This window comes from Pseudoliparis swirei, chromosome 20 (genome assembly GCF_029220125.1).
Source record: "Pseudoliparis swirei isolate HS2019 ecotype Mariana Trench chromosome 20, NWPU_hadal_v1, whole genome shotgun sequence".
Taxonomy (NCBI): Eukaryota; Metazoa; Chordata; class Actinopteri; order Perciformes; family Liparidae; genus Pseudoliparis; species Pseudoliparis swirei.
In genome coordinates, this window is record NC_079407.1 from 17252351 (window position 1) to 17540051 (window position 287701).

Here is a 287701-nt window from a genome sequence, read left to right on the forward strand (position 1 = left end):
TACATGTGTATATATTAGAGATCCTATCTTTCTACATACAGTATATATATATATATATATATATGTGTGTGTGTGTGTGTGTGTGTGTGTTGTATGTGTACAGATTGTAAAGCCCTCTGAGGCACATTTGTAATTTGAAAATAAACTGAATTGAATTGAATAAAAACTTAGTTATCAAAGAAATGTAGTAGTTTCAAGTCCCACAATATTTGCATCTGAATTGCAAAGGAGTATTAAGTATAAGAGCATTGAAATAATCAAGTAAAGTACAGTAACAGAACAGTAATTAAGTGAATTTACTTAGTTACTTTCCACCACTGGTAGTTGTGGTGTTCAAACCAATCTAAGACAAATTAAACAAAATAAAATGAAACCAAACTAAAGAGAAATGACGGTTGATTTCAAGAATAATATGAGGGGAAAACTTCACTTGCAGTTGCTTGGTGTATCTAGTCAGCAGAAATTCCTCACAGCATTTTGTATCACAGGCTTGTCATTTGTAATGATGAAACAGCCCTGTGCTGTGAGTGTACAGGCCTTTAGATGGCATAACCAGCCTCCATTTGACCAGAGAGTGGAGCGCCAGGATTGTGTGTATAGACAATTAGGTAAATAATTAAAAGAGAAGAGCAAATTGCCGAGAAAAAAGCTGATTGAAAGGAGACACACAAATAATGATCGAGGATTCACAGTAACTGCTGATGTGATCGATTTAAGAAGGAATGCTCTCTGTTCAACCTGATTTATTTTTTCAAATATGGAAGTGGGCTAAATCACGAGTCAAGAAGAATTCCCCCTCATTTGTTTTTGGTGATACTTAATATTATTCTGTGTTGTCTGTCATACCTAATGCATCTATGCATTACTATACAACACTTCATTTAAAATAGCTGGTTGCACTTGATGATAAACAGCTAAGGAGCATCATAATCTCGCCATTAATTATTAGTACTTCTCGACAGCAACAACAGCTTAATGGTTGTACTCATATAAACAATATGTTGGGTTTCGATATATTTTCTGTCAAGTCAGTAGGGTCAAGAGTTCATCCATGTATTTCACTAAATCAGAAAGTCACAGGTCAAATAAAGATATGAATTAAATTAAAGATTATAACAAATGGGGTGCAGTTGTAAATGTATCTGTAAACTTACTGAACACCACTATATGTTTTATAATACCTGTGGTTGCCATATTAAAAGAAAATTAAGATAAAAGCAACATATTTTATTGCTCAGACAACATTTAATTCAAACATGTAGTCCCAAGAAATTGCAGGTGTATTCATTTGAACAGCCAACATCAACAAAGCAGTCTTTGAATAATTAATGATGCCATTAGTCATCACTTTTAATATGCTTCACGGGAGTTACACTGGAGTGTATTGTTACACATGGGAATACAGATAGCTGGCTAATTATCATCATCATTACGATGAAAACAAGTGAGGACTAGTGTATTCCCTCGCTACGTCTCAAGGTTAAACATCAGAAGTTGTTGAACTGAACACACAGTGGCAGTAGGCCTACTGTTGTTCAGCAAAGTCAAAGACAAAAAACATAATTTACATTATAATTATCTATTATTTTTTTCTACTGTAGGCCTATGTGACTGAGTCATGTAATTAAACAGATCAATATGCAATATGTCACAGAGAATGTGACTAAGTCAGCCTACATTTACTATACTTTAAGGTGCTATTGGTATTGGGCTTGGCTGTCAACGGCTCTCAACATGACAACGGCTGAGCAGGTGGCTAGCGCTAGCACGCTACATCTCTAGCACGCTACATCTCTAGCACTGCTACATCTTGAGCAGTGCTTCAGTATTAGTAGTGCTACAGCGCCAGCAGTCCTACAGCGCTAACAGTGCTACAGTAGGCTACTAAAGTAGGCCAGCAGTGCTAGCAGTCATACAGCTCTAGAAGTGCTACAGCGCTAGCAGTGCTAGAGCCCTAGCAGTGCGAGAGCATTAGCAGTGTTACAGTGCTAGCAGTGCTACAATCCTCGCGGTCTTACAGAATTAGTAGTGTTACGGCATTAGCAGTGCTACAGCATTAGCAATGCAACAGCTCTAGCAGCAGTAGTGTTAGCAGCGTTAAAGAGCTAGCAGTCCTACAGCACTAGAAGTTCTACAGGGACTTATTCTCAGTGTAAATGCAAGTGCGTTTTCAATCTATAGCCTACAGGCCGACAGCAACCACGTGGGTAATACTAGTGATGGGCAGATAGGCACACAACATTAGGGTAAGTTTACTAAACATATCACAGATTCAGACAGGTGGTTAAAAAAGTGACAAAGCAATGTTTTGAGTTAGTTAATAATTACTTACAGAAATATTGCGTGCAATTGTCTACTTTCCCTCTGACAGTCGGACCTGCGAGACACAGAAACAGGCTAAATAATCGTTTCCTCTACCCCTTTCTGTTGTTTACAAATCAATAGTTTTCCAACTATTTCAAAACTTTCTCCACCTGTTGTTTCCTCCATTTTCACTGAGAGCCAACAGAGAATAGATTGAATAATTGATGAACCAATTGACCGTCACCTTCAATAAGTTCCAAAGGGCTGTATTTGCCATATGAGAATAGCAATGAAGGGCTCATTAGCATCACTGCTCTGTTTGGAGTCAAAATCCCGATGTAGAAAAACAAACCCTGTCTGCTGGGAAAACTGTGTTAGTTTTCACAGACATGATAACAATCCCAGACAAGTATTGCAAAAGTTATATCAAACCAGCACTTCAGGCGCACAAACTTTTCTTTCATGTTTAGATGTACGTTTTAGATCATACGGCCAAAGTAGGAGGTTTATATACAACTGCTTGGGTTTATTGTCCCGTTTATTGAAATAAATGTGTTTCCTCGACTCAATGATTTGTGAGCATAAATTTAGGACCATCAATTACACTACACAACATATATTAAAGGATGTCTAAGATAATATATTTAGTTTAACAGCCAACACCCAAAGAACACACATGTATCCAAAGATCAAAATCAATATTAATCCCAAGTGGCTCATTTACATTGTGCACCTTTTATTTGCATTACACTACATTAATAACAGATAATGAAATTGTCCAATGCATAATCAAAACTATAACTTTGACTATTTGTCTGAGACACTAGATGCATGAGGATGTAGCTCCCATCCAATCATGTGACCTGAGAGTGAGGGTAGGCTGGAATATCAATAAGATTCTCTCTGTACCTCTGAACTTTAATCCAGATTAGTCAAATAATATCTGGATACACAACATAATTTAGTGCAAAGTGTAAATTGGGTATTAGTCTTGTTAATTTATATTAATTTACAAATCAATAATTATGCAACTATTTCAAAACTTTTTCTACCAGTTTCATCAATTTTCACTGAGAGCCAACAGAGAAACGATTGAATAATTGATGAACCAATTAACCGTCACCTTCAATGAGTTTTAAAGGGCTATATTTGTCATATGAGTATAGTAATAAAGGGCTCATTAGCATCACTGTTCTGTTGTCAAAATCTCCACGTAGAAGTATTGCAAAACAAAGTTGTTATCAAACCAGCACTTCAGGTGCACAAACTTTTACTTTGTTAGTGTGTGGTGTTGAGGACCCAAACGCACGCTGACGCAGCAGTTTTGAAAACAAAGTAAGGACTTTATGTTCCTATCTTAGCAAGGGAAAAAACAACAGAGAGTAAAACAAGTTCTGGCAGAGGATTTAGGGGTCTGGACACAACGGGTTTTAGGAAGGAGACATGAAATACAGGGTGAATCTTCATGGAACGAGGCAACTGTAGCTTGACCAAGACAGGGTTGATGTGATGGAGATGATGGGGAAAGGAACGATATATCTGGGGGGAGAGCTTCTTACACTTCTTGTGCGGAGAGAGATGTCTCTGGCCGAAAGCCAAACAGATTGTCCAACACGGTAGGCTGACGCTGGAACACAACGTTGATTCTGCCAATCTGGTTCTGCTGTGCGAAGCAGAGCGACCCGAGTCTCTCGCCACACGTGCCTACAACGACAAGCATTGCTCTGGACTGAAGGGACAGCAACCTCGACCAGCTGGCAAGGAAACCAGGGAGGCCGATAGCCCAAGGAGGCCTTAAATGGGGATAACCCGGTGGTAGTAGATGTGTGGGAATTGTGGGCATACTCTACCTACGGGAGGCGACGGCATGAGGAGGGATTGGTGGCGGTTACACACCTGAGAATGGTCTCAAGCTTCTGGTTCATCCTCTTCGTCTGCCCATTAGTTTTTGGGTGAAATCCTGAGGAGAGGCTGCCCGTGGCACCGAGGGTGTGACAGAATGCCGTACACAACTCCTATACTATATCCGCAGGGATGCCGTGAAGCCTAATTCCATGTTGAGTAAGCAAATCGCCGGTTTCACAGGCTGGCCAGGGGAATGACATGAGCGGCCTTCGAAAACGGGTCCACCACCAGTATATACAAAATCCACTGCGAGATGGGACCATTGGCGATGTGGCACAGGGAGTGGTCGTCGCGAAGCCTTGTTGCGGGCGCAAGTAGTGCAGGCCAGCACATACGCACGGGTGTCCTCGTGAGACGACCACCAAAAGGTGTGGCGGAGCCGGCTTAGAGTCCAGCGAATGCTGGGGTGGCCAGAGAGACGGGAGTCGTTAGCCCACCGCAGGACTCGGATACGGACAGCCAGAGGAACAAAAAGGCGATTCGGGCGACCCCATTTGGGTTCAGGTTGGATCTGCTGGGCCTCCCGTACCACCCTCTCAATCTCCCAAGTAACAGCACCAAGAATGCAGGGGGCGGGTAGGATGGTGTCGGGGGTAGAGTCTCCCTTCTCCGGGGCAAAGTGATGGGAGAGTGCCTCTGGCTTAGTGGTCCTGTTTCCTGGCCGAAAGGTGATGCTAAAATTGAAGCGGGAGTTTAGGCATCTAGCCGTATGGATATACTCGAGATTCCGGTGGTCGGTCCAGATGACAAAGGGGGGCACCGATCCCTCCAGCCAGTGCCTCCACTCCTCCATGGTTAACTTGACGGCCAACAGTTTGCGGTTGCCGACGTCATAGTTCTTCTCCGCTGGGGAAAGTCTGCGAGATAAGAAAGCACAAGGATGAATTTGGACTTGGAGGCTGACCGCTGGGAAAGTATGGCGTTGACTCCGATGTCTGAGGCGATGCCGGATGAGTCCTGCGGAACCGGCTCTGGAGAGGTAGAACAGCGCAGCATGAGGTCCTGTAGCAAGCCTCCTATCTCCGTCACCTGGGACCCGATGGAAATTTGGGAGTCTAGTAGGTCCTGCAGCACTTGATGGCGTTGGCCGAGAAGAGCGCCTTGAGAGAAATCACCCTCTGTAGAATTTACGCAGGAAGCAATTCTGATGCGGCGGCTGGGTGACCAGGCTGTTGTTTTAAATGTTAAGTGTAAAATATTGAATGGAATAAGAATGACAAAAAGCAAATACGATGCTGCAAACTGCAAAATGTATGGATTATTTCTGAATCATAGTAACTAAAATGGCAAATGGTCATCATCATATTTTTAGAACATTTGCATGTTACAGTTTATATTTTATACACATTTTTACATGAACACAGCACAACTTAAAATGTTGCCTTAAAACTAATCAAACCATTATAGATAAAAAAGTAGTAGGTAGAACTATAGTTCAAAACTCATCAAGAGAAGCCCACTGGCTGAGGTATCTTGATACACTCTACAGCAGGGGTCGGGAACCTTTTTGACAGGAGAGCCATAAAAGCCAAATATTTCTAAATATATTTCATTGAGAGCCATATAGTATTTTTAACGTATAATAAATTAAATATGTCTTGCTTTTCTGTAGAGACAATCAATAACAGACGTTTAGTTTAATAAAAGAACAAAGATGTCTTTAAGAAAGGGACCTTAAATTACTTCTGCTGTGATCTGGCGCGATAGAGAAAATTACAGAGTGGCGGGCGGAGATTTTTTAAAAAAAACTCAAACTCAAAAGAGCCATATGCCGTCACCGGAAGAGCCATATATGGCTCGCGAGCCATAGGTTCCCGACCCCTGCTCTACAGTAAGCCAATGAGGGGAACAAGCAACAAATGACGATGATGTAATCGTGATAACAAAGGTCAATGAGGTGTTATTCTTGCATATTTTAGTCTTTAAAGTCATCATGCACAGCCTTCTCTCAGAAGACTGTAGTGAGCTCAGCAGAAGACATTTGTCTTTCAAACAGTGTTGAGTTTGGTAAACTGTTGTATTTAAACCAGCATATTGGCACTTTAGAGGAGCTTCAAATTTAACTTTTTATTAGTTAAACTCACATTTTCTGTTGACAGATGAATTGCAGTTTTCACTTGATTTGACTTTTGTCTGTACATCAAAGACGTATATTAATGGAAGATAACAGCTCACTGGTTGGTGTTGAGTCTCTAAGGTGGCACAAGCTCCTCATTGTGCAGATCCTGGTGAACCTTTTTCTTTGCATCAACTCTTTTCTCATTGTGACCTTTTTTTTAAATGAATGCTTCTATACAACTACACGCTATGTCTTATTTGCTGTTACACTGTTTTCCGATAGCTTCCTATTGTTAATTTCTAATATAATGCTCATCTTGAGCTATTTCCAGTTTCCCATCCCAGTTTGGTTATGCATCATCATGTCTGTTGGAGCACGTATGTATATTACAGTCACACCAGTTACTTTGACAGTGATGACCCTGGAGCGCTACGTGGCCATTTGCATGCCCCTGCGCCACGGAGAGCTGTGCTCCCGAAGCACCACTGTGAACTGTGTACTCATTATTCACGGTCTCAGCTCCGTACCTTGGATGGTTTTTTTCTCCATCTTCTTTGCCACAGCCTCACGTAGTTTTTACACACATGACAGAGTGTGCTCTGTTGCGATATTCATTTTGTTCAGATGGCAAGCTGATATTAGGGCAAGTATTAGTCAGTTTTACTTTGTGCTCATGGTCATTACTATTATATTCTGCTATGTTGAAATAATGAAAGTAGCCAAAGCTGTATCAGGAGAGAAAAAAAAGTCAACAGGGAAAGGGCTCAGAACGGTCATTCTTCATGCTTTCCAGCTGCTGCTCTGTCTCATCCAGCTGTGGTGTCCGTTCATAGAAACTGCTGTCCTTCAGATTAGTTTAAAATTATTTCTTAATGTCAGGTACATTAACTACTTAACTTTTAGTCTTGCTCCAAGATGCCTGAGTCCTCTCATTTATGGCCTCAGGGATGAAAAATTTCTTCATGCACTGAAAAGGAATATTTTCTTTGGCTTGTGTAAAATAAATATTAGAGAAATGTAGATTCAGAAGAAATGCACAATGCATCAATTAATATTTTATATTATATTTTATTTGTAGTTTGTTGTTATAAGCATAACCGGGATTACTGTATGACGGTGCTTATTTTTGAAGTAGTTATGACACTAATAGTAGTTAGTAGTACTTGTTCTGCCCCTGCCTGCTGTCCGTTGGCATCATGGTAACATGGATTACAGGCCAGCCAGTCAGCTCCTTTCCATCTCCAAACTTTATTTCATAGTCTTTTGTCATCTATTATTATTACTAATTATTATTGCTGCATTGTTGTTAACTTATATTGAATCGATTCATGTAGGCTACACAGAGACACTGCACACGTGAAAATCAAAATCAAGTTCTCCAATAACGTTTTGAGTCTTACCACTTTGACAAACATAAAGTAAACTGTTCTGTCTCCCTTCCTCTTCACCCTGTACACCAGTGACTTCCAGTACAACACGGAGTCATGCCATCTGCAGAAGTACTCTGATGATTCTGCAGTGGTCGGGTGTATTAGGGATGGACGGGAGGAGGAGTACAGGGCAGTGGTGAGTGACTTTGTAAAGTGGGAACCACCTGCGGCTGAACGTGGCCAAGACCAGAGAGATGGTGGTGGACTTCAGGAGGAAGGCGACAGCTCCTACACCTCTGAGTGTCCTGGGAGTGGACGTGGACATGGTGGAGGAATACAAGTACCTGGGCGTCTCCATCGACAGCCGACTGAACTGGAAGGCCAACATCAACGCTGTGTACAAGAAGGGGATGAGTCGACTCTTTTTCCTGAGAAAGCTTCGATCCTTCAACGTGTGCAGCAAGATGCTGGAGTTATTCTACCAGTCGGTTGTCGCCAGTGTACTGCACTTTGCCATTGTCTGCTCGGGGAGCAGCATCGGAGCCGGTGACACCAGCCGTCTTAACAAACTGGTTAGGAAGGCTGGCTCCATCATCGGCTGCCAGCTGGAGCACCTGGAACAGGTGGTGGAGAGGAGGACGTTGAAGAAACTTGTGTCCATATTGGACAACCCGGACCACCTCTCCACCACCTCCTACAGGGACAGAGGAGTACTTTCTCCAGACGTCTCCTCACGCTCCGCTGCCACAAGGAGAGATACAGGAGAACATTCCTGCCGACGGCTATGAGGCTCTACAACAGTTCACCTCTTGCCAGATCACCCTAACCCTTCTTATATTTTGTGTTTTTTATTTTATTTTTATTTTTATTTTTTATTCTTGTGTTGCTGCTACTGGCTCGACAAATTTCCCCTTGGGGATTAATAAAGTATATTTCTATTCTATTCTATTCTAAATGTCCATTTATTCATTATTTATTTATTGTTGGTAGTTGTAACTTGTTCATCATGCTACTCATTGTGTGAATCATTTCTGTCATATGGATTGAATGTGTTGTTCATTCTGTACACATGACATCTATTGCTTCCGACATCTATTGCTTCCTGATAGAGGAATCCTCCTCTGTTGCTCTCCCGATGGTTTCTTCGGGGTGTCGCTAGGCCCATTTGAGGGGCCCTTCAGTTTTTGTGGAGTGTGGTGGCTGGCTGTGGTTACACTCATCTGTGGAGCAGGGATGGATTAACCAACGGGCCTACCGGGCCCAGGCCTAGGGGCCCATGAGCTCAGGGGGCCCCTGGGCCTGAGCCTCCGCGCGTGATGTCGCTGTTATTAACATTGTATTGATATGAATATGATGATATGACACGATGCGCCGTAGCCGGTATATGCCAGGCTTAAGTCATTCATGTCAGTAACAGGGCCCCAATAGTCCTACTCAGGGATGGATTACCGAACGAGCCTACCGGCACCAGGGGCCCATGAGCTCAGGGGGCCCCTAAGCCAGAGCCTCTGCGTGAAGTCGCTTTTATTAACTTTGTATTGATATGATGATATGACACGATGCGCCAAAGCCCTATATTTGCTAGGCTTAAGTCATTCATGTCATGGTCATATAATTCGCGTTATGTTGTCTGCTCAGCTCCGGTATCGTTGTTCCGTACGGACTGTTAATTTATATTTTTTATTTTTAACATTTTTTTGTCAATTTTTTATTTTTATTTTGCGGGGGGGGGGGGCCTTGACACGTCCAGGCCCAGGGGCCCGTGGTTTCTTAATCCGTCCATGCTGTGGAGGTGTGTGGAGAAGTGGCTCAGGGAACAGGTGCCTATTTGGCCTCAGCTGCAGGGATCAGCTGATTAGTGTCTGTACCCTATATTTGGTGGCAAAGGGATGGAGCAGTGGTGGGCCGTCAGGGCCAGCAAGGCCTTCTCTGCTGGCCTAAACATCATCAGAATATATATTTTTTAAATAAATGTTCCCACAAATATGTATTCAATTATTTCCCAGAATAAGAGTTATACTCTTCATTTCATAGGTTTCCTCTTGGTTGCACTGCTTCCAGCCACAGGTTGAGATTTGGAGGGCTGGTCTTTATGTTAGATCTTTTATCCAATCATATTCAGCCATCGTGTGTTGCCAGGGGGCTAAAATCTGCCCTTAGGCCTTCAGAATCAACATTGCGGGCGCTGGTAGCTTAAAGTGAATGGAAATGAAAATGTTGTGTCAACCAATCAGCTTTAGAGTTGGCTCCTGAAGGCCTGCTAGCTGGCCCCGGAACTAGCACAGGAGCCAGCTAGCAGGCGTAGTGCGTGCACGTCTTTTGATTGGATTACCAATATTGAGAGGCGGGGCCTATGGGCAGGTATATACAGAACCTCAGAACTAGGAAACTGAATTTGATAAACGAATTAATTCGCGTACTAGGCTACTAAGCTATTTTTTCAACCCACATCGATTTGGTCGAGGATATAATTATAACGCCATTCTCAAGACGAACTTTAAGACCGACGCCGACGCTACAAAGCCCGTCACAGGCGGGGAAGGGGTTTGTTCGCCACTTTCAAAGTTCCAACTACCGCTACCAATGGCTCACAGGCTCCGAGAAGCTCTGCACAGTGTGTGGGCGAGTGAACAGCGGAATATTCTACATGTTTCAGACGTTGACCGGGTGGAAGAGGCTTTTAAAAGAGTTTGAGCGGTACTCCAACCACAAAAGACCCGACTGCAAAAGAATAGACCTGCAACCCATTTGTAAACAAACCCACCCGGTGAATCGAGCCCGTCCGAGCTAGAAGAAAATGTGTTCGAGATGCAAATGACGGTGGCCTTAAGGGACATTTCACACAACAACTCTGCCGGTGTTGTAATGACAGCGACCAGAACTCTGTGAGGAGCAGCGGACCAACCACACGTCTGTGTCGCCGTCTCCATTAGCGGCTCGTTGCAGGTCAACAAGCGCACGGCTCTCACTAATTCGGCGTAATGATGAGTTGTAGTTTTGGCACTTTATGCCCTTCGTATAATTGTATGACGTCATATTTATTACGTCATTTATATTGCCGGTCCGTGAAAATAATTTCTGACACGGAACAAGTCCGTGGCTCAAAAAAGGTTGGGGACCGCTGGTTTATGGTATCAGGCACGTGCACAGATAGAGCCCTAGTGGTGCTCAAGCACCAGCCCCTTTGCCCTGGATGAGAAAAGTGCCCTTTTTGCTGGAGCCCACTTTTTTCATTCAGTATTTAAGAATAAAAGTTACTCTCTGTCATAAACTCCCCCCAAATGTGTTGTACTGTCCGACGGGGCATTTATTTGAGTTCTTGTGAGAATTTCGCCCCGACATGGTCCGCGACGCTCACGAGCCCCCCCCCCCCCGCCGCGCCCCTCCCTCCTTCTCCTCCACTTCCTCCTCCGCGCGCAGTGCTCCTCGCGCCACCAAACGGGTGCACCTCCTTCTCCTCTGACCCGCAGCATCAGACACACAGGTCCTGACGGTGTTTGTCCCCTAACGTTGTTTTATGAAAAAACAACCACAACATTAGCGCTGCTGAAAACATGACGTCACAACTGGTCCGACGTTTCCTAAAAAAAATAAACAAACAAAAACTCACGAAATCCGTGATTTCAAAGCCTCATCCAGCTGTTTACTGACGTTAGTTATGTTTAGAGAATAGAGAGAGGGAGAGAGAGAGAGAGAGAGAGAGAGAGAGAGAGAGGAGAGAGAGAGAGAGAGAGAGAGAGTTCTTATTCCGTTCTATTTAACAGGGGCTAGTCTAGGATTTGCGTGGCCAGACTGAAAAAAATCATAAGGCCTCTCTTGTTCAGAGGGCCGGGCCAAATGTGGAGGCGGGCCGTATCCGGCCCGCGGGCCTTAGTTTGAGGACCACTGCTCTTGGCTGTTGATGTCTATCAATATCGCTCATTTTGAAAATGACGTAAGAGGGCAATACGGATGTGTCTCAGACCAGCGAGGAGGGCAATATGTGGCTGGCATGACGACCCATTAGCCAATCAGAACACTTGTACTATTGTTGCTATATAATAATTCATCTTTATTCATAAAGAAAATGTAAGCTAGCGGTCTGATGCTGCCCAGAGGAAATGCAGGTCGAGGACAGCATCATCAGTGTATTGCTGCTTATGCTTCAACTCTGTCAGAATTTTTTTTTTTGGCATTGGGTGCCCTTTTTTGGGGTTTGAGCACCTGCCCCCCAAAATGTCTGTGCACGTGCCTGTATGGTATACTTTATGCTTTGGAATTAGCATTGTGTTTAAATACTAAATGTTCTCACTTTTTCATGTATATGTAACCCCTGTGAGATGTCTCCTGTTCAATGACTATGTTACATATACACTGAGATTTCACATTGTTTGATCATGAAAACTTGGTTTAAAGTCATGGAAAAGTCATAGAAATCCATTAGTCGTATGACAAAATGATTTGACTTTTTTTTTTTTATGTGTTAATTTGCAAAACATTATGTGCAATTCATGGCACAATTCCAACTGAATCAGTTAATTGTCTCTCACCATTGATCATTTTTTTAATAGTGGTCCAACAGAATGGGAGTGTCTATTTGAACAGTGATGCAACACTTAGCTTGAGCAAAAAGTTTATTAACAACAAAGTCAGTTACTACAAATCTGAACTGAAAACAGTGATTCGAAGCAGGAAAGTGATTTTCACCAAAGTTGATTTTTGTAAAAAATGTTGGCCTGATTGTAGAGTGAGATGGCAGCTGGGAGGAAGGAGCTCCTGGAGAGGATCTGGATCCGTCTCTAACTGAAAGTGCTCGACCGGGAGGACCCTGTTCTCCACCACCATGCACCTAATGGTTCCCAGTTATGAGGTGCCCTTGTCATTTCAGAATTTCCTTTTTGATATGTGATATCTCGAATGTTTCATTGATCTCTTCAGGCCAACAGTAATGTTTCATTGATCTCTTCAGGCCAACAGTATGTACCTGACAATACTCTGAGCCGGACCTGTTTGTTGCAAAGTAAAAACACAAATGTACCTTTGTAGTTATTTTCAATAGGGTTCTTTATTTTGTTATCGTCGGTGCCTCTTCAGTGTTGGTAAGTTCTCTGATCATTTTGAAATAAGCACCCGCAGTGTTATACAAATGATAATGATATTAATTAAATTCCCTGTTTCCCCCCTTATATTACAGGCATGTTTTGTTCCCTTGCACCTACATGTCTATAATGATGCATACATTACTTTATGTTCTGGTACGCGATCAGTAAAGATAACAATTGTTTATGAGTATATTTGAATAAAATTGGGAACAATCATCCTGCACGTTGCTGGCCGTTTCTCCATTTCATTTATATCAACAGTATATAATAATGAACAGTAATAACAATAAGGCCTTTGTCAAAAGGAAATCAAAAAGGGAGAATATTTATATATAAAGTGTTATACATTGTCAGATCTCAACGATCAGAAAAATGATACAATATAAAGAAAGACATAAAAAAGGTTTGTTGAACATGTATATAATTGTGCTACTCGGTAAATAAACAGAAACAATACTGTACATACATGAACATGAACATACAGGATTTTATGCGACAAATGACATTTGAAAGCTTTTAGATGATTATTTCTCGTTCAGCCTGAAGCGTCAGTCTCCTCCTTGATTTCTTGTCAGCAGATGATGCAAACAGCGGATGACAACTTCCTGTCTGGATGACAGCTTCCTGTGTGTGAGAGGAACTTCCAGATGGAAACAAACTACGTCCTCGGTGCTGGTGGGGACGGGACCCTCCTCGTCCTCCTGGCTGGCGGGTGGTGTTGGGGTGGGGGGGCAGCTAGGACCTTATTCACTGAGTCTTGGACTCTCTGGGGTGCTGAGAGGGGTTCAGAGGTCTGCTGGGGGTCTGGGCATCGGGATGGTTGACGCCCACCCTCAGCTTCCCCAAGAGTGAGACAAAAGCCCAGTGGAGTCCTGCCTGTGAGACACAAACACAAGAGATGAATACTTTTGTTCTCAACGACACATTGTTGTGTTGAATCTGGCCTCCATTGATGGAATCACACTACTTCTGTAGTCTTGGAGAGGGATTACTTACTCAGCCACTGAAAGAAAGACCACCGCTGCTGTCCATCTGGTGCTGTGGTCCTCCATCCTCCTCATCTGGTCATCTGGTCCTCATCTGGTCCTCCATCCTCCTCATCTGGTCCTCTGGTCCTTAACCTGGGTAAAAGAGACTTGGAGACTTTTCATCACACATCTGTCTGGTTCAGCCACCTTCACCTAACTCTAAAAATAACCAGAGAGAGTCAAATGAACGCCGGGAACATATCTGATTTATTGCAGAGAATACAAACACAGCTCATACTGCAGTCGCACAGAGACCCGACAGCCCGGCACCCCAAACTCTCGCAACACCCCCCACAAAAGCCCCAGAGGAACCCAGGAGAAAGCCTTGTCCAAGTCCACAAAACACATGTAGACTGGTTGGGCAAACTCCCAGGACCCCTCCAGCAGTCTTGCGAGGGTAAAGAGCTGGTCCACTGTTTCACAACCGGGACGGAATCCGCACTGCTCCTCTTGAACCACGAGGACCGCAACCCACAAGGAGACGACGGTCCGTGTACGTAATGTTAGTTTGTTTTTTCGTTTCATTCCAAATACGGAATACGGAAATCACGTGGTTTTTTCGTTTTCCGTTTGAAACCAAAAACGGAATACCACCTCCGTATTTCGTTTCTGCCGTCTGAAACCAAAAACGACAGAACGGAAGTGCTTAAAATGAAAGTCAAAATAAAAGCCAGTGATACATATTCGTATTAACCTTAGAAGAATATTAATTAATCAATATAAAGAATAAATAATTAAATCTGGATATGTTGGCGACAGTGGTGACGACGGGAAGTTTAATATTCATGTACACAGCAATAATCACCTTCTCACTTGTTGCATTGTTTGATGCAACACAGTTCCTAATATAGATTAATCAAAGTAATGTTTCTGTGCAGTTGTTGCTGTTATATTTATATTTCCACCGCAGAGTAAACGGTTCACCTTTATACCGCTAGATGGCAGTATACCTGTTCTTGATACATATGTATTTAATGCCGTTTATTTCCTCTGATATTTAATGTTCATGGTTAATTTCCGGCATAGTTGTATACATCATGTATTTACTTGTTTTATTTGGGACATTTTGGAACTAAACATTCCTACATGGAAGAGTGAGGATATGATGACCACGAGGCAATACATATTGACAATTGAAAAATAAAGAGACAGTTGTTGATTTTATCTTATTAAGCAGCCTTCAGTTAGCACCCAGTCACAGCACCACCTGTGCTTCACCTGTAACCTTCATTACTACATCATCATTACATCAACGGTTAATGGGGACACATTTTTTGTAGGGCTGTGAAACAAGAAAAAATTTTAATCAGGTTAATCACAGGTTTCTGTGGATTAATCATGATTAATCACATATTACCGATATTCTCGGTATATTTTGTGAGAACATAGAGATTTATGACAAAAGACGGATATATACATTTATACATTCTTCTATACAATGGTGCTGCAACTCAGCAGTTATTTAGCAGTTTTCTTCCATATGGAACATTAATACATCTTCATCCTAAACAGAATGTTTCACCCTCCTGTTACCTTTCGGGTCAATTTGACCCCATTCAATGTTTAATGTCGGTGTTCTTTGGGGTCAATTTGACCCCAGGCTGTTTTTCCACTGTCAAACATATAAGAAATATCAACTTTTTTATATATTTAATGTGCTATTTCGGTAGTCAACAAACAAACATAAAGTACCTCACACTTAAACTTGGGAAGCAATATTCATTCTAATAATTTTCTGGAGGTTTTAATTGCTGGGGTCAAATTGACCCCGAGGGTAAAATATGTTAGTAAATGTAAAGGTAACAGGAGGGTTAAACAGAACATGTTTCTCTTGTTTGTCAACCATGAACTCCACCATGATACAATCTAAAGGCCTCTAGTCTTCCTCTAGCAGCTGCTGAGGCAAACTGACTGTGTGGGTTTTCTTCATGAACTGGGCCGTGATGAAAGGGACGGCGGGGACACCGCTGCAAAGCTGAAACCTCACCGGCCCGCCGGACACGGACAGGTGGACAGATTGACAAGTGACTTTTATTTTGCTCGAGGTCCTTGCACGGAGCTCTGTGGCGCGAGACGGAGATCGATAAGTGTTAACGCAACGCGAAGAGACAGAAATGACATGCTGCAGAGGAGATACGATCAACAACACGTTTAGTTTAATAAAAGAACAAAGACGTGCTATAGAGAACATGTCAGGGGCGGGCCAATCTTTTTAATGTCATGCGATCTACCAACACTACGCCGCGATCGACTGGCAGGTCGCGATCGACGTGTTGAGACCCTGATCTACAGGAAGTAAAAGTAACAAAGGTTTCCGTAGGTGAACCTGCGGAAGGATCATTACCGATGAACAGACCGTCTGCATGAGAGCGGACAGAGTTCAGATTGAAGTGGTGTATTGGAAGCTCATTTTGCAAGTGACTTTTTTTTCGTCCCGATGTGCACACGCCGGCATCAGAGCTCTGCGGCGCGCGAGACGGAGATCAGAGTCGTGTTAACGCGACACTAGAGACAGAATGACATGCTGCTGGTTAGAGACGACCAACAACAGACTGATTGGGAGCTCATTCTGCGCATGCGTTAAATGTGTTAAAAAAAAAAAACTAGTTAAACCTGTAATTTAATTAACTGAGTTATTTTTCACAGCACTAGTTTTTTGTTTTATGTTTATATGTATGATTGTTAGGCGTTGTCTGTGTTTAGCTGTATGGCTATATCTCTGCATGTACATTTAGATCAGCCATATTCAGCTCAGAGCCTTCTTTAGCTCAGAGCAGCAGCTCACATGTACTTATATCTGATCCAATGACATCTGCACACTTCTAGATTCGTAAAGAAAGACAATCTTTGGTATTTTCTAAAGAATTAGAAAAAATTCTCGACGCGTCTGACGCAGCAGTCTCGACGCGTCGAAAAAAGTGTGTTCAGAGACGCGTCGCGACCGCAGAGTACTTCCACTTTTAGTGGACTGAGCTGCACTCACTGCGCTTCTCGCTGCTCTCTTCTCTCTTTGATACGTGTCTCTGAGACTTTTCCACCTACGGCGGCAGATCTCCTCTGCCATGAAACACATATGCCGCGGTTGGTTCATAGTAAAGTACAACAAATAGCTTCTCCGACCTTTTCCACGCTTCATCTTTATAGCGACGGTTTCGAAGTAAAAGAGTCGTGTCATAAAGTTCGGGGTGCCCACAAACGGCAGCAACAATATTTTCCTCCATTTTTTAAACCGGCAGGACGATGACGAGCGGAGCTGCTCAGCGCTGATTGGCTGACGCAACTATGACTCACGCTTTTGCTGCCGGAGTTGGGAAATTTCAACTCGCGCGTCGACGAGCTGCGTCTGTTCGCTCTGTTCGTGCTGCTTCAAACGCGTCTGACGCGCTGCTCGCTGGAAAATACGCAGCTTCGACGCAGCTGTGCATTGACTTTGCATGTAATCTCGACGCGCGTCGAAATGTCGACGCGTCCGGTGTGAACACACCACCTGCAGAGTCACAACAGAACAGGTTACATGTTGATGAATTTAGTTTATTTCGATCAGCAAAATATACAACAATCATAATTCAACAAAAGAAGAAAGTGGCTGACCGAAAGGGCCGAGGTTGAAGCCAACGAGCTTATAAGTGCCCTAACCTATGATTTCTCGAAAAAACGTATTTCAAAGAATCATATATATATTAGTGCTGTGAAAAATAATGCGTTAACTCAGTTAATTAAATTACAGGTTTAACTAGTTATTTATTTTTTAACGCATGCGCAGAATGAGCTTCCAATCAGTCTGTTGTTGGTCGTCTCTCCAGCAGCATGTCATTCTGTCTCTAGTGTCACGTTAACACGACTCCGATCTCCGTCTCGCGCACCGCATTGCTCGGATGCCGGCGTGTGAGCACATCGGGACGAAAAAAAGTCACTTGCACCAATGTTTTAATGCAGGGGTGCTCAATATGTCGATCGCGGTCGCCGCAGAGTTCAGATGCCGGTCTGCGCGCATGAAAAGTCACTAGCACCACCCCCTCTGAACTCTGTCCGCTCTCATGCAGACGGTCTGTTCATCGGTAATGATCCTTCCGCAGGTTCACCTACGGAAACCTTGTTACGACTTTTACTTCCTGTAGATCAGGGTCTCAACACGTCGATCGCGACCTGCCAGTCGATCGCGGCGTAGTGTCGGTAGATCGCATGACATTAAAAAGATTGGCCCGCCCCTGACATGTTCTCTAGAGCACGTCTTTGTTCTTTTATTAAACTAAACGTCTGTTGTTGATCGATCTCCACAGCAGCATGTCATTTCTGTCTCTTCGCGTTAACACTTATCGATCTCCGTCTCGCGCGCCACAGAGCTCCGCGCATCGACCGAGCAAAAAAAGTCACTTGTCAATCTGTCCACCTGTCCGGGCGGTGAGGTTTCAGCTTTGCAGCGGTGTCCCGCCGTCCCTTTCATCACGGCCCAGTTCATGAAGAAAACCCACACAGTCAGTTTGCCTCAGCAGCTGCTAGAGGAAGACTAGAGGCCTTTAGATTGTATCATGGTGGAGTTAATGGTTGACAAACAAGAGAAAAATGTTCTGTTTAACCTCCTGTTACCTTTACATTTACTAACATATTTTACCCTCGGGGTCAATTTGACCCCAGCAATTAAAACCTCCAGAAAATTATTAGAATTAATATTGTTTCCCAAGTTTAAGTGTGAGGTACTTTATGTTTGTTTGTTGACTACCTAAATAGCCCATTAAATATATAAAAAAGTTGATATTTCTTATATGTTTGACAGTGAAAAACAGCCTGGGGTCAAATTGACCCCAAAGAACACCGACATTAAACGGGGTCAAATTGACCCCAAAGGTAACAGGAGGGTTAAACATTCTGTTTAGGATGAAGATGTATTAATGTTCCATATGGAAGAAAACTGCTAAATAACTGCTGAGTTGCAGCACCATTGTATAGAAGAATGTATAAATGTATATATCCGTCTTTTGTCATAAATCTCTATGTTCTCACAAAATATACCGAGAATATCGGTAATATGTGATTAATCATGATTAATCCACAGAAACCTGTGATTAACCTGATTAAAAATGTTAATCGTTTCACAGCCCTAATATATATATACATATATACACACATACATACGTATACCATATATACATATACACACACACACATATAAACATTAAACAAAAAACGTGTCCCCATTAACCGTTGATGTAATGATGATGTAGAAATGAAGGATACAGGTGAAGCACAGGTGGTGCTGTGACTGGGTGCTAACTGAAGGCTGCTTAATAAGATAAAATCAACTACTGTCTCTTTATTTTTCAATTGTCAATATGTATTGCCTCGTGGTCATCATATCCTCACTCTTCCATGTAGGAATGTTTAGTTCCAAAATGACCCAAATAAAACAAGTAAATACATGATGTATACAACTATGCCGGAAATTAACCATGAACATTAAATATCAGAGGAAATAAACGGCATTAAATACATATGTATCAATAACAGGTATACTGCCATCTAGCGGTATAAAGGTGAACCGTTTACTCTGCGGTGGAAATATAAATATAATAACAGCAACAACTCTGCACAGAATCATTACTTTGATTAATCTATATTAGGAAATGTGTTGCATTAAACAATGCAACAAGTGAGAAGGTGATTCTTGCTGTGTACATGAATATTAAACTTCCCGTCGTCACCACTGTCGCCAACATATCCAGGTTTAATTATTTATTCTTTATATTGACTAATTAATATTCTTCTAACGTTACCCTGCTATGTGTTTGCATCGTTAAAATATCCCCGTTTAATTCTTTATTCTTTATATTGATTAATTAATATTCTTCTCAGGTTAATACGAATATGTATCACTGGCTTTTATTTTGACTTTCATTTTAAGCACTTCCGTTCTGTCGTTTTTGGTTTCAGACGGCAGAAACGAAATACGGAGGTGGTATTCCGTTTTTGGTTTCAAACGGAAAACGAAAAAACCACGTGATTTCCGTATTCCGTATTTGGAATGAAACGAAAAAACAAACTAACATTACGTACACGGACCGACGACCCCCTCCTTCTCCGGGGAAAACTCCCAACATGGCGGCGCTCAGACGAGGGCTTGTAAGTGTTTCTCTGGTCCAGGCGACGTAGCTAAAGTCTGGAAGATGAAAATGTCTAAATAATACTAACCGAATTTTTTAGGCATCAAATCTGTGGTTGGTTTGTCAAGATCAAGCCTCCTGAAAATAGTGCTCCGACGATTTGATGGTATAAATATTTCACTGTGAAGAACCGGAGTAAACTCATTCGCAAGAAACATCATAGGTCTGTCAAGTTGTTCCAATTCTAAAGTCCCCATCGAGCCAACCACGGTCCAGATGCCCGGATGGGACTTGCTCCACTTTACCGAATGCAGAATGCATTTCCCACCAGCATCAGGGAACAATGGCGGAGGAGACAATACACAACTGGAAGGTGAAACTTTTAAATGGTATTTTCTTGAGGTGAGATGTGAGTTGTTTAGGCATCACATCTGGTCGGGTTGTCAAGATTAAGCCTCCATAAAAATGGATCTGAGGTGATGATGTCGTCAGGTGAGCTGCTGTTCTAATTGCAGGAGGACCGTACTGCATCCTCCCGTGCCTGGGACTCCAAAGTGCACATCTGGGGACGGCGCTTCTTCAGGATGATCCGCACCAAAACCTCTCCTACAGGAAGAAACCTATTGCCAACCCCGGCACACGCGAGGGAAGGCTGTCTGGTGCTTTGTCAGTCCTGCCAGACCAACCCTGTATCACAAAAATTACGCTCCCCCAGACCTAAAATGCAATTTGCAGTTATGTTTGACTGAAACGTATTTCTCTCCAGATTACGTTTGTATTTGACGTATTATAATTACAAATTCGTCTCTGATCAACGTATCTTTGCCGTTTGTTAGGCCTATCTCTCTTTTCTACAATGCTGTTATGAATTGTAAAAAGCGTCCTCTAGTCTTATTTATTTTTATGTTATATGTTGTTTCGCCTGCGTATTCTGACAGCAATAAGCGTTGTAACGGATCATATGAATTGGCGTGAAGATTTACTGCTGGTGACGCTCCTTTATTTTCTTTCTTTAGGTGACAATACATTAATTAAAACTCGTAAACTATCACCACCTCATCACCACCTTAACAGAGTTAGTCCCATACGGGTCAAATCAACTATTACACTAGTTATAAAATGTGCATCTGTCCGTAATCTAGACCATAAAGTTCGCATTTTAACCTAAAAAAAAGTGCGCTTCCTTTTAACCTTTCAAAATAAAAGTCAGATTTGTCTGTTAAGCGGAAGTAGTATAAAACGTCTATATTTATTCAAACTATACAATATAAAAGGCATACATCAAAATCATTAAGGAAAATGCTAAACAGTCAAACTCGAAACAATAAACCCTTCATGACGTTATTTACAGGTGTGTTTACTTCTCATCAAACAAAAAGAGCAGGTACCCGGAAAAATCTGGGAAATAATTTGGGAATTGTTAATAAAACATGATTTACCCTTCAACTTCCACTGATATGCATGCAAACTAATACATCGTTTCACACACACACACTGACAGAAACACATAGACACTCACATACGTACACACACACACAGGCAGAGACACACACATACTCACACACAGAATGACAGACACACACACTCAGACACACACATAGAGACACTCACATACATACAAACACAGGCAGAATCACACACGCACACACACACACAAAAATACACATACACACATACTCTGCAGACTGACCCTTGACCTCCCAATTGTCTCTCAGATATAACCCTACTGCTTTATATTAAATATATTATATCTACCTAAATATAAGACTTTGAGGTCGTGGGGGGAATCCCCTCCAAAACATTCACAAGAGAAAATTGTCACCGTGCCAATAACCCTTATATGATCCTTAAAACCAGTCTTTTAGTTAATTTTTCATGCTTTCAATCAACTTAAAGATCTGGATTCTTTTCAGATTCAAAGAGGGGCATCTGAATATGAATACCCTAGAGTTTTGGACCCATAGCTCTGAGTTAAGGGCCCCAAAACAGGTCCAAAGGGTCAAATTGGGCCTTATTCTCTTAAATTTACATATTTTTTGACAAGTGCAAAAATGGCCATAATCTCCTAAATATTAGTCCTGGAAATCCCAAATTGAACACAGACACGCAGGACAGGGCCTACAATGAGGTGATGGCGTGAAATTTCCTCCGAAACACCCACAAGAGTTAATTGTCTGTCTGAAATCCAGGACTTGAAGAGGGTGTGTGGTTTAACAAATCTGAGACCCTGTTGTGAGCTTGGGCTGATTTTAGCTTTTTTCTTCTTCTAAACATGTCAGAGCTTAGCTTTCTTTTGCAGGTTGTAGCCCCTCCCAAATGGGGCCCAACCATGTAGGCTGGCCACATATAGCACTTAGCTTCCCTGCTTGGGAAGGTTTAAAAACCCGGAAAAAACAAAATTCCTTCCTTCAAAGGTTAACAACTCCTTAAATGTTTGTACTATATGAACAATTTCAATTGTATTCTACCCCATTTGGGAGTGGCTACAACCTGGAAAAGAAAGCTAAGCTCTGACATGTTTACCCAATTTGACCTTTTGGACCTGTTTTTGGGGCCCTTAACTCAGAGCTATCGGTCCAAAACTGTTGGGTATTCATATTCAGATGCCCCTCTTTTAATCTGAAAAGAATCCAGATCTTTAAGTTGATTGAAAGTATGAAAAATTAACTAAAAGACTGGTTTTAAGGATCGTATAAGGGTTATTGGCACGGTGACAATTTTCTCTTGTGAATGTTTTGGAGGGGATTCCCCCCACGACCTCAAAGTCTTATATTTAGGTAGATATAATATATTTAATATAAAGCAGTAGGGTTATATCTGAGAGACAATTGGGAGGTTAAGGGTCAGTCTGCAGAGTATGTGTGTGTGTGCATGTATATGTGTGTGTGTGTGTGTGTGTGTGAGTGTCTCTGTGTGTATGTATGTGAGTGTCTGTATGTGTGTCTGAGTGTGTGTGTGTGTCTGTGTGTGTGTGTGTGTCTGTCTGTGTGCATATGAGAGTGTGTGTCTGTGTGTGAGTATGTATGTGTCTCTGCCTGTGTGTGTGTGTGTGTGTGTGTGAAAGAGTGTGTGTGTGCGTGTGTAAGAGTGTGTGCGTATGAGAGAGTGTCTGTGAGTATGTGTCTGTCTCTGTGTGTGTGTACGTAGGTGAGTGTCTATGTGTTTCTGTCAGTGTGTGTGTGTGTGTGTGTGTGAAACGATGTATTAGTTTGCATGCATATCAGTGGAAGTTGAAGGGTAAATCATGTTAAATTAACAATTCCCAAATTATTTCCCAGATTTTTCCAGGTACCTGCTCTTTTTGTTTGTTGAGAAGTAAACATGCCTGTAAATAACGTCATGAAGGGTTTATTGTTTTGAGTTGTTTGACTGTTTAGCATTTTCCTTATTGATTTTGATGTATGCCTTTTATATTGTATTGTTTGAATAAATATATACGTTTTATACTACTTCCGCTTAACAGATAAATCGGACGTTTATTTTGAAAGGTTAAAAGGAAGCACACTTTTTTTTAGGTTAAAATGCGAACTTTATGGTATAGATTACGGACAGATGCGCATTTTATAACAAGTTTAATAGTTGATTTGACCCGTATGGGGCTAACTCTGTTAAGGTGGTGATAGTTAACGAGTTTTAATTAATGTATTGTCACATAAAAAAAGAAAATAAAGGAGAGTCACCAGCAGTAAGTCTTCACGCCAATTCATATGATCCGTTACAACGCTTATTGCTGTCAGAATACGCAGGCGAAACAACATATAACATAAAAAATAAATAAGACTAGAGGACACTTTTTACAATTCATAACAGCATTGTAGAAAAGAGAGACAACAAACGGCAAAGATACGTTGATCAGAGACGTATTTGTAATTATAATACGTCAAATACAAACGTAATTTGGAGAGAAATACAATTCAGTCAAACGTAACTGCAAATTGCATTTTATGTCTGGGGGAACCTGGGGACGCCACCCCAACCACCCTCAGGCATGGCCTGACCCACAAATGCAATAACAGCCTCACCTCGATTACCTTGGTCGTCTGAGGCGATCCGGATGACGTCCAGCGCAGGCAGCGGCATGATGTCGTTCAGAGCAGCTAAGAGGGAAAGGTTCAAACCGTCAGGATTTCTCGTAACAGGAAATAAATATTTCTGTATTACATTTAGCAATAATATATTATTATTAGAAATAATAGAAAAGAAAAAAAACACAACGTATCCTAACAACGACAGACCACATGCTTACGAGTGCATAAGAGCCTTTTATACATTTAGCAGTTGCATCCAACATAGTGCAGCTCTGTTTAAACAGATGAGGGAATCAGAATTAAGTAATGCTGCTTCCATGTGACACTTCATGTTAAACTTTAATACATTTTGTAAATATTAAAAACATATGTTTCTCAAAGATGGACATGTTGACTATATAATCAAGATTTATTCTAATGGAAATCATAATAATAATTATTATCGTTATTGATAATGTCAGCAGCATTTACATATGCCCCAAACAACAAAGTGGGCTTCATAATGAATTAGTTAATTTAATAATTATTAAGTCATAAAGTTTGGGGGCCTTTCACAGCTTTTGGTGGTCAATTAAGCGACAGTTGAGCTCTCGGCAAAGACATTTATTCAGGACATCAGTGTTTGTGAATAAAAAGATGAATAAGACAATCTCCGGTTGTCTTAACTGTAACTGTTTTAATGTGTTGTACGGCAACCTCGAGTGCCTTGAAAGGCGCCTAATAAATACAATGTGTATTATTAATTATTATAATAAATGGTTCGCGATAAACGGCGTGAACGTATTTAATATACATTAAACCACTCGCGTCATGACGCAGAGTGAGACATGGCGACACAGGAACCTCTTTGGTTTATAACTCATTATTCTCCCGTTCACGAGGTGCTGGAGGCAGCGCGCGCTCTGCGCTCCCATCAGTTAACGCTACTGAACAGATCGCTCTCTTGTCCCCCGAAAGCAAAGCACCGCAACAACGAGCACAGTGCATTTCAATGTTAAATGTCAAATAAATCACTTTAATCTGCTAAAGTAAAGGAGCAGATGTGTGTACAGTAAGTCCCGTTTCAACGGGAACAACAGAGCAACTCAGGGTCACGTGCATGCAGGTCACGTGACCGCGGAGGCCCCAGCGCTTCACATCGAACAAAATAAATGCACTTTGCAAATTTTACTTGAAAATTCTCTAAACACGTTCGAGGCGCCATCTTTTTTCTGTAATTTCCAAGTTAAACTTCGACGTTTTGATGCCTTAAATCCACAATCATAGGGGTTTCGATGCCCTACACTAATTGTCAACACACTTCGCACATCTTCAGCAATTTTCAAGACAGTCTGCAGCTCAAATATTTTTTTACACGACGAATCATCGACTGAGGCTCACTTTCCACAAAACATCGTTTTCCCCTCATTGCCAGACAACATTTTAAACCTTAAAACTCAAACAGTTTCACTGATTTCTAAACTAAAAACACTTCCGGATTTAAGGGGATACATTAACAATATAAATGCTAAATTAAATGTAAAATGGGTCTTACCGTCACAGTTATAGTCCAAATCAAAGCCCAGTCCGTCGGTCGTCGGAGGGCCTCTTTCAGGGTCTCAGGGTCTCTCGTAGTCCGGATCTGGTGTCGTTCGGTTCGCCAACAAGTTTTGTATCCAGCAAAAAGTCTCAAGAAGTGCAAAAGCCTCAGAGTATCCTTCACAGGTTTGGGTTCACAGGAGAGTCCACGGGGGGTTCAGCTCATGTCAAAGTCCAAAGTGCAAAGGGAAAAATCAGAACGTCCACGGCCTTTTTATAGCCTCGGTCCGGTTTCCATGGCATTGACGTTAGTGCACGTGCGTGCGTGCGTGCGATTGAGCAATACAGAGAGAGATATTAATTATTTCCCCCATATTTTTCATATATTATATATTTGATTCAAACGAGAAATATTATTATTATATTATTATTATTATTATTATTATTATTATTTCTCAGTGATCTATTGCTGTTCAGTATACAGCTGTATGCGCTGTAAAGCCAAACTGGATGCTAATTATATTTTATCATATATTATTATCTCAGTATTTTTTTAAAGGGACCATGAGTTAATATATAATTTAATTTGTTGCACATACTTCTTCTTGATGATTGGCAGATGTATGATAAATACAAGTGTATTGTCTTCCGACTAAACTACTTAATTTATTTGACAGATACACTTTTACCCTCTCAACTTCTTGAAACTTTTAGAGAGGTAAAATGATTAATGTCCTTTAAAAAAAAAGGTCTGAAGTCCAATATTGTTCTTCTTCTTTAAAAAATAATAATAATGTGTATCTGCCTTTTACAATAGCTGCACGGGATCGTGGGGGATCCCCAAAGCGACTCGGGATTCCTCAATAGGTAACGTCTCTATGAACGGGACTGTGGGCAATATCGTGTTAACTCATTCAGAAAGTAAATACAAGTTGAGCTGGCTTTATTTGTTTGCATAGTAATTGTCTTAGATTGTATTCGTCATGTTTTCATTAAGTTACGTATTCGTGTTATTTGTGTTTCTTAGCCAGTAATGAATGTGTTCAGTACAGCTAACCTAGCTAACACGAACGTGACTCCTTCTAGAACCGAGCATGCGCAGTTGCCCACAGGAGATGACGAACTATTCTGTGTCCCTTGTGTTTGAATACAGAATAAACTGACGTTACTACAAGCCTGCCCAGCTCCATGAGATGCATTGACCAGGAGACATATCACAGGGGTTACACTTTGACACACTCAAAACAAAGTACCTTTTTTAATGTAGGGCTGTAATGCAGCCACCGTTACTGACTGTACCACTTTGCCTGAAACCGTAACTTATTGTGCTGAAGTTGCTGTAGTCGGATGAATTTTGGATCAGGCTGGTACGGTTCACCCCTCATGTCCAGGACACTGCTTCACTCACGTCATGACGTCACTGTCACTCAAACTGACTGTTCCCGAAAAAGAAAAGAAAACGTAGCCTTATCTGCACATAAATGTTTTAACGTACCGGTAATAATAATTCACTTGAAACAGGTAGACAATGTCTCCACTGTCAGCCATGGTAATCCACCTCAACACAGACCTCACCTGAAGCCCTGATGGTCCAGCTGCTGCTACTCAACCTGCACTACATCTGCACTGTTTTCTGAATGCATTTCAAAATAATGCCTTAATGAATACATGTAGACCGTATATGAGTAGTATATGTATTTATTTTGAAAGCAATTTAGAATACTTGCATAATAGGTTGTAAGATCCGGTAGATACACCTCCTGCTGCCGGGCTTATCTATTTTTATCAGCTCTCCTTCAAAGGGTAAGGACCCCCGTTTACATTGACACCTCTGAACACAACTATTACCTGATAACCAGTGCAGTGTTGCCTAATTTTTGGGGTCACTGAGTAGCAGTGTTTGAAACCCTTTACAAAACATGAGGAGGGCAGAGGCCTCTGCTCTGTTGCTAAGAGCCAATATTGAGTCTCTCCCTCTGGAGAGCAATAGGTGAGCTTACTGGCTCTGGGCAACACGGCAGTCTTTTATATGACAAGCAAGGACAGGCTTTATTTAGACAGGCTTGAGTCCTCGAGTGCAGAATGGATTCAATCTGTTCTGTATTTGAATCCTTAATTAACTGGGATGTCAAAAGTCTGCTGTTCTTCACTGTAGTTTTCATCCTCACTGCAGATTATATCAAGAACCGTCGGCCGGGAAGCTTCCCCCCGGGGCCCCGGGCCTTTCCTATCGTGGGCAATTTATTCACTCTGGATTACACCAGGACCCATGAGAGTACGACACAGGTAAGAGATGTAAAGAAAATATAAAAGATCGAACGGGGACTGTTTGTGTTATCTGTCAAGTTAAGCATCATGCTCTCCCTCCTCTCACAATTCCACTCACAGTTAGCAGAGAGATCCGGAGATGTGTAGAGCCTTCGAATGGGCCAGCTGTGGTTCGTGGTGTTGAACCGGTTTGAGGTTCTGAGGGAAGCTCTGGTGGATCAGGGAGACAGCCTGGCAGACCGACCAGACCTCCCACTGCTGCAGGAGATATCCCAGGGACTGGGTGAGCAGACCTCACACACACATGACAGTAATACACAAATAGAGGTTTATTGTTCCTGCTAAGAATTTAAACGTTGTCAAATCTTCATGATATTTGGGATCAACATCTCCACCAATGTGATTGTTGTAGAATCGATTAGAACATTTCTCTTTAACATAAAAGTTCACACTTTTTTGTTTTTGCAATCACAAATAAAAAGACCAACACTTAATGTGTAAAAAAATAACATTCATTCATTTTCCAGATTACTATATAGTATCCTTTTTCCACTATCAGGTGGACAAAAGGTAACATGTTTAAGGTATGAGATATATGCACGATAAAAACAAGAAGGCTAAATTCATCTAATACAAATGTAGCTTAGTTGGGCTTCGGAACCAGAGATGAGCCGGTTCAAGTCCTGAGTACGAGTTGCTCGAGCTGTGAAAAAATACATTTACCAGAGGGGACAAATAATTCACTTTTTATTATTGTTACTATTATTATGACTATTTAATATTTCTGGAAAAGAATATCCCTTATATATTTCCTCAATTTTAAATAACATTTTGTCCACGATCAGGTGTACTTTTCAGTAATGGAAATCTATGGAAGCAGAAGAGGCGTTTTGCAATTTCAACCCTCAAACATTTTGGGTTTGGCAAGAAGTCACTTGAACCCAACATCTTGGAGGAATTTTCATATTGTGCAAAAGAGTTCAAGAGCCATAAAGGTAAGAAGTACATTCACAACTACACATACACAATGATACACAATGACAGATACACACATTACTGACATCTTTTGTTTAATTGTGGAGGTAAGGCCTTCGATTCACACCTCATCCTCAACAATGCGATCTCCAACATCATCTGCTCCGTGGTTTTTGGGCATCGCTTTGAATACGGTGATGAGAAGTTCAGGGAACTGATCTCGTGGTTTCGGAAAATTAATTGAACTCGAAGCCTCCATCTGGGCACAGGTACGGCCATTTAAATCTTAACGCTGATTGATTGTAACATCGAATATTTCTCCGAAATACGGTTTCAATCTCTATTGTTCCGATCTGCTCTACTCTGCAGCTTTACGACGCCTTCCCTCTGCTGATGAGATGCTTGCCAGGGCCTCATCAGACAATCCATCACATCTGGGACAGTGTGAAGGACTTCGTAAGAGTAGAGGTCAAGAAGCACAAACAGAACTGGGATCCCTCCGACAATAGAGACGATATGGACTGCTACCTGAGTGAGATGGTAATCAGCACAAGAGGCCATATCTGTTTGTTTTGTATCTACATCACAACGATCAGCTGTTAAAGAAAAGCCAAGGCCACTCCAACAACATAAACTCCTTTGAATCTAATAAAGCAATATTTTCAAAGGACAAGTTCCAGCATAGATTCAAATATATTTTTTAAATTAATAGGTCCACATTGTTTTGGGGGGGGGAATTCCAGCACAGTATACCTAGTCATCGGTGATTATAACCCCGACTGCGTTAGCTGTGACATGCAGTACATTATTATTATTTTTTAATACATTTCAATACATGTGTTTGTATTTATTCTCAGAGTAAGGGGCAGGCTGACGAATCCTTTGATGAGGAAAACCTGGTTGTGTGTGTCTTGGATCTGTTCTTCGCTGGATCTGAGACCATATCCACCACCCTGCGCTGGGCCTTCCTCTACATGGTAAAGCACCCCGAGATCCAGGGTAAGAGCCCCGACCGGATCCGTGAATCCCTTCGTTATCATTCAATAATGTGCGAATGTGCGATATTTAAACACACTTGGCATCAGTGACAATTAGGTGCACAATGTGACTGCTCTGATTCCCAAGGTTACAATTAGTGCGCAACAATTTGAGAACTTCTCATTTATGACTAATTCTGTGCAACAAACCTCCTGTAAAACAAACCATTCTGTTCATTAATGTGGAAGTTCTGCGTCTGTCACCCCCGTTTCGCAGCAAAGGTCCAGGCGGAGATAGACGAAGTGATTGGAACGTCCAGACAGCCGTCCATGGAAGATCGCGCCGACCTGCCCGACACGGAGGCAGTCATACACGAGATCCAGAGGATGGCCAACATCGGTCCTCTCAGCCTGCCTCATGCCACCACCCGGGAAATCCATCTGGGAGGCTCCACGATCCCTAAGGTCAGTTGTCATCATGCAATGTATATTCAATTCAATTCAATTCAGTTTATTTGTATAGCCCAATTTCACAAATTACAAATTTGTCTCGGAGTGCTTTACAATCTGTACACATAGACATCCCTGCCCCAAAACCTCACATCGGACCAGGAAAAACTCCCAAATAACCCTTCAGGGGGAAAAAAAGGGAAGAAACCTGGAGGAGAGCAACAGAGGAGGATCCCTCTCCAGGATGGACAGATGCAATAGATACCATGTGTACAGAAGGACAGATTTAGAGTTAAAATACATTCAATGAATATGACAGAGTGTATGAATAGTTCATAGTAGGCATATTCCACGATGGAGAGACCTCCACGATCCATCAGGCAGATGGCGGTGGGAGGGAGGCGGAGTCTCAACAGTGGGCGGAGTCTCAACAGGACAGTGGCGCAGTCATGAGCAGGAATTCCACGACCCAGACGATCCATCAGGCAGATAGGATCTATGCCGTCTCATAGGGTCCGATGACCCCATGAGACGTGAAGTCAAGGACTCCGGGGAGAAAGCAGAGTTAGTAACATGTGATTGAGAGATGAACATTCATCCTTAAGGAGAGAAAAAAGAGGAGATAGGTACTCAGTGCATCCTATGTATTCGACACAACCGTGTTGCATCTTTCTGAGTTGTCTTTACAACTCCCATCGCCAGGGAGTGACAGTAATCCCCAATCTGAACTCGGTACTGTTCAACAAGAATGAGTATTAACCTGTAAAAATGGGTTAATACTATAATAACTATAATGTGTATGAGATATAATTATTTCTTGGAAAAAAACACACTAATATTTACCCTGATACTCGCTTAGTAGCGTTTTTCACAATAAACGAGTTTTCTCTAAAACTAAAACTAGAAATTAAGCAACAGATGTGTTTTATTTAGTGCTGTGAAAAATAACGAGTTAACTCAGTGAATTAAATTACAGGATTAATTAGTTTTTGTTTTTTTACGCATTTAACGCATGCGCAGAATGAGCTTCCAATCCGTCTGTTGTTGGTCGTCTCGAACCAGCAGCATGTCATTCTGTCTCTACGTGTCGCGTTAACACGACTCGATCTCCGTCTCGCGCCGCAGAGCCGATGCTGGCGCCGCACTGGTGAGCAAGTTATGTGCCCCCTGTGTATAAATGCAGGGGCTCAAGTGTCACGCATTGAGCGTGAGACTCACGCATTTCGGTCTTAACTCACGCACTCCCGCCACACATCGTATTTCTCGCGCTGAAAAAAACTCTCGGCTCTTTAATGTTTTAATGCAGGGGTGTTTAATATGTCGATCGCGGTCGCCGCAGAGTTCCGATGCCTGTCTTGAGAGCCCTGTAAATGTATATATGTGATTAATCATGGTTAATCCACAGAAACCTGTGATTAACCTGATTAAAAATTTTTATCGTTTCACAGCCCTAGTTATATTATGAAATTGTTTGTGTCATTTCCCGCAGCCACATTTATAAAGCTTTATACCACCATCATCTGTTGAGAAGTAGTACTACACCATCACAATTAATTAACAAACCCCACTGTACTTTAATGGTTTATGGCAGGGGTCCCCAACCCCCGGGCCGCGGCCCGGTACCGGTCCACGGCTTGGTTGGAACCGGGCCGCGGAAAAAAAGTGAATAAAAAAAGTTGTATTTTTTTTTAAAATCAGTCGGAAAAATATATTATTTTGAAAAAGGACCGGATACACCCGTGTGTTTTTTTATAATGGTTTATTTAATAAGGGACAGTGCACATTGATAAAAACTTTGCAGTAAATGTGCCAGAGTTAGCCAAGAGGCTATTTTTCATCTGTAGTCCCAATGTTGCTGATGTTAAGAACAAACCTAAAAACATAAGATTACAAATACAATCTACAGATAAAGCAAATAAAATAAGGGAGAACAATGTTAAAATGGACAGAATAAAAACATAATGTCAGAGATACAACGTAAAAGCTTACAGACTAAATGTGACATATAACTGCAAACAGGTGAACGACAAGAGAAGACACGCAGGTGGAGCAAACGGCCGACCAGCAAGTCAAGACATACAGAGACCGGACAACAGACAGACAACAACTGACAGACAGAAAAAATGAAAGTCCAACCTGGGCAGATGGAGGAGGTAGGAGCCGTTACAGTCTAGTGCTGACAGAGCTGGGTAGTAATGTACCATTTCTTTGTTTCTGCTTTAAAAGAGTTGAATGATTGTAGCTCTCTGATAGATCCTGGAATGTAGTTCCAGTCAACTGCTGCTTGTACTGAGAAAGCAGCATGACTGAAAGCACTTTTCCTGAGAGGGACGATACAATCCCCTCTCGCTGCTCCTCTTGTGAGCCGATATCCAGTTCGTGTGGTGACAAATTGTTTGAGAGGAGGAGAGGTCAATCCATGTATGATTTTGTACATCAGACAGACGTGCACATATTTAATCAAGTTATCCCAACTAAGCAAGTTGTATTTTTTTTGTATAGGACAATGATGTGACAGAACTTTTTTTTTATCAAGAGTTTTGAGCGTCCGCTTGTATAATGACTGTAATGGTTTGAGCGTAGTGGCACTAGCATGTGACCAGGTTGTTAAACAGTAGGTCATGTGGGAAATAACCATTGAATGCATGAATGTTTTAGCTGCCTCTGTTGACATGTAGTTGCGCGAGAATCGGAAATTGGATAGATTGTATTTTACCCGATTACAAACTTTTTTCACCTGTGATTTGAAAGACAGATTTGAATCAAAAAGTACTCCCAGGTACTTGTATTCAGATACAACCTTTAGCCTCTCCCCAGATACAAAAACATCCGGTTCTACACTATCAGAGTTTCTTTTGGTAAAAAACATACACACAGTTTTGGATATATTGAGTTGTAAACAACATTGCGTTAACCAAGTAGTCACATTAGCCATGGATGTAGTGAGTTCTTTTGCTACATCTCCCAAATTGCTGCCATGCAAATAGATGACAGTGTCATCAGCATACATTTGAATATTGGAATGAGGACAAACTGATGGCAGATCATTAATATATAAGGAAAATAATAATGGGCCCAGGACAGATCCTTGTGGGACACCTGTGGACAAGCGGAGGGCAGCGGATTTATGTTTTTGAATTTGGACAGACTGTGACCTATTTAGCAAATATGATTCCATCCATTTAAGTGTACCTGAGGAGAAGTTGTAACTGTGCAATTTAGACAAAAGAATACTATGATTTACAGTGTCAAATGCCTTCTTGAGATCAAGATACACAACTCCAACAACACCCCCTTTGTCCAGTAGAATTTTGATTTTTTTCAGTGAAGAAACAGGTGGCCGTCTCAGTGGAATAATTGGCTCTAAAGCCGAATTGCATTGGATGAAGGGCAAAGGGACTGTTTTCAAATGGCAGATCATTTGCTCAGCTACCAACTTTTCTGCAACCTTTGATATTGTAGGCAGGATACTGATTGGTCTGTAATTAGAGGTAGAAAGGCGATCTCCTTCTTTGAATACTGGAATAACAGCCGACTTCCAAACACTGGGAAACATGTTTTGAGAGATTGAGAGGTTGATGATATTGCTGATGGGATTTATTAGCGTTTTGGTAAGAGTTTTGAGCATAACGCATCCATACCAAATGTATCTTTAGTTTTGGATGGTTTAAGAGAACTGATTATTCTTGTGACGTCTGAATGAGTGACATTTCTTATGATGAAAGTTGGCTCCAATGTATTTACTGTACAGACAGGTCTAATCTCAGGGAGAAACATTTAGCAATGGTAGCAACAGAATCAATGAAATAGTGATTGAAAGCTTTTGCTATTTCAACTGGATTATTTGACAGTTTACCATTAATGTTAAGTTCTTGCAGCTTCCTTACTTTGTTGGGATGTCCCATTAGCTTGTGTAACTGATCCCAGACCATTTTAGTTTTACCTCTCGCTTTTTCTATTACAGTCAGGAAGAAATCTGCCTTAGCCTTTCTTAATTTCATTACCACTCTGTTCCTTAGCATAGCAAAATGTTGTCTGTCATGGCTCGATTTATTTTTAATTGCAGTTTTTAAGGCAGAATCCCGTTCTTTCATTATTTTTAAGATATCATCATTCATCCAAGGAACAGAGTGTTTGATATGTTTGTGCCTAAATTTGCAACTGAAATCCTTCATAGTGTTCTCTAATTTATCTGAGAATGTTTTACTGTCTTCCTCGATGTCTATTCCCAACAGTAGATCATCCCAATCAATAAGTTGAAGAGTATGATGAAAGATATCTAGATTTCTTTTGGGGATTCTAAAGCATTCATCCTCCCTGACCAAAGGCCTAAACCGCTTGCTGGTTAGTTTCCTGACTACCAGAGTTAGATTGTGGTCAGAAAGTCCAGTTACCATGTTGAGAGTTTTTAGAACTCTATCAGGCCTATTACTAAATATTAAATCAATTTGGGTCCTGGAAGAATTGGTTAGTCTTGTGGGCCCACTGACCATCTGAACAAGGTCAAAGTCATCAGTTATCCTTTTAAGATTCTTTCTAGATGATTTTTCCTCCCAGTTTATGTTAAAATCACCCATAATAATGACCTCTTTACTAAAATTACATTCTTTTAAAAGTTTCTCAAATTCCTCATAGAAACTGTTTTTGTGTACGTCTGAGCCGCGTTCAGGAGTCTTCAAGTTCGGGTTTATCGCTGCAGGCGATTCTCACGCGCCGAACCCTCTGCTGGCGGCACATTTCAGTGACAAAGAATCTTAAAACATATTCAACCTGCTCAATGAATTCTGTCACTTCAGGGAAATGACAACTGTTTTTAAGTTGGCCAATAAAGTCGCTGCTGTTGGACTGCTGGGAATGCCTATTATTTGCAAGTGATCGATTTGGTGTTTGGAGCCACACTGGCTTTGCAAACTTGAGTTGTCTAACCGAGGCAGCAACGAGACACCAAAGTACGGCTCGGCACTTACAAGCATCGGTGCTTTTGAAAACTTTTGTGGACACCCGAGCGGATCTACAGATCAACGAACAAGCGCGCAGGGCAGCGGAGCTGCACAATGAAAAGGTGAAGAAAAATAGGGAAATATTGAAAAGACTCATTAATTGTGTCATGTGTTTGGGTAAACAGGAACTTTCATCTTCATCATCACGGTGAAACTGCTCTGGGTGACAATGCGCTGTTTAGTGAACACACTGTAAAAAAAAGTCTGACTTAAAGCTCAAAGTTTGTGGACCAGAAATGGATAGAAGAAGAATATTAATATAACTCTGTTGCACTCGAGTATGTTCTTGCCTATTAGTTGAACTGGACTGTATTGTACTCTAACCCCTGCAATTCTCTGAATAAAAATGTCAATTTCAAGGTGACGTAACGCCTGGTTATACTGCGTTTCTGTCTAACTGTATAGTGTCTAGACTCTAGAGCCATGGCATGATAATGATAGTAATAAGAGGTGGATTTAATTCTGATGGGACTGTGTTGGACCTCACTGAAGGCCTAGGCCCCAGGCCCACGGCACGCCACTGGGATGGAGGCACAAGACGGGGGGGAGCAGGGGCACAGTCTGCAGTACAAATAAAGTATATTACTGAATACCACACACTGTGCTCATGCTTGGGTGCTTGGACTGCGGTCATGTGGGCCGGCTACCGCGGATACGAGACACCGCTTGAAATGTAATGCACCTCTATTCATGGTGTTACGGTACGAGGGCTTGTACGGCCCAAAAGTACATAATGTCCAATCATTTCCACTTTTATATAAAAAGTGAAAAAAACATTATTTTGGACGTTACATGAAATAATATTATAGTTAAAATTAAAGTCACCTTAAAATAAATAATGATATTAAAAATTGTCCAATACTTGAACTTTTTTTAAAGCAGATTATTAAAAGTGTATATAAAAATGCTATCTTGTTATTGACGACCTTGCTATGCCCATGAATATTTTTTATAAGATATTACTGTATAGATCTTGAGAAAATCAAAGTTAAAATCAGCTAAAAATAAAATGATATTCATCATTTTCCAAAAAAAATAAAAAAAAAGCAGATGATTAAAAGTGTACATGAAAATGACCCTGCGTCCTTGTTATTTATGACCTGCTTTGCCCATGATTATTATCGCCATAATTTACTATGCAGATATTGGGATAATCAAGGATAAATTCAGCTAAAAAGAAAATTATATTCATAATTTCCTAATATTTGACCTTTTGTTAAAGCATATCATTAAAAGCGTATATGAAAATTATACTGCTTTCTTTTTTGTGATGACCTCTGCTATGTCCATGATTATTCTCATGGGATATTACAGTGCAAGATATGAGATAATTAAGGACTCACGGGACAACTCTTTCCAACACAACTCAATATTGATGTTTTCCTTATGTGTTAGTTGTTGACTGGTTTGGTTCATCAGGTTTAAAACCTTCATAACACAAAATGCAAAAGTTATAAAAAAATGTAAATAAACTTTAAACAATTTCCATCCAACAAATGAATGCAAGCAGTATGCAGCACTGGCATTTGAAGAAAGCACATCACAACATCAACACCAACGTTATTTGGGAGTTTTTCCTGATCCGATGTGAGGTTTTGGGACAGGGATGTCTATGTGTACAGATTGTAAAGCCCTCTGAGACAAATTTGTAATTTGTGAAAATGGGCTATACAAATAAACTGAATTGAATAATCACAAAAAGTATTGTTAAGCCGCGTTCACGCTTTACTCGCGTGAATTTACTTGCTTGACCTTGACGGGGCTTTACTCCGTGGAAACCGGTATAATTTCCACCATCCACTATGGAAGAACTAACCACTAGTTATGCTTTATACTTGTTGAGGACATCCCTCAAACGTCAATACATCTAACGCCCTCGTGTTTGGGTTCATAACATCAGCCGTAGGCTCACACAGCTCCGTGAATTTCACCGTCTACGTCTGAATGGCTGCCGCTTCCAGCGCGACTAGAGCAGCAGCAGCCAGTTAGATTCACCAACGGCGGGGCGTCTCAACGCTGATTGGCTTTCGCAACTCGTCGGGCGAATTTAACTTGCGGCGAAGATTCGCAATGCGCAATTCACGTTAAACGCGCCGCCTGGCGAAAATTCTGAACTGTCCATGCTTGATCTGTCCCAGTTGATTTTACCAGGTTGGGTTTTCTTGGAAGAGAAGTGCTCGCACTCGCGTTGGCCATCATGACGTTAAAAAAAGAAGCTGAACCTATTTTAGGGAGCGAATAGGCTATATTGTATATCACTTATTCAAATCTTTAATCAGCAATAGGCTAACCTGCTTCTTATACCCGTCTCTTTTGGGCCAGAACTAGTCGGCCCCAGCGCAGCTGAGACAGGCGAAGGGGACGTGCAGCAAGTGCAGGAAAAGCATATATTTTGCATAGACTACTGGGTATATTCCATATCTCCAAAACACAAATATCAACAATTTGTATAATTTATAAAAAATATTAATATCATTATAATTGTTGTAATTACAATTTGTTTTGTGGTTCAAGGTGGGTGTGGCCAGGCCCCGTGGCCCTCTATTGGCCACTGATAAAAGCCCTGTGGGGGTGTAGTGCTTAATTCTGTCCTCGGCCGCTCGGCTAGGCGCGGGAGAAGATCCTGTTCTTTATGCACTTTTAAGAAGAGATTCCGGGCCGTTTGTGTCTTTGGGTGAGGTTCCCGTTTCATTAGATTTCACAACTGACAATACAACTGTGTCGGTGTTGCTTGCGGTAAAAAACGTGCGATCTCCCTGTCACCATGCATCATTACCCCTGTCAGTTGCACCTGTGCCCCATATATAAACTATCTGCCACACTGCTCCACAACCTGAGATATGCTCCACACTCAAACAGATACCACACAGACATAAGTAATGGCTCCTCCAGGGGGGTTACGGATAGAAAGGTCTCATCTGAAACTGAATAGTGCTTTTTTCTTGAATTCTCTGCAACTAATGGATTGTTCATAATGATCAGGCTCTGCTTTGTGCATAATTTTTCCATAGCTGCATCATGCTGTATGTACAATATTAATTCGCTGCCGATAATGTTACCATCACACATGTTATTCATCTTTAGGAAACCTCTTTAAAGGCAAAGGCGATATTGCTTGAAACCCTTTCTCATTGTGAATTGACAGTGGCCCATAACCACACAGCCATAACATATTCATTTAGGATCCCGGGATATGGCAAAAAACAAGGACTCATCACGCATATGTTGAATCAAATCAAAAATAATTTAATTTTTTTGCAAATTGGTGATCAGTGAAAAAACAATGATGCAAACAATAGCATTATAAAAAATGACTGTTACAACAAAACAAACAATAAACAACATTGTGATCTGATGATGGGAAATCCCCACTGCCATACAATATATACTGAAGATTCGATGATCATTACTCCATCATTGCTTAAAAAGCATCTGGCATACACAAATCGAATAAATAGTCTTAAATAAGGTTTAATGCAACATTCATGAATGTAATTAATGCAGAAAGAAGAGAGATATAACAGGGAAAACAAACAAGCACTTATTTCTTTGCTAATCATAACATTTTATCTTTTTCCCTGTCGTCTATTTGTCTTAGTCCTCTCGTAGATACGCCTCCTGCACCTCATGCTCCTCGCTATCTCCTAGAAAGGCGGTATATTCTGCCATCCTTTGGATCTCTTCCACTTTAGTCTCGGCCAACTTTTTATCTGCATCCGCTGACAATTTCCGAGCTTCCTCCACCTGTGACTGGGCCACCTGAATGTTTTTCCTCACTGTGATGGACGCCTGCTCGGCTCCTGGAAACACAAAAAAGATGCAAACATGCAATTTGTTACATTTCTGAGAAGGTTTCAGGGTCGAGGTAAAACCGACCTAAGAGATACTGCTGTGAAAGTTTCACTGACCTGAGGTTTGTGCTGCCTCGGCTGCTATTTTACACAAGTTGACAGCAATGATCCAGGTTGACTCGACACATTTGCATTCATGTCGTCTGTCACTAGCCTGTGAGGACGAAAAGATGAGACAAATGCAATATGATTAAAGTGTCTTTTAAAAATGGTTTCTGCAAAGTGTAAAAGCTGATTTAAAATGTTCCAATTTTAACTGAAAATAAAAATAAAAAGCTGGAGTACATTTAGATGTGTTTTCATTCAAACTTACCTCTGCACGCTGGCAATTGATCACCTCCAGGAAGGAATCCTTCTCTGCTTGTGTCAGTTTTCCCAGTGAGACTAAATACCGTCTTTGGACAACAATGCGTGTATGCACAGTCTGTTGGCAAACAGAGGAAGACAGACAGTCAGCGATAGTACCTGGGCATTTTCAAAATAAAAGTATTTGTACATTTTTACATTTAAACCAAAAAAAACACTGTCTGAATTTAATGCTATTTTACTTTGGTTTATTTTGAAATGATCTAATCGGCTATTTTTCAAGTACAGAGGTATTTCTTTTACACATAATTGCGTCTGATTAATGTAGCATGAAAAAGAATATTCTAGGTTGTAAAAAGGTTACACATTAGATAAAAATCTACCTTTGAGTAGTTTGTCAGGGCATGTATTAGAGCCAAGGAGGTCTGGGAGAGGAAGGTACTGGAACTGTCTGTCACCACTGAGGCAGCTCTTCTGATCAGGGAGTCGTGAGAGAGGTTTTCCATTTGCTACAAATGTGGGAACATTCAGGCCATTAACATGGAGCACAAGAACAAACTCTGTCTGAAAGAACACACGATGTGTGCAGCTCGAGGACATTGGTGAGTAACCCACCTGTGTAAAAGGGATAGCACAAAGCCCACGGCCGACACTTAAAGGTGTTATGCCGACGTGCTCAATATCTCTTCGTTCCACCAACTTCTGAACTGCAGGCTTCCTGCTGCTGAGAAATGGGACAGAAGGTTATTAGTCTTGATCAATGGTATTTCAGTGAGTTGTAATCAACAGGCACGGTCTGAGTCAAGGCAATGGCATGATTCATAATTGCTTATGATTCATAACCTACCCGAAACGGATACTGGCTGCTCCTCGACTGAGCACATTGTTGGTCAGCAGCAGTGATAGATCGGTCTGGTTTCGCAGTAGTCCTCCGGCAGCACGGCTTGCACACACTGAACACTGAACAACAGCTTGCATTGTGAAGATTAACTCGGTCTACTGCACTTGAAGGAATTATTTTGATCTAAATTAGTTGCAAACTGTAGATTTACTATTTTCCGCAATTCCAACTAATCTTGCACACTCGCTTGTCTTTGTAAAATCAGAGAAACACTCTTGTTTGATGCTCGCAGTCTTTCAGTCTGCTTGACGATGACCAAGTGGGATGTCCTGCCGGTATTTGTAAGGCCAGAGCACCATGTCGTTGCGTAAAAGGCATTGATCTGTTGACTCTGCCTGCAAATGTACGTGCTTGGCTTTATCTGAAAAAACAACACAGTGACGTTAAATACGTGCAGGTCACTCTCTCTCTCTCTCTCTCTCTTTCTGTCTCACTCTCTCTCTCTCTCTCTCTTGCTTTTTATGTCAGTGTTCGTGAGTTTAGGACGAAATAAACATGTTTGAGTAATTTAGACAACTTTTCATCTGACCATAATCTGAAAATGTACATTTTTTTAAAGGTTTGGGTTAGAATTTCGATCATTCGTGAAATTAAAGATGGCTCTGGTATAGTATACCAGCCACATAGAATATATGCACGGTGTTAAAAAAACAAAAAAAACATAGGAATCCTTCAGACTATTTTCATGTTGTAAGTGATGTACAAAGGGCATATACTAGTTATATTTGTATTTATTGTCTGTATAGATCATATCCATTCAGTTATTGTAGACTCTGCACTGTTTTTTATTATTTTATTATTGTTTATATCACTTGTTTTTGATTTTACTTTATCTCTTGTGAGCAAGAAAGAACCTTCATCCCAAATGTAGCGCAAACTTTGAACAAGTTTCAAGGAAATCTCAGGATGGGTAAGTGGCTGATAAACCAGCCCTGCATGTCTTTGAACAATGACAAGTCAGTGGAAACTTATAGACATGTGGACAACATGCAAACTCCTTTCTATTAAAGTTAGGTAACTTCTTGCGATGCAGCCTTTTTATTGTTTTATCTTATAACTTCAGTCTATTCTCACATTATATGAAAGATGACATACATGTTATCCTCACACAGCATATTAAGAGCCTGATAACTTTAATTCAGTCATTGAATGTTTTCCTAAAACGCTTGCTGCCAAATGTTTGGCAACAACATTCATTCTGTCATTCTGTCTGCACATATTTTATCTGCCTGGGTTCAGAGGAACAAAGTTGTTTTTGGCCCTGATTAGTGATGCGGAACGTGCGTAAAGAGCTGACGAGACCCAGTGAGCTGCCAAACAAATAAAAAAGCGTCTGTTTGCACAATTGTACGTAAGAGCTTTATGTTAATAATCAACCACTCTATTTACTGCCCAGCAGGGGAGGTACAAGATGTGCACTCTGGAGATGTTGCACAGTATCTCACCGATAGTGTTGCTCGTTGTATGTCATTTACACGACAGAAACATCTCTTTATGGGTTTGTATATGTATTTATTTATGTATTTAAACCTTTATTTAACCAGGTGGATCCCATTGAGATTTAAAAAATATCTTTTTCGAGGGCGAGCCGGCCAAGACAGGCAACCACATAAGAAACACATAGTTACAAACAAAAAAACACAGAACAAGACAATCCAGAAGTATCTTCTTCAAAACAATGCTGGTGTTGTGCCTGCAGCTTAGCCAACTTCCCTTCTGTGAATACTGACGTCTGTATGGTTTACCTGTGTGACACTGGAACACTGTCAACAAATATAATGATTTGTGACATCAGCATTTTTCAAGGTGTTTGTGATCTTTTCTGCACTTCCCACATTTTTGAGCTGCTCACACATTCGGTACAAACAGACCTGGAACCTTGATTGTAAAATCCTACAAAAATGTAGCATGTATCATACATTATATGAAATTGGATTCAGGTTAGATCCGGTAAAGTTTTGAAATACAAAGCCACCATAGCAAAAGTGTTATCAGTCCTGATCTTTGTGTAGACTGTCAACAATTTATAATCTCTCTCTCTCTCTCTCTCTCTCTCTCTCTCTCTCTCTCTCTCTCTCTCTCTGTGTTAACATCTGTTCAGCCAAATGAAATTGAACAGCCAAGTGCAACGTCCATGACCCTGACTTAAACCATGAACCTGTCATGCGTCTGATAACAACATACGTTGACAATATGAATAGTCTATGTATAATTATTTGTGCAGGTGTACCTTACAGCCTTTACACATATTAGATGCTGACAGCTAAGTCGTTGTCTCCCAAGACCATTTCCACAAAGATACACTCTCACTGTGGGTCTGACATGACTTGAAGATGAGGTTCATTTAAATTGTACAGCACAGGGCCAGTTTACAGCTAAATCTGTAGTTTAAATGATATATTGTTGTTGTTTTGTTAAAATAACTTGTTGATAGGTTGAATAAAATGCAATGGTGTATACATTACAATATTTTTTCAGCTCAAAAGTAGTGGAGTCAAAGTATAAAGTACAAGTACCTCAAAATTGTACTTAAGTAGATGTCCTTAGTTACTTTTTACCACTGGAACTGTCTATGGTTTGAGGGAAGGTAAGGATGTTTATTTTCACACATACAACGAAATTAAGTTGGCGCCTCATCAGTCAGTACAGCAGCAACAGGTAAAAACATGTATTACAAATGAAGACAAGACATTCTAATTTAAAACAAGACATTTAAAAATAAATAAAACATAAAACACAGGCATCGATGGCTTAAAAGTGAAACATTTTTGTGTTATTGTCTATTTTTGTCCTGCTCTCTGCTGTGCAGCTGGAGTATCACACAGTGAAGCCCTGGCAGAGGATGCTTTCTATCATCCTTCTGCAGAAGGATTTGTCCAGCTTGCTTTAGCTTCTTTGGGAAAAAGAGCCTCTGCTGGGCTTTCTTCACCAGGTGTGACGTGTTTGGGGACCAAGTGAGGTCTTTAGTTATGTGGAGCCCCAGGAATGTGATACTGCCACCTTCTCCACCTCCTCCCCACTTATGACTACCACTACAAACCAGTCTCAAATATATTTGTTGGTCCTTTCTCAAAAGTCAACAGTGAGCGTTAAGTACGGCACTCATTACCAACGTAAACGAGGCATCTCAACACCACTCACAGTTCTTGACTCAGGCCAAGGACTGTCTTGTGTTTGTTCTGCAGTGATTGACTTCCCTTCACTGGCTCAAAGTCACACAGTCCACCGTCACAGTAAATGTGCGGGACGCTGGCCAAACACTTTGCTTCAATAGCTCACAAGCTGCTTTAGACAAGACACAGATGGAACAACTGACCCTGCTCACTTGAAAGTGCCCAGTGAGCAGAATCACCACAGTGCCAACAATCAATATGAGAGCTCCCTCCTCCAGCTGGAAAAGGCTCAGTTCAGTGAAACTGCTCTGTATCAGCACAAAATGTGTATACTTAAAAGGACATTTTGCAGCTACCAGTGTGTTTTAGTTTGTCCAGCAATTTTGTCATTTAAAAAAAAAGGTTTCACACGATTTCACCAGCTCAGAGTCTTCTGCACAGTGTCCACACGTTAAGGCGCGATAGGTGGCGAGTGTTTGCACGACTAAAGTGACATCACATTACTTTCTCGAATGTAACGTAAAAGCACAGCTGTACGATACAATAAACAATGGCGGAATTGCATTTCGCTGCTTTGAATTCAGGTTCCAGGTATTGTGTGTGTGCTGATATAGAGCCGATCTCACTGGGACATTTGAACACAGCAGAGCCATCGTGGATGCACATTTGTCACTTCGAAGCCCTTGTTCCAAGTGCAAACTGCGATTTTAAAACGGTACACATGATTATTAGATGTCAGCTGAAAAATAAGAATTAAAAAAGGGCTTTGCTTTTGCAGTAGCCACGTAAATTGGCTCCCATCTCCCCACTGAAATATTAATGAATGAAAAACATCATGCAATATGACGATAGAATGTAAATAATGTGTCTCTGGAGGATTTGGGTTGGACTCAAACAGATCTGAAGAGGGACAAACACTTGAGATAAGAGCATCCCAAAAGATGTTGTATGTTGAAGCTGTATAAGAAAAACAGCAATCTACAGCTTCTCTCCTGACTAATGAAGACACTCATAGGTGAGTGTAAGGCTCTTTAACTCTGAAGGTTGAATATGTACTCAGTGCAAATACGAGAAAAAGATAAAATAGTATGTTTTCTTTTTTCTAAAGTGAAGTGTGTCTCTGAATATAGCAAGCGCTTGTGTTATGCCGTTCTTTTATTTTATCAGCTCAATTCTATTCTTATTCTTATTAAATTCTCAAAGAAATGCCCTGTATTTTTGAAGATGTATTTTAGAGGGTGTCTTGACGTTAAACTTTTTTCTCTTCAACAGGTTTGCTCTAGTGCTCAGTGAGAAAATGTATAATCTGACAGAATTTCCAGAGAATGCAACTACCAACAAAAGTCAGCCTGTGATAATTAAGGTGTGTGTGGTTATCCCCCTCTTCTGCCTCTTCCTCTACTGCATTGCTGTCATGCTGCACATATTTGCATCTAACAGACAGTACATGGAATCCGCACGTTACATCCTGTTTGCCTTCATGTTGATCAATGACACTTTACTGCTCTTGTCCTCTGTGCTGCTTTTCCTTTTTGTCATGGGCAAGGTGAAACTGTCTGTGATCTACTGTTTTCCGCTGATTTTCATTTCCAATGTCACTTTCCAGTGCACACCTTTAATCCTGGCAACCATGTCTCTTGAGCGCTATGTTACCATCTTCTATCCGCTGCAGCGCCCGGCCGCCTGGCGCTCAGACCGTATTTGGATTATTATTCTGTACCTGTTGCTCACCAGCACTATCTCCACTATTGTTAACTTTTCCATCGGTGGGAGGGGTCCTGCTGCAGATATCCTCTCTACCCCTGTGCTTTGCAAAATTAACGTTATTAACACAACTCAAATCCAGATTTTTTTCCAAATTGGTGTATATTTTTTCTTTTTTGCAGTTGTGGCTGTTGTCATCCTCTTTACATACTTGAGAATTCTGCTTGAAACAAAGAAAATGAGACAAAGCAAAGTGTCTATGAGCAAAGCCATGCACACCGTGCTGCTACACGGCTTCCAGCTGCTGCTCTGTAATTTGGCCTTCATTAGCCCAATCACTGAAAGTCTCATAGTGCTGCATTCCAACTGGATACCATCAGACATTGCCTTTTTTAATTTTTTCTGTTTCATCCTTACTCCACGCTTTCTCAGCCCGCTCATCTACGGCTTTAGAGATCAGAATCTCAGGGGCAGAATCGTGAAGAAAATTATCTGCTGCACAGACATACCCGGCAAGAGAGGCTTGCCGGCTTCGTGAATTGGCTGAGTTTTGACAAAGCTCTCCAACTTGATGTACAAATGTAAACAAATGTATTTTTGATGTTTAAAAAAGGTTTCTGCATGTCTTGTAACGTTTTTAAAAGCACTCAGTACAGTTTCCTCAAAGAAGGCCTCAGACGGTATTGAAGTAGCAATTAACAATATTTTGTATTGGCTCGGGCATTCAGCAATATTAGTTATGTATACAGGACTGTCTCAGAAAATTAGAATATTGTGATAAAGTTCTTTATTTTCTGTAATGCAATAAAAAAATTATTAAATATTAAAAGAATAAAAGGCTTGCAATATTTCAGTTGATTTGTAATGAATCCAGAATGCATGACATTTTTGTTTTTTTAATTGCATTACAGAAAATAAAGAACTTTATCACAATATTCTAATTTTCTGAGACAGTCCTGTAGATGTTGAACGAAGGGGGAAACGTGGGATTCATTTGACAATGTATCATCAGACCTGCAGCAAATGTTGTCAAACATGCTGTTAAACCAACAGCGTTTGTATTTCTGTGCCAGCAGCATCAATAAAAAATTCTCAATTCAGGGAGGGAATTAAAGTTACCTTCCATAATGTCAAAAAACCGAGGCTCAATCTCTCATTCTCCCAGTAAAAATGCTCATGCAAGACTGTGACTGAGTTGAAGGCAAGCATATGCTCTCGGCTTTCTGTAATCCATTTTGATTAGACTTTATTACACATATTCATAAGAATCACAAAAGGCTTGCGGTTAGTACAATGTTATTTTTATGGACAAATCAGTGCAATTTCTCCTGATATAAAAAAAAATTCTGTTTGAATGCATAAACACAATTTTTGATGCTGGTCAAATTTGTTTAAATGGGGTTACAGGTCTTATGTTTTCTCTCAGTATATATATATATTGAGAAACATTGAACTATTTTCCCTTTTGGAGAGAAGTAATAAAGAGTTCTATGAGAAAGAAAGTCAACAAGTGATGGTGACGAGCAGGAAGATGACACTTTAAGACAGACTGATATAAATATATATATATGGTGCAGGCCTCACACCAAGTCAAATATGAAATGATATAAGAAAATGATGAGTGTTTGTGGTTATTTTCATTTGGATTATTTGCATGGAACAAAGCACAAACTGAATGTAAAGCGTGAATAACCTTTAAATCCCTTATAGTTGATTATTGTATTACTTTTCAGCACATCAAGTTATATATACATTTGTGTAATTTGTATAAATACTGTACATCAATCATTTACAGTGTGCTGTTGTTTTTATTATTCCCCTTAACAATGAAGTCACTCAAAAGGTCTTTAATGTGGAGCTCTGAGACATCAGCTCGGTTGTTGTACAAAGCATTCACCTGCAGGTGGCGCACTGACTCCAAACTCAATACCGAATGCATAGAACCTTTTTTCTTTCTTTCTTGCAAATGACTTACCCCGGTTACTTACTTTTAACAAATACTATTAAGTTGAATGAGATTGGTGCATACGCGTAACCCTGGTTCAATCCATTTTCATTTGGAGTATTTGCACGCAAACGGGATGCCGATCAATCAGAAACCGCCTCCCAAATTAAGCCATAACTACAGGAAGTTTGATGTATTTCTGTTATCAATTGTGCCAATAAACCTGTCGGGTGCTTGCTGTAATGAGAAACGCATTGCCCCGACTGAGTTCAGCCCGCAGGCCAGTCCCATCAACAGAAGGAGAAAGCTGATCTCAGAGCAGATGCATGGGGAGATCGCCTGACTTGAGAGGCATGATCGTAAATCCTGGAGCTCCTCAGTGAGAGAAAAGCATGAGAGTAGAGAGGGAATGCGTGTGTATGATCTGCGCCGGAGATGATGATGTATCCCACGTGCGTTTACCTCAGTTGGAGTCTCCTGGCTGTCGCTGTGGTGCCAGGGTCTGTCGGTGAAATGTACACGTCGCTGCTGAACGTGAAGCAGGCGATCAGTGTTGAACAGAAGCTAATCGATTATTTGAGAACTTACATCGACCACGAGTTCGAGCGACTGCAGGACATCAAGCGGTGAGTTATCGTGGGAATGTGTGGAGAGTTGTCGTCACATTGTTAGACCCACAGCGGGGAATCCTTCATTTGGATGAAATTATCCAAAAATGACGCGAGTCCAACCAAAACAAGTCACCTACTGACATTATCGGAGAAGAAGGTTTTTTTCAGCTGCGGTTTCTTCCTTCATTATAAAAGACTTATTACCTACATGAGCTTTATTCGTTTGTTTTAAAACGCGTGAAGATCTTTCCCTCTGGAAAGTCTAAGAAAGTTATATTGCACGAAGTTTTAGAAAACACGTTATAAACAACTTTCTCAATTGTGCCAAATGATAGCTCCTCATGATGATTTATATTTTTGTGTTATTTAAAATATAAATATTTTTTATAATGTCAACTTTTTGGTATTATTATTAATTAATCTTTATTTCAAGTGTGTTGTATATATGAAAAGTACCACTTTTAATAATCAATCTCTTGTTACTATTTCTGCGCTTACATAAGGCGGTCAGTTTTTTCCACCATTACACTCAATTAAAGAAAGCCTTGCACTAGCAAAGAGAAGGTTGACTTTTATATCTCCATTATCTTATTTCTTGACTCTTTTGCTGCATGTGAAACGGTCTGAGCACGTGGTCTCCTCTTTCTTGTTGTAACTGCAGTCTACAATCTTTCCCACAGCTTTTATGCCAAAGTGTCCGACCTGCACACTGAACTTTACAAAGGCCCGGCAGCCACGATGGCGAACCCGCTGGTGGCATTCACCATGATCAAGAGGCTGCATTCAGAGTGGCCGAATGTAGTCAACAGCAACGAAGCCCTGGAGAACTCACAAGGTCGGCTCACCGCCTTCTGTACAGACACATCTGGTGGTGATAACTTACGCCCCCCCTCTCCCTCCTCTTCTCTCTACTGTCACCACCCCAGCCCCCGAGTTCACCTTTTGGCACTCTGCTGTCCAGCCCTCAGGTCGAGTTACAAGGCGGAAGAGGGGGATCTGCCCACACTGGAAGACCTCCAGGGAGCCGCCAAGGGGCTGATGAGGCTGCAGGATGTGTATGCTCTCCAGGTTGCGAGCCTCGTCAGGGGTCGTTTCCAGAGAGTCACTGATGGCAGGCCGACTGATGTCTACCTGCCCGCAGTGTCTGTCCCGCTGTCTGGTGACGACTGCTTTCTGGTTGGAAAGGTAGACGATCCATTCTTTTTTTTCTCCTATTGTTTTACTTTTCATAACTTAAGAAGAAAAAAAAAGTACTAATGCCACAATCTAGAAAAATATACCAATTCAGTTTTCAATTCAGTTCATTTGTATAGCCCAATTTCACAAATTACAAATTTGTCTCGGAGTGCTTTACAATCTGTACACATAGACATCCCTGCCCCAAAACCTCACATCGGATCAGGAAAAACTCCCAAATAACCCTTCAGGGGGGAAAAAGGGAAGAAACCTTCAGGAGAGCAACAGAGGAGGATCCCTCTCCAGGATGGACTGGTGTAATAGATGTAATGTGTACAGAAGGACAGATTAGAGTTAAAATACATTCAATGAATATGACAGAGTGTATGAATAGTTCATAGGAGGCATATTCCACCATTACATTTAAAAGTCTTCAAAAGCCCAAGCAAAACACAATTCACATTTAAGTATTGCAAATTAAAAGTACCCATTCTGACAAAACAAGATGCATCAATGTGTAAGCAGCATTTTACCATTGTTGTTTTTTGAGGTGGATCTGGTTTTAAATATTGTATATATATGTGGTTAATTCCATAGGTTACTGTGTTACTTTCCACCAACTGTTGAAAGGGAGATATATTTGAAAGATGTTGCTTTCAAAAGGTCCCCTCTTGATTCACATGCCTTTCCAAAGGTCTGCAAAATACTTTTTTTCCGAAGCAGTCAGTCACGGTGTGGTGGGAATCCAGTCAGTTCTTCCCATTACGTGTCTGGGAATCCATTTCCTGTGAAGATAAATATAAAATTATTTTAGTAAGAAAGGGAAAAAAGTTTCCCTGCTAGGAATTCCACTGTCTGTGTACAGTGGTGATGTGTCAGGGAAGGGCACTGTGTGGGAGAGAAATCCTGTTGTATGGAAAAAACATTATCTCATGTCGTGTTTGGAGCAAAGCGCATGAGCTTGCACTTGTACCGAGGCAGAGATTATCTGACAGACTGACGCCACCTGTATCCAGAGATGCTTAGTTTTAGGCTGCTGTCAGTAAAAAAGCTGCCTGCACATGCTTTTATATGGCTGTTAAACTGTTCCTCAACACTGGCAGGGTTTGTCAACAGATGTTTATTGCCTGTCAGTTTCATTTGGAGGCATTTAAAAACAGATGCTTCCCTCAGGTTCTGCTGATATATCCAAAATATAAGAATTCTTTGGTTCTTTAAAGACTAACTGTTCCCAAATTATTGGGTGCAATGTTGTGAACTGAGTGTGTGCTACCGGAGATAAGTCGCTGTGTGTGATTAGTTGATTGTGTTGAGGGTTAAATGGAACACCGGAGTTATTGTTTGTGTGCCGTCGATGTGGATACAAACTTGTTGTTTTTGGGTGCTCTCCGGCCGGTAGTCAGCACCTGCTTAATCAAGTTAAATCAGCTACAAAAGCAAAAAGAGCTCAGGTAAAGAGATATACTGCGGCCAGTGTTCGTGCATTTCTTACTCTAAAAATAATCCCGAAGGTGTTGTTTGATCGACAGACACGTCGCTCTATCCACAATGCACTTGGTTGAGAGGTCAGTCACATGTGATCTCTTAGATTGACATGCTGTCAAGGGACCACGTTGAGAAACTACAATATATTGTTATAATGTCCAACGAGACTAACACTGCAATAATTAGTCGGCTAATAGACTAGTCAATCAAAAGAAAATTAATATCTATCTATTTTGATGATCAATTTATAATTTCAGGATTTCTTTTAAGCAAACACAACAAGATATTTGGTGATTCCAACTTCTCAAATTTTAGGATTTGCTGTTTTTTTTTGCTTTGGCTTTGAACCATTGGACAAAAAAAATGAAATATAAAGATAATATAATTAGCATTTTTTACTTTTTATAGACTATCAAATAACATAGAAAATGAAACATTAAATAAGGAAAATAATACAGCAGAAAATACTTAACGATTGCAGTGGTTGTTACACCACATCCTGTATTCAAGAAGTTAACTAACATTGCTCTAAGTATAAAAGTAATTTAATCAGGAAATTAAGATGAAGATCTCTGTTGCAAGAGAGATCTTGGTACATGGAAATAAAACACACAACAACAAAAAACACAGTCGGACAAACTCAAGCACAATCTCTAAAAAAGGTCCAAAATAGAAAGGTTGATATCATCCAATAAGATAGTTTTAAGTGTTATAGTCTCATAAAGTCTGTCGTGATTACCTCCTGTATTTCATGACACATTTCCTCATTCTTCTAACCTACCATCAGTGGAAAATGCAATATTTGTAAAAGAGGAAGTGTAGCCAAATGATTTGACCCACGGTCAGCCTAAATCCAGCATGCCAGGGTTCCAGCATTACACCAGCTAAATGACGAGATCAAAATAACCTGGTTGTGATTTCACGCAGGTGGCCTACGAGCAGGAAGACTACTACCACTCAGTGCAGTGGTTGGAGGAGTCGGTGCGTCTCTTCAGGGGAACAGGAGGCGAGTGGAGCCCTGAGAATGAAGGAACTTTAGAGGACGCTCTGGATCACCTGGCCTTCTCTCATTTTAAAGTAGGTGGAAGGACACTTGGGAGATGCCCATTTGTCAGAGGATTGATGGATAGCACTGACCTAAATTCCTGTCATTGTTTCAGACAGGAAACGTCTCCTACGCTCTCAGTTTATCTCAGGAGTTACTGCATCGTGGTAATTATTTTTCCCTTTCCTTGAATCATGTCTGTACCACATACATCTCCTCTTTATATATGTGAACGTGCCTGAACAGACTGACTGAAGCCTGTACAGGAAGCAACATGCCTGATAATGTCTTGCATTTACACGTTTCTTCTCAGATCCAATGAATGGAAGGGTTTTGCAGAATATTGATAAATACGAAAAGCTGCTGGTTTCAAGTCCGCCGATATCATTGATTGTGGATGGGCTGAAGAGACCCACCTCCAATCATTTAAGGACCAGGGACACTTACGAGAGGCTCTGCCAGACACAAGGCTCTCAGGTAATCAACCAAATGTGCAATTCAATTCTGCTTTCTCAGTTGCACATCTGTTCCTTCGGAGACATACCATTAAATTACATTTTTCATCTGCATTTACATTTTCTACATTTGGGTCTATGTCTTAGAAAATGTTGAATATAGCCTGCTGTGTGCTGCTGAATGTGTATTTTTTTTTTTTTTATATGTCATTCATAAATAATATGTACTGCTCAAACAGGCTTCCGAGACACCATTATAAGAAACAAAATACTTTTGGATGAAAACTATAGCTGGTGGCTTCGAGGCTCAGTGTTGCTTTGAGCGAAATGCTAAAATCCCCTTGCTCCCAATGACAATGCTAACAGGCTGATCTTTAGCAGGTATAATGTTTATTATGTTGGTGACAATCTTAGTTGAGTGTGTTATTCGTCTAATATTTGCTTATTGTCACCAAAGTATAGCTGAGGCTGATTGGAATATCACTAGTTTTAAAGGTTTGAATGGGTTAATGATGCCATGTAGTGTTAAAGCGCTTTGAGTGGTTGGAAGGCTAGAAAAGCGCTGTACAAGTACAGGTCCATTTACCATATTTCACACAACAATAAAAAAGTATACTTCATTGTGGCACAAGAGGATAAATATCATAAATCATCAAAATCAGGAGGCTTCATCTTCTGGGGACCATGAATGAAAGAAATCCATTCAATAGTTTTTGAGATGTTTCAATCAAAGACTGACACTGCCATCCTCAGAGCCAAACTGCTGGCATAGCTAAAGGAAAAACAGAAGATATATCTCTTTTTCGTTGGCATTTTCCAACAGCTCAAAGTAGTTTGTCAAGTATTTGCCAACATTTTTTCAACCAATTCAGGAGTTTATTTAGATGCAAGTTTGTAAGAGGGGTGTCCTTTATTTTTGCTGTTAAGCTTGTGTGGAATGAGAACAATGTTAAGTTTTATCTTGTTTTTCTTTAGCAGCCAATGCAGTTTGAAAACCCCAAACTGTTCTGCGACTACTTCACCAACGGGAATCCTCAACTGCTACTTCTGCCGGTAAGACGTGAAGTGCTGAGCCTACAGCCCTATGTAGTCCTGTACCACAACTTCATCACGGACACGGAGGCTGAGGACATCAAGAGGACCTCCCATCCAGGAGTGAGTGCATTTTCCTCATCAACAAACCCCCCAATATGTTAACGAAAGTGAAGCTACAAAATACTTTTTCTTGACAACAGCAAAAGTTCAAGACAGTGTGTTGAAGACTGTTGAATTAAACAAATAGATGAATAAACTGAACATTTTGCTTTTGCAATTTGAACACCTTGTACCTTCATCTCACATTCAAGAATCTGTTTAAAAACAAAATTACCAACAACGACTTATGAACTTGTTTATAATTTTTCGTTGTTCATATGTTTGTTTAAGATATATTCTACCATCGTGGCTTTCAAGATGTTTTCCAACACATGGATATCTGGATAGCTTTCCATTACTCTGAAATGTGCAGTCTTTGAGCAAGACTATACATGTGTCAAAGCACCAGAAGAGCAATGTCACAAAGGAGATTTTTACTACGGCCTCAGTGTTAAAGTGGACCTCCTCTTTTAAATTAATCTTGTATAGACTGCCTTCAAAATGGCACACAGTACACTATTTACTGTTCAAGTTGAACCACTGGTAGCCCATGGCATGATACTGGTCATCCACCACATCGTCATCACTGTCATTATGTTGAATGTTGTTTCTCCTTCTGCCTCGAAGCATCCAATAACACAGCTCTGTATTCACCTGTGTTGGTCTGTTGTCAGTGGTGGACAGTTACTCAAGTTATGTAATGAAGTACATGTTAAAGTATTTGTACTACATGGATATGTATGTTGCTGCTTACAAAGCAATGCATCTCAAATCCTAATCTTCTGATATATTATATACATAATAGTATCGTGCTCTGAAAGAGTATTTTTTCTTCTGATCATACTTTGGTGGCTGCATTGAAAAAGAGAAATAAGAAATAATGTGGCAACATTGTGAAATTATTTCTAATTAGATTAATAGTAAGGATATCTATAAAAAATAGATATTTTGTAAAGATGCATATATTACTTGATAATCTGCTCTGCTGTGGGTCTTGTTCGTGCTGTGGTCTAAGCCAACCTTTTCCAATGGAGGAAGCGTTGGTCTGCTTCCAAACCTTTTAGCAAGGCCGAAAGGAATAAGGGATACATTACTGTAAAAACTTGGCTGGGCCCCTCAAACTGTCCAAACAACCCTGCTGGGCTCTGCTGGTAATTATTCAGTCCACTAACATGGAGCCTCAGTATCTGGATGAAAGCAACTATCACGTTTCTGCTCATATATGGAAAGCTTTGGAATGATCCACAGAGCGGACTCAGTTGGGAATATTTGGTCGGCTAACTCAATTGGTGCCTTATAGTTTCTTTGAGGTTTTGGCATTGTTCAATGAGTTTTCCAGGCTTTGCTCAGATGAAAATCCCCATATTTATTTCATCATTATGTCAGTGTGGGTTTATTGAGAACAGGCCCAGTATTAGTTTGAAGCAATGAACAACCTTTCTTAACCATGAGCGTGGTTGACACGTTGCTCATGGTGGGACCGGGAGCCCATACCACAGGTCTGTTCTTTGGAGTTAAGAATTCTTCATGATTAATTGATATACAAAATAATATTTTTTTGTTAGTATTCTTTCCGGACAATTTTCCCTCTTTCGTGTAAGCGCTCTGAAGCTGAATGCTGAAATGTCTCTCGTGGCAATGAGTCGCCTGGAAGTCATCAGGAGTTTGATTTGCAAGGGTAATCAAGAATGTTCTGTGTCTTGCATTGCACCAGCGTATGTACCCCATTGCAAATTGAAAAAACATGTATGAAACAAGCAGAATGCAGGGGGACGATTCGGCGGTCCACATAAATCCCATAGGCTCTATTTTAAGAAGGGCAGACTTCCCAACACCCTTACAGACAGAGACGAAGTGGTGCACTTTGACATGGTGAAGATACGATGAAACTGATACCTGCGGGGGACACAATAACCCCACCCACTATGATTGGGCATAGAAGAATAATGGAAGTCTATCATTGCAGCTTTTTGGATCCGCATTCTTGATGTTCTCGAATCTTTTTTGTATTTTGGACACGTCATTGAAACATGTTTTTTATTCTCTTACTCACATTTTGTCATGGTCTTCAGCCAGAAAACAAATTATTGATGCTGTAACAATAACACACTTATAACATGGTTTTGTTTCTGTCTTTGATGACAAGTTGAAACGATCGGTGGTCGCAGCCGGAGAGAAACAGGCAACAGCAGATTATCGCATCAGCAAGAGGTACAAAAGAAGTAGTTCCTTGGTAGATATATATATATATATATATACACTACCGTTCAAAAGTTTGGGGTCACTTAGAAATGTCTTTATTTTTCAGAGAAAAGCACTGTTTTTTCAATAAAGATAACATTAATCAAAAATACACACTATACATTGTTAATGTGGTGAATGACCATAGGTGTATAGAGACCCATTTCCATCAACTATCACTCCAGTGTTCTAATGGTAGATTGTGTTTGCTAATCGCCTTAGAAGACTAATATCTGATTAGAAAACCCTTGTGCAATTATGCTAGCACAGCTGAAAACAGTTATGCTGGTGATATAAGCTATACAACTGGCCTTCCTTTGAGCTTGAAGTTTGAAGAACAAAATTAATACTTCAAATATTAATCATTATTTCTAACCTTGTCAATGTCTTGACTATATTTTCTATTCAATTTTCAATTCATTTGATAAATAAAAGTGAGTTTTCATGGAAGACACGAAATTGTCTGGATGATCCCAAACTTTTGAACGGTAGTGTACATGTGTGTTCATGCTTGATTGTTATTCATAAATATATTTGTTCTAGTGCATGGCTGAAGGGCTCAGCACACTCCACTGTTGGGAAGCTGGACCACAAGATCTCCATGCTCACAGGTTTGAATGTGAAGCATCCATATGGCGAGTACCTCCAAGTCGTTAACTATGGGATTGGCGGCCATTACGAACCTCACTTTGACCATGCTACAGTAAGTTGATTGATAGACTTGGTTGACAAGTTCTGACACTTTATTATATTTCTATAGCTTTTGCATGTTGTCTGTGCTTGCATTAATCATGATGGATCAATTGATGACTTTTTTTTCCAGTCGCCTTCGAGTCCCGTGTTCAAGCTGAAAACTGGGAATCGAGTGGCAACCTTTATGATATATGTGAGTCGAGTCTTACTCTAACCATCTGATGACCCAGATAGCAGCCAGAGACTCTTGTGCAGGTTCCTGTTTCCACTGCTCCAACGTATACAAACACAGGTGTCTGCCATGAATGCTGCAAGGCTTTGGAGCAAACAGCCTCAGCCTAGATGTGACCTCAGAACACACTATAAAAGTATAATTTAAGCACTGTCATGCAAAAAACAAACTCCAATGTTTGTCTCTGACCTACTTCTATATTTTTAACTAATCTGCATTCAAATGTTATTGGTCTTGTTTTTGTCATGAAGAATCACATGTGAACATTAGAGCAAAATTGGATACTGATTAATTTTTTCCGCAAGGCTTTAAAATCAGAGCGACAGACAGAGTGGCTTTTCATAAAAGGAGCACATAAACACAAGACACAACTCTGAAGGAATGTCTCTTTCCACAGCTCAGCTCTGTCGAGGCAGGTGGGTCCACAGCCTTCATCCACGCCAACTTCAGCGTTCCTGTCATGGAGGTAAACATTCTGCGAATGGCTAGATGAGCTAAACCCAGCCTCTTTTGTCTTCGTGTCATTTTTCTTCTTTTGCCTTGAGCTAGAGTTTTTTCACCTCACTCCGTGCCTCACTCACATTCTCTGGTGCAGCTGTCGAAATGCCAACAGGTCCGATCTTGGCAACAGCAGCCACGAGATTCTCTTCAACGCAATACTGCTAATGAAAAGTTGAGCCTCAGTGGAGGTTGAAGCTGTTGATAAATGAGAAGTGTAAGGTTTACCAGGCCACTCCCGGGGTTTAAAAATTGTGTAAGAACCCATGCTCTACCTGAGATATTTAGATTAAATCTGAATGAGTCAATCAATAGAAAATAATATACTCTGATAATCGAGATAGTTTTGCGGAATTTTCAAGCAAAGATGCAAACATACCCTAGTTTTAGCCTCTCAGTGGTGAAAATGTTTTACATTTTTGTTTCATATATTAGATTAAATTGAATATATTTATATCAAATCAATTGTGAAATTGTGAAACAGGCATTTTCCACCACTCTTTTACATTGTAGCTAACAAAAGATTAATCAATTAACAAGGTAATTGATCGTAAGATTAATTGATAATGAAAATAATTGGTAGTTGCAACTTTTTTAACTTATTGAATGTGATTTATATTGTTTTTGATTTCACAGAAAGCTGCCATTTTCTGGTGGAATCTCCGTAGAAACGGTCAAGGAGACGCAGACACGCTGCATGCTGGCTGCCCCGTGCTCATTGGGGACAAATGGGGTAAGAGTCAGTCGATACAGCATGATCTGAAAATTAATGGAAAAAGGAGCAAAAAAAGTTGGGTCAATCTGGAAAATAGCAAAGCAATGCAATTTATCAGAATCCTTTTCAACAGATTATTCTCTTACATCCTTTTCATGGTTTGTTTCTAGCGTTCATCTTTCTTGTCATACAGGAGCTAATGTGCAACAGCCAGGCTACATCTGGCTGTTGCAGGCAGACATTTAGAGATGTTACAAAGCGCAGTTCAGTCACTGAGCTGAACATCTGCTTCTGGTTCGCCCAGATCATGAACTCCTGAAATGTCTTTTAGGCACCTAGTTAAACTGACAGAAGAATATCAATCAGCACAAAGCAGAAGAATAATTTGGTGGTTGTGTTGTTTGTAAGCAACCATACGCATTATCAGAAATTAATGCTCATGTTCAAACTAAAACTTTCACAAATTAAAATATATTTCACATCTTTCCGTCTGTTCCAGTGGCAAACAAATGGATCCATGAGCAATGGCCAAGAGTTCCAACATCGCTACAGCCTGAACCCTGAAGAGTGAGCGCGGTAGAGCGATAGCTGGTCCCCTTGGAGTACAAGAGCCAGCCTCTACAATTGAGAGGCACACTTGCAGGCGGAGGGAAGGAGGGAGCCGGAGAATGAGCGCACAGGCAAGGGAGATGAAAGCAGTCGTGGGACAGCCTGCTTCTGTTCTTGGAGCCCCAGGCCCCAGGGACCCCGGAGCTCACGGTGCTGCGGTGGACGTGGATAGCACAAGACTGAGAGGCGGGGAAGAAGAGGGCCGGGGCTGTTGGCAATCAGCCCCCAGAGGCCAAACGCTCTCTCTTGCTCTTACTGGCCAGTTCTTGCAGATGGAGGGAGCTTTTCCACACACTGTGCTGGTTTCAGTTAACTGTGTTTGCAAGGCTGTTTGCCTCTCATGCGGGCTTAAAAACCGACATATGCAGTCCTTTTCCTACATCCCAGGGTCATTACTGTCATTACAAATCAACACAGCTGTACTTTGTTTGTGCAGACGGTCAGAACTTTATTTCGAATGTGTATTAGTTTACAGAGAGAGCACACATGCCTGAATCATCGTGAAATGTGTATAGGATGAGGCACAAGGCATCTTTAATCTTCTCGTTGATGTCATGAGATTCTGCCAAAAAATAAAGTGGTGTTTTGGGATATTAATATTCAAGTCCATTTAAATGTGATAATGCTTCCATTAAGTGCTGGACTAGGCAGATACAGACATTGAATGACAGGTGTGACATTGTTGTACAGAGTGGCAAACCATTTTATGAGTTTGATGATCATTTCTGTGTTTAATACTGCAGATTAGCAACAGAGAGTCCGGTTGAAGTTCTTCCGTAATGGGTCATGTCAGACCTCATGACTGCAGCCCAGACTGGTGCTATGAGTCAAAAGAACCAGTCATTGTGAGTCTGCCAGTTAATTTCCAGCTGACGATGTGATCATTGCTGCCTGTGGGAGACTCTTTCACTAACCGTCTGTCTAATGGAACAGATTCGAGCTATTTGCATGCCATTCCGTTATCTCAAATACCTGTGCTTAAGTATGTAATAACCCATCCTAAACAGAGTGAAGTTGACCATACACTTTTAAAATGCACTGTATGAGCTTGGGCACCATGAGGCCTTTATATGTGACCTCTAACAATGAAATGATGGGACATGTGAGAGTGACGGGGTGACAGGGGAACAATTCCTTGGCCTGCTCACAGTGACACAGTAACTTTTTCTTCCAGTTCCCCACAATGTATACAAACAGACACACTTCCCAACTACACACTGACACACAGGAAATATAAGAACACTGGATGCATAGTGCTCATTCCTGTGTTCACACTAAACAGCATGACTTGAGTATTTCCCCTTGGAGTTGATGGATAGAAAGAAGCTTGAGTATGTTTCATTGCAAGTATTAAAGCAATTAAAACACAATCATAACTACATTTAGCCTCAAAACACAAGTATGTGAGACCACAACTCTATTTCAATTTAAAAACTCACATTATTGTCAACAAGTGGTTAACAACTACTCCAGCTATATTTAGAGAAACACATTGTGAAAAGAAAAAAATATTAAATTAATGCGCAAAGGATAGATTGTTTAACAGTCATTTAGAAAGATAACCAGTAAATATATAAGCGGAAATGTTTGAAGTAATGTTTCACAAATCCAACCCACAACCTGAAGCCAGACTTTTTCCAGAATTCAAACAATTCTATTTGGCTCTCATCCCAAACACCTTCAGGGACCCTTACTGTTACCATGCTCACCGCAACAAACATGGCTGCAGAGAGACTTGTTGCTATGCAAGAGCAGAGTCCAATCTACCTAAAGCATTGCTAAGCCATATGCCATCATCGACACATTGACAAGTAATTCTGCAAATTAAAAAGACTATATAACATGCAGAAAACCATCCTATCATGAAACAATTTGAGAAGTAATTGATAACATGTTAAAGTTATTTTGCACAACTGACTGAAACATAGACTTGAACATAACGCTAACTGGCAGAGAAGCTGCCCAGCAACACCTAAATAAAGGGACGCAGAAGTAATGAAAGTAATGAAAGAATAAGGTCAGAAAATCAACTTAGTGATGGAAACATCAGTGCTGCTCCCCTCTGCTGGTAATGTAAAAGGCTGCATGGTGAAATATGTTTCACTGAATTCAAATTGTGTTCAAATTGTGTTCTCAATAATTTATTATGAATGTCTTTGTTCCCACATTCTAAAAACCTGCAGTTAAGTTAATTGGCAATTGTTTTCTTAATGTGGGTCACAATGTGTGAAACCATAATATTGACATTGTGTGATACATTTTGGATACATGTTTAATTACTTTTGTTGTATTGTTTTATTTGATTAACTCTGTATTCCCATTGCCAGCAAATGTGCCAAGTAAATCAATTGAATAAAAGAAGAATAGTCTAACTTGTGTCAAATGCAATCTTGGGATAAACCAATGAGAGTAATACAACAAGAGCAAGTTTAACATATCATAATTTAGTTATACTAAAAAAATCGAATATATCTTATAATATCGAACAATATATTATGAAAAAAAAGATTATTTCCACAATATCTGTTTCTAGAAATTTTATCAATTAGAACTGAGCTAAACATGCCTGAATACAAGACTATTATCGTCACGAAAATGTGTAGAAACTAGTCGAATTTCTACAGAAACGTTACTTTTTGGCCAACGCAACATAATAAACCACATATCCCAGAATGCAACGGTGAAATGAAGCGGCAGCGGAGGCGGCACGTTCGGACTTTGTTGCTCCGAAACCGTTTTGCGCGCTGCCAACTGTATGCGTGTTGGTGTGCGCGTGTGATGTGTGCAGTTCAAACGAGCAGCTCTGTTAAACGGATTATTTGCTTGTAACCTTGAGGGTGATACAAAACAAATCATGTCGGCTAACAGTTTACCAACCGCTATGACCAGGCTGTCATTCTCAATCTGTATTTACTGAGCTGCGGGATGAAGAGCAGGAAACCGAGGTCCGTCAAAGCTGGATGCAGCAGGAAGAAAGGTAACTAAACTGTAGTTAATTAGCGGAGCTAGTTCCCTTCTAGTTTAACTAGGTTAGCTAAAATGCTTGCCAGTTTAACAAGCTATCTTAACTAACTACCTGCTATTTAGCTACTGACGCTAGTTAGCTGTTCGCGTCAGCTGTCAGTCTCATGTACTCAGATGGTAGCATACCAGCTAACGTAAGAGCGAAGTGTAACACAAGGCTGTTATCAAAGTATTCAATACTTAGCCTGTTCAGACCTTGACTATGAGCTTTACTGTTTCTGATGCATTTCCAGCCCTGAGGTAAAATTATGTGGAAAAGTGTCAGTATTTTTTGTAAGCAGTGTCTGCACGTTTGCGAAAGTTGAATTTCATGCCATTCAACTGGGGTTTCTCTCACAAAACAAACACTCTGCAGCAAATGCCGCTCTTACCAGTCATTTGTTATGGTTCTCTCTTATGTTAGTATTTTCAGTGTTTACAATGTTTGTATCTTGATCTTGCTGTTGTACAAAACACCCCTTTGCAGTACCCAGCGATGTGTCCCCCGCCACCAGCCTCCCTCCTCTTGTCGAGGGCCAGCTAAGATGCTTCCTGCGAGTAACGATAAGTCGAGTATTATGGACAGTTCACAAGCCTCCACCTGCAACATTCATCAGGCTGCGGTGGTGGGGAGAGTCTTCCAATGGGACACACTTCTTTCCGAGAGATGGATCCCATCTGTCTCAGAAGACCATAAAGACCACATCCCGCTTCCCCATCCGCTGTGGGCCAAAGCAGTTCACCTCATATCTGACCGGTAACTAAGAAAGCTTTGATATGTTTTCAATTCAAATGTTGATTAAAATCAGCCACTAACCTGTCTTTGATAAGCAGATATGAGCTCGCTGGTGCTGGAAGTTCTGACAAAACCTGATCATTTGCCGATCTCGCGGGCTGAGGTTGCAGGGATCTCTCGTCTCTCTCTGTCACACCCCATCAGTGGATTTTACACCCTTGTATCTCCGACCTCTGAGAAGCTGGGAGAGTTACAGGTGAGTGGTAACCTGAATTCACATTGAGCTGCCAACCGCATTCGTGCATGTTTTGATATACTGCAGTGTAGTGGTGCAACGGATAATAAAACTCACGCTTTGGATCATATCCCAGATCGGAGGCACAGATACGACCAGCTCAAAAAACAAATGCAGCAAATCTAACTTAGCAGCAAATGATAGCAGCTCCAAGACCAGACAATTTTTTTTCTCACAGTCCCAAAAATAATCACACTATCAAACCACTCTGAAGTCCGATCTTAAATACATTGTATATATATTGGACTAAATATATATTATATGCTGTTTAGAGCTAGTGTTAACAGGTCATAATTCCCTCTCTAATATCTATTTTATATTGCTGTGAAAATATCTCCTTCATATAATGGGATTTATTTACATTTAGATGACATGTGAACACATCATGACAACTTACCTTCGCCCCATAACTAGTTTTCATTGAACAGAGGCTGAACTCATCATAATGTAACCTTCGTTCTCCTCGTGTCAATTTAAACATGTTTAGTTTTTTATACAACATAAAATTATCAGAGATCGGTGACGAGAAAAGCATAAATGCAGATGCCCTGATCACACATCTTAGTAGACATTGGCGGATAATGATTGTCAGTAAAACTTTATTTCACACTGTGGTGGTTAACGTTTACTGTGTAATTAATCTGCGGTTCCCATGCATTGAATACATGCACCGATTACGTATCAACCGTAGTCCCTTACACCGCTGTGGAAGTATAGTGAGTAGGGAGATGTGCATTAAAGTCAAAGTCAAAGTCAGTCAAAGTCAGTTTTATTTGTCAATTTTCCATATGTGCAAACATACAGAAGATCGAAATTGCGTTTCTCTTCTGTCCAACATAAAGTGAATTGTGCAACATATAGACAACATAGAGTGCAAAAATAGTAAAAAACTTGTGAACATATAGACAACATAAAGTGCATAGACAACATAAAGTGCAAAAATAGTAAGAAACATGTAAACATATAGACAACATAAATTGTGCTAGCAGCATTCAGACATGTGAGTCTGAAAGAGGACGGAGTGGGAGGATGGGGAGAGAGTTCAGCTTCCTGACAGCCTGGTGGATGAAGCTGTTGGACAGCCTGGCGGTGTGAGCCCGGAGGCTCCGGTACCTCCTCCCAGAGGGCAGGAGGCTGAAGAGACCGTGTGAGGGGTGGCAGGGGTCACTCACAATCGCAAGACAATTCATCTTTACCAACAGCAGTGTTACTGTTTTGTAGAAGTGACATTTTTTGTGACTGACCTTAAACTGTTTATGGACAAAAGAACATCACAAATACCTTTTGAAAGGCACGAGAACCTAATTCTGAGATTGACACAAGAACAATTGATTTTATTGATTTTCATTGCAACGTTCAAGGTTTTATAATTGTGAGAAGTAAACCACGTCTTGTTTTTTTTCTCAGGTTTCCCTCAATTTGGAGCCTCTTACAGAAGCCTATGACAGCAGCAGCTCAGGTCCCATCGCAGATATCAGCATTGAAAGACCGCAAATCCCCACACTGACTGTGCCCTCACAGCCCAGTGGGAAAGAATCAGCTGGGAGCAGCGGTGGAAACACTCCAAGGTGCAAAGTTGTTGCTGTTGTGATGTTGCCATTCATAATTAAATGCCTGTGTGTTGTGATAAGAGCCTACTGGTAGTCCGTTTAAATCTGAGCATAACAACTTTTATGTATATCTTGTTATAATATTTTTCAGAGGGAAAGACCACTTATATTTCCAAGATGCCCAGAAAGACAAAGAAGAGTCCCTGGAGAATCAGATGCCGACAACAAACAGATCTCAGAACCGTCAAACTGCTGTGAATCCTTCAAATCAGGAGCCGTGTGGCCAAACAACCACTGATATCCTGTCAGGTTGGTTGCAGTCTTACTAAACATCAGGCGTAAATACAGTAACAATAATAATAAACACAAAATTGCCCGTTTCCTTTACAAATACCCACTGTTTTCTCTCGTCTCAGTTATTCTAGAGCGCGGGAACAAGCTCAGAAATGCTATGGTGGTATCGGCTTTGAATTGTGACATGGATTCTGCCCCGGCTCTGAAGGACACCCCACTACCTCTCCCAAAGGATAACATCCTGCCACCTTCCAACTTTCAGTTTCAAAAGTTTGTAAAAGAAACAACAACAACAACAACCTTTTCTATCTTCTTAATAATGCACATTCTATAATACTTAATTCCTTTGTCTGCAGGCCCTTCCTGTCTCCCTCTGGGGGGTTTCTTCAAAATATTCTTCATGCTGATTCAACTCTCAAGCACTCTGGTGATGTTGCTGTAATCTCGGACCACAGTCTAGAGTGTCCTGACATGGACAACAGAGCTGTGGAGCTGCTCCTCGGCAGGTACTGAAGTGCACATCTATTTCCAGAGATGACAGAAAATGTAAGCTATTTTTTTCCTTTTCTCCAAGAGCTGTACTTTTTCTTTCTTTCTTTTTTGTTTAGCTTCGACACATCTCCTTTGCATCTCTGGGATGGAGATGGCTCCTTCCCTGAATCTCTGTCTGGCCGTAGCAGTGTGTGTGGGGACAGTGAGCTCAGTGATCCACAATATGATCAGAGCTTACTGGAAAATGTGTTCTACAAAACTCCTGTAAGTGGACTATTTTCTGATTATTGTCAGGGAAAAAGCATGTCAGAATTCATTTTTCCCTTTTTTGTCTTTTAGATGTTAGATATCAGACCAAATGACACTGAGGCAGAGGGCCAAGGAACAGTGTCCTCAAGTAAAAAACAGCTGACGCAGTCTGCACTCAGGATTACTGGCGGGTAAGGGCCTTTACATGCTCTTGAAAGGGCAGCATTGGTATGTTCAACCGTTACTCTAGTTTCCTTTTGTTTTTTTTGTCTAAAAAAATGGACTAATGGGGACAACATCTTTTGAAATTGCTCTAGTATTGAGCGAGATAAACTAGTTGAAACATAATCATGTCCTCATTATCAATTTAAGTTGAGGTGTGAGGTGGATTGGCGTGTGTCGTCCAATTTTTTTCATCCCTCCAACTTCAAAAGTAGCCACTCTTAAGGGGCACATCTTCTCTATGAGGTAATAAGTGATTGACATATATAAATAAACCAGGAAAGAATTTCCTTCTGCAAAGAATACTGAAAGAAATTGACCAGTTTAATAAACCATTTACATGGTATACATGAGATGCATACATGGTAGCAGGATATAGACATATAGCACAAACAAAACACAGTATGAGAATAGACTATATGTAAACATACCACCTTTTGTACATTTAAGACACTGATTCATCGTATCTTGTCTGTTTCCAGTTCAAACTCGGAGCCTCAGCGCTCTGCGAATGCTGCTGGTATTCCTCCTGGCGTTAGTGCAGAGCAGTTGACTCTGCTGAGTTTGATCCGACTGACGAGAGTGACCATCGACTCCCTGACCGTACCTACAACCACCACACCTAGAAAGACCTCAAGCAAAGGGAAACCTCCTCGACTGTTACCCAGCAAGAAGTGGTGGGTGAAACATTTAACATGATTTTTATCAAATTGTAACATCACATTGCTGTTATTAGTCATAACAGCCTGTGTTATCTCCTTTCTTTTTCTTTAGCACATATTTTATTGAGTACGTGTTCCCAACGGCCTCCACTTCCAGTCGACATGATCGTAGTAAGAGTGGAGATGGAGAGGTGACCAGAGCTGCTGCCAGTAAAGTCACCGGAGGAAGTATGACCTTAGTATCTGCCTAATTGAAACCTAACTGAGTGAAAAACACTGGTACGGGTTTGTGACTGAACCTCACACTCTTCTGTGTGTTTTTAGGGGTGAAGTTCCATCAGCACTCTGTGTTTCCTGTCCACTTCAGTACAGCAACAGTGAAAAAATGGTGGGAAACTGATCTGATTTTCAAGGTTTACTGCCGAAAGAGCGACCAAAAGAAAGTAAGTACCTCCGTTTTGTTGTACTTGTGAGTTATGAACTATAGCTTCCATGTAAAAGAAATGAAACAGACTTCCTGTTTTTAATAAATGTGAACAAACACAGGTAAACATTAACTCAAAAAAATACCTTGAAGAATGAAGTGCTGTTGATGACCTTGGCTTCTCTTGCTTTCAGCCGGTAGCCGTCGGCAAGGCAGTCCACCCGCTGCGCGGTCTGCTGCAGAGCAAGCAGCTGAGTCAGTCGGTCGTCTTAGCTGTGCAGAGTGAGGAAGGACACAGAGAAACACAGGAGATTGGACCTCTCAAGGTATTACACTTTTCTTTTTTTAACCCAAGATTTTATGTTTACAAGCCTGATGGTTGTTATCCAAATGTCAGAAAAATTATATTATTATTTTTTCAGGTGTTACTAGAACTTATTCGAGACAACAAAGATTTCCCTTCTGAAAAAAGTAGAAGGAAGGTGGCTCAGAGAGACACATCGCCTTCACAAACTGCACCCAGTCCCCCGAGAGAGACCATCTCCAGGTCTCAGCACGTTGACATTGACAGGGAGGAGTTCCCAGCTCACTCCTTTGAAGAGCCCAGGCTGAATGTTTGGACCCTTCAGAAACCCTCAGAAGAAGCCTCTCCCCACCCCGGCCTCCACACATCTCCTGGTATCTCACGGCAGCAGGTGGAGGAGGACTCTGAGGTCCTGTTGCATACGTTACTCATGGTGCCAGATGGAAAGAACTTCAACTGTGGCCCCACGCAGGCTCCAAACGTGTACTTGAATTGTAAACTCTGGTGCGATGATACGGCGAGATCTGTCATCAGCTGGGGTCAGGCGAATCCCTGTTTCAACTTTGTTCAGGTTAGCCCGGGAGATCAAATCCTTGAACCAATCTTTTGATTTGTTATTAGGCTACAAAAGAAATAACATTCTCCCACTTTCTTCTCCATCCCTTGTTTCAGGTGACGCCTGCGGCCTTAACAACTAAGCTGCTGGAGCGGATGAAGAATAATGTGATGGTCATTGAGGCGTGGCAGAAGACGGGAAGTTCAGGGCAGGATCGACTTCTCGGCATCGTTAAACTCCCTCTCCACCAGTTCTACATGTCATTTAGGCAAGTTGTAGAGAGACAGCCTGTTTTCTTAGGATCTTTAAAATGTCAAATGAATTGGTGCAAAAAGGTCACCAGATATTTCCAGTGTTACTGGCAACCTTTATAGGGAAATTAGAGTAAACAAGTAGTAATCAGTAATTGTTTCAACAGAAAATGTATTTTAAACCTTTTGATCTTTCACACTGGCTCTCATGCAACCAGAAGGTGCCATGGTACCCCTCTTCCATATAGCCTATATTGTCTTTTATCCTCCAGGCATTCACTTTTTTTAATTCTCAGAATGAAATTCCAGGAATGTTCCACCACAAATTACACTCCACACACATTTATATGTGAACTCAAACATACCTGTACAGTGAGAGACTAGTAACACTCCTCTCTGTTCTTCTTCCCTCCAGGGATCCAAAGATCACCCATCTTCTTCTCCAGGCCCAGTACCCTGTTTTAGGGGTAGACTGCTACATGCCCGTCATTGATGTGTTCTCAGGTAGTTGTAGAGGACACCTCCGGGTTGTTCTGGCGATGGGCCGATCAGAGCAAATAGTTGCCCTCCAGCGCACAAGGGATGAAGACTATGACTGTTTGTCTCATCTCCTGAGACCAGTTCATCTGCTTGATCACCAGCCTCATTCACAAACAAAGGTCTGGGTTCATTTCATGCTCAAATTATTTTTTGCGTTCTTGTCAAACACACGTGCACGTAAGCAGCACCTTCCAAGGTTGTTCATAGAAAAGTTTAGGATTCAAATTTCATTTTCAATTTTTTTAAACTTGATTTCCTGAAAACAAACTACCATTCTATCATCACAGCTCCCCAGAATGGAAAGCATTGCCATGTGAAAGGGCAAAATGATGCACAGGATCATTTTAACATTCAAATGCTAGTCAATGGATGAGAGATCGCTAGACTGCTCTCAGTTACGTTCAGAAACACTGAACCCCCCCCAAGTCACGTCACATGATCGCAAATGCAATTTACTGTGATATTATTACTATTCCGAATTTCTAAGCACGTAACAGATGATTTCATAGATAAGTTACAGCCATAGACTGCACGTCTGTTTAATCAGACGTCCACAAAGAGGAAAAGTCAGTGGAAAGTGCTTTTCATCACTTTTCATCACATTCAGTAGAAACCCTTAAGTTCTTTGGGAATTTCTTTGCTGATGCACAATAAAGTACTCGATCTATTTAAAAGAAACCTGCTGTAGTATAAATATTACAAACAAGTTAGTCAGTGAAATAGGTGTAACACTGCTTATATTTGAAAAGGACTTAAGTATCTGAGAAGCATGTTAGCCTGTTTTTTGTTTGATTCGTGTGGATTATTTGAGATCATACTGAAGTTATGAAAATGTTAACCACTAAAATCTCATACTAATATCACCTGAAAAGGCTCAGACTCATTTCATGTGTACATTACGGTTCTGTAAACTATATCTGTTGGTGTATAGCTTAGTCAGCCAATAAATGTCACATCTGTCAACTAAGTGCATGTCGTTTCTGTTTCTACTGTGTTGCCCCCTCAGGTGAACGCAGGACAGGTGGAAACTATGAGAGAGCATCTGTTTGTGATAAAAGTGGAGAGAATCAATGGGCTGACACTCCTGCAGTCCACAGTATGGGGTGAGGCTGACTGCTACATCCAGTACAGTTTCCCCTGTCAGGAGGGGGACCCTGCTGCAGAATTGGACCAAAGCCTCATAGAGAGTAGTACGGCCTTTTTATTGTATACAACTGTCACCATAAAGCATTTCCCAAGATGTTTTCCCTCCCTCTGACCTGTATCTCCCGTATCTAGGCGTGAACCTGAAGCCGTTTCGAACCACCACCACTCTCTGTGTCCCTGACCCGATGTTTGGACACACTGAGACTCATGTGCTTCTGGCTCCTGAAGGAGTTCCCGTTCAGAGGCTGCTGCTCAGCTCTCTTTCGAGTCAAGGCCTTAGCAGTGGAGGGGGTGTCCAGTTTGAAGTCTGGTGCAGGTTTGTGGTTGTTATTGTATATTGCATATCTAATATGGCTTAATATTGACTGGTTTCATATATAGGATTGTGTGTCTGTAGATATTATTACCCAAACGTTCGAGACCAGCTTGTGGCCAAAGGAATGCTTCCATTGTCCAAACTGTGTGCAATGGTCACCATGCAGAGACGGCATCCTCAAGAGGCTCAGCTGTTCTCCCTGCCCCTGACTCCCAGGGCAGACGGTCCCACAATGCATCAGCCTCAGCCCTCAGGTACACAGACACTCAGAGTAATGACAATAATATCTTATAAGTTGTGGCTAATCGGTTTTGTTTCTCAGGCTTTCTAGATGTGTGCATTCGGTACAAGAACCGACCAGTGAGACCCGGCGGTCAGACCGGAAGAGGAGCTGCCTCTCGTGTTGTGACGCTCGTGGTTCAGGTGCACAGAGCATCGGGTCTGCAGGCCGCTGCAAGGTACATCTCTACCGCTGCCCTAAAGGGAGCTTTATTTCATTTTATGGAATGGAAATTTCCGTTGGCAATGTTTTCAAACATGAATCTTTGTCTGGAGAGCTTTTGCTTGAGTAAATATGTGTGAAACTGTTCCTTATTGTGTGATGACAAGTGAGCAGTTTCTGGGTTTGAATGAATACAAATAAAATTAGATAGGGAAGTTGTTAAGAGTTAATTAACTCATTCAAGACAAACTCTTTTATGTGACTTGTGTTTTATTTACCGAGTTAGTGCTCTAACTGCTGCCACTTCTGCCACCAGCCTCGTTACATTGAACGAGAAATCGCTTTTGAGTTTTTCGACGGCAGGTTTGGAGAACAACAAATGAAGTGACGTTCAGCTCCAGTAGTTGCTCTGAGAGCAAGTGTTTCAGCAGCAGAGATCTCAAAACCTCACGGCGTCACACAAAACGTGTTTGCATATGTCTTATACTGCCAGCACGAGCCTTCAGTCTGCTATTGTGCTTCTGCCTTTCTGTTGAAGGGTTTTATCAGACCATGACGACAGATTCAGCTACTTTGCCGGTGTGGGGGTGAACTCGTACATCACAGTCGAGCTGCCCTTCCTGCCTGAGCGTGAAAGGAGGTGCACCCGCATAGCCGCCAGGAGCTTCTGCCCGGAGTTCGACCACCACATGGAGGTGTCCTGTGATCTGCTGTTTCTGAGGAGCAGTGGAGAAACCTGCAGCTTGGCTGAGCAGCTGGAGGAAGCCTCTGCTGTCTTCACGGTCTGGAACCGAGACAGTCGCAAAGGTTTATACTGCTTTTTTTATTCATCACAATTACTTATCGATATAAACGTCAATATAATGAATAATTTACTGTGTCACTGTGTGCTATTTGTTTCAGCAGTGCACACTTATAACCCTAAGGATGTGGTGTTGGGCACAGTGAAAATACCTCTTGCTGCTCTCCTGCATAAAAGAACAGGTACGCTGCTCCTTCGGTGAATGCTGGGGCCAATAGTTTAACAAAAACAGTCATTTTTGTTTCTTTTTTCCAAATATCAAGGTATTTCTGGCTGGTTTGGAGTGTATTTAGCTCAGGAAACAAGTTCTCAGCACCAGCAGATCTTGGTCGGGGGCCTCGAGATCTCCGTCAACTTCGCCCACCAATCAGACAGGGAACGAGTCGTTAAAGCTGCTCAGGGTTTGAGCTGGGAAATAGCCCAGAATGAAATGGAGCTTGATGAAGAAGCTTGGGGAGGCGACATTAGAACGTTGTCTTTGACTTTCTCGATGCCCAGAGCATGGATACCTGTTCACTGCTTGCTTCTGCCCGGCCTCAGTGAGCTGGAGCGCTCCACCTACTGCTACTTCAGGTACAAGTTCTATGAACAGGATGCCTTCTGCTCCCAGATGAAACACCCCTCTGTTGAGGAGGGAGGCCAGGCCACTGTGCCTTTCCAGGAAAGTAGAACCGTGGAACTGCAGAGCACTCAGCCCTTGATGTGGTATCTTCGAGAGGAAAAGCTGGAGGTTCAGGTGTGGGTCGCCTTCACAAAAGACAAAACCCAAAGGCCCCGAGACACAGACCGACTGGTGGGTTCGGCGTTTGTCGACCTGGCCTCTCTTGCAAAGACACCCACGAGGAAGCTAACTCTCAGTGGTAAGAAAGTACGACTTGTGTTATAAATGAACTGTTTATTATAATTGCTCTCGTAACATTATGGCTGTATTTCTTTCAGGAGTGTATCCACTGTTCAGACGCTCAGCAGCAGATCTACAAGGGGCTGCTCTCAGGGTGCACATCACCCTGACGGCAAGTTCTGTCCCTGTGGAAGTGGCGGCAGTCCCTGCTGGAGTTGACCCCCAAATGGACTCGGACAGCCAGGAGGAGATCTTATCAGAAAAGATTGAGGCAGCCGATGGAGCCTCCTCGATCGCTGCACCCAATACATCACAAAGCAGACCCAAGAATACATCTTCCAGAACACCTCCAGACATCACATCGGTGCAACACACAGGAACGAGCATGGACGAATCTTTCCCTGTGACCATTGAAGTGGACCGGGCCATGCACCTGAATCTGAAGGGTGGGCAACCAGAATTTGTTTCCATTTTTTATTGTTATTTGGCATACTTTGTCATTGATAATAATGATGTGTGTGATGTTTCTCTTGCAGGCTGTCCCATAGCAGAGCGCAGTGAAGGGTCCCCATGCTGCTGTGTCTCGTTCGTCACTGCAGACTCTGCTGAACCAGTGTCCACAGCTGTCATAGCCAACACTGACTGTCCTGTGTGGGACCATCAACATGAGTGCAGGTCAAGTTATACGACAGACATTACCTAAAATCATTGAGGAGATCTATGAACAATCGCATATCAGGCTGATGATTTATTTGTATTACATTTACAGGCTTTCAAAGCAGCTACTTGTCGATGCACAACAGTCTCTCGTGTTCAAAGTCTGGCACAAAGGAGGTACAGGAAGTTGTTTTAATTTTTAATGTATATTCCGTTGATCTACTTGATATATTAATTCACTCTTGGGTTGTTTTTCTTCCATAGAAACAGAGAGGGTTGTTGGATTCGCCTCTGTCGACCTGTCACCCTTAGTCTGTGGGTTCCAGTCACTGTGTGGTTGGTACAACATCACAGACTTCAGTGGTCAGTGTCACGGCCAGCTTAAAGTGGCCATCACTCCGCAGAAGGGGCTCCAAGATCTCAGGGAACAGAGAAAAACTGTGAATGAAGAAGCCTCCAAAAAATCCCCGGTGAGAGAGAGAAAGTATTTAAACATACAGTAAAACAAAACTTGTTTACGTCTAATTGTAATGATGGATGTTTTTTATTAGCAACCTTTATTCCAGGCACTCCCTCTCTGCTACCATACCACAGCCACATACAGCAGCTTTCCTTCTCACATCAGCCGATACCCAGAGCAGAACATCTCCTCACCTGACCACACGGACATGCTGTTCTCTGAAAGGTTTGTAGAACAATTACCATAGACTGTATCCAATATGGGCGTGGTCTCTATGACGTCAACCAAAGTTTCCTGAAGAGCCTCTAGCCGTTTATCAATTCCAAGTATAATATATATATAATATATCTTTGTGTATATATATTAAGACACCGCTATAGTTCAACAGTAAAGTTTAATTGAAATATTAAGTATTTTAACTCGGTCAAACTGATTTAACGTTACCTGTGAATAAATAATAAACTTTGTGCTCTTTAGATCCTCCAAAGCCCAATTATTATATCTCATGTTTAATCGCTACGGAGACATCAGAGCCAGCGGAGCATTTAAAAAAAAGTCCTTCCGAGATTAGGCTGCTCTCAGCGGCCACACAGCACGCTGACCGTCCGGCGCTGAGCAAGCAGAACCTCAAATCTACGGCGCAGATCTTAATTAGGCTGAATCAAAACAAACTGACCACAGATTTGATTTTTAAACCACTAACTTCTCGCCTAAAAACATCCTAAAATTACATTCCGTGACTCAACAACAGTAGTATTTAGAAAAAGTCAACTGTCAGTTGTTTATTTTCTCCTCCGCTGTTGTTGCTGGTGTGAAATGCATTCTGGGATATCGGCTGGCCAGAGTACGCACAAGTCTCCTCTGACGCATCTTCCGGAAAGTGGGAGGATCAAGTCACATCCGGGCATTTCGACCGTGCTTTGCGAGAAGCGAACTTTGAATTGGAACATGTACTCGGGCTGCGACTGATGACGTTTCACGAGAACACAAGTCCAGACAATAACTTATATTGACAAACGTCGTCCGTGAAACTCAAAGTTGGTGGATCCAGCCGACATCATCTTGGGAGTGACAACAGCCTAAATCCCGGCTCATCCAAAAATAGGGCAATCTTAGATGACGCAACAGAGGAGAAACTGTTAGCGACCTGAGACAGGACCCACCGGTCTCTTAAAGAGCCCCTCCCCTAACTAAACCTGATTTTAAGCCTTAGTACATTTTTCTACTAAGGCCACAAGTACAAAAGTGAGTTGGATACAAAAATAACCCCCTAAACAGGTAGCATGAACCGTAGAGTTAGCTATAGACGCCAAAATAAATGTTTGTACCAGGCCGTAAACCTGTTTATTACCTTCGCATTGAAAATGCCGGAAGGTTATGTTTTGATCGCCATTTATTTATTTATTTGTATGCGTGTTATTCGCAAAACTCAAAAAGTATTGAACCGAATCGCATGAAATTTGGTGGGATGATTGTTTATTATCCGGGGACCAGTTGATGAGATTTTGGGATCGATCGGGTCAAAGGTCAAAGGTCATGAACAGGTCAAAATCTTTCGCAGAACTCAAAGAGTATTGAACCGAATCGCATGAAATTTGGTGGGATGATTGTTTATTATCCGGGGACCAGTTGACTAGATTTTGGGATCGATCGGGTCAAAGGTCAAGGTCAAATGTCATGAACAGGTCAAAATGTTCTTGAATCGCATGAAATTTGGTGGGATGATTGGTTATTATCCGGGGACCATTTGATTAGATTTTGGGATCAATCGGTCAAAGGTCAAGGTCAAGGTCATGGAAAGGTCAAACTCTTTTTTTACCATAGCACGATAAATTTTTGTCCAATTGGCATGCAACTAATGCCAAAATGTTCATAATTCAATGCCCAATCTTGTGATATGCGAAGGTATGCGCTCTACCGAGTGCCCATTCTAGTTTATGCTGTAAAGTTGTCTTTTTAACATGGGGGTCTATGGGGTCTATATTAACTCACTTTTTCATTCAGTCAAAGCGCCCACATTGTATTTATTTATCGCCTGCACTTCTGTTTAGGTCAAGTGAGAATGAACGCCACTTTGAGCACATGGACAAAGTCCGTCATTTCCATCAGAGTCTGCAGGAGCAGGCGGCAGCTCCATCCGTCTGCGGCAGCAGCGCTGACCTCAATCCCTCCAGCTCACTTCTGTTTTCAACACTCAGGTATCGTTCCTCAGATGAACAGGCCATTCAAATGCAAGGGATTGTTTGCTTCTTCTTTTTTAAAACACCTCATTGTTTTTACAGGAAAAAACTTAGTGAGCTGGACAACATCCAGAGATATTTCAGCCATAAGATTTCAACAGCCACATTCCCGTCCATGAGCGAGCAAGACGGTCACGGCAAGCTTGAGGAACAGAGGGAGACGGACACGTGCCGGCTTCTTCTCAAGTCCAACCACTTAGTTGGACAAGTCAACAATATCATTAGTGGTGAGCTCTTTTACATGCTTAAGGGGGTCCACTTAATGATTCTGAGATGACCAGCAATGTTTCCCCAAGTGAGATCATTTGAGCATTTAAAACTGTTATAAATGATGGTACCTTTTTTCTTAAAAGTCCAATAAAGTAATTTAACCATTTTAGGATCATACTTGGCACTTTAACTTCATTCTCGTTTACCCAACCGTGGTAGTTAACCCAGAGTTCATTGTGCACGCAGTCTACTGTTTAGCTTACACGGGTTTTAACCATAAATGGAGGCGTCTGTACCGTCTGACTTTTTCAGTCCAAATAAGAACCAGTGCTGAGAACACTGCATTTCTGCCTTTCTAAAAGTACCCATGCCATTATGGCAGTAACAAATGAATATTTGCATAATTAATCTGCACATTATTTTCTCGATTAATCAATTTAAATATGCAAAATAAATATTACTGATTATTTCAAGGTGTGGCGGCCATATATATATATATGTATACACATCTATTATATTCTTATTAGAAGGGTTTGTGGGCACTGACTTAGTCAGAGCAGAGGACCCCCAGCCCGTTGTCACCTTTTTCACCTCTCATGAGTTTGCAGGTATGTATATACTTTCCAAGGTGATGAATTAAAATTGAAATAAAATAAAAAAAGTTTCATTTTTGGTTTGAAAAATGACGAAACAATTAAATGAGTAAGAAAATAACTGCTTCTATATCTGATATTTATTACATATATGTGCATCAAAATGCAGTCGTAGCCATTTTGTAAGACAAGAAATACACAAACTAAAAAAATAAAACAGTAATGCGTTCCTGTTGTGCACATAATATGACCGACATCTTGACATAAAGAATTCAACATCAGGATAACGTCCATCAACTTGTTTGACACCAAGTATCGTGATGTAAACACAGAGTTCGCCCTTGTCACGTTCCACCGTAGTCCTGCGCTCTGTCCTCTGGTCAGCCTGTCAATTGCAGCTTAATCTGGGATGTAAGGAAGGAGCCAGGTCTCAGGCATCAGACATCCAGGAGGAGAGCAGTAGTGGAGTTTCTTCCGTTTTTTTATCCGGGTTAGCTTAGCTTCCATCTCGGCTCTTCTCCCTCTCCTCCCTGGGGCAGTTTGGTGGCGTTTGGTCTGGCTGGGATCGTCTCAAAGTCCGCGGCACTTAATCCCCATTCCTCCTTTTCCGATGATGATGAATTTATTCCGTCATATGCCATTAGTGCTCCAGTAATAAACATGAGAAAACAACAAATTATGAAAGTTTACTGACGGAACAGGAAAAAGTCTTTCCTTAAAAGTATGACCTTGAATGCACTTAATGAGACAATATTGCTAAAATCTTCACTGTCCTCTTCATACAGGTCTCGAGGAAACCCCTGAAGCGATTCCCTCAGAGCCCCAAGCAGCTCAACAACTTCCCCCGCTGGAGACGACAACCCACAGATTCTCCTGAGAGTGTCTCCAGTCCACACAGAGCTTCAGATTCTTTCCAAGAAGATGTGTCTCCTCTGCACTGCCAAAGATGTCTGAAGACCAGCCAGCCTCTGAGCCCGAGGAAGAGAAGGACGGTCGAAACTACAAAGTCACCGTGTCCGAGGAAGAAAACGAAGAAGGATCAGACAAAGATGAAGACGGGACGGGTAGCACACAGGATGAGGAAGCTGCTGATGATGATGATGATGATTACGAGGAGTTTGTGGTGAAGCCGAGGCCTCTCAATGAGGTGACCTCTCTAACTGACAGAACCAGTCCGTGGACCAGCATCCTGTCAGACCCCGACCTGACTTCTCTGAAGAGCCCTGAGGCGCCAGAGGAGCCATTTCTGGCGACGACGAGGGCGAGAAGAGGCCGATCACGCAAAGCTTGAGGAACAGAGGGAGACGGACACGTGCCAGCTTCTTCTCAAGTCCAACCACTTAGTTGGACAAGTCAACAATATCATTTGTGGTGAGCTCTTTTACATGCTTAAGGGGGTCCACTTAATGGTTCTGAGATGACCAGCAATGTTTTCCGTCAGCAGATATCAAGTGAGATAATTTGAGCATTTAAAACTGTTTTAAATGATACCTTTTTTCTTAAAAGTCCAATAAAGTAATTTAACCATTTTAGGATCATACTTGGCACTTTAACTTCATTCTCGTTTACCCAACCGTGGTAGTTAACCCAGAGTTCAGCCAGCACGCAGTCTACTGTTTAGCTATACACGGGTTTTCACCAGCAAATGGAGTATGCGTCTGGTACCGTCTGACTTTTTCAGTCCAAATAAGAACCAGTGCTGAGAACACTGCATTTCTGCCTTTCTAAAAGTACCCATGCCATTATGGCAGTAACAAATGAATATTTGCATAATTAATCTGCACATTATTTTCTCGATGAATTAATTTTATCTATATACATACCTGCAAACTTGTCACCTTTCGGTGAAATTCACCGTTTTGAAATCAAAATAGGTCATCCAAGTGAATCGAGTAGATCCGAAGAGTTTTTGTTTGGGGTCAACTGGCCAATACGGCGTTTGCAGAGATTGAAGTGAGACCTGGGACGGAGAAAATGTGAAGTGGTGCTCTTCGCAATAAAACTTCTTTGATGGGACGCGTGTCGCGTCTCGGCCAATCAGCCTGAATTCAGATGTCCATAGCGTTTTAGGGGTTTAGTTGTTTGAATGTCAGCCCGCTACATCTACTGCTGTCACGCTGCCGTGTGTAGCCACATGCTGACAAAGTACCCAGACGCTGAACACGATGTGATTTAGCATATTTTTGTCCCAATACTTCACGGTAAAAGAGCGATCAGAGCGCGACGCTACCGTCTGCTCCGTCAAGCTGTCTGCACGCACGATAGCCATGCCATAGCGCTCACAGCGAGTGACGTCAAGTGGCGGAGCTTTTGAGACTTAAAGTCTTCAGCTTTAAAAAAAAAGAAGAAAAAGATGATTCCAGAAGTGAAATGTTTCAGTTCTTTGTCTCCAAGGCAGACAGTCTGTAAAGTGATGTAACTCTACAGCTGCTCATCCTGATGAACTCTGTATCATCTGGTCAGATACAGACTAAAGGCCTCACAGTGTATAATCAATGCTATGATGGAACCATGTAGTTTCATTAATATCTGGCTGTATTAATACTAATAATACTGCCATTTGTTAAGTGTTGAAAAAGTTGGTAAAAAGTGAACCATACAGATGTTTTATTACCTTCGCATTGAAAATGCCGGAAGGTTATGTTTTGATCGCCATTTATTTATTTATTTATGCGGTTAATCTCAAAAGTATTGAACCAATCGCATGAAATTTGGTGGATGATTTGTTTATTATCCGGGACCAGTTGATTAGATTTTGGGATCGATCGGTCAAAGGTCAAAGGTCATGAACAGGTCAAAATCTTTCGCAGAACTCAAAAAGTATTGAACCGAATCGCATGAAATTTGGTGGGATGATTGGTTATTATCCGGGGACCATTTGATTAGATTTTGGGATCAATCCGGTCAAAGGTCAAGGTCATGGAAAGGTCAAACTCTTTTTTTACCATAGCGCGGTCAATTTTTATCCAATTGGCATGCAACTAATGCCAACATGTTCATACTTCAATGCCCAATCTTGTGATATGCGAAGGTATGCGCTCTACCGAGTGCCCATTCTAGTTTATTACTATTATAGATATATACCAGTGTCGTATTTATGGTATCATCTTGTTTTTATGGTATTGTATCGAATTCTGGTATCATGATATTTATGGCAGGTATCGTATAGAAGTTATAATGTTAGTGACAGCCAGGTAGAGGCAGAACAGACTCAAGGAACAGAGTCATGGCTCAGCAGAGCTCACGAGTCCTTGTTGTTCAGGCCAAAGAAAGGGAAGTTGGTTTATGAATGACTTTAACCATGTGATATATAATGACAACGCATATTTTTTATTACTATCATTATATCATTAATAATATTTCTACTTTATACATTTTGTTGTAAAACTACCAAAGTTCAGCTAAAAATATTATTAGATTAATCAATGAGTTGCTTAACCCTTGTGTTGCCTTAGGGTCATTTTGACCCGATTCAATGTTTCACCCTCCTGTTACCTTTATATTTACTAACATATTTTACCCTTTGGGTTCAATTTGACGCCAGCAATTAAAACCTCCAGAAAATTATTAGAATTAATATTGTTTTCCTAGTTTAAGTGTGAGGCACTTTATGTTTGTTTGTTGACTACCGAAAGAACACCGACATTAAACATTGAATGGGGTCAAATTAATCCTAAGGCGGGGGGAGGGTGTAATATTGATTCGGGTCAAAATGACCCTAAGGCAACACAAGGGTTAAGAGAAGAGAAAAAAATTGTTGATAATAATTTCACTTTAAATAATAATAAAAAACATTTTATGGTTCCAGCTTCTTAAATTTGAAGATGTGCTACTTTTCCATTTTTCCTAATTTGAATGATTTTTAAATATTGTTATACTTGTGTTCGCCAGTAGGGGGCAGTAGCGGGTTTTGCCATGACTGGTGCTGTAATTATTGTCTTAAACAAACAAGTCAGACCAGCGTAACACAGGTGTTTACAGGTGAGAAACGTACATAAACACCATATATATATTAATGTTATGTTCGCGCGCTTTTATATTTTGACAGTTATTAACTGTAGAAGTTAAAGTGAAGACAGTTAATTAAGGATAGCGCCGTTTAGCTAGCGGATGTTAATCGCGCGCTAGCGTTTTAGCACCATTGTACAATGTTCTGCTGGCCTGAGAATTACATTGTTCCATGAAAGATTAGATAGTTACACATTGTGTCCCGTGACAGATATAAACAGTAGTATGCACACACATAAGTACTTATATACATACACAACATGGACATGCATATAAAGTTTAAACAGGTTTCCTGGTGGAAGTCACTTCTTGTCAGTGCCTTCGATCTCCGTGACCTTGTCCGTCACCATGGAAACGTTGTCACATGACACTCACTCTGGTTCTGTGCTGTGACGTCGCTAGTGACGTCACGGAGCACCGAACCAGAGTCTATATATAGTGATTTCCAGGAATTCAGTGTGTGAATCTCACAGAAACCCCCCCACCCTTCTCCATTCAGCCACTTCCCGGGGTGGGGGCCTCTGATGAGATATCACAGACAGGGTGGGTGGGAAGGTTTATTATATATTATATATTATTGCTTATTGGAATAAAAGGAACAAAAGGAATTCATTTCTAAAATAATTTAGAAATTAAAGAAATTAAAAAAGTGTTCAAGTGTACACAATTCAGGAAGTTACTTGATTTGTAAAATAGTGTAACGTGGGACTTGTTAACCTGTGTGATTGTCGCTCAAGTGGGCCGTAGAGATTTCTCTGAATGGGCTTCGCTCCTATTCACACCTGGGCCCATGCAAAATAAATATTACTGATTATTTCAAGGTGTGGCGGCCATATATATATACAGGACTGTCTCAGAAAATTATAATATTGTGATGAAGTTCTTTATTTTCTGTAATGCAATTAAAAAAACAAAAATGTCATGCATTCTGGATTAATTACAAATCAACTGAAATATTGTGCCTTTATTCTGATTTATTGCTGATTATGGTTTACAGCTTAAGAAAACTCAAATATCCTATCTCTAAATATTAGAATATCATGAAAAAGTATACTAGTAGGGTATTAAACAAATCACTTGAATTGTCTAATTAACTCAAACACCTGCAAGGGTTTCCTGAGCCTTGACAAACACTCAGCTGTTATAAATCTTTTTTTACTTGGTCTGAGGAAATATTACAATTTTATGAGATAGGATTTTAGAGTTTTCTAAGCTGTGTCATAATCAGCAATATTAAAAGAATAAAAGGCTTGCAATATTTCAGTTGATTTGTAATGAATCCAGAATGCATGACATTTTTGTTTTTTTAATTGCATTACAGAAAATAAAGAACTTTATCACAATATTCTAATTTTCTGAGACAGTCCTGTATATATATATATAATATACATCTATTATATTCTTATTAGAAGGGTTTGTGGGCACTGACTTAGTCAGAGCAGAGGACCCCCAGCCCGTTGTCACCTTTTTCACCTCTCATGAGTTTGCAGGTATGTATATACTTTCCAAGGTGATGAATTAAAATTGAAATAAAATAAAAAAAGTTTCATTTTTGGTTTGAAAAATTACGAAACAATTAAATGAGTAAGAAAATAACTGCTTCTATATCTGATATGTCTTACATATATGTGCATCAAAATGCAGTCGTAGCCATTTTCTAAGACAAGAAAAACACAAACAAAAAAAATACAACTAATTCGTTCCTGTTGTGCACATAATATGGCTAAAGAATTCAACATCAGGATAACATTGTTCATCAACTTGTTTGACACCAAGTATCGTGATGTAAACACAGAGTTCGCCCTTCTCACGTTCCACCGTAGTCCTGCGCTCTGTCCTCCGGTCAGCCTGTCAATTGCAGCTTAATCTGGGATGTAAGGAAGGAGCCAGGTCTCAGGCATCAGACATCCAGGAGGAGAGCAGTAGTGGAGTTTCTTCCGTTTTTGTATCCGGGTTAGCTTAGCTTCCATCTCGGCTCTTCTCCCTCTCCTCCCTGGCGCAGTTTGGTGGCGTTTGGTCTGGCTGGGATCGTCTCAAAGTCCACGGCACTTAATCCCCATTCCTCCTTTTCCGATGATGATGAATTTATTCCGTCATATGCCATTAGTGCTCCAGAAATAAACATGAGAAAACAACAAATTATTAAAGTTTACTGACGGAACAGGAAAAAGTCTTTCCTTAAAAGTATGACCTTGAATGCACTTAATGAGACAATATTGCTAAAATCTTCACTGTCCTCTTCATACAGGTCTACGAGGAAACCCCCTGGAAACGATTCCCTCAGAGCCCCGAAGCAGCTCAACAACTTCCCCCGTTGGAGACGACAACCCACAGATTCTCCCTGAGAGTGTCTCCAGTCCACACAGAGCTTCAGATTCTTTCCAAGAAGATGTGTCTCCTCTGCACTCGCCAAAGATGTCCGAAGACCAGCCAGCCTCTGAGCCCGAGGAAGAGGAGGACGGTCGAAACTACAAAGTCACCGTGTCCGAGGAAGAAAACGAAGAAGGATCAGACAAAGATGAAGACGGGACGGGTAGCACACAGGATGAGGAAGCTGCTGATGACGATGATGATGATGATGATTACGAGGAGTTTGTGGTGAAGCCGAGGCCTCTCAATGAGGTGACCTCTCTAACTGACAGAACCAGTCCGTGGACCAGCATCCTGTCAGACCCCGACCTGACTTCTCTGAAGAGCCCTGAGGCGCCAGAGGAGCCATTTCTGAGCGACGACGAGGACGAGAAGAGGCCGATGGTAACTCATGGCTGTTGTGGACCAGAAGAAAGTGAACAAAGTGACAGTTTTGATGACTCGGCAGGAGACGTTTCAGACCCAGAGAGAGACGCTGAAAGGACACTAGAAGAGGAAAGACGAGCAAAAGAACCCGACAGCTCCACCGAGGAGTCAGGTGACGGAGCTTCATCACCCACCATACTAAACGTCACAGATACCCATGATGCTTCATGCTCCGTGGACATCCCACTCCAACCGTATCCTTGATCCATATTTGTTGATTTCTGTCTGGCTATCAGATTATTTGTTGCTCTTTTTTGGTTTTAGAGGATCGATCATTTTAGATCAGATTCATGGCAAAACTATTTCAGAGAGCCGGTTGAACCACTCGTAGTCCGTCTTCGACCTGCAGCTGTAACGTCATGAAGCCAGCTGCTGCCAGTGGTTCTTAGTGTGGTTTAGTTGGTCACGGTTTAGTGTAACTATATTTAATGTGAAGATGTCAATTAAGACTACGCCTCCCCACAAGATAAACGTGTTTCAACAATGCGTTTCCTTTTTGGCCTTTACCAGCTTCAGCTTCACGAATCTTGAACTGCCATCATACATATTCAATTGTTTTTTTAACTTTCACAATCCAGCTTGGTCCCTAATTTCTTCCTCCCCTCTCACCAACTCGAGGCCTCTATGAGAGTCATACGTTTAGCTCCTTCTTTCTTCCAGACGGCCAGTGACCCGGTGAGTATTTCTCACAAACTCTACTTCTTTCTCACTCCCTCTCCCCCTTTACTGTTCACCCTCTCACTGAGTACCTATATCTCTCCGTTTCAGTTCTAACGTCTGAGTATTTAGGAATGTTATTACATGTTGTACAGTCCTATGGGAAATATGTATGACTTGATTTTTGGACAAATAAGACGTATTAACAAATTAAACAAAGTATAAGACGTAGTCAGTTGACATCAGCATGAGTTATGACGATCACTTCACACATGACGCATACGGACCAGAGACCTGTCGAGAATAATGACCCTGGACCAACTGAAGTCCGGTGCTTGCGGCCCACCCACTATATGACTTGTTCAAATATTGTAATAATTTGCTGTACATACTGCTGTAAGATCATGAGTACATCTGGCTTTCATTGTTCTGTCCGTTGTTTACACTGCAAAGAAAAGTGTGTCATCTATGTGCTCTCATTTAGTATGTTTTTCTTGGTCACGTTTTCTTTCGACACGTTGTATCCGCAGCCCTGAGCTTTGAAAAATAAGTTGACAAAGTAGTTACAATTATCTCAAGATCAACAGATTAATTTGTGTTTGTATCCCGTCTGTCACTAAAAGTAAGAACACACCTATAGTGTAACGAGAGGTATTTATTACAAGAATAAAACACTCCCTTCTGCCATGACTAATAATCCTTTCGTAACAGTTTGGCATCAGGCGCGTACCTCACCATGGAGACGGCCGAGCCGCTGGCTAGAAGCAGTTTCAATTGACTCCATACTCATTAAAAACAGCCTATTCGTGTCTTTATAAAGAAAAGTATGCATTGTTGATATTCTGTACAGCTGAGGAGGCGCAGTACTTCCTTGTGTCAAAAAGGTCTGCTGGGTTACTCCCACTCAGCTGTAGAGATGGAAATGTACTTCTACGTCACCAATGTTCATGCATCCATCTTGAAGGAGAGTGGGTAGATGGAAGTGTGCCCTTCTTTGCAGGAAGGACCTTTTATTTATTTATATATAATTTTAATTTTTTTCATGAATCAGATTACAATTGTAAAGAAGAAAACAGGAAAAATAAATGAATAATAAAAATAACAAAGGCAAAACAAAATAAGAAATTATAATAATAATGAATATTGAAACACCCACCCACAGATCCACGAAGGACCTTTTTAAAGAGCCCGATCAAACTAGTCACTTCACTCCAGATTGTACTCCCAGTCCTCCAGAGAGACATGTGACAAGCCTGCTAAGCTAAAGAAAGGCTTGCCCTGTTTGAGCAGTCACTCATATGTTACCACACACCACACTATACTTTATCCTTTGACTAATCAGGATGCTCGTTTGTTTTTCAATACACTAGAAAATCCTATTCTTCGACTAAGTATTTTCTGCAGCACTCACACTGCAGGTATGTTTCTGTTTTGAATATTTCCAGGGGCCGAGCTCTCAACTTCCCAGCATTCCACATCACAGGGGTCCTCGACAGCGTCCTGACCTGTCGCCATCATCCATGAAGAAGGAGACTGAAAGAATAGCACAAATATTTGCGGCTCACTTTGATGACGATCACTAATACGTGGTGGTTTTTTTAAAGTGTTGTATAGCTCAGTGGTTTGAGATAATGTAAATTAAATGTAACATTTTGTATTTTTATAAATAAATATAACTGTTTACTGTTTTCAAAAATGCTTTTGTATTTTTACATTGTATAAAATTAAAAAAAAGATTCACGCCATATCCTTCTTCTTGGAACAGGCCTCAGGTGACATTACGATTCATGACATGACTGTTTGAACCTGTGCTTCGTTTCTGTTCAGTTAAAGGTGACATAACTCAAGAATGCATGGAACATTCACACATGACTTCTCTACTGTACATGTGCAAACACATCACGGCTTGTCTCTGTGCACCAGCTTGGTTGTGTAACTGGATATATTGGTAGTTTTAAAATGCTGTTTTCAGCTAAATAAGTTGAATGTACGTTTGGTTTTTCAGGTGCATTTTAGAATAATACCACAAAAGGTCATTCAAATGAGTCCAGCGTAGTAGAGTATAACTGGATTTGAAAGAGGAGGCAAACAAGCTGTGCATACTCACACAGACCACTGTTTGGAGTGACTGATGTCTGGCATGGAACAGGTTTAAAAGCAGCAAAAGCAAACCTTCACCAAGTGGGCGTGTTTCTTGTTGCGGTGCAGGAAGGGGCGGGACCTCAGGTCTGCTCATCGAGCGGTGAGGTGTGCGGAAGCTGGTAGGGGTGTTTAAAAGTGGCAGAAATGTGGAGTTTTTTAATTTATTTTTTAATGACTTGTATTTTTAAGACCTGAAGCTTTACGTCGGCTGCTTGTAACGTCAGCGACACGCCCATCTGGATCTGACATGGAGGACAGATGATTCACCTTCACCTATTTCCATTGTGCTTTATTCTGTTCAGTCCTCTGTCCTCTGAGCTCATGAATCATGGTTGGTGGTGGAGGAGCTGCTGATCTGTCCCCGACGGTCGCTGTCAAGATCTTTTCAGCCGGAACAGCTGGCTGTGTGGCCGAACTGGCCACTTACCCCCTGGACACAGCCAAAGTGAGACTGCAGGTGAGGACTGTCACCTGTCGCCTGCGCTGATGTTTCACAGATTGGAATAGGCCTACGGAGGTCAAACACCAACCAATCCCCGCCGATATTTGTATCCTCCTTAAATATCTGTATATTTTTTTCTGCACATTTTATAGATTAATTATACTGTTATGATTCTATTTTCTGCAAATGTCATGTCTGGGTTTTTGTTATATGTCTGATCATTAATTAAAACATGTCAACCCATTGAAGTAACACACCAATTTGAAACAAAACTAATAATAGATAATGCATGTGTCATTATTGCAACCCTAGCCACTTTCTACAAATATCATCACTGACCTGTGAGGGAATGCTTTGAACATTTTGTTGTGCATTTGTGTGACTTTAGATTCAAGGTGAATCCAAGCACTCACTGGAAGGCTCAAGGATACAATACAGAGGTGTGTTCGGTACCATCCTCACCATTGTGAAGACCGAGGGCCCCCGGAGTCTTTACAATGGACTGGTGGCGGGGCTGCATCGACAGGCGTGCTTCGCCTCAGTCCGCATCGGCCTGTATGACACCATGAAGCAATTCTACACCAACGGGTCGGAGAGTAGGTGTCCAAATGTTTCAGACATTCGAGCAATGAAGCATCGGAATTTGTCAATTCCCATTAAAGCACAAGCGTAAATATGGGATGTTGTACAAGTCAGTGAACCGGTTCACTCGGATCATGAAGCTGACATTTTGACTTAATCTTTTAAATCTGACCTTTATTTTCTCAATAATTGGTCTATAAAGCATCTTTATGTTAAATCCCAAATATATCAAATTCACTACATTTCAGTCACTTTTCACAAGTTGGAACTATCAAATATTTGACATGTTTGCTTGAAAGAAAATAAATTATCCAAGCTTCAGATTAATTTTCAGTTGATTGACTAATCAAATAATCTATTCATAGCTGCAGCTATAATCATGGCTTTTTCTGATCTGCAAAAAAGAACACAATGATAGCTGCATGGGATTTTTAGATTTTTTGACATTTCCACTGAGTCAAATTATACGGAGTGAAGTGAAGGAGAGCTGAGCTACTGTTCATATCTCCTCTGCACTGCCCCCAAATGTCAGGAAATACGACCTACACTGTAGGAGGAAAAAAGAATCCTCATAATATAACTGCAAAACAGACAATTGCAATGAATAGAAAGCTAAATAAAATACAGTTTTTCATAGAAAAGCAGCTCCAGGATGTAGTGGAAAGGACACATTTTTCTTTCAGAGAATATGTATGCTGATGCCAAAGGCCTTATCTTTCTATATCTTTTTTTTGACTGGATCGACATCTGCAGACCAGGTGCCATCCTCAACTCAGAACCAGCTCAACCAGTTTGAAAGTTAATAACATAGTAGTCGCTGTATAATGTGCTCCTCTCCTGCAGCAGTCTTACATCACTGACACCCCATGGGTGATCCATAATGCAAACGCTTATAATGAAGCTTCATAGATGAGGGAAATCTGTGGCTTGTTGTTATTTTGTATTGATTGTTTGCAGGTAAAATGTTAATATTCAAACAGATGTTTTGAAAGGCCAAGTCCACCGCTACATTTCTACTTTTGCGTCTAACCTAATCGCTGTCGTTATGAAAACATCCCCCTCGTCCGGTCTCTGCTGTGTATGCCAATGTGTAAACTTGCTTGTGGCATCAGAGGAACCCAAGAGTCTTTGCTCCTATCACAGATGCAGGCATCGGGGCTCGGCTGCTGGCAGGCTGCTCCACGGGGGCCATGGCGGTGGCCTTTGCGCAGCCCACTGATGTGGTGAAAATCCGGTTCCAGGCTCAGGTCCGCTTGCCTACGAGCGGCACTGTGAAGAGATACAACAGCGCGTTTGACGCCTACAAGACCATCGCCAGGGATGAGGGCGTCAGAGGGCTCTGGAAAGGTACGCTGGAAGGGAGACAGGAGAACGCAGCTTTCTCTGCCAATGAAGGGCGTCACCTCACTCCGTTCTCCATCAACAATGGTTGACATCCACAAACTGTAAAAGGTGGAACATGTTTACATTTTACGGTCCTGCAGGTGGAATTTGTTATCATGTCGTCTTTTTTTAATCATTTGTTCATTCTTTTTTTTACCTTTTTTTTTTTACCATTAGTTATTTCTTTAACCTTTTTTTCTTTCTTTAATTTATTTTTCATTTGTTCTTTTATTATCATTTGTTCTTTTTTAAATCTTTTTTGTAATTATTATTATTATTATTATCATAAACAAAAGTATTTCATTGCAAATCCAAGAAAGCGAGCTGGTAAAAAAAATAAAAACTTGGTAAAAACAACAACAACAAAAACATAATAGATGAACTGAATTATACATCTGAGACATGATATTCAATGCCCAGGTTGTCTGACAAACATAACTCGCAATGCCATCGTGAACTGCTCTGAGCTGGTGACGTACGACATCATTAAGGACTACATCCTGAAGTACAACGTGATGACAGGTAAGCGCAAACTCGTCAAATCGAGTCCTCAGCATCTTTTCAGGCTCTCCTTTGTAACTAAACGTTTTGTTTCCGACAGACAACATGCCGTGTCACTTCACAGCGGGCTTTGCAGCGGGTTTCTGCACCACCGTCGTGGTGTCTCCGGTGGATGTGGTGAAAACACGCATCATGAATTCAATGCCTGGGAAGTACAGCGGCGCTATTAACTGTGCAGTAATCATGCTGATGAAAGAGGGACCCACAGCTTTCTATAAGGGGTATGTAGTGTGTTTACTCGTGTTGGTGACATTACTGTTGGATAATGCTTATTGAGATGGAATTGCTTCGATCTCACCTGCACAACTCGCTTCTTTTCTTTTGTTGTGGTCTTTCTGCTGTTTTAGTTATATTTTGCATTTACATTAAATAAAAAAACTCCACATTTGTGATGTTATCAAAAGCGAGCATGTCACAATCACAAATCCAAAAGAGTTTGGAAAAGCATAAAAGTGAATAACATTTTTTTCCTCCTGATTCATCCCATTGTTTTTATAGATTTATTCCCGCGTTTCTCCGTCTGGGTTCCTGGAACATTGTGATGTTTATGAGCTACGAGCAGATTAAGAGAGCTTTCATAAGATTCCAACAGTCCCGAGATGCTGCAGTCTGACAGCCGGTGTGTTGTTACTGATGTGCTATCACCACAACTGTCTGTATCGAGCAGCACGTGCTGAGACAATGTGCTCTCTCTCTCAAGGAATAAACAACACTTTTTGAGGAAACTACCCTCGAACGAAAAACTCTCAGGATGATAGACGTTGAATTGTTACTCACAATTCACACATCATTAGAATAGCTCAGGCAATGTTTCTGACAATGTTTTGAATTTCCCTTTTTCCATTGAGGACGTGTTTGCATGTCACAGTAGGAAAAGCACAGGTGTAAATGCTGAAATGCTGATGGCTCAATTCCATTTAGCTGCTTCAGTTGCAGGGTCTTTGTATTGTGTCGTGGTTTACTGAGACACCTTTATTGAACAGGGTCATTACTAGTGTTAAAAATATATAAACTGAGAACATTAATTATTTACTGGGTGAAGTCTGGTGTGAATGGGGATGCAGGGCTAACCCACTGTTAAAAAAAGCACAGTAACTTATTATTTTTTGCATTTGTATTGTATTTCATATCTAGTGCCATGTGAAATGTTTGTATGCAGTCTTTTATATAAATGTTTAGGAATTAGGGTTGCAATTAACTGTAAACATTTTTTTTCAATGAATCACTTAATTTGTTGGTCTTTAAATGGGAATTTGTCTCTTCTTTTGTCTGACTAACAGTCCAAACCTCAATGGTATTCAGATTTGCTGTCACATAAGAGCAACAAATCCTCACAGTTGAGAAGCTGGAACCAGGGAATTTCTGGGAAGAGTTGATTTTCTGTTAATCTACGAGTGGATTCAATCATTTTAGGAATGGGGAACAGTTCTTTAGGCTTTACTGCCAAATTAAACATTAAGTTTGGGATGGAATTGACCTCTAAATCACAAAACGGGAATTTTCAAACTGACATTGACCAACATTTCATACACGACAAACCCCACCTAGTGTCACTCTATTCCTGCACTATCTCCAGGCCGCTGTCATAGATACTCTACTGTATAATCCACTTTAAATGTGAAGATACCCCCCCACACACACACACACACAACTGTGTGATACGTGTAAATACAGCCAGCCAGTGAAACGCTTTTCAGAAAAGAATACAAAAATGTATGGCAGCTGTGTTTCCATTTATGCTTGTTTATGTGTGTGGCCCATTGCTGCTTGTTGTGTACAGAAATGCTATATGGGATATAATACAACTGTATGCTTTTCAGCGAAGGGTGTCTTAATAATTGTCATAATTTGATTCGACATTCACTCATTCCTGTGCAGAAATAACTGGTTATTCCATCGAACAATGCAGAGACACGGAGGTGAAAGAGGCGAGAAGCACAACAAAGGCAGCTGACGGACAAGAAGATTGGCCAATTTGAATCTTGTGGGACAAAAGAAGCCGCTGACAAAGGTGTAACTGAAGTCTGTGGTGCAACAAAAGCCTCTGAACACGCTCCACCTTGCTGATCAGCTCCTGTAGTGCCAGTGAGGCTTCTCCATGGCGGAGGTAGTATGGCGAGCTGCGAGCGTTTAAGACCAGTTGATTGCTCCTCTGCTGACCTTGGCAGGAGTCTCTGCACACAGACGATCAGAGATATCGAGTGTCTGCGAGCAGTTCAACTTCGCTGAGCCAACAGTGACCAACTTTTTTCTGATCGAGGAAACACTCATTTTTTCTTACCAGATATGATGCTGCACATTTGCTTTCAGTCTGTCTGTCAATAATCTATCATAAAGATGAGTGACCACATGTTTATTGATATGTTGGGTGCCACAGTGTTACAGTCAATGACGTATTCATAATCTTTCTCCGTGGGGTGAAGACTTTGGTAAGAAATCCTTCACGGAAAGTGGACATTTTAAAGTATTTGATCACGGAATTAGTCCTAAAGTGGTTTGAGCTTCAGATTATTAATAATATGCAGTCACTGAGTGAACTTGGAACTGCCCACCAGGATTTATATTGTCGTGGATCATTTTAGAGGGAACATTCGGAAGGATTAATAATCTAAACTTTAGTATTTTAATAAAGTATCTGAAAATGGACAATTGGATAAAAGATACCACAGTGACTGAGATTGGGATAGTCAAAAGTATGAGACTATATTGTATACTTGCCAAACAATTCTAAAAAGGCTGACTTGTTTATTTAAATCTTATAGATACTCACGTAAACATCTAAAGCTCTGTGTGCTTTCTCATAACTCACTCTGCTCCAAGAACAGGAGCTAATGACATGCAACTACTAAACATTTGGTCTCAACGTATTGTTATGACAAATATAACTTTTAAAGTATAACTTCCTCTATATGTATTAAATCCATCCATTGTCCATACCCAACGCTTTTTGGATACACTTTCCATTACATTACCTGAGTTTGAGAGTTTGATATAACAATAATTTTCTATATGCCAAACTTCTCATCACTTCTTATCAATGTTTGTCTTACCACAAACAAGCGTTAATAAAATAGTAAAGTTATGACTTATGACATAAGAAATGTCAAATGGTTAATTAGAATAAAGCCCAAATCTGATTCTTGGTGCGACGGAACCTCGTCCCTGTAACTTTTCTCCCTCTGCCAACGTTAAGGAAACACAAACTGGATTTTGAGACTGGATTCCACTTCACGGCGGTGCTTGTCGATGCCTCCTCTGCTGCACCTCCAGAGGCTGAAGACGGACAGGTTTCACCGGCCATTTGGGGCCCCGTCCGAGCGCTCCTGGTCGTAGGGACTCGAGACAAAATGGTAAATACTGTAGACGGTGAAGCGTGTTTGCGTGGGCGCCACAGGGCAGCAGGACTGGAGGGTGGCAGCAGGCCGGTACGACCACAGCTGTGTTCAGGCCGCAGAGCGGGAGGCAGGCGGTGCCTATCTCCTCTGCAGAGAAAGGCTCAGGCTCACCGAGCCTTTGTGTTGCTCTCAGTTCAACAACTTCGTGGAGTTTCTTCACCAGGGCCATCCTGATGTGTTGGAGTTTCAGCGAGCTGAGAAAAGAATCCAGGAACTCTGCCAACGGCGTCTTCCCCTCTGCAAACCTCTGAAACAGCATCTGTTGGGGGAAGCATCTCATTATTGACACACACGCACACAGTGGGTATTATGTTGCACAAGATTACACCTCTCCTTTGCTTCTGAACAAGCCTGAAATATTGTGTTTCTAACCAACAGGTGTTATTTGTCTGCTTATGTTTCCTGTCACCAGCTGTTTCTCCAACAGCTCTGACATTTCTGTTGTCTTCAACGCTGCCTTGTTCCCCAGGCCTTTTCAATAAGAGGTGGTGCTGTGTTACAGCCTTAGTGGGTGTAAGACTACAGGCCTATATATGTACACTGTATATCATATACCACACAAATGTAGCCAGATTACTTGCATTTTATATATTATAATATTTGACCTCTCATGTCATTGTACATAGAGTCGCGCACCCTGGTCTCATATATTGGACACAGTTCATATCATTATGTAACGTGTGTTAGAAGAGAGTAAGCCTACCTGTAATAATTTGCTGCAGAACTTAGCGATTTACAATAAAAAGGTATTTAAAATAATGTTCTAAGCACCATCTCATTATCTGCTGTGTGTTGAAACTATGTGAAACATGTTCATTGGATATTAACTTTATTTTACACTTGTATGACAGCAAATACAGCCAGATGGATGGACATGCGCAAATCAAACTGAACACACTTACCTCACACTCCTGCTCTGCATGATTTATCTTTTGCAGGAGACTCCACCGAGCATCATGAACACTATATCTTTCTGCTGCAAAAACTAAATAAGCAAACAGCATTTGACATTCAGCCAGATTAAAACATTAAATATGAGAAAAAGAAACGCAAACTCACTGAGTTGTTCTTGTTTGGCCTGGATGATGCTTCTGAGGTTTTCCAGCTGCTTGAACTTCATTGCAAGTAATAATTTAGTGTCTCTAAATTTAGGTTTTCGAGATAGACAGATTTTGGCAATTTCTTTATTAGAAACGTGCATCTCCTCTGCAGCCCTCTGCAGCCCCTGAAACTATGACAACCAATAGTTAACACACAATATTGAAGGGTTAATTGTATCTCCTACCTAGTGGAGTAATGTACTCTCCATAATGTATCAAGAAACAATCTGCAATCCAAATGTTTTGTGCGGGCGTAAGACATTTCGTTTGGTGAACAGTTACTCACCTTCTCACTGCACCGGATGGTGTGATTTATTTTCTCGTCATCTTCCAGCATCTCCCGCAGCTCTCTGGTCCTCAGAGGGGCGAACTGCGCCGGCAGAGACATGACGACTCCTCCACGCTGGATGCCCTTCTCTTCACCAATAGTTTGGCACCTGTTAGTTCCCTGTGCTTCCTGCGGGGGCGCTGTGTGAGCAGGTGATGATGCGTTCAAGGGCGACGGACTGTCGGAAAGCTCCACGCCCAGAACCCGCACTGATGCAAAATACGAATGGCGCTAAACGGGACTTTATGAGAAAGTGACGATGACAATAGTCGTGTTGATATTTCAAGTCACCTTAAATTTCTGTTTATTTTGCTTAATTAACATGATCAATTAATATATTGAAATAATCAATGACATTGCCGCAGTGTCATTTCCTGGACTTGTAAGCTGTCACTAATCATTTAAAACACAGTTTTGCCGCATGCATTGTGCAGGGCTCTCAAGTTTTGAAGACAGGCAAGAGTGACATTTCCATCAGCACCCCCCCCCCCCCCCCCCCCCCCATTGGTTGCTGGACTAAATCTTACCAGGGGAGCGCTTGATTCCTCTATGGTGAGGGCAGCGCGGCCAGCTCATGTTTGCGCGCTGCGGCACATTAAAACATGAAATAGCCGAGAGTTTTTTTCAGCGTGAGAAATACGATGTGTGGCGGGAGTGCGTCACTTAAGACCGAAATGCGTGAGTCTCACGCTCAATGCGTGACACTTGAGAGCCCTGCATTGTGTCTGTTAGGATGTGGACATGTGTGTGTCACGTTGGGACAACGTGCACGTGCACGCCTCAGAATCACGTTGCCTCAGCTTAATGTCGCCTCGGTTAATCCTTTTAAAGACGAGCATTGCTTCTTGTCAGGGAAAGTCCTGCGCTGTGACACTCAGGACACCTCCACCGTGTGAGTACATCAAATAAGTCACCTCATATTTGATCTAGCACCAGGCACGTGCACAGATAGAGCCCTAGTGGTGCTCAAGCACCAGCCCCTTTGCCCTGGATGAGTAAAGTGCCCTTTTTGCTGGAGACACATTTTTTTTATTCATCCGTATTTAAGAATAAACGTTACTCTCTCTGTTATCAAGTCCCCCCAAATGTGTTTTAATATCCGACGGGGCATTTATTTGAGTTCTTGTGAGAATTTCGCCTAGACCCGCTCCGCGGCGCTCACGAGCCCCCCCCCCTCCTCCTCCTCCTCCTCCACTTCCTCCTCCGCGCAGTGCTCCTCGCGCCACCGAAGGGCTGCACCTCCTTCTCCTCTGACCCGCAGCACCAGACACACAGGTCATGACGGTGTTTGTCCCCTGACGTTGTTTTGTGATAAATCAACCACAACATTAGCGCTGCTGAAAACATGACGTCACAACTGGTCCGACGGTTCCTAAAAACACAAACAAACAAAAACTCCGTGATTTCATAGCCTCGTCCAGCTGTTTACTGACGTTAGTTATGTTTAGAGAATAGAGAGAGGGAGAAGAGAAGAGAGAGAAGGGAGAGAGAGAAGAGAGAGAAAAGAGAGAGAGAGAGAATTCTTATTCCGTTCTATTCAACAGGGGCTTGTCTAGGATTTGCGTGGCCAGACTGAAAAAAAATCATAAGGCCTCTCTTGTTCAGAGGGCCGGGCCAAATGTGGAGGCGGGACGTATCCGGCCCGCGGGCCTTAGTTTGAGGACCACTGCTCTTGGCTGTTGATGTCTATCAATATCGCTCATTTTGAAAATGACGTCAGAGGGCAGTACGGATCCGTATCAGACCAGCGAGGAGGGCAATACGTGGCTGGCATGACGACCCATTAGCCAATCAGAATGCTTGTACTGTTGTTGCTATATAATAATTCATCTTTATTCATAAAGAAAATGTAAGCTAGCGGTCTGATGCTGCCCAGAGGAAACGCAGGTTGAGGACAGCATCATCAGTGTATTGCTGCTTATGCTTCAACTCTGTCAGAATTTTTTTTGGCATTGGGTGCCCTTTTTTTTGGTTTGAGCACCTGCCCCCCAAAATGTCTGTGCACGTGCCTGTCTAGCACAATATTATATTATTGTCTTTATTGGTGTTGGAGGGGATTCGGGTGAGTTTCAGGCTTTCGTTGCATGCAATTACTTCTTGTTCATCATTTCTATTTAAATGTGTTATAGTTGTACATGTTGTAAACACATGTTTTCTTCAAAAACATGTGTTTACGTACTATAACAGTTACTGGTATAAGGGTTGTGTAAGTAACATGCATGTTCCTGTTAAAGCTGTTTACATAAGAAGCTTTTCAGTTCTCTGAACTGTATTTCAGTGACAGGAAATCGCTCTCTTAAGAAGTTGCTGCTAGACTGTTGTCAGAGGTAGAGATTTATATTTCTTTAATTCTTATCTTAGGCTTGAGTCAAACACAAGGAGTGTGTGTGTGTGTGTGTGTGTGTGTGTGTGTGCTTTCAGAGAAGCTTTTAGTTCTCATGAAATGTTAAAATACAAAAAAAAGAATAAACTACTAAGTGAACTTTTCACATTTTCCAACCACTTTCTTAAAGGAGTATTCCACCCGTTTAGCGTTGCACTCCTTTAGCATTTTTCAGACTTTAAAAGGTGAATGAAATCAATGTTGCCAAATCAGAAATGTTGTCTTATTGGAGCCTTAATTCGCTCGCCTCAAGCAGAGATGAGGAGCAGTTGGAGGTCTGCTAAGCTCACTTCTCTCTGACTTGACAGCCTCAGATTTATTTCATTTCCAAACTATAGTCTTCTAGCCCAAATGATGCTGACTAAAGTGTCATCACTTGAGTACCTAAAGCCTGCAGACTTTATACTTGTCTGCGAGCGATAGATATCAGTCTGCTGTTGAACATCACTGTTCTGTCAGAAAGTCTCTCCCAGACCACAAACAAGGAGCAAATTACAATTTGGTTTCTTGAATAAAAAAGGTTGCTGTTCGGTGACTCTCAGGCTTGAGATTGTGGAGTTCCTACATAACAAAAATTAACAAAAGGCAAGTCAGCTTGGTCAACCAAGTTTAAAACCTCAGCAAACGCCCCTGTATGATACAGCCGTGTTTATCTGCCCCCACAGCTCACAGCGCAGCAATGCCTCCTCTGGTGGTTTTCACTCTGGCACGTTCAGCTGTGAGCGAACGAGGACTGACCGCCATGAGCGCCGACACAGTCTGCAAGACAGAGCAGGACTCGGAGCACCACGGCGAGCTGGCCGACTTGGTGGCGGCCATGCACGTGGCTGCCAACCGCACAACCCCACCGAATGGCGACAAGTCCGGTGGTCCGAGGGCCACCAGGGTCTCGGACAGGAAGATGTCCCTGCAAGAGAGAGGGAGCCGCATGCCCCGACATGCCACCATCGAGACCAAACGCGTGTCCATCACAGATGCTGATGTTAGGATGCTTGAACTACAGAAATACATGTTTCACTTTATTTAGCATTTTAATTTTATGATATATTTTACAGTTTGAATTCTATTTAATTTTTTTCTTCTGCAGGATTATGTTCAGCTCAACCAGTATACGTTGAAGAACGAGATTGGAAAGGTGATTAAAAAGTGTTGCACATCGTCACCCAATGAGCAGGGTGAAACAGAAGTGATGACACATGACGTAAACAGCTGTTTACCTTTCTTATTCAACTCTAGGGTTCATATGGAGTGGTCAAATTAGCGTATAATGAAGATTCTGAGCAGTACTACGTGAGTTGAAGCTTACGCATTGTGCTTTTGCGGTATAGTAAGTGTTTACTTGCCAGTTGTTCAACATATTTAGATGTTAACTCATTTCTTTAAGGCGATGAAAGTGGTTTCAAAGAAGAGGCTGATGAAGCAGTGTGGATTTCTGCGTGAGTGAAAACCTCCATCTCTAACAACAGTCTCATGAGTTTTCACCATTCCTTCATGTTGCTGGTGAGATGTTTTGATATGTCATTTCAGGCCGCCATCCTCCTCAAGGATCAAGCGCTGCGTTTCCTCTGGAGAAGATATACAAAGAGATCGCCATCCTCAAGAAACTGGACCATCATAATGTTGTTAAACTGGTGGAGGTCAGTCAGAAGACTCACATGATGCACATATCCTGCATTCACGTTACAGCATGTTTCACCTGATGTCTGGAAGAAAACTGATTATAGTTTAAGGGTCCAATGAAAGAACTTTGGGATTGAAGTCTTCTACAGTTCCACCTAAAGCACCCCCCCACCGGTGTTCATAAATACTGCCGATAACTAGGTCTCTGCTCGGGTTGATGGTGGTGTGAGAACGGCTCTAATCACAACATACCGTGTGTGTGTGTGTGTGTCACTGGTGATGTAGGACATTTGAAACCTACACAGTATTACATTATTTACGAGACATAGATTTGAATAAAACGGTTCACAATATACCGTTTCACATGTGTTGCAGGTGCTTGATGACATTGATGAAGATGGACTTCATATGGGTACGGACTAATTTATGTGTTCTACAGTTATTTAATGTAACTACTTGTATGTTTATATAAAATTAGGGAATCATTCAATTCTGATTATTTGTCCTCAAGCCTTCGATTTGATGACAAAGGGGTATGTTTTGTGCATTTACGTTTGGGCTTTTAAATTGTCCCATAAGATATAATATATGTATTTACTCTGTCCGTCTTCTCTCCACCTCTTGTGTTGGTCAGCCCGGTGATGGAGGTGCCGACAGACGACCCGTTCACAGAGGAGCAGGCTCGCTTTTACTTCAGAGACGTCGTCCTGGGAATAGAATACTGTAAATTCACAGATTGATGAATCGCAGTCAAAACATGTTGAAAACTTTGCTTTTTAATAGCTAATTTTACACACTCAGCCTTTCTAGGTTAAGGTCCTCTGAAAATGTCCCACAAGCTGAAGGTACTGTTTCCTCTCCACTTAAAAAGCTGTGCTCCAATAAATTTATAAAACAATTGTAATAACAGATGACGTTTTCCCTGCTTTATGTAGCTGATATTCAGGACACCTTGCACACAGTTAGCCTACTGTTCAAGAAAAGGTATTCAATTTACACTACCGTTCAAAAGTTTGGGGTCATCCAGACAATTTTGTGTCTTCCATGAAAACTCACTTTTATTTATCAAATGAATTGAAAATTGAATAGAAAATATAGTCAAGACATTGACAAGGTTAGAAATAATGATTAATATTTGAAGTATTCATTTTGTTCTTCAAACTTCAAGCTCAAAGGAAGGCCAGTTGTATAGCTTATATCACCAGCATAACTGTTTTCAGCTGTGCTAACATAATTGCACAAGGGTTTTTAATCAGATATTAGTCTTCTAAGGCGATTAGCAAACACAATGTACCATTAGAACACTGGAGTGATAGTTGATGGAAATGGGCCTCTATACACCTATGGAGATATTTCATTAGAAACCAGACGTTTCCACCTAGAATAGTCATTTACCACATTAACAATGTATAGTGTGTATTTTTGATTAATGTTATCTTTATTGAAAAAACAGTGCTTTTCTTTGAAAAATAAAGACATTTCTAAGTGACCCCAACATTTTGAACGGTAGTGTATTTCACTGGTATTTTGTATTCAATTTAGAAGACAACCGCTTGTCATTGACATTGTAATGATATCAGGAGACATCTCCACCCACAATGCACCACAGTTTCTTGTAGCTGTTCTAAAATGACCATCGAGCTGTTTATCTGACAATCAACATGCTCTCCTCTTTATTGTCCAGTGCACTTCCACAAGATCATCCACAGGGACATCAAGCCCTCCAACCTGCTGCTGGGGGACGATGGCCACGTCGAGATCGCAGACTATGGTGTGAGCAACGAGTTTGAGGGGACGGACGCCCTCCTGTCGAGCACGGAGGGGACGCCGGCCTTCATGGCCCCCGAGATGATGACCGAACACGAGCATAGCTTCAGCGGGAAGGTGAGAAAGAAACTTCTCCTGTTGGCCTCCTGGAAAACAGACAATGGAAGCCACTGGATCACATTTTGTTTTAGATGTGTCACACTGTGTTTAATTTGGTGAGCAATGATGTTTGAAAAAGGTCCAATGGCCTCCTGAAAGCTTTTCAGTTCTGACATAATTACTGTTTGTTGACCAGGCATTAGACATATGGGCGATGGGAGTCACACTCTCCTGTTTTGTCTTTGGGAAGGTAAGAAAGCTCACAGCATATCGAACAAAAAGCCAGTCTGACATTTGGTTTGAAATGTTTAATCATTGCACTTTGTTTTGCCTGTTCCAGTGCCCTTTTTATGACAAAAACATCATCTCTCTGCACACCAAGATCAAGAACAAACCTGTCGAGTTTCCAGAGACGTAAGCCCACATTCAAAGCATTTCAATAGCAGATGGGCTAACTGGCATGTAGCTACAATATAACATCAGTATGGGTTCAAGACTACTGTAAAACAACTACAACAACAACAACAACAACTGCAATCAAAACTCTGTCAAGGTGTTTAAGTAGATGGGAATATTCAACTTTATGAACTAGCTGTTTTTTCTCAGAATCAGAATCAGAAACAGTTTTATTGAATGAAATGTTAAACGAACGAGGAATTTTTTTTTTGGTGCAACATTTGACATGACAAACAAACAACAATCAACAACACAGAACAGAAAGACAACAAGTGATGTGTTTGGTGGTGTGAGAAAAATTGGAGAGAAAAGGGGAGCGGATCATGTGTTCTAGGAAGAGAGATATTGGTAATTGTGATAAAAGCAACAAACACACCGGCAGTTTTTATCCTCTAATCACTGATTTTGTCTTATGATGAAAAAAGCCACTGTAACATATACTTGTTGTCCTCAGAAAGAATTGTCAAGCCTGTGGATGCAATAGTTTCTCTATCCTTCCCAATTTAATCCGACACACATATGATCTTCACTGCTGACATTTTGACTTTCCATAGCACAGGTGGACCTAAAAGCTGGTTCCATTCCCGACATGATTGCTATGCAATGTTGCAAATAATAGCAATAGATCCACCAGTGTTTGACAATAAAAGTCTTGTTTAAAAAAGATCTGTTCAACTCTTCATTCAACTTTGTTCCTTTTAGTCACGTTCCAGGAGGAAAAAGTGATGTTATGATGTGTGTCGTGTCCGTGTACCTGGCTCCTCTCGCTGGAAGCTCACAATCAGCGAACTCTTCCAATCCAATCAGTGGCATCCAATCCTCATCAGAAGGCCCTCCCTCTTCCTGTCTCACCGAGCAGGAAGAGCAGTCTCTCCTCCCCCTCTTTGTTTACGTGTTGCTTTTGAAAAATGTTGTACTTCATTGACAAAAAATTGGTTTATCCAACTTTTTCTGTCCCTTCATGTTGCGTAACCCCTGAGCTGGTGTTGTATCTGCATCCATTGTCAAAAACATATTTATCTGTAAAATAATGTACTTTTTTTCACAGACCATTAATAAGTAACGGATTGAAGGAGCTCATTGAGAGGATGCTGGATAAAAAAATCTAAAACAAGAATCACCATTCCTGAGATTAAGGTGATCGTTAAAGAAAAATGACCACATCTGTCTCATATTGCACAAGGGACAATATGTGTTCACGATCAATTTGTGTAGCTTTTTCATAATGCTGTTGTGTTGTTACAGCTCCATGTGTGGGTGACGGAGAACGGCTCCGACCCGCTTCCTCTTGAGGAGGAGCACTGCACAGCGGTGGAGATCACTGAGGAGGACGTGCAGAACAGCGTCACACTCATCCCGAGTCTTTCCACTGTGGTGAGTTGCACCTCGCTCCTCCTCTGGACACTATTTAACACTTTAATGACCAACGTTGGCTGCTGGTTTGAATATTTCCGTTGAAATATATACACTACCGTTCAAAAGTTTGGGATCACTTAGAAATGACTTTATTTTTCAAAGAAAAGCACAGTTTTTTCAATAAAGATAACATTAAATTAATCAGAAATACATTCTCTACATTGTTAATGTGGTAAATGACTATTCTAGGTGGAAGTGTCTGGTTTCTAATGAAATATCTCCATAGGTGTATAGAGGCCCTTTTACAGCAACGATCACTCCAGTGTTCTAATGGTACATTGTGTTTGCTAATCGCCTTAGAAGACTAATGTCTGATTAGAAAACCCGTGCAATTATGTTAGCACAGCTGAAAACAGTTATGCTGGTGATATAAGCGATACAACTGGCCTTCCTTTGAGCTTGAAGTTTGTAGAACAAAATTAATACTTCAAATATTAATCATTATTTCTAACCTTGTCAATGTCTTGACTATATTTTATATTCATTTGAGAAATAGAAGTGTGATTTTTCATGGAAGACACGAAATTGTCTGGGTGATCCCAAACTTTTGAACGGTAGTGTATATGCGTGTGTGTCGTTTCCTCTTTAGTCAAAGACTTATATACATAATTCACTTATATGAAACCCATGTACATCTACAGAACTCTTGCACTCATATCTCAAGATGTTGACATAACAGACAATGGGAGGAAACTAAAAGCCATTTAGTTGATCATGTTGCCTTTTTAACAGTGTGAAATTGCAATATGGCAGTTTAGGAGGAAGGTTGATGGTATTATAGTATTACAACTGAAGCATAATTCCCCCCAGACACATTTACAAATGTTGTTTTAACTTAACTATGAAAATATTTTGTGTTTTAAACTTTTTACTGCTACTCTCTCTCTCTCTGGTGTCCGCTGCAGATTCTGGTGAAGTCCATGCTGAGGAAGCGGTCTTTCAGTAATCCCTTTGAGTGTCTGAGCAGACGTCCGGAGAGGTCCATGTCTGCCCCTGGAGGTCTTCTTACGTAAGTGGCCTACTCTGCAAATCCTGCCCGCTCTGCTCTGCCAGACGCGCAGCTCTGCGGTTGCTGGGATTAGACTTCTGACGAAACAAAGCAGCGAGCAGATGCTTGGATCAGTTACATGCAAAGTGTGTCTCTAACATGTAGAAACAAACATATTAGATCAACTGGGATATCTACAATGTTTTTTCTGTGAACGCTGACTAGCTCTTGCACTGTATTTGTTTTGCTTCGCTCCTGAAATTAGCAGCACACTGAGGCAGATAAAATCATTAGTCCTTTCCTGATGAGCTCAATGGAAGCCCACGCGGCAGCAGTAATGGCTGCGATGCTTGTTTCCCACCAACAAGCCTGTCTGTGGGGGGCCGCTGTCACAGCTAATTACACCTCCATCCAAAGAGATGTGGAGCTGCAACTGCATCCTCCTTCACGCTTACTCAGGCACCACCACCACCGATGCTCCAGCACTGCAGTGTCCCACCCATGTGACATATGTGGAGATCATGTGAGATGTAAATGTTGACATCTCAGACAACAGCTTTTTGTTGATGGACAACACTTGAAACTGTATTTGAGGACCTGAATACTATAACAGATGCTATAATCAATTATCAATATTTGAACCGTGCAGTCTAGCGCTACAGTTGGCTTGAAGAAGTGTTTTAGTTTGATTAGAGAGGCAAGCAGGCAGGCTTGAAGTGAAGCGAGCTATTTCCCCCAGTTTACAGTATTTATGCTAAGCTAAGCTACACAGCTTCCCGTGTGCTCTTCAGACATGAGTGGAATCAATCTTCTCATCTGACTCTTGGCCAAAAAGAGAATATGTTTAAAACGTTCACAGTCCTGCTACAATACAACCTGTGTTCACCAATAACTGATTTGCAAACGAACAGTCTACATTCTGGCCTCTTACGTTACATCTACTTCTTGCAGTGACTCTTGGGACTTATTGGGGGCTTCGCCTCAGCTTCATCCTTCCTTGAGGTAAATGTTATGAAAGGTTGAGCTTGAATGCCTCATGCCTGACACATGAGTTGTTTGTTCAACTTTGTTCAGAGAGAGACACGCTCAACCCCCACCCCACACCCCCTAACCCTGACTTCTCCACGTCGTCATCATCCTCGTCATCATCCTCCTCCTCCTCCTCATCATCATCATCATCAACAACAACAACTGCAATCTCATTTAGCCCCTTCAACAACATGATTGAGCATTTGTCGCCCCACAGGAAAATCAGCAAAGAGGGGAGCAGAGAGGAGTTGGAGGACTTGTATGAAGATGAAGCGTTGCCAGAGTTACCAGATTAAAGGGGAAGAGTTCAGAAAATTATTTGTTTTGTAACTATTTGTCCTGATCGCACCTCATTTTCTGCTTTTGCTGTTGCTTCATACTTGTTGTGCTTAAATTAGTCTTGTACTTTACTGCATAAAGCTTATAATTGTGGGACGTATTACATATTATAAATATGTGTGTATCAATGCATTAAAGCTAGGGATGGTAAAGAGTGGCTTTGGTGGCAGGCCGACATGGGAGCGGCTGTCAGTGTTGCCGACTTGCCTACTTTCTCACGAGATCTTGTTATTTTGGAGTTTGTGCTCCTCGCTACTTTGAGTGTAAAATACTTGGTAACAGTGTTGGGTAATTTAAAATTCATTTTCTTGCTAGTTTCTCAACATAACCAACACTTTATAGGTGTTGAATAGGAGATTTAGAGCATTTCTATTCCCTCCTCACGGCCCTCAACATGGCGATGGATGAGCTGGCGGCTCACAGCTAATAGCACTACTAATGCAAACTACAGTGTTGACAGCGCTGATGGGGTTCAGCTGAGGTGGAACTGGAGGCCGAGCACTACGCTGGTGCAATGACGCCATCAGCTAAAACCGCTCTAAGAGCGCAGTGAATTGTATCCGGCATGAAATCGTTGATTGCTGCTGAGTAATCCTCAAATCTGACCCGAGTCAAATTCAATTTTATTGTTTATTTATTCTGTTTATTTACTGATGGCATGGTTGATGTTGTTCATGAATGTGATACGATGCATTTGCTTTGGGCTGTTGTTAATATTTTGAATATGCTCCACAATGAAGATATTTTTTACATGTTCCTACAGTTAATTGTATTGTTGAAAATAATAAAAGATATTATTTTAAACAATGACTTTGAATGATTACAGTAAAAGCCATCTTTGTGCTTGTGTCTATAAGTGCACCTTCGTTTTGCATTTTATGTATTTATATTAATGTATAAATAAATCTCTAAATCTCTAAAGCACGTCGTCATGCCAGCCAACTGGAACCTGGTTTTATTTTGAAGGCCCTTTTTAAAAATCATGCTTCAGTATTAAATGCATGTCATTCTTAGGACCAGTAGAGGGCAGCATTGTGTAACAAGTAAACAGACCTACAACAAACCAGGATGCCTGAGTTTGAGCCCCTGTTACAGTTTTTCTCCATTGCTTTGGCTCAATTCTTGAAACAGAAATTACATTCTTAAAGCTCTTAGTGCATTTGGTAAAATAGCCTATATAGTTCAGCACAACTACATAGATCACCTTCAAAAGATCATATCTCACCCAAAACAGTTAACTCAAGCTTCAAACCCAAATCATTTTCTCATAAAAATAGTCAGTGCCCCCAAAATGAAAACTTCCTTCTCGATTGCTGTGGCTCATCTCTCGAGAAAAAAAAAGGACATTCTCAAAGCTTTAAATACATTTGCCAAAATAACCTAGATGGTTTCGCAAAACACTATGGCACACCTGCAAAAGGTCATATCTCTCCCAAAACAGACAACTCATCAGTCAAAACGAATTCCTTTTCTCATACAAATAGTCAGTGCCCCCAAAATGAAAAGTCCCTTCGTCATTGTTTAAACACTTCAGGTCAAAATGTTTAGATGTTTTGTCAGTATGGCAGTGGACCATATAAATATCCCTCATGTGCACATTTCAATCTTGGCTTAGTCCTTTGACACTGAATGGTAACTGTAGTCGATGTTTTCTTTCCAGAATACTATGTGTATCAAACAGAAAAAAAGATTAATTCAAGAGGAGCCAACAAGGTTTCACATCACATACTGTATTGCACTTATACTGCCATGGAAATTATTACAGTAATTGCAAAACAGAAACAGAAAATGTGTACAGCAAAAAATAGTGTCAAACATAAAGCACATAAAAAATAAAATTAAGTATAGCCTACACTACTGTAACAAAACATACAGTAGGAAAGTAAAGCAAAGCTGGAGTTCAAAGCTGGAGTTCATCCTCACTCTCCTGCTCATCCTCGCGCTCACGTCTGTCTGGACACAGATTTACGTCAACATCGCATCTAATGTTCTCCCTTGCTTGGGGGAAGAATCGCCGTGCATGCCGCAACCATCCCCTGCACTGATCTGCTGTGACATCGGCACAAGCAGCATCCATTGCCTGGAGAAGGGACCTCTGGTTTAGAGCCCGATGCTCATACACCCTCAACCACCACGCACCCTTGCTCCTCTTCCTCTTCTTCTTCCTCGAGCAGGCAGTTGCCCTTGTTCGTTTACCTGGCCAGGTGCTTCCATGTTCATACTGTAAACTGTACTGAACTTTGTCACGCCCTAGATATTTGATGGAAGCATTTATACTCCTGGATAGCACCTGTCAGCTAACTAAAATTACTGTGTGATTGGTGATCGGATGTGATAAAATCCCCCTTGATTAGTAAAGTTCTAGTTGAACCTGAAAATGAAGCCGATGATCCAAGAGATCCATATTACAGTATAGACCATGATGTTTTTCATGGTATTATGTGCCTGAACGATTTTGACAGTGGAGTAAACTATTGTGCAGGTGATGATGTACACAAGGAAAGTATGCCAAGATGTTTTGCAGAGAACAACCACTTGACTGAGAAGCAACAGTCAGTTTAGACCAGCAAGATGTATTCAATTGGTAATTGGGCTAACTGAAGGCAATTGTATCTAACCGTTTGCACAGATGTGCTAAATCATTTGAAATGTGTGCAAGCTGGAGGCAACTGTACTTGTCATTTGCAAGGAGTTTCTAAAACAATTGCAATTTGATTAAAGGAATGAGAAATTCAAATCTGTTGTGAACAAGTGCCCAGTGGTTTGGAGGTTTGCACGAGTTGTTTTGAGAATGTCATTTCTGTTTCAAGAATTGAGCCAAAGCAATGGAGAAAAACTGTAATAGAGAATCACTGAAGTGCCCTTGAGCAAGACACTCAGCCACATCCAGCTCCAAGAACACTAATGAGGAACAACTATGGGCCTGAAGGTGTGGGAAGTAGGAGGAACACATATATCTGTGATGGTCTGAGACAGAACATTGTGGAACAATGGCCACAAGCACTGAGCAGAGAGGGTACGTTTTATCAAAACAGCAGAATGAAACTGCGTGACTGCAGTCAAAATAATAATGTAAATGTCATTTTGGCGAACACAAAACGGGTTAAACTCTAGAGGTCAATTATTTCAACGGAACAGAATTCCCCCCAAAAAGAATCAAACAACATAGTTTAATGTACTTAATTACAATCTAAGTACAGCAGACCTGATTCAATTATAGGGGACATGATATGCTCATTTTCAGGTTTATACTTTGGGTTTATACTATATGTTTAAATACTTTAATGTGAAGAAAACTTGTTATTTTTCTCAAACTTTCTGCCTGAATATACTGTACTTTTTTTCAAGAATAATATCAGAGCATTATAGAGAGGAAAGCTTGGTATTTGCTACTTCGACAATAGATGCATCACTCTGCTATTATCTGATCAGTTGAAGTCATGTGGTATGGAAGCTGTAGTAGCCTCACATATTCCGATTAACGTCTCACATCCTGAAGTGACCTGTAGTTTATAATACAGTTTACAATATGAAATTGAATAAACTAAATAAACTTAAATTTTCTGTGTCGTTTTCTCTGAACATATATTAAAACAATTAAAACCTTTAGCCTCTGCAAACTGAAATGGTTCAGGCGACCATTTTTATTCCTGCATTCAGCCCATTTTTCCTGCTGCTGCCGTTATATGAAGACCAAAGAGGAGTGTTTCTGAGCAAATATTTCTGTGGAAGCTGTTGCCATGCAACAGCACACGACCGCGTTAACACAGATAGTAACTCCACTGTTTGCCTGCTCTTTTCCCCAAGCTCACTGCCTGAGTAGTAAAGCAACATTATATTCCCTTCTGCGATATTTTCAAACACATTACAATCTGTATAATTTGGTCCGTTTCGTGGTTTAGTGATGGTCAGCGGAATGAATCCTCTCTTCAGCGTCTGGTTCCAGTCTCAGACTCCCTTCCGTTTCCACATCCAGAGCCAGCTGCAGTTCAGCCTCAGAGATTTAGCTAAACACTAACCCTGGGCTCTCACTGTTAACTCTGCATTGCTGTCGCCTCACCACGACTACATCACCGCCCACCCTCCTCCTCTCTCTCTCTCTCTCTCTCGCTCACTGCCTGCCACTCACCACAGCCGACCCCACTGGCCCCTGTCAACTGAGCTACACATGCTGTGGAGTGGAGGAAGTTTTTTTTCTTCTTCTTTTTTCTTCTTGCCTGCACTGTTGGGAATCCCCTGTGCTCACATCCCTAATGAGTCACCAGCTCAGACACCATGCAGACCCACACACACTGAAAGGTATAATTTGTTAACCAGTTGGCACCTCAGGAGCTGATTGTAAAACAAAGCATGACGGCGAGACCGTAGTATGGTAAAGGAATAGACAGGAAGGCAAGACATACTAAAAATATGATGATGAAATGCAAAATACAAAAGCAATCCGACTGCATGTTTGTATCAAACCCAGCATTAACCAGATGAATCCACAACCTATATTTGAGGTATTAACAGTTAATTATAACATTGTGAGGCATTTTCTTCGCCTCGGAAGTTAAGACTTACAAAATAGACGTCACGTTACATACGATGCTCAGATTTGAACAACAGACTGCCAGACAAGTGAAAACATTTCATTCTCACTTTCATGACAACGAGCAAAAACCTGAGAACAACTAGACTGTGGAAAAGAAGAGAAAACTCACTTTCTTAAACCGATGCAGCTAAATTTAGCACAACGTTAGGCGTGTGTGTGAAGACGCTTCCCCTGGCCAGCAATCTGGAGGAGGTCACACAGAAAGGTCACCTCTGATGGTGAGCTGATTCTAGAGGATACATGTCACAGTATCCTGCTTTCTATCAGAGTACTCCAGCAGGTACAACCGGGACAAGGACGTATACAGCATGAGCTGTTTACATGCACAAAACATAAAAACACAAACAATGTGACGTACACTTTAATATACGATATACACATTATTTTTCACAGTGAAAATAAAGTGCGTATACTTCTACGTTAGCAGGTGGTCATTTTGCAGATGATGTATGTTGTAAAGAAGTATTGTGGGAGAAAAAGAATCCTCTGAAAGATTAATTTAATGTTTTAAGCATTAGGTTTATATGTAGGGTTTATAAATTATAATAGACTATTTTCTACAATAAAGGACAGCATCTTTATAAATTCTAAGTTGTGTACATCAAATAATAATAATATTTAAACTCATTATTTTAGAGCATGCCTGTGTTGTTTTGCTCCAGGAAAGGTGGTGTGACTGTGATCATTTTGCAAAGTGAGGCCTTGAAAGAGCAGGATGACATAACTGTCGGGGGGGGGGGGGGGGGGACTTAATATTTGACTCACCTTTTACAAACTTCTGTTCATCACTCAAGCATCTGTAGTTATGAATAATCGGCACTGCTATTATGAGCTGATTTTATCATCTAAAATGACAGCAGTGTTATATGCTGCAGCCAGATGGTGTACGGGGGAGGGGGAGGGGGGGGGGTTGAATCTATCCCAACAATCCTGTGATGACACTCTTCCACCGACTAATATATCCTGCAATGTTTTGGGACAAGAGCTAAAACTTAAAATAGTCTCTTAAAACCTTCAGCTGGTCATTGTGACACTTTTTGATCAATAATCCAAAGTCTAAATGTGACCTTGAATAATTCATTTTGCAGCACTCATGCATACCGGCCATCTTTGAGCCTGGAAGAGTCAGCAGCGCTCGTTGTCCTATCATTACTTACAACCTAAATAGGACTAATAACAGTCATGAACTTGAAGAAAAGAGAAGCTGTTTATTTGTGTGATCTGTGTGATGCTGTGTGTTTGCTCAGCTGGAAGTAAATGTGATGAATCAGACTCTCTAAACCGAAGATATGAACTCTCACCAACCATACAGAGGCAGATAGTCTCTCGAGTGGAGTGGCTGTCACATTGATGTCTTTAGTCTACTCACAGGCTGCAGCGAGGCCTATTTATAGATCCGTCTCTGTTCTCTGCTTCTACCTCAGCCCCTCCCCTCGTCCTCCATCCCTGTGATGGGTAGATTCTTTGGAGCTGGACAGATATTATCTTCTTCGCATCTTGGAGGTATCGATCACATTTAGTCAAATAACGTGTCAGTGTCTGGTACTCAGAAATATAGTCTTGTGTTTGGTATCAGGGCTGAGAAATAGTGGCTGAAATAATTGTCAATCCGAGGCATTATTTCTAATCACTTGATTGATCACAAGCTTCGATGTTTCACCTCCAGCGCTTTGCGTTTTAACTCTGTTGTGTGTGTCCAGTCCACAGAGCGGACACTGTGGGCCCAGAGCCACAACACTAGCCATGACAGCCATGTGGTTTGGTTGATGGTGAATGGCTCAACAACGGCTGTGAGGACCCCGAACCACAGGAGGTCAAACGCCTTTCAGGCCAGGGATTTGTCAACAGCAAGAAAAGCTGCATTCAACGCGAAGTTAACAAAGGAAATCTATAGACTGCAACAATAAAGACCTTGTGATGACCTTTTTGTAAAAGAATCACTGACCTCATGTCTTTTGAATAAACAACAGCAAACACGGATTGGGAAAACAGGTAATCTAATGTCAAGCAGGGTGGGGGTGTAAAGGCCATTAGTTGACTGAAACTAAGAATAGGGCTACGATTCTACATCCATGCTCACAGCTCTGTGAGGCTGTAGATGGCACGGTGGTGCATTGAGCTAAATGCTGACGTTGCATGGTGCATGCTCGCTGTGAGCCAAGCAAACTTCAATGTTGGAAAAAGATCTGCACTGGATTTACGGACTGAAAGCTTTGACTCCTCATCAGGTCAGATCATTGCCATTTATTCAGTCTAATAAAAATGTAAGAGCCTAAAAGGAAGAGTTTGACATTTTAGGAAATACTTATTTTTGCTCTTGCCGATTGAGACGAGAGGATTGCTATCAATAGTGTTTGTGTATGAAGTTACGGTCAGCAGGCATTTAGCTTAGTTTGGATTAATGATTTGAAAAGGGAAAACTGCTAGACGGGCTCTGCAAAGGAAACAAAACAGGTCTCTGCGCAGCTGTAACATGCTATATCTTGATTGTTTTTCAGTGAGGACACAAATAACCTCCCTGTTTCATCTTAAAATACACCTGGCTTCCTGTTTATTTTTAGGCATTAAAGATACGGATTATTTTACATCATCTGGATCTTATTGTCCACCGATGCTAACAGAAATGTGATTTAGAAGACAATTGCCTTTCCCGGACATAACTAACACTCAATGATCTCTTGTTGTTGTTTCTGTGTGATAAAGTGATCAGACAGAGACATTATTGTGGAAGTGGAAGTGAAGCATGCCTGAAACATTTTCTATTGTGTATGAATCCTGTATGTCACTTGTAAAGCATGATTTTCTCCAGGGATTAAAAAAATCCATCAACAAAATAAACTGCATTGTATATATATGTTTCATATATAATGTTTAATTTAAACAGCATTCATTGCACATTATTTTATGAGGGTGTGTTTAGTTTTACTTTAATTGGTCAAGATGTTTTAAACGTAAAAGTATGTCCTAGGGCAGGGGTTCCGAAACTTTTTAGGCCACGCACCCCCTTCTACATCCCGACCGGGTTCACGCACCCCCAATCCCCCACACCTTGCGAGTTGGGGGGGGGGGGGGGAGTGACTTTTTCTTTGCTCCGTCCTGATGCGCGCAGACCGGCGTCGGAGCTCTGCGGACGTATTGAGCACCCCTGCATTCAAACATTGAATGGCCGAGAGTTTTTTTCAGCGTGAGAAATACGATGTGTGGCGGGAGTTAAGACCGAAATGCGTGAGTCTCACGCTCAATGCGTGACACTTGAGAGCCCTGAGAATGTTTAATATTAATTATTACACCATTAGACCACCATTACATTTTTCCTCTCGCGCACCCCCTAGAGACAGCTCGCGCACCCCCAGGGGTGCGCGCACCACACTTTGGGAATCCCTGTCCTAGGGTATGCAAGTATGTGCATATATATGTCAATATGTATGCAGGTTTTTGCATGTATACTCGTGTTTATATATATTTTCATTTGTATTTATTTATTTGTTCTATTTTTTTTTACTTGTTATTTTTATGTTTTTGTCAGAGTACCATTATGTACGTACAATGTGTACGTATTTTCCTTTGCGTGTGCATATCTCGAAAACTAATAAAAGATTTGATCACAAAAAGATTTGTTTTAAACATCCTAAATTGAATCTGTAGCTGCAGGAGATTCAATCACACGTCCATCCGTAGGCCCCCGTGTGTTTTGGGATGTATAATGTGACCAACATTTACCAATAAGGAGGACACCAATGTCCCTGAAAGTGTAGCTGTGCATTAAGACACGCTGGTTGGTGCTGAATCCTAATGCCTCCTGTCCTGTGTGCTTTGAGCTTTTTCTCTTTTTTACAGGATGCAATAGGTGTCTGTGCAGTGCAGCAAGGAGCCCGGCTAAGAGTGGGATACTTATTTTAGCCCTAGCAACAGGAAGCGGATTGGTGGCTGCAGAGAGTGAGCCTGTCAGCGATTGGCTGGCGAGGAGGACCTTTCAAAGCTGAGAATTTCATCTCGTGAAAGGTTCAGTGCAGCAAGCTGCAGCAAGGGGCTGCAGTCTGGAGGTGGGTGTTCCAGCAGCTCCACACTGTAGCGGATCAATCAGTGTGACTTTCAAGTGTACTGCGATAGACTCGACATGTAGGTGCAAAAATACGACTTGCTTGTAAATCTAAAAGCAAAAAGAAGCAGATCCTCCTGGCATTGTTCGTCATGATGAGATGCAGGATTTTATTTTATTGCAGCGCTCATCTGCTGCGTTCATTACACCTGCTTCTTTTTCGTTATTTGATCTATTCCCCAATCTAGTTAATGATTAGCAAGGTGGTCTTAAAAGAACCGTGATTAAGAAATACTGTCGTAGTTAAGTGAGCTGCAGTGTCTCTGCACTGCAGCTAATATAGAGTCCATCTATTACACTCACCCACAGACACTCAACACATGGAACGGTACAGGCATATACACTGTATACACATACCCATCCAGATATGGACACACACACACACACACACACACACACACACACACACACACACACACACACACACACACACACACACACACACCTGTGGTGTGAGGTACAAGGGCTTACATGAAGTCCTATTGACTTCCTGTATCATTGATTAGGCTGTAAAAACTCCACAGAAATGTAGGAAATCTTGGAAATAAAGAATGAAAATATGTGATCTGTGGTGTCGGTGTTGTGACTGTAAATGGCGACATTACAGAGAGAATTGAAAATATAGAATAGGACCGATAAACAAATAGCTTTAATGGGCAACCAAAGATTTCTCAGTGCATACAGTTGGTATCCCTGTCCCCCCCCCCCCCCCCCCACACACACATTGCTATTATGCAGCAGCTCTGCTCTTCTTCGATCTAAATCATGATCTTCTACTTTTCACCTCACTTCTTGAATTTTGGATTTTTTTTTCACGTCACAGCAGAAACAAGTGTCAGCAGCCAACATAATGAAAAGTACAAAATAAAAACACAAATTATGGGGAGAAAGAGTAGCTCATTGTTTAAAAAGCCACACAATGCATGTATTTTTGGCAATGAGTAACATTTTCCTGACATGTTTTTTTTCCAAAATATGAAATTAAAAATAGCGAAAGAGAAAAAAAACACAAAACATACAACTTTATATAACGGATTCCACATTCTTATACGTATATGCTGTGTGAGCAGTTGGGCATATTGGCATCAGGATTTCATGCTATTTGTCTGGCGAGCCTTCAAGATATTAAAAATAAATCAAAGCAGCTGTGACATACAGTGTGAGCTCATGGAGGCTGACTCGTGAGGTTGACATAATTGGCATACGTGAACGAGGTTGTGTGACTGACCTTAAGGCTTTTGGTTTCTCTCTTAAGCCATCACATCTGTGATAAGTCCCAAAAAACTGCCATCTATTAGGAAAAATACGGACCGGAAAACTGCCATCTGTATGAATATAATGTAATAATCTATAGTAGTAGCAGCATAATAAAGATAAATCCATTCAGCAGCTTTATGTGCTCTTGAGCAGCACCCATCATCTAAAGTTTGTTCTGAAGATGTTAACAATCATTTGATAATCTATAAAAACAATTCTACTGAATTGCTTATGCTTTCCCTGTGACTCTATTTGTGCATTGGTGTTGAATATTCATATATATGTGCTGTACAAAGAGCAGTACCATCCAACAGATGTCAAAGTGAGCAACATATTACATCTCGCACACATGCATGCAGGAACTTAAAATATTCATTTTTCGTAAAGGTTAACTTGCAAAGGAAGCATATTAAATAATGATACAGGCACAAAAAGAAAGTCCACATGTACTCAGGGCACAAAACATGTTTTTCCCTTTGAAAACAACATTTTCTTATAAGTGACGATACAACAATACACTAGACGACCACGGAAATGGTGCATGTATAATTTAGTCATATTCTTTTTTTATTATTATAGCTATTATTTCGGTTATTGTGCAACTGCTACATAATGACTCACATTCAAGATATTTTGTCTGTCAGAAACAGCTAAAAAGTATAAAAACAAACGTAAAAATGTATACTGTCAGAAACAAAATATGGTCCATGTTTGTGAATTCATAACAGAAACATTGAGCCTGGAAACGTCATCATTATTCAAACTGGGTAGCATGAAAGAAACAAAGTATTTAAATATTGTTCAAGGAAACAAAATATACTGTAATCATACTTCAATGTGACAAACCCAGCTGCTAAGATTAAGTGATCACTGGTGAGATTTTATGTACCTTTTTTTTCTTTCAGCAACAAATTAGATACACACATTGCATGTCACTATAGCAACAGCCATTACAGGTACATTTTTACGATCACCATTTTGGTATAGCAAATCAAAAAACCATAACAAAACAAAATAAATTAGAGATCAACATCAGACAACTTGTTCTCAATCATATGAATACTTAACACCCACAGTATAAGTTAATAAAGTCAAGCTACTGTATATAAATACATCACCAGCATGCACAATATTTAACAATCGATATTATTGTTGTCATCATCTTACACTGAAAAAACAGTATAGTAGGCAAGTGCTTTTAATAAAACAAACACAGAAGTAAACCACAAACTCTGAAGCTGCTTTTTATTTTTTTGCCTTTCGTTATCTTCATCGCCAAAAGACTCAATTGTTCAAGTGACACAACAGACCAATCTGACCATTAAGGAGGGGAATAAATGTTGACTATCAAGTTCTCAATGTCACTCCTGTCTAATTTATCCTTTCAAATATTTGGGGAATTAATCCGATTAAAACTCTTTTCTCGTTGTTTGTGTGAGTTTAACGTCAGGCGAAGGCTTTCAGGGCCCTTTCTCATCTATGGTCTTACCACTGGAACCAATGCAAACTAGTTTTCTGAGGCATTCCCATTCAAGCACATTCTCTATCAAGTGACTGAAATGCTTCTCTATCACGCAAAAACCTATGTAAGCAGCTTATCTTGACAGAACAAGACCCGTTCCTATGCCAGTGTGAGGCTGCCATTTCAACCCAACAACAACCACTGCAGGCTGATTGACTGACATATTAGTGGTTTTGGCAAATGTCAAAGAGAAAATCAAGAAGACGGAGGCTCCTTTCTGGATATATATTTCTATATATATTTAAACTAAGATTAAACCTCCCCTCTCACCTCTCTTTTGATTCTTTTCTTTTAACACATGGAAAAATAAAGAACTGCTGCTGCGATGGTATCATCGACAAAAGTGGCTGCCAAAGTCCACCCGCCCTTCATATATATTTTGTTAGAAGTGTAGTTTCTCTTTAATTGTTGCCCTCCCCTCCCTCGTCATCCTGCTGGTCACTTGTCCACAGTGTCAAGTTGTCTCGGAGCAGCTGCATGATGAGAGTGGAGTCTTTGTAGGAGTCCTCGTTGAGGGTGTCGAGCTCGGCGATGGCGTCATCGAAGGCGGTCTTGGCCAGATGACAGGCCTGCTCCGGGGCGTTCTGGATCTCGTAGTGAAACACAGAGTAGTTGAGAGCTAAGCCCAGGCGGATGGGGTGGGTGGGCTGCATGTGCTCCTTGCTGATGTCGTGGGCCTCGTTGTAGGACTTCTCCGAGGACTCCACCACGGTGGCCCTCTTCTCGCCCGTGGCCACCTCGGCCAGGTACCGGTAGTAGTCGCCCTTCATCTTCAGGTAGAACACTTTGCTCTCGTGCTGCGTCTCGTTGCAGTTCTTGATCAGGAAGTTGTCCAGAAGGTTGAGCACATCCTGGCACACGGCCTCCAGCTCCTTCTCAATCTTCTCCCTGTAGGCCCTCACCATCTCGATCTTCTTCTCATTGCCATCGGCCGAGGTCTTCTGCTCAATGCTGGAGATCACCCTCCAGGAGGAGCGGCGGGCCCCGACCACGTTCTTGTAGGCCACAGACAAGAGGTTCCTTTCCTCGTTGGACAGGGCCACGTTCAGCTCTGTTACCTGAAGGACGGAGACAATGGAGCATTTAATCGCCGGAGCAGAAGTCTTGATTCACAGCATCAGGCTGCATACACTAAAAAAGAGAATCAACCATTTTTCCTCGGGCCGGAAATAATTTGATGGTTTAAACTTCACAAAAGTGAAGATTATCTGCTTTTCTTCTTTTCATATAATTGTTAATCAACTTCTAGACTTCAAGAACCTGGGACCTTCGTTGCATAAGTTAAAAATAATTACAATATGTTTTAGTAAACTAATCGATATATCAAGTAATCAAGAAAATGATTGACATATTGTTAGTTGCAGTCCAAATCATTAAAAGCTGAACAGCTATGCTAGGTAACAATATTCAAGATGGTCGATGGCAGACAGGGGGGGGGGGGGGGGGCTGGAGTCGGGAAAATGTTCTCACGAGCACTCGTGGGGCAGCTGCACTGTAACTGATAACCACCACTGAGCAGGCAGTTCACACGTCCCAGTGACCTTCTCTCAGGCTAAACTGACCTTTTTACCACACTGTGACATCACCAAGAGATCAACTGCTCATTTACATTTTGACGGATTAGTTTTGGGTTGTTGTCAAAGGAGAATATGTTGCGATAAAAAGGCCACCTTAGTCAGGGTTATTTGATAGAAAAAGCAACCTTGCATTGACTTCTCTCCGATCAATGATTTCACAGGGACTGAAATTAAAATAACTGTTTAGCTTAGGCTTCTAAAAGCTGCTCCTTGGTTTGCAAAAATGGCAAATTTTTTTGTTTTTGCAATGTTCTGCTCAGGCAGAGGAGTGCAAAGACAGCGCAGGATCACAGACGTCACACACTCTGAGCCATAGAGACGGAGAGGCTACTGTAAAGCTGCTGCATGCAAACGACAAACAAGCCAAATGTACTGTCAATTGATTTATATAAATCAATTGATTCAATAGTTGTTGTTTTTTTACGAAAAATAAATATGACTTCACTCTTATTACAATACCCTGGTTGGGAAGCTGACTGGAGGGTCATTTGGATTACATTTGTATAATTATATATTAAAAATAAATTCTGAGAATGCATCAGACTGATACAAACGTCATATATATCATTTCAAGGGCTCTATAATCCATGACAAATACCAAGATCCTCATGTAGAGCTAAACGAAATAAATTGTTAACTGCATCCTTAGAATATCAAATGATGTCTAAAAAGCTGCACAAAAGGCTGTTGGGATGAGAATAACCCGTATATATATGTTCTATGTTGTCTTGTCATTTCAGACTGTAAAGGCAAGGGATTAACTTTGATTAGAGTGAGATACACACCCCTGCAAAAAGGTCCAGTTTAGACCGCACTGACATGGCAGATTGTTTAAAGGGAAAGGAATCTCTCCCTACACAAACACTTCATCACACCTCCTGAAGCCCCAGATGAGATCAAATCCACAGGGGCTCACTCCGTCCCTCCATGAGGAACGTCAGATGAAATGTTCCTTCTTTAAAGCATCTATGACAATTTGAATCTGTAAGTGAGCTCATGCAGGCTGCCGGCTAAGACTCCCAGAATGCTATTGGTTCCAGTACAAGCTGGTGTGATACAGCATTTATTTATTTTTAACCCTTGGGGATTTCAGTTTCCATAATTCATTTAAGGGGGAAGAGTCTTGAAAAGCAGACAAATGGCTGTATCCTCCACATCGGCAATTAAGAGCTGAGACGCATTCTGTGAGGCACCAAATATACTTCTTTAGCGTCGTTGACCCAAAATAACTTCAAAGTGTTGGTTTCAAGAGGAATCTGACACAGAATAAGTACATGCACATGTATGAGGAATAAAGTGAGGAAAAGACAAAGCCCCCAATCCTAATCATATTGACTCACTGCAATATGACAAGGAATATTCTAGAGAGATTCGGCTGCCTCCCACTTTAGCTGAGAGGAAGGAGCAGTTCAAGGACTCTTTTTGGAGCATTTTTATAATGAAATCATGCTCAAACAAATCTCTCTATTGGAAAATGGCATGAACATTTAGCAGATTCTGATCATGCATATCATTTTGATTAATGTGATAAAGAGAGGAGGAAGAAGAGGAGGATAAAGACAGGGGGGGGGGGGGGAGGCACCAGCAGTTGATTGGCTTTTTTCCGAGCAACCTCATATGGCTCCCATGCAGCAGAAGCTTTTATAAATTAGGCATTATAGAGGGAAGGGGGGGGGGGGGAGTACAAGGGGGGAAAGGCAGCGAATGCAAAAAAGCAGAGCCATTATATGCCTCTTATTAACCGAGCGATCAAACTCATGCAGGCATGTGTGCATTTCATTGTAATATTCCTCCAGTGAACGGCACGGACAGCAGAAAGGCACCGCCCAACGAGCAGATATATGATTTGGGGGGAAAAAGCGCTGAACTGTCGATGAATTGACGACAAGGCAATACAGATATTAAATATAACTGTTGTCTGAATTGTAGCACAGAAATATAAAGCCATCAGTGCAACCCCCAGATTGACAGCCAACACAGTCAAGATTGCGCGACGCGCCTTTACGCAAAGAGAGCAGAACATTTTTCAAGTCATAATTATTATCTTTTTCTTTTTTTAACTTACCGATTTCATAGCAGCTGCCATATCATCATATCTCTCAGCCTGTTCAGCCAGCCTGGCTTTCTGCACCAGCTGCTCGCGATCAACCATTTTTCAAATGATATTTAGTTGCTTAGTCGAGCTGCTCTACTTGAGTTTTTGGGGATGAAATGATTGATATTTCAAATCGCAATGCAGTGAAATCCTACGCGAACCTAATGCTGCAGCTGTTCCCTGCTGTCTGTCTGTGCTCGGTGCAGACGGGACACCCTCTCCTCTCTCCCTCCCTCACCCCTCCTCACTCGCTCTCCCCATGGCTGCGTCATCACTCAGAAAGGTGGGTGTCTGTGCCAATGATGTAACACTCCATACCAGAGGCGTATAGGGATGGATGGGTGGGAGCAGCTGGGCCTAAGGCCTTGTGGGAAATGAAGTCTTCTGTGGCTGCATGCTGGAGCTAAAGGCCTGTAGGAAGGGCCTGAATATGGTGGGGTGAGGGTGTGACTCAGCATCTCACTGTGGAGGCTTCAGGGCAAAAAACATTTGTGTTAGACGCTGGGCTCGTGTCGAGGAAATGAGAAAGTCCTATAGAGGTGGCTCACACTGTGTTACAATCTGAAGCCACATATTCAAAGTGCTTTGAATCCGGACCGAATAAACAACTCAATCTGGACAAGAAGAACAATAAAACCAAACCAGCATCATATCAAGCTTACTAAATCATTATTGTAAAATTGGCATTTTAAACTTTGAAAAGCCTAGAAAACTAAGCAAAAAAGTAAATAATGCACGTTAATCCAGCACGTTTTGTGCACACGTTTAAGGACTTGGTTCACAATGGCAGCTCCAATTCATTTAGCTACGCGTTCTTTATTACTGGAGTTCGTACAGAACAGGTTACACTCATCAACATAAGAAAAGGAAGGATTTGAATGTTACCAAGTGAGTCATGTTACCTGCAGAGAATTGTTTTGTTGCTGCTCTTCACATTCCGCACTGTCATGTTTTTCTTGTCTTGTGTTGCAGAATGATAATAAATGATTCTTGAACCTTTAATCCACATCAACCTGAAACAGTAAAAGTGATGTCCTTCCCCATCACTTGTGGAATTTACTGTACACCCTTGGCACAACACTGGGAGTTACCCACTACGTTTATTACTGCGGGTGCTTGTAACACGATCGCAGGCATGCACAGACGGCTGAGTTCCTCTCACTCCAGAAGAGTGATACTCTGTCACCCTCAGACCAGCGAGGTCAGACACCTTGTGGTCCTGGACTGGTCTTTAAAAGATAATTGATCTCAAGCAAACGGGCAGACAAATATAGTTTTATTCTGAGACCTGCTGCCCCATGGGCCCATCACCGTAGTGATGGGGGAGAGGTTCTACTGGTGAGTTTAGGATACATTTTGTAAGTAGTAAGTAAGGTGTATTTATATTATCACAAAGTGTCACAAAGTGCAGTACATCAGTCAATTAAAACACATTGGCAATAACAGGGGCCAACACATTTCAACAGTTAAAAAAGCTAAGTACAATACACAATCAAACAAATATGAAAAATAACTAAACATTGTTTTGTTTTGTGTTTTTTACTTTTATTTTACTTTGTATACTTCTATATCTTTCATCCCTGTTTCTTATATTTTGTGTTTTGTTTTTTTATTCTTGTGTGTTTGGTTTATTGGTGCTGCTACTGTCACGACAAATTTCCCCTTGGGGATTAATAAAGTATATATCTATCTATCTATCTAAATAAACCAAAAAGTTAAAAAGCATGCCATAGATTTATATGGAATTCAACCAAATGCCAGTGTAAACAGGTATTTTTTGAGATGGAGTTTAAATGATGCTGTGCAATCTGAAAACCTTCGGGGTGCAGGAGAGCATCCCACAGCTTTGGCGCTACTGCCTCTAAAGCTCGGTCCCCACGAGTTTCAAGGCGAGTGTGAGGGACTGACACAAGGTCCTGGAGGTTGGATCTGGAATGGCGGGCTGTTGAATATTGGCGAAGTACTTCAGCCACGTATGAAGGAGTCTGCCCATGGAGAGTTCTGTATGTTAGAGTGAGGATTTTAAAATGCATCCGATGCTCTACAGGAGCCAGTGAAGGGACTTGAGTATCGGGGTGATGTGAGACTGTCTCTTTGTCCTTGTCGGTATTCTGGCAGCAGCATTCTGGATGACCTGCAACCGGTTTATTGCAGATTTACTGAGAGAGGAGAAAAGTACATGACAGTAATCAATATGAGAAGAGATAAAAGCTGCAGATAAAACATCTCAATTGGCTGATGTTTCTTAAGTGGAAGAAGCATGATCTAGAGAGCTGCTCGACATGGTGGTTAAACGACAAGGATTCATCAAAAATTACCCCGAAATCACAAAGTTTTAGGTGGAGAGCAGAGGACAGTGGACCAATGCTCTGCTTTATCATAGGGACAGCATCAGGTGCAATACATATAACCCCCATTTTACTCTTAGGATGTTAGGAAGACATAGAAAGGATTGGATGGTTATTTGTGAATTCCCTTGGATGGTCTTAATTTCTTAAGATGTCTTGCAATATATGAGATTGGGAGTCTTTCTATTGCCTCTCAACCTGTGTTGATATTACTCCACTATATTTTATATAAATAATTGGTTGCCTATCTCTCTCTCTCCCTCTCTCATTGTTTGCAGTTTGTCTCTCTGCTGTCATCTGTTTAATAATGGTAAAAAATGCCCAAAGAAGATCTTTTATTTTTAAAAGTCTCTTCATGGTTTGACTGTAGATCTGAACATTATTGTATTTTTGAAAGTTGGTAATGTTTTTATTAAGCAAGAGAGTCATTTATCTCGGATTTCATGTCTAAAGCTGTTATTTTAGTGTTCAGCACAGTTTCAATTCAATTCAATTCAGTTTATTTGTATAGCCCAATTTCACAAATTACAAATTTGTCTCGGAGTGCTTTACAATCTGTTTGTGTTCTGATTAATGAATATTAATCAGAATTTGATTCAAACATAAAAACAAATAAACAAAGATCAACAAATTCAGTGACCATTATTCTTTGTTTGGATTTTTGTTTAAATCTAATTTATAAGGTAAGAAAGGTATTTCCCAGTTTAAGACAGAAGTATATGATTTGGATTACCTTCCTTTCCCCTATTCTTTTATGGTAGAGCATGGTGTTGGTGTGGATTTAAGGGCTCTATATATTAAGTATAATAAAACAGAATGCCACACATCTTCTGACATGCTAAATGTCGCCTCCTGGATAGACTGGGTTAAATTTTCTCAGACTTTAAATTTGAATGTATTTTTTTTTACCAAGACCTCATGGCTCACAGGGCGTCTGTGAACTGTAATCTGAGATCACAGCACTTCCTGTCCTCATTCACAAACACTAGGGAGTGATGCAAAGAGCAAACTGCCAGTGAGGTTGAATTTGTGCGGCTCTTTTAAAATAATAACTATTCTGAGAACAGACTGTGCGAATAGGAGGCAGCTGTTTCATATCTCAGCAACAATTTCACTCACTCTGATGTGGCTCATTACATAATCTATTTATTTCACACTGGTTTATGTGTGCAAACTAGCAATACCAGCTACTTAAAGAGGATGGAGAAATATTTGTTCACAGCTCTCTCTTCTGGCCAAACATGGAAATGAAAGTATCTAAGGCTGAGACATCATCTTCTGCACTCAGAGGCAATTGAAAGTCAGTTTGTTGTTCTTTTGTTCAAAGTTTATGAAACCTGGAAGAACAAAACTGTTCCCAGGAAGTTCATATACACATATTGACTAAGTACACCCATGCAGTTAATGGCACGGGACAAATCAAAACAATTAAATTCAATTGTATTTGAGGAGATGAGGGAAGAAGAACTAAGAACAATTAATGCAGAATTAGCCTTAAATACATTCATCAATTCTCATATATTTTCAACAGTACACAAAGCAAACAAAACATTAAATCATTGAGAAAATTAAGCAGAAGACGACTTCTTTTAATAAAAACTGAACCAAGACAATCTAATTAACATCTAAACTAAACATGCAAGTAAAAAAAAAGTTTATCCCACATTAAAAACAATGATTTTTAAAACATGAGCTCATTAGTGCTTGTTCTGGGAGACCAGAAATGAATTTGACAATGAATAAAAGGCATAAATACAAATACTGTTTATAGTTAACGATTACTTTTCAGCATGGGTATAATTAGTTTCTAATGAATGAATGAAACCATCTCCTCGATTGTTTTTTGGGGGGGTCACAATAAACCTCCAGCCTTCACTGCACTCAGACGTGTCCACAACCCACTTCCTGAACCTTCCGTTTCTCTGCAGGAAGAGATTATCACCTGCTGACCTGACCAAGAGAGGAAGCGTTGCCTTTCAGTGAAGTGTGAACTGGGTCACGCTGTATGAGGAGGAAGATACTGCCTCTTCACATCTAACCATGGCTTGATGTTTCAATTATTATCATATAATATCTTAGACATCAACTACAGAAGGATTCAGTATTTTTTATTGTAATGTGTGATTTCAAACTTAAAGCTTTTTTATTATAATAATAATAATTTTCACCACCAGAATCTATGCAAAAAGTGTCATTTTAATATATCCTCATGCTTCAACTTTATTGTTTCTAAGAGGATCAATGTATTTACAAGCCTTTTTGAGAACATGTATCTTCTAATTCTTGGAATGAACTCGATTATATTGTAATGCTTCTTTGGAAAACCTCTATTTCCATCACATTTTCTTCTTAGGAATATATTTATTGTCCGCCTTTTAGTAATATTTGACAGACACAAGAATATCTCCAAACTTCCACATGTATGTTTGAAGCAGCCTAAAAGAACTACATACTCTTATCTCACCCAGCATAATTCAGAAGATTAGAGGTTTCTTTTGCAAACCATTACTCCCATTACGGTGCACTGGGCAGTCTTACAGTGCAACAAGCATGGCTGAACTAATGGATTCAAAGAGGATTACTATAAGTCGTGGTCTGCTGTGTACAGCCATCATCTGTCTGCAAAGTGCACAGTCGAGTGCTCACGCTGCTGCAAATGGACACAAGGCTGGAGTTGGATGTTTTGATATTCCCAGACAAAGTGAAGATTGCTACTCCAGAGGAGCTCTCAGAATGGGATCTTGAGTCTGCGAGTCAGTTGTCCATACCCACTGTCCGACTCTTTGTGGCACTTTACCCATACAACCCTGCTGCAATGTCCCCCAACTATGAGAGGGCTGGAGAAGAGCTGCCTTTTGTACCAGGCCAGATCATCAAGGTAGGAAACCAAAAAACATGTGACGTCTTTTTACCTTTTGCAACTTACTGTCAAAGTGGAGCAGGTGAGATGGTGTGCACATATGTTACGGTGCTCTTCATGTGTGCTGCCATGTGTCACTTATATGTTTGAGTTGTGAGTATTTCCTCACTTCTTCAGTTGAAACGCGTCATTGAAAGAACGCACCGGTGTTTCCTGTTTGGGCTGGTTTGACGCCAGCCGAGTGTGCGGAAACATATCAGCTTTGTTCTTTATTTCCTGTCATTGAGTGATGTGACTTTCACTGAATATGCAGCTGCAACGTGCACGCATCATTTATATTTTCTTCCAAAAGCCCAAATAAAGTTATAAAACTCTATTTTCAGGTGTTTGGAGACACAGACTCTGACGGTTTCTATCACGGTGAGTCTGGAGGTCTCTCCGGTTATGTGCCAAGTAACATGGTGGATGAAATCCTAGTGGATGATAAGTACCTGAAGCATCTACTCATGCAGCAGGGCTTCCTCCCTGTGGACCATACAGGTATTTATGCAGGACACTGCGCTGTAACACACTGCCAGAGCACTAAAATAGGTAGAATACAATATGGGATGGGAAGCTGTTTTTACTGATCTGTGAATGTTAACAACTAAACAAATAAGAATAAATAAAAGTATTACAAAATCGTACACTACCGTTCAAAAGTTTGGGGTCACTTAGAAATGTCTTTATTTTTCAAAGAAAAGCACTGTTTTTTCAATAAAGATAACATTAAATTAATCAAAAATACACTCTATACATTGTTAATGTGGTAAATTAATATTCAAGGTGGAAACGTCTGGTTTCTAATGAAATATCTCCATAGGTGTATAGAGGCCCATTTACAGCAACGATCACTCCAGTGTTCTAATGATACATTGTGTTTGCTAATCGCCTTAGAAGACTAATGTCTGATTAGAAAACCCGTGCAATTATGTTAGCACAGCTGAAAACAGTTATGCTGGTGATATAAGCTATACAACTGGCCTTCCTTTGAGCTTGAAGTTTGAAGAACAAAATTAATACTTCAAATATTAATCATTATTTCTAACCTCGTCAATGTCTTGACTACATTTTATATTCATTTGATAAATAAAAGTGTGATTTTTCATGGAAGACACGAAATTGTCTGGGTGACCCCAAGCTTTTGAACGGTAGTGTATATTTTATTGTTTACTCTTTCTCAGCTTTTTTATTATATACTTCAGCATTGATGCACTGATTAAGACAAGTATTCAAGTTGTGATTTCAAAGAAGTGTTGCTATATTTGGGCCCCCAGATATGTCTTTTACGCCGGATCTCAGTGAAGTAGCCAGTAACCCTGATGATGTGGTGGTTCATCGAATGATGGCCTTATTCAACTACGATCCATGGGAAAGTTCCCCCAACATGGACAGTGAAGTACGCACTATCATGATACATGAACCACATTGTGCTTTTTACCACGTTGTACTATTCCAGTCGTGTGTTTTATTTAAATCAAAGAAATATGGGGTTTGATGTCGTTTAAAACTAATTTTGTCTCTCAAAGGTTGAACTTGGCTTTCGCTCAGGAGACATTATTTACGCGTTAGGTGACATGGATCAGGATGGATTTTACTATGTGAGTTTCAAATCTACAATTACAATACAATTATTGGTTTGTTTGTTTGATTAGTTCTTGCACTGATGTTTGCACACAAATATAACTTTCATCCCCCCAATTTTAGGGCGATCTGCATGGACGAAGAGGTTTGGTTCCATCAAACTACCTACAGCCGCTACCTTGGAATTAGAAGAAAAGGGTAGCAGGTTCGCTACAAATGCCAAGTGTCAGATCTTTATTTATTTTTTAAGATTAAGAAAAAAATATAAAATACAATAATAAAACAATAATAAAAGAAATATTTCATGAAAAGAGTACAGAAAAATACAACTCAAATATATTTTAACAATCCCAAAACAATATGCAAATGTAACCAGATAAGCTTTGGAGAGAGTATGTATATAGTATATTCATATTTGCCTTAAACCCTATATTTTCTATAATTAGATCATAGTTTTTACATGTGTAAAATCTAGGAGAACATTATTTTGAGCTTTGCAGCAATTTTATTTATCAACAGAAACTTTACACAAAGGTAACATAATGCATTCATGTCACAGTGTAAGGACTGTAAAGCAGAAACTGATAATAAACTATCTGGAATTTATACAATGCTCACCTGCTTTATTTTAACTAGAAATATCAGCTACTGCACTGGTATATGATTTGACTTTGTTCATTTCAATATATTTTCTGACATATTCACATTCACCATTATTATATAAATGTGGAATAAATGAGCATAATACAAAATATAATGCAAAAAAAGAATTCTGCAGGTTTTCAGGAGAGGGCCGATTATGATCTTTAACACAGACTCCGTTGGTTTCTTCTTGTACATTTATCTGCAGCCAACAGTATACTCATCCATAAAGTAGGAAACACTACACTGTGTATTGTAGCTTAGTAGTGCTTTCTACTTTATGGGTGACAACACTGTACATCTGTAGCTTCTGGTCGCTCCACGGCACTGAACACGGAGCACGGAACACACAACACGGAACATTGAAAACTATAAACTGAACACAGAACATGGAACACTGAAAACTGAAAACTGACAGGTTGAATAAAGGCACATTTTCACACATGAAATTAAACACAAGCATATATTCTAACATCAACTTATATCTGAGAAACATGAAAACAGTTTGGACACACAGCATTTGACAGTAGCGATGCTCAAACTGATGCTGATGTAGTTCAATAATATGACATAAAGCAGTTATTCCTGTGTATTTCAGTACATTTGAGTTCGATAGATACAACAAATAAATGCAGCAATCATTAGATTTTTTAATAAAATCACATGTTGTCAAGGTCTTACCAGCTTTCGGAGTCCCCAGAAGAAAGAAAACCCAGAAGTGAACAGGGTCTTTTTATTAACCCCGTCTGAGCCACGTGGTTAAGACAGGAAAAGCCCAACACACACACCAACACACACACACACACACACACACACACACACACACACACACACAAACACACACACACACACACCAACACACACACACACACACACACACAAACACACACACACACCAACACACACACACACACACACACCAACTCACACACACACACACACATACACACACGTTGACGCAAGCACACACACGTACATTCACACAAAGTACATGCAGAGAAGTGTAGGCAGACACACACTCACACACACACCCACAACCACACACACACAAACACAGTGGCGGGAATAGTATCTGAAAAATGTACTTAAGTATAATGAACATGTCACTTTAGTTGAAGTAAATAATTCTTTGTTGTGAACTTTATTTTTATTTTTATGTCTTTAAGGCATCATGAACCTGTAGCTGCTCTGGGTGGATGTTGATCCGTGTACTTTTGTTGAGTGATTCTAATACAGTTTTTTTAGATTGCTAAACGACAGTGGGCACAACTGGAGTCACATGTGCAAAACCCTAACTACAGTCTGCACTACCAATAGTCACCTGAGCTAAACAGTTCACATCACCTGCAAAACTCATTCCAAGCAACACAACTCTTAACACATGGCTCAAAACACGCTCAGTGCAGCCAAACAACATGCACAGCCCTCACTGAGGTAACACACACTGAGGTAACACACACTGTCACTCAGAACACACTGAGAGTAGAAACACTCGCATCAAACACCAATACAGAAAATACTAACTTTTCATCTTTACAGTTTGAACAATTTCAGTGACTTCAAACAAAGTAATATTTTCTTCAAAGAAAAGAGTGACATTCTTTCACATGATTTATTACATTTTTTAGAACATAACAATTCTTTAAGGTAAATGAAAATTAGCAGTTTGCTTCAATAGTCTGCAGTAATTTACGGAATTACAGAAATGAGAAAAAAAGGGTAGAAACTAAAAGTACATAATTCAAACAAATAATTGAGGGGCTAATCCTGCCTCTCTCTAGCATCAGGCCACATGTTGTCATCAACATCACATCTAATGTTCTCTCTTGCCATGCACCTGGGGAAGAACCTTCTGGAGGGCCTTATCCTTTCTGAGCTCTACCTATATATACTGTAATATATATATATATATATATATATATATGTGTGTGTGTTCACTAACAAGTCTAAAAGAAGACACCTGCTTAGCCTTTCAGCTGAAATTGCAATCAGCAGTGTTTGAAAGGCACAAGGTTGAAATGTATTCCGTTTTGAATGTGTGGTTCACAGTTTTGACAGCAGTGTGTTAGCATTTGAACAAAGTGCTGTAGATCCACAGTGTTGTGCAGGTTGTGGTTAAAGTCATGGGATAAGTGTTAGAGTTTTGAAAACTGTGTTCAAGCAATGAAAAACAAACTAGAGTTTGGTCCACATGAACTGCTGCTGTGCAGACTGTAGTTAGAGTTTTGCACATGTGACTCCAGTTGTGCCCGCTGTCGCTTAGCAAACGAAAAAAACAGTAATACAGCTTATTTCAGAGTATTTTTTATCGACAATATAACTCCCTAAATGTATTACGCTGTAAGAAAGATTCACGATGTACGACCATTTTAGTAAATGTACACAGTTACTTTCCACATCTGCACACAGACAAACACACACATGCCAATTCAAAGCCTACGCCCATGAAGCTCGGTCAGACTGCACCACCGCTGCAGAATGTTTGCTGATCCTTTTAAGGACATGCCGTTATGCAGTTACACCTGCCTTTAAAGAAGCCATTCACTAAAGTACACCGACATGTATCCCAGTAATAATGAATGTGGATGTGTTTCATTGATCTCAGGACAATAGTTCTCTATATTAATGCAGCATTGAGGCATGCTCTTGGACTAAAATAACAACATAATGATAAAAGATTAAAGTAAATCAAAGATTATTTGAAGACTAATTGATTAAGTGAGCTTATTTTATGTTATATATTTGCAAAGGGAGTATGGTGCACCTCAGCGCTGTCCTCAAATAATAGTCCAAAATCATCTGTAGCTATCGATGATACAGGAAGAGATTAATGTTGTTTCTATATTTCTGAGAACTCATTCACGCCTTGCATGTTTCTGACACGGTGTGGGTGGGGTGGTGGTGGTGGTGGTGGTGGTGGTGCAAGGCTCTGCACTATCCCAGCAGCAAATGTGCAATATGTCTGCAACAACAGAAACTTTGCAAATAGAATAGACAAGGGCCTGAGTCCTCCGTTGTCACGACAACCGAAACCTCAGAGTCACACCAAGTGAAATAAGAGGAAGTGGGGGAAGAGTGTCACACAGAAACCGAGAAAAGATGTACGTGTTCGAAAAGAAAAAGAATAAAAAGACAAGGAGACAGTTGTGTAGCAAATGAACAAATAACTGGTTGGACTCACCAACAAGTTGAATTTGCTTCAAGGAATCAAATACTAAAGGCATTCGCCCCGTCATATACCCCATGCGCACACACGTAAAGGTTGTATTTTTTTATTTCATAATGAGTTCATATCCGTGTTCTCCAAGAAAACTACACAAAACTTAGCAGAATGTATCCCGCAGCGCTGTTGTTCCAGAGGCTGTGATTCCATTAGACATCTATTCCTGTGCAACACGGGATTACATCCAAAGTGATCTCCTCAAGTACGCTGGGTGCTAGACTGTAGTTAGTCAGCGAGCCAAAAACAAGCGCATCATCCAATGACTTCACTGGCTATTATCCTTCCAGGTCACTGATGAGGCCTGATTGAAATATGTTTTACCTTTGCTGACTGGTCGCAGAGACAGACTCAATCCTGTACAAATGGCCTTCCTCTAAAAGGTTTGATGCAGTTTAAGTTAATTTCTAAATATTTCTTTTAATTTCAAAACATATATCATTTAGAACATTAATATGTTTGAAGAGTTAGAATGAATCTATCAGATGTATGTGCCTACACACACCACAAAGAAGGCCACCATTTCTGTTTCTGTCCAGCCAAACATCTCCCTGTCTGATGACATCATTGCCGTGGGTTATCAAGTCACACCATGAGAGATGAAACTTCCCCAGAACTGCTAAACATATATAACATATATTAATGCTCTGTGTTAAATACGGTTTGTAGCACGCTACTGCTACCCAGATGCATGCGCATGCATTCACATTCAGACTTGTTTGGTGCTGCCACCTAGTGGAGGTTAGGGAAGGTGACGCTCTGATTGATAACAGCGTAAAGTGCATTTTAATAGTCCTCAACGTCACAACATCTTTGTAATCAAGATACCAACATGCCCCTAAACATCTCATGAAAGGTTTTCTACAAAGCAGTCGTGGAACTAATACTTTATTTATGTATTGATTCATTGCATATGGCTTTACATAACAACAGTGTGTACCAAAGTCTGAGCCTTTTTAACACAAACAACATCATTTTGACGATTAACTGGTGAGAATAAACTGCAAAAAAGGAACAGTCCAGAGTTCAGATGTCTGCAGGACAGGAAGTCCCACAAATGCATGAATTGTGATAACATATCACAAGAGACAGTATCGCAACATCTACTATAATTGTTCTGTACACGGTAACTGTGCAATCAAAAATGTAAAATCAAATAAAACAATTGTTTGATCAGGAACTTCAGAACAGTTTGTTGTAGATTTTTTTTAAATGCATCAATAATGCTAAATCTACAAACTAAAAATGCAATTCGTACATGAAAATGCTGATGACACATGCTTTGACATTTGAGGTTGTGTTTGGACAAAATTACACAATTGTTTTTTGTTTTAATATACACTACATTATATGTAATGTATTTGACAATCATCAGCGCGTAGTCAGCAAGTATGTATTTATAAAAGCGTCGTAAATGAGGTAGACAGGGAGAGTGCAGTGCACACCAGCACAGACGTGAGGAGTAACACTTTGTTGAGCTGAGCAAGATGGCCTCTGGAGTAAGACACCTGCCGCTCACTCAAGGGCTGCACGGGTCTGTAGGTTTGGACCATCGGCTTTCCACTAGAAAACTGAAGCTGGGCGAATGCAGCGAGCTGTAATACACACCACACCAAGGCAAGGCAAGGCAAGGCAAGGCAAGGCAAGGCAAGGCAAGGCAAGGCAAGGCAAGTTTATTTATATAGCACATTTCATACATGAATGCAATTCAAAGTGCTTTACAAAAAATAGATCAAGAATAAGAAATAAAATTAAAAAAAAGAATACAAAGTGCATCAAAGTAACAATTTAAAAAGGCATAAAAGCATAAAAGAAGATTAATAAAAGAAAAAATAAAGATAAAAATCTAAGTGCAAAGAATCATTCCTTCTGTCGTTGTCTTATTATTTCAGGATTAATACAAGATTCAATTTAAGGCAATGGAGAACATAAACGTTTTTAGCCTGTTTTTGAAAGTAGTAAGAGTTGGTGCAGATCTAAGCTCTTCCGGAAGTTTGTTCCAACTGTGTGTGGCATAATAACTGAATGCTGCTTCACCATGTTTTGTTTTAACCCTGGGAACAGTTAGCAGACCGGCCCCAGATGACCTAAGAGGCCTAGAGGGTTCATAAGGTGGAAGCAAGTCAGAGATATATTTTGGACCTACACCATTTAGAGATTTATAAACGAGCAGCAGTATTTTGAAGTCGATTCTCTGATGTACTGGTAGCCAATGCAGAGACCTGAGAATGGGTGTAATGTGTTCAACTTTCTTAGTCTTTGTTAGGACTCTGGCAGCGCATTCTGAATAAGTTGTAGCTGTCAAGTGCTTTTTGGGAGACCTGAAAAGGCTATTACAATAGTCTAACCTACTGGAGATGAAGGCGTGAATTAGTTTTTCTAAATCTTGTTTGGACATAAATCCTCTAATTCTTGCTATATTTTTAAGATGGTAATAGGCTGATTTTGTTATTGATTTGATGTGGGTATTAAAATTCAGATCCGAATCAATTATAACACCTAAATTTTAACTTGATTTTTCGACTTTAAAGAAAGGGAGTCCAGATGAGCACAAACTTTCAGCCTTTCTTCTTTAGCACCAAACACAATTATCTCGGTTTTATTTTCATTTAGTTGGAGGAAATTTTGGCACATCCAATCATTGATTTGGTCTGTGCACTGACGCAGTAAGTCTATGGAAGCATAGTCACTTGGTGAGAGAGCTATGTATAGTTGAGTGTCGTCCGCATAATTATGGTAAGCGATTTTGTTATTTTGCATAATTCTGCCTAAGGGGAGCATGTAGAGGTTGAATAGAAGAGGCCCAAGGATTGAACCTTGTGGAACTCCACACGTCATGTTAGTCCGCTCAGATACATAGTTGCCAATGGAGACAAAATAGTCCCTGTCTTGTAGGTAGGACTTGAACCAGTCTAGGACCGTACCAGAGAGTCCAACCCAGTTTTTTAGTCTGTCTAGAAGTATTGAATGGTCGACAGTATCAAATGCAGCGCTAAGATCCAATAACACTAGGATAGAAATTTTGCCAGAATCAGTGTTTATGCGAATATCATTTAGAACCTTAGTGAGAGCAGTTTCAGTGCTGTGATGGGGTCGAAATCCGGATTGGTATTTGTCTAAGATACCATTTGAGGTTATAAAGTTGCTAAGTTGCTGATAGACGACCTTTTCTATTATTTTACTTATAAAGGGTAGATTTGATATAGGTCTGTAATTGCTAAGTACAGTAGCGTCTAGGTTACATTTCTTTAGTAGAGGCTTAATAACTGCTGTTTTCAAAGCCTTTGGAAAAATGCCAGATTGGAGAGAGCTGTTAACTATTTGCAGTAAGTCTGTTGCTAAGCAGGTAAAACCTTTTAAAAAGCTTGTGGGCAAAGGATCAAGACAACAGGTAGATAGCTTAAGAAGTTGCACAGTTTCCTCCAGAGTTTTGTAGTCAATTGCGTTAAACTGTGTCATGTTTATTAAACTACTTTTGTGTGACTGTGGTGGTGATATCATTTTTTTGTTTAACATAGAAATATTTATGGCTTGTCTGATGTTTAGAATTTTATCCCTAAAAAAGAAAGCGAACTCATTGCATTTATCAGTGGATAGGAGTTCAGGGCTATTGGTGCCGGGGGTTTAGTCAGCCTATCAACAGTGGCAAATAAAGTGCGTGCATTATTAGTGTTTTTGTTAATGATGTCAGAGAAAAAGGATTGTCTAGCACTTCTCAGTTCTAGATTGTAAAGATTAAGTCTCTCTTTTAAGATGTCATGGTGAATCTGGAGTTTAGTTTTTCGCCATTTTCGCTCAGCTTTCCGGCACTCTTTTTTCTGTATTTTTACAGATGCAGCATTTCTCCACGGTGCTTCTTGCTTACCAGAAATTAATTTAACCTTAGCAGGTGCAATGGTATCTATAACATTCACAATCTTAGCATTGAAATTATCTAGAAAACCATTAACAGAGGTTGAGGTGAAAGCTGGTGACAGAGAGATAGTTTCCATGAACAGTGCGCAAGTATTCTCATTGATATATCGTTTTTTAACAATTTCCGATCTACTATGAATGTCAGGAATAATGGACATTTCAAAGAAGATACAAAGATGATCGGACAAAGCAACATCAATAGCAGTAAGAAATGATGACTTACAACCCTTTGTGATAAATAAATCTAAAGTGTGCCCCCGATTGTGGGTGGGCCCGGAGACATGTTGATACAGTCCAAAGGTGTCAAGTAAGTTATTAAGTTCTTTGGTATTGTTGTCATTGGGGTTATCCATATGAATGTTAAAATCTCCTGATATAGACAGACAGTCATATTCCATGGATACTATGGACAGCAGTTCAGCAAATTCATCAAAGAAACTTCCAGAATGTTTTGGGGGTCTGTAAATAATCAGTAGTAAAACACGAGGGGAACATTTCAGAACAGCAGCAAGATACTCAAATGAAAAAAAGTCCCCAAATGATATCTGCCTACATTGAAACACATCTGAAAATATAACAGCAACTCCTCCCCCCTTCTTTTCTACTCGGGGGGCATCAATGAAGTAAAAATTTGGGGGGGTTGATTCAGTAAGAACAGCCGCTCTGTTATTCATATCAAGCCAGGTCTCAGTAAGGAACATGAAATCTAATTCATAACGAGTAATCAGGTCATTGATTAGAAAAGACTTATTCGATAACGATCTTACATTAAGTAATGCAGCTTTTATGGTTTTAGTGACAGGCAGTAGAGAAATAATAGACTGTTGGGGAACAGCTATTAGGTTTGCTGTAGTTTCAGTATATCTTAAGTGCTGATAGTTTTTTCTAGCGGTAATCCTGACACCAGGATGGGACGCTGGGGTGCAAGTCTCTTCACAGGTTGTGGGGGAGGTAGAGTCGATCGGGGTGGGGGTTTTAGGGGTGGTCTGGCTAGGATGGATGAGGGTGATCGGGGGGGTATTGGGGGTGATAGCCGAGGGCTGGCTAGGATGGAATGGGGGAAGGATCGGGGGGTCAGTTTGAGGCCAGCATTCACCAGTTGTTCCATCTTGTCGGTGAAACCCAAATGAGGGGAGGCTGGAGAGGAGAGGGAGAAGAGGGAGGATGATCTGGAGGAATGGCAAGATAGAGATTGGGGCAGTGGTGAATGTGAATGGTCAAGTTCCTTATCATCCTCACAATCACGGGCTGCTGTGCAGGAATCAGGCAGGGGGGATACCTCTCTTGAGTGGTCGTCCTGGGGCTGAGACTGTAGTTGCTGTGATTTGGAGGGGGAAAGGGACACAGGCTCCTTATCTCTGCTGACCTTCGCATCACAGGCTGCTGAGCAGGAGTCAGACAGTAGGGGGAGAGGAGAGACCTCTGTTTTCTTTCTACTGTCCTTGATTCTCTTATCGTCTGTAGTAGGGCGGAGAACAGTTGGGTGGCAGAGGTAGTAAAGTAAGTTAGAGGTGAACAATTTCTCTCCATAACTGTTAAGTTGATATCCATTCTCTCTAAAGAGGTATCTGCGCTCCCAAAACAGATTGAAATTGTCAATAAAGTTCACCTCATGTAAGGTACAAGTTGTTGACAGCCACGTATTTAGTCCCAGTAGTCTACTGAATCTGTTTACTCCAGGTCGAACTGACGGTAGGGGACCACTGATGTATGCCTCAACATTCAGGGAGCCTAGCATCTTAAGCAGTCCAACAAAGTCTTGTTTCAGTGTTTCTGACTGTTCCTTGTTAAAATCATTTGCCCTGCATGCACAATGATTTTGCTCACGGTTTGGTGGGCAGACAGGATTTCAGGGATTTTTTTTGTTATGTCACAGACCATTTCATCAGGGAAGCAGTATGTTTTAGTATTCTTCTTACCACCAGTGTTGATATTTTTAATGGTAGAATCACCCACAACTAGGGTTTTTAGCCTGGTGTCATTAGCTTGTTGTTGCTGTGGCCTTGTGTTTTTGGAGCACCCCTCATTCCTTACTGAGTGGCGTGGAGATGGAGAATGAGCTAAATCTTCGGGCAGTGACCTGGGCTCATGCAGTAGTGGTTGAAATCTGTTATCTAACTGTAAAGTCTGTGGTATGGGAGAATTTCTGTTATTTCTCCCTTTCGTAGCAATCCATGGCTGCTCTTTATCAGCCACGGGAGTTGAGGCGAAAAATTGAAGGGCAGGCCAGCCGGTAGCAGTGTTAATTTCAGGGCATTCAGAAGCATGCTCTGCCGTCTCCAGACAGGTGAACAAGTAGAATGGCAAATTCTATAAATTCAGTGGATGTTAGTGACGGAGACCAATCACAGGATTTGCATGATGCTTCTGTTTCTCAGTATATATTACAGAGTGTTTAGCAGATGCAACCACACACACACACACACACACAAACACACACACATCCACATTTAGCACATGAAATGTATATAACGTTGTCTTATTTACCAGCAGCATACAGAAGACACTTATAGCACGATTTATATTCTAAACAACACACAAACTATTCTGTGCAGAAAATTATATTTTACTTTTTTAATTATCATGAAAATAAGTACCTGCTTACTGCTCAGAGGAACTGTGTTTTCAAACAAGCTCCAGATGACAGCTTCAGCGCAGTTGGGTGTAGTGAGGGAGCCATGATAGCGAAAGTACTTGGTCATATTCTTCTCAGGTAGTGTTAGCATTTCCAGGGACACACCCTTCAATGTCGTGCTGTTGGCTAGTTTTATAGAATATTAACAAGATAAGTTATCCATAAGTGTAATATTATAAGGTTCAAGGTAACAGCTTGATTGCTAATCAACTTATTGATGAGGTGATAAAAGAATTGTTTTATGACACTGTTATCTCCCAACAATTGTACTTTAGCCCACACTGGAACAATCAGCAGCACATGTAAAGCCCATGTGGATTGAAGATAAAGATACACAATTATCTTGTTTTTCCATGACATCAGACTTACTGGGTTGGGTGATGTATTTCAGAGCATTAAGAAGTGGATCAAATTTGTTATTTGCGGACTTGGATTTCTGAAAACAATAACATGTTCAAGTTATTTGGCATTTTTGTAAAAAATGGGCAAAACATAGTCTCGATGGTTTTGTTCAAACATATCCCTGTGCTATGTTAAAGTTTTATTTGATTCCCATTACTTTTGTTCTAAAGCTTGTTCTTAATTATCACAACAATAAAAGAGTTTGAGCAACTGCTTCCCCCAAAGTTTCTTGTGATAACTTTAGTTTACCTCAAGGGCGATTTTTAGGCCATTTATACTTTCTTTTTCTTTATTTGTGTTTAAATGCCCGCAGCGTCATGCGGAGGCATCACCCTAATTAATAGCTAATAGAGAACTTGATTTAGAGTCAGATACTCCCACTTCAAATTCATTACTGTAAATTTGAAAAAATGTCAGGCATTCATAGACAAAACGCCATAAAGGCATAAAGCTACGCACTTTTTGTGGAGTGCGTGAACTCAAACTTGCCTAGGCCACAATTTGGTCGAGCCGGCTCGGTTCATCGTAGTAATATCAAACTATTTTCATACATTTTAAACATCTCCATTTTTTTGTACATGATAATCAAATGAAATCACCTGAAAGAAAAATCCAAGAACAGCCACGCCTGTGCTGTCTCTTACAGCCTGGGATACAGAGTTGTATTCTTCTTTTATGTGGACTATATGCATCTGTGGATGGCATAAAATGTATCAAAGCTTAATTTATTTGAATACAAAGTGGCTTATATATTTATAACACACATCCATACCCATATTTCTTACCTCCATTGGAAATTGTTCTCCATCAATCGTGTGTTCGGACCCAGGTCCTCCGTCTTTGCCCCAATGCAGGTGAAGTTGAACCGCTTTATATGGGGTAGTTAGATTCCCTCCTTTGATCCTCATACCGACGGGTAAATCCAGTTGAACTGGAAAAAGACTCAAATCAACTTTTCCAAATGTAGGCAATAAAGACCACTGTGGTGATGATTGCATACAGAGCCTTTTTTTAAATGGCAACAGTACAGCTAAGAGATAATAGATATTGATGTATTATTGATTTATTTATATAAACTTCAGGTTTAATTTATTCACAGTAAGTTTACTTCAGTCAAGTTGATTTAAAAACCTTCATCAAAAACCTTCACCGTCAAATAAAACTGCAATTATCACAAAGACGTACCACTGTGACCGGTGTTGACGAGGCGACCGTGAAAAGCCTCTTGATAGCCACTGAAGTCAAATGAAGTGAGATCGTCACCTAGTCGCATTCTCCTTGTAACAATGTTAATTGGAGACTGAGATTTGCCACTGCAGTGCTGGGAAACCACTCCCCATAACTCTGGACCTGTGAAGGCAGGTGGGTGAAAAGATAGTAACTCCACTATATATTTTTTCTTATTTGATGTGAACTGTGAATAGTTTGTCTTGAGGTTTACCTCTGCAGGTGTGATTGCATGTAACTTCAGATTGGTAGCACCAATCTACAAGAATGTGTTATGTGTTTCATAGAAAATATAAAACAACAAGATTCAATACAAGCTTCAAGCATAAAAATACATCCCCCAACCCAAGCCCATGAAACACAATATAAGAAATACACATTTGGAATGTTTTCTTTGTAATGAATAAGCCCAATTATGTGTGTGGTTGAACATTGATTTGCAGTCTAATCAATTAATTAGATTGTATTTCTTTGAGAACGTACGTACCTGCCCCTGAGACAATCCTCATGGAGAATGCCAACAAAAATAAAACAAGTGCAAACGGCATTGTGAATGTACTTTTTATGTCCAAGTCTGGCTGCTTTGAAATGAACGTTTTGGAAGATGATGCCAGAAGTAGAGTTCAACCAACGTGACAGGTAGCCTCACCTCCCAATCCCACCCACAACACATGCTTTTGATTTATGACTCTTGTCTCTTGTGACCATAGCGAGCACTGATACCTGCAGACTGATATTCACAAGATAATGTATGGACCCTTGTTCACAATATTTGACCTGAAAACTCAGTTTGAAGATAAAGTTTAGATTCGGTTGACATAAAAAAATGTCATCAAATATCATATATAACCTTTTTAGGTGCAAGAAGGATGTTGTTATCTTCTTTGAGGCAAAGGTATCATGAAATGACAGACTCCAATTACTACTCCTGATATCACAATATCAGAAGTGACTGACACAAAAGATGTGGTCATTTGTTTTATTTCCTTCAAGGAAGCATACTTACATATATTCTAGCTATTGCTGATAATGTGCTTCATGTCTGAGGGCCACACATTTGGTCTCTGTGGACTTGGTGGGCAGGACGTTTGACGACTGACCTCCTGGTGGCTCCTCCTCACTCATGCAGCAACAACGTTGTCCAGCCGGCCCATTTAATTTTTAACAGGTTAGTGTCATGTATAAGCACGAAAAACACCTAGGAATTGTATGTTTGAATATTTTCAGACATTTCAGAGGGCTGAGAAGTTAGTTTAAAGTTGTATTTTATTCTGTATATGCTTGTGTAAGCCACGTGGTTGTATAATAAGGAATAAATCAGTCCAACTTTGTCCACTAGAGGCCACAAGACACACTATTATGATTTTCCTCCTGAATGCTGACTTCATGGTGAGCGCTTAGTTTTTTTTCGGTGGCAAGTAACACATTTGAATGCAGAATAATTTGATGCTGACATGGTATATATGAAAGGTGGGTGAAAAACCTCCTGCAACCTCAGCATTTGTTGTTTTATTTTAATGAATTTATTAAAGGACAACACACACTGGTTATGTCTTCTAAAGTAAGACGGCGAGAGTAGTCCGACATATTGTGAAGGAAGAAACAATACAGCATAATTTGGTAATATTGTTTTTAGATAATGCATGCCATATTTATCTGTTCGTTTTATGTGTATTTTACAGTCACTTATTTTCTTTGTATTTACATTTATAGTGCTCAATCATATTTTACAAGTAAGTTGTCCTCTTTAAGTTAGAGAGGTCTCCTTTAAAATCCTGTTGTTTCTTTACCCTTCTTTTCTGTTGTTTAGTCTAAAAGCTGCCATCTGATCTGAGGGACAACAAGGTTAAAAGTTCATAACGAATTCAATGTATACAAGAACCTATTGAGCAGGAGGCCGAAAAGCGTCAACCCGGAACCATGTTTTTATAGTGTGAAGCCTCTTTGTCCACAATATCAACAGGTAAAAATAGAAGATGATGGGATGATTAAATGCAATAATTTGTTCACAGAACATGTCATTGTATTATTTGTTTCGCCCTGTTGGCAGCGTCACTGTTCTGTCCGTCCTCCACTTTGGTCCAAATGGAAATATCTCCGTCTGTCCTGCTGAAATCTTTCATCACTTTCTGTGTTTCTGCCTGTAGAGAGCTACCAGGGAGGTTCCTGTTCAGCTTCCAGTCCGGAGGAAAGTCAGAGTCAGCTGGGGACCACCCACCGTCTTTCTGATGTTAATGAACATCACACAGCCTGCAGTTGTAAATGGACACAAATGTTGGCCAAACACTTGGCTCGCTGTTTTGCGACCAGACTAAAAACCCAAACAGAAAATGTGTGTCAGAGAAATGCGGGCTACAGCTTTTGCCAAGGTCACCTGCCAGAAATCAAATAATGACGCAGAATGAAGCAGAAAAAATAAGTGGCGTTGTCTAGAATTGTCAGAATAGTTTTTTCTTTATTTTCTACTTTTAAGTGAGACCCCTCAATAAAGATTTCCTAAACGATGATGTGTGTGTGTTTTGGGATGATCATTATATTTACATGTTTATTTTAATGAACAGTACCTGATCCTTAAATGTAATGCAGCAGTGATATTTTTTACTTTTAGTTCAATTGAAAATCAGCAGAGCAACATCATATTGTTTTACCCGTCTTTAATCCTTTGATGATGTAAAACAATACAATAGGACACGATTATTTATTTAATCTGAAAGGTGTTTTATTGATGCTCCCGGGACCTGCTTTGTTCTTATTCTGTCGCTCACCTCGGATTTTTATTCAGTTAAATGCTTTTTATATATGTTTTATAACTGCAAAGCACTGTTTCTGTTCTATTCAACCTCTATAAAAGTGTATATTCTATACCTGTATGTATGGAGTCCAATTGCAGAAGCAGGATGGTCTGTGTTTGATGAGCAATCAGATTGGATCACTGGAAGCAGAAACAACCCTCTTCTTCATCCATTACTAGCCAATCTAACCACGACAGGTTAGTTTCTCTCAATTAATAATTCCTCCTCTGTGTTGGTGAATATAATGGATTATTGAGTTCTTCACTTTATGGGATGCCACAGAGCATGCTGTCCTCTCATTATTGCCCATACTATGGATTGGATATCACTTAGTCTGCCTCACCAGAGCGTGCCTCCCAACACATCTTGTATGTTTCAAAGCCATTTCCACAGTAAAAGCTAGAGGTCAAAGCCACGACTCGACCTCTGCTCGGTGGGCATCCAACCTATGCCAAAGAGGCATCAGCTCCGCTGCTATGGCATACAGCAGGTTCATGAAATGTTTTTCTGTCGACCTCAATGATTTCAACTTTTTTTTTGTTTGGTTCTGTTCTATGCACAGATTATCCACCAACGCTGGTTGCTTCTCCCAGTATGACATTTAGATACTCGTACTGTGCATCAAAAGCCCACTGAGCCACACCTTCCTGACCCACAGTCACAGTAATTTACGACATAGAAATACTGTACTGGTATAAAATAACTGCTTTTAATATATATGTTGAAGTAAGATTTTCCTTCATAATATGAACTCAACTCTATATTTTGCTCCATGATGTACAAAGTTATCCAGACAGTCTCATATGTCCTTCTGCAACGTGTCTAAAATGCTGCTGCTATGTTTCTATAGTGGTACAAAGTCCATATCACACTTTGCTGGCATGTTTTCATGGCCGTTCAGTGCCTCAGACCTCAATGTATATTGTTATGTCACTAAAAAAGCTATCCATCTCCGATTCTTAAAGCATCTATAATCAATCGTTGTATTACACATTGGGTTAGGGTTTTCATCTCTCATGTCTCTTGTGTGTGAGTAAGCTGCAGGGCAGAGCTAATAATAATATGATCTACTATTTTCCAAAGCATCAAACATAAGCCCAACGTATATTAATCTTGCAGATGAAATGAAAAGTTCCTTGCACTTGTTCTCCCCTCCCCGTGAAAAAAGGTCTTATCACAGATCCAACTGTGTTAGTCGTTCTGCCATTTCAGCTTATGATTGTGTCCGAATGCCAAGCTCCTTTTGGAGGTTTGGGTGTCTTCCAAAAAATCTCAGCCGTAGCATAGAAGTCTGCATTGTTACATCGTTTCCCACAGATTCACACAAGAAAGTCTGATGTTCTGAAATACATGTGAAAATGTCCCTTGCAGTGCATTTTCTGTATGCAGCAGATGTGATGGAGATCTAATCTGGACATCTCAGTCTTTTCAAAGCAGATACGTTTGTTTTATGCAAGCATGTGAGAATCAGCTGACTTGGAAAGATTTCATCCTCTGCACTGGCTATTGCAAACCCTCAGTGCTGGGAGGTGGAAGTAAAGTGGGAAATGATAACCTAATCTGTGTGGGGAATGTGACCCTGCCTTAAACCAAACAGGAGAGGGGCGGGGGGAGCAACTCTAGGAACAAAATCCCCTTGAAACAAAAGAACACAGTGCGTGAACTTGTTTTTCTTCTTCTAGGCATGGTTTCTGAGTGTGCAGCGTGGAATGAAACGTTCACACACAAAAACTATAGCAGTTTAAGCAGGTTAGAGTTAAGCCTCTGAGTTTAAGATTTCTAATTTTCCAGCTTTGATTCAATGTGTCCAGTTGAGATAACAAGAGCGTGCTCACACACAATTAATTTTAAGACATCATTTGAAGTTTTATATGTTAGCAAGCTTTTTCTTCTCATAGTGTTGTCATATTTTACAAATACAATCTACTCGTCTACCTCTCAGCAAAACAATTATTAAGTATATAACTCAAAATGAAAAACATGCTACTGTTGTTAGTTTTTGTTTATTGCATCACTAGATAAAAACACAGGCACTGGCAGATACATTCACATAGACTAATCATTCGTAAATTGTATTATATGCATGCAGGAAACAGTATTACAAAACATGATTCTCATGTTACAATCAAATATGATTTATTTTCATTTCTGTGATTTAAATGCTGAAGCAGACACGATTATACAGTACACATTTTGATGTCGACGTGTATCTGATCAACCGGAGCTAGCCTAGCCTAGCCGGCTACGTTTTCCTTCCTCTCTTGTCTCACCACATGGCTCACCGCTGTCTCACAGACTGAGCTGCTTTCCTCCTCTTCTTCCTGGTGAATTGAGCTTTTGCTCTCTCCATTGATAACTGAATCGGACTCATGACGGGAGTTGCTGAGGTGGTCCCGCGGGTTTTTTCATTGATGTGCACATTGAGCTCTCCAGTGGTGGCGACTTTGGGTGGCATGGATGTAAAAGTAATTGGTGTTTGTTCAGTTTGTTTCGGGATAGAAGCTCCATCTCTGAGAGAAGCAGCCATGGCTTTCTTTCTTGGTTTTCTCTGCTGTCTGAGTGTCTGCCTGTGTCGCTGTGTAATGATAGAAGTGGCTGCTGTGGTAGCTGTAAAAAGCCTCCATTCACTGAGACTGTCTGTTGCTCCTGCAGAAGTGGTTGCAGAGCGGTTCAGTGGGTCGCTCTTCTCTTGACTTGTAAGAATAGGAATGATATTTTCAGAGCCATTGTGAAAGAGGGGATTTTCACTTGAAGGAGGCCAAACTGTTTTCCTCTTTCTGCTTTTCAACCCTTTTGGCTTTTGCCTTTTCAAAACACGAAAATTCATAGCTGTACCTCGGACGCTTGTCTTGCCTCCGTAAGCGTCCGTTCTGTGTGACACCCGCCGCTCTGTGGTGGGCATCGTCGGTACGGTGGGAGCCCCACTGAGAGGGATCACTTTCAGGCTGTCCACGGAGGAATTTTCATGGGCAGGGGCCACAATGGAAGAAGCGGAGCTGAGTTTCCTCCTTTTCTTCCTCCCCTCTCTGTCTCCTCTCTCCTTTGACCTGTTCCTTTTGACTTTGGGGATTATAATGGGGGTACTGGCATGGCTGACAACAGGGCTTTGTGGTTTGGGCTGTGGTGTTTTGGTGATGACGGTGGGGGTAGAAACAGCTTTTAAGTTGTCTGTTGTGCTCGTTTCGAGCTCTGCAGAAGGAGCAAGAGCGATTTTCTTGCTCTTCTTTCTCCTTTCCTTTCTGAGCCTTCTGGTGTGACCTTCATGTGGACGAGCAGTCCTCTCGGTTGTTGGCGTCGACGAGGTGATTCCTAATGTGAACTCTGCTACTTTCTTCTGGACTGTTGAGGGTGTAATGGAAACGCTCTCCTGAGCTATCGCTGGTTCATCTTTCATGACTTCATTTAGGAGCTTATATTCACCGTCATCGACTCTGTTTGTGTTTCGAGTTGACTCCTCGTGTTTGTGCGACTCACCGATGAAGTTATTTAGACCGATGACTTCTTCTGCTTTGCTGCCAGAGGGCGAAACTGCAGCCGCTTCCTCTGCTTTCTGCTTTTTCTTCCTCCACTGTCCCTTTCCCTTTCCTTTTGGCTTTTTGGTGGTTTTCTTCTTCTTCCCTGTGTTCTTCCTCTTCTTCTTCTTCTTCTCTGAACTTTTCGTCTCACCTTTTTTGGAGTCGGTGGTGGAACTTTGAGAGGTGGAGACGGTGGCAAGGACCTTAATGAAGTCCTCAGCAGCGGTGACAACGTTTCTGAGAGAAGGCTCTTCAGGGCCAGACATTGTAGACTGGTTTGTACTCTCCGGTTTCTCTTCTTGGCTCTTCTTGGAGTCTTTCTTCTTGGATGGCGCCACCGTCAGCTCATCGATGATATCGATACCGCCAAAGTCGTATGGGACCGCCTCTTTTAGCACAGCAATGGGAAACTTCTCATAACGTTTACACCTACGAGAGAACGAACAGAGGGGAGGTGTGTATGTGTAGTGAGTTGAGAAAGTAATACAGCTCAGTATGTGGCACATTTTGTTCGTGTTTTTTTAACTGATACTTACAGGCCGTACCAGTGCCGCTCTGCACACTGATCTTCATCAGCAAACTCAAAGCAAGGCACACCAATGACGTTGAAGAACGCTTGGCCGACTATCCTGGAAGATGTGTCGTTGACTTCCCGAAGACAACCTTTCAATCTAAAGAGAGAAAAAAGAGTCAGACTCAACTCTAGTTGTGTCTTCCTGACGCAGTTCGACCTGCAGGAGCAGAGTAACTGCCCAAAAGGACGTAGGCATGTTAGCTTTGACGTGTTGTTACGATTCCTTAACTGCAGATTATCCTGGAAAATAATGCAGTATCTACCAAGCTGTTCCAGAATGAGTTTAAAGTTATTGTTTGTTTTTTTAAACACACATCTGCCTTTATTTTAGTAAAAAGATGAAGTTCCCTGTCGTTAAAACAATAGCCATTACATTGTACAGTAAGACTTCAAATGAAGGTTGTATTTAAATAAATGGTGAACTTGTAAGAAAATGAATAATCCTTAATTAAAACCTGTACAGCTTGAATTGACTGACTTTATTAAGTTATAGTTCATTGGTGAATCCTGGTACATTGATAAAGTCATTACATTGTAAATGTGTTTTTCGGTCCCAACGTTACGTGATAGTCAATGAAAAATGTTACCTCATGTTTATGAGTTTCAGAGAACAACATGTGTCAGCTGTTTATTAAAATTAATGTCTCACTTAATTTGTTAAGTTTAATTTTTAGGCAGTTTTTATGTTGAAAAAAACAGCGGCAGATTCTTTCAAGGGATGATGCACAATGCATGATGCTTTTATTCATTTATTTTGTAACTTTGTCATACATACTGTCGTGGTTATATTTCACTTACGTTTCATCACAGTCACAATGACAGATGGAGTGCCACTTGAAATTATTGTGGCCATAATTAGAGGAGAAGGCATGGATGACGTGAGGGCAGTGGTCATGGATTCGGCAGCAGCTGTCGGTATCTGCAAATTCTCCTGCAACAAGGACGTCACCATATACATTCGGATAATACTTGTTTTGCGTGAATATATTTTCAAACTACCCACCCAGCTGGCCATAATGATCAGCCATGTTTCCAGCTCCGCACCATAGGGTCCCAGGATAAGTGAAGCCTCTCTTGGATCTTTTTAAAACCTCGTCCCGCACCGCAGAGTCATCACTGCCACCCCACCTCGCATTGCCTCTGCGCTCCGACCTCTCTTTAAACTCCCGGCACATCAGCTTGGCTTCAACCATGCGCGCAAAACGCGTCTCCATCTGCCGCCCGGCTCTGTGTTCCTTTAGTCCCAACATGCACTCGTGCATGAACGACTTCACCTGTATCTGTTTCGTTATGACAGAACAGTCCCCGAACCTCCCGGTGGGGCTGACAACGGAGCGCACCATCTCGGCTCCGTCTGACACCTGGTAGAGGAAGCTCTCCCGCACGGTTGACATTTTTGCGCAAAAGGTGCCGTTGAGCATGGAGAACATCTCCTTGCTCCCCTTCTCTACGTCCAGAGCGCGACTCAATAGGTCGCCCTTGACGAAGTTTCTGTTAAGATATGACAGAAAGACAAAGAAGACTGACCACATGATGCGGCACTTTCAGCACCATGCATAACGGAGACAGCTCCTCACGGTTTCCCGGCGCTCCCAAGAAGCCCACTGTCCCTTTTAAGGCGAAGCACAAGTGGTGTGATTATCAATACGAGAAACAGCAACGCAGGGAGGAGTCAGACGAATTAACCTCTTTAGATTTCCAGCCGGGGTAGACTATAGAGTATCTTACTCAGCCGCAGAGCGCATCGAATCTGAGAGTAAATACAGTATGTTACCTAACTGTATTTCAACTTGCAGTAGCAGAGGTTAATTTGTGAGTGTGTATCGAGCATGAACCCCAGCAGCACCTTTCATTTGCACAGAGTGATGACCGCGAGTTACCTCCCAACCCCCTCGGCGCAAACCCCTAAAAAGTGGAGATTTACTTTGGGAACACGCATGGAGGAGGTTCTTACCCCGGCTTTCCATGGTAACTGGCATGGGGTGATTGTGCCGACCAAGGAGATTGGACATCTTTCAAATGCCACAAAACAGGCACTGAATTGGTGATGACCTAAATCACAATGTAGCGACAAAACTCTTTCATTGTGGAATGTGGAGAAATGTTGGCGCGGTCACACATCCACAGTGACTGAGGGGCACACAGCGCAAGAGTCTCAGCTGATGGTTGGATTCAGACATGTGTGAGTCTTGGTATTCTGAGTATCTGGGTCCCTGTCAGCCAAATTATACCAGAATTAATACTTCAAATTGCTTCTTGGTGATATCTTTTTGTTGTTGTTCTTTATCATTAAAACATGATATGTCTAATGGAATTTTATTACGATCAAATTTGATAAACGACCTTGATCATTAAGCTCTTATTTTTGAAAATAATGTATCTCATTTGTCAAAAATGTCCCTCTCAGTTTTCATTTTGATGTATCACCTGATTTATTTGTAAGGTCTAACAATTAAATTGTACACATTTTTAAAATGTAGTTCCCTTATGTGTGTACTTTGGTTGCATTGTATGAACATGTAAATGCAGCATTCGGATTTGTCTAATTGCCTATCGTTTTGCTGTCTATAGTATGTGCATAACTCAATAATGATAACGTTTTCATTCATTCATTCAATTATGTATCTTCAGCTGTATTATACTTTATGTTGTCAGGAAATATAGGTTTTTAGCATGCTTACTTGTGTAGATCTGTGTCTGACCTATGGTGGCTTACATTTAAAATATATCTGACACATTCTCACTAAAATCACATCTGAGTTCTGAAAACGACACACAGCAAATTCCTCTGCATCTCTGAACTGTTCCCAAAGAAAAGAAAAACCTCTTGTCCGGTTGGACTTTTAATCAGCTGAGTGTTTTGTCACATGGCTGGTCTTACACAGAGCTCGAGAGGCGGAGAACCAGCCAACTCAAGGCACTGAAATCGGATTGTTAGAAGGCGGAGAGAAATGATGTAAAATCACCAGAGGCAACATTCGAGCAAATCTTGAGTGAGGCGTGTGTGGGAAGGGTTCTTGTGAATTAAAGTAGTCACTGCAGGAGAGGAATGGGGGGAAAAGAGGCTGATCATTTAGATGTCATGCACAGAACAGCGCACAGTGGAACAGAAAGGCGACACTTGTATATATTCCCAGCTGGGCAACGCTCCTTTCAGTCAGCTGCAGAACAGCACTCCTTTGAATGAGTTGAAGAGTCAACATCAAGCAGCACTGTACTGCCGCTGGTCATGTGAATGCAGAGTTTAGAGGTGCAGAACGAGTCTTGGAAAGTTAAGAGGCAATTCAAGATGCTAAATATGTTATTGTCATATGCACAGTTACTCCGTACAATAAGAATATGACCCATAGGTCCTCATGTCACACAGAAGTACTTAAACTTAATGTAAACATGTAAATTAAACATAGAAATACTAAAATAGAAGGTTAATGCTAATAGTATAGTATTTTTTGGGGGTATGAAACGTTTCTGCAAACCACTGATACGTTATTCTTTCAACACAAACTATCTTTTTTCTAAGTGCCCTTCATGACTAAATCCAACCAATCGTTACACAATGCTGACCACGTGGAACCTGCAAGTGTAATAAGAAACTGATATGAACCATATTTGTGAAATGTATTTTTGGTTCAGAAATGTCGATATTCAGCATATCCATGGTTTGCAGAATCATTCAATGCCAACATTTATTCCTGGCGACTGGGTTGCGTCATTGGCTTGTTGGAAAAGTTAAAAGAAATACTAATTAGTATTTATTTAAAGCAAATAGTCTGAAAATAATCCCAATATGGTCGAGTTAAAGCATGACATTTAACTGTACTTTGAAAAGCTGAAAGGACTGGGAAATTAGAAAGCCATCAAAACTATAAGGCCATCTTCTATTTACTGAAAACCCTCTTTTAATCTAAATATGTATAGTTTGGGTTTCCTTTTCCCTCTTCTTGTTCTATTTGTGTCACCAATTGTATCCTTGTGTTTTTTTGTCGTAATTATTACATGTGTACCTGATAAAGGTCATAATAATCTCTGCCAGTGTTGTATTGCAGCTTGTTGATGCTGCCCTCAGATGGCTACACAACATAGATTCCTTGGCATGAGCTCATGCAGCACTCAGACAAGACTTGTTCATATGTGAATATCTACTCAGGTTTATTACCTTGTAAATGTTGTTCGTGTGCAAACAATGTGCAAAATTGTACAAATAAAAGCATGTGTGCACCTATAGTTTACTTCAACTGAATTTATTCCCTGATGCACGAGACAAAAACTGTGGGAAAGTCATTGATGGCCGAAAGGTAAACACTCCGTTCTTAGCTCAGCTTGAACTCTGTTGCACAAAACGGAGAGGAAATTCTCGACCAGTTTATTTAATAATTACAATCACCTTTCTATAGTCTGAGAACTGGGAAATGTGATGTCAGAAAATGGGTTATGTTGCTCCAGCTGTGAACATGAACGCAAGCCGAGTTTATTTTGACATTAATACTCAAGTGATATTGAACGCCTGAGGAATGCATGAGTGGAAAAATTAAACATTTAGAGGATCACTGGTCTCTCTGGTTTATACAAATGTTTTTTGTCTTAATTACTTAAGTTGCAATTGTTACGATAAAAGAGAAAAAAAAGCAGAGCAACATGAGGTTCTTGATTAAGAAGTATGACCAAGGACACTTGGAGGAGCCAGAGTTTGAATCGCTGATCTTCCAATGAGAAGTCTCTGAGCAGTCAGTGGTGTGGGTCCGTGTACGGACCGGGTCGCTCTGTTTCAGGTCTGGCACGCCTGGAGCATCACCAGCTGAGAGACATCACGTAAACAGTGGGTGGGACATATATACTCCGATACATTTTTCTCTCTCTCTCTTTTCACCTCCGAGCATTCTGTGGTACGGGGTTGAAGGGTAGGCCACCATTTGTGTCATATTTTTGGGGAAGCTGTGTAGGGGTTTGCCATTTGTGTTGTGTCTCTTTTCTCCTGTTTTGTGCTTAAACATTGTTTTTCCTTTTGCTCCAGTCGTTAAGTGTGACCTCTTATGTTCTAGGTGGCATGGGGTTTTTGGTTTATTGTGTTGGCCTTAGAGACCCTGATGCCTTTTTGCTTCTGTTTAAGTTTTACATTTGTTAATCCTTAAAGCTGTCAATAAATATTCCTTATTGCTGCTCAAGTATTTCACCTGACTTATTGTTTGTCTCCTTTGCATACCCTTGTCAGGGCTGTTTCTCTTATACATGTATGTTACGGCCTGTGTACCAAATGGCAACCGAGAGAGGCCATAACACTAATGCTACATGTTGGCCAGCGGCAGCACTAGGTTTAATATTCAATGTGAACAGGTTGCCTCAACACAGATATTATTGTCAAGGCAGGCACCTAATCAGGATACACAAAGACAATATCTGATCAAAATAAAACTACCATAGTTGTACAAGTCTGAGACTGGTCTTCAATTCCTTATAACTGCACAGCGAATCAGAAACTAACTTGTTTACAGCCCTCTCCCACCCACCATTCCTCCCGCTGGAACCTGAGATGGGTCGCTCTCTCGTTCACAGTCCACTTCACTCACCCCGGTTTCTCCCTCCAACAGCACAGACGTGAGGTGTTGTTTCTCAAATGGACGTGTTGGCCGCTCCTGCAGACAGACATAAAGGATGGTACCTTTCTCTGATGGCACCCAACACAAAAGGTCCATCGTTTGCCTGGCTGGATCCATCCAGACTCTACTGCAACTCCCAGGTATGTGGGTGGGTGGGAAGTTACTCAATACTGTTATTCTTCTCATTCAGCAATGCATGAAACTAATTTATAACAGAAAAATACAAGCTGTGTGTCTGCACATTTTGCATTTTGTGTATTTACTGTCTTTGCACTTTATTCAGGCTTTTGGAGACTGTGTCAAAGACCTTCTCAGCCCTTTCCACAGCGACAGTATTGACCTGGTTGTCGGGATAGATGCAATGGGATTCATTCTTGGTATGAAAATATACTAATAAGAAGGAAAGGAATTGTAGGTTGAGAGCTAGAGAGACACTCGGTGTCCCATACTCATTTTATTTTAAGAATCACTGCTAGTACAAAGGTCAGGAAACCTAGTCCCTGACTCAAGTTACTAAATTTAGATACTTGGACTCGTCATTGCACTTGACATTATATAGTTTGCACTGCAGGTTATTCACAGACATGCTTTGGAATGAGTGTTTCTGAAAATGTTTTTCAGGTACATCTGTTGCTGCCACCCTCGAAAAAGGTTTTCTGGCCATTCGAAAAGAAGGACACTTGTGTGTTGCTACCCACAATCAGAACTACACAGACTACACAGGCAGAGAAAAGACTATGGAAGTAAGATTGGATGTGCTAAAACCAGGTTAAGCATACTTATTTGTTTCTCCCTTTAACTATTTCAATTATTTTTCTTGATGACAGCAGGCAATTATTTATTTGTTGACACCTAAGTGTTACTACAGCTTACAATTTCTATTTTTAAAAAGATCACACTTTCTGACTGATCAGTGCTTTTAGACATTTTTTTATTTAATTTTTTTATATTCTGTCTTGTAATTTTATGGTTTTTTTTGGCAAAATGTGGGTTCATTGATCATCTGTCACCAAAACTCTGTAATGTGAGAGCTGTTTTAGATGTAGTGAGAATCAGAGAAAGCTTCAAGGCCAAGCTGAATCCAAACAAATATTTAAGGATGCCCTTAATGAGTTTTCAGAATTAATTGATTAGAAAATGGGAAACAATGTTCATAATATTCTACAGTCCAATATGTTTATGCAACAGTATAATATATGCAGTTCTTCATTATAAATGACAAGGGGAAATATCAAAGCTGCAACCACCAAATACAAAGTTGGCCTTGTTCCTGGAAAATGTTTTAATTGATTGGGGAAATAGTTACCTATTGTGTCAATTGACGAGTCAATAAATTAAATTAACTAACGCAAGTAAATATTAACTAACGCAAGTAAATATTTAACATTATGTTAATTTATTCCCTGTGACACAGCCCCCTCTAGTGTTCAAGAAACGTCAACATTTGTAATATTTCCATTGACATCACATTAGATATTATGATGATCAATCTCTTTACTTTCTTTTTTTATCCATTAAAGATTTTCTCCTTAAATGTAATACTTCTTTATATGGTACTCTATTTTTTGCTGCCATGTACTGTTTGCTATAACTTGTAAGCCTGTTATTTGAGATGTATTTAGCTATTCATTTCATTTTGTTTTACTGTTCAGGCCAGTCCTTTGGTAGAGTAATAAACCATAAGAAGAGAGATCAAAGTAAATCTTAGAATCCATTTTGATTATTTACTTCATTCTTTTTTGTGCATATATACATTTCAACAGCTCCACCTGAATGTGTTATTTGCTTCATATTTTGCATTTGAAACAGTATTATTGTATAAACTATTAATATATATATATTTTTTATAATCAACTTTAATAGAAATTAAGATTATTTTATTGAGATACTTAATTTTGTGGTTGACATGCATGTTGCAGGTATGAGGCTGCTGTTGGTGGACCAATGGATCGAGACTGGAGGCACCATGAAGGCTGCGATCCAGCTGGTGGAGAGGCTCGGAGCCACTGTTGTAGGTCAGTGGTTACCATGCAACACTGGGGGAATGTGACCAAGAACAATTACCCAAGTACTGCACTTAAATACAATGTGGCTGTACTTGTCATTTAAAATGAAATATATAATTTTTGTTTGATTAGCTGCAATATCTAAAGTTATAAAAATTGGTTACAATATCAAAGTAATGAAAACATTAATGCATCAATATTATGATCCAGTAATATATATGATTCTGACATGAGTCATTTAGTATAATGAATGCGTTTAGTGTGGGTACTTCAAGTATACGTTTCATACCCGTACTTACACCCGAGTATAATTTTTAATGCAGGGTTTTTACTTGATTATTTCTACACCTACTAAGTAAAATATAAAAAATGTTCCACCACTGGTTATAGTGTAACACAAATCTAATACCCTCAGAATTTGTTTATTTAAAAAGTAACACTTTCCTGCAGGTGTAGCAGCCGTGGCCATCGAGAACACTGAAGGAGGAAAGTGGATTAAAGAAAATTACAAATTCTCTCACTGCATCCCTGAAGAGCTCCAGAGCCAAATTGATCAAAAGCATCTTGATTCCTTCAAAAGTTCTGAAGAATAAAAGATTATTCCTGACAACTTCAGTGAAGAAGAAAGGGGGAATAGTGTAATACACGGTTTCCTTTAAAAAAAAGACAAGATATACTGTGATTTCAACGAAATAACTGTTCTTGAAAAATGTTTTTCCATCTTTTTTTATTACATGTAAAACATACTATAAGACATTTTAAAGAAAATAAATGCTGAAAATAATCCGTTGAAAAAATCTGTTGACATTTTTTTGACAAATTATCTAAAAAAAAGTCATTGAATTGATTGTGAGCAAAAAGCAAAAAGTACCTATGAAGAATACACTGTAGATGAAAAATAACATTTTAAGTTGAAGGAAAATCTTAATTGTTAAACAAAATACAGCAGCAAGACTAAATATTTAAGCACCCACATACATCATGTTAAAAACATCCACAGTCACTCTTTGGCATCTTTGCAGTAACATAACAGTCATTTTGTGTGGAGTTGCTTTGTCGCTCTCTAACTCCAGACCAGTTAAACTGAGCAACACCACAAGCATCCACATCCCACAGGGGAACATTCTTTCTCGGCCAGGAAAAACTGAAGTCAAACATGTCTGGAAGTAAAACTCCAGCGTCCCTCCTCCTGCCTTGACCACAGAAATACCTCCAGTCTTTTCCCTCCTTCAGTCTTTGACTTTAAACTTCTGCTGCCATCCTTACTGGCAGCAGTTTGTCTGCTTCTTCTTTGATGAAGCATGCACATTGTTTGAAGTGCTGTTAATTCCTGGAACCAATGAACAGCATGATGTTAAAACTCTGAGAAGAATGTGACGGTGTGCATGACATCAGAGGCTTTAGTTTAGATACTCACTGACGACGCCCCCAATTTGCCTCGATCCACTTTTCTCCAACTCAGCAAGAACGTTGGTCTCAAAGGCCACTGATGCAACTCGAAAGAAAAACTCTTTGACGTTTTCCCCTACAGCATGGAGCAAATATTGATCAGTTAGGGACTGTATGCAAATTATTAGGTTTGACTTCACCAGGATTATTAATTGCAACTTCACCTACGTAAACATTTTTTAAACTCATCCCAGATTCAAAGATTTAAATGTTAATGGGGCAATTATTTTGTGCAGCCCAAATCACTGATTAGGAATTGGGGTTAAACCACGAGCTACTAAATACATTCTGTGTACGCATTTAAACGTTTTTCTCTCACCATATCCTTAATGTTGCCAATAAATAGAAAATCAAGACTCAGATAATAGAACAATCTTTCAGGTATACATTAGGCCTAGGACTTTGTTTTTGAGAATAATTCTACATAGAGACTTTTGGCTCTTAAAGGAAATGAGAAAGAAATGTTCTATCCCTACTAACTATAAAGATGAACACAACAAACTAGAAAATAAAGTATTTTGGACATGATTAATTACATCAAAAACAGGCCTTGGTATATTGCCATATGCAGAGGAAAACTATTCAATCTTTTGAGAGTAAATTAATTAAAACCTAAATCTGTGGCATCAAAACATTAAAGACCCTCCACTGCTTCCCCCCCAAATAAATCAGACTACACTCCCCTCTGCAAAGAGGAAACATATACCCCTCCCCCTTTTCTGATCGAGTCATATTACTGTATTCAACACGAATACTCACCAGTCAGCGACGACACAGCCCAATACTCTGCACTGATCTCTTGTGCTATTTTGAGGGCATCTTGTTCGATCTGAGAATACTGTGCAGGAGACTGTCGGAGAAACCAGAGGAAATCAAAAATACATTCAGTTCTCTGTCAAATATATTCTACTGCAAAGAAATCAATCAGAGAAGTACTCTTGAAATAAGAAATAGGTAAATTACATAATCCAGTAATCTAATTTGTTACACAAGTCACAGCATTGTCCAAACAGACAACAACGAAACACCAAATATCCTCTAAAAATCCCAGGAGAGTGAAATAAGAGACACATTTTAAATAGTTTAAGAAAGAAAAAAAAAATTCTTAAAAAAGAAGACCACTGCGTAAAAACGTTAGTAATGTCTTATAAATGTATGCATGTCCATTGTTTCGGCCTTCACCAGGAAAGCTTTGAAATCTCGTGAAGTGAAAAACGGGGGAAATAAATGACTGGGCTTTGAGTCGGGACACAAACGAAATGTGCCCAAAACAATTCCCATTTAACTCCAGTAAAACACAGAGAAACGTTGACAGGCGTGTCCACTTCAAACAGTCACCAGACGTACGCTCAGGTCTTTCTTTGTGCCAACAAGGAACAGCTGCACCGCAGTGGGGTCATTCTCTTTCAGGGCGTCTTCGAGCCACTGTCTGCAGACACAACAACACAAGATCAAGTCCCCCAGTCGGGCTGGCAACCTGCCCAGCAACCTGCTAATCACCAATAAGCTCACCTCACATGGCCCAAAGAGGCCACGTTGTTTACATCAAACGCGATAATCACAACTGGAAGAAGAGAACATATAAAATAAATTTTAACACACACATTCCATTAGTGTTATATGTACACAGCTTCCTTTATCCCCTGACGTTGTGTGTATGAAAAGAGGATTCTTTCATACATGTATTGTAAAGGTTGCACAGCATTCTCTCACCCTGGGCTCCTCTGTAGTACGTGGAGGCAATGCACTTGAACCTCTCTTGGCCTGCAGTGTCCCAGCTGTGAAATAGGGACAGGCATTTAAACAATGTCAAATCAGACAGACTAAGTTAGCTTATTTTTTAAATTTTGTAGAAATGAAAGAAATCACACTTACATCTGAAGGCTGAAAGGAACGCCCAGCACTTCGAAGCGCTCCATCTCAAAGTCAACACCGATCGTTGCCTTGTAGTTTTTATCAAAAGCATCTTTGCAAAATCTAGAAAAACGTTAAAATCTTGTTAGCTTAGAATAAGCTGTTTATATTTTCATTAACTGTGGGTCCTCTGCATGGAGCCCGCCATGTTGTACTGCCACGTTTCTACAGTAGCCCAGAGCGGACAAGCCAAACTCTGGCTTTAGCACAAGCCTTTTCTTGTGTTTACGTTCCCTGACGGGGAGAGGGGCGGGCGGAGGGGTATTCAGTTGGATGCATATCACATTATTTAAATATGATCACTGAACGTAGAACTTAATAGCAGCATTTAAGTGTTACAGCTGGAGGAGGTATACCTTATATACTGTTGGATTGTTATGTCTATAGCACAGTATCACATTTTATGAATTGGTCATATGTTTTGTTAAACATAATCTGAAAAGTAACGAGTAACTCCAGCTGCCAGATAAATGCCGAAGCGTACAACAGATCTCTCTAAAAATGTAGTAATATTTAAAATTGTACTCAAGTACAGTACTTGAAGTACAGATATTTGGTTACTTTCCACCACTGTCTATTACAGAATGTACTTTTTCCCCCGGCACTTTTGAGAGTAGAATAACAAACATAGCAGAGGGTGCTTCCTTGAAGGAGGTACGTGTCCTCTGAGTTATTTCTTGTTTGAGTTATTTATTCCCAGAACTGCAACAGTGACGGTGTTGGAGCTTACCTATTAATCAGACAGGTTTTCCCCACCGCCAGATCACCCACAACAATGACCTTTGAGATTTTAAATCTGCTGAGAAAAATAAAAGAGAAGCCGCAACGTAAATGTAAATAAGTGACACAAAAGCATCCCGGCCAGTGTCATCGGGCTGCTGGTTGCCGCACTCACCCCACAGTGCCGGTGCGCTGCTCCTGACAGGCCGTCCTCACTTTACTGTTGAAGTCCTCCTTCGTGTGGAAGGCTGCCTCCTTCCTGAAATACTACAAGAGAGGAAGAGGAATTTGTGAGGCTGTTTTAGAGGGATCGTAGACAGCTATATAGGTGATCCTGATTGAACATGACTTCACCTGAGGGAGCTGAGCAATGATACGGTCCTTTCGGACAGGAGGAAAAACACTCATGGCTGAGACTCGGACGGACATGAAGCCTTGCGGTAAATGTTTAGTGGAGACACACGTGGTGAGCTGGACAGAGAGAGGAAGACATTTTAACGAGTACATAATTCTATTTCAACTGTAGTGAATGATATTTAGGCAAGGTTATTTCAAATTGGAGGAGTGTCTGCTTCTCTGTAGGTTGACTGATTGATTAATTGACTAATGGTTTACAAAAAGAAGGCATTTGAATACATCGCCCTGGGCTCTGGGGATGGCGATCAGCATCGCTGTTGTAGTTTTCCTTTTTAACTATTTTCGGACACTTTATAGACATATAAACACTGAGCATCCTGTCTGTCTGTCTGTCTGTCTGTCTATGTCACACGAAGAAGAGTAACCATTTGATGAATCACAACATTATATTTAAATGTGGACTTCCATACCAGAAATAATTTTTATTAATCGATTGACAGACAATTTACCAACTTAAATAATTGATTGTTTCAGACTCTTTGATAAGAAACTCAAGCAACTCAATATATCTCAGAATTTGAAGAGTGTACTGTCCCCAGGCAACCAGAATACAGGCTCCCCCCAACACAGATATCTACCTCCAGTCCTGACTGAGAGCCACAAAGACTTCAGCTGACTGGAAATAAGAGTGCCACGCAGTCAGGCAACGTGCAGTCAGAGCAAGTCCGCGTTCTCCATTGTAGAGCAACCAGAGCAGACAACTGTTGTGAGGAGACACTTACTGGGCAGATCGGTTTTAATCCTGTTGTTCATCAAAGCTTCTGCTGAAGAAGAAGAAAACGGAACCTTTAAAGCGTTACTGTACATCCACACATGAGGTTATGTATTTGATTAACCCGGCAAAGTTACACGTTAAGACAGATAAAAGTTAAAGCAATGCGGACATGAGACCACATGTGACTTTTTTTGTTAAACATCGTGTTTGAGCTGCAGAAGAAGAAGGGCACGTTACCTCATCGAGACCAACTCTTCTCTCTCCTGTGCTTCGGCTGTTACTTCACACAGGTCGCTTCCTATTGGGATGTCGACTCGTGCAGAGTCATTGATCAACGTTAACGTGTCGATTGGATGGTGATCAGAGCCGAAGTCGATCCACGGAAGTTGAGGAGGAGGAGAAGCAGACTGAAGCCGCCGTTGCTGCTGACTCAGATCCCTGGATTCCTTTTTTTTCTTTCCTCTCAAATATTCCCTGCTCGGCCCCCTGCTGGAGGAAAGGAGGAATAATAGGAAATTAGGAAAGGAAAAAGAAAAGAAAAAAGAATTATATTTCCTAATATATATATATATATATATATATATATATATATATATATATACATACACATACATACATATATACATACACACACTACTGGTCAAAAGTTTTAGAACACCCCCATGTATCAACCTACAAGTGCAACTCATGTGTGGGAACTTCTGCAACAGTGTTGGGAAGAACTTTCAGAACAATATTTGATTTCCATCATCGAAAAGATGCCTCGAGTGTGTTCGGCTGTTAAATCTGCAAAAAGTGTCTATACCTTGATGAGGGAGATGGGCTTTCCGTCCGTTCCTTATGTCGACAGTAGAGGGCGCTCTATGCCTCTGTCCACTGACCTCGGCCTTGTTATGAACACAGTACATACAACATCTGTTACATCAAAGCATTTCTGAGTTTCATTTTGTATAAAGACAACGACAGAGAACACGAGGCTACAAGTTCATATTCCATAAGCATGGAACACGTAATGTCCCCAAAATGTAAAATACATTGTTAAAATGTTAAATAATCCCACATTTCTTCATAATCCTTCCTCAACTGTGGCTCATTGTTGTCAACATGTTTAGTAGTAACAACCTGTTGAGCTATACTCTTCTCTCTACTAAACATATTTAGTTTAGGTGTTGGTTCCCCTCTTAATTTCTTTGATGCTTTCATTTAAATAACTGATGAAAACCCAAAGAGGTCAAATTATCCAGGTATTGCACAGATTACAAACACTTTCATATCTCTTTCTTCTTTTCTTTCTCAATAATTATCTCACGACCCCTCCGATTTCTCATGTGGCCCTTTAGCGGTGCCGACCAACTATAGGTTGAGAGCCCCTGGACTAAACTATCAAAATGTCTATAAAGTAGCTAAAAGTAGCTCCACCTCTGTCGATACAACTATATATGTGCTTTATTTGCATTTTCTGATCGTTCACCTTAACCTACAACAGATCCATCGATGCATTATTATAATTGTAATAAAGTAATATATTATAATACATCAGTTAGTCTTCACATGGAGTACATTTGATACATTTTACCAATATTTCAGTCAAGTAGGATTTAAAATGTAGGACGTTCACTTGTAATGGAGTAAATGGACAGTGTTGTACTGGTAAAGCATCTAATGATTCAGTATCTGACTGTAGCTTCACCAGTTATCTATCAGGTGTGCATGCAAGTGACTAATTGTGTTATCTACAGTGAAGTAATACATCAAATATATATTATAATATATATCACACAAATAAACATCAATACTCTTCTGATTTTAAATACTTTTATGTAATCCATGGTATCACTAAATCATCCAAAATACAATATACATTTGTTCGCAGAAATGACTGGTGTCATACATCTCTTAACTTGGTCCAACTTTCACAAAGAGTTACAGATGTCAGTCTACACAATATCTGTCCTTATTCATAAAGTATCAGTGCTTTATTATGTTTAAAAGGCACCATCACACAGGTATGGACTAATCTAAACGAGTAAATTTTTTGGCGGTTGGCTGAATTTGAAAATGAAATGCACGGCTCATTAGGTTTTTAAATGATGCTGTCAGCACTTGCGATTCATGGCATGATTAGGAAATAAGCATTTAAAGGAGCACTTATATCAATTATGCATCCTGTGTTGACTTGAATTCATGAGACAAATGTTTTTTCTGGCAAGCCTCCTCATTGAACTAAGAAACAATGGAAGTCTTGATGAATTCAAGTGAATGGGGGCCACGTTTAACAGCAAGGCAATCTCAAAATATGTTGACAATCTCGCACACAATTAGTCCATTATAATCCAAGTCTCATTTATCCAGTCCAATGCTCGCTACTCCCCAACACTTGCATCTTTTCTGAAACATATTATATAAGCTATAATAGTACGGTTATAGTGAAGATGTAGATGTCTGGGAGAGAGCGTACGAGTGGATTAATGACACTTGGGTCTATATTGCACACAGAGCACCAGGCATGTCCCTGCATTCCTGTTTGTTACCCGTTAGTCCTGTCCCGGTTCAGGCCCAGTATCTCTTCAGCCACAGGTGACATCATGGAAATAGGGAGAGTGAGGGAGGTAGTCGGTTAGTTTAGGTGTATACAGAAAGAAACGGCATAGCTCTGTGCAAAGACAAAATAATTATCCATTTCACCTCTGAAGCTCACAGATTAACATCATATTTTGTTTGTCAATACCTTTGTCTGTTATGAGGCTAGCAGCTTCCTCATGTCCCATCTTTATGCTAAGCTAAGCATCTGCTGGCTGTAGCATCATATTTAAATGTACATATATTCGAGAGGTATCAGTCAAGGAAGTAAATAGTCGTATTTTCCAAAATGTCAAATTAATCCTTCAGGTTGCGCTAATGCTGAAATTTAATCTTTCAGTTATAGTTTGACGTTTTAAAAAAAATGTAGGCAATTAATTTGCTTTGTTGCTGAGAGTCAAACGAAAACATACAACCATCATGTCTGTAGCTATTAATATAAGGCTACAGCCAGCAGTCAGTTGAGCATAAAGACTGGAAAAGGCTGCCTTGCTATCCTTCAAGACAACAAAACATGCCAACACCCCAAAAGCTCATTTACCGTTTGTAGGCTTTGACTTGTACAACCACAGAAGTTAAAACTAATTTTACAGAAGGATTTATTTTAACATTTCTAAACAAGACTGGGCAAAATAATTTCTCTTTGGCAGCAAGACACAACCCGTCGTCACTAGGAATGGGGTCAGTTTAAAAAAATAAAAAAAAGTGTGTGAACTCCCACCCTAAATACAAACACTACATAGGTCTGTAAACCTTCCCCACTCAATCACAGGGAAACTTCTTAGAGCGGTAGTCATTTGTCCCGTTCAGCATCTCGGGTCCCCGACACCGAGGGAAGAAGTCGGCGCGTATTAGGCGGTAGAAATAAATCAGGATCATGACATTCATCATCAGAATGGCGAAGAGGAAGTATAAACCGTGGTCCAGCCAGGTGTAGTTGTGGACGATGTACCAGGTGAGGTAGAACTGGGTGCCCAGACGAAACGTCAAGTAGGTGGTGATGTTGATGAGTTTGTTGACGTGGTACACAGAGGAGGACTGAGCGCCCGCGAGCTTAATCATTAGCCTCGTGTGCAGGGTGATACTGTTGACCTCCACAAAGAGAGCGACTACAGCGCCGGCGACGTACAGCTCAGTGAAGAGGGCGTACAGGAAACACGAGATCACCTGAGGAGGAGACGCACAGAGAAGGGGAGGGGCTTTTACAGCTAATCTCACATGTTTGATGCTCTCATTGTTTTTCCATTTGCCTTTATTTTATTGTTCACTTTTCTTGTAAGCAATGCTGTCCATTTATCCTCCAGAACCTCACCGTCAACAAATAAATGGAATAAAAATTCTAACCCACAGATGTTCTACTTGAAATCTAGTGATGAAGCCAAAGTTTACCAAACATATCAGGCAGCATTTTGGGAAACATCCATATAAAACTACACGGATTTGCACTCTAAAGCTTAAATGGAACAAGTTAAATATTGAATCGGGTCAAAATGACCCGAAGGCAACACAAGGGTTAAAAAAGGACACATTATACATGAACTTCTCATTTACTTGCACGGTGTGAAAAGTAAGACTAAACAAAAAGACAGAAAAGATAACAATGACAGGTCTGCTAGTTGGATTTGTAATGAATCATTTAACAAAATTAATTAGATACATCAATTCAAACTAAATAATATTCAGTAAAAAATGTATAACGCCTTTTAAACAACTCTTAAAGTTGTTCAGCACATCTTTATTTCACAAGGTATTTCAGAGGTTTTTTTCAACATGACCACATTTGCAATATTATATCATTTTGAGCACTTCACTTTATCGTCTTACACATACACACACACACCCTTTGCAGATCAACTTGACATCAGCATAAGCTTCACATGCTGAAATATCTTATCTGAACCAGAAAAGCAACCTTTTATAGAGTTAAAAACACATGTTTTAAAGCATGGCAAACAGGCATGTGGTCTTACCAGCACATGATGGAGTAAGAATTCCCATGATTGTCTTCCATGTCCTGTCAGGATAATATCACTCGCATCGTGCACAAAGTATCCTGAAGGAAGAAATAATGACACAGATGAGTGACCAAGAGATGGAAGAGGTCCAGAATAAAATCTACATTTTACCGTTTGTTTGATTTAGAGTTACGCCTTACGTTAAAATGTTTACCATTCATCATTGGGTCTGCTTGACACAAGAGATGCATGTAGATTACATGACAAGCGTTTACCATTTAATTTACTGAAGTAAATCTCACAGCATTGCATGTTTAGTTTAATACATTTGCATTCAACATGCGTTTTGACACAAGGATACAGTAGCATGCGTTTGCCTTCTTTCCTTTTGTTTTCTCTCGCCCGTGTGAAATATAACTAATGTCCATGTAGACTCGGCAGCTTTGGGTGTGTACGCGTTTTGTGGTTTTGAAAAGCTTTCCAGTTTGCTCAGATTGTCCCCTTCCCGTTTGGCTTGCAAAAACAGATATTTCACCTGCAGTCATAGTTTTATGAATATATCATATTACAATGCAAGATTCCCCTCATGTGAATCTGAAGGCAGAGCTTAATGCCATTATTATTAGAAGAGGCCAACAAAACCATGGTTATCAAACCTGTCCGCCTCATTTAGCTGGAGGTAGTCAGGTGACTAAGAGTCCTTTTGTGCCTCAACACACAACCAGCCTCTATATTAAACAAGACCTCCAGTATCAGTGGGGTTGGCCTCGGTGGAGCTAATCGGTGTTTGTGGTCGTTAGCGCAGATCTCCACAGATGTGTGTGTGTTCATGGTAACACAGAAGATATAACAGCACACAGTGCAGCTCAAACCGACCCAGAGTGCTTTGTGGATTATCTTTGGTGTCCACTGTGAGTTGGAATACAATTAGAGGGGCAAATCTTGTTGCCGTTTCCCTGAAAAGCAGCAACTGCAAAATGGCACTGTTATGCCGCCTGAATAAATTCAAAGCTCAATTCAAGGATGGACGAGTCAATCAGCACCTTTCCCACGTTTCCTTTTTGTGAATTAAACTAGATCTGGAGCGACTTGTCAATTAGATGTAGGAGTTATTTTTAAATGCCCTGGATGGACTGGCGGCCTGTCCAGAGTGTACGCTGTCTTCGCCCAATGTCAGCTGGGATCGGCTCCAGCGCCCCGCGACCCTAATAAGGATAAGCGGTATGGATAATGAAAAAAAAAAATTTTTAAATGCAAAAATGCACCCAAAAAGTAGTTTCAGCTTCTCGCATGTTTTATTCATCATACTTAATATTTCTTGGAATATTGGACTGTTGCACAAACAACCATCATGTGAAACCCTGGGCTGTTGAAAGTGATAACATAAGCACTTTTCACAATTTTTTATCAAAACAATTTATTGTATAATCAAGAAAATAATTGAGCAGATCAAAACAAGAAAGAAAGCAATGCTTTGTTGCAACTCTCCATTAAATACTACAACCAAGGAAATTACTCTTTAGATTGAATATTTCACCCTGTATTTCATTAAGATTGCAAATTCCAACTGCAGTTGTTTTACTAGTTACCCTGAAGTGTTATTATTTTACCACGATGCAGTCACTGACCTGTTGAGACGCAGACGAGCAGATAGGACAGAGGAGTGTTGAAAGAGTGAAGGTTGTGCAGCATCTCAGGCCAAACCAGCACACTGGAGAGGGATACACATTATAGAAAGTGTTCACCTCACTTAGACATACATAGGCCAACTCCTGAAGAAAAAAAGCCAGACTGAAGCAGAGAAGTTCATATAAGGTCTTCAAACAAAAACAATTATCCCTCCTTTCAGTCGTGAAAGAAACACGTTGTACTAGTTGTATTCTTATATTGTTTAAACTACTATTATCGAGCCTCTATTGGCATCCTTATATCTCCACATTAAACATTTGTCCAATTCTCTTATTTTGCAGTGTTCTTTGCAAATAGGGACACACCTCAATAAGCAAAGGCGTCCGTGTCCCCTACTTCTGTAGACACACCATGACATAATTAGTGCGTTAATAAATTCCATATGTAAATGATATAAAAGCAGCATACTGTTGCACAGGTGTACTTGACACTACTTTGAGTAAACAAACAAATACTTTGACATGACTCTCAATCACTGCACATGTACATTGCACACATGTATCAATAAATAGCCTAAGTGAGTGCAAACTGCTGAAGAAACCTGAACTTGGTCCCGGACAGAGAGAGGGCGAGTGCAATCACTGGCACCGACAACTGAGTGGCAAGTCTGTGGCAAGTGCCGCTCGGAGCCAGTACTCAGCGACAACTCAGCGGCGTGTTTGCGACGAGTCGCCGGCAGCAACACTCAAGTGGCAGGACAGCAGCAAGCTAACGACACTCGCCGAGAAGCTGTGGGTGGAACAACCATTGTTGTTACGACAGATCAGCTGCCGTGAATCAGTTTTATGATCATAGAATGGAGAAGCTGCAGGTTTTTTCTTTTGTCATTGCCAAAGTGTACAAATAGATAGATAATGTATTTTTTTAGACTTACTTACAATATGCAATACGATATTGCTGTACTATATTGAATATTGTTTTGCTACTAGGCCTACTACGTTTCACTTCGTAATATATAACACTTATATACCATGATATGTATAATGTACCCGCCTTTCTTTAATAAAAAAAATATATATAATTAATTTTTTTACCATGTCATACTGTTATACCTCCATGAAATTCTACTTTGAGGAGATGCCACTGTTAGTCTAAAGTTTAAGCACTGGCACTCAGTGGCACTTGCCAGCAGATGCCACAGCTAGTCAAAAAGTGCCACTAATAGTCAAAAAGTGCCAGCAGACGGAGGGTCGGCCAGGCGCGTCTGCGGCATGTCTGCGCAGTGACGAGTCTGCGACGACTCAGTGACAAGCTCCATTAGTGCCCGGACAGCGGAAGAAATCACTTGCTGGCACAGTAGGGGCGAGATCCCCCTAGCGACGCTGGCACTCAGTGGCACCTCAGTGGCAAGTCTGTGGCAAGTGCCGCTCGGTGCCAGTACTCAGCGACAACTCACTGGCACCTCACTGGCAACTCACTGGCACCTCACTGGCACCTCACTGGCAAGTCTGTGGCAAGTGCCACAGACTTGCATAGATAATGTATTTTTTTAGACTTACTTAAAATATGCAATACGATATTGCTGTACAATACTGCTGTACTATATTGAATATTGTTTTGCTACTACTACGTTTCACTTCGTAATATATAACACTTATATACCATGATATGTATAATGTACCGCCTTTCTTTAATAATAAAAATATATAATTATTTTTTTACCATGTCATACTGTTATACCTCCATGAAATTCTCCTTTGAGGAGATGCCACTGTTAGTCTAAAGTTTAAGCACTGGCACTCAGTGACACTTGCCGGCACTTGCCATCAGTTGCCAGCAGTTGCCAGCAGATGCCACTACTAGTCAAAAAGTGCCACTACTAGTTAAAAAGTGCCACTACTAGTCAAAAAGTGCCAGCAGACGGAGGGTCGGCCGCAGTGACGAGTCTGCGACGATTTAGTGACAAGCTTCACTGAAGTGCCCGGACAGCGGAAGAAATCACTTTCATGATCACAAAATGGAGGAGCTGCGGTTTAGCTAGATAGATAGATAGCTAAAATAGCTAGATACACAGATGGATGTGTGTGTATATATATATATAAAATACACTAATTAATATATATATATATATATTAATTAGTGTCTTTTTGTAGACACTTACTTACAATATGCGATAGTGCTGTACATTACTGCTGTACTATATTTAATATTGTTTTGCTTCTACTACGTTTCACTTCGTAATATATTGTAGCGACCCTGTGAAGTGGCTGTCAATCAAAGTGTGGCACCGTGCATGCTGGTCGAGGGGGCGTGCCTGTGATTGGCGGAGTAGAGGGGAGGCGGGGTTAACCTGTCGGAAAACGGGAGTTAAGGGTGGTTGACGGGAACCGTTGTTGTTGACTTTCGACCTGCTAAGCTGAGAGGAACACGCTGTATGTGTTGGTGGATGCCCAATAAAGGGAGGATTAATAACGTCGTCCGTCTCCGTGTCATCAGTGCCATAACGTCCGAGACGTTACAATATCATGGTATATAAGTGTAATAGATTACAAAGTGAAACGTAGTAGCAAAACAATATTAAATATAGTACAGCAGTAATACAGCACTATCTTATTGCATATTGTAAGTAAGTGTCTACAAAGACACTAATTATATATATATTAATTAGTGTCTTTATATATATACACACACACATCCATCTGTGTATCTAGCTATTTTAGCTATCTATCTATCTAGCTAAACCGCAGCTCCTCCATTTTGTGATCATGAAAGTGATTTCTTCCGCTGTCCGGGCACTTCAGTGAAGCTTGTCACTAAATCGTCGCAGACTCGTCACTGCGGCCGACCCTCCGCCTGCTGGCACTTTTGACTAGTAGTGGCACTTTTAACTAGTAGTGGCACTTTTGACTAGTAGTGGCATCTGCTGGCAACTGCTGGCAACTGATGGCAAGTGCCGCAAGTGTCACTGAGTGCCAGTGCTTAAACTTTAGACTAACAGTGGCATCTCCTCAAAGGAGAATTTCATGGAGGTATAACAGTATGACATGGTAAAAAAAATAATTATATATTTTTTATTATTAAAGAAAGGCGGGTACATTATACATATCATGGTATATAAGTGTTATATATTACGAAGTGAAACGTAGTAGTAGCAAAACAATATTCAATATAGTACAGCAGTATTGTACAGCAATATCGTATTGCATATTTTAAGTAAGTCTAAAAAAATACATTATCTATGCAAGTCTGTGGCACTTGCCACAGACTTGCCACTGAGGTGCCAGTGAGGTGCCAGTGAGTTGCCAGTGAGGTGCCAGTGAGTTGCCAGTGAGTTGTCGGTGCCAGTGATTGCACTCGCCCTCTCTCTGCTGGCAAGTGCCAGTGAGTGCCACTGGCAACTACTGGCAAGTGCCACTGAGTGCCAGCGTCGCTAGGGGACTACAGATGAAAAATAGCCTCTTGGCTAACTCTGGCACACTTACTGCAATGTTTTTATCAATGTGCACTGTCCCTTATTAAATAAACCATTTTTTTTTAATTAAAAAAGGGGGATCTCGCCCCTACTGCCCGGACAGTCTCCACCCCATTAAATAGTTTCTCACGATGCTTTCACAATCATCGGTGAGCCATCAGGTTTTTCCAGTTTATCTGTAAGAAACCCTGTTGGCTGTGTGTGTGCGTGTGCGCCTGAAAAGACGCATTTCTTTCCAAACTTGAAGTCGGACACATATTTACAAGTCCAAGCAAATAGCAGTTATATGTGGCTCATACTGTAGAGTGGTATTTCTCTCCCCACTTATAAATGCCAGTCCCTCGCCCTGTCTATGCCATTCTTCTCCTGGCTGCCACAGACTGTCACTGCTAGACTCACACAACTCCACAAATAACACACCATGTGGACTGTGAATAGACAATGGCGTCTCACTGTGTGGATGGATGGATAGATGTGTGAAGAAACAGACGTTTGGATGGAAACTTACCAGGCCAGGGACCAGGATCCAGTCACCAGAGAGTGCACTATTGAGATAGAGAGGTTCTTCCACTTCCAGGATTTTAAGTCATCCTGCTTTACTACTTTGGGCACCGGCAAGCTTTGCAGCAACCGGTGGATCAACTTGAAAATCAGAGCGCACACCAGCACTGACTTGCCCGGGTGGCTCTTCACCACAGGAACCAGGACGTCCATTCTGTCCTCCTCGTCCCTCCCTCGCTCTCTCTCTCTGGGCGTGTGTTCTTACTCTCTGTTGCTTCCTAACTTCGTCTTTTCCCCTCGGTTGGATGTTCCACGCGTCTGTAAACGTCTTCTGGACAGATTTTGCGCGGTAAGATATGGGAGTGTTCTCCAGGACAGGGGAGGGGCTGCTGCAGCTGCGAGCGATGATCTTCTGTTTTTAATTAATAAAGTTTGAACCAAGTCTTCTTACCGCGGAGCTGGAGATCGATTAATGCTGCAGACTTTTTCTTCCCACGTTTTACCCGCTCCGACTCCGTCGTGGAGATTCTCGTAACAGCTCAATCCAATTCAACGATGTTTGTCTTCACGCTGCGCCTTCTGATGAGACATGTTGCCGCTCGCAGCTCGTGTGCAGCGCAGAGTGGGCGTGGTGGAGCGGGGTGGCTGCGCCCTTTAACCACGAAAACAAGGAGGAACAGAGACCGGGATCACGTTACACAAGTAATCACGGAGCAGGGCTGCGGGCGCGAGATTTTATTTGGCGTTGTCTAAAAAAGACCAACATAAATGTAATAAATAGATGCATCATAACCTTTATGGCCATATCCATATCCGCATGTATTTGGGTAGGCACTGTGCGTAAAAGCCACTTTTCCCTCCCTCCTCATGCATCTGTATAACCTATACACAACAACAGCAGTTCTGATAAGTTTCTCCAACGCAGGGTATCTTTTGTTACAGGCTACATATTCATTTATATATTATAAGCATATGTTTGTGGTATTTGGATTAGGATACTCTGTTTGCACTGTGAGTGGGGAATGAAGTATTCAGATCATTTAATTAACAGAAGCAATACCACACATTTAAAATACTCAACAAACTGAACTGGAAGGCCAACATCAACGCTGTGTACAAGAAGCGGATGAGGAGAGTCTTTTTCTTGAGGAAACTTGGATCCTTCAATGTATACAGCAAGATTTTGGAGATATTATACCAGTCTGTTGGACCAGTGCTCTGTACTTCTCTGTAATCTGCTGGGGGAGCAGCATTGGAGCCGGAGACACCAACCGACTCACTAAACTGGAAGGCCGGCTCCATCATTGGCTGCAAACTGGACTATCTGGAACAGTTGGTGAAGAGGAGGACACTGAAGAGATTATAGCCTCTCCACCGCCTACTTCACAGACAGCAGAGCACTTTCTCCAACAGACTGATTCAGCTCCGCTTCACAAGGACAGAGACAGGAGAACATTCCTGCCACTGACAATAAGACTTTATATTAAATCACCTCAAGCCAGGTCCTCCTTTAATTTAATCAGTATCAATAACCCTAGCACCACTTTCACTATCTATACTTGTTTATATACACTGTATGTGTTTAGCATTTTTGGGCATTTTCTTAAATGTAATTTGTTCTCTGCTATTTTATTGTATTGTATATATTGAGCATTCTCCATACTTAATATGTATGTATATATATATATGTATGTACGTTTCTATGTATGTATGTATATATTTATGTATGTATGTAGGTTATGTTATGTTATGTTTACTCTGTAACTTTGCCTGCTGCTGCTACAAACAAATTCCCCCATGAGGATGAAAATGTAACTATCTATCTGATAAGCAAAATATCCTGAAGTATACACAAGGAAAAGTCCTCATTTGGGTGACTTGCCCCTTTCAGAGTGTTATACAATTCACTCTATAATATTGTATTGTTCTGAACTTCAACGTACCAAGCAGCCTCAGTTGTAAAGAGTAAGAGTACACAAGTAAAGAGCGCAATGTTTACCCCCTATAAGTATAAAGTTGCATAAAATGTAAATACTTAAATAAAAACACTTTTATATTGACTTGAGTAAATATACTTATTTAGTTTCCTCCACTGACAATATGAATAATTAAATAAAGAATAACACTCTTTTGATTAATTTAGCTCCTTTCCTCTAGGTAATTTTCACTGTTGAAGTTGGGATGTGGGGGAGGGGCCCAGGGTGTAGCCAAAGGGCCATTCTTTTATTTACCATGGAGCAACTAGATATTTCACAAACACAGCATACATTCCCATGTTTGTGCTGATGATTGTCAGAGTTCAGCTACTGCCCCTTTCTGTCTGCATCACACTCACTGGCACAGCTCTCTCTCACCTAATCAGCTAATTCAGTGCACCTGCTAGTCACACCCACCTCATCAGCTCAATCACTCTCACCTGCCCTGACCTCTGCTGCGCCGACTCCAGAACGTACTCTACATAACGGCAGACTTTCCTGTTTAACCGTTCAAGCCGACTTTCTAATCTTTTTGTTTGAAGTGCAGGTGTGGGATAATAGGCTTCAAGCAGAGCTAGATTATTGATTTTTTTATATATATGTGACCCGGTGATATACCCCCGCACAACACCCAGAGTAAACTGGAGCCGGGGACTACCTCACCTGAAATACAGGTTTTTATTAATGAGTACACTGGAGTTTCATACATAAAAGTGCAGAAACTGGAAAGTAAATCATGTGGGTCTAAACTGTACTGTCAGGGAGGTCAGTGTAAATAACACAAAAAGTAAATAAATCACTGCACTTGAACAAATATATCTATATCTATATATCTATATCTAAATATATATGCTCTCCTGAAGGTGTCTTCCCTTTTCTACCTGTGAAAGTTTTTTGGGGGGCAAATTTGTGATTTGGGGCTTTTCTAAATAAACTGAATTGAATATATATACAATGCAATTTTCAGGTTTTAAACATAAAGGTAATTTAGTCTTAACAATTGTACACAAAAAGAAATAAACCATGTTCTGTCATAACCATTAAATATAAGAAATCAAAACATTCATTATCCTATATTACCACACATTGTCACAAGCTCTCACACGGTCAACAACTGTGCTCCTGCCGATCTAGCAACACCTGGCCCTAGTGATCCTCCTGATTATATTGGCCTCTGTCCCAATTGACAGCGACACTACCCTCCGAAGTGGTGGGATGTCCAACAAAACAAAACAAGCAAAATGGCTCTTACAAAGGGGATAGGACACTTGGACCTTTATATTTTAGGGAAGTTTATAGCATAAATGGGGATTTGATCAATTACACAGATTATAAAATTAGGTTTGATCCCTGATCCCGGGCGGTCCTTCGGTCATAGTTTTAGCACATTATTCCCACAGCAACGTGGGCTTCCTCCCACAGTCCAAAGACATGCAGTGTACTGTAATTGGAGAATCTAAATTGCCCGTGGATGTGAAAGTGAGCATGAATCTTTGTCTGTTTCTATATGTGACCTGCGATAAAACTGGCGATCTGTCCAGGATGAACCCTACCTTCACCCAATGTCAGCTGGGCTCTGCTCCAGTGCCCTCACAACCCTAAATAGGATTTGCGGTTTGGAGAATGGAATGGAAATATCAAATTCAGGATTATATTTCTCTTTAACGTAAATTGGTGTAAATGCATCTCTCACCCCCAACAGTGCCATCACTTGTCACCAAACATCAAGCCCGGTAGGTGGACATGAGTGGTTCTACAGGGGCCCAACAACCACAGATCCACAGATCAGTGGACGCCTGGGCAATCCTTGATGATGAATCGGTACGTACTATTGTTCTCCACCCAGCAGTGCAGCAGCTGGGCCTCAAGGGGTACCAGAAGACCTCCCTTTAAGAACAGTCAGACAGGAGCTGTTTTACATGGCACCATAGTCTTCTTCACTATCTCCCCGCAGCATCCGGGGAAAACAATAAAAGTTGAGAAAGAAGGTGTCCACGAATATGCTACCCCTCTCTAACGTGCACCCTGTCAAGGCGCCCAAGGAAACCGTCCTCCCTCTGCTCCGAGCAACAGAGAAGAAACTGACTATGAGACCCGGAGAAACCCCTGTTGATTCTGTAGGAGAAGTGCAGGGGGTCCAGGAGTGGGACAGTGAGGGTGTTAAGGTGCTTGTTGGTACAGCCGTCTTCACAGAAGCTGATGTGTGGTATCATCAGTCCTGAAAACATTTCAGTCTGTACAGTCCAAGCATCCCCGAAAATCCTCCATAAATTCACTGGTCCACTGCTTTTATTTCCTCACAACAGGCTTACAGAACTTCATGATGGAACACAACATGGTCAGAGGGCAGCGCCAGGTGCAGCGGCGAAAAGCAGGTTCCTCCACCTTTCGAGTTGCCAGAGAGCTCATTTTATGTTGACAACTGGTTACGAAGAGTCATGGCGATATGTGGATTCAGAAAATATAGAAATGCAGATTATATTACCCACGGTAAGCACCTTCATAATGGCCTCGCCTTCTAGGAACCTTGGAACCTTGGACTTGGCCAACCACCCTTGATCAAAAGCACATCATTGCACAGCTCCTTGTCCAGCAATGTGATTACCAGCTTCACCATCTGGGAAGTGAAAGATGTTTGCCGAGCTAAGGAGAAAATATTGGGTTTGTAGGGGAAGCCTTTTATTCAACAGGGGTCGGTTGTTTCGGTCCATACACCATAAAGATTGCTAGGAGAACTGAGAAGAGATGGGGGATCATCTTGAGGTGTAAGACCACCAGTGCTGTGCATTTAGATGTTAAGTTCAAAGAATCTCGAGCTGCCCCTGCATGGAAGAAAAAGTACAGAATCCAGAGACTTAAAATGTTATCGATTTTACCAGCTGCCACATTAGTGATGCTAAGCATCCCTATTTGTAACATCATATATGCTATTCTTAAATGGGCCATTCTGTATAATGAGTACTTTTACATTTTATACTTACATATTTTGATTGACCTTTACTTGTAACAGAGTATTTCTACACTCTAGTTTAAGGAAAATATCTGAATACTTCCACTTCTGGTTGCATATCACCAATCCGCCTCTCTCCTCAACTTTCTCCTCAATTTACTGTCAAATTAAGGTGAATAGTTCCAGATTATACTTAAAGAGAAGCTACCGTGTTAATTGGACATGAGTTTGCCCCCTATATCCAGAAAGAAACACACCGTACAAAGTATAGGCTGCAACATATAAAACACCACTAGATAGAAGCAAAAGCTCGTGTGAAGAACAGGAATTTTATTCAGACTGATACTTTCTTCTCTGATCAGTGCCTCCCAGTCCTCCAGCCAACCACTTGGGGGCACCCTTTCACAATAACCTCCAGGAAGACCCACCTCCCGGATGATGACGTATTGATGTTGAGATGTCCTCGACAATGACCTGTAGGACTGCAATTCCTTTCAGAACACGTGTGTGTGTATATGTTTGACTGAAATAGTTAAATAAAAGAGAAAGACTGATCAATGAGTTCTATTGCTCCAAGTGTGAAACTTGAAACATGAACCATATAATGAATCTGCGTATCCGTTGAGTAAAGGCTTCTCTGTAACAAGACACATTGCAGTTAGAGAGAGAAGTGTAACTTAATACCCTTTCTTGTGTTTCCTGATTACCTCAGCGTGGGTGTTGTGTTGTATTTTTAGAGAATCAGTCTTTTGCTCTCATGGTTTCATTACAAACTTCACAGAATCAAGTTTCCAAAGAAACAGCTCAGTATTTCTAACAGAAGGTGTTATTGCACACAAGCAACCACCAAACGGTCTCCCTATATAGTTTGATGTAATTGAGAACAGGATCTTTGTGCCTGCATGGCTCAGTGCAATATTGATCTTGGGGGGATTCTTCTGTCTCCTGCGGGCGGTTGAGAAAAGGCTGCACTGTGGAGACTGCAAGTCTGCAGGAGAGGAAATCTACGGGTTAAATGATTTCCAGCAACTGCATTGTAATTAGCCAAACAAAAGTAGGTCTGTCTTGTTCAGAGGGAGATTCTGTTTTGTTCTCAGGCAGTTCGATTGATATAAAATAATTGACATTAATAAATACATCTATTATCTACTGTGTATATAGTGTAAACTACTCAACTATTTCATATTGGTGCATTATGTAGCACTATCTGCTAGCTCTATAATAATCAGAATTACAACACTTAAGTTTATGTATATCACACTGATCAAAATCAACAAATACAAGGTTATTTACCAAACTAACAATACAGAAACATCTAGTGAACAAAAAACTGAAATTATTATGATTCTCTTTATATGTATCGAGAGAAAGAGAGCGAGACTTGTCTCAGTTAGAAAAGCACATTAGTTACTAATATCACCAACAATTATTTAATTATATTACACCTGTGATTTTCCTTTTGTGAAATGTCATGTCTGCAAAAAAGGCCTGTGAGTTAATGAGGAAAGCGAGCAAGGTGAAAGTATCGATGTGAGGAAATATTCTAAGACAACTTCCTGCAAGTTTTGAGACGTCTCCGAAAATTAAAAGTTCATACCTGAGGTTTAGCAGCAGTTTCACTATCCTACACAATGCATTCCTGGTTACTGACTGCTGTGTCTTAAACACATTTGATAGAACACAGAAGCACAAGGCCAAAAATGTCACTGAGCTGGTCTAAGGAGTGCCACACATTCTGCAATGCTCCATGGCGCTCTTTTGTTGAGATATTATATCCCTGAGAAAGAGCAAACTATTGTTTTGTAAACCACCAACTCGCTTATCTTACCTCCACCTAACTTAAAGTCATTTATAAAACTGCAAATTGTAGAGAAAAGGTTAAATTACATGAAGATGACTGTTTGTGGTGATATATCATCATTTCAGATTGATGATAATAAGGGATTACTTTAGCAGAAAACAGTGCATGCTTTGTCCCAGCACAAAGCATTGATTATCCCCATGGCAGAGGGGAAGCAGTGCTCATGCAGCCCTCTTCCTGCTTATCTCAGACAAGGGGAAGGCGCTTCATAATCACCAGGCGTCTGGATGTCAGACTACATCTGAAGTCTATGCTCTAGTCGTTTCTTGCCATAATTGTTAAACAATACTGTAATGAATACATTTCTGGCACATCAGTACTAATACAATTACGTACAATGTACTGTAAGAAAAGCAGTTTGTAACCTAAAATACTGACACCTTGGATTGCTCTGCATACTTAAATAATTTCGTCAAAACTCATACTCTTTAATTTTATATTATTGGGCAAGCTTCATCTTCCTTGAAAAAGTTCATACATGTGCATCTTTGGTGTATTTATTTCACTATTTGCTTGAACATTCAAAGTCATTTTGAGAAAAAAGAAAATGAAACCTTGTTTTTGGTAACTATTTAAACCTTGTTCTCCAGCAGTGGCCTCAACCAAATGCTGATGTTGATCACATCTCCACATTGGTGTGGCAAATCTTGGACAATTTGCTACTACATATATAGGCTGTTCAAGAATAAAAACATACATATGTATATATAGCTATATTACACATGTAATTGCAAACAATTCGGTCTAAAAGAAAAAGACAGCACTACAGTTCAACTTTAAAGTTTAATTAAAATATTAAGTTATGAATCTTAACCCTCAGTCAAACTAATGTAACGTTATCTGTGAATAAATAATAAGCTCTTTGTGCTCGTTAGATCCTTCAAGCCAAATTATATCTCATGTTTAACCGCTACGGAGACGTCAGAGCCAGCGGAGCATTTAAAAAAGTCCTGCCGAGATCAGGCTGCTGTCGGCGGCCACACAGCGCGCTGACCGCCCGGCGCTCCGGAGCAGAGCCTCAAATCTACGGCGCAGATCTTTATTGGGCTGAATCATAACAAACCGACCACAGATTTGATTTTTAAACTACTAACTTCTCGCCTGAAAACATCATAAAATTACATTCTGTGACTCAACAGTAGTATTTAGAAAAAGTCATCAAGTCTCCTCTGATGCATCCTCCGGAAAGTGGGAGGATCAAGTCACATCCGGGCATTTTGAGCGAACTTTGAATTGGAACATGTACTCGGGCTGAGACTGATGACGTTTCACAAGTCACGAAGACACAAGTAGAGGAAAGTACGCACAAGAACGGATACTGAGAAACGCTGACCTTCTGTCTCTACTTATTAGAGCAGCCTGATAATAAAGAGTTGCAGTTTTCTAAATCCTGACTGAAACTCCTCAAATGAACAAATATGATGTAGAAAGTCACACAACTGGTGTGAGACCACTTCCTCAAGGACCTTAGAGAGGAAGGGGGGTTAGAGGTCTGAAATGAGCCAACACCTCTGGATGTGTGTTTTCTTTGTATTTGCCGGCAGCTAGCAGCCGGGTTATCTGGAGTGACAGCAGATTAACGCACAAAGACATTTTATTTCTCTTTTGTAGTTTTAGGTCCTAAAACCGTGTGGATGATGGCACGGTTCAGGAGTGTTCGTCCGAGTCTGCATCCTCGTGTATCAGCGGCAGGACGTCCCGGGGAATAGCGTAGTCGGCCATGTTGGGGAGCCCGGACACCACGCAGCAGCTCAGGGCACTGCGGGAAATGTCCATGTCACAAGCCTCGGTCCACTCAGCGGTCGTCTTGTCGTAGCTCTCCACGTTGTTGCAGGTGGTGTTGCCGTTGTAGCCCCCGACAACAAAGAGACGATCGTCCAGCACTTCGATGCCAAAGTTGCTGCGGGGCGTCATCATGGGCGTCACTTCCTGCCAGCTGTTGTTCACGGGGTCGTACGCCTCTGCAGTGTTCAGACGGTTGTTGTTGCCATCAAAGCCGCCAACCTTTGGGACAGCAAGTGAAATATATGGTGAAAGAAAAGAAACTCACACTCAACTCCTTCTGATTCATCCGTTGACTGAACGTCACACGAGTTTCATGTGAACTTACTGCATACACGAGACCTGCATATGCAGCGATGCCAGTTCCGCTGCGCGGGCCGCTCATGGGGGCGATCATCGTCCACTGGTCGGCCTCCGGGAGGTAGCATTCAGCCGTCTGCAGGCACTCAGTCCAATTGAAGCCCCCACAAATGTAAAGCTGGGGAGAACAGGAGGGGTTAAGTAAATAATCACTTCTTCAGGCTTCAACTCCTTATAAATTATACCGAGATCTTAATACTCGAGCAGGATGATTCCCATCGACCAACTATTGGTGTTGGTCTCTAATATCTAATACGTTGCATCATCTTTCTAACGTTTCTTTAAATCATGATTACAAACCAGAGACAAGCTATAAACAAACTGTCTAAAAAAGAAAGGGGATTCTTGTTTATGTCAGTGCCATCCAGATAATAAGTGTTTACATGTTTTCTTTCTACTTGACCATCCACATACAAATTAACCACAGTATGCAATAGTGACACACACACTAACTCACACATGCACCTCTTTTCACTTCCATGCACACAACATCACACATTCTCTAGAGAGCCCATAGGTCTCTGAAGACCTTCAGTCTGACACACTTCCCTCTGGCCAATTACTCAATGCACCTCAAGACAACTGCATCAGGTCCCATGGAAACAAGGTAAACAACAGGTTCACATTTACTCTGTTGCCCTTAAATAACTCCCAGACACTTTCCCCCACCACACCACCTTGTTGTGCAGCGTCGTGCTGCTGGCGTCGCTCCGGCGCTCTTGCATCGGCGCGATGAGACTCCACTGGTTGGCCTCGGGCCTGTAGCGCTCGGCGCTGCAGTGCCACGAGTTCCCATCGAAGCCTCCCATGGCGTAGATGCATCCGTCCAGCGCGGTGACGCTCACGTAGCAGCGGCGGTGGTACATGGGGGCGGCCTCGTGCCAGACGCGCGTCCTCAGGTCGAACCTGCGCACGCTGTTAAGATGCTCCGACCGGTCGAAGCCGCCGATGCAGTAGAGGCTCCCGTTGAGGACGGCGGTGCCGTGGTAGGCGCGGGAACGCTCGCAATTGTTTGTCATGTTCATCCAGCAGTCGGCGCGGAAGTCGTACGCCTTGATGATGTTGGTTGGATTGTCGCTCCAGCCTCCGATGGCCAACAGGACGGCGTTCGGGAGGCGAGGGCGGGAGAGAGGGTTGCTGGTCCTGATGTGACCGATGGCTTCAAGGACATCCCGGGCCATTGACAGGCACTCAGTGCTGGTGCTCACCAGCTCATTGGACAGAACCTTGAGCCGCATGTAGTTCAAACTCGTCAAGGCCAGTCGCACCTACGCAGAGAGAAACGGGACAGGAGTGTTGAATTGAATCTGGGAAACACCATCAGCCAAATGCTGAAGGTGCAAGTCCAAACAAAGTGAGCGAAGGTTATCATACCTTTGAAAAGAGCACCGCTACGTGTGCTTTCCGTTCTTCGGGCGTGTGGTCGATCCAGCGAAGGACGGCCTCGAAGGCAACGCTCTCGTTCTTCACGTTGAGGTCGTCTCTTTCGAGGAGGTCGATGAGCTGCTGCAGGGACAGCCGCAGGAACTCTTCGTGGTGAGCCACCTCCTCGAAGTGCTACACCATGTAGCGGTAGGCCCTGCGCTGCAGTTCGAGGCAGAAGACGATGTCGGTGAACTCAAAGATGCCGATGCAGTTGTCCGCTCTGAGCCGCTCCCCGAGGAAGTCGCAGCAAGTCTGCACGACGTCCATCACGTTGAGCTGGTCAGCCGCCAGCAGCAGCTCCCGCACGTTTTCTGCAGTCACTGAAACGGAGCCGGTGTACGCAAACTCAATGATGAGCCGCATGGCGTCGGGAGACACTCCCGGTATGGCGAAGACCTTCTTGCCTGGTGGGCACCAGCGTCCGAAGAGAGCACTGAGGGTGAAACATAGAAGCAAAGAGTTGGAAACAGACTTCAGATCTTTGAATAAAATCGACACACGACCCCGTTTAGTATTAAAGGGAAATTATACAACACGTTCACCACCGGACATCAGAGTGTAACTCGCAGTAAGAATGTCTCAAATATTTCATGTTACATTTTGTATTTAATTTTGTTTTGTGATCTCAATTCATCTCCGTTGTGCTTTGAGTCGAGCATCTCAAGTTGCATTAAAGTAATCAGGTCACTTTTCTGAACACACAAAATACTCAATGCTACTGTGTTGATCTGCAAATCTAGTTGCTATGGAACTGAGGGAGCACTGTAGCATTCAAATAATAATAATACAATAATAATCATAAATAACTGCACTCTGCAATCAATGTAGCATACAACACTTCATGGAAGTTAATAATTATTGTTGATTAGACGTTCACAAGCTTCAGATACAACTCACATGAAGTATTCGCTGCATTCACACAGGATGACCCTGTGGACGTCAAACGCCACGTTCTCCACGTTGATGACCGCGTCGCAAAACTGTCCCTCCAGACGGAGGTCGTTGAACACGGAGCGCCTGGGCGAAGATTCGGCCTGGTCGCTCATCTCGAGTTCCTGGAGTACGAGAGTCTCTTGAAGGTCGACTGGTCTCTTGGGTCCCAAGAGGTGTTTTGAGTCCATGGAGATAATGTGAAGGAGCAAGAATTCTAGAATGAATTCATATCTCATCACCGACCAACTGACGTCATCCAATTCAAAAATAGCAGAAAACAACAGAACTACCTTTAGGCTCCAACACACCGGCCCCCGAATGTTAATGTCAGGAGTGCAAAAACAATTCAATACATACAGGTACATCCCTAGTGGTGCTCAAGCTCCTCCCCTTTTTCCCTGGATGAGGACAGTGCCCTTTCTGCTGGAGACACATTGTTTCTTCATTAATAAGTATTTAAGAATAAAAGTTACTCTCTCTGTCATCAATTCCCTCCAAATGTCTTTTTGATATCTGACGGGGAATTTATTTGAGTTCTTGTGAGAATATCGCCCGACATGCTCCGCGGCGCTCACAAGCCCACAACCCAAGGATAGGAAGTTGCGTATGTGTCCGCTTCTTCGAGAAGACGTTTGCTCACTGCTCTGCCCAGTGTGATAGACTTAGTTTGCACATGTGCAGGTCGCACCAGTCCTTCCAGAAAGGTCTTGAGGACTCTTCCTAGTCACCAGGAACTTTGTGATGCTGGAGCATTTACAACAAGTCCAATGTCTCCATGAACGAGACTCTCTTTCCATACTCCACCTTTACCGCTCCTTTAGCAAAGGCACGTATTCTTTTAGCCAGAGCTTCCAGAAGAGGTTGGAGATGTCCTGAACTTGTTTCCATCTTCTTTTGATATTGAGACCTCTCAAACAGTCCAGTGTTTTGACTGTTAACCCTGGTGGCAGTCGCGGCGGGTAGTCTCTCCCACACAGCGGGCGTTCACCAACACACTCCAACAGCATCAGGCGGGATGGCTGATCATCGGAGGTAAGCATATCAGCAGGCACGTGCACAGACATTATGGGGGGCAGGAGCTCAAACCAAAAAAAAGGGCACCCAATGCCAAAAAAAATGGTGACATTCTACCCATCACTCTCTCTCTCTCCATCTCGCTCTCTCCCTCATTCTCCCCATATCTCTCTCTCCTCATCTCTCTCTCCCTCTTCCTCATTCTCTCCCCCTCATTCTACTACCCCCCCCCCCTCCCTCAGCTGCGTCTGGACGAGTCCCAGGAGGCCGAGTGCCAGGCCCTGAGGCAGCAGCTGCAGCAGGAGATGGAGCTGCTGCACGCCTACCAGAGCAAGATCCAGCTGCAGACGCAGGCGCAGCACGAGCGGGAGCAGCTGAAGCTGGAGCAGAAGGTGAGCACGACCACCGGTAGCACCGGACCGCTCCACGGGGTGAGGGGGTCTGAGGTGATGAACACCGACCACTTCAAGGAGACGACGTGAGGGAAGGAACACGTCCTGGAGGCCGTCTGCTCCTGAACAGGACTCATCATGTGGTGTTCAGGAACCCGTTAATCATAACTTCTCCCCTCAGTGTGAACACTTCTGATCTTCACAGTTTGACTGTTTACCTTTTTAAATAGTAACTTCTCCGTGATGATACGGGAACAGAACTACGTTTAAAGAGTCGTAATGTTTCCTCTTCCAGATCTTCACAAATTCATTTATTGATCAGTTTTATTGAAACACAACTCAGATCATCAAACGACTAAAGAAGGAAAACATTCAAAAACTAGAACGGGCACTCGGTAGAGCGCATTCCTTCGCATATCACACGATTGGGCATTGAATTATGAACATGTTGGCATTAGTTGCATGCCAATTGGATACAAAATTGATTTTGACCTTTTCATGACCTTGACCTTGACCTTTGACCCGATCGATCCCAAAATCTAATCAAATGGTCCCCGGATAATAACCAATCATCCCACCAAATTGCATGCGATTCAAGAAGATTTTGACCTTTTCAGGACCTTGACCTTTGACCCGATCGATCGCAAAATCTAATCAAATGTTCCTCGGATAATAACCAATCATCACACCAAATTTCATGCGATTCGGTTTAATACTTTTTGAGTTCTGCGAATAACACGCATACAAATAAATAAATAAATAAATACACGGCGATCAAAACATAACCTTCCGCATTTTCAATGCGAAGGTAATCACTCATTCTGACCAGTAGACAGATGAACACAGACGTGACGTCATGGACACAGTTCAGGGCCAGTGACTCATCGTGTGTAGATGTGGTCGGTCCATTCGGCAAGCACGTGCACAGATAGACCCCTAGTGGTGCTCAAGCACCAGCCCTTTTGCCCTGGATGAGTAAAGTGCCCTTTTTGCTGGAGCCACTTTTTTCATTTATCAGTATTTAAGAAAAAAAGTTTTTCTCTCTGTCATCAATTCCCCCCAAATGTGTTTTAATATCTGACGGGGCATTTATTTGAGTTCTTGCGAGAATTTCGCCCCCCCCCCGCCTCCGCCTCCCCCCGCCGCGCCGCTCCCTCCTCCTCCTCCACTTGGTGCTCGCGCAGTGCTCCTCGCGCCACCAAAAGGCTGCACCTCCTTCTCCTCTGACACGCAGCATCAGACACACAGGTTAGTCATGACGGTTTGTCCCCTGACGTTGTTTTGTGATAAATCAACCACAACATTAGCGCTGCTGAAAACATGACGTCACAACTGGTCCGACGTTTCCTAAAAAACAAAAACAAATAAAAACTCACGAAATCAGTGATTTCAAAGCTTTGCAGCTGTTTACTGACGTTAGTTATGTTTAGAGAATAGAGAGGGAGAAAAGAGAGAGAGAGAGAGAGATATAATTCTTATTTCGTTCTATTTAACGGGCTAGTCTAGGATTTGCGTGGCCAGACTGAAAAAAAAATCATAAGGCCTCTCTTGTTCAGACGGCCGGGCCAAATGTAGAGGCGGGCCGTACTCGGCCCGCGGGCCTTAGTTTGAGGACCACTGCTCTTGGCTGTTGATGTCTATCAATATCGCTCATTTTGAAAATGAGGTCAGAGGGCAATACGGATCCATATCAGACCAGCGAGGAGGGCAATACGTGGCTGGCATGACGACCCATTAGCCAATCAGAACGCTTGTACTGTTGTTGCCATATAATAATTCATCTTTATTCATAAAGAAAATGTAAACTAGCGGTCTAATCCTGCCCAGAGGAAACGCAGGTGGAGGACAGCATCATCAGTGTATTGATGCTTATGCTTCAACTCTGTCAGGTTTCTTTTGGCAATGGGTGCCCTTTTTTTTGGTTTGAGCACCTGCCCCCCAAAATGTCTGTGCACGTGCCTGTATATATATACACACAGGTGTCCTTTGTCCCTATAGACCAGGTGCTACAAAGTAATCAAGAATGCCGAGGAGACCTGAAAATGGACTTGCATGTTGTGGCCAAAATCCGAGGAGATAGAAAATAGTTTTCTTGTTACTGCGTGATGTCGCTAAAGAATATTGGGACTGCTTAGAAAGTCTTTTGTTTGATTGTGACCAGAAAAACCTGACATCTGACATCTTAACTTAAAATAACTCTATTCAAGAGCCATGTTGTCTGATAATTAGACCTGAAGACAAATGATAAGCACACACATCAGTTTTAAAGAACAATAATGAGTTGTATGGTTGAAATAATTTTAATATACGATGGTGAAATACTAAATATTTTGGTTTTAGGTTTGATAAAAGATACATCTTCATAAACATATCGTACCCTTAATATTCATCCCATATATTATGTATTCTCTTAACAAAATGCTGTGTTACTTCTGTCGTACTCCTTGGTTCAGTTTCACGTCTATTTTGCAGGCGTTGACCCGTCGCCTATTTTTGTCCCTCGTCGCTTCCTGTCGTTGGAACGGGTTGCCTGGAGACGGCGGAAACGTTTGGGAGCAGCGATGGAGAAGTATGAGAAAATCAAAGTTGTTGGAAGAGGAGCTTTTGGGTAAACTATTAAGTTTAGTTAAATTTTGCAGCTGGTCTGGCCTGCACACATATGCTTTACCGACTGCATGCGTGCAAATACGGTTTAGGCTAAAGAACTTCCCAACATGGGGAAGTCAAATGTGCGAAGAAGTTGAAGACATGCCTAGAAAAGTAACCATTAGCTCCCTGAACGTTACACGTTAAATATAAAAACGTTGTTTTAGTTGACGTGAGCAGCGTGATTAGTCGTAGGTTAATGCCAAAGCACTGCGGGTTGATTATGTGTTCAGAAAACTTGGTAGGTTTTGTTATTCAACGCTAACTAGCTATTTGAGTGACTCTTCTTTTTAAAGCTTTTTTTTACACATTAGCTTGGCTAGCCCTAGCGTTAGCTCGTTAAATGAACAGTTATTTAGTCGTCTGAATAATTGCATTCACATCACTTTGAATTACAAGTGGCTTTACGTAACACTTGACAAAAAAAGTTGTTAATTAAAGATAGTACGTTGCTGGAAAAGTTACATTAAACAATATACTCTTACTAGATTCAGATGACTTTACTGCTCATGTCCTAATGTAAATAATACTATTCATTGATATTATATACTCAGCAGAGGTGTGAAGTTAAAAGGTAAATTATATATTGTATACATTGTCAAAGTTTGTACTTTACTTATTAATACCCTTTGTTAAATATTTCAGAGTAATTTTCTACATTAATAACATAATGTTAATCTGTACTCTTGAACATCAAGTCTTTATGTCGTGATTGTCTTTGGCAATAATGTTCTGACCGGTCATACATAATAAGTAAATGGAAGCACCATGTGTGTTGGTGAATTTACATTATTTCCCTTTTCTTTTGAAAGGGCTTTTCATTGGGTTTCCATCAGACAGCACTGTACAATTCAACAAGAAAATAAACAAATCTCCCCACCCTCACCTGCCCATCCATCCCCTCAGTTAGTTTTATTTCCCCTTTCTTAAAGCGGACAACACAACCAGCAGTCTATGTACGTACATTGAATATTGAAATACAGGACAGTAGTTCTTTATTCCTTTAAGTTTTTTGAGCATTTTGTGAAAATAGGTTTTCACAAGTAAAGGACCCTGTTCACCAGTGATTCACTGTCATATTCATAAACTACTCTTAATATAATACTTTTCTTCAAATAAAACATGCTAGTTGTGAAAACAAAACTGTCGCACAAGATATAAAATACCAACGGCAACCCTACTGTATTGATTATGAAACAAAATATGTAACATTTCTTCATTTCCCTTCCGTCAGGATCGTTCACCTGTGCCGCAGGCGCATCGACGGGTCCTTTCTCATCCTGAAGGAGATCCCGGTGGAGCAGATGTCACGAGATGAACGTCTGGCGGCTCAGAACGAGTGTCAGGTGCTGAAACTGCTCAACCATCCAAATATCATCGAGTACTATGAGAACTTCCTGGAAGACAAGGCCCTCATGATAGCTATGGAGTATGCACCCGGTAAGCTTACTGACATATCTTAGTACACAACCGCCTTTTGTTCTTTGTCTCACGGTTCACTTTCCCCATGGTTTAGTGCTATGGGGCTATTTATGCTAACTAGATGTTCTTTTTATTTTTTATCCCATATCCCTTTTTTTGTTGAAAATAGCATTTTTAACACATGTGATCTTAAAACCTGTTGAATCCATTTCACATTGGCTTTGGTATCATCATCTCACAGCTGTTCACTCAACCCAGAAACTTGATTGATTTCTAAGTTATTGTGGTTTTAAGGAACAGAAGTCATCCTTCTTGTTTATTTGATTATTCTGAATGTTTTTCTTCATGCAGGTGGAACCTTGGCTGAGTACATACAGAAGCGCTGTAGCTCTCTGCTGGATGAGGACACCATCCTTCACTTCTTTGTGCAGATCTTACTTGCTCTGTATCACGTACACAACAAACTTATCTTGCACAGAGACCTTAAGACACAGAATATTCTTCTTGACAAGCATCAGATGATCGTCAAAATTGGTGACTTTGGCATCTCCAAAATCCTTGTCAGCAAGAGCAAAGCTTACACGGTGTGCTTATTTGCCTTTGGTTTGGAACTATGATTACTTCAGCAACATGCAAATTCTGATATATTAAACCCTACCATGTGCGAGCACAAATCAATTTCTCTTTCTTTTCACTCTGCAGGTGGTCGGTACCCCATGTTACATCTCCCCGGAGCTGTGTGAGGGAAAGCCGTATAACCAGAAGAGTGACATCTGGGCTTTGGGCTGTGTGCTCTATGAGCTCGCGAGTCTGAAGAGAGCCTTCGAGGCTGCTGTAAGTAAAACATTGACTTCAAATAAAATCCGTAGTTTATTGGATGTAGTGATTCAAATAGCGCTACAATTGTGTTATCTCTTGGAATATTATCATTGCCAATGCCACGGTGGTGTACTAATGTGAAATACATACTCCTTAGCTTGTGATTTAATGTATATATTTGGGGATTTCTTACATGTTTCTAATGTTGTCATTTCATTGTGTCTCGCTCTTTCATTTTGCTTTCAGAATCTTCCTGCGCTCGTTCTGAAGATCATGAGCGGAACATTTGCTCCGATTTCAGACCGGTACAGCCCAGAACTTCGACAGCTCATCCTCAACATGCTCAATCTGGATCCATCCAAACGACCTCAACTCAATGAAATAATGGCTCTTCCCGTATGCATCCGGCCCCTGCTCAATCTCTACACAGACATAGGCAATGTCAAAATGCGCAGGTACCGCCTTAATGCGTGACTAATGACGGGACAGACATATTAATGCACTTGATTTGAGATTAGGATTTCCTAAAATGTGTGCATGATTGATTTGTTCTTCTATGTTCCAGGATTGAGAAACCACTGTCTTCTCTGCAGTCTGGTCCCCACGGTAGACCAGGAGGGAGAGTTCCTACGAACAGGTCCAGAGGTCAGGCTCATCACACTATTATTTGACAACAGAACTAGTTGCTAGGTCACTGTACTATAACTACAAATGTGATTGATTATTTCTTGCTTAAACAGATGGATCAGTTGGTTTAGGTCCAGGTAAGGTTCATTCTCTCCCGCTGTCAGCCATGTACACGTGGGGAAGTGGAATCTCAGCACCTCTACGCCTGCCGATGCTCAACACTGAGGTGCTTCAAGTGTCTCTGGGCCGGACTCAGAAGATGGGGGTGACCAAGTCTGGCCGTCTGATTACATGGGAGGTCTGCGTTAACCCGTACATATCTTTGTATTCTCTAACTTGTTTACGATGCTGCTTTAATAATGTTTCAAAGTCATGCTATAGCTGTGCTCTATTCTTCCCTCTTGGGTCAAACCAAGAGATAACTTATCAAATACAGTTTTAGTTTTATTTAGTTGTTTTCCAGCCATCAGGTAGTAAATAATAGAATAACTGCTGGAAAGGCATTGAGCATCACACAATGATGGTTCCTAATCGTGAATCAGTTTGACATTTTTGGTTTCCTGTGTTTTCCAGGTCACAGTTACATTCCCACAGTTTGGCCCTATTAAGACTAATCATCATTCATTGTTGCAGGCTCCATCAGGGGGGTCGGGTGAGGCCAGTCTGCCCGGTGTGGTGGAGCAGATGCAGCCTCAATTCATTTCACGTTTCCTTGAGGGTCAGTCTGGAGTCAACATCAAGTCTGTGTCCTGTGGCGACCTTTTTACTATCTGCATGACAGGTTGGTGGGCTGTTCTGCTTTTTTTCTATTCTTCGCACCCATTTCAGTTTAGCAGTGAGCTTTTTTTTTTAACGGGAAATAAATGTATATTCTCTGTTTTCTGCTCTCACGTGCAGCACCACATGACTGTAAAACAGAGGAGGCAGTGTTTGGATGTAGATATGCAAGAGCGGATACAGTCGCCTCTTTTCCCAGACTTGATCAGATAGTTTGGGTCCACTAAAATGCACCTCTCCATGTTTGTCGAGCGGTTTGCAGTCTTTCTTGAACTCAAACTGCGGTTCTCTGTTTGTCAGTGTGCCTTAGGAGGCCGCTGTCAGTTCGTCCAGTATTGCAAAGCAGATATTAAAGAATTAAGGTCCCGTCCTCTCAGCTCAGTTGCCTCTCTTTCATCACTTTTCACTGTAGTGACACAGATTAGCGTTTCCTAGATGAGGATTAGAGGCATTGTGCTCGTCTATATAAGAATACACCTACAATCATCAACTAATAATGTCTTTAATCCCTTCTTTTTATTTTTTATTTTCAGACCGAGGCATTATCATGACATTTGGAAGTGGCAGCAACGGCTGTCTCGGACACGGTAACTTCAATGATGTCACACAGGTATGGGTCCACCATACAAAGGAAAGAATACTTATATTAAATGTACACTCAGTTGTTTTAAGTTAAGTTTATTACATTCGATACACATGGCTAAAACCAATGCAGTCAATTAGTTCTACTTGTGTTTATTTTTTGTTCACCTTATTTCTATAAGATTTGTCTACATTTTAGTATATTGTAATATAGTTAAACATCCCATGTATTCTGCCCTCCATAATGATCATGAAGTTGAATCAAAGCCCCTTTAACTTTCCACTATAACCATCATGAAGGAAGGATTTATTGCAGGACTGTTGTATTACAGTCGACTATATTTGTTTTAGCTCAGTACGAACTGGATGCATATCTTTATTTCTCAGATTTAATCTCATAAGAATTTATTTAGGCATTTTGAACTTTTTTTAAAAGACTGGATGACCAGAATGCATTTCAATATCCCTACACATCTGTAACTAGAACATTACGATGAAGACTTTTATTTTTTCTCTCTCTCTGTTTTTGTACTCAGCCCAAGATAGTTGAGGCACTCCTCGGCTACGAGCTGGTTCAGGTGTCATGTGGTGCTTCCCACGTACTCGCTGTGACCAATGAAAGAGAAGTATTTGCCTGGGGAAGAGGAGACAATGGTAGTCAATACACTGGTTGTTTTCAAATGTATCTTAGTATTCATCTTTTGGTGTTTTTTTGTGATTTTTTTATGACAGCCGCAGATCTTCACCCAGCTTGATGTTTGGGTCTCAGTTCTTGTTTCTGTGCTTCTATCTGGAAGGTCGCCTCGGGCTAGGCAACCAAGACACCCACAACTCTCCACAGCAGGTGTGTTTACCTGGGGAATTTGAGGCTCAGAGGGTGGTGTGTGGAGTCGACTGCTCCATGATTATCAGCACTCAGTACAGCATTGTGGCATGTGGAAGCAACAGGTAATTATATTTGACCACCCAAAACTATGGCCATATGTTTCAATGACTGTCACTGACTGACTGGATCAGCTGTGAACCATCTTATTTTACATTTAATGAGAATACATAACCGTTATAATATACATACACATGTTTTGGACAAGATTTAGTGTTGAAGACATAATAAATCCCCCAGTGTTAAAAATTCAGCGTCAAAGTATATTGACACTTTCAGAGCTTTTACAATAATAACAAGAGTAAATAGACCCCAGTGTGGGTGTACATATTCAGAGTTAAACATGTTTGTGTAAAATATACAGTGTTAGTGAATTGACTGTCAGTCATTACAACTCGAGCCAGAGTAAAACGCCCATTATTGATGACAACGTTCACTGATACTCTGGAACGCTCCGCCTCCCGCCTTCTCCTTTCAAATTGAGTTTCATTAAGTGACATTTTAATTCTAGAATGAATCTCTCTAAATCACTTTTTTTATATCAAATGTTGATATTTCAGCAGAAGCAACATTTTAAAATAATTCTATACTGAGTTCAACTTACACTCGAGCTATTTTGGTGTCTTGAAATATTGATTTGCAGAGGGCTAATGTCACCGAGACAAAAGCTACAGAGTAGAATTAAAGAGTACATTAACACTAAGCCAGTGAACATATGGTCCCTATCTACAGAGCGTTAAAGAGCCACTGTGGGGCAGTGGTTAGCAGGTCTGACTTTCAATCAGGAGGTTGGCGGTTTAATCCCCGCCCTAGTCGATGCGACCTTGTGCAAGACACTTAACCTGAGTTGTTCTCTATCGCTGAAGTTACACTGAACATAGTGATAACATTTCAGAGATAACGCAACTCTGGTAAGAGTTATTATTCTACACTGAGAAGTGTTCATTTTGCCACTAAAAGTGTTATTTACATTTGACACTCGGACTAGTAGTGTAGTGTAGAGTAAAATAATAACTCTTACCAGAATTGTGTTAACTCTGAAATGTTAATACTATGTTCAGTGTTACTTTAACACTCTGTAGATAAGGGACCATATGTTCACTGGCTGAGTGTTAAAATGTACTCTTTAAGTGTTAAATTAACACTGAACATGTTACTGTGTATAGGACAGTAAAAACAACAGCATTCATTGCAGGTCTCAGTAGAAGCAGCAATAGGAATACCAAATATGTAAGGGTTTTCTAATGAAAATATATTGCATATTAAAGGAGTGGTGTAAAAAGATGTACTAAATAAAAATAATAATTAAAACTTAAATAGAGCTTTTCTAAATACACAAAGACGCTTTACATGGGGACAAGAAACGGTGACAAACAGAGCAAACACAAGGAAAGCAGACAAAACAAACAAACAGGACATATTGGTAACAAAGCATTGGTAAATGCAGTGTTCTCTATTCCTCTCTGTTGTAAGTATCTGGATGTTGTTGTGTTGCTGTGGTCAGGTTCAACAAGCTTGGGCTGGATAAGATAACAGCTGGAGAGGAACCAAACCCCTCAAATCAGCTGGAAGAAGTCCATTCTTACTGCCCTGTCCAATCAGCCCCACTCAACAGTGAGAAGATTGTTCACATCGACATTGGGACAGCCCATTCTGTTGCTGTTACAGGTACAATATTCTCATTATTAATCTGTCAAATAACATTTTTGCATCAGATTTGATATGATGCATCACTCGGTGATTACCTCGATGAAGTTGTGAAATACGAGTAGGCCATTGTTTTGTTTATCATTAGCCAAACTAGTTCTCTAGGTTCTTGAAGCACCTTATTGACTGAAATGCTGCCTGAAAACATCCCAGTGATGAAACTCCTCAACCAACATTTTCCAGAGAGGGGTCAGTGTTTTACCTTCGGCAGCAACCAGCATGGACAGATGGGCTGTAGTTCCCGTCGTAGCAGCCGTGTTCCCTACCCGGTGCCCGGGCTGCAGGGCATCACCATGGCTGCCTGTGGAGACGCTTTCTCCTTAGCTATCGGATCTGGTGAGTAGAACTAACTATCGATCTGATATCTTGACTGGTTCGGTTTTGAACAGGTTGAAGGCTGGGGTATATGTGCCCATAATACCTGAAGTAATAAGTGATACAGGTGACCTTTGTTCCGACATACCAGGTGCTACAAAGTAATCACGAGTGCCGAGGAGACATGAAGCTCTGTCGAAATGTCCTCGCGTGGTGTATCAGGGGGGACGGCGTGATGCAGCTAAAGCATGTTGGGACTGGTTAGAAACTCTTTTTGTTCATTGTGACCAGAACACCCTGACATCTGCCTTGTGTATGTATTTTGTTTCCTCTGTATATTTAGTATTTTTTATTGTGTTTAGTGTTTTATTTTTATTTTTTATTAATGCTCTAATGTGATCCTGAAATGTCCCGACTGTTGGACTACTAAAGGAATATCTAATCTAATCATCTGACATTTGAATTTAAACACACTTTATACAAAAACCATGCTGGTATTAGACCTGAAGACAAATGATAAGCACAAACATCAGTTTTAAAGAACAATAATGAGTTTTATGGTTTTGCATTAAAACTGTTGCTGTTCTGCAGCTGACTTGAGATTGCAAAGTTTCCAACAAGAACAAAAGAAGCATTTTTAAGACGAGACACTTTTTTATTTCCCCTCATTTTTAATCCCTGACTTCCTTTAGAGATATGCATGAGTAGAAGTTGCACAAGCAAACGCAACAGGGTTCATCTCAGCTCTGTCGAGATAACATTGCTGTGCTTTAGCTGCTTAGGACGAGAACAAGGAGGATCGTCATGAGAGTCGCCCAGTTTCAAACCATGAAACAACATGAGTGTAAATTAAATTCAAAAACAGCCAATTCAAATGTTACTGTGAGTGATTGTGTTTGTCTTTTAAGTCTCTAGAAGTTTGTGTTCATTTTCAACTGAAATGAACTGAAATATTTCATGGAACATGTAGTACGGTTTGGATGAATGGTAAGGAGTACAATACAGAGTGTTAGCCAGTGAGCTTTACATGCGAAACCATGGGTCTGCTTCTTTGAACACATCGGTAACAGATGTGTGTGTGTGTGTGCGTGTGTGTGTGTGTGTGTAAGTCTCTGTTTTGGTGGTTAAATGGTAGAATGTCCTATTGTGCCAGCAACAGGCTCCCCGGGGAGAAGGCCAGCAGTGGCAGCACTGCCTGTGGGCTTTCTTTGTTGAGGGAAGTCTTTGTTCCGCTTTGGCTTCCTTCAGATGACGCCATTATGCTGCGGCGAGAGAGAGACAGAGCTGTCGATGAACGGTTTCTGTGAGAAGCAGTGACCAGCTTCTTCTCCTGCCGCTCTCCGCAGATTGGGAGGTGTACACCTGGGGAAAGGGGGCCCGCGGCCGCCTCGGAAGGAAGGAAGAGGATTCCGGGATACCCAAGGCGGTGCAGCTTGACGAGAGTCACCCATTCACGGTGACATCGGTGGCTTGTTGTCATGGCAACACTCTGCTGGCAGTGAAACGTAATATTTCGCTTATTAGCCAAACACTGTGGGATGTTGGGATGGTTGTGAAATGTAACTGAGAGAGCGCTCATCCTCGGATGACAGCCAGGCTGAATTTAAGACAAGCTTCCCTTGATGGGTCTCATTTGTAAGTTTGAAAGCTCACTGGCTGACGACATGACCGGAGCTTTGTTTCACGCAGTCGTATATCTTAAAGCATTTCCATTCACAGGCGCTCTGTTTACATTAACAAACTAGTTCTTTCCAGCTACACTTGGTCTGAACTTTTCTATCTGCACGCCAAAAGTAATAATTTAATCTAATTTTGCATTGTGGCTGTTGATTGTAGACTAAAGTCATGATGACATTTCTATCGACATCTTCCTGAGAGGAATCCAAACAGCGATCCGTCCCTCTTCGGCCTGACGGTGACGGGGCAAAAGTCATAGATCCTACAAAAAAATGAAAAACAGTGAAAGTGGGATGAAATCGTCCCTCTCCACTCCAAATTGAAAATAGCTGCAGATTTAGAGAAGATTAAACTGCATCACAATCTAATAAGTAACAGCGATGTCGGTAATCCTCGCTACAGGCTACACGGCGGCCGTTTAAATGTTTTGTTGACCTCTGACAAGGACAGAGAGACAACATGGACGAACACTCAGAGAGGTCATGAGCTGATCGGACCCGTCCAGAACTGATGAGAATAATACGACACCTCATTAGAACTGTGTGGATAAATGATGTACAAATACACTTCCTATGAAGTATTACAGGATCAAAAAGCAGTGGAACCCACGAACACCTTGATTTGTTCTAGAACTAAACGCCGACTGTATCCTGAATGGAGTGAAATCATGTTTTTGGTCATAAATAACTCGATCCAAACGCTCAACAGTTTGATTCCTCGACTCCAGTGTTCCTTGCACACCGTCAGCGTCATTAGTGGGAGAGGTATTTATCGGTGTGCGACAGTCATCTGTTCAACAATTCAAGTCGTGTGTGGACGTTTTAAGGCCGCCGCCAACAATTACTTTCGTCACTGATCATTCTGTTGAATATTTTCTCAATCATTTGAAGAATCGTTTTGTCTAAAATTATTTATAATGGAATATTTTAATTACAATTTTCCAGAGCCAGCCTCTTCAACATCTTAGTTGTATTCCACCATCAGTCTAAAGGACCTTCACTGAAGTATCGGATATGATGAGAAGCAGCAAATCCTCCTTTTTAACATTTTTGCTGGGAAATGTCTGACATTCCTCTTTCTGATGTTTCACCCTCGTCCTTTTCTCTTGTTTCAGCTTTGCTGGAGGAACCTGCCGCGAGATGAATTTGTCCTAAAAACGGACCCACACCCCCTCGGCGCTCGCTCGGAAGCGCAGCTGTGGCATAAGGTGAAGCTTCCTCGGGATATAACTCTTCCCAGAGGCCCGTCTGCGCCCCAGTTAAAACATTTCTTTTCACGCCGCAGCTGCGTCCTCGAATTCTCACTCGGTCTTCTTCTCTCTGTTTAGCTTCATTTCTCTCTCCGGGAATGAATGTTTGTTTCACTCTGCGGTTTGACGTCACGCAGCGAAGCACGGAAAAGATGGACCCCCGTGTGTTTCAGCAGGTGTATCGCTCACCGGGTCAGTTCAAAGAATGTTGCAACGCTGTTGCTGGAGATGGATTACAGGAAGTCATTAGGCAGTTTATGTGGCGAGCTATTGTCCTCTCCCACGTGTCAAGTTAGCATGATAAAGAACAGAGAAAGTCAAACTGGTTTGAGCGCTCGTAAGCCACTGGAGAATGAGGTGACACAATGCGGAGAAACGAAAAAGAATGAAAACCACTTGAGCGCCATCAGTCGAATGAACCGAACACAATAATGTCAATCACATCGCCAGCGCTCACATTGTGCTTATTGGATTAGTGCTCCTCTACATTTGTAACTCCAGCAGCGTTCACGCCAGATAACGACGTCTTTAAGACGTAACGGCTGGTTCACCCCTCCCTATATAATAGAGACTCAATTGTTTACTCTCCATGGAGCCGTAAAGCAGTTTCAGGTTACAACACTATGAACAGATACAAAATCCAAAGTATGAGTGATGCCTAAATAGGAACAAGGTTAACAGTAAGGATCATGCGTTGCTCATATGCTTGGACACTTGTTTTTGTTGCATTGTAGGCGTTTGGGCCGCGGCACCATTTCTAGAGCATCATTTGAAATCATTTTTTAACATTATTTCAGACACAGATGTGTCACTGAAATGTGTATTATATCTAAAATGAGATGGTGCATCCGGAAAGTATTCACAGCGCTTCATTTTTTCCACATTTTGTTATGTTACAGCCTTATTCCAAAATGGATTAAATTCATTATTTTCCTCAACATTCTACACACAAAAACCCATAATGACAAAGTGAAAAATGTTTTTTGCAAATTTATTAAAAATAAAGAACGAAAACATAACATGTACATAAGTATTCACAGCCTTTGCTCAATACTTTGTTGAAGCACCTTTGGCAGCAATTACAGCCTCAAGTCTTCTTGGGTATGATTCCACAAGCGTGGCACACCTATTTCTGGGCAGTTTCTCCCATTCTTCTTTGCAGAACCTCTCAAGTTCCATCAGGTTGGATGGGGAGCGTCGGTGCACAGCCATTTTCAGATCTCTCCAGAGATGTTCAATCGGGTTCAAGTCAGGGCTCTGGCTGGGCCTCTCAAGGACATTCACAGAGTTGTCCCGAAGCCACTCCTTTGTTATCTTGGCTGTGTGCTTCGGGTCGTTGTCCTGGTGGAAGATGAACTGTCGCCCCAGTCTGAGGTCCAGAGCGCTTTGGAGCATGTTTTCATCGAGGATGTCTCTGTACATTGCTGCATTCATCTTTCCCTCAATCCTGACTAGTCTCCCAGTTCCTCCCGCTGAAAAACATCCCCACAGCATGATGCTGCCACCACCATGCTTCACTGTAGGGATGGTATTGGCCAGGTGATGAGCAGTGCCTGGTTTCCTCCAGACATGACACTTGGCATTCAGGCCAAAGAGTTCAATCTTTGTTTCATCATACCAGAGAATTTGGTTTCTCATGGTCTGAGAGTCCTTCAGGTGCTTTTTTGCAAACTCTAGGCGGGCTGTCATGTGCTTTTTACTGAGGAGTGGCTTCCGTCTGGCCACTCTACCAAACAGGCCTGATTTGTGGAGTGCTGCAGAGATGGTTGTCCTTCTGGAAGGTTCTCCTCTCTTCATAGAACAACGCTGGAGCTCTGTCAGAGTGACCATCGGGTTCCTGGTCACCTCCCTGACTAAGGCCCTTCTCCCCCGATCGCTCAGTCTGGCTGGGCGGCCAACTCTAGGAAGAGTCCTGGTGGTTCCAAACTTCTTCCATTTCCGGATGATAGAGGCCACTGTGCTCATTGGGACTTTCAATGCTGCATAAATCTTTCTGTACCCTTCGCCAGATCTGAGCCTCGATACAATTCTGTCTCCGAGGTCTATAGATAATTCCTTGAACTTCATGGCTTGGTTTATGCTCTGATATGCACTGTGAACTGTGATACCTTATATAGACAGGTGTGTGCCTTTCTCAATCATGTCCAATCAACTGAATTTAGCACAGGTGGACTCCAATCAAACATCTCAAGGATGATCAGTGGAAACAGGATGCACCTGAGCTACATGTTGAGTGTCATGGCAAAGGCTGTGAATACTTATGTACATGTTATGTCTTCGTTCTTTATTTTTAACAGATTTGCAAAAATTTGCAAAAAACAGTTTTCACTTTGTCATTATGGGTTGTTGTGTGTAGAATGTTGAGGGAAATAATTAATTTAATCCATTTTGGAAAAAGGCTGTAACATAACAAAATGTGGAAAAAGTGAAGCGCTGTGAATACTTTCCGGATGCACTGTACATCGTGTGAACTGTATTTAAAAGATGGCCTAGGCTGAATTCAGACTTTTTACTCAATAAGTAAAAGTACATCAGTATTTGCATCATTATATAGAAGTAAAATTACTCGGTATGCAGAATGGTACATTTCAGACTAATATATATTATATTACTCTATATTTAGTGATGCATTAATTGTTTCATCGCTAATGTTGCAGCTTGTGATTGTCGGGCTATTTCTTTTATATTTCTTATATAGTTAATCAATAATAATGAATCTTAATGTGTTAGTTGATTATATTTAGTTCTGAATCTGCAAAAAAACAAGCTGACAAATAAATGTAGTGGAGTAAAAAGTAAAATGTTTGCTTCTGAAATGTAATGAAGTAAAATAACCTTTAAATGAAAGTACCTCAATTGCACTTACATGTGAGTACATGTACTTAGTTACTCATCACCACCAGTGTGAGTGAAATATTTTACTTAATTTTTAAGTTATCTAAAAAAACTGGAAAAGAAAGAATAATCTTCACCAGTGTCTGTCGGTTTCTGGATATTTGAAATGATATTTTGAACAGTTTAACACATGCAGAGATTGTAATGTTTCCCGTGGCTGGAAACAAATAATTAGATATTTGATCATGGCTGGGAAGGTTGACTTTAAACTAATACACCATCTTAAAATGAATAACTAACCTACAGTATAATGCTGGATCTCTAAGTAATAGTCCGATTACTTTTGCTTTTATTCGGCCTCCACAGTCGCTATTATTCTCATCGATCAGCTTTATGTAGTTTTCATACAGCTGCTATCGCGTGGTACTTTGATATATTAGTTAGTCTGGAGATTAGTATGTATGATTCTGATTCAAAATCATGTATTTATACAACAATGATTTGGGTTTCTTTGAGGATATTATTTCTTAATTTATTTATTTTTGTTGAGGAAATGGATCCTCGACATTGTTGTCTTACATGATGATGTCATGATGATGTAATCCAGTTGCAATACAGCAGGTGAAAATGTTTTCTTAATATTTGGATTGAGATCTTTATTTCTACTGTCGTAAAATCATGTCCAGTTTTGTTGTGTCACAAAGTATGTCATGTTGTATTATAATAATATAATGTATCATAAACACATTGTAACATTAAATACACAGAGTATTCATTGTGTGTGTGTGTGTGTGTGTGTGTGTGTGTGTGTGTTCTACCACTAGAGGGCGTCTGTCCCCTCTTACTGGATTGGTGGCTGGCTTCTGTATTAGAACAATTGGACATCTATTTAATATGTATTTGACAGAGATATGAAAAACAAAGCCTTCCTCGCCTCTTACTTGTCTTCTGATTAAGACAATACATTTAATATTGCTTACGCCTTTGCCCGTAGATGTGCACTAAATATACACATAAGCTCTTATCTGACAAATAAAGAAGCTAATGCTTAAAAAACATGCATGGAAAAAAATGTATTTCACGAGCAGCCACACAAAAAGCTCCAGACGGAGAGATGAGAGTGATAAAATGGTGTGAACCGCGTCTCGGCTTCTTGACTCCTCCTGCGTGGAGGAGGAGGAGGAGGAAGAGGAGGAGGCGGGACTCGGTGCACCTCAGCAGACGGAGGAGTTATGCATTGTACTCAGTCTGTCAGTACACTGCATCCACTGAGGAGGAGGAGGAGGAGGCGGCGACGAGGGCCACGCATTAACCCCTGAGCAGAGAACGTGCAGGGAGAGGGTGTCCAGCACCGATCGGTGACCGTCTCTCTGCGCCTCCCGCACCGGACCGCGTCGCTCTCGTGTTGCCGCCAGTCTGCGGGGCTGCGGCAGGACCCACCGGGCAGGACTCGCCTCTCTGGAGCCCGATCGCTCGGCGGCGGCGGAAGGGACGTGATATGAACCCCTCATCGGCTTAAACGCCTGTGCAGCTAAATAGCCCCATTTCAGGGGGCAGGGGGGGAGTACACAGAGGAGGCACCGAGAGGACATTCGTACCCTTTTAACGGAAGGCCGACACCAAAACAAACACCCACGGAACCTGTAGCGATGCCCGGGTTTGATTACAAGTTCCTGGAAAAGCCAAAGAGACGGTTCCAGTGTCCGCTCTGCAGCAAGGCGATGCGGGAGCCGGTCCAAGTGTCTACCTGTGGACATCGGTTCTGTGACACCTGTCTGCAAGAATTTCTGAGGTAGGCTACGGTGTGTTTGTTTGTCTGTGCGAGAGCCTCCGCGGAGCAGGCGATACTCGGCTCCACCGCAGCCGCGTCGAGTTTCGGCTGAGCGACAGTAAATACAGGACGTGTAGGTGTGTCCTCCTCGGTCCTCACCTTAACATGCACCATTTGAGTGTTGCTGCACAATTACTCGGACAGTGCATCCGCGGGGCCTGGTAAACAGGGCCTGCGCTGGACTCTACTCCTCTTTTTTGTGGTCTTCTTTCCTGTGAGCTAATGATTTAATGCTGGTATGATCCAGTGTGTCGGCATAGACACGTGACCGAGGAGCTCTTTGTTTTGGATCATGCATCCAGGTGCTTTGGTTGGACAGGTAGAGGACGCTTTCATTGTTCTGCTCAAAAGGGAGATGGCTTTTGTTGTTGCTACATCATCCACGAGTCGACAACAAACAACGCTTGCAATGATGCAACGCGTTATGTGTGTGTGTGTGTTTTATACAGAATGTATTAATGTAATCGTTATGTTGAAGTGACCGAGTGTTAATAGATTCCATGTTGTGGTGTCCTGCAGAGGGTCCCTGCCTCTCCATCCTGGCTGTGTTTTTGCCCTCAGGGAGGCTGAGTCTGCATAGGGTTGCGTGCGTGCGCGTGCGCGTGCGTTTGTGTCTGTGTGGAGGGGCCTCAGTCCAGGATTAGACGGATTCCTTCATTGGTGTCAGTCAGGGGGCCACTGAGGGACCTTTCACGCTAAGGTCAGCAGTGTGATAGACCCCCCCCCCCCCCCGCACGCACACACACACACACACACACCACCCCTCTTCATCCCCTCACTTCCTCCTCATCTGCTCAACATTGAAGGCTGTGTTACTTGTAGAAAGAAAGTCTTTGTTTTATCTTGAGGTGGTTTGTTTCGAAAACGGACTATCATGAACTAAAAGGAAACCAACAATGAACAACAACCACAATGTAGCTGCACATTAGGAAGTTGCATCGTGAACGTCTTAGGCGGTGAGAAGTGATACTTTGTGTTGTAATGTCACGTCTATTAAAAGCAATCCTTTTTCGGAGTTTGAAGAAAGCGTAATCGTATGTTACGTCTCGTTTATTTATAAGCCTCTATAGATATCTAACATCTTCACAGTTAGTTACTGCGCTTCAGGCACATTCAGAGGATTCAGGAAGATGATGGGATTTATTTTCAGAATGTATCTATAGGTTGTTTGTAAAACTGTAAAAAAGTAGCCAACAATCCAAAACGCAAAGATGTTCAGTTTACAATCGTATGAAACGGAAGATAAATCTTACAGAAAAGCTCATTGTTTCTACTTGTGTAAAAGAAACTATGGGAGTTCCATGTAATGGCTCAATAAGTCCCTGGAATATTATGCACAGATGATCTAAATGGTAATGGTTCTGAGTGTAGAGCTGCAACAATAAGTCAATTGATCAAAAAGTAAATCAACATGAAAAGTATTTGACTTATGTAATTTCTCAAGTAAAATTCGCTGAAAATCCTCCACCTCTTTAAAATATATATGATTGTAAACTGATTACCTCACTGCATTCAGCTTATATGAGTTTGTTGGCTCTTGGTTGACAGGCAGGACACACTATGACTATACAAACCAAAAAAAGCATTTCATTCAGATGATGTGAATGCACGTAGATATTCTTTATTCACACGCAGAGCAACCGTACTGATGTGTTTCATCGAGGATATAGAAGAGCAGCTCCTTTGTGTGACTCGTATCAGGGCTTCAGTAATGTCTCACAAAGATAAAGAGGAGCCACAACGGACACACACAGAGCGCTTTGCTTTTTTTTGTTAGAGAAACTCTTGTAAAAGGTTAAAACACTCATGTACCTAAGTATATCGTTTTACAGTTAAAGTCAGTGTTGCAGCTCTTAAAGGTGCTGTGATGTGTTAAAACCTAATTGTGCTGTTTTTCTAGTGGGTAATCTACTGAATCTGACTGGTCTGCACTTTTATTTCAGTAGCAATTATTTTACTGTAACCAGTGCTGACAAAGATCTGACGCCTTCACTTTTACTTGAGACCTGATGGCACCTTGAGAGAAACTCTCAAGCAAAGACAACTTCTTTTAACCAACAGTATATCAGGACAGAGGAACATCTCATCTAATTGTGAAATATCAACTTTTTTATGTTCTTGCGTCACAACACCAGTCTGCTAGTAGGAGAGAGAGAGAGGTGAAGAAGTGAATGAGCACATGGCCTGCTGTGTCATGCTCTTGGAGTCGTCATGACGCCTCCCCTTTGCTCACGCGACAGCGGCACATTGCATCTGGTTGAGAAGCAGGAAGTCCGATGCACAAAGAGAGAAAGGGAGGAACAGTGTTCGCTGGTGAGCAATAAGTTTGGCCCGACGCTTTGGCTGCCTCATCTCGCCCGCCTCCGTCTTTGTCCTCCAGTTTACGCTCTTTTCAGATTCCCACAGACTGACTGAATGTAGAAAAAGTTTCCAGGCTTATGAACGTTGTCGTTGAGTAACTCTTTTCTTCTGTTTGGTCGTGGTGTCAGTGCAGGTGTGGATGTGATTCTTCCCTCCCTCAGTACACCTTCAATGTCCGGACAAATCTGAAATAAGTATAAAAAAAGACCACTTTAGATAATAGGGCACCATTCATTATAACGCGAAGCTTGGGGCTGTCCCAGACTTAAGAAACTCTGTTGACCAGAAATAATCATACAAAAACTTTGCATATTGTGTTTACCTGAGCTGTGTTTATAAGTTTTTTCTAAAAAGGTCATTTGGCATGAAAAAACATAAAAAGCAACTTATCAACGACGGAAATCGTAGATCAAAACAGCCAATTAATTGACAAATCACTACTTATAGATTTGATAATTTAACCAATTTTTAAAAGGTGTTATTTAAGTTTACTCCTCCAAGCTTGAAGAGTAAAACATTTATAACGTTGTTATTACCAAATGGAAAGATAAACTAGTTAAAGAGATTCCTCACAACTTTGCAACTCAAAACATTTTCTTATAATCTTAACCATCAATTGAGCCATTAAGTGCAACTCATAGACTTTTCACAAGGGGTGCCCAATAAAAAGTGCTACATCATAATCTTAAACCAGATTGTACTTCAGATTCTGGTGTGGGGATATCCAAACACGTTACAGTCATTCAGACTTTTGAGACAATCAAAATGTTTTTGCATCTTGGTGTAAACGATGACATTATTTCTCTCCATGAGATGACGACTTGCTTCCGATGTTGCTCTAAAATAAGAGTTCCCGGTCCACCTCTCAGGTTAAATGAAGATTAAACAGACGTTTCCATCAACAGTAAATTATATTTCTGCACCGTCAATAGCTCTGACAAACCGAAAACAAAGCCGCTCTGTCACCTCTTTAATTAACAAAGTGGGCCAGTTGAGGCCACTTTCCCATCGGGCACACGCATCTTTTTGTGAGGCGTGTTCAAGTGTATTGAGGCTGACACACAGTAGTTATCTAATGACATTATGCAACTAGGTTGCGATTTTTTCATGTAATTTGTTTAAGGATGTGTAACATCCAGTCAGGGCTCGCCAGCCGACTTTGCCCACTTTCTGTCAGGGCTACGTCACAGGTAGCGAGGTGGAGGAGCTCATGCGCAGAGGAATTGAGGACTTAGTGTGGATTAACACAAAGATGCTCTTTAATAAGTCAAAAGTTTCCACACAAAAAAACCCAACAAAGTCCAAAACGGGGCAGGCAGAGAATCAGGGTTCAGGGCCGAAGCAGGCAGGGTCAGATACGACAGACGGGACGACGGAAAAAAGACAACAATCCAGCAACAGACAAGGGAAAGAGTGGCACAATATATAGGGGGGAAAACAGGTGTACGACATGGAAACAGGTGTATGACATGAGACATTAACGAGACGAGAAGGGGGAGGGCAGGTGCAGGGAATGACGCAATCAAGGAGACAGAGGAGACACAGAGAAGACACAGTAGACACAGAGAAGACACAGAGTACACACAGAACAGAACCTTACGCTTTCAGCCTGACTGCTTTCACCGGAGCTCGCTGCGCTGTTGCTCAACACATGCAAGAATGCTGCTGCATGGCATTTCTTCAGCGTTAATCATCCTCCCTCAACAAATCGTCCTCAATATGACCTATCGGCAACACTTCAACTCATTTAACATCGTGAGAACTTTAAATGCTAAATAAGAAATGCTTTATATCACACTTTAATGTAGTTTTAAGCAGATGTAATTGTTTAGTAAAGTATACTTCAACAGTTCTAACTTCTCCTACAAGGACATATTTTATATTATCTTGCCATTCATTATCTGTTTATACCCCAGCCATCACTTATGGGTGCTTCACTACACGAGGAGTTGTATAGTTGTTGACGTGTACATTATTAATAACCGATATCCGTTTATATCCTGCTTTTTTACTGCTAAAGTGTCACCAATTGAAAGGGTGAATCCTTTATTTTCAGTTCGAAGGTTGTCAAAATACACTTTCCTGAGAGGCACTCGATAAATGCATGACTTGTTTTTACTTTCCCATGTTATGTGTCGGTGCTGAGAGGAGCTGGTGAGGGCCTCGTCTGTGGACTGGGTTTCCTTTCAACTCCTCACAGTCCTGGAGGCTCCAAGGCAGTCCTGCCCTGCAGCTTTCACCTCAATAAAATATGAGTCACATGCTTCAACAATTGAGTGTGACCCGGGCAGCCTTTTGTTTTAGCAACACTGCCTATTTAGTATTTAATAAAGGACAATAAGCACTTAATGGTATTTAGCATACTTTCCTTCTTAGTGTGGGGACTAAGTAGCCCTCACACATGCCAGGCCTCATGGCTCATCAGTGCACGGAGCCGCAGTAATGCCGTGCAATGTGACAGCGGCGCCTCTGTGGGGACGGTGCCACGGCCTCGACATGGGTGTAATTGGTGTGTTCGGCTCGGGAGCGTCTCCTTCCACGTCGTTGTGTCGTGCTGCAACTGCTGACTGAGCCAGAGTCACGAGGAACGACAGCGGTCTAATATGAGACAAATGTTCACGATTCCATTATTCACTGTCCAACTCCGCGGGGGCGTTATTTTTCTATTCTTTTAAATGGTTGGGATTCATTTTAACTTCGAGACATCATCTGTGCAGTGCAGTTATTTCTCTCCTCATTGATATCAGTCATACTCACGCTCCCACACTTTTATAGTCTTTTTACTCTCTTCCACTAACAGCAGCAGTACGTCTTATTTGAGTGTGTGGGCAAGAACTATCGATACTACTTTATGATCAGTGACCTCTTATCGAAGGGTTAAAAGGTCTAAATAATGGCTTTATAAATGGTTCATAAATCAGTAAATCGAGGCTGCGACTTACACTAGATTTTACCGTCAATAATTGTCCAATGAATCGAATCAACGAACTGTTTACTCCCTAAAATGTCAGACATGCCAATAACAATCTCACAAAAAGAACAAAATTCCCTATTTAAAATGCCTAGTTTTGTCCGAAAAACGAAAGAAATTCAAGCAAATGCTCACGTTAGAGTAGCTACGACTGAAATGATTCATCATTGTCAAAAATTGTTGGAGATATAAATGTCATGAGTCCATTAATAAATGGTCCATTAAAAAGTCTGCAGTTACACATGTTCATACATTGTGAGTGTGAGATGAGGAGATTGACACTTTCATGTGTGTACAATAAATATGCTGCAAGCGGTTGCTCCTTAGCTTAGCTTAGCATAAAGAGCAAGAAACAGGAGGAAGCAGCTGTTGGATATTTTGTTTAATATATGCACCAACCAGAGTGTAAAAAACCACAATTTGCGGAAGTCGCTGCTCAGACAAATAATAAATCCTCATAAACTCCAGAACGTGACGTTTTTTACATTTAAAATATCTTACAGATTAAACGAATGAGTTACCTTAAGGTGCTTTCGAAGTGCTTCTAGGTAGATTATGTTACTTACAGAGAGAATAGTATCAATATCCTCAATTCTTGGCAAGAGAACAAATAACCTTAAACCGTACAGAGCTCAACAGACACTTGTTCTGCTGGAGGACAACCGCTCTAAATAGCACTACAGTTATTTAGATTAATAACTGATCTGTAAAGATTTAGAAAGTGATTTATTAACCTTTAAAACACCTAATAGAGGGGGATTTGTTCGAAAGTAGTACCATACAAATCAAACGGCAGATCCGAAAGGCGTTTGGCTCCGTCAACATGTGATAATCAAAGTTCCTTTATCTCCTTTTAAGCACATGATGAATCCACTTCTATCCACTGTGCGTGCAGCCGTGCAGAGAGACGTATAGAGAGGCACTTTGGGCGTTTTTTAAAGCGCTAAATGGAGCTGTGTGTTGCATTGGTGCTCAATGTTGTGTGTAAGTCTGCCACTTGAGGCAGCTGTGGCTTTGTGTCTCAGTGGGTATCTGAATGGGAGCAATGCCATGGATGGCTGATGAATGACTGTGTGTTTATCACCATCCCTCCATCCCATCACAGAGACGCTCACAGTCCCCTGCAGGTGTCCGCGGGCTGCACAGGCATCCTGGGTCCAGATCCGGGGAGTTTAGCGGGGGTCTCTGCTGTCCCATCCTGTGTCCGGCGACAACGGTGCTCAGTGAGCTGCACAGAGAGAGATGTTGTGTCTGGCTGAGTCAAAGCCCTCAGGCCTCCGCTCCGCACTTCGGGGCCTGTGAATCCTTCTCAGTGGTTGTGCACTGAGGCTCCTGTCAGCTGATGAACTTGGGGTGAGAGATCTGGAAAGAGCCCAGTCCATTCAAACACATCAATGCATAGAGGGGGACACTCACTGGGAGAAGAGAGACAGCAGCGTCTGTCTGGGAAAAGAAGAGTCTGTACTCTGTACTCTCTCTCTCTGTATCTACGCCTCCATGATGTGCCGTACCTGTGAAGTCAAGACAAACAACAGCCATTGTGTGAAGTTGTGCCGCCCACTCATTGCTCGTATTGCAGCGACTGAATGTTCCTGACCGTTACACGTCATCTCACTGATGGACTTTAAAACCACCGATCATACGAGAAGTCCCTAGTCTTTAAAGTTTAAGATGGATGTTTACAGCCTGCTGCTTCAAAGTTATTATTTCCTGAATTCGAAATCGAGTTGCTGAAACAAAATATGGACTTTGGAGTTTGGTTCAGATCGGCATTATGAAACACGCCTGCAGCCAACAGCCATGCAGTTTTTTTTCATTTTCTTAATTAGTTGTATCTACATGTTGTCAGAAAAAACAATGGTTTAAAATAATATCAATTATGATTAGTGTTTCATCCAAAAACCCAAAGATATTACGTTTAGAATTCTGTAAAGCAGAGAACCCACATTATTAATCTCCGATCTAAAAAGTTGCTACTTTTGGTGCCGGCTGAAGGATGAACAATCATGCACATTTAAGGAGCCGCTGCACTCAAGCTGAAAATGAAAGCCTGAGAATTAAATCCAAACAAACAGGAAACAAGCCTAAATCACAGTATTTTATGGGTGTAAGGAAACTGATGTTCACACAGTAATTTCCCATGTTTAGACTCTACCCCCCACCCAGCTTGTGACCCACAATTTAGTTTAAAATCAGTGAACCCTCACTTTGCGTAAACACCAGAGAAGTTAGATTATGACACAAACATTCCAATAGTTCAGTTTTTCTCACTCACGCATGGTAAATGGCCCATGAGAAGTTTGTTTACAAGCTGTGATTCTCCCGTAAAGTTTCCCACCATGGTTTCTAGTTAAGACAACTAACAGTGGAATAAGAATTGCTTCTTTGATGGCCAAAAGAATGTTTTCAAAGGAAGCGTCCAAAACCCGATAGCCCTATTCTTGTCAATTTCACACAGATACAATCTAGCTGGCTTGTTTCAGGATAAGATCATTTGTGGCAAATCTCCTGGGAGGAAGCAGAGAGGCTTAAGAGATGCAGCTGTGACTATGACATCGCTGAGAGAAAGTGCCCTGACCATTTCACACAGCTGCAGAGTTCCAGAAAATATGTCATTGTGTGTATTGTGACAGCTGTTGTAAAGAAAGCAGATTGAGTTGTTTCAGCCTCTCGTTGTGACGGGGCGGCTCTCTGTGCGTCGCGTTCAGGTCGCATCATCTGTCGGCCGCGTGGGAGTTTATTACAGACAAGCCAGTTCAAGCATAATTCATCGCATAATGCTTTTATTTGAATCACAAAAATACATCTTGAATGCTCGAGAACTTTACGCCTTTACTCGACTTCTACATTACCCCCCCCCCCCCCCCCGATCGTCCATATCAAGTGGCCACACACGGCGTCTTCTCTGCGCCTTGTGGTCGAGAAGGATGCCAAAGTGTCGACGAATGGCAATTTGTGGTTTCCAGAAAGTCTTAAAGCCGTGACTCAGCATCTACCTACCTGTGAACAACTTCAAATTACTGCAATTAGTTTGACTTCACGAAGAGAGCCAAACTCATCATCACCAGGTGGTTTGGTTGTTGGTGGAGTGTAGCTCGGAAATATTGTCGCTTTTGTGAAATTTAGCAAAAGACATCTATATTTAGTCAGTTTAAACTTCAGGTCTTCAGGATGAGATGTCATCTTTCACATTTAAAATATGATTAACTGAAAGAAAATGTAAGGTTTACTTCAACTTGTAGTGTATTGTTGTAGCGTTAGCTCTAATGTATACTGCTTATAATGACCCATGTCCTAGTTTAGTCGCTGAGATCTGGGAGCACGGCGGCTCATCGTGAAAAAACAAGTTGGACGAAACTAGAAATTGATTATTATCAATAATAAGCACAGGGCTCTCAAGTTTTGAAGACAGGGAAGAGTGAAATTCCCATCAGCACCCCCCCCCCCCCCCCCCCCGCAGAGCGAAATTTTCGGATGTCAGTCAGTCGCGTGCAATACCAGGATGCTTTATTTTCATTGGTTGCTGGATTCAATCTTACCCAGATACTACATGGTTTTTTTCTGATTGGCTATTGTGTAGCCCATTTCTTTTTTGGGATTTGCTGATAAGTGGCTCCTCACAGCAGAACTCCAGGGGAGCGCTTGATTCCTCCACGGTGAGGCCAGCTCATGTTTGTGCCCTGCGGCACATTAAAACATTAAATAGCCGAGAGTTTTTTTCAGCGTGAGAAATACGATGTGTGGCGGGAGTGCGTGACGTAAGACCGAAATGCGTGAGTCTCACGCTCAATGCGTGACACTTGAGAGCCCTGTAAGCAACCGCTGTCTTTGGAGGGAAAACAACCCGAACAACACAAAATGAGCAGCGACATCAGTGTCACTGCAGAAGCCTATAAGAGCCTAGTTTATAGACATGCCTCAACTTGCCCTCCTCTGAGAGGTCCTTTTTAAATTAATCTCACAGCCTTTCCGGGCCAAACAAAGACCGAAAACATTCCAGCTATGCAGCGAGGCACCTTGCTCCTGACACAGCGAGCATGCTGGGACCAAGCCGCCAAACCCAGCCCTGCTGCTGCTGGACCGCTGCCAGTTGGCCCAGATCTGGGAAGCATGGCCAGGGCTTACACATGCTCGGGTATGCATGCTATGTGAAACCGCTTGGATGAAGGTATGGTTATCATAACACGCGCATACCTCTGCCTGTAGTTGGGGTTTTAAACTGCAGAGCATACTGAAACCATGAGACACATTTTTCAGTTCAAAACCATTTCAGTGCTCGATCTGGCTGCGCGCTGCTCCCTCATATGAACTGACCCCGCCCCCTTCCCCAATCTGTTTGTCCTGTGCACAGGTCACTGAACCAGCTAGAACACACATGGTTAAGCTCCCACAGAAATTTTTCCAGCAGGATGCTTTTTTTTTTTTTACTGATTAGCCTCAAACTTAATCATCACTGAATTTCCAAAGCAGGGTGTTGGAGAGTCAGACACCATTAGTTGATTCAACAGAAACTTAATTGGCAGCTACTTTAATTATCAGTAAACCCTCTAAGTACATTTTTTAAAAACCATTATACCAACACATTTCCTTAAGTTGCTGAGCTTTTGAGACCGTCTTCGGCTTTAAAACACATTTTTAAATTTTATTACTACTGTAGATAAATATACCGGTATCGTATTTATGTTATATAATATTCATGGTATATCGTATTTATGGTATTGTATTGATTTATGGTATCAGGTATCATGATATTTATGGCAGGTATCTTATAGAAGTTATAATTTTAGGATCGTGACAACCAGGTAGAGGAAGGAACAGACTCATGGAACAGACTCATGGAACAGAATCACAGAACAGACTCATGGAACAGAATCATGGAACAGACTCATGGAACAGGCTCACGGAACAGACTCACGGAACAGACTCACGGAACAGACTCACGGAACAGACTCACGGAACAGGCTCACGGAACAGACTCACGGAACAGAATCACGGAACAGAATCACGGAACAGAATCACGGAACAGACTCACGGAACAGACTCACGGAACAGACTCACGGAACAGAATCACGGAACAGACTCACGGAACAGACTCACGGAACAGACTCACGGAACAGAATCACGGAACAGACTCACGGAACAGAATCACGGAACAGACTCACGGAACAGACTCACGGAACAGACTCACGGAACAGACTCACGGAACAGACTCACGGAACAGACTCACGGAACAGAATCACGGAACAGACTCATGGAACAGACTCAAAGCTCAGCAGAGCACACGAGTCAAATAAAATGACTCATGAATGACTTTAACCATATTATATATAATGACAATGTAAAGTTGTTATTACTTTTATTCTTCAGAGGACCTTTTTTCTTAAAATGTTTGTTATTATTTAGATTTGCGGTCAGAACAATCAAAAGACCGTAGTTCTAAAAGCTTTGAGGTGTCATCAAACGACGTGGAATCTAAAAGTCACCATTTCGACTTTATCCCCCGAAGTGTAGGAAGTTGGCGTGGTGATTTGGTCGAGATCTCATTTGTATCAAAAGGCTGTCGTCACTGTCAGGCTGCAGAGTGACTGCTGCAGAGGTTGCCGGGCTGACAGGCCGGCATGTGAGGAATCTGAGTCTGAGGTCTGAAAGGAGAGCAGCTGGCAGAGAGCGCGGGGAAGTGGGCGTCTCACCGCCGAGGCACCTGTCTCAGTGAAAGGCTCCTCTGTAGAGCTGAACAGGTGTCAGCAGGGCAGTTAAGCCCTTCACTTGAAGCGAACACTCTCTGAATTATAGTCATTTATCCACAGGGGCCTCATCAATGTTAAGGTCATTGCCCACTTGCCCCTTCGTCTTTCCGCTTCCTTCCTGTCAAGACTCTTCTACCTCCCTCTCATCAGCTCGGCTGTTTACTGTGGTGGTCCTTTAACCAAACAGCTCAATGACTCTGTCAAGTACACTCACTCCCTTGTGCTGTGTCTCGTAGCTCATTCTTACATATGTCAACACGTTAATGCTCTGCACCACCTTCTTCCTCCCTTTGCACAAGCTAACTATTGATCCCATGAAAGGGCCGCACAGGAAGTCGCTCTGTCAGGTGCATGTCCAGATGGGTCAATCAGTCAACTCATTCAGGGTGAGGAAGCGCTTGTTTCACGGACTTTCTCAACCCACCAATAGTGGCAATGACGCAGGATTGGTTGATTGTGGTGGTGGATTAATAAAAGGGCACATTAATAATTATTGTTTTTATTATCAATTCATCCGCTGGGGACTTTCATGATGAATCTGCCAATTGTTTGACATTGTTTGGCATTTTTTCGAAAATGGCAAAAGAAATTTGAATCGAGCAATTATTCCTTTTGCTCAAACAAAAGTCAAAAACCAAAATACCATCTACGATCGCAAATTACAAAGGAAATCTAGAAAGTACTTGTTGCAGAATCTAACTGTAAAGAAACAATCAACTGAGTGTTGCTCACACTTTGAGATCTGTTCTTCCAAAGAATAATATAATAATATACACTTTTATTAATCCCCAAGGGGAAATTAGTTCTCTGCATTTTAACCCATCCTTAGTTATTAAGGAGCAGTGGGCTGCAGTGATGCGCCCGGGAAGCAACTGGGGGTTCAGTGCCTTGCTCAAGGACACTTCGACTTGCAACTAATGGGGAGAGCGGGGATCGAACCTACAACCTTGGGGTTGCAGGACGGCCCTCTTACCCCACTGAGCTACAGCCAGGTGACATCTCTATTTATTGCTAATTTCTCTTTTTGTTTTCTTCTTTTGCTCCCCTCTGCTCTCTTCTGCGCTGATTGGAAAAAACCCGTTATCTCATTGTTGCTCCCGGCAACAGGGGCAGGTTGAAGAATTCATGCTAGACGAACAATGCAGCTGAGGCGCTCTGAAACGAAGGAGGCGATTTGACGTCAGCACCTCGCCTCGCTGAACAAAGACATTGCATCCACAAAGCAGAGAAGTGGACAAGTGCAGGCGGGGCATCGCTGAGCTGGCTCAGACAGAGGAGGAGGAGGAGGGCACGTACAGACCGGGGGGGGGGGGGGTTCTGTATCTCTTCAATCGACTGTACACGCAGGCCTGCTCTCCACCGCATGTCCGAGATTATAACGGCTGAAACCAAGAGCAGTGATTGTTTTGTTTTTTGTGAATTAGTGCATGCGTCTGTGTGTTGTCACTGTCTGCAAGCTGCTCCCTCACACACACCTGCACACAAGCCCACATGCACACACACCTATAAAGACCTCACCTTCCCTCCCAGTTACCATGGACACAAAAGCAAAGGACCTCAAATTGTCACTGCCCCTGTTGTGCACACTTCACAGGCCTGAATTAGCTCACTGACACATCAAGAAAAGGAGCTTTTCTGCTCGCTGTTCAACGGGAATGCAAATTAGTCCAAAGTAGAAATTACCATTATATAACGCTGTTCTCGTTTCGGATATCTGAGAGGGAAGTGAGCCGTCAATTTGACTCGATTTCTCAGTTGAGCACTGTCGAGGAAAAAAAAAGAAAGTGTTCTTGTGCCTGAGAGGAATACGAGTGACTCATGACTCATCAGATTCACGGCTGTGCTTCCTGCACTCGGCTGTGATAACGGTGGATCACAGTGAGGCAGGTCACAGACTTTGACAAGAGGAACTCCAAATCATTATCCCGTCTCCATTCGGTCTTCAGTTCTCTGTGACCTGGTTAAGTCAGAGTGATGCAAATACCATTGCGCTTATCAGTTTCACAACTTCTCGAACGGTCAATGAGTCATTGTGTTCTGGAGGATTGGACTGGATATGTGTTCTTCTGCTTGTGGGATTGGTCTAAAATAACTCCCACAGAAACGCTGATAATGGTTTACCTACAGCTGCTATCTCAGGCACGCAAAAGCAGGTCAGCTGGAGACGTGTGTTTGAGTGCTTATGAATGAGGGGACAAAATAGGCTAATAACTGCAGACCTGCTCTTTCTATTGTTACCAGCGGTTTGATAGTGTTTGTGTTCAAAGATCAAACCACTAAAAAGAAACAAGAAAGTCAAATGTAGGGCACATTTTAATCATTTTAATCGGCAAAAGAAAATGCTTTTCGGCCGAGGAGCACACAGATCTGATGTTTTTGTCTGTCGCCATATTTTGTCTCTTCAGCACGGAGTGAACAGGTGCAGGTTAATTAAAAGATCAGTTGTCCATAAGATGTTGCTGGTGAAGGGATTATCTGCACTGCTGCTGTCGGTGACTGGCGGGCCATGCAGATATGATGAAAAAAAAACAGCCTTCCTGGACCTGATAGGTCATCGTGGCCTGTTTTTAATAAAATGTGGTTGCAAATATGTTGTTGTTGTTGTTTTCCCTTTCAGCACGTTAACAACTGACTTGTGCTCCACATATTTTCAATGAAGTGACAATCGCTGTGCAATCAAAGAATAGTTTTGATTGAAAGATGATGAGAGCAAGTGTCTCTCCGGGGATCTTTCCCCAGAGGCATTCAGCATATCGGCATCCAATGAAAACAACTGGCGTCTTTGTCTGCTGTATGGGTTTTGGCATTGAGAGCAGACTCTATAAGCGAGTGAAATGAAGTGCTAACAAATTGCTATTCAACTGGATTCATGGTAAATACATGCAAAGCAGCCACACACACACTTTTTCCTCCATGGTGCCATGAGCTCATGTGTCTAAAGGTGCTGCTGAATTGTGAAGCTTTACCTCAAAGTGGGCTCTGATTGATGCCTTTCCTCTGGTGGCCAACAGCAGAGCAAGTTCTTTTTTAGAGAGAAACTGTCCCTCGTGGCCTCTGGGTCGAGTGCAACTGATTTTGGTGGTTCTGAAACTCATAAACCAAACCCCTCGGAGAGCATCAGGAGGTCGTTACACAGGAATAATGAGCTGTTCGAACCAGCTTACAAACTATTGGCACATTCCTCTTCATTCTTCCACAGGAGTTAAGACCGTCTTGAAAAGAAGGGCATTTTGGCAGTTTATTCACACTGAAATCCGCACAGCTTAATTTAGGCGATGGCTTGCAATTTATCCTACTATGGGATGACTTTACACACGGTGTCTTCATCGGTTAAAGGAGCATGAAACCTTTTGGATATTTAATCCTTTTTAAATTGTAATTGGCTTTTTAACACAAACGCCTTGTGGGATTTTGTGTCAGGATTGATTTCTTTATCTTTATTACAGTGAGGGAGGAAGTAAAGAGACTCCATTAAAGCTCAATCTTGTCTTGACTGATGGTTTTATATTTCATAATTGCACCTCCACTCTAAGTAAACACTTTCCTAGCATTTATATGCAGAACAGGCCATATGTATCTGTGCTTCTATCCTAACTCTTCAGAGGAAGTGTGTTTTAAAGTGAAATAGTTTGTGATTGCCGAGAGTTAGATGAGATCGATAGCCTACGGCTTCCATATATGTCCTCTAAATATATGGACAAAGGATATGGCGCCGTACGTGATGGCTGCTGTGTTGCGAGCTCCCGGATTTTGTAGTAGTTTTTTGTTATTTATTCTTCTTATTGCGACTATTTTTGCACAAAACGTTAGCAGCCAGTTAACGACGACAGATGATGCACACTTCTGGAGATTGGATCAGTTGTCACGCCAGAGTTTTTTTTTCAAACTTACTCGGACGCCCCGCCCAGGAACAGTAGCGGAACTATCTCCGTCCATTTGGCGCGATCTCACGCCAACGTCGCCGGACGGAGGGGCGAGCTGGCGTGCTGGTTGGGCTGAGGAGCCGGTGATGACCCCCACACTAGGCGCGATCTCACGCAAAACGCCGCGGACGGGAAGCGAGCGCGCTGGGCGGTTAGGCTGAGACGAGTCGCCAATCGACCCCACTACTACCCACCATTTTACTGGCAAATGTACAGTCTTTGGACAATAAGCTATCGAGCTACAGGGGCTCGTATTCAATTCCACCGGAAACTAAGGACAACTGCATCATCTGCCTTACGGAGACATGGATGTCGGAGGAGGTCACCGACAGCCATCGAGAAGCCGGTAGGATTTTTCTCCGCCCACCGCGCACAGAACAAAGACTCTCTCTGGTAAAGATCGTGGAGGGGGGTATGTCTCATGATAAACAGATCTTGGTGCAACCAAAGTCATGTACATACTCTCAAGTCGTCTGTTCCCCCGGACCTGGAGTACCTAATGCTATGTGTCGACTCCATTCTGGCTATCAAGGGAGTTTACAGCAGTCACCGCAACTGCTGTGTAATATCGTACCGGTTAACACGGACATACAGGAAGGAACCTCACGGGGTCGGCATGTGTCGACCATTCTGGGCTACGAGGAGTTTTACAGCAGCACCGTAACTGCTGTACATTCTCCACAGCTAACACACGGACATAGCGCTTGAAGGAACTCTGCGATCGCGATCAGGGAGCAGGAGCACCACACCGAGGCTGCTTTCATTGTGGCGGGACTTCAACAAAGCGACCCTGAAAGAAAGTTCTCCCGGTTCTACCAACACATAACAAGCAACACGCTGGGGAGCGGATTCTCCTGCTACACACTCCCTTCGGGATGGATACAAAGCCCTCCTCCGCCCACGTCGCAAATCGACACCCCCACCCTCCCATCCTACTCCCCCCTACAGGCAGAGGCTAAAGCAGCAACCAATCGCTGTGAAGGAAGTGCAACGCTCGTCGGACCAATCGAGTCTATGCTACAGGACCTTTTTGAACGCATGACTGGGATATGTTCAGGGTCGCCGGACAACACAACCAGTGAGTACGCTGCGCCTCAGTCACCGGGTTCATCAAGAAATGCATAGATGACGTTGTTCCTACCAAGTCGGTTCGATTTATCCAAACCAGAAACTGGATATAATGGCGGCGGTTCGCTAAGCTCGCCACGCCGCAACACCGCTCTTGACTCCCGGGAATATGGCGGAATACAAAAAGCCCGCTTCGACCTCCGAGAGACATCGGCTCTGCCCCAAGGGAGTTCAGGAACAAGGTGGAGGAAAAGCTCAAGAGCCATGCGTGAGAGTGGTGTGAAGAAGGCTAGACCAGACAATCACGGACTTCAGAGGAGAACCAGCGGTGAAGAGACTCTCTACCTCTCACCTCTCCACTCCCAGGCGAGCTAAATACATTCTTTGCTCGGTTCGGCGTGAGCAGGCAGCCTCCCGAAGGCAGCGCTGCGAGGAGACCAGCCTGCTGATCATCTCGGTGGCTGACGCGCAGAGCCTTCAAGCGGGTGGCGCACATCCGAAGGCGGCAGGTCCCACAAGGGGCGCGCCGCCTCAGAGCATGTGCAGACCAGTTGGCAGGAGTCTTCGCAGACATCTTCAACCTCTCCCTGTCCCAGGCTGTTGTTCCTGAGAGCTTCAAGATGTCCACCATTGTGCCTGTCCCCAAACACCCCAAGGTAACCTGCCTGAATGAGACCACGCCCTGGAGACCCGTAGCCCTCCACCGATTGTCAGTAAATGCTTCCGAGAGGTTGGTCAAGGACTTCATTTGTTCCATGTTGCCTGCCACACTGGACCCATGGCAATTGCATATCACAGAAAACAGATCACGGCCAGCGCCAATTGCCGGCATACTACCCTTTCCACTGGAGGAGGAACTGTTGTGTGGGAATGCTGGTTGGGACTTCTAACTCAGCGTTCAAACACTATGTTCCATAAGCTGAAACACCAAGCTCAGAGGTCTGGGCCTGCACTCTACCACCGACGACGACAATTCATGGCACTTCACACACCTTTCCCACCTGGAGGGAGGGGTGGACGTTGTGTGCGAATGCTGGACAGAGACTACAGCTCAGCTGCCATTCCCCTATTCCCCCAAGCTCCACACCAAGGAGGTTCAGGGCACTCTACCCACTCACCATGTGCAGCTGGATACTGGACTTCTGTCGGGCCGCCGCCAGGTGGTGAGGATGGGCAGTACCCACCTCAGAGCCTTGAACCTCAACGCCTTGCCCCATGTTGTTATTTCTCCTCTTCCCTCTACTCACCACCCACCCACACACGTGCAGCCATATCAGCTCCATCATCATCATCAAGTGCGACACTGACAACAGTGGCTGGGAATACACTACCACGAGGACAGCCTACAGGAGGAGGTTGGATCACTGGGTACAGTGGGGCCAGGAGAACAGCCAATCCTCAACCTCAACCAAGAAGACCAAGGAGCTGATCGTGGACTACAGGAGGCGAGAGAGGACAGCACCCCATCTCCATAGACGGAGTTGCAGTAGAGAGGTCAGCAGCTTCGTTCCGGCGCGTACACTCCGAGGACCCTCACATGACCACGACACCACTCACGTGGTGAAAGAAACAACAACAACCTTCCTATTTCTTAGCACTGGGAGGCGGGTGAAATTCAACATGGCCCCCGCATCCTCAGAACATTCTACACCAGTACCATCGAGAGTGTTCTGACAGGTTGCATCACCGCCTGGTACCAGGGAACTGCACGCCTGGAGCGTGGTCTGATGCAGGCACTACACCGTTGGAGCGAGGGGGGGGCATCATAGTAGAGGGTGGAAAGCGGGTCACACAGTGAGGGTGGTGCGGTCGGCACAGTACATCGTTGGAGGTGAGCTCCTCCATCCTGGACATATACACCAAGCGTGTGTGGCCAGGGCAAGCGGATGAAGACAACCACCACCCCACCGGCCACAAACTGTTCACCCTTTCTCACAATACAGGCGACATACCGTATATCAAGTCAGACTGACAGACTGAGGGGAGGGCTTTCAGTCAGGCCATCAGGCTGCTGAACAAGGACTGACTGACCCTCATTAACACACATATATGTAACATAATCTGTATATATCTATGGCCATATATATGGTGTATATTTGGTATATATATATATATTGTATATATATATTGTATGTATATACATATATATATATATATTGTCTCAAAAAAGTGTATATTCTATTACATTGTTTTATATATATATATTGTTAATACTTTCTTCTTTTTGTGTGTGGATATTGTATAGTTTATTCTCATTCTTTATCTTTTTTTTCTACTGCTACTGCTTGTTTTGTTTGCAAACAATTTCACAAACCGATTATACTTGTATAAAAGGGGATGTGACAATAAAAACTTGAAACTTGAAATATATAACATTACATTATATCACATTACAGCTAGCAGCCTGTTAGCATTAAGACGCAACACAGGGGTTTGTCTGGATTAAACAAAGGTCTAAAGTGGTGACTTTGTGACCTTTGGAGAGAGCAGGCTAGCTGATTCCTTTGTTCTAAGCTAATTAAGCGAGCTGGTTGAAGGCTGTAGCTCTCAGCAAGAAAAAACAATGAGCAGGTTTCAAAAATTGTCCAGCTGTTGCTTTTAAGTCTGAATAAACAAATGACCTCAAACTGAACACCTGCTCTAAGGCTTTACTGAAGCATTCACAAAGGCTTCTGATTGAAAATACTCCCGGATCGTAGCGCACTGCTGCTTCTACTCTGCATTCTCATCACGCTGCATGCCGGCCGGCCGGGCTTCGATGATTGTGTGACAATGGCTGAATCATCAACTGTTGAAGGAAAAAAAAAAAAAATGAGAGACTAGTGCTGTTTCTCCAGCGCCATATGCATACAGTTGGCAGGCAGCTCTCCCTTATATAAGGCCAGGCAATGCCTTGGCAATCTCAAAGCCGCTGTGCAGGCATTGCACGGGATTAGCTCGGCAGCATCACGGCTCCTCCAAGTCAGCCACCATCGCTGCAGATCACCCTTTTTTAGCAGAAATCTGTCCTCTGAAGCTGAGCTAAAATTAGACCAGCGATCTGCGATTAAAACAGCTCAAATTCACACACGTCTGAACTCTAAAGTAATTTATAGCATGTAACCGCTTTCTTTTGGTCTCCGTTGGAACAACAGCTGGTCTCTCTTTTTCGCAAATGTGTGACAGTGGGTGGTAAAATGGAGAGTGGGGTTTCAACGTGCTGCTGCAACCTCAAGCTTTTTAAACTTTTTTTTCAGCAGTCTGGGGCAGTTTCTGTGTTGCGCGACATGTGCAACTCAGCAGGACTTTCATTGATCTTCGGGCAATCCTCCACCTCTGCTGCCCCCCACAACACCGCCCCTTCAACCAATACATCTTCTTACATCTTCTTTCAAGCCCTCCTTTCATCATCTCAGCAGTTCAGGGTGGGCATGTGGTAGCCCTCCCGGTCTTTTTTTTTTTTCTTTCTTTGGCGTGGGCAGGGTGAGCGATGCAGCATGCATTGCATCAGCTCTGCATGCAATGGCTCAGTGATGGGCCAGACTTTTCCCACAACCCTCCATTCACATCCACCATTCTGCACCCAGATCAGCAGCAGTTAATGAAAGTGGATTGATTTTCCTGTGCCTCCTGCATACGGCGTTGAATATAGGGGATGAAATCAACCAGGAAACCAAAGGCTCCTTCAAAGTTCTATTACATTTGCTGTTTACATTTATTTGATTGCCTGCCAATCTGTGTTGGTATAAACTGCATAACTGAGACTGAAATCCATGTTTCATGTCGAGCAGTTCTTTTGACTGGTTTGTAAAGTAATTATTCCACATTTGAATAATTGTACTTTGTTTTCCTTTTCCTGCCATGCCACGGTCAGCCAGTCAGGTAGCTTAATCAGGGGGAAATAGCCTTGCTCTATTTGAAGCTCCTCCTCCTCTAGCACCTCCAAAGTTATTTAATCAACAAATTATATTGTGCGTGTTTAATCTGTACAAATGCTTTTACGTCAACCAGGCTAGCTGGTTTTGCCCGTTTCCAGTCCTTTGCTAATTAAGCTAAGCATACACAATTACAAGCGATCAATCACGTCATCTGACCTGCAATGCAGAGAATAATTGATTCCACCAAATGTCAAACTATGCCTCCTAATTCATAATAGCGTAGATGCGAGTTAAGAACTCGGACAGATTTTAGGCTGCAATAAATTCATAAAGTCAACAGAAACAAACTAAGAAGAGCCGGATTAGCGTGTTATAACGTCTAAGAAGAGCCGGATTAGCGTGTTAACGTAAGAAGAGCCGGATTAGCGTGTGTTATAACCGTCCCCTCTGATATGTCAAGGCCTGATCACACTGATGGAAGATGACAGTTTGAGGGGATTATAAATACTTCTCAGCGCTGTCTCCCCTCCTCACCAGTGGCGGCTGGTGAATTTTTTTTTGGGCGGAGTTGGGCGGCGCGGTTTAAATAGCACAAAAACAATGAAGAGAGGTTTTGAGTAGATAGAATAAAAACCAAAGCTTTATTTCAAGAACACAGCGTGCTCATCAACACTGTCCAATAACAACTATCAACACACTGTAACTTTGGGCATGAGAGGTTCAGAGCAGAATTCTTTAAGAAACATTGGGTTGGGTTTTAGAGGTTTGCAAAATAAAAGAGTTTCACCCTCACATGAAAGAGGTTCAGAGCAGATGTTACAGATGTGGAACGGGCATGGAAGAGTCGGCTCAGATGGTGGATTTTCCCAGCACTTATTTATTCTGCAGAAGACAACAGAACACACACATTTGCCTTCTGATCTGTCTCTGCACTTCCACTTCCCTCAGCAAAATAAAACCATTGTCCATGGAAGACAGGACCACATTAAATCTAAATAATAACAATTCTCATCAAAACCATGACATGTAACATACAAGGGAAAACAGAGACCCTAATGGACAAAATAAATAACTACATGAGCTAGAGTCATTTCAGCAGAAACAGAGAAAATTCTAACTTTGAACAAAAAGAAACACATACCAGAAGAAGACAGAACACACATTTGCCTTCTGATCTGTCTCTGCACTTCACTTCCCTAGACACAAACACACACAATTACAAAGGAAAATATACGGGTCGGGATGTAGCTAAACAAAAACATGCCAAAGTCAAAGTGGCTCAATAGACCACCAACGTATATATTGTGAACGGGTGACAACACGACAGCTGGATGTGTATTTATACCGATTACTGTATATAACAACATGTAAAAATTTTATTTATTTTTAAAGAATATAGCCAAAATAGTGCAACATCGTTTTCACTCAACTCACCCTCAGCAATATAAAACCATTGTGAGCAGGGGTTGCCAGTCTGTGTGACAAAACAGCCCCCAATCCAATCAAAACCAGCCCAAAACCAGCCCAATATCAGAACTCAAAATATGCCCATGCCAAAACATATACACTGCTTTTAAAAGTCCAACAGCATTGCTATTTGCCAAATATAGTAAGTAATATCAAGTAACAACATATGCTTAGGTTTACAGCATTAAAAGCATTTTTTCCCTAAATACATCTAAAATGGTAAAAAATAAAATGGCCTTGTTAGTTATATAAATAATAATTATATAAAATAATGTGTAGATGTGAGTTCTGTAGTATTTTTGGTAGGATTTAATTATGAATAAATTTATTCATGATTTTTATTAATTTTATTTATAGATATTCATGTAAAATTGTATGCAAAATAACTAAGGACAAAAAAGGACAAAAAAAACACTTCAAAGAACACTTCATTCATAGAGGATTCTCAAGAGAAAAACCTTGACCTGCAACTTGAGGCTCATGCCCAGTCGGAACATACGGGTCTCGATCAATGTAATCCGTAATTTACCGGCGCAAGATAAGGTTTCATCCGTTCATCCGGCCAATGCTTTGGTTACGACAGAAACAAAAAATCAATATCAATGTCGTAATACCGTAGCTCAACGAAAAGGGCTGAAAAAGGGAGGGCCTCTCTCCCGATATATTTTATATTTATATATTTTAGTGGTAGTAACAAGTAGGTTGATGACTATTTAAATCTTTTAAAGTGACAGCATTGCTATCATTTCAAATATAGTGTAATATCTACAAAGTAACAACATATGTTTAGTTGCCAGCATTAAAAGCAGTTTTCCTAAACAGTTTATTTCTATGTCCTAAAAAATGGCCTTGTAATTAGGATACAGTATATTATCATAAATAAAATGTGTACGTGTTGATTCGAGTCAGGAGTCAGTTGGATTTTGAGTATAGATTATTAAATTATTTCATTTAAAATTTTATTTAAAAGATAAGATATTTTTTTGCATAAAAAAACCAAACCAACGACCCCGAACAAAAAAAAAAAAAATTCAGCAACAGGGCCCGATTCCGCAGGAAAACCGCCGGACCTGGCACACCTGGCAACACTGTTTAGGGGAACATGGGGTCTGATCTGTGTGAATAGTCAATCGCGCGCCAGCATTTGTGACATTCTGTCCGGGTTTCATCCCCAAATGCCAATGTGAGCTTTGCCAAAAAAAATCAATCAATGTTGTATCGCAATGTACAATATAGACCAGCCGCCTGAAGGGGGGCTTCTCTCGTGGTATTAAGATATATATATATTTTTCACATTAACAATTAACTTTGTTGACAGCTTACTACGGTCTCCACACGGGGCGTCACAACCACGTTTATTTTTAATATTTATATGATTTGGCATATAATGTTTTGTTTTTTTCTTCTTCTTCTTTTTTTTTCATCTCCAAATTTTAAGAGGGGCGGCGCCCTAGCGCCCCCTATGGACGAACCGCCACTGCTCCTCACACACTTACGGATGGATTAAGGCATCTCGTAGGCTTGCGTTCAGCCTGCAGATGGCTGCTCCTCCTCCTTCCTCGCACCCTCCCTCCCTCCATCCATTCATCCATCCCCTTCTTCCTTCCTCTCGCTCTTTCTTGGTAGCCAGCGTGTCCTCTGGCAGGCGGCTCCTTCCTTTACTCTTGGCTATCATGGCATGGTGTTTCTAAACTGCATCTCTGGCAGTTCGATGAGTCATCGTATTCATTGCGCACACATTCAAGCCATCCAGGACATGTAGGTCTGAACATACGGTACTGAACCAATGAGAATTATCCTCTACAAAGCCCTTATTTGTGTATGAAAGTACACTTAGAATCATTGGGTATTTAATTCTGTTGTAGCAGGGTTAACATAAGATATACAATAAGATAGAATTGTATTTATCCTGAAGGGAAATTGTTGTGCTGCAGTTGCAGTACAATGTATATAGAATATAAATGAAAATATAAAAGTTTATATATGGTTGTGTCATAAGAACTGTCTGGGATTTTCATTATCTCCTCAACAGTCTCTTGACATTTGGAAAAATAAATGCCAGAGAAGCCCAACAATGTTGTTGTTGGGTTGCAAATGTAAATGATCTCCATCAGAGTCCTTAAACAACATGTATGTTTTAAGAGTATCTTTATCTGCTGCCAGGGCCACTGCAAAGTTGACATTTAAGCAAAACAAACTGAGAATGTGTTGACCTTTGGACGCGCCATAGCTGTGTGAACTTGCTCACACATGGCTTGTGCTCACAAATGTCAGCACGGTGAGGTGAACTGCAAGGAGAAATAAATATCATGACAGAAGCGATGACGGTATATGAGCAAGGCTTTATGTGTCCGAATCGTCAGGACCTACTGTTTGTAGGATTATCTCTGCGTACGGCTGTAAATCAAAAGAGAGGAAACGAAAGCCTCAACACATGCTTTTGTTTGTTCACGTTGTGTTGTTGGTGTCATAATACAACTTCTTTTCATAATTGTTCTCTCCTGGTCCACATTTGTTCCCAGTGAGTCTGTTTCATGGAGTGCTGGAGATTAAGCCAGAAAAAGAGGCCACACACATACACACACACACACACACTCACTCGTAGTAGTGCCTTTCTTGATTTTCCGCCGGTCTTTTTAGGGTTTTCGAACACAGAGTCTGATGTAATTTATTTCTGTCTGGTTGATGACAATGACCTGCAACCTGTCAGCCATTGTTGCTTCATATATGATCTTACGGGTGTCATATTCTGGACAGACTTCTACTAAACTCAACAAACCTGAAATCCATCAAAAGTCTTTGTGTAAAAAAAAATTTTCAGGGAATAAAAATGTTTACACAAGCTGGATAATTTAAGAGTATATACCTGTTTTTTTTCTTAATTAATAAGATGAATAAGCCTTGGGTTTCACTGACTTTTTGACAGCTCCTTTGACAAATGGATTAGACATTTTGTGAAACTAATGTCTGGTGAAATATGGTCAGTAATTAACAACATGTGTGCTTTAAAAAGTACGGACAAAGCCGATTGGAACAAGATTAAGCACACAGATGACCTCCTATGAATATAAATAAAAATTCAGGAGGAGAGCAGGTTATGCCAGTCCCATAAAAGACGATTTACAGTAAGTATTCACTGTTTAACTGTCCGAAAGGCTTTGCTGGTGCTGAAAAAGAAGTATCTTATTATTCTAGTTGCTTGTATCTCTCTTGCTTTGTTTTGATTAACAGTCAAAAACAGATACAGCTTTAATTCAGTTTCTTCCTAACGATTATTGTCATTAACGATTAATCTGCATAAATTATGAATTGTAAAACTGTTCTAACATCACACAACTGTTGAAAATCCTGACGTCATCAGTTGTCTTGTTTTGTCTGGCCAAAAATCCAACCACCCAAAAATATCAAATCTGCTGACCTAAAACCAAAAAATTACCATTTGAGGAGATTAAGCAAGAGAATGTTCAGATTTATTAATACAAAATAAAAATAAATTGTTTATTTGATTATCAGCATAGCTTGACTAAATTATGTAATTTCAGCTCCTCTCCAGAAATTGGTTAATCGTCGCTGTTTTTTTTGTTGCATGCGCACCGTTATTGTGAGATATTTGGGCAATATGTCCAATAGGCTGAGCTTTGTGTCAGACAGCGTTGTCTTTCTATTAGAGGTGGCAGATGAGAAGTCTCCACAAGCGTTGATGGGTTTATTCACAATATAATCTCTAGCACACCACAGGTATAGATGGCTTATCCTGTGGGTATTGAATCCCACACAAGAAGCTGTCACAGCACCACTCGGTGGATGTCCCACACAGAAAGCCTGAGAAGGAGCTGTCGGTCCACCTGTGGGCGGGTGTGTCATCACACTCAGTGAAAGTATCGGAGCTGCTCCTCCCAATTCAGACACAAAAAAAAGCTCAAATTGCATTGTATCAGGTTCCACCAGTGGAGACGCCACCCGGCCTCAGCCCCCCGTCACTCGACCTGGTTTAGGGGTCAGCACAGACTGCTCAAGTTAATCCAGCGAAAGGATGAGAGGACGGGCTTCTGCAGGCCGAACAACGTCTGCAGCTTTAAAGTCCAGGTAGTGAGTTGTTCCATGGATGGATTTTCAGTTGGTTTAGGAAGGAGCAAGGCCACACATACTGTGCAACTGACAACATGAACGATACAGAAACATGACAGTATGCTGTATATATATTTTCCCTCCACTTAATATATACTATTGTTCCAAATTGCCGAAGCAACAGAAACTCACAGACGGATACCCAATTTTTATTTGGAAGAAATTGCAAGAAATGTTGGGTTGTGGCGAGACGTGTCCAGAGACAGCTAGGAACACATCAAGACAATCTATTAAATCTGTGGAAAAACATCTTGCTTTTCCTTTGAGAAGTTTCCGTAATTAGAGTAGCAGTAGCTATTCAAAGACACACATCATTTTATACATCATTCAGTACAAAACTGCTGACTGACTATATGCCAGTTTAATTAGTCTATTTTCAGTATGAGTATTATGACAGCGGGCAGAGAATAGTAGTGTGAAATTAGTGTAAATGGTAAATATGAAGTTGCGGCCAACAGGCGCTCGCTTACCTTGGCATAAAGACTGGAAACGAGGAGAAACAGCTCGGCTAATGGTCATCCGATATCAACACCTCTAAACCGCACTAATCCTGTAGGTATTGATGAATGTGTTTGTCAGGTGGTGGATTGTCATCTTCAGAACCGTCAAATGTAGGGCTGCAACTAATGATTGAGAACAAAAACTGTGATTGCTAAGACATTTGCAAAAAAATTGTTTCCAAGTTTTCAAGGCGACCCATAAATATAAAATATACTGTAATGTACGCTACAAGAAATCATGTTGGAGTTTGAACCAACTACTACTCTTTCAACAATTACATATTTTCACCTTTATGATAAATGTTGGTACATGGAAGAATACCAGTCACTGTAATGTCTCTAAATTATCAAAATTAATGATTGTTCAAATGTGGATGCTCAGAAGAAAGAAGTCACGACTTAAAAACACATAACAAACCAGATGGATTTGCAGGATGATAGGAACTCTATCTGAGATTTTTTTAAACAAGCTTCCTGTTTTCTCTTCAACTTCCTGAGAGGAGAATCGGGGAGTCTAGTTTCCGCTGTGAAACATGGAGCCCTAACAGAAGGCTCTTGTGGAATTTAGGGTTTTGTTTGTGTATCATAAAGTTAATCCTGGGTACAACTTGAAAAGACCAAAAGTGTTTAGTACGAGGATGAACATAAAAGCTAGTGCTGAACTCCAGTTCAGTCGAGGCTGAGAAAATACTTCACGTGACAGAGGTCTGCTGAGAGTGTTAATCCAGCCACCCAAAGGCCTCAGGCTTTTTGATTGAGTTTGTTCAGCCTGTCTCCACAGCGCCGCCCTCTCCAATGGCAAACACACTGAGGTTTGTTTCGGAGTCTCTCTGTCAGTTAATATGGAACCGGTCTCAAGCTCACTGTCACCAACGATGGTCGCTCTGTGCGGCCTGCAGACCGGTCGCTATCGCTTGAAGAATAAACCCTCCGGTGCACCGGTGAGATTAAACCGGAGGGATTTGTACTTCTCACCGTCTGCCTGTCGGGAGCCGTGCGCACAGTGACGAAGCGTGTTGTGACGGCGGTCCTCGTGGTCTCGCCTGGATGAATGAATGGCTGTTTAATCTGCGCCTGAAAAGAAGATTTAAGCGGGGGCAATAAGAGGGGAGAAGGATTTGAGGTCCACGGCAGTGATGGGTTTCACCAGTGGGTGAATTTGACCTGCAGACGGGCTGAATGCTAACACAAAGGGATAACGTGTGTGCCGCTGTCTGACAGTGACTCGAACATGATGGTCTGCAGCAGGGTTGCCAGGTCTGTGTGACAAAACCAGCCCAATGGCCAATCAAAACCAGCCCAAACCAGCCCAATGGCCAATAAAACAAGCCCAAAAAACAAGCCCAATATCAGAACTCAAAATATGCCTGTGCCAAACCATATACACTGCTTTTAAAGTCCAACAGCATTGCTATCATTGCCAAATGTATTGTAATATCTACAAAGTAACAACAAATGGTTAGTATGCCAGCATTAAAAGCAGTTTTCCCAAACAGTTATTTCACCTAGGTCCTAAAATGGCCTTGTGTAATTAGATACAGTATATTATCATAAATAAAATATAGCTCTGTGAAGGTGTACTGTAGACCAATTCACTGACGGACAAACTAACCTGATGCTTTGTCTTGAGGCTTTCTCTTCCCTTTTCTCTCTTCCTCCCTGCCTGGACAACATGAATGTACTGTTTTTACTTCATATGCATTTACTGTAGTTAATGCAATACCTTATTTCAACTGAAACACCTTATCATGTTGCTTCACTATATTTTTATCAGATACTTATAGTTCAAACAATGTACGCACTCGACAACTGGAGAACGGAGCAGCATTTCGAATGTGTTTCCCCGTTTTGCTGTGGTTTTGGAAATCACTGTGGTGCGCACGAATCTCGGTTTTGCAGTACCGACAAAAAACGTTGGTCTCATCCCCGTTCTATCCATTCTTTAATTCCGTTTTCACTTTCCCATTCTTTCGTATATTTCTTCCCGTATTTAGCCCACTTACCGGGTGGCATGTTTCTCCAGTGTAGCTAGCTACACTAACTACCAGACCAGAGTTGGGATCGAGCGGGTCGCGGGAGACTGAGAGCGGCGAGAGCTTTAGGTGCGTGTGTGTATGTGGGCGTGTCCCATGTCCATGTGTGTACGTGCTGATCTGGAGTCAGTTTGGTAGGATTTGGGTAGAAATAAATTATTTCATTTAAAATATGGATTTTTATTTAAAGATATTCATGCATGCAAAATAGGTCTACCCGAACCAGCGGACAACAAATTCAACCCGCGGCAACACTTCAAAAGTAGCCCAATTCCGCGGGAAAACCGCGGACCTGGCAACACTGGTCTGCAGAGCAGCTGGAGAGCCTCGGCTGCTCTTGCAGTACGTGCGGACGGAAAGAGGCGATGCAATTTTAATGAGGTGATACTGTCCGGTCTAAAGCTGCTCCCTTGTGACATCCCAACGTGACGCTGAAACACTTGTTTATCAGCCTCACCCTGGATGTTCACTGACGAGGGTGTGAACTGTGGTCCGAGACAAACACTTGTGGGAAACTTGATTTAAAAGAGGCGCAAGTGAGGTGCAAATTCCCACTTGCACGGATGTGCACAGAGGAGTTTTCCCTTTGGGCTTTGGAACAGTTACATTGATCCTTTAATGGCTGCATTAGGGCTGCAAACGATTATGCCGACTGATAAAGCTCTCCGCTATTTCTACAATCTTCAGAATATTTTAACCACATAAAAGAGCAAATTTGTTACATTTGAGAAGCTGGGATCAACAGATATTAGGCTAATAAATAAAATCAACATTGTTTTCTGTTCTTCAGCTAATGTTTTAATCAACTAATTGATTTTTGAGCAATTCAATCGAAGTGGGCCCTTTGTCAAATTTGTGATTAGAGTAGATAAATAATTGGCCAGTCAATCGATTGGCTGATCGACAGCAAAAACTATTTGTAAACAATTGTGATAAGCTCCACAGCGTTTCATCAAGCGGCTGACAGCGTAAGACTAAGTGTCGACCGCATCCTCGCAGCCCTGTGATGTGTTCTTCATGCTAAATGCTAATATGAATACCATGTTCACCATCTTGGGTAACATTGGCTAATATGAAGCCAATGGTATGGCTAACAATGCTAAGCATTCATTGGACTTCTTTGGGTATTTAATTGAATCATTGTGAAGCCCTATTTGAGATTTTCCATTTTGTGGTCACAGTGCTCTCCAGTCTCTTCTAGAAAGCCCTCAGTAGCCAGAGAAGACGGATGTAATTGAACTGGAGCGGCGTTGCATCGGCCCAACCCTTCACTGCTAATCTGCTGTCACAAAGCGCCAGAGACTTTGACTCACAGGCGACCAAGAGAGTCGAGCAGTATTCTCAGCAGTGGGGCCCGAACACATGAGTGTGTGGCTGCGGGAGCTTCTCTGCGACCATGGGAGAAATGATCCTGACAGTCTGTGACTTGGCTCTTTTCGCCTGTCTCCCTTTCTGTGTGTCAGATACGGGGCCTCTGGCTGTCCCCTGTCCGGAGCGGAGAGCCTGTCGCTTCCCATCTCCTCTCGCTGTGCGGTGGTGGTGCTCTCGGTGATGCCGATGAGTACTGCAAATGATTTCACACTACACCCGAGATGCTGACTCGACTCTCCTAGCCTGTAATCGATTGACCCTCTTTTACAGTCCTCTGTGGCTTGTTAATTGGACTCCAGCTCTCATGCTGACACAGTGACCCAAATGGAGGAGAATTACTGCTGTCTCGTCATGCATTAACCTCCCTCCACCCCCACCCCCCTTTTCAACGACGCTCCCTCGCTCTCAGGCCCTCTCAGCCCCTCCCCTCGTCATCAGCTACCTAGTTTCATAGCAGCTGGGTCGACGAGACAAAGTGCACTCCCGTCCTGTCACATGTCGCTGTGCCTCTGGGAGCTGTGGTCAGGTGACGCTGCAGCCAGCCATATTAAAGCACCAAGAGACAATCGCTGGCTTGTTTGCACACTGTTGTCCCTTAATCATTTTAAATATAATTTAGGCATGGCCAGAGTTACGAGAGGCCTCTTTGCACAGCACGTCAGATTGAGCTTCAGGGCCAGTGACTTTTGAACAAAAGCACATTTACGTGCGTCTCTCTTTCCTGCAGTTTCAGCAGATGTAATGGGGAAAACAAAGCCAACATTTAACAGACTGCAGCTAAAGATTTTGCTCCTTATGAACCCATTTAAGCAACAAATCATTTGGTTGTCAAAGTGTCAAAATGCCTTTTTTACAGGTTCCCACAATCGCAAAGTGGCATCTTTAAATGTCGTCTTTTGTCTGATCAGCAGTCTAAAACCCAAAGGAGTTTATAAACGGAGCAGCTAATCAGAGAAGCTGGAAGTAATGAATGTTGAAATCTATTAACCGTTTCTCAGACTAGCAGACTTTGAAATGAACACTGTGAGATCATCTCTGTTCCAGAAACAGCAAGAGCGCTGAAGACAGTTGCGAAGCCGCTGACATCTCAAGAGATGCGCCACCGATTTCCTCTTTTGTGTTTCTTTTAACAACCTTTGTGTGTCTGGATGGTTGCAACCTTAGATTTGATGTAGCAGCTCCCCCCTAGTGGCTGCTGCCTCCTTTATTTACATGTGTGAATATTTCATGATGAGATCAGGGTAGGGATGTCCTGACTCCTGATGAGCCGTGGCACTCGTTCATCTGGCCCTAAGACAGGCCGGGGAGGGCTCCACAAAAACTAAGTGGACGACTGAAATAAAGTCTTCCTTTGAGGAAAAAATTAGGAAAAGAACCACAAAACTCTTCTCACTCAAGCAAATCGTCAATGTTTCCTGAGGAAGAGCCTTTCGCTTGAAGACCCTTTTTTATTCTCAGGAAAACGGAAGTCTCTTGAAACAAGCTCTGTTTTATCTGGACTGAATAGCAAGGGCGAAAATTACACACTCACTCAAAGCTGTGAGAGGGTCTATAAAAGTAGCTGGGAAGTCATCATTTCTACATGTATTATAAATAAAGAGAATAGAATCCAAACTGAAGTTTTGTCCATCTGCCAGACATTTCCTCTGAGGGGGAGAGGAGGAAAGAGTCCACGTTATTAAAGCCAGAAGCTCAAAGATCTGACTTTAATGTGCAGTGTGTGGATGGCACTGTGTGTTTGTACGTCATCCAGAGTGGTGAGTCGGAGAGCTTCTCATATTAGAGACCGAATCAAACTAAAGGCAACTCTGCGTTGCTCTCGTAGACTGTCAAAGAAGTTGTTTTTCGCTCCAAATGTCCTCAGTTGGGGTCAGAGATGGGGATCTCACTGAATGTGATTTTTTTAAATGGTTGATCATCCTTGTCGAGATGCTTGCAAACAGTTTTGTCTGCAGTCATATTTTATTTGGAGTGATTTCAATAATAACAAAGCTCTTTTGTTGTTTTGTTGCAGTGAGGGTGTCTTCAAGTGTCCGGAGGACCAGCTCCCGTTGGACTATGCCAAGGTATGATCATCACTCTCACAACACACATGTGTCTTCTCAAATATGATCCTAATAACACTATTGGCATGAAGCTAAAAACAGTCTCTGGGTATCATGTGACACGGTGGTGCTTTGAGCTGTGTGACAATGCTAACATTCCGATGTTAAGCAGGTCCAACGTTTATCATGATCACCCATGTAGCTTTGTATTTTAGCATGCTAACATTTGCCAGTTAGCACTAAACACTGTATAGTTGAGGCTGGTGGGAATTATATTATTTTGGCAGCTATTTGGTCGGTGTCCTTCAGCGAGACACTGGACCCCCAGTTGCAGGCGCTTCACTGCAGCTGGGATGGGTCAAATGCAGAGAAGAATTTCCCCACAGGGATCAATAAAATTGTAAATTTATTTATTTATTCTTTAAATAAAAGATATTGGGCACATTTAAATGTTGACCCAGGGACATGAACGTTTGTGCAAAATTGAATGGCAACCAATCTACTAGTGGTCAAGATATTGCATTCAAAACTATAAAACACACAGCTTCATGGTGGCACTATAGGAAAGGTCAAAGGATTACTAGAGGATTAACCCTCTGGGGATCATAAATATCTGTATATAATGTTATAGTAATCCATCCAATAGTTGCAGAGATATTTCAGTCCACAAAAAAAGGTGGACTAACTTACAGACCAACATATCTATAACCATTTTATGTATGTATTCATTCATTACATTTAAATAAATTGGAACTGATGCAATGTATGTCGGGCTCCAAGGCCCAGCTAATTTGCAAACCTTGTCCGTAGAGGCATAAAAAAATTTAAAAAAACATCACCATACCTTACAACCATCTCATATATGTTGCATATGTGTATGTGTTTCCAAATTCACAACAGTATGTATGCATAGTTGCCAAATGTGCACAATTATGTGTGTGTGGTTTGTGTGCATTCAGCCAGCATGGCAAACAAATACAAATAACCCAGAGTCAGCGGTTGCATTTCATTCCTTTACACATTACAGTGGGAAAGAAGTACGTTCAGTTGATCCAGCCATTACATTTTCCCTTTAAATAAATCTCTCCCAGAAGAAAAAAAAAAAAGTGGAAACCAAATTTCAACGGAACTTAACTAAAGGCGGTTATCAAACTGTGCCTGAGGGGGAACAGAGACCGAGTCAGAGAATGGCTCTCACACGTGATATCCTCGTTGTAAAGTGAGAGAGTGAAACTAAATGATCCGGGATTACTTCTGAACTATGCATGAGAGACTTCAAACCCAACGGACAGTTTCTGATCAGCCCAATGTCTGAGCAGCTTTTGGCATCGATTGAAAGAAGTCTTGTGTAATTCTCCCATGCAGTTACTTAGCATGAGCTTGAAATTGGCCGCCGAGCTAGTAACCGGGAGCTGCAGCAGCGCATGTCTGCATGCTGTGCTGAGAGCGTTGAAGGCGCCTGTAATAGCAGGGACTCTCCACGGGAAGGATGTGCTCATGGTGCACCTGTCAGACGTTGTTATTTACCAAGGCTCCCAGTCGCCTGCAAATTACCCCGTCTTGGTGGTCTGCTGTCGGGGTAGCGCTCGATGCACACCGTCCTTCAAAAAAAAACAACAGAACAAGAGTGTTGCCGTCATTAAAGGATTGTGATGCTGTTGCAGTAATAGTAACAGTAGTTGTAGTTTGCGACCAACAATTGCTAAAACAGACAGAAGAAAAACCCTAGTTTGAGCTCCAAAGAGCTTAACCCCCCTGATCTGCCAGGGTCTAAGTTATTAAAAGGTCATTATTGTCGTCTCCTTGCAGATTCCAAGACTGGAACAATGAGAGAGTGTCTCTGTTTGCTTTGGAGGATTATTTTTCCCCTCTTTGCCTCTGCTGAAAGAATGTGATTATGGCAGCAAAAACGTCTGCTTCAACTGTAACGGTGCCGCTCGTCAAGCATCTGTTTTATTGTTAGATATATGTGTGTCTTTAGATCATAGTTAACAGGTTTATCTGATCATTTTGTTTTGGCAGAGGCCTATATCCCCGAACACAGCAGCTAAACAATGCGTGAGTTAGGTGTTTCATTCTACATTATTGTTCAAATTCTATTTCAATTAGAAGGCCATGGCTCTCAGGTTTCGTTGCAGAGGCGCGTGAGTGCAGTCGGCTGTCACTGAGCTGTGATGGCCTTTTGAGGAATAATAATATAGTAATAACTAGAATGGTCACTCGGTAGAGCGCATACTTTCGCATATCACAAGATTGGGCATTGAATTATGAACATGTTGGCATTAGTTGCATGCCAATTGGATAACAATTGACCGTGCTATGGTAAAAAGAAGATTTTGACCTTTGACCCGATCGATCCCAAAATCTAATCAAATGGTCCCCGGATAATAACCAATCATCCCACCAAATTTCATGCGATTCGGTTTAATACTTTTTGAGTTATGCGAGCAACACGCATACAAATAAATAAATAAATACACAGCGATAAAAACATAACCTTCCGCATTTTCAATGCGAAGGTAATAATCATTCATCTTATATCGCGCTTCTCTAGACACCCTACACCAGTGTCGACTGCGAGCTTTAACTGAACCGGTTTAGGAGGATTTGTTTAGCCTAGTTTAGCATGAAGACTGAAAGCGGGATTAGGGGGACATACTTGCACAATTGCCTATCAATGGCTCCGAAAGTGGTTTCTCCAAATGTTCAGATTTTCATGCATTAGGAGTAAAACACCATTTGTTTGCTAGTTCGTTGAGTTTTACATGATTTATTCACCGCATATGATACACTTTGGGAAAGTTGTATATTACAGTCTTCCGTCATGACTTGGTCGGCTCCTGCCACTGCTACACTGACCTTGTTGCGCTTGTCTCCAGATCTACCCGGACCCAGAGCTGGAGATACAGATCCTGGCGCTGCCCATCCGCTGCATCCACAGTGAGGAGGGCTGCCGTTGGACCGGCCAAATGAAGCAGCTGCAGGTGAGAAGCTTTGATATCCTCTCATCTGTCTCCCATCTTCTGTTTTATGACTGTCTGCTGCCTGATCAAACACTAAACTAACATGTGTGGGTGTGTCTCATTGTGTCTCCCTCAGGACCACTTCTCCACCTGCGCCTTCAATGTGATACCCTGCCCCAACCGCTGCTCCGTCAAGCTGACGCGCCGCGACTTGCCCGACCACCTGCAGCACGACTGCCCCAAGCGCAAGGTCAAGTGCGAGTTCTGTGGCAGCGAGTTCACCGGCGAAGCCTACGAGGTAAACGTCGACTCCAAACTTTTTTTAAATTCTAATTATTTTCCTGTTACTCAGCGGGAACTTGACATAAATGACCCAGAGTGACAGCATATAGTTTCCATGCCTGTATGAAAGACATCTTTGTGAAAAGCAGCGGGAGAGGAGAGACGAGGGCACGCGTGTTGGTCTCATTTAAAAACACACGCGTGTGCTTTCCAGAAGGAAAGAACCTTTGAGTGGGTCTCTCATGCCCAATGTGCTTTCCTCGGTGAGCAGCTGAAGTAGCTCAGAGACTTCTCACTAACACCTCTGTTGTTTCCACCGCCCCTCCTCTGTTTACTCCCGCCCACATGGTCGCCCCTCCGCACACAGTTACACCGGCATTCATCCACCTTTTGGCTCTCACATTGGAATTGCTCACTCATGTTTACAACTGCGTATAATTCAAAACCATTCATTAATGATTCATGCGCAGATTACTTTTCAATTAAATTATTTTTCAATTGATCGATGGTTTGGGATTATTCTATGCGATGACACAATTTGTGAGACCCATTTAAATTTCCCAGGGTCCTAGACAGATTTCAATTCAGAACAAGAGATAAAACAAGAGAAACGCAGCAAATCCTCACGTACCAGACGCTACAACCGCAGAATGGTTGATGGTGAGGGAAGAAAATATGCTTTAATGATTCATCTATATTCAAAATATTTACTTGACATGCCGGCTTTCTTTTGTCTGATTTGATCAATACATTTTTTATCAAAGCCATCAGAGTACATTTTATTTAGTAACATTTTCAAAATGTTGTTTATTATTACCAATAATTATTATTATCCCTTTTTTTTCCCATGAAGGGTTATTTGGGAGTTTTTCCTGGTCCGATGCGAGGTTTTGGGACAGGGATGTCTATGTGTACAGATTGTAAAGCACTCCGAGACAAATTTGTAATTTGTGAAATTGGGCTATACAAATAAACTGAATTGAATTGAATAATTAGTTTATTGGTTAGCCCCACACATATGTATAATAGCCTCATTGCTCAGTAAAATTGTATATATTTTATTCATTAAAATGCAGTTTTGTGCTATAAAGTAGTACATAAACTGCATTTGAGTACACGGTAACACCGACTTTATCTCCAGTGTTACATGTGTTGACTTTATAACCCTGATGTAAATTGTAATGACGTGTTTCCTCTCAATCCCAGAACCACGAGGGTGTGTGTCCTCAGGAGAGCGTTTACTGTGAGAACAAGTGCGGGGCGAGGATGATGCGTCGTCTGCTGTCCCAACACGGGTTGGCCGAGTGTCCCAAACGCACACAGCCCTGCAAGTACTGCGGCAAGGAGTTCGTCTTTGACACAATCCAGGTCAGTTTCACACGAGGTTTACCACCTGGATCTCAAATAACTGTTTTCATCTTTTTTTAGTGACATTCCTTTATGTTATATTTGGCATGACTGAGTCAGTCCTTCTCAAAATGGGACTCCTGTCAGTATCGTCCTCCCCTGTCATCGGCACTGCATGTGGCTCCTAGAGGTTTCCAGCCGAGGATGGCCCAGAGAAGGCTCATGTGGGTCATGGTGTCTCTGTCCCGTGGCAGCCGGATGTTAGTGTGAGCTGCTGTTTTGATGCACCTGCCTGTGTGCACATCTGGCCAGAAGCTGACTGCCAGTGTCACTCTCCCCTCCCCCACATGTGGGGCCCAAATGTAATGACCCGGTTTAGGACACAACGTGTTTTATAATTTCTTTATGATGTTCATTTTTTATTTTTTTATTTGATCCCCAGTCAACATAAGTTCAGCTGAATTGAGGGCCTTTTGCCTCCTGATGTATGTTCGATTTTATAGAGGTATGGTGATATAATAATTGTACTTTGTAGATGGAAAATAAACAATCGTGTTTAATTTATTTATTCTGGAGGCAGCAACTAGTGATTATTTTTTTTCTACGTCTGCAAAGTCTTGTTTATCAAATTACACATCGATGTAATTAAATGAAAAATAATAGTACTCATATGACTGTTGGATGACATTTTATAGTTTGAATAAATATTTAATTAATCAAGAAAATGATAAGAGCTAAAAATAAGTAGTTGCAGTCCTATTTTCATTACTGATCAATCGGCGGATAATTTCTTTTGATTCATATTTCTTTTTGTAAAAAATATGAAGAAAAAGAAAGTTTCTCTTTTATCCGGCCGACAATCTAAAAACACAAATATATTCAGTTTACTGTTAGTTAAGAAAGTGAAAAGCAGCAAAAAAAAGCAATAACCATTAGAAACAGACAATCAGTTATCAAATTACCAGTGTTGGCGTTATTGGCAGAATGGCCCCAATACATTGTGGTTTCAGGCTGCGTGACCAGTGGTTTTCTTTCCTTGCTGGTCTATTTTCTGCGTTCTTATTTTTTAATACCACACGTATTTTTGTTTTTCTTTCAAGGACATTTTCCCTTGTGCAGCCATTAATCTGCAACCCCGCCGTGCAGCTGTGTTCTTATCGCTCACAGGTCAGCTGTGCACACATTTACATTATCCTTGACTCCTTCACAGAACCATCAGTACCACTGCCCCCGGTTTCCTGTCCAGTGCCCAAACCAGTGCGGCACACCCAACATCGCTCGAGAGGATCTGGCGAACCATGTGAAGGACAACTGCGGCAGCGCGCTCGTTCTCTGCCCCTTCAAAGACGCTGGCTGCAAACACAGGGTGAGACTGACCTGCACCGTCAAAGATGACTCCCTCTCGCTTCGCGCTATTATTGTTAATCAACTGCCAAGCTTTTTTGTCTTTGTTGTTTACAAGAGTATTTTTCCATCAAATCATGGCTCGCTGTTTCCAAAGTAATGCTTTTTGTCTTTTCGAACGTAAGGCCCTGTACAGTCTATTTTAATGAGAGCAATGCTATATTCTGACTGCATTTCCGTCTATTTTTTAAACTGACATCAATTTGAGGATGTGGAAATGCTTGAGGAAGAGCGGCAGATGAGCGTCATACTCGCGCCGCATAGTCTGTGGAAAACTTGATGTGTAACATTTCTAGATGGAAAGCAAAAACATGTCTCCACAGCAGTAGCGTGACTATTAAATGTAATAATCACATCATCCACATCGTTGTCCAGCTGTTCAAGGATGTAAACAAATACATTGTTCAGATAATGCACACTGAACTGAACACCAGACGGCAGCCACATTGTTGCTGTAGTATGGAACATGTCACAAACTTCTCACCCCTTCATCTCAAAGTCATAGTTCAGTTCAATGAAAAGACACACAAAAAAGAGCAGGACTTTACTTGCTACTTAAAATCAATAATTTTTCATCAGTCTTCACCAGATTATTTGTGCAGTAGTACACTAATGTGGCACAGGTGTTGCTTCTATCTCCTATATTGAAAGATGGAACTGTACACGACTCAATAGTAGGAGCTGAAGTAAGGGACTGTCTCAAAGTGCGAGGGCTTTTGTTATTCATCTAAACCTCCTCCCGTCGAATAATAACTTCTAGTTTAAAAAAAAAATCCAATTTATTATTTGTATTTTCCTGTTCTGAACACCTCTGTATTTCTTACTCAGCTTTTAATAATGAATCTCTTTGATTTCTCTCTGGCAGTGCCCCAAACTGGCTATCGGGCGTCACCTGGAAGACACCACTAAGTCTCACCTGACTATGATGTGTAACCTGGTGGGGCGTCAGAGGCAGGATATCCTGGAGCTGCGGCGGGAGATGGAGGAGTTGTCCGTCAGTCACGACGGCGTTCTCATCTGGAAGCTCAGCGACTACTCGCGCAAACTCCAGGAGGCCAAACTCCGCAGTAACCACGAGTTCTTCAGCCCACCTTTCTACACTCACCGCTACGGCTACAAGCTGCAGGTGTCGGCCTTCCTGAACGGTAACGGCAGCGGCGAGGGCTCCCACCTCTCCGTCTACATCCGCGTGTTACCCGGAGAGTACGACAGCTTGCTGGAGTGGCCCTTCTCTTACAAGGTGACGTTCTCCATCATGGACCAGAGCGACCCGTCGCTTTCCAAACCCCAGCACATCACGGAGACCTTCAACCCCGACCCCAACTGGAAGAACTTCCAGAAGCCCAGCAGCAGCCGCAACTCGCTGGACGAGAGCACCCTGGGCTTCGGCTACCCTAAGTTCATCTCTCACGATGAGATCAAGAAGAGGAACTACATCCGAGACAACTGCATCTTCGTCAAGGCTTCTATAGAGATTCCCCAGAAGATTATGGCTTAAGATCCGGCATTTGTTGAATTTCTTTTTACGAGGGCGATACATAGGTTGAAGACTGGAACTGACACTTAACCTTGAAACTTCGACACACTTATGACCCTTTAGGTACTTTCTGCCCTTAAAGCCTCTCCACCACAGAGCGAGTCTGTTTGGCTGTGTGAAAAGGACCTTGATACATCACGGAGGAGAAAGTGTTTGGTCAGCAAAACCATCACACTCTGGCGTTTCTTTTTATTATTATTTTTTGTTTTTGTTTCTGTTTGCTGACCTTTTATCACAGTCTACAACAAAAAGCCTTGGAAATCAAACAGTGCCTAGAGAGATTATCTTAAATTATATTTGTGTTGTTATTTCCGCAGTACAAATGATAAGGATTAGGAAAAGATATGGAGAAAAAAACAGGGGTGAAAGGCTTCACTAAGCCTCTGCACTTGAAGAAGAGAGAACGTTAGACTCTGGTTAGAGACGTCCTTTTGGGGTGATCTAAAGAAGACGGCGCTCAGCAGACTCAAGCCCGACTGCCTTTTGTTTACATGCTCATACAGTATACTCTCATTGATCCGTTAACAAACACAGAGCCCGTGGTAAGAAACTGCTTCAGGTTTGTGGACACAAAAACATGAAATCAACGTTTTCAAGTGGGAAACTTGCAGCTTCAATCTTGGTAGTTTTTCGTGTTTTAAATGAATAATTTTACATTTTGGTTTTGTTGACTGGGATCAATACTACTTTCCTGTCTGTACAACCAGCAGCCAAGTAGCTCAGCGTAGCGTAAAGACGAGAAACAGGCTGAAACAGCCAGGCTAGCTCTGTCCAAAAAAAACAAACATCCACCGACCAGAAGCTGTAAAGCTCCCTCATCCGCCACGTTATGTCTCATTTGTTGAATCCATAAAAACATTGGTGACCAGAGCCAGAGTCGCTGTTTCCACCTGATCAGTCGTAATGCTCGGCTAAGCTAACTGGCTTCTATGGAAAGATATGAGAGTGGAATCAATCATCTAACACAGCGGAAACAACAAATAAACTCATTTTCCCCAAATGCCAAAATGTTCCTTAAACTATAATTAAACATGCCTCTAATAATACAGAACAATTCTCCAACTTCTGAGGTTTAAAAAAATAGAATGAAAACTGTCGAGATCAACCAAGCTGTTTGTTTCTACCTTTTCTTTTAAAGTGGACACGTTTTTCACCTGACAGCATTGAAGCTACACATCTGTCTCCTCCAGCTAACTGTCCGTGACTTGTGTTTGTCAGTAGTGCGACCCAGTCGTAAATAGCTTCTGGAGCATGCTCATGTAGCAAACACACACTTCATAGAGACCCTACGAGGCTCCGTGTCTATTGCGGAGCTCACCAATACGGGAAAAAAGCACCTTTCGCTGGTCTTAAGATGAGCAGAGCAGACAAAGAGGCCAGTTGTTGGACGCGTGCATTTAATAGTGAAGAAAAAGCCATGCGGCCTTTTTATACCGTATGTCTTTGCATGAGGGTTTTAGGGGTGAGCAGGGCATCATAAACACATGCATGCTTCATGTGCTACCACCTGGACCACATCTTTGTACTGTAACCTGTATTCTTGAAGTCCTCTCCCGTTGATGGCTATTTTGTCTCTTTCTTTTGTACCGTTTGAAAGTTGACGAATTGTCAAAAAGTGTGTTTTTTGTTGTTGTTGTTTTTTTTATATAATGAAAATGTGAACGCTGTTGGTAATAACCTATAAAAACATGAACACTTGGCTGTGAAGTGTATTGTTTTACATCACCTTGGCACGGGTGTTCGGTACTATTTGAAAAGATGGTTAATGGAATGGTCTCTGCTAATAAGTGGGTGTCTCGGGACTGACTACACCTTGTGTTGTTACCATGGTCACCTGTGTGTGTCTTCAGCTCGGCACACAGTGCGGTGATGGGTAGCGGTTGGAGGGATGTGAGATGTACCCGTCTCCATCACAGCATCATCAGAGGGGTGGAGGACTTTGATGATACAGTACACTCATGACATATTTGTGAATACTAATGTGAAAATGCGGAAGCACATTCTGTCTTTTTATTATTATACATACAAAAACTCCTGATTTCTTGTCATGATGCCAGCTGATGTTTTACAGTGATTTAAAGAGGTGAGAAGATAACAACTTTTTTGTAAGATTCTGTATTTTTAAAAATACTTGGCTGTTTTATACAAACACTTTTTGTTGGAGAGTCGGGGTTGACTTTGGGAATTTTCAGACCCTTTCGTCTCTTTGGACATTTGGATAATTTGTTTGTACTTGTGGTTTGAGCCTCACATATTCTGTCTGTATTATTTCCTCTTAAAAGTATTTATTTTAAGGAGCCGTCGTATGAGTTTGAACCGATGGCACAAACGTTTTAATATGTTGATCGATGAGTGTCAATTTCTTAGTTGAAATAAAATATCATATATTACAGTTGTTTTACCTATTTGTGTTTCATAGAGTGCAAACTCTGGTAAGAACAAAAAGATCTGCACACTGTTGACCACTTTTTTAAATCCTTATAACTTCATAACAACGTTCTTTAAAATGTCCTCTAGTCGCCAAGCCACAATGATGTCACTTTAGTATTTTTAAAAGCTCCTCTAGAAGGCACTAACTGTTTTCATAGGCAGTAGTATGCCAAATGGGACATAAAGATTCAAGTCAGACCTGATGTGAATAAATGTATTTGTGCACTAATCTGACTTTTTTAATCCCAATATAGATACCGATACCAAGGCCGTGGGTTTGGCGCGATACTAAGTACCGATCCAATACCAGTGTTCAATTAATAAGCTGTATTCCTCACCGTGTGAAAGTGACTTGAATAATTTGTTTATGTGTAAGGCAACATCCGGCTTGATTAAAGCGTTGTTTTCCTAACTGTAAAACTAAATTTAAAAAAATAGATACATAGGTATAAATGTACAGAAATTTTACTTATTACTAGTATGACTTAGCATCTCATAATTATGACTTACTATATCGCAGAATTATGATTTACTATATCATAATTATAATTTAGGATGATATAATTATGACTTACTATCTCATAATTTCAATTTACTATCTCATAATTATTAGGTCTTTCTCTGAAAGCCTTAAATCTTAGTATATAATGTCAATATTCATTAATGTCAATAGTCAATAATAATGTCTTTCCTTAGGAATAAATCTGACCCTGTGAAGAACCTGAGGAATAAACGCTACTGCATATATATTGCATATATCCCATATGTGGTGAGGTACTACAATTTCGGGGACATTGATTGAGGAGAGGGACTTCACAACCTTTGTCACAGGTGGTTGCATGGTTTCATATTCAGTTGTGAGGTCCTGAAGGCTTTGCTGACTAATTTTGCCCGTTGTGAAATGACGTAGACAGGCTCTTGAACAGCACTTTAAGAGCATTTCTGATTGCACATTGGTCATAGAATTCACTCCAGAATTCAAGAGACAATCTCTCACAAGTCCTTCATGATCAAACCCCGTCTCAAGTGTTCCACCTCGCAGTACAAGCTGGACTTTGATGTCAACATCTGGAAGTCCTTCATCGCGGAAAAGTTCCATAAGCTCTGGAAGTACCTGCTATCTGTGAACAACCAATATTCTCTTCACCCTCTCACTGGATGACATGGTTTGTGGTGAAAAGATTAAATGCTAAGTAATAATTATGAGAAAGTAAGTCATAATTATAAAATGCTAAATTGTAATTATGAGATAAGTCATAATAATGAGATACTAAGGTTTTACATCACTTGCAAGCTTGCATGATCTCTGTGTGTCAACTTGCTCACCGAGTTGGAAATGTCTTGGTCTGTCTGTGTCCTGATCGGCGGCCACTTCCAGGCCTGTGTTCTGACTTATGTAACTTTGTGCCTGACAAAAGTAAGACTGAATTACAACTCTTTATTACCATTGATAAACGAAAACGGTACTTATAAACTGTAGTTCAGTAAAGCTAATTGCGTCGCGCTCCCCAGGAGCAGCAACCTCTGTGGGAACCAGTCCGGATGGTGCATGGGCATGATGGCACTTTAGGTGCACATCATTTCTTGATCCTGGTATTTTTTGGCATACTGCAATCAACATATGTATTGGGGCATAATGTATCTTCCTCAGCATACCTGGTTTTGAACTGGATGTATATTGTTTCCCCGAATTAGGCTCAGTGATGCGGGTGTAGCCAAGTTGTGTGTTTCTTTGTCTTTGTTTAAAAGTATGTCTGCTCTAACTTCTCTTGTCCCGCCTTCTCCACTCATTATATATTGAAACGTATTTGCATGTATAAAAAGAGGTACTCCTTCTGTTCTGGACAGAACATACGATCTGATGAATCCACATGTGCCAATCGGTTTGACTTCCATTCCATCGCCCACTCTCTCGGATCTCTCGGATAGAGTTGCAACCAGTTCCTGTCCTGCTCCTTTAGTAATCTTTGCTCCAACGCCGCTAGGGATGGAGTGAAGAGAAGGAGCAGAGGAAAGGAGGCAGAGGAAGTGAGGCAGACCCCAAACCTGCTTTGAAGCGGTGCCAAGAGTTTGCATCAGCTTGCAGTTTGGATGATGTTCGGTGCAGCAGGATTTAGGATAGAGGAACATTAGCTCTTAAAGGTGGAAGTCACTGAGAGATCCCTTGGGAGGAGAGTCTTGTTTTCCACTTAGTGCACAATAGCTGGCCAAAGTCTTTCTAAAACGTAAAAAATATAAACTCTCTCAGTCTGTGACTTCTTCTTCTTCTTGAAAACATCTGTTTTAGAAATACTGCAAGACTTTTCTTTTCTTCTGCGTAAAGGCTTTCTTTTTGAGGAAATTGCCGAGATCCTTGAAAAAAACCTGAGTTTGTTTTTGTTTTTCCCCTTCTGTGAGAGGGATCATTCATTTCAGGGAGGGGTCCTCTGGACAGGACAGTCCCCTCAGTCTCTCCTCAGACCGATACAGAAAGTTCATAGATGAAGTGGAAGAGTATAAGACTCAAAAGCCAGCCTCAAACTTTCCTGGCACAGGGCGTACAACCAACAGTGCTGCTTCGGGGCAAGGCAGAGTGGAAATAGTAACATTTAATTACATGTTAGCAAGCTCCATGTTTCCCCTGCAGAGCAGAGTCCCATGCAGCTCAGTGTGCTGCCCTTTGGCTTCGCTTTCTTTCAAATGACCCTCCGCTCGCTTTAGTAAATGATTTGCAGGTGCAGTCTCGTTCTTAAACGCGCGGTGCACACACTAGTGTCGTTCCTGCTTAAGGAGCTCCTTGGTCAACGTAAGCTGCGAGTCAGATTGCAGCTGGGTTAAAGGAGGATGGTGATAAAGGCGGAGAAAGGCCCAACCCATGAGGCTTTCCTCGCCCATGAAAAATAACACATCAAAGAGGAGCTGTGGTTTATGAAGTTAAACAGATGTGCCGCTCAGTGCAGGAACGTACTGTGGTGAATCTACGTCCAACAACTGTGAACAAGAACTCGCGAGTCGGGCAAATCATCTGACAACACGCTCCGGTATCATTCAAAATCTAATCTTCTACTACTCACAGGCAGCTCCACCCATACCTCCAAAGCAAAAGGCATTAGCGGTGAGTCATTGGTGTGAATTAACTTACCGGCAACAAACTGGTACAGCTGCAAAGAATTTAAAATATGTTTTGAATATTGTGACGTCAGCTGAGTAAATACAAATAAGAAAGACCTAACGACAGATGAGTCATGAAATAAATGAGAGGCCTGCTTGATACACTTTACTGCAGCTGCAGATCCTATTTTCTAAGAGAAGCTTCATGTTTAAATTGCTAAAAATAGCTTGGAGATGACAGATACTACAGACAAAGGCTCGGTTTCTCTTTGACTTGGAACACAGACTGGATGATAAAGACTTGTAGTGCACAACTTCATATGATAAGGTTGTCTGATCACGCTGACCTCACTGACCTCACTTGGCTTCTCTGATGCAACAACTGAACTGCACAGAATCATAAAATACAGCTGGATGATTTATTATTTGGAAAGAAAAAGAATGCCTCTCCTGCATATTGATTAATGTAAATCCATCCAGCGAGCTTTTGAAAACCAGTCAAGTAAGACCAGAGGCAATGAACTGGGGCCAAAGGTCAGTCAGACTCACCGTGGCTACCGGCCAGCATCACGATGCTGCGATGCTTGGATCAATAATTTCCTGGATTACTGGAATAACACCCCAGCCCCGAGGGGGGAGAACCTTGAAGGCGTCCACAGGCCATATGCTCGCCCATACACGTCGATGAAATCTCTGATTGATCATGATAAATGTGCTATAAATACGATGTGGTTGAATCTACTAAACAGGATGAGTAACAGCGTGAAAAGCTAAAAAACATTAAATATTAAATCATATTTTCTTATTTTTGAGACACACTGACTGTTATTTTTTAGTAACAATCTATGTTACTATGCCAATTTTATTTTGAACTGGTTATGGTCACGGAGTTCCACAAGGTTCTGTGCTTGGACTAATTTTATTTACCTTATACATGCTTCCTTTGGGCAATATTATCAGAAAAAACTAAATAAACATAAACTTTGCATGCATGATATGACTCTTATTATCGATAAAACCAGAGAGAGCAGAGAAACAAAAACTCAAAAAAGTCTCAAAGACATAAAAACATAAAACACCTGCATGGATGAATGTTAAAACTCAGTCAAAAAAACCAAGTAATTTTAATCGGCCACCCTAAGAGATCATCAATTATCTGTGATGTGATCTGTGGAGCATATTGCTTCTGCATCCCAAACCACTGTAAAAGTAAAGAATCTTATCTTTGATCGGGGACTTGTCCTTTAACTCCCACGCAGCAAATCTCAACTGCATTCTTCTTCTACTTTATTCTATCAAAAAAATACATCTTCTTTGTCTCAAAAGATGCAAAAAAAAGAAAACGCTACTACTTCGTTTCCATTTGCTGGACTCATTACTGCAAGGCTAATTCTGCAATTCTCTTAATCTCCCAGTTCCTCCAGTTGATCCAGAATGCTGCAGCTTCTCACTAAGACACTAAAAGAAACTCAGACTGCTGCACTGGCTGCTGCTCACTAATCACTCTTAATCACGAATCAATCTTTAAAATTCACTAAATTGATTCTCTCTTTAATGCAAGATTTGATCTTGATGAGCCATCATCCCATCTTTAAGCTCAGCTTTGCCATGAGTTCACTAGAGAGAAACTCTTAGTTATAGACTGACTAAAGAAGGGGAAAGAGAGCTTAAAAAGTAGATGGGGAGCCAGAGCCTTTAGTTATCAAGCCTCACTATGAGAAGTCACCAACACATCTTCACAGAGATTTAGTCACCTTCTTAGAGTTTCTTCTTGACACAGACAGAGTTGTTCACCTGGAGCAGCTTCACCTGCTCCAGCAGGTTCATATAGTGCCCTGCCTTGTTATGCTGCTATGGACTTGCCCCCATTTTCTCTTTTTCTCTCTCTTTTTTCTCTCTCTCTCCTCAATTTCTCATCTCTCACTTCTCCCTATCCTTTTGACTTTCTCCCTCATGGGGTCATCGTGCCTCATCATGCCATCATCGCTCATAACATGATATGATCCTATCTGCCTGATGGATCATCTGGGTCTGTGAATTCCTGCTGTTGAGTGCCCACTGTCTGTTGACTCCTCCCTCCGCCCTCTCTCCTCCACCCTCCCCTCCCCCCCGCCATCTGCCTGATGGATGTTGGAGGTCTCCAATACCTATATACACTATGTCATATTCATTCAATGTATGTTCTATTCAAATCTTGTATTCTGTTAAACTCCTCCTCTGTCCTTTCTCACATCTATGGAGATCCTGGCATCCTGAGAGGATCCTCTCTTTCTGTCCTTTTTTTCCCTTTCCCTTTTTTTTTCCTTTTTTTTTGTTGGTGGGAGGTTTTCCGGTCAGATTGGATGTTGGTGTGTGTTTAATGTAATTTGTAAAATTAAATTACAAATAAAATGATTTGTTAATTTATAAATTGAATTTAATTGAATTGAATTATGAATTTTTTTCTTTTTTGAAGATGTCACTAACATTTTCTGAGCAATTAAAGTCTGTAATAACAGTGTGGGCAGGGGCTGACCATTAGCTGGGGCTGACCAAGCTAATGTTCCCTTCTTCTCAATTGATCAAGAAGAAACAAAAAGCATTTCAGACTAAACTTCATATTTTAAGCAAGTCTTTAAAAGACAAAAACGGCCAGTATTTGACACCTCTGGGAGGATTCTCCGACGGCTCATATGCAAACTTCCAGAGTAGTGTGACCTCTGTTTGTATACTGCGGGCGAGAAAAGTGTTTTTAAATCGTGGTTTCTGGAAATCTGTTGCTTCCTGATATGTGTATGTGATTCAAAATAATTATAATCTTTATGACTGCATACACAAACACGCCTGTTATTTAGTTTAAGTGCCTTAGATCTAGATAGAGATAGGCTACAGCACCGTGACTGTGTTGAATTAAGATCTCTTTTTTAATTCAGTGTAATGCATTACATAAGATTACATTGCAGCATGTGAATTTCTTTTTTTCAAAGCTATGTTCTCTGTGTTCATCTCAGAATAAAACTCAAGGCATTTTAATAAACACTTTCATGTCCATGCGTGCCCTGTGTATGCAGGATGTTTGCGGTTTGAGCCGGTGAGCCTGAAAAGGCCTTCAGTGACCGCTGGTTACATGAGTCGACATTCACGATGACAAATCATTCCAGCAGCGTGAGAACCTCTAGAGGCTTCCTGGTCATCCACATCAAAACCTCCGTTGATGAACTTCACTCTGACTGTGCTGTGTGTCCCTTGGCTTGCTATCTCCTTTATTTTCCAAGTTCCCCTGCTACCGAGGCTTCAATTTCAGTCACATCCAAAGTGAGAAGAACACTCCCTCTGCTTATAACTCAACCTAAACTAGGTCAATACCAATACTCATTACGTGGTTTTAAGTTAGCATTCTCACATCATGATAACTTTGTGATTTAACCGTGCCTAATAGGTGGACCTTAAACGCATCATAATTTACCTCAAGGAGCCCCATAGCTCCTTTATTTGACCAAGCAGCACCAATAGCTGACAGCTAATGTAAACTAACTTTTCTTCTGCAGATTTCTTCAGGTATGTGTTGCTCAGCTTTATCGAGCAAAAAAATGGTGTACAGTAACTCGTTTGCAAATATGCATCACCAATCGTGTAGTGAGGGACACGTGTTATTGTTACTGTGTAGCATAAATTAATTGATAAATGTCATGCTAAAGATATATGTTATCGATGCATTGACAGGCATATTTGCCAATACAGCATGTAAGCCGGTATTGGAGGCATTATTGACACGTGCTACTTTTTCAAAAACACACGATGAAATTTCCATTATTTCAACATTTGTTAGTCACTAAAGAACCGAAGGTATAAAACAGTGGTCAATAATAGGCGGACCGTGATCTGGATCCAGACCCAGACTATATGTTGTATCCTGACTAGGACCTGAAACCAATGGGAAATTGAGAATATTGACGAAGTTCTTCTATTTTAAATAAAGCAGCTTTTCTAGCCTGTACGGCACTCGTTCAGCTGTCCAGGAGACACACCGACCAATTACATGTGTTGTAAATCAAATCACGTGATGCTACTCAGCCAATCAAAAATGTGTATTCCAATAAGCTTCCCGACTCGAGTGAGATTTACACATTTTATTATATCAGTATAATATTGTGTGTTTTTGGGGTGATATAAAACATTGGGGGGAAGTTAGACATTATTGGGATGTTCCGGAGCTTTGCATGAGGAAATCTTCTCTAAATAAACATCGTTGAATTGTATTTGAATACCTCTGCTACAAAATTTAAAAAAGATACAATCACATTTTTAACCCAAGGCTTCACAGATGAAGTATACTTTTCAAATAAACTAAAATGCTCATCAACTAGAATTAAATTATAGCTTAATCTTGGCTGTAATCTTTGTCACCCCAGAATCCTCTCATTACTAAACACAGTGTTGTGCTTTGCTTATGGAAACAAATCTTTTTGGCCTGAAGTACTGCAGATAATCTTAACTCCAGTCTTTATCCCCTAAGTAATGGCTTTCTGTTACCCCAACCATGCAACCCATAATCTGGCAGTATGGTAAAAGGCCACATGGCAGATACATGAGCAGAGCAAATGACTAAAATAGACATTCATTTTAAATAGTTTGGGTCTATTTCTGGAGTTCAAACTACATTTTGCAAGATAGCGGGTTATAAGATTTTAAAGTTGTTGTCTTACACATCCATTCATCCGAAACCTCTTAACTCACAGATCAGGCATTAGTTTGATTAGGAAAATTAACATATGGACACATAATGTGCCTGCGGTTGAGTCTGGCTGAATTTAAGTCGCTTAATTTTGATGATAGGCTAGCAAAGCAGTAAATTAGTTTAGTTTATTATATTTATTTTTATTCCAGTAATAACAATAAAGAAAAGTGAATGAAAAATCAATAGAATTTGTATTTTAGATTGGTTCATTTGACTAAAAGTCTTCAGAACTAAAAATGACAGAAAATTGACAGAAAAAAGGAAATACAAAATATATATACACACAATTTTACCCATTTATTTAAATGTACCATTTAATCATACATTTAAATAATCATACAAGTATAAATGTTATGTTTGCCTTTTACAAAAACCTTTAAAACAACTAATCTTTTTACAAACCATCCTACTGTGTCTTAGAAATGTTCACAGGTGTTACCTCTTGTTCAAGGCATGCGACTCATTTAGATTAATTTAGATTGTTTGTTGACCATTATAGTACATCACATTGTATTGTTTCAACCTTGTTCGTCTGCAGCACAATAAAATAACAGCTTTGTAGATGAATGTATGATCTCTGTTACTCTACACAAATTGAAGTATAAAAAAAGTATTGCATACACAAACATAAATTGTACTAATTAAGTATATAAATACAATAAATTGTCACACCGTAAGATTGGAAACCCCAAAATTGCATCAATAATTAAATATCAAATACAATGTTGTCGTGATTGAACTGCACTTTCACGCAACAATAATGTTAATAGTATCAGAAACTGAGCGAATTTAAAGACCACTAGTTATCTTTGAGCTATTTGGAGGTTAGTGGAAAGTTCTGTGTGGGTAAACTGTGTAAAATCAAAACTAACTAATACAGCCTGCATTTTAAAATGGTAAAGGTATACACGATTTACTTATAACATGTACTTATTTATTTTACTTGTATGAATAGACACTTTTCTTCCCTCCTGGCACATGGTAAACACGCAGCAGGTTGCATACTACCAACAGTATAATTCTGTGTTATTCTCATGGAGTAAAGCCCTGCAGTAGCGATGTCAGACTCCTGTCAAGCCCAGTTTAATCCTATTACAACCACTTTCATCGTCACCAAGATATCTAGATTACATTTCCTCTGTCAACAGCGATTATACCGGGAGGGCAATGGGATTGCTGAAGCATCCAGATGGGCAGAGGCAACTGGAAGTGATCAGTAATAGTATAAGTATAGATTATATCGTTCACCACTGGCTTTGGATGAAGCACAAGCCTTTGCCCTTTCTGATACATGTCTAAATTATCCAGTTGAAGAAGTGAAATCAAATCCATGGGACTCTTCAGTTGAATTTCAAGACTGAAAAAGAAAAAGAAATCCTTTTCATCCTTTAATTGTGAAAAAAGGAAATCAGAAATCCAGAGGAAAGAGAGAACATCTTGGCCAGATGGTCCGGCCAAGATTATCCTCTAAACATGTCTTCCCAGTTTCTTTGAGCCCCTAATGGCAACTCTGTTGTTTCAAAGAAGTCGTGGAGTAAACACACTCGGCTCTGTGTCAAGCAGGCCCCTCCAGTGGGGGTCCGCATGTTTAGTATCTTTGTGTGTTTGCTGTAACGCGGTCAGGGAAGGGTTAATCAAATAAGTGTTTTTTTTCTTTAAACCCAGCTGTATTGAAACACACAGCACCACCCACATGTGTCTTTAGCTTTATTCCCACATCTGTGCTGTGGCTCAAATATCACCGCCTCCCCCCACGCGCTGCTGTTACAGGCCGAGGACACCGCTTTGCACAAGCCTGCAGATTGTCTCACGTCTCGCTCATTTGGAGACGCCACCCTAATCTCTGTGATAACCTCACCTCCGAGAGTAAAACATATAGCTCTGCTTTATTCAGAAAATGGTTTTCCAGAAAGCAGGATGTAGTCTGTGAAACACACACGCAGTTCCCTCCTCTGCTCGGTCAGGATTAACCTCACCCCGAGCTGCAGGAACAGTTAGCTTCACCTCTGTGTTATTTTAACCATCTGACGGAGACGGAGAGGACAGTGTGGGGAGTGCATAATGCATCCATGGAGGAGCGTCAGTGAGCAGAGGTAGAGTGGAGCAGTTGCCACGGTGAACGTGCTCCATTCCACCAAGCCAGCCTCTGATTGGCCGCCGCCATGGCTGAGGGAAGGGCCTTCTGCCAATTGGAAACAATTGATGTTTTGTTGCCGGGCCAAGCTGTCCTCGCACAAAGCTGACTTTTATTGGCTACAAGGTTGCTCATCAGGTTAAAAAAGGTGACTCTCTCTTAAAGAAGGGTCCACAGATGGTCATTTGTGCTGCTGTTTGACGCTTTTTTTTCCTGAATGAAGTGGCTGACCATCCATTATCATTGGAACCATTCTGATTTTTTAAAGTATAGCAATACTTCACTTACTTCACTTAACGGTAACATAGTGACATAACATTGTTGCTAAACTGGTCATGCACCAGTAGAAATAATACAATATAATATATGTACATAATATCACATTCAAGAGGCCATTATGCTGTATAACGATTACTTAACAAAGCTCAAGTGCCTCCAACGTCATAGGATGGCTGTTCTTCTGCGTTGATATTCTTAGACAGTATCAGGAAGAAATGAAGTGACAAAAACTATCACAATTTAATAATGTTGTTTTTCCAGTTGAACCAGCAGCCAGTCTTGTAGCAAAATAAAACAGTACCCATGTGAGTATTGATTACCTAGGGCTGCAAGCCAAATACAAAATCTAAGTCTGCTGTTCATGTGGCATACACCGAAAAAGAAACCTTGAGATAAGCAGCCAATGAATGAAGTATAAATACTATAATCAAATTGTACCATTGAAGGATTATGTGAACACTGATCACATCTATTCTTAATATTAAATTACCTTCGAATTCAGCTGAATATTTCAAATTAATTTCAGTCTTCTTATATTAGATTTATTAATATTTGTATATTACATTTTATTTATTTACCAACTTTATTACATCTGAGCAGTTCATACAAACAGATCCTCCCTGCTTTTATTAAAATACCACCCTTCTATGATTTCAGTTTGAAGCTGTGCAACATGAACTTTCTGAAATTGGTGCGATTAATGAAAAACACTGAGCTCCGCATGTTCCATTTCGGCCTCTTCTAAGTATTCTTACTTTTTATTACTTCCTTTTATAAGTTCGGTATAAGACTTTTATTTCTTCTATACTTTTGCGTTGTGTATAACTAAAGAAGTTTAGAATGAAATCTCTTTGTATGTAACATCAAATTCATCTTAAACACAGGAAAATTACAACCTCCTCAAAAACATCAAAGAATTTGTGAGTATTTTTGTGTTACTCATAATTTATTACTGGGATATTTTTTGCTGACGAGAAAAGATTTCTATATGTGTTACTTATCTGGTGTTATTTTGATGACTGTCTGTGGAAAGTCAGGCGTGCCGTAATGCAAGGTGGCAGCGTGTCCTGATGTCATTCATTAGTCATGCATTCCCAACAGCCAGACACTGATTGTCAGCAGCACGTGAGTAATTGATTCAGGCGGGCGTGCTTAAACAATTGTCTCTAATTGCATTACTCTTTTGGACCATGACAACTATTGTTAGGCTGAGATTTGCCCTTTCGGCACCGCTAATTGCATATGTAAATCAGGAATATGTGCACCCTAACAAGGGGGAGAGTTAATGCGATAAAAAGAATGTGTCCACGATTAATTAATTAATTTACAGCGGGACTGGACTGGCAGGCGTCCACTGGTGGAGGTTGAAGCAGACAACAGGGCTCCGTTCCACTTTGCTTCGTCACTGGACATATCTCTGTCTCCACCATAAGAGATGATTTCATTGATTTCGGTATGAAAAAGGCAGAGAAGAGGGGCCAGAAAAGAGGAACAGTATTATATATTTTTTGTTTCAAGGATGGGTAGTATGATGAAGCAGCTTATTGTTCTTCTAATTAAGGGCATATCTGCATTAAAACAGTAATCAGTTCACTTGTACATGCTGTTTTTCACATCACAAATTAGTTTTTATTCTTTGTCCCAGAATGTATTACATTTTATCATAGTTTTCATTTTCATATCAAAGGCTACTTTTATTTAGTTCTAATCATCTTGCCGTTAAGGTAATCAGAATAGAAATGTTGTCGTTACTAAAATATAAATTGTGTTGGTTGTTATTATTCCATTACGGTATAAATTGGTGTACACAATCTGATCTAATTGAGACTAATTGAAAAAAAAATTCAGAACTACATGAATTCACATGACATAGTTTCAGAGATATCTGAAGCAATTAGACCCCACAATAACTCATTATTTTTATCAGGGTATTTTAAATATGGACAGGAATATCTCCAATATTGCATCTGAATGGAGGCGGGTCACGTCGACCACTGCGTTCAAAAATGAGTTTCACAGTTAAACAGAGTGAGACGATTGCCTCACAGAGGTTTTGGATAATCTAGTACGTTGAACTCAAAAGTGTGAACATCCTCAGTCAGCTGATTGTTTCAATCAAGAGGTTCCAAAGAAAATTCTAAAATAACTGTGGTGGCTGGGCCGTAGTTAGGAGGTGTGTGGGGAAGTGGCTCAGGGAGCAGGTGTCGGGAAGAGGCCTAATTGGCCTCAGCTGTAGGGAATCAGGGTGATTGTGTCTCTCCCATATATCAGCTGCAATGGAGCTGGAGGGATGGGACCGACAGAGCGACTAATAAAGTATCTTTCCAAACATCACAAGTGTGCTCATTCCTTGGTGCTAGGGGGGGAAACCCAGAGTTGTGACAAATGCTTGTATTTTTTGTACATTCCCTTGACTGCGGAGACTCCTCAGGATGAGTTATTGTCACACAGGACGGTGCAGGGAGCGCTGAGGACGATGGGGTCATGTTTCAGTTTCCCTGCAGCGGCCCCTCCTCCCTCTCAACATGCTATGGACTCTTCCTCGTACTCCTCCCCCTTGGGGTGTGTTGAGCAGTTGTTCACATCTGGAGCCGCAATCGTGGGACCAAACATGGCGCCAGCCCAACGCTGAGCCAACACCACAGGAACACACACACACACACACACACAGAAACACACACACAGAAACACACGCTCGTTAGTGTTTGTCCCAAAGATGTTGTTGTGTGGTGGCACCAGAGAGTTTGCTGCTCACACTTAACTCATTATGTATCCTTCAGAAGATCTGAAGTACTGGACGTACAACTGTTTCAGTGATGCAAGGTGTTTTCACGTGACTTGACAAAGCAGGAAAAAGAGTCCCTCCACTTAAAAGTGTCTTAAATTAATCCTGACAAATGAAAATAAGCAGATACCATTCCCTCATCGAGGCAGGGCAGACCCTCATGCATGTTAATTGTTCACAGTTTTTATAACCCAGTCTTCCTCGTGTGGGACCTGATCCAGTCTGCCTGTTTCTGATTAAGAATCAGCCACGTGGGACGGGAGATGCTAAGAGAGGGATGTGTGGTATATTTTTCTGGGATTGCGGGATCCAAAGCTATTGTCTTGATTGCCTTGCAGATACTTCACTGTCATGCTCAAAATTGCAATTATTGCTCATTTTCTCAGCTGAATGAAAGTAATACATGTCAAATACAGCTGGGGAATTACATCTGGGAAAAAGGCGTGCGACAGAAAGATCATGATTGGTTGATTATTAATTTTTTAAGGGAAATAGGCTACTGTCAAACAAACTACTTATATAATATATTTGACATCGAAACATACTGACTTGCAATTGTTCAATCAGTGTTCACCATAAAGCACACAGGTGATCTTATGACCTAACTTTAAAATCGTTCTATCCCTTTTATGAAAGCACACAACAACCACGTTTATTTCAACTTTTATTTTAAACTTATAGCGCCTGAAAACGTGGCTCCTCAACATTAAATATTCATGCCTTACTGAGAAAATCAGCTCCATATTTATGAACTTAAATTCAAGTTAAAATCTTAAATTATTGAGATTATAACACTCAAAAACTCTGGTAATCTGTCTCGTCAGGACTGTGTAGATGTGGTTTGTTTGAAGTGACTCAATTCAAATGTTGCAAAACTCAGAGTGGTGCACGTGACATCACCCTTCCCCCATGTTGAGACACTCCCATTTCAAACCAGTGAGAAAAGCCCTATAAAAAAAAGATATAAAAAAAAAAACATTTAATGTGAAGTAACCATAACTGTTCTAACTTTGGGGAGAACAGGTTTGTTAGTTTAAAATCCACTCCTATTCGGAAACTGGTGAAAATGTGTTTTAAATGTGTGATCTGCTGGTGCCAGGACTGTGGCCCCTGTGCCTTGGGGTGATGGAAGATAAAGAATATGATCATTAGCTAGTGTTGTTTCTATATTGATGGGGCACCAGGGAGCCCTCCATCACTGACAAGCCCATCCGTTCTGTCGTGCCTCCACTCTCGGTCAGTGTGTCGTATTTCAAACACATGGACCTGATTAACTATATGTGGCACTTTACCGGGGCGACGTCCGCCACTCCTTGACTAAGCAGTGGCTGGTCCTGCCTTGTTTTCTCTCTAAACACAATGTACATTTAAGACTTGTTGTTGCAGGATGGTGTCCATTTATTGCAGCTGAGGTCACTGTTGTAAAGCAGCCTGTGAAATGTTGCTGGAATTTGGCACTTATTGTTGAGAAGAAAAGTAATTTCATGAAAAATAAACCATGGCTCTACTTTTGTAATTTAGTTCAGTTGTTTTTTATATACAGCTAATCCAAGAAAATACATTTGCCATGGGACATTTTACATTTTTCTCGTCAATCGGGGCAGCTTTACAAGCTGAAAATAGGTCATGTTATTACATTTTAAAGCTAATGGCACCCATCTTAGCAAACAGTTGCCTATTTATACATCCAGCAGACTCGTAGCAACATGAACATTTGTTTAGAGTCATAATTCTGACCAACTGACAAACGTATGTCTCATATTTACTCATCTTGTAGCTATGTTTTTGGTCTCTACCAACTCCTGAGGGCTATATCTGTAGCTTTTGAATTCTCTGCTATGTTCACCATCTACTTGCGAACTGTGTCTGTTTGTCTTTGATACTGTTACTGTTTGTTGATGGAACGAAAACAACTGGTGGTACCATGAACATCTTTCATTTTTACTATTTGCTTCACGGCAAATAGTAAAATTAAAATAAATAAAAAACAAGCACAGTTCATGTGTGAGATGTTAAACACAATTGTTTCTATAAAGGGAAATACATCAGATGGATTTAAGTGCAAGGCGCAGTGGTCCAAGACTGTGTGTGTGTTTTGCTCAAGGACACTTCAGAAATCCTGTGAGACTTCATTGAGCTGGTGTGTACATGGCACACATCTTCGAGTTTGGCCGGCACTCGACATTCCTGCTTTTTTTTTGTATCCATCATATAGTGACTCCAGCGTCCTTTGTGTCATTGTCAAAGCTGCTCAGCATGATTTACACATTCCTCTTGTATAGACACACTTTGAGAGCCAGGGGTAAGAGTAAAACATAAAACCATGGTCAACAGTTAAGCAGCTCAAGGGCCTTCAGCTGCATCATGAGCCACCAGTCATAAACCAATGGAGCTATTTATAAACAAAAGGTGCTCTCCCACTGACTGCAAATGTTTATAAAACATCTGTAAAACTCCCATTGAGAAGGGGGACGCTGATGAAGCGGTCGCAATACAGGATGAGAACGATGTCTTTGTCTCTTTCCTGTCTATAACCCCCCCCCTCCATGTCTCCACACTGCATGTATCATGATAGTATAGAATCAGTTAAGCCGTCAGAAATAGATAACGATGTGTGAGCTCTGTCACTGAGGCTGTATATTATGTAACGCTGCCACGGCCCTGAAGGAATCATCAGCCAGGCTGTCTCCCGTTTCCATCATGTTCCTTTAGATGCAGCTACGCTCTGCTATGTTAATATTAGCGCTGTCTTTTCAAGTCATATACATCTCCTTCACATGTACGTCATCTGTACACAGTGTGACTCACACTGTGTACAGATGACGTACATGTGAAGGAGGGCTCAGATAATACTTAGCAGGAGTGGCAGCCTTGAAACATCGTAGTGAGTGGCTCAGAGATGGTTATCTTTAATCTGGAAAGTTCACATGAAGTCTTTTGTCTGCGAATGAAAAGAAATGTTGCTTGTGATCTTTTTGAATGCCATTTCATTAATTCAATGAGCAACCCAAGTACTTTGTGAGAAATTATTATTATTATTTTTACATTTGTATGATTGCTTTTAAGTCAATGTATTACTAAATCCACCTCTAGTTCATGCTTCTTTTTTTATCAGACATCATTTAGTATTGCCCCTACACAAACTATGAAATAGGGAATTAAACGGTAAAAGAACTTTTTTTTTTTAAATAGTGAAAACTTCATCCAAAGTTTAGAATTGTCTTCTAAGCAAACGGTTCCGCTGTTATTGTCTTTCATACAAATACAATTTGTCTTTCAATATCTCGCGAGACCTGTAGAATGAAACTGTTTCACATTGCATTTCATTTGAAAGAGACAAAAGGTTAATACCTCCTCTTACAGATGTATGACATGCCACAAGGGAAAGGAACACCCTCTCCAACGCAAACCAGGAATCCCCTGAAACAATCTCGAAACTATTTTGTGGTGGAAGATGGGTGACACACTCAGCAACTCACTGATCAAACAATTATTTGTCAGAAGCTGGTGAGAAATTAGGGCGATAACATTGTAGCAGCCTTGAGTGGGTATAAATCTTAGTCAGCTGAGTCTGTCAAGACAGCAAAGGATGAAGGAGTTGAGGTCTGAAAAGGTCATGAACTGTCGTGATGAGCTTTGTGATGACAGGTGGTATACATATGGATGATAGGTAGAAGAGGTGACTTACTGCTTGAATTGCATCTTTGCAGGCAAAAATAACCACCAGAGACATAGTGGACACATTGTGAAATGGGAACTTGCACTGCGATCAAGCAGCTATGTTTACACACTATCAACCAGTAACAGAGGATGAAAAGTCGAAACCTAAACTGAAGGTTCCGCTAACACTCCTCTCCTCTGACCAACAGGGAGGGCCCTGACCTTTGACCCCAGCTGGATGGCTATTCTTGTCGGGAGGGGTTTCTCCCTGCTGCCAGTGTGCTGCTGGTTTGGCAAGTCTTTCATCAGGGGAAACGGCCATATGTCTTTTAAGCCCCCGCCCAGTGGGAAACATCTCACGTGTTCATCTGCTCCCGTCTGGACATTATTGATTCTTTCTTAAGAGATTTACACCGTATGTCAAATGTGAATAAGATTTACTTAGGGGCAGTTCAGGAGCGCTGACCTCTGCTGACAAATACATTTCACTAAAAGACTCACGTGGGCCATGTGTGCCTGTAATCTGCAGATACAATTTTGAACAACGGGGTTGGGATTGAGGAGATAACGCTGTAATCCCCACCTGCAATTTTGAAATAATTTATTTTATTTTATTAGTCTGGAATCTGATTTTTCAACATGAATACTTATGACACAACCCTGTACACTGACATAATGTACATATTGATAACAACTAATTGGAGGAATTAGCTATGAACAATAGGACCTTGGTATTAAAAACTGGTATGTTTGTAATACTATTGTTAGGATTTGTGTATTTCCTGTTTTATGTTGAAGTCCCTGTCTCGTTTCCTGTTTCCCTGCTCCTCCCTCCCTGTGCTTGTCTGTTTCTTTCCTGATTGTTTCCAGCCACGCCCTGATTGTTTCCACCTGTGTCTCGTTCCCCTGTGTATTTAATCTGTGTCCTTCTGTTTGTCTGGTGTCGGATCGTCTTTTTTTGTTCCCGTGTGGTGTTCGTCCGTGTTCCTGCCCTGGAAATAAAGCTCTGTTTTCCAAGAAACTCCTGCTGCGTTTGGGTCCTCCACACCGCACCATAACAACTATAGCAGGTCCGTCTTTCAATCAGGAGTTGGAGGTTCAATCCCCTCCCTAGTCGATGTGTCCTTGAGCAAGCCACGTAACCCTGAATTGCTCCCTGTAGCTGCGTCTACGGTGTATGATTGTAAGTCGCTTTGGATAAAAGCGTCAGCTAAATGATATGTAATGTAATAGCTAACCAAATAACTCTCCACTGGATGAAGACACATTTTATTAAGGCATGTGTTGAATGCCCACAATTAGAAAGCTTATTCTGTTATATCAGATTGTTCTTTATAATAAAAAAAACATATCTACACTTAATGACCAGTAACCGTGACTGTTATAGCAGTGCCTTAATGCTACTAAGTAAATAGCGGTTCCTCAAACTATTCACGCTTAATATTATGAAACTGGCCATATACTACATAAAATGTAGGCACAACATGATCACATGCATTCCCATTCCTCCTTCCTGTGTAGACAGGAAGTTAAAAGACAGTAATAGAGTTGATGAACTTCTTGCTGAAACCCACAAGGTCAATAAATCTCCATAAAGCTGAGAGGAGCTGCTGAAGTGGTGATGATTCTCTGCAGGTTCATCTATTATCTAAATCTACATGGGTGACCCGGCCTTTTCCCATTGTCAAGTTGTTTTCACATTTGATACGATCTATTAGAGCCGCTTTCAGAATAAACATTTTCCAAATGCCACGATGGTTAATTGATAAGTAATCCAGTGATTCCCAGTCTGACCATGTCCCCTCCTCAAAGTGTGCTTTGGTAATCTCTCTACGAGGTTTATGAGGACCTGAAGCTGCACGATTGCCTCTCTGTGTGAAGCACCACTTCGCATGCACTCAGGATAAGTGCGGCGGCTTTCGCTGAATAACAGCACCGGTCGTGGATGACAGCTGAAAGTGTGCACAAGTATCAAAGACAAGCTTTCACCCACTGCCTTCATGTTAGCAGCTGACTTTTTTTATTTTTTTAATGCTTTTGCACTTATGTCACTGACTTATGTCACTGACCTCCTGTGTTAAATATTTAAGGTGGACCAGGGGCGGCTTGTCTATAAGGGCGATTGGGGCGACGCACTGCCTCGGGGGAAAAGAAAAAAGAAAAGAAAAAAGTCGCATTCTACCACTAGACGTCTGCTCTGCCTCTGTATGTCATTGTCCAATCAGGTAACAGTCATTCAGTCAGCCTAAAGTCGTGCTTCAAATGGCCCCGCCCCTTCTGGGGCGATTTTGGGCGAAATGAAAATCGCCCCAGACCTCTCCCATTGACTCCAATGTTAAACCCATTTTTTTCACAAAACAGAGCTCTCAATGCATTCTCTATGGCTTCCGGGAGGAGTCGCCCCTCCAGGTCTTGTCATAATTAATCGACGTAAAAGCGTCTCAGTACGTCATACAGCTTCGACAGAGGCGTATTCAGTCGGCCAGTGCTCAGGGCAACAGCAGCGATTCAATTCTTTCTTTGAAAGAGACTCCTTTCGGTCGGCGTAACATTGAAGACACATCGGCAACAATAGAAGTAGGACCTCCTAGACCAGTGGTCGCCAACACGTCGATCGGTCGACCTCGGAGACGTTCCCTGTCGCTCTCCAAAATAAAATGAAAATAAAATCAAAAACACATTGTTCCTCATTCTCGAACATTTTCTGAGGTGTCTTCTGAAACGTTTTCTTCCTGACTGGAAGATGGACGTCAGAAAAGATCTCCGCCTGATGTTAAAGAACTCCTGTAAACGGGTTCTCTGACAGCCGTGTTGTCAGCTGTGCTCCCTGAAAGAGGAACGTAGGACGACAGGTGAGGCGCAGGGGAAATGCAGACAACTCCACATATTACACACGGTCAAAGTACACCGACATAAAACTAAGTCATGAATAAATAAATGTTGAAATGCCTGTACCTTAATGTAAATGTTTACGTTACGGTATTTACAAGTTGTGCCTGCGCATGCGCGACAGCCGAGATTCTTGGCGACTTGCCAGGTCTTACCTCCGTGAGTTTGGCTTTTCTGCTGTTGCCCTTCAAAACAAAAGCTCAACATTGAGCTTTTTCTTGTCTGGTGGAGCAATCTGGTTTACTTGAAAGTGATTGCAATTGTATTTCTTCTATTATTTGAAAAAGCACAGATGCAGGAATCACAAATGGGGATCTCATATTTATTATTATTATAATTATTTAAATCTTGTTGAAAAAAATCACCAAATCAAAGACCAGGAGCTGGATTACTGACAGACAGCTCACAGACGGCCTCAGACTGTGTCTGCTTATGAACTAACTACAAGCTCACAGACAGAGTTTAGTCACAGCCGTCACACTGACTGGAGTCACATGACTTGATGGCATTGTGAGAAAGCTACACATAGACAGCTGTCTGAAGGTCTGTGGTTTTGGGAGGGTTAATCATTATCAAAAAAATTGCCCCCCCTGAGAATTTTTTCAGGAGCCGCCACTGAGGTGGACACATTTTGGTATGTAGTCATATAGTAGGGGAGTTGCTTTTTCTTCCTCTAATACATTTAACTTCTGCGTTAAAGCATTAGCGTGAGCCGTGGCCTCTTCATGAATTAAACAGTGTGCCATCAATGCCCAGAGGGAGTGTTACCTTGATATCCAGAGCAGTAGAGGCAGAGCTGGGTATGTCTGTACAAAACCTTACAGTTGCACATAGTACTTTAGTTGCATCATCTCACCAACTTTAGTATTTATAACCTGCTGTAGTGCATCCTGAGGCCGACTTAAAACATTCTGCATTGTGAGCAGCCTTGGCACTTCTTCCTCCCAATTAACACACAAGATCAGCACTTTTTATACCACACACACTAACTGTTGGCAAACTTTCTTCCTCTCTTTGTTCCTGGAGTTTGAGGTTGCCAAACTGACTTTGCTGAGGTGGAGGTGCCGCCGGTGGTCCCGGTGCTTTCCTGATGGCCCAAAAACACGAGGGTCCCAATGATAGCAAACTGTTGAGAGGAGAAGTAAACAAGAGACAACCCAGCAGCCCAAACCGAGAGCGCTCTGTCAACACGGTGGTAGTAGGTCAGTGTCGTTAGATACAGGAGTTAAGCTCAGAAGGTGGGGGAAGAACGACAAACACAAAAGATCCGTCCAATGGAAAGTATAGCAGAAAATATTACACAAGGGCGTAGTTTGGATCATCATTTAATAATGCTATTTTGTCATGTTACATAAATACATAGCATCAAGCAATAATAAATGATGAATAAATTGTTTATTTTCTTTTTTATAAAAGTTTTAGTACACCGGAAAAAAAATCCATAAATTGCTGCATTACTACACCTAACCCCATGAACCTTTAAATGCAAAAAAAGTTTCATAAAAAGTCTGTTACCGGATTACTTTTATTGATGATCCGTTCTAGCGTCTCTTTCAGAGAAGTATCTGTAATTAGACAGCTACACTATTTATTTAGTTTTTCCAAGAATGTAGAAGATGAGTTTGTAACTTTTTTCCCAGTCCTGATTCATCAACTCATATCTTCCCTCATCTGGAGTTGGTCGTTGGTCAATAAATCAAACTGAATCTTTAGGAATGAGGGGACCATACATTTGATTTGGACTCGTTTCTCATGACATGAATGTGTAGAGCGGTATTGGTGAGTAGAATCGCTTGAAGTTACACATCAATGTTTTCTTTTGTAAATGATTCACAAGAAGCGTTGTTGTTGCCATGTGCCTGTGTTTGTCCGCCAGTGGATGTTCAGCCCACATTTGTGTCACTGTGTGACGAGCAGATAAGGAGACCGTTAAAAGAGATTCAGTGCATTGTGAGTGTTGTGAGGCAAGTTTCTTCAGCTCATGCAGGAAGCATGTAAACGGAGCTGGAGCGCAAACAGGAAGTAAGTGATGGATTTCAGGTTTTGTAACAGCGGAGACAGGAAACACTCAATCGCTTCAGCACATGGTCGATTTGTTAGAAAGCTGTTGAGATGCGAGCAAAATAATGAATGTGGTTGAGTCTGGTGAACGATCATTCATTAAATCATGATTTTATTGTTGTTTTAAAGAGCTGTATTAGCAAATAAAAAATTGTGCCGTGGCCTTCTTTGGAATGAAGAAATTGAGATCATACAATATGAAGACGTGACAGAAGAGAAGGACAGACAGCAGTACTTCTACTACTGTTTGCAGTTCCTGGTGGTCTCGGGGTCGTGACCCCCCGGTCCTGCAGTAGAGACAGGTGCTGCCACATTTTTCTCATCCTGCTCCATCTGCTGCAGTCGTCCTCAAATTAATACAACTTCATTATTGTGTGGCTTAAAGTTTCTACACATTCTTGTCTAAGAAATAAAACAGTCTCGACTGAATTTAATTGTTAGTCAAACTGTCTGTGTCCACTGTAGGCTTTGTTGTATGACGAAACTGAAAAACTATGCTGGAGTCCATTACTGAAGAATTTACTAATAAGAGAGGTTAAGATCTTGGAATATTGATCCAACATCAGTTTTTATGTCAACATATATCTAAATAATACCACACATTTAAAAAATATAATATTGAATGTTTAGAAAGGACTTCCGAGCAAATAAAGCATATTTTAATCAGGAAATAAGTATCTTTATCATCTTTATTTTAAAGGAGACAATCAACCTCTTATATAACAATGATTTTTCAGAAATGCATTTTCCCACCTCAGTGTTGAAGTTGTATTGAAAACAAACTATTAAACTATATTCCATTGACATCTTAAAGGATATGAAACTTGCCAGCACCTTTTGTAATCATCTGGGATGAAATGTAATGCTTGTTTAATTATCACCCAATTGTAATTAGCTACTCCCTTCCAACTTCCTCATCCACCCCTGCTTTTGTTTTCTGGTTAAACAAACAAAACCTGCATTATTAAATTAAACACCAAATGATGCAGTCCGTGTGCCAAACAGCTTCCTCTCAATTTCACAGAGTTGATTGTTTGTGATTCATTTAAGATACAATTAAATGTTCCTTCTGTGAAACTGAAAAGAGAGCAGAAATCTGAATAGTGGGCTAAGTCTGTCTTTTTTACTGCCGAGGTTATTAAATCGAGCTTCTGTTTCAGAGGATCAACAACTGAGCCAAACCTGATGAGATAAACAGGAAGCCTGGAGGTGGCTGGAGGCCCTCCATAACAGCGGAGCTTTTATCCTGTTTAATGTCAAATGCCCGCATTGTATTTGTACACATTTCTTCATCCCTTGACGTGCATTTTATTTATGTATTTATACTTTTGCAGTGCAAATTAGTCGTGAAGAGAGAGACACACATGCTGCAAAATCAATTCTGTTTCTCCCGCCTGCAGGCGCCTGTGTCTGAGCCTTCTGTCGGTGTAGCTGATGAACTCCTTGAGCAGTGCTCCTCCATGTAGTGCTTCTTTACCCTCAGCCGGTTCATAGGTCAGATTCATACCTCGTTTTTACTTTCTCTGACTCTAGTGTTACATTCCCCTGAAACTGATACAGCTGACACCAAAGTTCAACTTACTTCTCTAATAAGGAGCCCGACTCACAGCTGACACACAAAGACACTTTGGACCGTTCGAATCCCCGTGCCCTAACATGACAAACTGCTGCCCAAATGCTCTCAGAGGTTTGAGACTTCTAGAGATAGACCTGCTGACGTTTTCAATGTAGATTTAAAGCAACAATTATTTGGCTGATTAAATGAACACATAATGTGTTGGTATCACATATGGCAGCTCTTCAGCGGTCAGATATAATGTTGTTAACATGACCACTTGCCATCATAAAAAGCAGCATATATTGAACAAGACTGCAGCACGGGTCTGTCCATTATTCTATTCCAGTGACGTTGAGCATATCTGCAGTGGTGTGGAGGTAGATGCACGCCATGCTGTCTCTGATGCCTGTACAGTCTCCCTGTAATCAGCATCCTGGCTGCTGAAGATAAGGCACAGTGACATGTGTGCGAGGCAGCGGCCGGCTCTCTGCCGAAGGCTTCAGGGCAAAGCATCTACACCAGCGACACCGCTGTGGACGCTTCTATACCATCATTACCCAACACATCTTACCACTCTAACGTCTTTACTGTGTGTAGTAATTACTGAAAACCCTTTCAAAAGACAAAAATAACGTTTTACTTTGTCATCTTTTCTAGGTCAGTGATTACCAACCAGGGGCACGCCACAAGGTACTCCTGCAGTTGCCAGGGGGTATGTGGAGAGGTTGAGGAGTACCTTAGGCAATTTGAAAAGCTCGGGAAATGATCTGATTAAAATATATACGGACACACATTGAGTCCGCTGCGATGAAAGTGCATACAATTTAATTAGCAAGCGATCAAGCAGCTAACAGCTATAAAATAATACAAATTAATATCTGCAATTAATAAGGTAAGAGTTAGGGATAGACATTTTAGATGTTTAGCTTGTCTGCCACTCTGCTGCCCCTCGAGGTGCTGGTACAAAAGCAAAACGGACCAAACTGACCCAGATTTACATTGGCAGTTCATCTGTGGAGAAAAATTACAACAACAATATCGACTTGGATATATTCATTACAAAATGAAGACACTAAAACATGTGGAGCCGATGAGGGGTTACTTGAGTTCATCTGATGTGGATAAGGGGGTATCAGGTTGACAAAGACGGTTGGGAATCTGATCTCGGTTGTTCCTTTTCTTCTAATAATTCCTGTTTGTGTCAGTACACGGTCAGTAAATCCTGGATGGTGTGCCTGGTTTCCCTCACCAGAACGGCCGTTCAGTATACAATCCATCACAGTAGACATGAAGGCTTAATCTAATTGTCAGTTTCTGTGCACCAGAGTCTTATGTCTCCATGTCAGTACATATTATATCAGACGGAGCTTCCTGTCAATCACCTGACAACCACAGGAAGAAAAAAAAAGAATAATCCCTTTTTGTAACCTTATAAACCTTCATTTTCAGCTATAATGTACACCAAAGTTTTCGTTTGTAATAACAGCAAACAATGAGCACACACAAAAAAATCTATACACAGCAAAGGAAATGTAAACCAGACACACCGTGCTCCCGAAAATGACACTCCAGTACAAATATTTAAACAATTAGGAAATGAGGAAATTATCTTTCTTAAAAGCAAAGTAGCTCCTTAAAGCATCTTTTATCACCTTTAAACAGTGATCTTTCCTCATGGCTTGGACTGCAATTTACTTTTAATAGCGTCCATTCTTCCTTCATTGATGTTTGACTGTCAACTCAAGTCAGGCTTTCAGGAAAACAAAGCTCCTCTCCTCGAGATTAATTTCAACAACAGTCCTGGACTAAAACTCAGCTCCAGAACCCCTTAGTCAGTGAAAATACACTCCATGTGGATGTCGTCCTCCATTACATCAGCCAATAGAATATTTCTCTTAATGGCTGTGTGCTCCATCTTTACAAACCCATGGACACAATAACACTGGAACATGTGGTTTTGATCGGCCAGCACCAGTACACAACAAGCGCTCACTCTGCTGCGGCAATGAGAACCACATGCCAGCTGAAACCCGAATGCCCAGGGCCTGATCCCAGTCCCTGTTTCCAGTCATCTCTTGTCCTGCGGGAGCCCAGTTCACAAGCTTGCAAACAATAGCTCTGTATTCATTCAACTTTTTCAAGCAGTTGTGAAACCGTGGAGTCTCTCCCAAACACATGTTGTGATGTTGCATTGTATCGGCTGATGTGGTAAACAGTTGGGGTGGAAATATATTTTCTTATTTGTCTGCCATTGTTTCAGGATGTTTCTCGAACATCATCAAGACTTTAATCAATAAGGATATTAAGACTAATATATATATATAAAGTTAAATCAGCCTGTTAGCTTCACTGCGTTTGCTTGTTTTAGTACTTTTATGCTGCAAGATAAGACACAGAGCAACATTATTATTCATTTGTAGTCAAGTTTATGTTTCCACCTGATGGAAGTCCACTCTTAATTCTCTTTTAGCTCTGTGTTTGGTCTCCATCAACTCCTAAATATCTGTCTCTTTAGCTGCTAAATGTTCAATATGTTCACTGGCTTGTCAGTAATTGTGTTCGTATTTCCTGATTGGTGGGTAGTGAACGGTGGGTTTTTAGAGATTTCTTTGCTGAAACGGCTGCCGAAAGACATATTTTATTGGATTTCTTAAATTTTTCAAAGATACCAAAATATATTGCATTGTATTTGGAAGAAATGTGGATAAAATAATGCACAAGATATATTTATATTTTATAAAATAGTTTAGTCATCAATGAGCATTGGGCTCTTGGCTTTGAATTTTCACTCTGCAACATCACATAGTTACAATGTAGGGTTGCAACAAGCGAAGAAAATACACACAAGTCTGCCAGACAATGTGGAATAACATACTTTTTCCAACTTTAGAGCCAAATAAAAGTGGGAAACAGGATGTTAAGGTCCAATCCCAGGCATTCTGTCTCCAGATCTGTTTTTGTTTTTCATATTAAAACAAAGATCACTGAAAACATGTGACAGGCCTTTTTACTTTTCTTTTACCTTATACCAGAACAATTACACCATGATTCAAAGCTCTAAGAAAGCACACAAAACAGTCCATTTGTTGTGTTTTTCTTTAAATAATCAGCACAGAAATCCTATTTTGTTTATTTACAAAACATTCCTTTTAGATTCAACTCACTTCCTGGGTCTTTTCTGACCTATCACACCTTCTAACTGTCCCACTGTGAAGTATTTGTAAATGTACCTAAATGTAATATTTGCCTGTCTCTGGGCTGGGATGTCTGCGAGTTGGCAACAGCATGTCATTTGTGTCCCTCTGCTGTTTGGTGTCGTTACACATTGATCACAATCAGACTGTCAATAGAACATTCCGTATTCTCGTGAACTGTTAAATAGGCACGACAAAACTTCAAAAGCCCCCACCCGACAGCTGGCTAACCCCCTCTAGTGATCTTGTCCCGCAGAAAACACCCAGGCAGAGTTCCCGCTGTCGTGGAAAGCAGAAAGCCGGAACCCAGAACTGTTGTGTGGCAAGACTGCTGATGTCTCACCAACATGCTTGTGTCTATATCTCTCTGTCTCTCTCATGCTGTTGTCATTGCATTCCTGCTCTGACCATGGTGGACATTCATTGCTCACTTCAGCACACATTGACTTCTAAAAGAGCAGGTGAATCTTTCTCTCTTTTGACATGCTTCATACCACTGCGAGAGGAGAATAAAGTGATGACGTGGCACATTTTTAGCCACCCTGTAGAAAAAAAGACTATCGATTAACTTGACGCTCCCACGAGGTCATCCGGACACGCTCTGAGGATATTCTTCTTCTCATAGAAGCTCAAGGCCATTGATGCTCCAGCTACAACAGATCAGCCTTTTATAATAAAAAAAAAAATGTTTTTACATTGTCCTGTGTGAACCCGCCCTGTTATTTCTGTTCATTCACCGAAACCCCACCATAGATAATGCATCATGTGCATCGCCATTCTTCCCCCAGATTAAGCCGAGGGGCATATTGTGTTAGGGAGTCCTCTGCAATGGGCTGAACGGGCCGCTCGGAGCAGGACTAAAGCAACAGGGCTGTGGTGTCTCTCTCGGGCGCCACTGGGAGAGCCCGAGTGTCCAAAGCGTCAAGGCTCCAGCAGCTCATGTGTTCTGACAGTGTTGTGGTAGAGCCGCTCTGCCGTAAAAGGTACATAGGAAACGCGGTGCGGTTCACATGGGGAGCTCTTTTTCCATCCACAGCTCGGCCTCAGTGGGGTCGAGACATTTCCCACTCTAACCACATCTATATTGTTCCTGCTGTGGTGGTACTTTTACTCAAGATTAAAGGGGAATGTTGCACTTTTGATACTTGAAGTACATCTGGCTACTTACTGCCTCTGGACTCTGAATGCAGGACTTTTTTTTGACTCGCAATGATGTATTTTATTATGAACTTTATTCAAGTAAAATATCTGAGCACTTCCTCCACCACTGTTGTCCGGCTCACCAGAGTGTTTGAATTAACCTGACGGCTCCTCAAATGTGGTCACCCTTTGGATAAAACTTCCAAGTACACTTTGGTGATTTGCAGTTTGCTCTGCTGAGGCCTGACACGTGTTTTCTCAGGGTTTGTGTGTCGAGGTACGACGCGTGGGAAACACCTGCATTCCACACCCACTTGATGACCTCTCTGAACTCTTGCTGTGCTAATCGGTGTCACCTTGGCCGTGGGGAGAGGATGGCGCTCACTGAGAGGAGGAACATGTGTTGTGGGAATCTCTCGTTCAGCAAAAATAAACTGATGACACATTTGTGTGGGAGGCATCTGTTTTCATTCATTTATTCACATCTAACATTGCTTGAGTACTTTTCAGATATGGGGGGAAGTCATTGCGGATTGTTATTGACATTTATACATTTAATGCCGAGTAATCTTAATTTCTTCAACACCTCACGGCTTGTGCTTGCATAAATCAGCGGTGTCAAGTGTTGCATTTCAAGAGCCATTTGAACCCAAATGAAAAATCTCCACCTACTACAAAAAATGTATGAAAGCAAACGTGTGAAAAATAAAGAGCTGCGCCTCACAATGGCAAAGATGTGATACTTATCTAGAGTTTCCGCAACCCATGAGGTTTCTGTTTAAAGACACATAGTTCTGCCCTGAGTCGCCATGACTCTGAAGTATGTTAACTTCTCTGTGTGACTCATGTTGGGTTTGGTATCATAATAATCTTCTCAGACAGCAATGATTAGTTTATGATTAACAGCAGAATCTCAACTGATTGTAACACCTTGGGCGTGGCAATAAAATGGAATTTCATGGCATTTGTGTCACATGAGAGATGGAGGAAACAAGGCGTACCAAAGTTCAAGAAAAGTCATGGGTTAAATGTACTTCCCTGAACTGATTCATATCACATCATTAAGAAATAAGTATGTGATTTAGTCTTGCAATTCTAGTTGAGCATTTTCAAGAAAGAGAGAAAAAATATATGGTCCAATTATTCTGACTTATTCTGAGCCCCAAAACCTCTGGATCCTACAATTCCCATAATGCAACTCATAAGCCATCTTGTTTTCTATCATGTTAATTTGGGTTTAATTACATGTCTGCCTGTTTTTAGGCACTATCATTAAGTACCAAGTGGGAGGTGGAGAGCCCCTTTATAAATGGAGGGTTGCTGCATCATCTGTAAACTTCACACCTAATTGTCAAAATGCTCTTATGTAAGGCCTTGCATGCTATCATCTATCCTCTCTGCAGCTGTGTAGGAGGGACATATTAGGACATTATATAGAATAACTCATATTAAACGTTATAGACATACAATCTAACGACATAATATGTAGACCTAATACAATGTCTTATCTGAACACAGAAATACTTTATTGAGAAAATCAAGTATTTCTATTCAGTAATTGGACATTTTCCTGTGAACGCAGCAACTGTATGTTAATGAGAGGTAGTGCCGAGATGGGGGAAGGTAGTCTTATAACTCAAATGATGACCAAAATTACCACCCACACGTTCTTAATTTATAACAAAATAAATATAATTTTCTATGCTTAACTTTCCTCACGGATCCCATTTACAACGCAAAGCTCTCAATGTGTACGACCACTCCAAGCAACCACTCGATTGTGAGGATATCGAAGTTATCCAGGGGTCTCCCCATGTTGCCTTTTGTCTGAGCTTTTTTAAGGGCTTGTGTCCATTTTACCGCTTTGCTTTTTTAAAGAGGCTTAATCTTGTTTCAGAACATTTCCATGACAGGAGCAGTTTAACACTTTTTCTTCGCCTCTAAGGCGTGTGCCAGATGCCCTCTTTTCTTCACAGGGGCCCTCATATTCAAATCACAGCAGCTGGGAAGTGCTTTGGTAAGAGGCAAAGGAGTGGGCAGCGACTGGGGGAGTTTTTAAGGATGTAATGGGGTGGGGGTGTGAGTTTGTTTGGCCGGTTTATAATCTGGCACACGTCTATAGCAGAGAAACCCCAGAGCTCTCAGTCTTTGATCCACATTAGCAGTGTGAGGCAGGCTGGGGGTTTGCCTGGCCTTTCAGGGCTTTTACTCTGGCAGTGACGGCATAGGAGAGAGAGGCACTGTAAGTAGGCGGGGGGTGGCATGTGGCGAGAGAGAGAGAGAGCAGGTTGTCAGCCCACAGGCAGCGATATATCAGCGGGGGCCATCGTACGGGGAGCACACATGTCACTCTTTGAGGCTGACATTACTTTCTTTGTTATTCTCCATGTTGGTAATGGAGTCTGCTCGCATTCACTGACAAAATGAGGTTTTAAACAGTATGCTCCCACATATGCTGACCCTGGCATTTCAAATTGGCTGGCGGTGTGAATTGTGTTGTATTAAATTCACATAGAGGCTACAGTACTGTCCTCATATACAACTTGGTCTGCAGCAAACATCAGCTTCAGCAATTATTTCCTGATTATATTTGGCACTTTTTACCTTTTCTACATTATTGATAGAGAGTGACGGGTCCTCGGATTTGAATCAGGGACACATGGACGAATTCATGTCTCTCCATTGCACATTACTAACCCTACTTCCTCCCCGGAGTCTGTGCCTTCTCGCCTCACAGGGTCCATTGGACCTGGCTGTGTCTGGAGCCGGTCCTGGATCCTGTGCCCTGCACCCTGACTCCTTGACCCTGCTTCCTGCATCCTGCCCCTGACCTCCTTCCTCATTGGCCCTGCCTCCTTCTTTGTGCCTACTGCCTCAAGGGACTGGCCTCCTTTGCGATGCCTTCTGCATCATAGTCCCCCCCCCCCCTCCTCCTCCTCCTCCTCCTTCTGTTTCAGGGATTGTAGAGTTCTGGATCGTGGTCCATGCCTACTACTCATTATTTATACATTTCTGTCATATTCGTTGAATGTGTTGTAACTCTGTAACACTGTTCATTCTGTACACATGACATCTCTTGCTTCTGTCCATCCGGGGAGAGGGATCCTCCTCTGTTGCTCTCCTGAAGGTTTTGTCCCTTGTTTCCCTGTGAAAGAGGGTTTTTCTGGGGGTTTTGGGGAGTTTTTCCTGATCTAATGTGAGATCCTGGGACAGGGATGTCGTATATGTACAGATTGTTTAAGCCCTCTGAGACAAATTTGTATTTTGTGATTTTAGGCTGCTCAAATTAAACTGAATTGAATAAAGTTTACATCATGTCATATGCATTTTAAACTACCGGCGCACAAGAACAGCAGTTTACCAGGAATTAAGTTAACTCATTGTGTGAGACTTTTGATCTGGCCCCCTAAATTCCAATCCAGGGAAATCTTAATGCTGCAGAATACAATGATATTTTAGAAAACAGCATGCTTCCAAATTTGTGGCAACAATTTGGTGAAAACCTGTTCTTGTTTCAACATCACAAAGCCAGGCAATAGTTTTTTCTGAGGGGCTTTCTGTGGAAGAACTCCACTGGTCTGTGTAACGGCTTCCGGGCCGTCACCCGTGGGTTTCCCCCCCAAGCACCAAGGATCGGCCACGCCCAACGCTCGGTTCGGTAACATCTTTATTTAATCCAGCAGACCGCACGACGGCGCCTCTCCTCACTCTCCCCTTCTCCACTCTCAGCTTCTCCTTTTATGAGAGCAGCGTCGGCTGCTGACTGATTAACAATCAGCCAGAGCAGCTGGCTGATTACCAACCAGCCAGCAGCCGAGGCCAAATTGGAGACTCCACCCCCACAGCTGCTCCAGTCTGACTCAACACTTATCCAACACCTTCAGGATGAACTGGAACATTGAAAGCAGAGCCAGGCCTCATCGCCCAACATCACTAATGCTAATGCTCTTGTGACTGAATGAGAGCCCCTTTTTTTCAGCTCTAACTAAGATAATTATGCAAAAAATAAAGAGTACGTTTCACATTTTTTGGCATGAGTTATAATAAAATCCCCCTCTAAGTTCAATAAGTTGCACCTTTGGTAGTAGCTAAAGTGATAGGCCACATTTAACATTGCCATTACTTTGTTATATCAGATGGTTTCCAGCTAGTTGCAAATGTCGCGTCTGTACTCCATCGAAAGGTCATTTCTTTCAAATCACATTAAAAGAAAGATACTTTCTTACTTGTTTTGAGTGGTCTTGAGGCCAGCAGAGTTGAAGTTTTATGTATCAATGCTTCGCTATTATTACATTACATTACAAGTCATTTAGCTGATGCTTTTATCTAAAGCGACTTACAATCATGTACACCGTAGACACAGCTACAGGGAGCAATTCAGGGTTCAGAGTCTTGCTCAAGGATGAATCGACTAGGGCGGGGATTGAACCACCAACGCCCTTTTTGAAAGAGCCACCTGCTACCAACTTATCCACAGTCGCCTCCATTATTGTTTTGCCAGGTCCCCTGATATGCAGTCACCAGGGGTGTCCTCGGGGATCAGGAGTGTATTTGGTTCAGAGGCCAACATCTGAATACATGAAGGCACTGAGAAATATCAGGAATCAGTGTATTCTTTTTAATTTCCGGAGGGGGAAACAACTAGTTTGTTCATTATTCAGTTTAAGATACATTGGCCTGTACAAGGCTCTGGTGGTTGTTTGTGCTCAGAGAAAGACAAAGAGAGACTTTCAAGGCATTTATTTGTATTCTTAACATAAACAGTGCAAGATCAACACCTTGTGGTAGAATGGAGAAAGGCAACCGTTCTTGTATATGTTGAATTAAGATGGACATAATAAACTTCACTCAATTCAATTACAATTTGTTGTACTCAAACACAGAACAGAAGTATTTAAAAAGTAATTATCATTTCTTATTATATAAGGTCCTACTTTAATAAACGAGTGTCACACTGCAACTGAGGCTAAGAAACTGCTTTATTCTGAATGATAAGAAGAAAAAACCCCGAAAACATTGACTTGACAAACTCTAAAACTACAGAAGAGTTTGCATACTAGGCATAAACATGGCAAAATAGATACCTTTCAAAGCACAAACGTAGTAGCCTACAGTTTACGTAGTCTGAGTGAGGTACAAGTAGGATCTAACGTGATATACCCTATACTATTATGAATTGTGAATATGAATTTTTTCAAAGAAAGAAACTTGACTTGTTATTAGAGATAACAGATTGTGGCCACTGTACTGGGATCAGGCGATAAGGGGAAATAATGTACATTCAAATATACATTCATAATCTGTAGGCCTACGACACACTTCACGTCTTCCAGAAGGTGGCAGTGATGTAAAACAGAGGACATCAGCTACCTTTAACCTGAAAGAAGAAGACAAGATTAATTGTGGTATTACTTTTGTTAAAACTGTTGTCTTATGGACCGCCTGGCATCTTTTGGAAGTAAGTATGGATAGTTTGACTTTAGCTGAGTGGTGCTGCTGCAGCGTGTCGCTGCTCTCAAGTCATTGGAGGAGTCTCGGCTCCACTGCAGCTAGCATCGCTTCGCTAGCATCAGCACATGTAGCTAGCTGTGTTTACATTTCAGCACCATTGTCTTTGTATATACGAGTATATCGTGTGATTTAATGTCGGATAACTTCCAGATATAATAGCTGTGAAGCTGAGATAACTAAACCGAACTAGGTTAGCTTCATAAGTAGCGTCAGCACAGCTAGCCTGAAGGCTAACAGTGCCGTTTGTTTACAGCCAAAGATTCAGCTTTAGTTTGTGTGACCAACGGCCTCTTCTAGTTTTAGAGGTGATGAGGTTTAGTTAGTTTGACCACTGCACCGACAGCCTTGTCTGGTTTTAGAGATGATGAGGTGTAGTTAGTTTGACCAATGCACCAACAACCTTGTCTGGTTTTAGAGATGATGAGGTTTAGTTGGTTTGACCAATGCACCAATAGCCTCCTCTCGTTTAGAGGTGAGGAGGTGTAGTTAGTTTGACCACTGCACGTCTAGTCTGGAGGTGATCAGGTTTGCATTGAAGCTGTTTTGTCTTGTTAGTCGGTGGTGATTAAAGACGAATCATGTTTGTTTCAGATGATCCTTTTGATAAACCACCATGCAGAGGCTGCTCCTCTCTTCTAACTGAGCCGTACATTAAGTGTGCAGAATGTGGACCCTCACCTTTTTTACTCTGCCTCCAGGTGAGCATGTGCATAATGTACACAAATATCGTTTGTGCTCTTGTTTATTCACAGAATGAAATTACATTTATTTTCTTCTTTTTATTTCAGTGTTTCACCAAAGGATTTGAATACAAGAAGCACGAGAGTGATCACAAATATGAAATCATGGTAAGTAAAAAATAAAAGTATATTTCGCACATTCAAACACTCGCCACAGTCGCTGTTTATTCTCACTCTGTACTCCCGACACAGACATCGGACTTCCCTGTGCTCGAGTCTGGGTGGACGGCACAGGAAGAGATGGCCCTGCTGGAAGCAGTCATGGACTGTGGTTTTGGAAACTGGTGAGTGCTTCGTCACGTGGGGCTTGTAAGTCAGTTTGTTTGTCACTCGTCAAAGTGTTGTTGCCGGGTTAAAGGCTTGTTGAGGCTGCAAGGTATCTTTACCTAACAGTCTGTTTGTCTGATTATTACGATCCTGCCTCACATTTCCCCCCAATTTTAATTTGGCTTACACTCAAATTGTGACTGACTTTTAAGACTGGTACTTTATATTATGTCAACATGTAAAAACAACCACTAGTGTGGCTTGATAAAATAAGATAATCCTTTATTAGTCCCAAATCAGAGAACTACAGCTGTTTGCTGACATGGAATATATAATGTTTCGGCTTTTAGGCCAAAATGTGAATTTTCTACATCTAGTTAACACTAGATGATAATGCTTTAAGACTTTTCATCATGAAATCGGTCTTTGAACAAATGCTGTTCAAGTACAATAAGTCTGTAGAGCGCGATAGGCTTTTTCATGAAATATATTATATATTGGGCTTTTCAGGAAAAAAAGGATTTATTTGGCTTGATTCCATTCTTTGAAACTTTGCGTGAAAGGCCTTTCCAGTTGTCGTCATATGCCTTTATTTGAGCTTTTGTTGCACACTAACACTTTTTACTTGTGCTATTTGTCTCCTGCAGGCAGGATGTGGCATATCAGATGCGCACTAAAACCAAGGAGGAATGCGAGAGCCACTATATGAAGAATTTCATCCATAACCCGCTTTTCTCCTCCACCTTGCTCAGCCTCCGGGAAACAAAAGACTCACCCTTTGTAGAAGGCGCTATTCCATTCAAACGTCAGTACCCACATTAACTGCCTTCTTTGTTTTCGCCTTCACTGATGTTGCAACAGGAATAAGACGCAACAAAATCCGACATGTTTGGCAACAAGCATTTAATATTCGTCATGTTAGACCTTTTAATATTTAACTATATTTGGATAACATTTTGAAAATGATCGTGGCATTAATTATGGGCCTTCAGAGCAGCCATAAGAATGATTTACATGTAGTCACTGAAAAGAGATGCACACTTGAAGCCTGATACCTACTGACCAGGAGTTGCTGAGTTAGGAACTTGTTTGAGATCTCGACAAACATTTCACCGTCATGTTCACGCAACAAAGAGAGGAACTCTTCACTTTTTTATATTTCTTATGACTGATATACATATTCAAAAATCTAATCTTGTAGGGAGTTTGCAGGAGGCTGATTTCTTGTTTTCATAGACGACACAAAGGAATTGCTCAAATGTAATTGTGTCTGTACTGCATCGCTCTGATTTACAGCCACTGATGATCCTCCGCGTCCTACATTTGACTCTGTGCTGTCTCGCGATATGGCTGGATACATGCCCGCCAGAGCAGACTTCATGGAGGTGAGGAGATGCATGAGTATTGCACTTTATTATCCGTGTGCTAACATAGCGTGTAAACATGAATAAAGAACAGAAAGGGCCACGAGGCGGCTCCTCATTGAATGATATTGAAACAGTGACTCGTGCTCTTATTGTTGTCTCCCAGCATTTGTTTATACGTTGTTTTTGAATAAGAGCACGCCTGGGATCATTGATTCATTGACTGAAATTCAAAACACCAGATTATGAAAATGATTTTTCACTGTCCTGCTAGGAGTTTGACAACTATGCAGAATGGGACTTGAAAGACATCGACTTTGTGGATGATGATTCAGACATCCTGCGTGGTGTGTATCATTTAAATTTATATTTTTATCATTCTTTTTAAAATGTTGGCAATTGAAGATGAACTTTTGCTCATGTGTATTCTATTTCAGCACTCAAGCTTTCAGTTGTTGATATTTATCATTCAAGACTCAGAGAGAGACAGCGAAGGAAAAAGTAGGTCATTTGTTTCTCCATTAAATTATGAATAATCAGTATTGATGTATTTGGCATTATGTAATGACCCCTGTCTGTCAGTAGATGGCACTTTAAGCTTGTACATTGACCTTTGGAAGCCTCATTCCCCACAGATAATTGTTATGCTTTCAGGTTGAATGAATGCATTTCATACTAATATAAAATGTACAAGGTAAACTATTTTTAACCGTTATCTGTACCTTCTTAATATTAATGAATTAAAATGCTATTATATTGATTATTTCTAAACTGTATTATTATTCAGTTATATGCACTTTAAAGAAATGAGTCTGCGGGGACTGGAATCTTTTAGCCAAGTGATTCTAATTACATATTTAACCCTCCTGTTACCTTTACATTTACTAACATATTTTACCCTCGGGGTCAATTTGACCCCAGCAATTAAAACCTCCAGAAAATTATTAGAATTAATATTGTTTCCCAAGTTTAAGTGTGAAGTACTTTATGTTTGTTTGTTGAGTATCTAAATAGCCCATTAAATATATAAAAAAGTTGATATTTCTTATATGTTTGACACAGTGATAAACAGCCTGGGGTCAAAATGACCCCAAAGAACACCGCCGTTAAACATTGAATGGGGTCAAATTGACCCTAAAGGTAACAGGAGGGTTAAGCCTTTTTTCCGGCTCTCATTACCAGCTTCAGGGAGTCATTCGGGGGCAGAAAGGAGAAAGGTATCATGTCACCGGTGTTCATTATGATGGCAAAAGAGTTGATGTAATGCATGTAGTGTGAAAAGACTCTACCACACTCGACCCTCCTCTTAAGGTTTACTTATATTCCAACCGTGAATATATTGTCTGTTTTCCGATGAATGCTGTCCTGTCAAACAGACATGTCCTGCTTCTGGCAGGTAAAGACAGCGCTGCAGTAAAGTTTGTCAAATGTTTAAAACTCCACAGAATATTTATTTTGTGCATTTGGATATCAGAGAAACGGTGATGTCTGACTATTAGACTCTAAAAACACCTGTCGTGACTTTATGACACCTTTGCTCGTGTACATTTGTCTTAAAAGCAAAAAAACTATTAATTTATCGAAGAAAAATAAATAATTAACTGGTTGGTTTGTCAATTAAAACAGCCATCACATTTATATCTATAAGAGTAGACTAAATAATAGAAACACCTGCCCTGTAAAACATTTCACAGCACCACAAACGCATCCTTAAAAACAATCACACAACTTCTTTCAAATATAGAATTTGCATTTGGAGATAAGCTGGTACTCTTTCTAGAGAATCTCCGCCTATTATCCTTCAGCCTACTACCTACCAGTCATTATCTGACATCCGTCAGCAATCGTTTCATGTATCCATCTCTAAATCACCTAAACGGGTTTGTGCTCACCGAGCCCGGTGGACTGGCGTGTGTTTCCTAGATCCTCTTTCAACACGTTTCCCCGAGCTGCAGTGTACAAGACGGGTGTATTTATCTTGTTTTCAATGCCATGTTGACTTTGTAGACTGTACCAGCCAAGATGATTGCATATGGTTAAATGCCAGGCTTAATGTCGCAGAGACACGGCAATCAACATATTAACTTTTAGAATAATAAATCTACATCTTGATTTCCTGCAGGGTCATCCGAGACCATGGACTGATCAACCTGCGGAAATTCCAGAGTAAGTCCTCTCACAGCTCTCGCTGACTCGGCTGTATTCTTAGCAACTCAGGGAGGCATCTGATATCCAGCAGCCAAATCGCTGCTGGTTTCTATGGATGCATGCAAACAACTGCAGCGCGATAACCCCCGTTCACCTCTGTGGCCACGCGGAGCTGAAGCGTGACGACTGACGCAGCTGGTCCTGATGATCCAGGTCGCACGTGGTCCGTTTGCCTGTGTGCCGCGGCGTGATCGCTTCACTGAGAATAGATCCCTGGGTGGTGAGCACTGCTGCCGTAATGAATTAAATGCAGGGGTCTTCTTTTATGGAGCCACTTGTTATTTGTTGTATCTTTTATTTTATTAGATCAGATTGAAGGCGAGGGACGATCTTTGTTTCTTTTTAACTACGTCCGACCACACAGCCCATCGTTATATCTCCACGTGTTGCTCTCTGAAATCGCCTGGTGTTCAGGAGTTTAAGGGTTCTCCTCTCATGTTTTATTTATGCACCCTGCAGCATCCAGTTAGCCACCCTCCCATGTTTCCTCCCGACATGCCCTTGTCTCTCAAGCTAAAAGGGTACTCAGAGTAGCTGCAGACTGGTTGTCATGGAGACTGTGTGTGTGTGTGTGTGTGTGTGTGTGTGTGTGTGTGTGTGTGTGTGTGTGTGTGTGTGTGTGTGTGTGTGTGTGTGTGTGTGTGTGTGTGTGTGTGTGTGTGTGTGTGTGTGTGTGTGTGTGTGTGTGTGTGTGTGTGCACCTTGTTGTGTTGCCAGCGGTGCGTCTGACGTCCTGAATGTTACGTGAAATGAAGTCGGTGTCGTGTTGTTGCGTGCGACGCCACAGAAGTCCGGTGTTGGTGTCTCCAACCTTGTTCTGTGTGTCCACTGTTTTGTTCCAGAGCATGACTTCATGTGTTTGGCCTGAGATGCCAGCTGCTCATTAGGAACTTGACACACACAGCTTCTCTTGGATTTGTTCACTCCTCTCTACAGCTTTCCTCTCTGGTTCTGTTATTTTCCAAGGATGGGTTGACATGGAATTTGCTTTGGTGCATATTTCAGTACAGAAAGAACAAATACATGTTCATATACCAATAAGCAGGGTTCGTACTTGTTTGGCTGCTGAGCATTTAGTTATCGTCACATTTAGCTCAAAACGCCATTCTACTTAATTACAGCAGGGCCGAAGAAAAGAAAAGAGGATTGCGGTGTTTTTGTTCTGTTGAAACCGAGCGTCCGTCACTCGGCAGTCCTGTGCGGTGCCGTCTGGTGCGTCATAACCCAGCCGGGCAGTCTGACGCGCCGGCAGCTTCAGCAAGCGGAGAGTCGATGGCAGTTGGTTTAACAGCGATGTTTACAGAGGAAGTCGAGTTCTGTGTGATGTGTTGTGTGTGCATCGTGTGCTACGATACCAGGAGGAACAGGAAATGCACAGATCCATACAATCTGTTTTGTCAATCTCCACATGGCAGCTTCACAAGAGCGTCATGCAGTCCAGACACTGAATACATTTTGAAATGGATACTAAGTTATATGTTATTTACATGCATCTAAATCCAGTGTTGTGTAGACGGTGCCGTTTGTGTGTTGATATTTGCTGTTCTGTTTGTGTGTATCTTCTGCCCGCTCACTTCTTTCCTCCCTCCCTCTCCCAGTGCTGGAGCGATGTTACCCAAAGGAGGTGCAGGAGCTGTATGATGTCATGAGACGATTTGCCAGAGTGGTCGGACCAATTGAACACGACAAATTCATTGAAAGTCATGCACGTTAGTATCTGGCTGAGAACACATGGATAGGCTCTGAAAGTAGAACAGAATGAATTCAACCAGTCCTTTCTGAAGTGCCCATATGTCTCCATAGATTCCCAGTATAGCTTTACATACAAATGGGTAACAAAATAAAGAGAAAACCAACATGAAGTGTAAGATGTAGTTTCACTCTAATCAGAACTGCTTCAATTGTTGTAGATTCTCCAAATTACTGAGACCTTTTTTTTTTTTACAAGATGTTCTTTCATTTTTAGTTGTGATGATGGGGAAGAGTGCTGCCGGACACATCTGTCAAATAGTTATGTTTCTTAACTCCTAAAAGTAAAGGTTTGCCATTTTGGCACGTATGCCTATTTGTTATCTTCTATCTTCATCTATTAAATCGTCTAACTGTCTGAGCTTTTGTGCTGATGAAAACGAAGCTGCGAGAGCAGTGAGCGAACCCACACAGTAACGGTGTTGGGCAGACGACGAAATGAGCAGAAAGTGACCATTAAGCTGTGCGCCCCTACATCTGCTCACACTTTGGAACTCACTCCCCAATGATGGATGCTAACTTTAGGCTTCAGATTAGATTAGTCCCTCGGTGGGGAAATTGCAGAATTACAGCAGCAGGTGCACAGTAGTGAGCAGTAAGAACAAATGTAATTTTTTTTTTAAACAGTAAGAAAAATACAATAGCATTTGCTTTTGCGGTCAATGTCTTGCCTCAACCATTTCTCGAGGATAGCACCGTGTCTCCGGTGTTTGTGCTGAGCTCAGCGAACCGGCATGTTTCTCCAAATTGTCAAACTGCAACCACGTACAGTGTGTACGTGGATGCATATTAATGGCTCGGACTTTGCATTAACTCATCATGAAACCGAGTGAAGCAGAAATGCTTCTTCGTGTTGTTGTGCGACGTGTCGAGAGCGACGTCGTGCTTGTCGGAGACCGAGTTCGCGTCGCCGTCTCTGGACGAGAATGTTCTGATCTGCTTTTCCTTGCAGTGGAGTTTGAGCTGAGGAGAGAGATCCGCAGGCTGCAGGAGTTCAGGAAGGCAGGGATCAAGTCCTTCTGCAGTGAGTTCACTTTGACCTTTTCATTCCTCTGTTCCACACAACGTCATGCGTCAGCAGGGTAAACGTATTTACTATTTAGTTGGAATGCTTCAGCAGTCCAACTCTTGTTCTTGTCATCTTTATTAAACTTCTCTTTTTTATTATTAGTTGGAATGCTTCAGCAGTCCAACTATTGTTCTTGTAATCTTTATTAAACTTTTTATTATTCTATTTCTTCCGTACCTTTTTTGTCCCTCTTCTTCTCCTTCATATATTCAGCTTTTTAAACAATTCAAATATTAAAAAATTCAGCTTCTTCAGGATTAGATTGGAATGACTTTTCATATTTCAAATGTTTCACATCTTTTTATATTTAAATACTTTTTATTTATTTTTTGAATTCAGTTCCTATGGAGAAAATATTCAACTTTAAAAGCTTACAGTATCTTCATATTTTCAGCAAATTCAGCTATTTAATTTGTCTTATGTTCAGATAGCCTTCAGCTATTATTGTATATTTTCAAATATTTTTTATCTTTTCAAATTTTCAAATTATTAATTTTTCATGGAATAAATTATGAATGGGATCAATGGAAATCTTCAAATCCGCTTCAACTTTCAACTTTAAAAAAAAAAATATCAATATACCATCAGCAAAAAAAAAAAATTCCACCTTTAAAATGTTGACAAAAGTGTTAGCTATAACTTTATAATTCAGCTTCTTTTCATATCTTCGTAGTTTATTAAATTGTTACATTTTTTTTTTATGTGTTTTTCCACTCCTCCTGGTTTTTTCAGTGTGTGTGTGTGGGACCGCTGTGTGCGTGCGTCATGGGAGTGCAGCGCTGCTTCAGAATCTAAAAAAAAAAATTTATATATCGTACGGCACAATTTATTATATTTATAATTTATTTTTTTTGATAAAGTAGGTAGGAATCTTGTCGTGTGTAGTGTGACTATGAATCAACAGTTCCAACAGTTTTTTTTTTTTTTTATATTTTTTATTATTTCATATTTCAGATATTTCCGGACATTTTCAGTTATTCATTTCATATTTCAGCTATTTTCAAACCTTTTTCAGCAATTTATTTTTTATTTTTCAGCTTCAAGCTTTCATGTTTTTATTCCAACATTTTTTTTTCAGAAGGAAATGCATTTTCTAGTTCTATTCAGATTTGAGCTGATGTCTTTATTTGGAGTTCGGCGTCACATTGTTTCACGCAGCACACGGAATCAGGTCTTTGAATCATTTTGGTGAATTTGAATGCGGCACACCGAGGAACTGAATGTTTTATAGAGCTGCGATATCGATTACACTTTGGAATGATATCAGGGAATTGCTGACATCATTATTTAATGACTTGAATATTTACTTTCACAAAATGAATGAGTTCAGTAAATGAACCCTTACTAAATCCTTAACCCTCCTGTTACCTTTAGGGTCAATTTGACCCCAGGCTGTTTTTCACTGTGTCAAACATAAAAGAAATATCAACTTTTTTATATATTTAAAGGGCTATTTAGGTAGTCAACAAACAAACATAAAGTACCTCACACTTAAACTTGGGAAACAATATTAATTCTAATAATTTTCTGGAGGTTTTAATTGCTGGGGTCAAATTGACCCCGAGGGTAAAATATGTTAATAAATGTAAAGGTAACAGGAGGGTTAAGAGTTGTCTCACCTGTTTTAGAGTATACTCGTCATACTTTTTAGAGTATCGGTCCCCACCCTGAACCCATTGACCTCTCTGCCGACTCCCAGGTGCCAAGGTGTACGAGCGGGCGAAGCGACTGCGGGAGGAGGAGCGCCGGAAGCGGACCATGTTGTGTGACGTGCTGCAGTACATCCAGGATGGCAGAGCCTGCCAGCAGTGGCTCAGCAAGCAGGCGGCAATGTGAGAGCAGTTATCCAGCGGGTAGTAGAAGGGCTGCCGGAGTCTCGCTCCTCGGAGACGCCGACCTCCGTCACCACACTCGCTCCCAGCCGCTCGGAGGCGGACAGAGCAGACGCTTCAGCTGCTGTGCATCATACTTACACATTACATTACATTACATGTCATTTAGCAGACGCTTTTATCCAAAGCGACTTACAATAAGTGCATTTCAACCTAGAGAACACACTACAAACAACAGAATACAGGAAGTAACACAACATCAACATAGTCGAACCATAAGTAAAGTAAGTCTAAGTGCCATATAAGTGCTAATCTGTGTAATAATGTTTTAATTATATAGTAGTGAAAAGTGGTGTTTTTTCAGTCCGGAAGAGAAGACTTAGAGACTTTCTCTGATGTCAGTGGGGCCGTGGGAGCCACTGACCAGCCAGGAGCAGCAAAAGCAACAGTCTCGATTTTAGCTCTCGGCACAGGAGGCAGGCACCGGCCGCTGTTGCCGAGCCGAGCGAAGAGCGAACGTGCCGGTGTGTGATGTGACGGTCGTAGGCGGGCGGGGTCCGATACAGAGCACGTGCACGAGCCAGGCGAGTCAGTTTTTTTGAAGCGGAGCACCGTAACCAGGACCGAGGGAGAGAGAGCGGAGGAGGGTGGTGGGTGGGTGGAGGCTGAAGAGAGCTGCTGCTGCTGCATTCTGGATGAGCTGCCGGGGCCGGGTGGACCAGCCACCAGCCAGGAGGAGCAGGAGTTGCAGTAGTCGAGGCGTGAAATTGATCAGAACCTCCGCAGAACCTGCGCTGATGTCGTGCAGGTATTAGCAGGAGGTGCAGCAGCAGTGTGTACCTACAGGGCCGTCAGGAGAGTTGAGCGTCGAGTGTCCTGAGAGTGTCAGTCTGTCGTCCTGATGAGGTTCCTGGTCCGCTCCGGGCCAATACAGAGGCTGCTGGAAGGTGATAGTCAGGTCGGGGGGGGGAGATTTGGAAGGAATAGTAGCTCAGCCATGTCAGGGTTGATCTTCAGGTGGTGAGAGGACATCCACAGAGAGATGAGATCAGTCAGACAGGCAGAGAGGATGCCACCGCCGAGATGGATCAAATGGTGTGTGTCAAGATCAGTTGGGTGTCATCAGCATGCTATGGTAGAACCAAGCCACCCGAGAGAGAGAGTGAGAATTAGAGAATTTGAGAGAAGAGCCAAGAGGAAGGACGTGAGGACGAGAGGAAGAGAGTGAGAGGACAGAGAAGGACAAGAGTAGAGTGCGGAGAGAAGTAGGAAGGTGCGGAGATGCGGAAGTAGGAAGAGAAAGAAAGTGCAGTGAGAGAGAGGAAGAGGTCCCTGGTGAAGAGAAGAGAGGATCTGCAGAAGAAAGGTGTCAAGAGATGCAGAAACTGCAGAAAGGTCGTGAAGAGAGGCAGGACAGCAAGGAGACAGCTCTCGCAGCAGTGGCCTCAGTCTCCTCAGTTTGTTTACTCTTTTTAATGATCGTTGCGCTTTGGGTGGTAAACAAGTTCCTCTAATTATTCCACCTTAAATAAATATATTTATTGTGCGGGATGATTCATGTTTTTTGGACGATTGTGTGTGTGTGTGTGTGTGTGTGAGAGAAATGCTAACACTTGACTTTCTGATTCCAGAGACGCTGGCATCACTCCAGCTGTCACAACAATCACGGTATCGGGTACGCAGCTTCTCTCCTCCTTTCCGTCTGCACTCCCTCCTCTCGTTCTCCTGTGCATGGCCCCAGGCACAGTCACTTTAATGCTCCTCCATAAATGCACTCGAAACATTTGGCCCTAAGTGCATATTTATGTTGCTGTTTTCCCCTTTACATAAGCGTCCTTTACTTGCCTCAAAAGCACAAATGGGAAGCACACTCCCGTGCGGCTTGTTTACACAATGTACTCATCCTAAATGTGTGTTTGACTCCAAGCGGAGGAATGAACTGCTTGTACTCGGTCTGCTGTTATGTGTCGTGCAGACCAACAGGGGGGTGCTGCGTATGTCTGGTTGACTGTTGATGAATTTCTGCTCCACAGCAACAGGAAGGCGGAGCGCCCCTCCTCTTAATCTGACCGGGTTGCCGGGGACAGAGAAACTCAACGAGCGGGAGAAAGAGGTACGCCTTTCCCTTGTCTGTGCATAAAGGGCCAAACGGAAAGACTTCAGTATGCTTCAAGTGAAGTAGATTGTCTCACTTCCAACAGCAAAATGAGTTATACGTATGAATATGAAAACAGAATGTCGTCACGACAGTATTTAGATTTCTTGTCTGAACTTGTGTGGACAGACGGGCATCGACACTTCCGCGCACACGGCCTACTTCTGCATCCAGATGGTCTGATTCTGAAAGATTCTGGTCTCACGCTCCCTCTATTCTAGCTGGGTTTCCGATCCTGTTGGAGCATTTAGTTTGAAGCATGCTGAGGCCTTAAATGTAACATTGTCTATGTTTTGCAGTATCTCTTACTCCCTTGTATTTGTTTTGTGCCGGTAGTTATGCCAGATTGTGCGGCTGGTGCCGGGGGCCTATCTGGAATACAAGCAGGCCCTGCTGAACGAGTGCAGACGGCAGGGCGGGCTCCGGCTGGCGCAGGCCCGAGCGCTCATCAAGATCGACGTCAACAAGACGCGCAAAATCTATGATTTCTTAATCAAGGAGGGCTACATCACTAAGGCCTAGGAGGCTTTCGTGTGACCACAGGGGACTGTTGTGGTTAGTGGTTCACGCTTTTCTAATCTTGTAACATTTGTAAACTCGTGTTATGTTCGAGGTTCAGCTTTTTTTTCTTCCTTTTTTTTCTTTTTTTTTTGCTGCTCCTTTTGAAATTTTTTAACATTTGTACGGTCTGTTTTGTCTAAAATGTATTAAAATGGCAAATCTCATATAATTCTCTGTCAGAAGAACAGGGGTTAATGCTAAATGAGGATGTATTTATTTCTCCTGTCATAAAATGTTTATGGAAATATTAAAAAGATGCATATGCTGATATCTTTACTTGCACTGGATTGGCTATACTTTGACAAACATGTCTGGTAAAACTTTATCTTAGAGGCCCCATAGTTTCCCATAATTTACTTGAGATTAACTAAAAATCCATATGTGGTTTTATGTAAAGAACGCTGTAATTGTGCACTGATTATAGGGAAAGCACAGACTGTTCAATTGGTACTTTTCTTATTAATTAATTCCAGTTCCTTACAATTATAATCAGATAGTCCTTCAGTCGATGCAATTTCAGTCCTTCAATTCAACAAATATAGTGGATCAATTATAATACATTTACTTTTACTTGGAAAATCAACACCTGCTATATAACTAATTAAACTCTTGTAACTATAGAAACTTTGTTGGGAAATCAAATGTTTTTAAAGCAAATGTAGTTTGCTAACTCAAAACAAGAACATTTTGAATCTCAATGTAGCTGATACAAGCAGGAGAGGCAATGGTATAGATCACCAGATATTAAATTAATCTCTGGAGCTCTAATGGTTTTTGATTCAATAACAAGTAGTATAAATTAGTGTATCATGTGTTCCTGTCTGGAAATGGCCACAACAGGTTTCCAGATTATGTTTACTCTAGATCTCATTGCAGAGCCATATCATTGAGCCTGATCATTGCTGAGCTGATGGTTGAGTCATCACTTTTTATTGGTGCTCCACAGTGACGGACAGTTAGTGGCGTCAGTGACTCCATCCTCTCTGCCCGGGGAGATGACTCTGACACTGTTGGGTTTATCTGAGCAGAGAGCAGCATCAACCTCATTAAACAGCCGGATTATAACGGTAGATTCAACCTTTTGATAACGGAGCGCGAGGAAATACCGATATGCAGGGATAGGATCTGGATTTAAGAGGATAATAAATTCAGACCGTTTTTTGCCTCTATCTTATTAACCTCTATACCCAAGGCTCGGCTCCAACCAGCTTCAACAACCGAGCCGTTCATCCATCCTCTCTCCCAGTTTTATTTTCTCTTTAAATTATGCGTTCTGATGGCTGCAAATAGTGGAATATATAATACGATAGCTGCATCTTGCTTGATTATGTGTCGCTGCACATTTATAGCAGAGTGCAATGAAAGGTGAGAACAATTTGAAATGGTCGAACTCTAGCAACACGAATAAAATCGAGAACAAAATGTAAAGTGAGACTGAAACATTTGGGATTGTGGGTCATAAAATAAAAAGATTCTCAGAGAAAAATATCGAGTCATCCAACCACAGCAGCCGTCCAAAAGCACAGTCGCAGTGTGAAGACCGCATGCAAGAGTGACCGCATAGTGCGCGGAGGAGTTTGTTATAGATGGTCCTGTTACTTTAACCAATCACATTCGTGATTAAGCTCAGATTCAGTCCACAATTATATATGTTTAAGTGTTGTTAAGTTCTAACCCTTAAGGACAAAAAAAAAGTCGTATTTTCTCTCCAGCTTTTTATTGTTGCCTTTTCACTTCGATCTATCCATCATCAGTAAATACTTTTTGGAGACAAAGGTTTTATGTCTTTTGGCTTATTACATGCTGCACAAGCCCTTGCTTGAAATTTATTTTTGCCCCATCGAGTAACATTAGATGCGACGGCTTTCTTTCTTTCTTGAAGGATGTGTCTCAAGGAGAGAGATGTGAATGCAGACCCCCCGCCCCACACACACACACACTGTCCTGGTTGCATATTTATTCAGTCAAGTCCAGCTCCTGTTCACCGTTTCCAAAGGACGTGAAGACAACTCAAATTACTGACTTAATCATTCTTTTATTTTTATTTTGTTCGTTGATTGCTCTGCCAGTGAATTAGGTTGTAACCTTTAAGACAGAACATAAATTACATTTTAAATTAAACATTTTAATTAAACATTTTATACTTTTCATTTTCCAAACTCAAAATGAAATATTCTTTTCACACAAAATCAGCATTTTTAAACACCATGAAATTAAACAAATCATTTCACCATTGCCGTCTTTGGGTTGAACCGTGGAGTGACCTGAAGCATCCTCTCTCTGCTGCTTGTCTTTACAAAATGCATCAGAGCATCCCCACAGGTGCTCCTAATAAGCAACACTGATTGCTGCTGCTGCTGCTGCTGCTGCACTCTGGGAAATGTAGTCTCACACAACTAGGCCCTCAGATTCAGCTCAACATTCACCATCCAGAATATGTCCCGGCACAGCCTCCTCACTGTTTCCCGCAGCACGTGGTGCAGCGTGGCCCTCTCTGCCCGGTAGAGGCTGTTCTGCTATTGGCTGAAAACAACCTTTCTTTCCTTCATTTCAATATCTCTTTCTAACTTACCGAACACGAAGAACGATAGCAAACAAAATCCAGAGAAAATGACGGCTCTCCATTAAGATATGTTAAGTATCTCTGGTTACAGTGTTAAGGTAGACCGTCAAGTTTATAAGAACAGCAAAAATATACCTCCCTGTTTTTGAAAATTAAAGACACCTTTGGAAAAGCTTCTCTGCCGGAGTTATTTATGAATTGTTTTACATTTGCTGCTATTCAGGGAAAAGTGTCACAGATGTCTCCCACATCTTTCCTCTGTGTTGTTGTAACCCTCTTTTTTTTAAAGGACAAATACAGTATAATACGAGCCACTCAACCTTCGTTACTCGCCTTTAGTGCGAGGTAGTGGTGAACCCATCAACCCAAGAGGTTACCGTGGCAACCAGGTCTGTGCCATGCGGGAGAGGGGGGGAGGGAGGGGACACAGACATTCTCCCTGTTGCTCGTGCTCATTTGCTGGGCAGAGGAGTCGTGACGAGCCAGAGCCTCGGTCTCACACAGCAGAGACTGAAATGAAGGTCTGTTCACTTTCTCAGGGCTAATCATCCATCAACGTATGAGCAGACCACACTGCTCATCTGGACTCTTGCCGTGTGCCAATATTTCCAGATACCTGTACATGTGTCCATCTGCATCTTCTGCATCCTCCCTCAAAGGTCTTTCATAAGCAGCCTGAATGGGATTGCTGTCGTCATAATTTACGATGAGGATGGACAGATTTCTGCTGCCTCCAATAAATTAACCCAAACTGAACAGTACATGTTATTATGTCCGTGTGTATGAGAGATGTGCAAAGGATTTTACAGTTAAATCAGCGTCTGCACGTTTCGAGGCGATCGGTTATTCCGTGAAACAGGCGGTCGGGGTTAATCGATGTCACTCCCCGCTCTGTCGGAACGGGGCTTCGGGTGCTTGTTATTACAGTGATGGTGTCATGGGACATTTTCAGCCTCCATGGCAGTCATATTAAACAGGAGCGGCTTCCCAGAATGCCTCTGACTCATCTGGCATTTCACTCTGGACCCGGTTGTTGTCCCTGCAGCTCTACCTTTCCCATACGTATCCCTCTATCCAGCTCATCCATCTTTCGAGCACATTTCACTGTTCAAATTCAAGGTTGCCGCTTCTTCTTAAATACGTTGTTCTGTCATCACAATTCTTGCTCATTCAGTACATTTCCTCACTGTTTCTTTGATTCCTAGTATTTCAGTACACGGTCGAAACAAAACGGTGTCCCGTGTTTCCTCTCGTCGTGCAGACCTTTGCACCAGATTGCGCCGCCTGGTACTGCGGCTCTTTGTTTCCAGTTGATTGAATTTGCAATGTAATAAGGAGCCACTGTGAGGCTGAGAGGCCATGGGTTTATGGATAGTGTAATATCTCCCCCAGGAGCCCTTTGAAATAGGATTGACTTTGAAAGGCATTTCTATTTGTGGTTTTGTACACGGACATCCACACAAAGGGCTGCACAGACAGCCCAGCTGCAGTCTTGAAGGTCTCCAACTGTGGGCATAAAGATGGTGGAAACGTCGACGCGTCTCGAGGTCTGCAGGGATATCAAGCCGTTTCCTCCAGGGCGGAGATGTGAAATAACAGATCGATATAACAGGCGGGATCTTTTGTTTCCATCTCCGCCTTCAGCCCACCATGTCAGGGCAACATTTAATTTAGTGTTTATTGCATCTCCACTTCTGAGTTTACTCTCTGGGTTTTATTCGTTCAAAGTGTGTGTGTGTGTGTTTATATTTCTTTATAGCTCTTTGTCTGTGGACAGAGTTTGTCACAACGGTTCCAGATGCAGTCATGAATCTAACATGTGTATTGAGATCAATATTATTTGGAGGATGGGTGAGGTTTGGGCGCCAGAAGTATGAAGGGCATGGATGCCGTGGCAGGAAGGGGGGAAGGGGCCCTTGGCCCGCCCACTTTACGCCCCTGCCCGTGTTGGCGTGATCCCATTTCAGGATAATCACGAGTTAAAACTTCCCTCTGTTCAAGTAACGGTCAACATATTGATCATCCATCCATCCATTATCAATACCGCTTCATCCTCATTCGGGTCGCGGGGGCGCTGGAGCCGATCCCAGCTGACATAGGGCGATGATATTGATCAATCATCGCTAATTTATCTGTCAGAAAGTAAATGAATAATGTGATTTATTTCAAAGAAGAATCTAACTCAAAAGCAGAACTCTATAATTAACGACACGACCAAGATCATGTCCTCAGAATTTGGAGGTCTATTGACATGATATTGCAAATGTTGTGTTTTTTT

The 287701-nt window shown here is 41.5% G+C and overlaps 18 protein-coding genes, 2 long non-coding RNA genes and 2 pseudogenes across 33 annotated transcripts; 14 read left to right on the forward strand and 8 right to left on the reverse strand.

Annotated features, from left to right (window-relative positions):
• The first annotated feature begins 6365 nt into the window (after positions 1-6365).
• LOC130210800 (odorant receptor 131-2-like) lies at positions 6366-7289 on the forward strand. Its single transcript, XM_056441289.1, has one exon. The coding sequence runs from the start codon at positions 6366-6368 to the stop codon at positions 7287-7289; it is 924 nt and encodes a 307-aa protein (XP_056297264.1).
• Positions 7290-27473: 20184 nt separating this feature from the next.
• Positions 27474-30820, forward strand: LOC130210922 (cytochrome P450 2J2-like; annotated as a pseudogene).
• Positions 30821-38286: 7466 nt separating this feature from the next.
• LOC130210858 (diablo IAP-binding mitochondrial protein-like) lies at positions 38287-40390 on the reverse strand. Of its 2 annotated transcripts, none has more exons than XM_056441354.1 (6): positions 40066-40390; positions 39834-39939; positions 39602-39727; positions 39226-39336; positions 38970-39066; positions 38287-38861 (listed from the first exon to the last, which is right to left on the reverse strand). In XM_056441354.1, exons 1-6 carry the CDS (start codon positions 40194-40196, stop codon positions 38656-38658), a joined length of 777 nt encoding a protein of 258 aa, XP_056297329.1. In that variant the 5' UTR covers positions 40197-40390; the 3' UTR covers positions 38287-38655. The 2 variants fall into 2 exon arrangements, with proteins under 2 accessions (XP_056297329.1, XP_056297327.1); XM_056441352.1 differs by having other exon boundaries at positions 39834-39942; positions 40066-40388.
• A 4139-nt stretch (positions 40391-44529) lies between these two features.
• Positions 44530-45493, forward strand: or95a1 (odorant receptor, family 95, subfamily A, member 1). Its single transcript, XM_056441943.1, has one exon. It carries the CDS (start codon positions 44530-44532, stop codon positions 45472-45474), a length of 945 nt encoding a protein of 314 aa, XP_056297918.1. The 3' UTR covers positions 45475-45493.
• A 1722-nt stretch (positions 45494-47215) lies between these two features.
• Positions 47216-60147, forward strand: p4ha3 (prolyl 4-hydroxylase, alpha polypeptide III). The gene is given in 14 exon segments (XM_056441970.1): positions 47216-47507; positions 48173-48327; positions 48454-48677; positions 51081-51230; positions 51314-51365; positions 51512-51675; positions 52632-52808; positions 54934-54998; positions 55572-55731; positions 55852-55914; positions 56351-56419; positions 57088-57184; positions 57666-57691; positions 57693-60147. Coding segments are annotated over 14 exon segments (1638 nt in total). The 5' UTR covers positions 47216-47316; the 3' UTR covers positions 57738-60147.
• Positions 60148-60513: 366 nt separating this feature from the next.
• On the forward strand, positions 60514-84209 carry c2cd3 (C2 domain containing 3 centriole elongation regulator). 5 transcript variants are annotated; one of them, XM_056440634.1, is made up of 33 exons: positions 60514-60752; positions 61266-61535; positions 61613-61770; positions 63217-63377; positions 63511-63668; positions 63776-63923; positions 64010-64159; positions 64262-64409; positions 64485-64585; positions 65099-65293; positions 65391-65506; positions 65603-65721; positions 65897-66028; positions 66125-66577; positions 66679-66830; positions 67229-67472; positions 68360-68543; positions 68632-68815; positions 68897-69069; positions 69138-69273; positions 69796-70064; positions 70161-70241; positions 70323-70919; positions 70999-71346; positions 71437-71575; positions 71670-71734; positions 71822-72027; positions 72124-72242; positions 74069-74215; positions 74300-74484; positions 81317-82058; positions 82443-82539; positions 83967-84209. In XM_056440634.1, the coding sequence occupies exons 1-33, from the start codon at positions 60701-60703 to the stop codon at positions 84102-84104; spliced, it is 6567 nt and encodes a 2188-aa protein (XP_056296609.1). In that variant the 5' UTR covers positions 60514-60700; the 3' UTR covers positions 84105-84209. The 5 variants fall into 5 exon arrangements, with proteins under 5 accessions (XP_056296609.1, XP_056296605.1, XP_056296607.1 ...); XM_056440630.1 differs by having other exon boundaries at positions 60515-60752; positions 72109-72242; XM_056440632.1 differs by having other exon boundaries at positions 60515-60752; positions 70164-70241; positions 72109-72242.
• A 135-nt stretch (positions 84210-84344) lies between these two features.
• On the forward strand, positions 84345-89981 carry LOC130210397 (dicarboxylate carrier SLC25A8-like). 2 transcript variants are annotated; one of them, XM_056440636.1, is made up of 6 exons: positions 84345-85120; positions 85494-85701; positions 86831-87034; positions 87491-87592; positions 87672-87852; positions 88130-89981. In XM_056440636.1, the coding sequence occupies exons 1-6, from the start codon at positions 84992-84994 to the stop codon at positions 88242-88244; spliced, it is 939 nt and encodes a 312-aa protein (XP_056296611.1). In that variant the 5' UTR covers positions 84345-84991; the 3' UTR covers positions 88245-89981. The 2 variants fall into 2 exon arrangements, with proteins under 2 accessions (XP_056296611.1, XP_056296612.1); XM_056440637.1 differs by having other exon boundaries at positions 89541-89981.
• LOC130210398 (vacuolar protein sorting-associated protein 37C-like) lies at positions 89970-92206 on the reverse strand. Its single transcript, XM_056440638.1, has 3 exons — positions 92086-92206; positions 91929-92011; positions 89970-91285 (listed from the first exon to the last, which is right to left on the reverse strand). Exons 1-3 carry the CDS (start codon positions 92144-92146, stop codon positions 90860-90862), a joined length of 570 nt encoding a protein of 189 aa, XP_056296613.1. The 5' UTR covers positions 92147-92206; the 3' UTR covers positions 89970-90859.
• A 791-nt stretch (positions 92207-92997) lies between these two features.
• camkk1b (calcium/calmodulin-dependent protein kinase kinase 1, alpha b) lies at positions 92998-103358 on the forward strand. The gene is given in 18 exon segments (XM_056441941.1): positions 92998-93346; positions 95503-95819; positions 95925-95972; positions 96074-96127; positions 96222-96273; positions 96365-96474; positions 96833-96869; positions 96969-96990; positions 97092-97180; positions 98142-98341; positions 98520-98573; positions 98664-98737; positions 99828-99876; positions 99878-99916; positions 100025-100153; positions 101101-101204; positions 102135-102185; positions 102430-103358. Coding segments are annotated over 18 exon segments (1659 nt in total). The 5' UTR covers positions 92998-93195; the 3' UTR covers positions 102509-103358.
• A 9687-nt stretch (positions 103359-113045) lies between these two features.
• On the reverse strand, positions 113046-117877 carry ywhag2 (3-monooxygenase/tryptophan 5-monooxygenase activation protein, gamma polypeptide 2). The gene is made up of 2 exons (XM_056441776.1): positions 117666-117877; positions 113046-115081 (listed from the first exon to the last, which is right to left on the reverse strand). The coding sequence occupies exons 1-2, from the start codon at positions 117750-117752 to the stop codon at positions 114425-114427; spliced, it is 744 nt and encodes a 247-aa protein (XP_056297751.1). The 5' UTR covers positions 117753-117877; the 3' UTR covers positions 113046-114424.
• Positions 117878-122658: 4781 nt separating this feature from the next.
• On the forward strand, positions 122659-125137 carry si:ch211-105f12.2 (RIMS-binding protein 2-like). Its single transcript, XM_056441777.1, has 5 exons — positions 122659-122921; positions 123287-123443; positions 124220-124341; positions 124472-124543; positions 124650-125137. Exons 1-5 carry the CDS (start codon positions 122700-122702, stop codon positions 124713-124715), a joined length of 639 nt encoding a protein of 212 aa, XP_056297752.1. The 5' UTR covers positions 122659-122699; the 3' UTR covers positions 124716-125137.
• A 1978-nt stretch (positions 125138-127115) lies between these two features.
• On the reverse strand, positions 127116-137692 carry ca4b (carbonic anhydrase IV b). The gene is made up of 7 exons (XM_056441290.1): positions 137621-137692; positions 136526-136826; positions 136126-136271; positions 135940-136032; positions 135308-135374; positions 134901-135064; positions 127116-129983 (listed from the first exon to the last, which is right to left on the reverse strand). The coding sequence occupies exons 1-7, from the start codon at positions 137690-137692 to the stop codon at positions 129786-129788; spliced, it is 1041 nt and encodes a 346-aa protein (XP_056297265.1). The 3' UTR covers positions 127116-129785.
• Positions 137693-137747: 55 nt separating this feature from the next.
• LOC130210413 (uncharacterized) lies at positions 137748-139072 on the forward strand. Its single transcript, XR_008834799.1, has 2 exons — positions 137748-138530; positions 138715-139072. It is a non-coding gene; the product is annotated as an uncharacterized LOC130210413 (long non-coding RNA).
• A 359-nt stretch (positions 139073-139431) lies between these two features.
• zgc:174895 (uncharacterized protein LOC100126024 homolog) lies at positions 139432-151663 on the forward strand. 4 transcript variants are annotated; one of them, XM_056440697.1, is made up of 7 exons: positions 139432-139556; positions 145310-148346; positions 149034-149182; positions 149326-149419; positions 149664-149810; positions 150962-151057; positions 151499-151663. In XM_056440697.1, the coding sequence occupies exons 3-7, from the start codon at positions 149060-149062 to the stop codon at positions 151639-151641; spliced, it is 603 nt and encodes a 200-aa protein (XP_056296672.1). In that variant the 5' UTR covers positions 139432-139556; positions 145310-148346; positions 149034-149059; the 3' UTR covers positions 151642-151663. The 4 variants fall into 4 exon arrangements, with proteins under 4 accessions (XP_056296672.1, XP_056296671.1, XP_056296673.1 ...); XM_056440696.1 differs by lacking the exon at positions 145310-148346; XM_056440698.1 differs by lacking the exon at positions 145310-148346 and having other exon boundaries at positions 149039-149182.
• On the reverse strand, positions 141347-145317 carry proca1 (protein interacting with cyclin A1). Its single transcript, XM_056440691.1, has 4 exons — positions 144452-145317; positions 144247-144379; positions 143411-143545; positions 141347-143303 (listed from the first exon to the last, which is right to left on the reverse strand). The coding sequence occupies exons 1-4, from the start codon at positions 144978-144980 to the stop codon at positions 141638-141640; spliced, it is 2463 nt and encodes an 820-aa protein (XP_056296666.1). The 5' UTR covers positions 144981-145317; the 3' UTR covers positions 141347-141637.
• Positions 151664-151758: 95 nt separating the features above from the next.
• On the reverse strand, positions 151759-156693 carry rab34a (RAB34, member RAS oncogene family a). Of its 3 annotated transcripts, none has more exons than XM_056440694.1 (12): positions 156501-156693; positions 156271-156309; positions 155486-155602; positions 155307-155398; positions 155142-155207; positions 154373-154474; positions 154211-154275; positions 154010-154061; positions 153845-153926; positions 153257-153347; positions 152466-152573; positions 151759-152378 (listed from the first exon to the last, which is right to left on the reverse strand). In XM_056440694.1, the coding sequence occupies exons 3-12, from the start codon at positions 155558-155560 to the stop codon at positions 152311-152313; spliced, it is 801 nt and encodes a 266-aa protein (XP_056296669.1). In that variant the 5' UTR covers positions 155561-155602; positions 156271-156309; positions 156501-156693; the 3' UTR covers positions 151759-152310. The 3 variants fall into 3 exon arrangements, with proteins under 3 accessions (XP_056296669.1, XP_056296667.1, XP_056296668.1); XM_056440692.1 differs by having other exon boundaries at positions 155142-155210; XM_056440693.1 differs by having other exon boundaries at positions 155142-155210; positions 156271-156312.
• Positions 156694-158061: 1368 nt separating this feature from the next.
• Positions 158062-166969, reverse strand: tlcd1 (TLC domain containing 1). Its single transcript, XM_056441977.1, has 4 exons — positions 166408-166969; positions 162427-162509; positions 160814-160896; positions 158062-160010 (listed from the first exon to the last, which is right to left on the reverse strand). The coding sequence occupies exons 1-4, from the start codon at positions 166611-166613 to the stop codon at positions 159606-159608; spliced, it is 777 nt and encodes a 258-aa protein (XP_056297952.1). The 5' UTR covers positions 166614-166969; the 3' UTR covers positions 158062-159605.
• Positions 166970-173668: 6699 nt separating this feature from the next.
• LOC130210832 (kelch-like protein 10) lies at positions 173669-177800 on the reverse strand (annotated as a pseudogene).
• Positions 177801-181654: 3854 nt separating this feature from the next.
• Positions 181655-195392, forward strand: nek8 (NIMA-related kinase 8). 3 transcript variants are annotated; one of them, XR_008834946.1, is made up of 16 exons: positions 181655-181701; positions 182974-183179; positions 183513-183745; positions 183864-183995; positions 184227-184435; positions 184546-184625; positions 184721-184905; positions 185241-185388; positions 185918-185994; positions 186503-186620; positions 186764-186914; positions 188354-188517; positions 188740-188892; positions 190218-190376; positions 191663-191755; positions 191876-195392. XR_008834946.1 is itself a non-coding variant. In XM_056441874.1 (15 exons), exons 1-15 carry the CDS (start codon positions 181655-181657, stop codon positions 191689-191691), a joined length of 2091 nt encoding a protein of 696 aa, XP_056297849.1. In that variant the 3' UTR covers positions 191692-195392. The 3 variants fall into 3 exon arrangements, 1 of the variants encoding a protein (XP_056297849.1); XR_008834947.1 differs by lacking the exons at positions 191663-191755; positions 191876-195392 and adding an exon at positions 189023-189184 and having other exon boundaries at positions 190218-190234; XM_056441874.1 differs by having other exon boundaries at positions 191663-195392.
• Positions 195393-195906: 514 nt separating this feature from the next.
• On the forward strand, positions 195907-237859 carry traf4a (tnf receptor-associated factor 4a). Its single transcript, XM_056441518.1, has 7 exons — positions 195907-196424; positions 227904-227955; positions 230814-230918; positions 231034-231195; positions 232386-232547; positions 233737-233892; positions 234796-237859. The coding sequence occupies exons 1-7, from the start codon at positions 196282-196284 to the stop codon at positions 235426-235428; spliced, it is 1413 nt and encodes a 470-aa protein (XP_056297493.1). The 5' UTR covers positions 195907-196281; the 3' UTR covers positions 235429-237859.
• A 21643-nt stretch (positions 237860-259502) lies between these two features.
• LOC130211284 (uncharacterized) lies at positions 259503-265864 on the forward strand. Its single transcript, XR_008834999.1, has 2 exons — positions 259503-261006; positions 261728-265864. It is a non-coding gene; the product is annotated as an uncharacterized LOC130211284 (long non-coding RNA).
• A 4909-nt stretch (positions 265865-270773) lies between these two features.
• tada2a (transcriptional adaptor 2A) lies at positions 270774-283136 on the forward strand. The gene is made up of 15 exons (XM_056441741.1): positions 270774-270862; positions 271507-271613; positions 271704-271763; positions 271848-271939; positions 272570-272727; positions 273219-273307; positions 273561-273633; positions 273724-273787; positions 275409-275452; positions 277093-277203; positions 278196-278267; positions 280012-280144; positions 281776-281819; positions 282178-282257; positions 282636-283136. Exons 1-15 carry the CDS (start codon positions 270838-270840, stop codon positions 282819-282821), a joined length of 1338 nt encoding a protein of 445 aa, XP_056297716.1. The 5' UTR covers positions 270774-270837; the 3' UTR covers positions 282822-283136.
• Positions 283137-287701: the final 4565 nt, after the last annotated feature.

Coding starts and splice junctions, on each gene's coding strand:
- LOC130210800 (XM_056441289.1), top strand. CDS start 6,366: ATGGAAGATAACAGCTCACTGGTTGGTGTTGAGTCTCTAAGGTGGCAC.
- LOC130210858 (XM_056441352.1), bottom strand. CDS start 40,196: ATGCAAGCTGTTGTTCAGTGTTCAGTGTGTGCAAGCCGTGCTGCCGGA. Junction 39,067..39,225: donor TCAATTGCCAGCGTGCAGAG/GTAAGTTTGAAT, acceptor TCGTCCTCACAG/GCTAGTGACAGACGACATGA. Junction 38,862..38,969: donor CGAGGCAGCACAAACCTCAG/GTCAGTGAAACT, acceptor TTGTGTTTCCAG/GAGCCGAGCAGGCGTCCATC.
- or95a1 (XM_056441943.1), top strand. CDS start 44,530: ATGTATAATCTGACAGAATTTCCAGAGAATGCAACTACCAACAAAAGT.
- c2cd3 (XM_056440630.1), top strand. CDS start 60,701: ATGAAGAGCAGGAAACCGAGGTCCGTCAAAGCTGGATGCAGCAGGAAG. Junction 61,536..61,612: donor GTTCACCTCATATCTGACCG/GTAACTAAGAAA, acceptor TTTGATAAGCAG/ATATGAGCTCGCTGGTGCTG. Junction 82,059..82,442: donor GTGGACATCCCACTCCAACC/GTATCCTTGATC, acceptor TTCACAATCCAG/CTTGGTCCCTAATTTCTTCC.
- LOC130210397 (XM_056440636.1), top strand. CDS start 84,992: ATGGTTGGTGGTGGAGGAGCTGCTGATCTGTCCCCGACGGTCGCTGTC. Junction 85,121..85,493: donor CAGCCAAAGTGAGACTGCAG/GTGAGGACTGTC, acceptor GTGTGACTTTAG/ATTCAAGGTGAATCCAAGCA. Junction 87,035..87,490: donor CGTCAGAGGGCTCTGGAAAG/GTACGCTGGAAG, acceptor TTCAATGCCCAG/GTTGTCTGACAAACATAACT.
- LOC130210398 (XM_056440638.1), bottom strand. CDS start 92,146: ATGAAGTTCAAGCAGCTGGAAAACCTCAGAAGCATCATCCAGGCCAAA. Junction 92,012..92,085: donor GGCCAAACAAGAACAACTCA/GTGAGTTTGCGT, acceptor TTGCTTATTTAG/TTTTTGCAGCAGAAAGATAT. Junction 91,286..91,928: donor ATGCAGAGCAGGAGTGTGAG/GTAAGTGTGTTC, acceptor TTCCCCCAACAG/ATGCTGTTTCAGAGGTTTGC.
- ywhag2 (XM_056441776.1), bottom strand. CDS start 117,752: ATGGTTGATCGCGAGCAGCTGGTGCAGAAAGCCAGGCTGGCTGAACAG. Junction 115,082..117,665: donor TGGCAGCTGCTATGAAATCG/GTAAGTTAAAAA, acceptor TCCGTCCTTCAG/GTAACAGAGCTGAACGTGGC.
- si:ch211-105f12.2 (XM_056441777.1), top strand. CDS start 122,700: ATGGACACAAGGCTGGAGTTGGATGTTTTGATATTCCCAGACAAAGTG. Junction 123,444..124,219: donor CCTCCCTGTGGACCATACAG/GTATTTATGCAG, acceptor TTGGGCCCCCAG/ATATGTCTTTTACGCCGGAT. Junction 124,544..124,649: donor ATCAGGATGGATTTTACTAT/GTGAGTTTCAAA, acceptor CCCCAATTTTAG/GGCGATCTGCATGGACGAAG.
- ca4b (XM_056441290.1), bottom strand. CDS start 137,692: ATGAGTGAGGAGGAGCCACCAGGAGGTCAGTCGTCAAACGTCCTGCCC. Junction 136,827..137,620: donor AGTCCACAGAGACCAAATGT/GTGGCCCTCAGA, acceptor ACATTCTTGTAG/ATTGGTGCTACCAATCTGAA. Junction 136,272..136,525: donor CGTCAACACCGGTCACAGTG/GTACGTCTTTGT, acceptor GTCTTTTTCCAG/TTCAACTGGATTTACCCGTC.
- proca1 (XM_056440691.1), bottom strand. CDS start 144,980: ATGTGGTCAGTCTTCTTTGTCTTTCTGTCATATCTTAACAGAAACTTC. Junction 144,380..144,451: donor TGATCATTATGGCCAGCTGG/GTGGGTAGTTTG, acceptor TCCTTGTTGCAG/GAGAATTTGCAGATACCGAC. Junction 143,304..143,410: donor GAGCGGCACTGGTACGGCCT/GTAAGTATCAGT, acceptor GTTCTCTCGTAG/GTGTAAACGTTATGAGAAGT.
- zgc:174895 (XM_056440697.1), top strand. CDS start 149,060: ATGGACGTGTTGGCCGCTCCTGCAGACAGACATAAAGGATGGTACCTT. Junction 149,420..149,663: donor TGCAATGGGATTCATTCTTG/GTATGAAAATAT, acceptor AATGTTTTTCAG/GTACATCTGTTGCTGCCACC. Junction 151,058..151,498: donor GCTCGGAGCCACTGTTGTAG/GTCAGTGGTTAC, acceptor ACTTTCCTGCAG/GTGTAGCAGCCGTGGCCATC.
- rab34a (XM_056440692.1), bottom strand. CDS start 155,560: ATGTCCGTCCGAGTCTCAGCCATGAGTGTTTTTCCTCCTGTCCGAAAG. Junction 154,276..154,372: donor GTTCCTTTCAGCCTTCAGAT/GTAAGTGTGATT, acceptor CCTATTTCACAG/CTGGGACACTGCAGGCCAAG. Junction 152,574..153,256: donor GGCTGTGTCGTCGCTGACTG/GTGAGTATTCGT, acceptor TCCATGCTGTAG/GGGAAAACGTCAAAGAGTTT.
- tlcd1 (XM_056441977.1), bottom strand. CDS start 166,613: ATGGACGTCCTGGTTCCTGTGGTGAAGAGCCACCCGGGCAAGTCAGTG. Junction 160,897..162,426: donor GCTCGTCTGCGTCTCAACAG/GTCAGTGACTGC, acceptor TTCTTCCTTCAG/GATACTTTGTGCACGATGCG. Junction 160,011..160,813: donor TCTTACTCCATCATGTGCTG/GTAAGACCACAT, acceptor TCTCCTCCTCAG/GTGATCTCGTGTTTCCTGTA.
- nek8 (XM_056441874.1), top strand. CDS start 181,655: ATGGAGAAGTATGAGAAAATCAAAGTTGTTGGAAGAGGAGCTTTTGG. Junction 184,626..184,720: donor TCCTACGAACAGGTCCAGAG/GTCAGGCTCATC, acceptor TTGCTTAAACAG/ATGGATCAGTTGGTTTAGGT. Junction 190,377..191,662: donor CACTCTGCTGGCAGTGAAAC/GTAATATTTCGC, acceptor CTCTTGTTTCAG/CTTTGCTGGAGGAACCTGCC.
- traf4a (XM_056441518.1), top strand. CDS start 196,282: ATGCCCGGGTTTGATTACAAGTTCCTGGAAAAGCCAAAGAGACGGTTC. Junction 230,919..231,033: donor GCCAAATGAAGCAGCTGCAG/GTGAGAAGCTTT, acceptor TGTCTCCCTCAG/GACCACTTCTCCACCTGCGC. Junction 232,548..233,736: donor TCGTCTTTGACACAATCCAG/GTCAGTTTCACA, acceptor ACTCCTTCACAG/AACCATCAGTACCACTGCCC.
- tada2a (XM_056441741.1), top strand. CDS start 270,838: ATGGACCGCCTGGCATCTTTTGGAA. Junction 271,614..271,703: donor CTTTTTTACTCTGCCTCCAG/GTGAGCATGTGC, acceptor TTTTTATTTCAG/TGTTTCACCAAAGGATTTGA. Junction 282,258..282,635: donor TCAACGAGCGGGAGAAAGAG/GTACGCCTTTCC, acceptor TTGTGCCGGTAG/TTATGCCAGATTGTGCGGCT.